The 288,358-nt window shown below is 38.8% G+C and overlaps 3 protein-coding genes across 12 annotated transcripts; 1 reads left to right on the forward strand and 2 right to left on the reverse strand.

Moving 5' to 3' along the window:
* Positions 1–2,898: 2,898 nt before the first annotated feature.
* Positions 2,899–119,745, reverse strand: PARP4 (poly(ADP-ribose) polymerase family member 4). Of its 4 annotated transcripts, none has more exons than XM_053901173.1 (34): positions 119,567–119,745; positions 105,718–105,850; positions 102,333–102,534; positions 99,728–99,794; positions 98,760–98,835; positions 97,910–98,026; positions 94,940–95,089; positions 94,271–94,408; positions 93,038–93,211; positions 89,413–89,573; positions 85,461–85,598; positions 83,108–83,203; positions 79,230–79,413; positions 78,882–79,038; positions 77,300–77,424; positions 68,412–68,543; positions 67,553–67,639; positions 63,303–63,467; positions 62,592–62,638; positions 62,208–62,286; positions 55,843–55,980; positions 43,680–43,875; positions 42,611–42,678; positions 41,845–42,032; positions 38,805–38,904; positions 36,952–37,122; positions 36,589–36,669; positions 35,135–35,215; positions 33,951–34,046; positions 33,233–33,355; positions 24,259–25,263; positions 21,611–21,710; positions 6,923–7,055; positions 2,899–3,680 (listed from the first exon to the last, which is right to left on the reverse strand). In XM_053901173.1, the coding sequence occupies exons 2-34, from the start codon at positions 105,847–105,849 to the stop codon at positions 3,485–3,487; spliced, it is 5,103 nt and encodes a 1,700-aa protein (XP_053757148.1). In that variant the 5' UTR covers position 105,850; positions 119,567–119,745; the 3' UTR covers positions 2,899–3,484. The 4 variants fall into 4 exon arrangements, with proteins under 4 accessions (XP_053757148.1, XP_019291993.2, XP_019291995.2 ...); XM_019436448.2 differs by lacking the exon at positions 119,567–119,745 and adding an exon at positions 111,923–112,051; XM_019436450.2 differs by lacking the exons at positions 24,259–25,263; positions 119,567–119,745 and adding an exon at positions 111,923–112,056.
* Positions 119,746–119,955: 210 nt separating this feature from the next.
* On the forward strand, positions 119,956–172,961 carry CENPJ (centromere protein J). Of its 6 annotated transcripts, none has more exons than XM_019436470.2 (18): positions 119,956–120,065; positions 121,858–122,061; positions 123,422–123,931; positions 124,429–124,552; positions 129,915–130,214; positions 132,407–132,518; positions 133,793–133,895; positions 134,021–135,650; positions 139,399–139,531; positions 149,246–149,411; positions 153,064–153,306; positions 157,059–157,143; positions 165,618–165,682; positions 166,176–166,295; positions 169,313–169,453; positions 169,770–169,854; positions 170,162–170,282; positions 172,622–172,961. In XM_019436470.2, the coding sequence occupies exons 3-18, from the start codon at positions 123,488–123,490 to the stop codon at positions 172,812–172,814; spliced, it is 4,065 nt and encodes a 1,354-aa protein (XP_019292015.2). In that variant the 5' UTR covers positions 119,956–120,065; positions 121,858–122,061; positions 123,422–123,487; the 3' UTR covers positions 172,815–172,961. The 6 variants fall into 6 exon arrangements, with proteins under 6 accessions (XP_019292015.2, XP_019292018.2, XP_019292019.2 ...); XM_019436473.2 differs by having other exon boundaries at positions 169,313–169,375; XM_019436474.2 differs by lacking the exon at positions 153,064–153,306.
* A 1,289-nt stretch (positions 172,962–174,250) lies between these two features.
* On the reverse strand, positions 174,251–286,865 carry RNF17 (ring finger protein 17). Of its 2 annotated transcripts, XM_053901191.1 has the most exons (37): positions 286,718–286,865; positions 284,485–284,579; positions 276,474–276,565; positions 266,238–266,349; positions 265,243–265,326; positions 263,952–264,052; positions 258,831–259,002; positions 257,309–257,385; positions 256,507–256,581; positions 251,595–251,902; positions 250,504–250,593; positions 249,117–249,275; positions 246,261–246,447; positions 245,223–245,391; positions 242,935–243,125; positions 241,876–242,017; positions 230,389–230,542; positions 230,060–230,175; positions 228,981–229,101; positions 225,805–225,925; positions 223,536–223,763; positions 222,722–222,872; positions 222,449–222,567; positions 216,698–216,788; positions 215,401–215,516; positions 213,489–213,775; positions 212,011–212,174; positions 196,877–196,996; positions 195,626–195,706; positions 193,294–193,419; positions 191,762–191,818; positions 188,131–188,247; positions 186,732–186,900; positions 184,031–184,166; positions 179,229–179,418; positions 175,228–175,327; positions 174,251–174,768 (listed from the first exon to the last, which is right to left on the reverse strand). In XM_053901191.1, the coding sequence occupies exons 1-36, from the start codon at positions 286,845–286,847 to the stop codon at positions 175,229–175,231; spliced, it is 4,947 nt and encodes a 1,648-aa protein (XP_053757166.1). In that variant the 5' UTR covers positions 286,848–286,865; the 3' UTR covers positions 174,251–174,768; position 175,228. The 2 variants fall into 2 exon arrangements, with proteins under 2 accessions (XP_053757166.1, XP_053757167.1); XM_053901192.1 differs by lacking the exon at positions 191,762–191,818.
* Positions 286,866–288,358: the final 1,493 nt, after the last annotated feature.

Below are 288,358 nucleotides of genomic sequence, written 5' to 3' on the forward strand. Positions count from 1 at the left end.
CTTAACGGTCTCTCTGCCTGCCACAGATTTAGTCTAAAAAGGAAGACACAACAATTCTAATAATTGGATATCTTTTTTAAAATAAGTTTTTAGACAAATATTGTAAACAAATAACATTTGTTAATGAGAGCTCATTTTTTCAGAAGAATTTCAGTTAAAACGCACAGAAGAAAAGATAGAGGATCACAATATTTCATGAAAATGATTCAAGCAACAAAACCATGGGGTGAAAGATTGATGACGAACTGGCTACCAAAGTATCTCTTCACAGATTATTTGTTGGGTGTAGGGGAAACACAGCTTAACATTGGAAAACCCACTGATCCATATTAGCATTACTAAAAGTAAAAGAACCAAACCATATGGCTCCTGTTGACAAAAAGATTGATCCTTAATCTATTCAGGACCTTAGATCAAATTTCCAGTTTACAAGAAATATGGGGAAAGAAAAAGTGGAAACAATCAAATCCAGAATGTGGGACATCCTTTAGGACGACTGACCTTGTTTCTTCAACAAGTCAATAGCAAAAGAAGAGGCAAGAGAAGACTGTTCTAAATATATAAAAATTTGGCAAAATATTTTAAATGATGGGATTTATATTGATTATACTATTTTTCTGCTTTTATATATTTTTGAAATAAAAATTTATGTTCACTGTAAAAAATTTTTAATTCAAAAGTATGTAACAGAAATAAAGTTCCTATTCCTCAGATGTAACCAGTTTAGAGTATGACAGATTTTTACCTCATACATGTATAAACACCCATTTATATAATTTTGAAATGTGCTCTCTTCCACATTGTTCTGCAACTGTAATATGTACATGCATATATAACATATGCATGTGTGTGCGTCCATATGTAAGACGAATTTCCAGATGTAGAATTCCTATTAATAAAAGTTATAGGTCAAGGAGGGTACTGATTGAAATTTGGATTAATATTGTGAGCACTGGGTGTTGTATGTAAGCGATGAATCACGGGAATCTACCCCCAAAACCAAGAGCACACTGTATACGCTGTTAGCCAACTTGACAATAAATTATATTAAAAAAAAAAAGTTTAAGTAGATTATTCAAGTTTACCTAAGTAGTAAATCCTTCAGTATATGTATATCATTAGGAAACAATACCAAGTAGTCATTGTACACAATGATAAGCACATTTGTTTAAAAAGGAATATGTTGAAAGAGAACTGCAGCCCTGAGTTCTCGTGGAGAACTCTGTCTCTCCTGGAGAGACAGAACTTCTCAACGTGGCTGACAAGGCCCTCCCTGGCCTGGACCCAACCTTGCTCCAACCACAGCTCACCCCACTCCCCTCCCTTTATCTGCTCCAGCCACACTTGCCTCCTGGTCAGGCTAACCTCCTCATCCCCCAGGATCTTTGTACATGCTGTTCCTTTTGCCTAGAATGCTTTTCTCTCCCCTCTTACCTGACATATCCACTCCCATTTATCACTTCCTCAAGAAAGTCTTCCCTGATCACTCACTACAGCTGTAACTGTGCATGCATTAGACCACTGATTTTTTATATTGTCTGCTCCCACTGTAGTCTAAGCTCCAGGGGGCAGAAGCCATACCTGATTCTTCTCTCTGTTGTATCCCCCACACCTAGCACAGGGTCTGTCAGAGAGTGAGTACCCAATAAATATTGAATGAATGAATGAGGAGTTTCAACAGCGATCACCATATGTAAACATTAACTAATTAAATGTTCAGGTGGTCTCACTAATTTGAGGGATCCCAGAGCTAATTGGTGATCCAGAGAGCACTTTGGGAGATCCAAATTAAGGCAAAAAATAAATTTGGATTAATATTGCAAAATTTTAGGGGTGCCTGGGTGGCTTAGTTAAGCTCTGACTTCAGCTCAGGTCATGATCTCACGGTTCATGGGTTTGATCCCCGCATCAGGCTCTGTGCTGACAGCTCAGAGCTTGGTGGCCGCTTTGGATTCTGTGTCTTCCTCTCTCTCAGTCCCTCCCCCGCTCATTCTCTCTCTCTCCCTCTCTCAAAAATAAATAAACATTAAAAAAATTTTTAAAAATACTGCAAAATTTTGTTTTACCAGGTACACGTTTTCATTAACAACACAAGGGAGTCTGTTAACCTTCATACACTCTGCTACCAGGTATCATTCTTTTATTCCTTAATCTAATAAAACAAAAGAGTTTATCTTCTATGATTATGTCAAGCAGCAAGGCCAACGGCAAGATCTGATTGATATAGCCAGTAAAGATACAACAAGCCACTTTAGATTTAGATGATTTGTTACTTATATAAACAGCAAGAGGAAGATAGTCAAAGATGCCAGCTCCCCTTGGTTCTTGTCCCACACCCGAAAAGGAGCTAGATAACTGCTAAGTGGGTTGTGGGACACATCAATGCTGAGGAGCCAAGTCTAGATGCAGCTATAAGGATTTTTAGTCTGTAGCTGTATCTGAGCCTTATGCCTTGTCAGGACTGGGAGGGGATAAAAAACGGTCTCATGTCTGCCTCCCAGAGAGATAGGCAGGTGGGAGAAGGCCTCGTGGTAGCACCTCACAAGCTTCCTTGCTATCCGTTGGGTATCAAAGAGTTCTGCCAAGACTCAGTTATAGCTGTGGTTCGAGTCCAGGGAGTTAGGAGGGGTCATACATTAGGATTTGGGGAGTCACTCAAGATGAAGGCAGGACTGCCAATAGAAAGGGAAATCCTGAACCATATGTAAATGTGTTGAGGTACTGAACATTTGGTGAATGACAGCAAGGAGGACAGATTGGAGGACAGCCAGAGACTGAACCTCAAAGAAACCGAAGTTTTTGCATAAAGGTAGAGAGGTAACGGCCTGGAAATGGTAGCGTAGGGGAAGATGGAAAGACCTTACAACCTTCATAAAAAATAACTCAGAATGGATCATAGACCATAACATAAAATGCAAAGTTTATAAAACTTCTACCAGATAACATAGGAAGAAATCTACATGACTGTAGGATTTTAGATGCAATACCAAAAGCAAGATCCATGAAAGAATCGCACGAGACACCTAGTTTCTCTGAGTGACAAAAAATGTATCAAGAGATCTACAGACTGGGATGCAGGGAGTATGCATACCTAGGGCAAAGGTCTAGATACTCAGGGCCTGGAAACAGGCTGGCATGTCAGCAACACTGACATCAGCCAAAGGCCTTGTTTCTCCCCAGCTTACTCAGCCTAGCTGGCCAGATTCTATACCAGACTCCTTAAAGGGGAGAAGGAAATAGGCTCCAGGACCAGCCAGGTGTATCTCTTATTACTTTAAGCATTTAAACACAAAAAATCTGTAATATTGTAATATTTATTTGGTTATCACTTGTTAGTTCATTAAAATAATCAATTCTGTTTCTGTTTAAAGTGAGTGCTACATTGAATAAAATCTGAGTTAAACTTCATTATAGGTATCTATTGATATCTGATTATTTTACACATAGAAGCATGAATAATGTTTAAAATACAACTTCAGTTGATTCAGCCTTGATTGTAATTAAGAACTCTGTGAAGAGGAGAAGTGGTGTCTATGGTTTGGATCCCCAATAGCTGCTTAGTTGCAGAGTCCCAGTCTTGACCCAATTCAAGCCGTTGGCAGATAGATGGATATTGTCCTTCAGTTCTTCTTACCCACTCACTTGCTTTCTTTATTTCTTCAAAAGCCCAGGGAATATTTCTAGATTAAAAATAAATGTTTCCATCAATTTCAGAATATAATTACATACGAAATATAACGTGGTACGAAATGCAGCACATTAGATCTGACAAAATAATTCTGTCAAAAATTAAGATATTTAATCAAAGCAATTCTAACATTTTATGAAAGTTCTATCTACCAGACTGACATGGTGCTTTTAACTTATTCAATACATTTTTTAATGTTTATTCTTTTTTTTTTTTAATGTTTATTCATTTTTGAGAGACAGAGAGCAAGCCGGGGTGGGACAGAGAGGGAGACACAGAATCCAAAGCAGGCTCCAGGCTCTGAGCTGTCAGCACAAGGCCCAAACTGAGGCCCGAACTCACAAACCGTGAGATCATGACCTGAGCTGAAGTCTGACCTTAACCGACTGAGCCACCCAGGTGCTCCTTATTCAATACATTTTTAAGTATACTATACCCATCACTTTCCAGCTTCCAAATGCTTCACAGACTTCCTGGCTGCCTCCAGGACAATTCAAACTTCCTCCAGCCTATATGTATTTGTCTTTTTTTGTCCCTTTTCATTTTTCTTGATCTAAATCCATCCATTCTTCAAGCAGAAACTCAATACTATTTTACAAACCAGGCTTCTATTTCTCTCGCCTTTTTACTGTACCAGGAATTCTCAATTTGATTAGTTAGCCATTTTCCTAGGTATTTTCCTAAGACCCATGAAACTGTCATATTTAATTATCATACAAACCAGGAACAACGTACTACTAAATTGTGCATTACATAAAAACTTCAAGTTTGTGTCCATAAAATGCTGTCGAATATTCAAGAATGTCAAATATTCAAGTCTATTCAAGAATCAGAAAAATTCTGAGATTTTTTTCATTAGTATTAGCTACTTCCTCATTTGTTTTGTCACCTGCTAGAATTCATTAGCAAACGATTCGTAACATATACTAAAGTTAAAAAAAATTCTATGGGCAGGGGGACTAAAAATTTGGAAAATTCTCCATCTTCCTGATTTTTTTCCCTGTGAACTGGGAAAGAGCCATTAGTATAGTGGGTGGCTAAGAGCTAGTTTCAAAGCCTGACTCTGAAATCACACAATGTTGGCTATGTGATATGGTGCAGCTTTCATTCAACACTGAAAGCCTCAGTTTCCTCAATTATGATAATAATATGAGATCCTAGGGGGTTTGTTGTGGGGATTAACAAAACACATGGCTCAATAGTCCCTGGCCCAGAGTAGGTAATTAATAAATGTTAGCTGAATATCATGATGACATGAACATATAAATGGCAAGCACGATCAAACAGATTTGTTTGCCAGTAATCATCAGTCTACTTATAGTTACTAACTACTGAAAGCAACAAAACTAGTTTTATTTATTAAAAAAATTTTTTTTAATGTTTATTCATCTTTTTGAGACACACACACACACACACACACACACACACACACACACACACACACACACACAGAGCACGAGTGGGGGAGGAGCAGAGAGAGGGGGAGACATAGAATCTGAAGAAGGCTCCACGCCCTGAGCTGTCAGCACAGAGCCCAACGCAGGGCTCAAACTCAAGAAACCTGAGCCTAAGTCAGATGTTTAGCCAACTGAGTCACCCAGGTGCCCCAAAACTAGTTTTAAATATTCTCACTAATTCAAGTGGCCTTCCTTTAATCCAGCTGGCCTGTAAACTTGACTGACTATCCCGCTAGCATGGATGTTAAATAAACATTATAAAAACTCCCAAAAAACAGGTTTGATTATTTATTTTAATTTCATCTGTAAATATGTATCTCTAAGAGACAAGAACTTTTTCTTACACATGACATTAAAATAGCTATAAATAATTCTTTAATATCACAAAACATTCAGGTACTGTTTAAATCTCCTTAATTGTCTGTCTCTCTTTTAAAAAAAGGTGTTGTTGTGGTTTTTTTTTTTTTAACATTTATTCATTTTTGAGAGACAGAGAGAGACAGAGTGCTAGCAGGGGAAGGGCAGAGCGAGAGGGAGACACAGAATCTAAAGCAGGCTCCAGGTCTGAGCTGGCAGCACAGAGCCCAACACAAGGCTTGAACTCAGGAACTGCAAGATCATGACCTGAGCCGAAGTCAGATGCTTAACTGACTGCATCACCCAGACACCCCTCTTTCTCTCTTTTTAAAATAATATGGGTTTTGTTCAAATCAGGATCCAAACAAGGTCTCACATTGCCTTTGGGGCATGTGTCCTGTAACTTACAGCTTCCACCCCTTGCCTTTTTTCTTTTGCCATTTATTTCCTCACACTCCAGACGCTGCTGATTGCAGTCCATGGTACAATTTAACATGTTTAATACCTCTTCCCTGGTACATGGACTTTATTATGCAAAATATCTACATAGTTTCAAAGTCAAAAAGGTAAAACAAGATATAGTAGGAAGAACGTAGCGTGTCTCCTCCCCCTTTCCTTATAGATAGTATTTTTATAAATTTTGCTAGTTTTCCCACTTATCTTGCGTTTTTAAAAAGGCATAAACAAATTATATATGTATGTATGTGTGTTATGTGCATATATGTATATTCTGTGTATATACACACACATACGGGGTGACCATTTGCATGGGGTATGGACGAAGTTTTGGGAAGTAAGGAAAGTATTCACATGGAGGCTCAAGGCCTCTTGTGGTGCCCGAGGTCAGCCCAAGGGCTAGAAGCCAGGGTCCCAGAACTGGCTCTCTCCACTCTGTCACATTATGGCATAAAACTACCAAGTGGTCACAGAATTCTAAATTTAAACCCAGTCTTCATGAAGTTGTATTTCCCAAGGCAGGACTTTAAAACATATTTTATTTGACAGTTTGCTAGTTTCATTTATAATTTTTAAATACTTATACAGATGGTATGTGGGTTTCCATCTATATTCTTGTGCCAGGCCTGCAACTTTTGGGAACAGGACTGGTCCCAACAATCATTTTGCAGATTTTCCAAAAGCACATTTAATCAATATACCATAGTGAAAAGAACACTAAACCAGGAGCCATAGATCTGAGCTCCAGTATAAGCTACACTCAACTCTCTGAGCCCTGGTTTTTCCTGGAACCCAAGAGGCAAAAACACTGTGTCTGCCCTGCCAATGACAGAATAGTGCAGGCAAGATACTCCCTGTGAATAAATTCTCTTTGTTCTTACAATTCCATGTAGCTTCTTGTAAAATTTAGTCAAGAAATGGTTAGAAATATAAATGAGTTACTTAATGCGATAATTAAAGTCACCTGGAAATGGAAGCATCATCCAACTTCATCAGTGATTTGAAGACTATTCCCTTTTGTTCCAACTTGGTACGAAGAAACTGCAGTACCAGAAATGTGGCGATCAGGTCCAGGAGACGCTTGCTTCCTTTTATACCTGAAAGTGGAAAACTCTTTTGTATCTGTTGTAAATTCTGCATCTCAAACCGTGCCCATTTATGAAAGCGCTATGAAATGATACATTAGCAAACCATAAACCGTGGTACATTAGCAGATCATAAATTAGCCTGCTATGTAAGTAACAAAAGAGGATGAATGAAACAAGCACCATAGCACCCTGACCATTGTTAGGAAGCAGTTATAGCCACAGCTCCAATCCTTTGCCATCTTTAATAACCAGAGATGCATGAAGTTGGTGAAAGAAATTCAGTTCTTAGGCTCCTGCTACAAATACCTCAGAGGAGTAAACTAAATATACAACAGATGAACAATTGGTATGGCTGGCTAAGTCGGTATATCACATTATTTCTAGTGATTAGTACCACTGAAATAAATTTCTAGGCCTAAGATGGAGCCACTACTGCCCGGGGTGTCATGACAGTGAACCAAAGCTTTTATGTCCCTGTAAAAACTCCCCTTGATCAGAAACAAAAAAGGTATATCCAGTCAGCCAATCCCCCAACACCAAGCCAACCTGGATGCGATACTCACTACCCTGTTCCTTGACTTTTCTGAATAAGGCCAGAAAGGCAACCCTAGCCAATCAATATAAGCCGAGTACTTCTTCCTTCCTTCTTCCCACTTGCCTCTTTCTATAAAAGCTTGCAGCCCAGTCCCCTTACTTTGTAGTTCTCTGGACTCTTGAGGGTAGAGAGTACCGCTTCAGGAAATGTAAAATAAATATTTTTTAGATCATCCAAATTATTCTGATTATTTTAACACTATTACAGGTAACGAGTGTTATTTACCCAAACCAAGAAATTTTACTATAAAATACAATTGAAGGGGCGCCTGGGTGGCGCAGTCGGCTAAGCGTCCGACTTCAGCCAGGTCACGATCTCGCGGTCCGTGAGTTCGAGCCCCGCGTGGGGCTCTGGGCTGATGGCTCGGAGCCTGGAGCCTGCTTCCGATTCTGTGTCTCCCTCTCTCTCTGCCCCTCCCCCGTTCATGCTCTGTCTCTCTCTGTCCCAAAAATAAATAAAAAACGTTGAAAAAAAAAATTATAAAATACAATTGAAAATGAATGTTTTTATATAGTGAGCCAGAAAATAAGAACCCATTTTAATTTTCTAAATGCAAATCATGTATTTGAAATCACTTGATACAAAAATTAGACTTCAAGTATTGTTATTTTTTCAATCTCACATTTCATGAAAGTAAACTTTTTTTTTAATGTTTATTTATTTTTGACACACAGAGAGAGAGAGAGACAGAGCATGAGTGGGGGAGGGGCAGAGAGAGAGGGAGACACAGAATCCGAAGCAGGCTCCAGGTTCTGAGCTGTCAGCACAAAGCCCGATGTGGGGCTCAAACTCATGAACCATGAGATCATGACCTGAGCCAAAGTCAGCTGCTTAACCAACTGAGCCACCCAGTCCCTGTTTATTTTTGAAAGAGAAGAAGAGTGAGCAGGGGAGGGGCAGAGAGAGGGAGACACAGAATCCAAAGCAGGCTCCAGGCTCTGAGCTGTCAGCACAGAGCCAGATGTGGGGATCGAACCCTGAGATCGTGACCTGAGCTGAAGTCAGACGTTTAACTGACTGAGCCACTCAGGCTCCCCTATTTTGAATTTTTAGAGGAACCTCCATACTGTTTTCCAGAGGGGCTGCACCAGTTTGCATTCCCAACAACAGTGCAAAAGGGTTCCCCTTTCTCTGCATCCTTACCAACATCTATTGTTTCTTGGGTTGTTAAATTTTAGGCATTCTGACAGGTGTGAGGTGGTATCTCATTGTGGTTTTGATTTGTATTTCCCCGATGATGAGTGATGTTGAACATCTTTTCATGTGTCTGTTAGCCATCTGGATGTCTTCTTTGAAAAAGTGTCTCTTCATGTCTTCTGCCCATTTCTTCACTGGATTATTTGTTTTCTGGGTGCTGAGTTTGGTAAGTTCTTTATAATTTTGGACACTAACCCTTTATCCAATATGTCATTTGCAAATATCTTCTCCTGTTCTGTTGGTTGCCTTCTCCCGTTCTGTTGTTAGTTTTGTTGATTGTTTCCGTCGCTGTGCATTAGGTTTTTATTTTGATGAGGTCCCAATAGTTCATCTTTGCTTTTATTTCCCTTGCTTCCAGAGACATATCAAGTAGGAAATTGCTGTACCCAAGGTCAAAGATGTGCTGCCTGTTTTCTCCTGTAGGATTTTGATGGTTTCCTGTCTCACACTTAAGTCTTTCACCCATTTTGAGTTTATTTCTGTGTATCGTGTAAGAAAGCATTCCAGTTTCATTCCTCTACATGTCACTGTCCCATTTTCCCAGCACCATTTGCTGGAGAGACTGTCTCTTTTCCATTGGGTACTCTTTCCTGCTTTGTCAAAGATTAGTTGGCCATATATTTGTTGGTCCATTTCTGGGTTCTCTATTCTATTCCAGTGTTCTATGTATCTGTTTTTGTGCCAGTACAATACTATCTTGATAATTACAGCTTTTAATACAGCTTAAAGCCCAGAATTGTTATGCTTCCCGCTTTGGTTTTCTTTTTCAACATAACTTTGGTTATTCAGGGTCTTTTGTGGTTCCATAAAAATTTTAGGATTGTTTGTTCTAGCTTTGAGGAGAATGCCTGTGCAATTTTGATTGGGATTGCACTGAATGTGTAGATTGCTTTGGGTAGTATTGACATTTTAACAATATTTGTTCTTCCAATCCATGAGAATGGAATGCTTTTCCATTTCTTTTTGTCTTCAATTTTTTTCTTAATTTATTTTTTTGATTTACATTCAAGTTAGTTACCATATAGTGCAACAATGATTTCAGAAGTAGATTCCGTAATGCCCCTTGCCCATTTAGCCCATCCCCACTCCCACAATCCTTCCAGTAACCCTCTGTTCTCTATACTTAAGAGTCTCTTATGTTTTGTCCCCCTCGTTGTTTTTATATTAGTTTTGCTTCCCTTTCCTTATGTTCATCTGTTTTGTCTCTTAAAGTCCTCATATGAGTGAAGTCATATGATATTTGTCTTTCTCTGACTAATTTTGCTTAGCGTAATACTCTCTAGTTCCATCCACCTAGTTGCAAATGGCAAGATTTCATTCTTTTTGATTCCCAAGTAATACTCCATTGTATATATACCACATCTTCTTTATCCATTCATCCGTCAATGGACATTTGGGTTCTTTTCATACTTTGGCTATTGCTGATAGTGCTGCTATAAACACTGGGGTGCATGTGTTCCTTCTAAACAGCATACCTGTATCCCCTGGATAAATACCTAGTAGTGCGAATGCTGGGTCATAGGGTAGTTCTATTTTTAATTTTTTGAGGAACCTCCATCCTGTTTTCCAGAGTGGCTGCACCAGTTTGCACTCCCACCAGCAGTGCAAAAGAGATCCTCTTTCTCCACATCCTCGCCAACATCTGTTGTTGCCAGAGTTGTTAATGTTAGCCATTCTGAGAGGGGTGAGGTGGTATCTCATTGTGGTTTCGATTTGTATTTCCCTGATGATGAGTGATGTTGAGCATTTTTTCATGTGTTGGTTTGCCATCTGGATGTCTTCTTTGGAGAAGTGTCTATTCACCTCTTTTGCCCATTTCTTCACTGGATTATTTGTTTTGGGGGTGTTTTGAGTTTGATAGGTTCTTTATAGATTTTGGATACTAACCCTTTATCTGATATGTCGATTGCAAATATCTTCTCCCATTCCGCCAGTTGCCTTATAGTTTTGCTGATTGTTTCCTTCGCTGTGCAGAAGCTTTTTTTTTTTTTATTTAAAAAAAAATTTTTTTTAACGTTTTATTTATTTTTGAGACAGAGAGAGACACAGCATGAACGGGGGAGGGGCAGAGAGAGAGGGAGACACAGAATCGGAAGCAGGCTCCAGGCTCTGAGCCATCAGCCCAGAGCCCGACGCGGGGCTCGAACTCACGGACCACGAGATCGTGACCTGAGCTGAAGTCGGACGCTTAACCGACTGAGCCACCCAGGCGCCCCTGTGCAGAAGCTTTTTATTTTAATGAGGTCCCAATAGCTCATTTTTGCTTTTGTTTCCCTTGCCTCTGGAGACGTGTTGAGTAAGAAGTTGCTGCGGCCCAGACCAAAGAGGTTTTTACCTGCTTTCTCCTCGAGGATTTTGATGGCTTCTTGTCTTACATTTAGGTCTTTCATCCATTTTGAGTTTATTTTTGTGTATGGTGTAAGAAAATGTTCCAGTTTCATTCTTCTGCATGTTGCTGTTCAGTTTTCCCAGCATCACTTGCTGAAGAGACTGTCTTTATTCTATTGGATATTTTTTCCTGCTTTATCAAAGATTAGTTGGCCCTATGTTTGTGGGTCCATTTCTGGGTTTTCTATTCTGTTCTACTGATCGGAGTGTCTGTTTTTATGCCAGTACCATAATGTCTTGATGATTACAGCTTTGTAATGCAGCTTGAAGTGCAATCTTCTTTGGTGTTTTTCATAAGCTTTCTATAGTTTTCAGCATACAGATCATTTACCTCTTTGATTAGGTTTATTCCTAGGTATCTTATGGTTTTTGGTGCAATTGTAAATGGGATTGATTCCTTGATATCTTTTTATGCTGCCTCATTATTGATGTATAGAAATGCAACCTATTTCTGTACATTGATTTTATATCCTATGATATTGCTGAATTCACGTATCAGCTCTAGCAGTTTTTTAGTGGAGTCTTTAGGGTTTTCCATGTAGTATCATGTCGTCTGCCAATTTGTATGCCTTTTATTTCTTTTTGCTGACTGATTGCTGAGGCTAGGACTTCCAACACTATATTGAACAACAGGCGTGAGAGTGGACATCGCTTCATTTTCCTGACCCTAGGGGGAAAGCCCTCAGGTTTTCCCCACTGAGGATGATATTAGCTGTGGGCCATTCATATGTGCCTTTTATGATGTAAAGACATGTTCCTTCTGTCCCTACTTTCTTGAGGGTTTTTATTAATAAAGGATGGTGTATTTTGTCAAATGCTTTTTCTGCAACTATTGAAAGGATTATGTTTCTTATCCCTTCTTTTATTAATGTGGTGCATCACGTTGATTGATTTGCAAATATTGGACCAGCCCTACAGCCCAGGAATAAATTCCACTAGATCATGGTGGAAGGTTATTTTGATATACTGTTGGATTCAACTTGCTAGTATCTTGTTGAGAATTTTTGCATCCAGGTTTAACAGGGATATTGACCTGTAGTTCTCCTTTTTTGTTGGGTCTTCATCTGCTTTGGAATCAAGGTAATGCTGACTTCATAGAATGAGTTTGGAAGCTTCCCTTCCATTTCTATTTTTTGGAACAGTTTGAGGAGAACAGGTATTAACTCTTCTTTAAATGTCTGGTAGATATCCCCTGGGAAGCCATCTGGCCCAGGAAAATTTTTTTAATGTTTATTTTTGAGAGAGACAGAGCACAAGTTGGGGAGGGGCAGAGAGAGAGGAAGACACAGAATCAGAAGCAGGCTCCAGGCTCTGAGTTATCAGCAGAGAGCCCAATGCGGGGCTTGAACTCACAGACCGTGATCTATTCTGGAGAATGTTCCATGTGCACTTTAGAAGAATGTGTATTCTGTTGCTTTAGGAGGAAATGTTCTGAATATATCTGTTAAGTCCATCTGGTCCAGTATGTCATTCAGAGGCTTTGTTACCATGTTGATTTTCTGTCTAGATGATCTGTCCATTGTTGTAAGTGGAGTATTAAAGTCTCCTACAATAATGGTATTATTATCAATGGGTTTATGTTTGTGATTAATTGATTTATATATCTGGGTTATTCCAAGTCAGGGGCATAAATATTTACAATTGTTAGCTCTTCTTTAAAAAAAAATTTTTTTTTGGAGTTTATTTGTTTTTGAGAGAGAGAGAGAGAGAGAGCATGAGTGGGACAGGGGCAGAGAGAGGGGGACACAGAATCCGAAGCAGGCTCCAGGCTCTGAGCTGTCAGCACAGAACCCAACGTGGGGCTCGAAACCACGAGCCGTGAGATCATGACCTGACCCAAAGGAAGTTGGATGCTTAACCAACTGAGCCACCCAGGTGCCCCTACAATTGTTGGCTCTTCTTGATGGATAGAGCCCTTAATTATAATATAATGCTCTTCTTCATCTCTGTTTTCAAATCTAGTTTGTCTGATATAAGCATGGCCACTCTAGCTTTCTTTTGCCCTCCAGAAGCATGATAGATGATTCTCCATCCCCTCATTTTCAATCTGTAGGTTTCCTCACGTCTAAAATGAGTCTCTTGTAGGCAGCATATAGATGTATCTTGTTTTTTATCCATTCTGACTCCTTTGTCTTTTGTTTGTGGCATTTAGTCCATTTACATTCAGAGTGATTACTGAAAGATATGAATTTAGTGCCATTGCGTTATCTGTAGATTGCGTGTTTCTGGTGATGTTTTCTGGTCCTTTATAGTCGTTGCTGGTTTCCACTCAGACAGTCTCCCTTAGAATTTCTTGCAGGGCTGGTTTAGTGGTCATGAAATCCTTCAGTTTTTGTTTGTCTGGGAAAGCCTTTATCTTTCCTTCTATTCTGAATGACAGGCTTGCTGGATAAAGGCTTCTTGGCTGCATATTTTTCCTATTCAGCATATTGAATATTTCCTGCCACTCCCTTCTGGCCTGCCAAGGTTCAGTGGACAGGTCTGCTACTAACCTTATATGTATACTCTTGTAGGTTAAGGACCTTGTATCTCTAGCTGCTTTCAGAATTTTCTCTTTATCTTTGTATTTTGCAAGTTTCACTATGATATGTCATGGTGTTGACCTGCTATTGTTGATTTTGAAGGGAGTTCTCTGTGCCTGTTGGACTTAGATGCCTGTTTCCTTCCCCAGATTAGGGCAGTTCTCAGCTGTAATTTGTTCAAATAAACCTTGTTCCCCCTTTTTTCTCTCCTTCTTCTTGAACTCCTATGATATGGATATTGTTTCATTTCATGGACTCAGTTCTCTAATTCTCCCCTCGTGATCTAGCAATTTCCTTTCCCTCTTTTTTCCAGCTTCATTATTTTCCACAAATTTATCTTCTATTTCACCTATTCTCTCCTCTGCTTCTTCAATCCTTGCTGTCACTGTATCTAGTTTATTTTGCATCTCAGCTATAGCGTTTTTAAATTCATCCTGACTCGTTCTTGGGTCTTTGATCTCTGCAGCAAGGCTTTCTCTGGTATCTTCTATGCTTTATGCTTTTTTCAAGTCCAGGTATTAGTCTTATGACTGTTGTTTTAAATTCTTGTTCAGATATATTGTTTATATCTGTTCTGAGCAAGTCTTTGGCTGTGAATTCTTCTTGACTCTTCTTTTGGGGAGAATTGTTCCATCTTGTCATGTTGGCTAAGTTTCTGTCTTTTGCGTGTCTGAAAAGCATGTCTTGCAGCTGAGAGTACTACTATACTAAAACGGGTCATACACTGCCCAAGGCCTGGCACTTCAGTAGGTAAGTGTTTGTTGTGTGCACTCTGCTGTTGATTTTGCCAGACCTCATTTTCTTAATACAGGAAAAAAGAATTAAATAAAATTTTAAAATAAAACAACAAAACCAATCCATTATCTCATAAAGAAAATCAGCAGAGACAAAAGAAAATATGGGGACTGTTTAATTTAGTGTGTTCTTTTTTTTAAGCATTACATATAAAATCTTAAGCATTACATATAAAAATAGACTAATTTTTAAATGACATTAATAACAAGCAACATGTATCTCTATTAAAAACATCATAAATAATAAAATTATAAAATGCCTAAATAGTATTATCAGAGTCACTTAGAAAATACATTAAGAGGGGGAAGGAAAGATAAAAGAGAAACAAAGAAGAGGATAAAAGGGAAAGATTGGTAGAGAGATATAAAGCCAAATCAGAGAAAAAATCAAACATCTTGCAACTATACCAGAGGAAAAAAGGCTGAAAAACACACATACAGAAAAATAACATGAGTAATATGGAGATATAAAAATTAGTATAGAGAAAACCCATAGGAAAGGTATATCATAATGTAGTACATTATACTACACTCACAATCATTCAGATGTAGTTACCATCTGTCTCCTCCATTCATTTACTGAGATTTTATCTATTTATTTATTTAATTTATTTTTATTTAGATCCACGTTTTAGTTAACACATAGTGTAATAATGATTTCAGGGATAGAATTTAATGATTCATCACTTACATATAACACCCAGTGCCCTCCTTAATGCTCACCTCCCATTTTGCCCATCTCCCCACAATACCCCACCAGCAACCCTGTTTGTTTTTTGTATTTAAGAGTCTCTTATGGGGCGCCTGGGTGGCTCAGTCGGTTGAGCGTCCGACTTCGGCTCAGGTCATGATCTCCCGGTCCCTGAGTTCGAGCCCCGCGTCAGGCTCTGGGCTGATGGCTCAGAGCCTGGAGCCTGCTTCCGATTCTGTGTCTCCCTGTCTCTCTGCCCCTCCCCCATTCATGCTCTGTCTCCCTCTGTCTCAAAAATAAATAAACGTTAAAAAAAAATTTTTAAAAAAAAGAGTCTCTTATGGTTTGCCTCCCTCTCTGTTTTTATTTTATTTTTGCTTCCCTTCCTCTAAGTTCATCTGTTTTGTATCTTAAATTCCACATATGAGTGAAATCATACGATATTTGTGTTTCTCTGACTGACTTATTTTGCTTAGCATAACACACACTCTAGTTGCATCTGCATTGTTGCAAATGGTAAGATTTTATTCTTTCTGATTTCCAAGTAATATTCCATTGTACATGTATACCACATCTTCTTTATCCATTCATCAGTTGATGGACATTTGGGCTCTTTCAATACTTTGTTTACTGAGATTTTATAGCATGATTTGGATCTTCTCAAATGCTTTTTCTGAATCTACTGGTATAATCATGTAATTTTTTTGTTTTTAGTTTGTTGATGTAATGGATCACATTGATAGATTTTCTAATGTTGAACCAGCCATGTGTACTTGTGATAAATCCCACTTGGTCATGTATATTGTTCTTTTTACACTTTTTTGGATTCAACTTGCTAATATTTTATTGAGGATTTTTGCATCTATGTTCCTGAGAGATATTGGTTTGTAGTTTTCTTCTCTAGTAATGTCTTTGTCTAGTTTTGGCATTAGCGTAATGCTGCCCTTAGAATGAATTAGAATGAATAGAATGAATTAGGAATTATTCACTCTGCTTCTATACTTTGAAAGACACCATAAAGACTTGGTATAATTAGTTCCTTAAATGTTGGTAGAATTCACCAGTGAACTTATCTGGGCCTGGTGCTTTCTGTTTTGGAAGGTTATTAATTATTGATTCAATTTATTTTATAGATACAGGTCTATTCCTATTTTCCATTTCTTCTTGAGTGACTTTGGCAGATACTGTCTTTCAAGGAATAAGTCCATTTTATCTAGATTATCAAATTTGTAGGCATGGTTATTCACAGCATTGAATATATAGATCACTTTGGGGAGAACTGACATCTTCTTGTTTTGAGAGAAATTTTTTCCACTTAGTTAGATCTTTTAAGAATTCTCTCAATAATGTTTTGTAGTTTTCATTTGAGAAATCTTGCATATCTTTTAAAAAATTTATTGTTAGGTATTTGATATTTTTAATACCATTATAAATAGTATTTTAAAATTGCTTTTCTGGAGAACTTGGGTGGCTCAGTTGGTTAAGCATCCAACTTTGGGTCAGGTCATGATCTTGTAGTTCACATGGGTTTGAGCCCCGCATCAGGCTCTGTGCTAACAGCTCAGAGCCTGGAGCCTGCTTCAAATTCTGTATCTCCCTCTCTCTTTGCCCCTCCCCTGCTCATGCTCTGTCTCTGTCTCTTTCTCAAAAATAAATAAACATTAAAAAATTTTTTTTAATTGCATTTTCCCATGATTTGTGGCTAGCAAATGGAATAATGGTATTAAAATTGATTTTTGTATTTTGATCTTCTATCCTTTGACCCTGAATCAGCTTTTGTTTGTCTTTTGTTAATTTCCTTATTTCCTTAATTTCATTTTTTTCCTTTTTTTCAGGCTTTCTGTTTGTTAATCTGAATACATACATTGTATTTCCTTGTGCTTCCATTGTATACATGCATACATTGTATTTCCTTGTGCTTAGTGTTCTTTTCTTTTAACTGACGGATAGTTGACATACAATGTTATGTTAGTTTCAGGTGAATAACAGTGACTCAGTAATTGTACACATTATACTACACTGACAATCATTCAGATGTAGTTACCATCTGTCATTATACACTGTTATTACAGTGTTATTGACTATATTCCATATGCTATACTTTTCTTTTTTTTTTAATGTCTACTTATTTTGAGAGAGAGAGAGAGAGAGAGAGAGAGAGAGCACAAGCAGGGGAGGGGCAGAGAGAGAGGGAGAGAGAGAACCTCAAGCAGGCTCTGTGATGCAGCACTCCATCTTAGGAACCGTGAGATCCTGACCTAAGCCAAAATCAAGAGATGGATGCTTAACTGACCGAGTCAGCCAGGCGCCCCCTATGTTGTACTTTTCATCTCCATCACTATTTACATATAACTAGTAGTTTGTACCTCTTAATTCTCTTCACCCATTTTGCCCATCTGCCCTCCCCCAACTCTTTTCCCTCTAGCAACTGCCAGTTTGTTCTCTGTCTTTATGATTATGGAAACAAAGTTTCCCTTATTTTTAAAGGATCTTTTCTGCTGGATATAGAGTTCTTAGTCTATAGGTGTTTTTCTTTTAGCACTTTAAAGATATAATTCCATTTTCTGGGGCACCTGGGTGGCTCAGTCGGTTAAGCGTCTGACTTTGGCTCAGGTCATGATCTCGTGGTCCATGAGTTCAAGCCCCACATCAGGCTCTGTGCTGACAACTCAGAGCCTGGAGCCTGCTTTAGATTCTGTGTGTGTGTGTCTCTCTCTCTGCCCTTTCCCCACTTGCACCCTGTCTCTCTCTATCTCAAAAAATGAATAAATGTAAAGATACAGTTCCATTTTCTTGTAGCTTCCATTATTTCTGATGTGAAGTAATATAAAATTCTTATCGATATTCTCTGGACTCCAATGTGTCTTTTTTCCTGTCTGCTTTAAGATTTATCTGTGGTTTTCAGCAGTTTGATTCTGGTCTACTCAAATGAGATTCTAATTGTATTTATTCTGCCTGAAGTTATACTGAATTTCTTGGATCTATAAGTTGATGTCTTTCAACAATTTTAGAAAAAATTCAGTTATTATTTATTCAAACATTTTTCTATCTACTTTCATTCCTTCTGAGACCCCAATTACACAAGTGTAAAACCTTTTGATACCATTTCACATGTCCTGGATTCTCTTCTTTACCTCGTTCTATTTTTTTTTCTATGCTTCAGTTTGGATAATTTTTATTACCACATTATATTATTATAATTTAAGTTACCTGATACTTTTTTCTGTTTTGTTCATTCTGCAGTTAAGCCCATCCAATGACCTTTCCATTGAAGATAATTTTATTTTCCAGTTCTAGAATTTTCATTTGATTCTTAGAGTTTCCATCTATTTGCTGAGATTCTCCCATTTGTTCACCCATTATTTTCTGGTAAACCTTTACTGTATTTATAATAGCAGTTTTAAAATCCTTATCTGCTAACTCCAACATCTGGGGCACCTGGAGGTCATCATCAATAGGCTATTTCCCCCTAGATTATAAGTCATATTTTCCTGCTTCTTTGTATGTTATTAAATTTTCATTCTGTACTGTACATTGAAGGTTGTGGAGCCCCTGAAGTATGTTATCTTATTCAAAAGAGTGTTGAGTTATGTTCTGGTGTATCCTGTGAAAGCTTTGTTTTAGGCTTTGTTAAGGGGCCAATTTTGTTTTTTCCCTGATTTATGGTCCTTTTTACCCTTTTTGGGTTTTAGTAGAAAACTTGAGATGTTTACAAGTTATTTTTTTGTTGTTAAAAATTTTTTTTAATGCTTATTTATTTTTGAGAGAGAGCGCACACACGTGAGTCGGGGAGGGGCAGAGAGAGGGAGACACAGAATCCAAAGCAGGCTCCAGGCTCTGAGCTGTCAGCACAGAGCCCAACACAAGGCTTGAACTCAGGAACCACAAGATCATGACCTGAGCCAAAGTGGGATGCTTAACCGACTGAGCCACGCAGGCACCCCAAGATGTTTGTCAATTCTAATTTGGTATAATTCAAACACCAAACTCTGTCTCCCCAACACCTGGCAGCAGCTGGAATCTCTGCTCTTTTTCTCTCCAGCTGTTGCTTTTTTTCTGGATTCCTTGAAGTCACGTGTATGTACAGGTTAGGGGAGAGCCAACAATCTGAGGGAATCTGTATGCAGATTTCAGAGCTCTGGGCTCTGTGGCTCCTTCCTTTTTAGGAGTTTCACTCTTATTTTCCAGCCACTCTGGCAGCCTTGAATTCTGACTCCTATGTCATTATCCCATTAAGACTTTCCATTTCAGTTCTAACCTCTCATGTGCCTCATGAACTGAGAAGTACCTTTGGGTGAATAGTTGGGTAAATGTAGAACTCACCTCATTTTCTTCCTTTTTTCAGGGATTTTGATCCTTCTAGTTTCTGCCTGTTTTTTTTTTATTGCATTCCAGGCCTTAAAAGAGTGGTTTTAAAATACTTTATCTGAGCTTACTAAATATTTTTTTAAGATTTTTTTAAATCTTTGTTTTTTTTAAAATGTTTTTTAACTTTATTTTTTATTTTTTTAAAATTTACATCCAAATTAGCATATAGTGAAGCAATGATTTCAGGAGTAGATTCCTTAATGCCCCTTACCCATTTAGCCCATCCCGTCTCCCACAACCCCTCCAATAACCCTCAGTTTGTTCTCTATATTTATGAGTCTCGTCTGTTTTGTCCCCCTCCCTGTTTTTATATTATTTTTGTTTCCCTTCCCTTACGTTCATCTGTTTTGTCTCTTAAAGTCCTCATATGAGTGAAGTCATATGATTTTTGTCTTTCTCTGACTGACTAATTTCACTTAGTATAATACCCTCCAGTTCCTTCCACGTAGTTGCAAATGACAAGATTTCATTCTTTTTGATTGCCGGGTAATACTCCATTGTATATATATACCACATCTTCTTTATCCATTCATCCATTGATGGACATTTGGGCTCTTTCCATACTTTGGCTATTGTTGATAGTGCTGCTATAAACATGGGGGTGCATGTGTCCCTTCGAAACAGCACACCTGTATCCCGTGGATAAATGCCTAGTAGTGCAATTGCTAGGTTGTAGGGTAGTTCTATTTTTAGTTTTTTGAGGAACCTCCAGACTGTTTTCCAGAGTGGCTGCACCAGCTTGCATTGCCACCAACAATGCAAAAGAGATCCTCTTTCTCTGCATCCTCGCCAATATATGTTGTTGCCTGAGTTGTCCATGTTAGCCATTCTGAGAAGGGTGAGGTGGTATCTCATTGTGGTTTCGATTTGTATTTCCCTGATGATGAGTGATGTTGAGCATTTTTTCATGTGTTGGTTTGCCATCTGGATGTCTTCTTTGGAGAAGTGTCTATTCACCTCTTTTGCCCATTTCTTCACTGGATTATTTGTTTTTTGGGTGTTGAGTTTGATAAGTTCTTTGTAGATTTTGGATACTAACCCTTTATCTGATTTTACTTTGATGAGGTCCCAATGAGCTTACTAAATCTTACTGGTGAGAGATTTAGTCAGATTCAAGCTCCTTTATCGTTCCAGGAAGTAGAATTCTCCTCATGCAAATTTTCACCTTTCCTTTTTGGAGTAGTGCAAGTCAAACAAACAAAGACCTGCTAACTCTGGAATAAGCCTGGAGTATGAAAACCCTGACTTTTTTGAGGGGATGGCAGGGTAGTTAGACACTGCTGTTCAATGAATACTGACTACTGTTTAATAATGTGTTTTTATTTAAAAAAATGTCTTAACCTAAGACTAGCATTTGACCTTCAAACCACTTGCTTAACCATCCCCTTCATTATCATGACAAGAAACAGGTCCACAGAGATTGAACTTGCTCTGGCAAAGACTGACTAGACACTTATCAAAGCTGTTTTCTCTTCCTGGACACCAAGCTAAAGTGTATTTCCCAGCCCTCTTGTATCTGGGAGGGGCTCTGTGACTAGTTCCTGCCCCAGTTTGTCTTTCTCTTACTATCTACCAGGTAGGTGATGCCAGAGCAGTATTTTCTTCTTTCCTTTTCACTAGAGTAATTTTAAAGACATTTTTGATAATGGTAGAGCCACAATATGGAAGGAGCCTGGGCCTGTAAATGAAAACTTGGAGTGGAATTTTCCTGCTGACTACTATTTGACTGTGATATGTGCAAGAAAATAATCTTTGTGTTAAGCTACTGAAAGTTTGGATTTTTAAAACAGAAGTTATTGTTACTTATGCTAATTAACTTACACAGGTAATACCCTAATTAGTGGTAAAGATATGACTAGAAACTGGTCCTCTTGTTTCATTTGATGGTTAACAAATATAATTCCACTCATATGTAACTTACATAATTATCATATTAGTATACTAGTTTACAACAAAATTTACAACAGTTAAGAGCATGCCATTTAATTAATAGAAAAATGGTGACTTACCTAGAGATCTAATGCCTTTTTGTTCAAGAAAGCTGTTTAAAATATTTGTATTAAGGTTTAAAATAAATCCCAGTTCTGATGTAAGTTTCCAGAAGCCATCCTATGAAATAAAAAAGCAAATTTAAGCCACATTGTTGAAATTTAATCACATACATAAGAATTTATGTAATAAATAATGTTTCCAATTATTTAAATTCAGTTTATTAAGACATTTCTAAAATTTGTATTATAAAAAATTTTTGTTATCATTTTTATTATTTTTAAAATCAAAGTTCTTCAGGGGTGCCTGGGTGGCTCAGTCAGTTAAGCGACTGACTTTGGCTCAGGTCATAATCTCACAGTTCATGGGGTTGAGCCCTGTGCTGACAGCTCCAAGAAGGGAGACTGCTTTGGATTCTGTGTCTCCCTCTCTCTCTGCCCCTTCCCTGCTCTGTCTGTCTTTGTCTCTCAACAATAAATAAAATATTAAAAAATGAAAAAAAAAAGTTTAAGTCAAAGTTCTTCATACACTAGTGACATAGTATTGTTAGGAATCTCAAAAACACCATATGGACAGTATGTATCAGATGGCACTTGTAAAGAGTCTGGAAAGAGGCTCATGTGTAGGCATTTTAAAAAACGGTGTTATGCGGGGCGCCTGGGTGGCGCAGTCGGTTAAGCGTCCGACTTCAGCCAGGTCACGATCTTGCGGTCCGTGAGTTCGAGCCCCGCGTCAGGCTCTGGGCTGATGGCTCAGAGCCTGGAGCCTGTTTCTGATTCTGTGCCTCCCTCTCTCTCTGCCCCTTCCCCCGTTCATGCTCTGTCTCTCTCTGTCCCAAAAATAAATTAAAAACGTTGAAAAAAAACAAAAAAAAACAAAAAACGGTGTTATGAATTTTTTCTTCTAGTAATGCTTTGAACCAATGTTTCTCAAACTTTTAAGTAGCATTATTCCTTTTGTTCAATATTAAAAATGTGCCTTTATGAAGTCCAAAATATGAAAATGACAAATTTTTACTAAATATAAAATTGTTACGGTGAATATGCTCTTTAAAATGACCTTACTTATTGAGGAGGGCACCTTTTGGGATGAGCACTGGGTGTTGTATGGAAACCAATTTGACAGTAAGTTTCATATATTAAATAAATAAATAAAATAAAATAAAATAAAATGACCTTACTGTCCCCTGCCCACCCCAGCTAAGTCTCTACTTGAAAAAAAATTTTTTTTAATGTTTATTCATTTTTGAGAGAGCCAGATAGACCATGAGCAGGGAAGGGGCAGAGAGAGAGGGTGACACAAAATCTAAAACAGGCTCTAGGCTCTGAGCTGTCAGCACAGAGCCTGACGCAGGGCTCGAACTCATGAGCCATGAGATCATGAACTCAGCTGAAGTCAGACGCTTAACCAACTGAGCCACCCAAACATCCCTAAGTCTCTACTTTTAAGGCTGATGTTTATTACATATTACGAGGTGGTCGTAAGCCTGAACATGGGGATCTTGACCTCAAAGTATATCAACTTCAGATCCCAGAGGAGCTAATACAGAAAGCAGAAAGGTGGATGAGGTCATAGGCAGGTACACAGACTCTATGGCAATAATTTGAAAAACAACAGCAGTGGTATGTGCCAACTAGTATTAAACTAGTCCTAGGTGCTTAGATTTAAGAAAAACAATCTTTTTAGCCACTTCCTATGGAGAGACTATTACTATACCCACCTTGCAGATGAGATCACTGAGGTACAGAGAGGTTAAGCAACTTGTCCACAGTCAGACAACTAACAAGCAGCAGAGGCACCATGTAAGCTCTACTAGTCTGGCTCCAGGGCCCAGAGACAGCAGCATCTGCTGTACTGCTTCCTACACTGCTTTCATGGACACTCTTCCAGGTAAAAAAAAAAAAAAAAAAAAAGCTGGACAGCTGTTATGATCATGTTTAAACCTCAAAACTGCTCTATCAGGCAGACACTATTATTATTCCCAGTATATGGATGAAGAAACTGAGACTCAGAAAGGTTATCTGACTTGCCTCAAATCAGAAAGTACTAACCACGGCTCAAATTTAGTCTTACACTAAATCAAGTTGCGTTTCCACTTTACTAAACTACTTTACATTAAAACAAATAATTACAGATATGAGGCTGGGTCTTAGTACCAGCGCAGGAACTAAGTTTACTTAGTGTTTCTTAGCTTCACAAATGGAATGATAAGCTCTAACACAGTCTTACATGTTGAGTGATATTCCTAAGACCATATGTGAAAACAATTAGAGTATACTTACAGCTCTCGTCCTCTACGTCAAAGTGGGAAATTTACATAATTGCAATTCACCTGTTCTAGAACCTAGGCAATCAAGGTCTTACTTACCCCATGACCCATTCAGGGATGATTAACTTTCAACTGAGGAATATTAACATTCACTTGCATGATATTCTAGCCTAACAGTTAAAACTAGATAGATAAATACCATTATCAAGCACACTGTATTTATTGTTGACCTTTTTTTGGAAAATTTTTCTCAATGGAAGAAGCAGTGTATTGATTTACATTCTGCCACAAGTCACTTACCTCACTATTGTACTGATAAACGACCAGGTACTTTGAATAGCTCTGCTCTAAACTATGAAGCTAATTAACCACAGACTTAAGGAGAAATAAGACTAATACCTCAGTTTGTAGACTGAAGAGTTTGGTCCAAGGCACAAAATTCATCCAGCTTTGTTCATCTTTTTGTGCCTGAAAGCTTGCAGTAAAGGCACTTCCTGTTAGAACAGATTTTGCTAAACGACGTTTCTGAAATCTTGGTGTTTCAACATTTTTTGTTTCAGAAAAATGCCCATTACTTGAAGTAGATGATGAAATTATGGCACAAACATTTGCTGAAGAAGCCTCCAATTCTGTGTTAGCAAACAGATCTATCTGTGGCTTGTAAGCAGTGCTCGAATGAACTGAGGAATTTTGAAAATAAAGAGGAGAACCAGAAGGGTAATGAAAGTCAAACTCTCTGGATAGACCAGAGGAAGGAACTCTAGGAGGAGAGAAAAAAGTATTCGGCTGTGGGGGAGAGTCCAACTCAAGAGAATTGCTAGCACAATTGTCAGTCTTATGACCTTGATAACTGTAAGGTAGATCAACCTGTCCAAAGTTACATGAGTCACCTGAATAAGGAACACAAGCAAAGGAGCTCAAAGGTAGGACAGACAGTCTGAAAGCGGTAGATGACTCAAGGGAAGAATCACTACAACTGTCAGTTTGAAGGTCTTGGTCATTCTCAGATGGACCAGGCTGTTCAGAACTAGCAGGAGAAGCAAGACAAACCTTTGAACGATGTAAGTGGGAAGGACAGTGGAGACGAGAACCAATTACGGGCTCGACTTCCAAACAGGCTAACCTCTGGGCAGCAGAAATACTGCAAGCACCCTGTTTTAGGAAAGGGTCACTTCTACATAATGGTTCAGTTCCTGTTTGCTTAAATGAATCCATCTGACTTAGATCCAATGGCATTTCCACATCTTCCCATGCGAAATTGAGTGTTAAAGATTTTTCTGATAGTGGGGAACTGAAGCAACCCTTTTCAAAATCTTCAAAAACTTCCAGCTCAGGTGATCCAAGTTTTCTGTTAGTCAAATGATGTCGCAGCTCTTCATTCCGTGCAGAGAATGCTGCAAGAGGCTGCCCGAAAGAGAAAAATGTAAGGGAAAACACAGAATAAAACGAACATACTTCCTAGTAGTTGACTTCCAAGCAGACAAGCAGCTGCTTATCCCAGAGCATTGAAAAGAGGAGATATTCAAGATAATTTAAGTACAATGCCCTTGTTTTATAGATACAGAGTCTGAGATCTGGAGAGAACAGCAACAATAAATACATCAAATATCTTAGTTTCTCTTTGTTCTTAGCATCTTGGAATTTCAATATCCCTCATTTTATACAAGAGGAAACTGAGGACCAAAGAAGTGTCTTGTACAAGATTTTATAATAGCAGTATCATAATGTGTAAATTAGCCCTAAAATAAGCTGATAATTTGAAATAAATTATTCTAGTCTTTTATACTGCTTTACAGCAATATTAGGAAACTGAGAAAACTGACAGAAATTTCGAAAGCTTTAAAGTAACTAAATGAATATATTTTTACACTAGACTTTGAATAACATGGAAAACAAAAGGGAATTAAGGATGCTATGTTACTACTATTATTTGAATGTTAAAGAGTCATTCCTAAAAAGTTGCATGTAAATAAAATCTAGTTTTATATGAATTACAAGTTTGAGATATTTTGGAAATAATTAGCCTGGCAGCACCTGGCTGGCTCAGGTGTAGAGCATGTGCCTCTTTTTTTTTTTTTTTAAGTGTATTTATTTATTTTGAGAGAGAGAGGGAGACAGGGAGAGAGAGAGAGTGTGTGTGCATGAGCAGGGGAGGGAGAGAGGGAGGAAGAAAGGGGGGAGAGAGAGAGAGAGAGAGAGAGGAGAGAGAGAGAGAGAGAGAGAGAGAGAGAGAGAGAGAGAGAGAGAGAGAGAATCACAAGCAGGCTCTGCACTGTCAGCACAGAGTCCTATGCGGGGATTGAACCCATGAACTGTGAGCTCATGATCTGAGCTGAAGTCAAGAGCTGGACCTTAACTGACTGAGCCGCTCAGGCACCCCAAGCATGTGCCTTTTGATCTTGGGGATGTAAATTTGAGCCCCATATTGGGTTTGGAGATTACTTAAAAATAAAATCTTAAAAAAAATAATTAGCTTGTCATTTTACCAATGTAAAAGAGCTATTTTTATTTTTATTTATTTATTTATTTATTTATTATTTATTTTTTTTTAATATATGAAATTTATTGTCAAATTGGTTTCCATACAACACCCAGTGCTCATCCCAACAGGTGCCCTCCTCAATACCCATCACCCACCCTCCCCTCCCTCCCACCCCCCATCAACCCTCAGTTTGTTCTCAGTTTTTAAGAGTCTCTTATGCTTTGGCTCTCTTCCACTCTAACCTCTTTTTTTTTTTTTTTCTTCCCCTCCCCCATGGGTTTCTGTTAAGTTTCTCAGGATCCACGTAAGAGTGAAACCATATGGTATCTGTCTTTTAAAAGAGCTATTTTTAAAAAAGAGTAGTCCTTTCCCAAAGAATTTCCACAATGGTTGTGCAATTTTGTACTCCCACCAGCAGTGCGTGGGAGTTACGGTTGTTCCACATCCTCATCACATCTAGTACTGTCAGTCCCTTTTAGGCCATGCTGGTGGTATGTAAAGGTATTTCCCTGTGGTTCCAACTTGCATATTCTGATGTACAGCATCTTTTCATATGCTTGTTTGCCATCTGTATACCTTCTCTGGTGAAGTGTCTGTTCAAATCTGTTCATTATTTTATTGGATTTTCTTATTGAATTTTAAGATTTCTTTCTATATTTTAGATAAGTCTTTGCCAGGTATGTTTTACAAATATTTTCTCACTGTCTGTGTGGTTTCCCCTTTCATTTGCTTACAGGGGGTCTTCTGAAGAGTAAAAGTTTGTGTGGGTTTTTTGTTTTGTTTTTTATTTACTTGAGAGAGAGAGTGTGTGTGTGTGTATGCGAGCCAGGGAGAGAGGCAGAGGGGGAGAGAGAGAGAGAGAGAGAGAGAGAGAGAGAGAGAGAGAGAGAGAGAGAGAGAGAATCTTAAGCAGGCTACATGCTCAGCACAGACCCCGATGTGGGGCTTGATCCCATAACCCTGGGATCATGACCTGGACAGAAATCAAGAGTTAGACATTCAACTGATAGAGTCACCCAGGCAACCCAAAGAGCAAAAGTTTTGATTCTAGTGAAGTCCAATTCACCAATTTTTTACAGATTTTTTTTAATTTAAGAAAACTTGGGGTGCCTGGGTGGCTCAGTTGGCTAAGTGTCTGACTCTTGGTTTTGACTCAGGTCGTAATCTCACAGTTCGTGGGATCAAGCCCTGCATCAGGCTCTGTGCTGACGGCATGGAGCCTGCTTGGGACTATCTCTCTCCCTCTCTATCTGCCCCCACCCTGGTCATGCTCCCTCTCTCTCAAAGCAAACAAACAAACAAACAAACAACCCTAAAAAAATTAAGAAGCCTTTGTCCAACCCAAATTCACTAACATTTTTTCCTACTTTTTCTTCTAGATATTCTAGCACTGTTCAGTTGTTACATTCAAGTCTGCAATCCAATCAATTTTTGCACACAGTGTGAGCTGAGGGCAGAGGTTCATTTTTGTCTCATATATGGCTATCCAGTTGTTCCAGAAACATTTGTTGGAAAAATCACCCTTTCCCATTGAATTACCTTGACACCTTCATAGAAAATTAATTGACCTTATATATGTGGATATATTTCTAGACTCTCTACTCTGTTCCAACCGTTACATGTTCCAGTGATGTTCCCATGGTACAGATGTCTATTTTACACCAATATCACACTCTCCTAATTACTGTAGCCTTATAAAATAGTAGTCTTGAAATCAGATAGTGTAAGGCCTCCAGCATTTTCTTCCTTTTCAAAGTTGTTTTGGCTAGCCAAGATCTGTTACCCTTACATGAAATGTTTGAAATTAGTGTGTCAGGTTTTTTTTTTTTTCAGTGCCATTAACTTTATTTTTTATCTTTTGAAATTAGTGTTTTTTCTTTTTTTTTTAATTCTTTTTTTTTTTTAATGTTTATTTATTTTTGAGACAGAGAGAGACAGAGCGTGAATGGGGGAGGGGCAGAGAGAGAGGGAGACACAGAATCTGAAACAGGCTCCAGGCTCTGAGCTGTCAGCACAGAGCCCGAGGCGGGGCTCGAACTCACGGACCGTGAGATCATGACCTGAGCCGAAGTTGGATGCTCAACCGACTGAGCCACCCAGGCGCCTCTAGTGTTTTTTCTTTTAATTTAAATCCAAGTTATTAAACATATAGTGTAATAATAACTTCAAGAATAGAATTTAGTAATTTGTCACTTGCATATAACACTCAGTGCTCATCCCAACAAGTGTTCTCCTTAATGCTCCTTGCCCATTTAGCCCTTCCCTCCAACCCAACACCCGCCAGCAACCCTCAGTTTGTTCTCTGTATTTAAGAGTCTCTTATGGTTTGTCTCCGTCTCTGTTTTTATCTTATTTTTGCTTCTCTTCCATTATATTCACCTGTTTTGTATCTTAAATTCCACATATGAGTGAAATCATATATTTGTCTTTCTCTGACTTATTTCACTTAGCATAATACACTCTAGTTCCATCCACACTGTTGCAAATGGCAAGATGTCATTCTTTTCGATCACTGAGTACTATTTCATTATATATATATATATATATATATATATATATATATATATATATATATATATATGGATGTATGTATACACACACACACACACACACACCCCACATCTTCTTTATCCATTCATCAGCCGATGGACATTTGGGCTCTTTCCATACTTTGGCTATTGTCGACAGTCCTGCTATAAACATTGGGGTGCATGTGCCCCTTTGAATCAGCATTTTTGTATCCTTTGGGAAAATACTTAGTAGTACAATTGCTGGGTCATAGGGTAGTTCTATTTTTAATGTTTTGAGGAACCTCCATACTGTTTTAAGAGTGGCTGCACCACTTTGCATTCCCACCATCAGTGCAAAAGGGTTCCTCTTTCTCTGCATCCTTGCCAACATCTGTTGTTGCCTGAGGTGTTAATTTTAGCCATTCTGACAGGTGTGAGGAGGTATCTCATTGTGGTTTTAATTTGTACTTCCCTGATGATGAGTGACGTTGAGCATCTTTCATGTGTCGGTTGGCCATCTGGATCTTCTTTGGAAAAGTGTCTCTTCATGTCTTTTTCCCACTTCTTCACTGGATTAGTTGTTTTTTGGGGTGTTGAGTTTGATAAGTTCTTTATAGATTTTGGATCCAATCCAAATCAAATCCAGTCCAAATCCAATCCGATATGTCATTTGCAAACATCTTCTCCCATTCTGTTGGTTGCCTTTCAGTTTTGCTGATTGTTTCCTTTGCTGTGCAGAAGCTTCTTATTTTGATGAGATCCCCATGGTTCATTTTTGTTTTTGTTTCCCTTGCTTCCAGAGACATCTCAAGTTAAGGAATTGCTGTGGCCAAGGTCAAAGAGGTAGTTGACTGTTTTATCCTCTAGGATTTTGATGGTTTCCTGTCTTACAAATAGGTCTTTCATCCATTTTGAGTTTATTTTCGTGTCTGGTGTAAGAAAGTGGCCCAGGTTCATTCTTCTGCATGTCACTGTCCAGTTTCCCCAACACCGTCTGTTGAAGAGACTTTTTTCCATTGGATATTCTTTCCTGCTTTGTCAAAGATTAGTTGGTCATACGTTTGTGGGTCCATTTCTGGGTTCTCTATTCTGTCCCACTGATCTGAGTGTCTGTTCTTGTGCCAGTACCATACTATCTTGATGATTACAGCTTTGTAATACATCTTGAAGTTTGGAATTGTGATGCCTCCAGCTTTGGTTTTCTTTTTCGGGATTGCTTTGGCTATTTGGGGTCCTTTCCAGTTATATACAAATTTCAGGATTGTTTGTTCTAGCTCTGTGAAGAATGCTGGTGTTATTTTGATAGGGATTGCATTGAATATGTAGATTGCTTAGGGTAGTATCGACATTTTAACAATATTTGTTCTTCCTATCCAGGAGCATGGAATGTTTTCCCATTTTTTTTGTGTCTTCTTCAATTTCTCTCATAAGCTTTCTATAGTTTTCAGCATACAGATCTTATACCACTTTAGTTAGGTTTATTCCTAGGTATTTTATGGTTTTTGGTGCAATTGTAAATGGGATTGCTTCCTCAATTTCTCTTTCTGTTGCTTCATTATTGGTGTGTAGAAATGCAACCGGTTTCTATACGTTGATTTTATATCCTGTGACTTTGCTGAATTCCTATATCAGTTCTAGCAGTTTTTTGGTGGAGTCTTTTAGGTTTTCCACATAGAATATCAGGCCACCTATGAAGAATTAAAGTTTGCCTTCCTCCTTGCTGATTTGGATGCTTTTTATTTCTTTGTGTTGTCTGATTGCTGAGGCTAGGACTTCCAACACTATGTTGAATAACAGTGGTAAGAGTGGACATCCTTGTATTCCTGACCTTGTGTTCCTTAAAGCCCTCAATTTTTCCCCATTGAGGATAATATTAGCATTGGGTCTTTCATATATGGCTTTTATAATCTCAAGGTGTGATCCTCCTATCCCTATTTTCTTGAGGGTTTTTTTTTTTTTTTAATCAAGAAAGGCTGTTGTATTTTGTCAAACACTTTCTCTGCATCTATTGAGAGGACCATATGGTTCTTGTCCTTTCTTTTATTGATGTGATGTATCACATTGATTGTTTTGTGGATATTGAACCAGTCCTGCATCCCAGGTACAAATCCCACCTGGTTGTGGTGAATAATTCTTTTAATGTATTATTTGATCCGGTTGGCTAGTATCTTGTTGAGGATTTTTGCATCCGTGTTCATTAGGAAAATTGGTCTGTAGTTCTTTTTAGTGGGGTCTTTGTCTAGTTTTGGAATCAATGTAATGCTGGCCTCATAGAGTGAGCTTGGAAGTTTTCCTTCCATTTCTATGTTTTGGAACAGCTTCAAAATAATAGGTGTTAACTCTTTTTTAAATGTTTGGTAGAATTCCCCTGGAAATCCACCCAGTCCTGTACTCTTGTTTGTTGGGAGATTTTTGATTACTGAGTCAATTTTTTTTTTACTGGTTATGGAGCGTGTCAATTTCTAAACAAAAAAACTTGCTGGGACTTTGATTTGTATTGAATTGAATCTATATATTGATCTGAGGAGAATCAATATCTTAACAATATGGAATCATCTGATTCAAGAACATCTATTTAGGTCTTCTTCAACTGAAATTTTCTCAGCAATTTTTTAACTTTCAATGTATAGGTCCTGCTTATATTTTGTCAAATTTGATTCTATGTATTTTGTATTTTCTATGGTATTATAAGTGCTATTGTTTTTTAAATTTCAGTTTCTGATTATTACTAGTATACAGAAATCCAGTTGGTTTCTTACATTGACCTTGCATCCTGTAACTTTGCCAAACTCACTTATTAGTGCCACTAATTTTTCTACAGAATCTTTAAGAGGTTCTACATATACAATTAGGTTGCTTATGAGTAAAGAAAGTTTTGATTCTTTCTTTCCAACCTGTATGCTTTTCATATACTTTTTCTTGCCTTAGGTACCAGCTAGAATATTCTGTACAATGTTGAACAGAAGTGGTAAGGTCAGACATCCTTGCCTTGTACCCACCCTGAGGGGAAAACCATTCAGTATTTTACCATTAAATATGACATTAACTTTAAGTTCTTCATTGGTGCCCTTTATCAAACGAGGGATTTCCCTTTCCTAGTAGGCTAAAAGCTTCTTGTTATTTTTTTTTTCCCTTTTTAATTGTTGTAGGCTGTCTCTGTGCTGAGAATCAGCCTGAAGTAAACTTAATGCCTTCGTAGGTCTTTTCTGAGCTTTTCGTTGGTTTTGTGCAGACACTTTTTAATTATTCCCATATATGCAGTTGTTTTTGAATGTCCTGATGTTCAGTGTCTGGCTCCCAAAAGGGGAAGAGCAAAAAATGAGCAGGGGGAGTAAAGCTGCAGGCTCTTTAAATCCCCTGGAAGTCACTTCAGCCAGAGGGCAGCGGGCTTGCAACAACCACCGGAGAGCTGCCTCAGAGGCCACCTACCTCTGTGTCTGCGAGGCGGGCTGCAGTCACCCCCCAACCCTGCCACTGCCCATCTCTTCTGTGGCAGCTACAATTTCTCTTTGATCTAAGAGGAACTATGTGACCAGAGAAGTAAACTCAGAAAAAAAGTGGAAACAGGATTTTCAGAAGTTATTCTTCCCTTTTCCTTTCTTTAAAGACAACTAGAAGATGAAACAAAACAAAAATTCTGCATGCAAGATTTGAGGAAACATCTGTGGTTTTGTTGTTGCTCTGTTGTCATTTACCATCTCAAAACATGGTTTTATGAGCAAAGCAAGCAAATGATATCTAATGTGTTTTTATATTCTTAACTGACATAATAACTTCAAAATGGATCGAGGAAAATGAATGTTGCATATTTTCCCAAAATTCCTCTCAAATTTTTTCATTAGATTCTGAATTCCAAAATTTTGGCTTTTTTTTTTTTTTTTAACCAACCTAGACACCTAAGGGTCTAATAGCACTGTTACGTTCCTTTGGTTTTGCATATGCCTTCCACTTTCTATGCAAGTTACATTTCTCAACTTCTGTTTCTGGCTACAAAGGGCACAGTATAAAGCACTATTAGCTTTAAGAATTATTCGTGGTGGATTTAGATTACTATATAGGACTTTTATCACTACTTTCATGATGATGAACCTATCAATTACTTAGAATAAATGACTTTAGTTTCCTGTATGGCAGTTTATTTGTCTATGAATGAAGCCAAATCACAGTTGTTCTCCTTCGGGACTCTATAAATACATTTATATATGGTGGCTTTCTCAGTCACGTAACAGCTTTTTTATAAATGCGCAAATATTTTCCATTATGAGGGAGACAACAGTTCCTGCATATACAAGCAATAGGGTGCGATTTTAGCAAAGGGTTCCCCTCACCATCATTAAAATATGAAAACACAATATCGACTTATTTGGTAATTAACATTTACCTGTACCACACTGGCATCTGGTTGCTCCTCCTGCCAGCTCATGTATGGCAGGAAATCTACATCTTCTTTGGCAATAAGTTCCATAATATTTGGAATATTAGGAGAAGGTGCCTCCTTACCATCCTATATTGAATCACAATTAGGTAGAAATAAAACAGACATTATCAAATCAAGTGATTACTATATATTCTAAAGCCTGGTGAATCCTTAGTACGTTTGGGTGTCAGATTGGGTGTCTTGGGCCACAAGAGGGAGAGAGAGAGAGAGAGAGAGGCACACGCTTAGCTTTCCTCTTTATTGAGCTGGGTGCCATGTACAAAGTGCCTTCTGTGGGTTCACCTCTTAAATTTATGAAAGAGAAAGGGCCTCTCACGGGAGGGGAAGCTCAAGCCCTTTCTACTTTTTGAGGGTCTCGCATTAATAAAAGATGAGAAATACCAAAATGTAACAAAATTGTAGTATATCTCAGAAGTACACACATAACTAATAATTATAACATTATATATATATATTACATGTGACTCATTTAGAGAGATTATCACAAACGCTAACTGTGAGGCCCTTCATGAATGCAAGGCCCTGCTTTGATGGTCCTCCCTGCCCTCTTCCCCTGCTCTTTGTGAGTCATGAATGTGGATACTGTCAGTGACAGAGCAAGAGAAATTTTCTTAATATGCAAATACAAATGAAATAGCCATGAATTAACAACAATACGTACCCTTTTCTCAACTGCCACAAAGCTTGTAAATTGTGTTATGAGAGAGTTTTCTTTACTGAGTTTAATAATCAGAGATTTTAACATTTGCTTCTTCATCTAGGATAGAATCAAACAAGCGTAGTCACATTTCACTTTATTTTTCACTAGTTAGCTATGTATGACCAATAAAACAAGTGTTAAATAATCTAACAAGGCATTTTTCTATAAAATAAAGCATTTTACAATTAGCATTTCAAGTTAAATTGAGTCAATGGCCCTGTGTGAATGTCTTGAGTAGGGGACTCAACATTCCCTGCAAAATAGGATCAAGTGACTGGCTAAGTCATAGAAAAAATAATTCATATTTACATATCTCTTTACGGTTAACAAAGAACTCTCATCCTCAAGTGTGGTGAGCTTCTGCCTTCTTTTACAGACAGTCCACGCCTCTCATTTTAAAGATGGGGAGTCCAAGGTGTGGAGAGGTGGAGGGACCTGTTCAGGACTATTTGGTGGCAGGGCTGGTCAGCTGCCCCTAGAGGTAAGAAGGCCTAAAGTAAAGCAGAACACAGGCTGCTAATCCAAGGGCAGCAAGGGAGAGCACTGAAAACACAAGGCCCTCTATCACTGGCTGTGACTGCATTCACAGCCAGGCATGGCACTCTGGTGCCTTCTTTCTGGGAGGGCACCGGGTATGACTGCTCCTAAGCTCATTTAAGTTCACAGCTCCAGAGGCACCAGGCCATCGGTGGGCTGGCTGAGTGGGACCCCCTGCCAGGGGCCGCATCGGCTCAGTGAAGAAGGAGCAGGGCAGGCTCTGGCTCCACTGTCTGTCTTTAGGCTGCTCACCTACCTGCCCTGCACCTGGGCTGCTTCATCACTACGATGAGACTACCAGCGCCTACAATGTATGAAATCTAAGGTGATATTTATGACAGGCACTCAGTGACTGTCCTCTGAGCCCTCTTCTGGTCTCTTTCTGATGAGTAAAATGGTCATAGAATTCTCAGGAAACCAATGACATCTGCTCTTTCATTGATCCATTTAACGAACATGTACTGAGCACCGTAGGTGCAGAAAATACAGACACAACAATGAATTCCCACCCACTCCCCCCACATGCTTCTCCACCCAGCTATCCTCACTTTACGTTTCCATGGATAAAATCAATTTAAGAAGCATCAAGAACAATGGAAAGAGCGAACCTCATGATTCGTTTCATTTTCATGGAGAATGCCATCTTCATAATCTCGGATCAGAGCTCGCGCTGTCAGCTTGTGTATCATCTGTGTTGAAGCAGCAAAGGGGAAAAAAAGATTCAAATGGCTTCTAACTGAAGTCTTACTTAGAAAACCACTTTTAACTTGAGGTATAAGAGTACATACAAAAAATTCACCCCTTTTAAAAGTGTCCAGTTTGGTGAGCTGTAACGAATGTATACAGTTGTGATGACCACACTGAAATAAAGATTCAGAACAGTTCTTCACTTTCAAAAGTTCCTCATGCCCCTGGCTGTCACCTCTAGCCCCTGGCACCCACTCATCTGTTTTCCGTCCCTACAGTTTTGCCTTTTCTGTAAAAGGGTATTTTGCCACTTCAGTTTATCTCAAAAACCGTAAGCTGTTCTTCTGTAGGAAGAGTCGGCCTAGTGCTGCGATGCCCCACCGTGAATGTGACCTCCACTCGGAAGGGCAGGGGCAGCAAAATGTGCCCTGGGAAGTGTGGGGTAAAGGATCGCCTCCCTTTCTCTCCAACGAAGAAACACAACTGATCTTAAATGGCAATGTCTCATTTCCATAATAATTCCAACTCTTGTAATTTTGTTATCAGTAGGGCCACAGCTCACAGAGAAAGTACCACTATAAAACCTGCAATTTCATGGAGGATGACCTCTTCCCAGGCAAAATCGTTTGACTTAATTTCCTCCTTAGATTCAATTTTTAAACCAATATGGAGATTCCCTAAACTTCTATACACACATCACGGGCAAATAATAAGTTATAATTATTGATTTGGGGTAAAAAAGCAAGTCATATTTTATTTGAAAAACAAAAAACAAAAATGTGCAATGTCTGGGAAATAGTTTATCTGCTTCTGCAAATACTTCTATGAATAGCAAACTGCACATATAATATACATAGGTGAGGGATTTTCCAGGTCTGACTATAGTAGATTAAGTACTAATGCAAATACTACAAGCTTCTCAGTGATAATTCATTTGCTTTTAATCCAAAAGTAGAAAAAACAAACACACTCTCAATATATGTTTACTCTTGGCCTAGGACTATTATACTGAGTAATACGAAATAACATAGGTGGATCGTGGCACTTAACTTTTATTGAGTCATGGGCACATTCGAGAACCGCCCCTAAAAACTGTTCACGTATAAAATACCAAGTTTCATTGCAGTTATTCATGGCCACTGATGCTCATGTGGATACACGAGACTCAAGAACCCCAGAAGAAGTACTGTGTTAGAAACTGAGTCCAAGTGTCCTCATTTGTACGGATAACAATCCTCCACATCATATTGTGTACTGAAGTGTCAACACAGAGAAACAGGAGCAACAAAGGAAGTACAGGGAGCATTACACAAGAAAATATTAAATGATGGCAACTTTCAAACAGTGAGTTCATAGTTCAAGGTTTGAATCTTACAGTTCCAGTTGTCTTCTGAAGTTCAGTAGTTGATACCATCGTAGAAAATTCTTTCTCTTGAATTAATGCACACAGAGTTGCCTGAAGCGGGGTGGGGGTGGGAAGGAAATCCCTCATTAGCTTTGTCACTCCACAGTGTCTTGGTGAGTTTCACAGTGATTTTCTCTCTCCTTTCAATGGAAGTTAAAAGGCTCCCCGATGTCCCTAGGTAACTACCCACTACGTTTCCGGAAGCAGAAAAATTTGCCAGCATATTATGATCTGGGGGGAGGAGAGGAAAGAAAAGAGAAAGAAAAGAAAAATAGAACTCTTGGCAACATACATTGTTCTTCCCACACTAAAACCAGCCATGTGCTTCCTCACCTGTGTGCAATGAGGAATAAATCCGTAGACAAGGAGTCGATGGTTGAGGAACAAGGACTGCACCTGGGCTGGGGCCTGCAGGGGTTCAGGTGCATCTGCACTTAGCTGCTGCCACTTGACGGAGACAGAGTGACAACTTGGAGAATGCAACCGGGTCATCTGGTCTTCTATCTATTTATAAGAAAGGAATTATTTCTCTCTCAATGTTACACCCAGAAAATAGTGACTTAACACTGAGAATAATTTTACATTCTATCTTTCAGGATTTGTAGCTCTCTGCTTTTTTTTTTTTCTTTTTTTTTTTTTTTTTTCTTTTCCTCCTTCCTGCTCAGGGTACTTTTTCAAAAAGATTTTAAATAGAATTCTTTTTTAAAAAATTTTTTTCTAATTTTTATTTATTTTTGAGACAGAGAGAGACAGAGCATGAATGGGGGAGGGGCAGAGAGAGAGGGAGACACAGAATCTGAAACAGGCTCCAGGCTCTGAGCTGTCAGTACAGAGCCCGACGTGGGGCTCAAACTCACGGACCGTGAGATCACGACCTGAGCTGAAGTTGGACGCTCAACCGACTGAGCCACCCAGGCGCCCCTTAAATAGAATTCTTAATAGCATTAGCACATAATTTAAACGTGCAAAACATCCCTAAATCATTCCATTAGTTAATTACTAATATACAACTTTTGCAGGGAGTAGATTCCAATTATACAACTTAATCCTACAAAGGGCTTGAATAGATGTTTTCCAAAGAAGGTGTACGGATGGCCAAGGAGCACATGAGAAGTTGTTCAACATCACTAGTCATTAGGCAAATGCAAATCAAAACCCCAGTGAAATACAACTTCACACTCTAGAATGGTTATTATGAAACAAAACAAAACAAAACAAAAAAAAACCCCAAAAACAACAAGTGCTATTGATTATGTAGAAAAACTAGAACCCTAGTACATTGCTGATGGGAATATAAAATGGTGCAGCTGCTATGAACAACAGTATGGCAGTTCCAAAAAGCTAAACACAGAACTACCAGAAATTCCACTTCTGGGTATACACCTAAAATAACTGAAATCAGAGTCCTGAACACATGCTTGTGTGTCAATACTCAGAGCAGCATAACTCATAACAACTAAAAGGTAGAAACAACACAAATGTCTATCAACAAATGAACCCATAAACAAAATGTGGTGTGTGCACACAATGAAATATTACTTAGCCTTTAAAAAGGAAGAAAATTCTGACATAGTCTACAATGTGCATAGATCTTGAAAACATTATACCAAGTGAAATAAGCCAGGCACAAAAGGACAAATACTATAGGATTCTGCTTACATGAAGTATCTAAAGTAGTCAAATTCACAGAAAGAAAGTAGAATGGTAGTTGGCAGGGGCTGGGGTGTAGGTACAATGGGAGCAGCTCTTTAATGAGTTGAGTTTCTGTTTCGGATGATGAAAAATTCTGGAGATGGATGGAGGTGATGGCTGCACAACATTACGAATGTGCCTTAATGCCACTGAATGCCACTAAAAATGGTTAAATGGTAAATTTTATGTATATTTTGCCACAATGACAGATAATGCTAACAAAACATGGATACTACTTTACCTTTAAAAATCCCCCATGATACTTTATAAAGAAGAAATCAAACTACAAGCTAAGAGAATGACCCAATTAAGGAGAATGTTTCTGCTAGATGTTAGACAATAACTGAGGGGTGCAATACCTTCAGGCCTGTGGCCTTTTTGCAGGGCCCCTTTCTATTAACGAAAACACAGAAGTTACTGTCAATGGATTTGTAAGAAGATATTATTTCCACATATAAGCATAAAACTAGAAATAAGATGTTTGAGAAACGTACCTGTTTTTTCCAACTGTGTTTGGATTTTGAGTTAAAATACTCAAATACTCCAGCACCGTACTGGGACAAAGTCCTTAAGATATGACGATTTGCTGTAGAACTGATCACATTTCACATGTTATAATCTTCAACAAATTTTAGAAATATTTTTGAAGTACATGTAGTTAACAGTGTTGATATAGTTCAGAACTCAATAGAGGAAACATTATACGCAGAAGAATTGCTTTTCTGTAGTTGAGGTTAGAGAGATAAAACTCAGGACAGACAGTATGAAACATCTGAAGCTTTGGGTAATTTAGGCTCCCATATATCAGAAAACTTATTTCTCTTTCACAATAGAAAAAAAAAAAAAAAGCAGAAATTCTTGACTCCTGATTTACCAAAAGAGAGAATAGATGATTCTGAAAAACCTCTGAAAAGTTATCAGAATACTGGTAAAAATATCAACCTGCTTTCAATGAATGTCAGTTACCCAAATTTGATCCCAAAGGCCAAGAACTGGCAAAGAGTTAATAAAGTCTACATCTTCAAATATAATGCACATCTGGGGGCACATGGGTGGCTCAGCTGATAAAACGTCCCACTCTTGATTTTGGCTCAGGTCATGATCTCATGGTTTGTGAGATCAAGCCTCGCATTGGGCTCTGCGCTGACTGTGCAGGGCCTGCTTGGGATTCCCTCTCTCCCTCTCTTTCTGATCCTCCCCTGCTCTCTCTCTCCCTCAAAACAAACAAACAAACAAACAAACAAACAAACAAACATTAAAAAATTATGATGCACAACTAGATAGCAAAAAGGATAGGGAAGTGTCTTTCTAGCAAAAATAAGCTTTGCTATTTGAATAACAATGTCGTATTAAATTTCTCTTGATAATAATTCTGTAACTATTAAGAAAGCTTTTCTTAGAGACGTTCCTCCTAAAATAATAAAGAAACAATTATTTTTCAGGAAAAGAGCTTAAGAAAGTTATTTATTTCTGAAATATGTCTTAACCTATTTATTAAAGATTGGATTTGTCTTTAGTCTTCAAAATTAATTGGTGGTGACTACAACACCAGTTAGAGAATCCCCCTAAGCTGGAGTTTATTTCTCTTTTACCAATTTCATCAGCTAGTGAGGCTGCTTGGAATCCGTTTTTGCTCCTGCTGTGCAGACCTCAGGGGACAGCTTGTTACAATAGGCAATAGTTCAGTCTCTACTGCTGGAGAACTCACATCTTGCTAGAGTTTGTGAACACAAAGGAGTATGAGAAACCAGTAGAAAGATCCTAAAAACCTGACAGTAAATCAGTAAAACTTCCAGCTCCCTCAGGCTGGGTTGTGTGAGAGCACAAAGTCACCTCCCAAAGGAGGTTTGTGCCCACCCAACCCCATCACGGCGTCCTTCCCTATTTCCTTCGTGGCACTTAGGAAAACCCGCCTCCCTTTGAGCTTACTGGGTTGTTTGCTGTCTGGCTCCCCATACCCGGCACTGTGGTCCTGCACCAAGGCGCACCTGTCTCATGACAGGCCCTCAGCAAAGAAGGAATCAACGGGGCCCGGTGTCTTCTGCACTGATGTCTGAGCCACGACCCTGGCACTGCCTCTGCCACACGGTCAGGGGAGCAGGGAGGAGGCAGGTCCCTGCAGCGTGTTGCCGCCAGCCCCCTGTGTGTACAGGCACAAGTTACTCAGGTGAAGTCCATTTAGGAGCACTTGCTGGGGAAGTCCACGGGGGGCTGGATAATTTCCTGGTTGGTCTGTGGTGCCCAGCTCTCACATTAGGGAACAGGACTGGAGCTGTGACTGAGGCAGGGCAGACAGAGGAGAAGAGCCCTCTGGGCAGGCAGGTCTGGCTTGGGTACAGGGCCCTCAAAGGGTGTCTAGGGCTCCAGCTCCTGAAAGTCATGGCCGAGGCCTGAGGAGGACCCCGGTCCAGGACAGCACAGTGGCCCCAGAGAACAGCAACACCCACCTCCACCCCTACCCCTGTGTTGAGGGGCTCTCCCACTCCATGCACTCAGAATAGGGAGGCCTGGTGATCATTTGCCAGGATGGTGACTATGTGGGGGAGAGTCCCAGGAGACGAGGGTGCAGGCATGCTCTGTGCAAACACCAGTCTGGCCCTTGGTGTTTTCCTTATGTTTACACCATACACCTCGGTTTCGTCCAAAACAGCTAACTATGATTGGGGTGGGGGTTCATTCCAACAATGAAGAGGGTCTAGCCTCCAGAGAGAGAGATCTTAAATCCATTATAGGGTTTGAAAATGCAAATGTGGCAGCCACCACAAAGGTGTGAAGGAGCAAGAGCCTGGGTGGGACCCTCAGCCCTGGTCACAAACCGCCGGGGGTGGGGGTGCGCCCGGCACTTCAGGCTTCTCAGGATAGGCTGGAAATCTGGATTTTTATGTAACATAATAATATCTAACGTTGACTTGGTGTTTGCCGTGTGCCATCTCTGTTCTTAAGACTATTCTTAAGTACTTTTTAATTTTTTTAATGTTTATTTATTTTTGAGAGAGAGACAGAGACAGAGAGAGAGAGAGATTGTAAGCTTGGCAGGGAAAGACAGAGAGAGAGAGGGAGGGAGAGAGAAAGAGAGAGAGAATCCCAAGTAGGCTCCATACTGTCAGTGTAGAGCCCTACACGGGGCTGGAACTCACAAACAGTGAGATCATGACCTGAACCAAAATCAAGAGTCAGATGCTTAACTGACTGAGCCACCCAGGTGCCCCGTAAGTACTTTTTATATATGAGCTCATTGCATCCTGAGAGTAAACCTATTAAATCTATGACTTTTTCACTATCATCTTCATTTTATACACAAGAGATTTAACAATATGCCCAAGGTCAGAGCTAACAAATGGCCAATTCAGGTATTGAGACCCAGGCAGTCTCAGAGCCCAGAGCTCTACAACTATATGCTAAACAGTTTCTATACACCGTTATCAACTTCAAAACTTCTAGAAACCCTGTGTAGGCCAACAAAAAAAACCCCTGCCCACAGGCTGCCTTCTTCACCCACAGTGCTCACTGTGTCACTAGACCTTCCACACTTACCCAATACCACAGGAGAACAGCCTGGTGTGTCGGACATTTCTTTTCACAAGCTGCAATGTCAGACTCTCATTCTGGAGGTGCCCATCAGATATAAGGAGAATGTTCCGTAACCCTTGAGAAGGGTACAGTAAATTTAAATACCGGAGTGTTTTCCAGAAGTCTGTATTTCCCATGGTAGGTGTAGCAGACTAGAGGAAATGAAGTGAAAGGTTATTTACTACTTTTGGGGTCTATTCACCATTAACTGTCATCATTTACTGAAGCACGTCTCAGTGAGGGTTTAGAGACATCGTCACTGAAAAGATGTATTTTTTTCTCAATTATGCATTTGTGCAACAACTTCACTTACATCCTCTTAGTTTATTTTATGTCACACAGTCACTATCATATTATCAGTGGACACTTATTTGACTTTTTTTATGCCTCCCCAGGGTTTGCTGGCATGGACTGAGGAAGCAATTAGTCATTCTCAGCTTGCTCTGTCTTCAGAAATAGAAAAAAAGGAACAGAAGAAAACATTCCAATGCTGTTGCATTTAGGTGGTAGGAATGTGGGTGATTTTTTTCTTTCTACCCTTTTTAATTTCCAGTTTTTCTTTAATGAGTTCATATGGCTTTTATTAATAAAATAAAAGAGCCCACCAACATACAAAAACTGAAGGACTGGGGGTGTTCCAATAGCGCTCGTGGGGGGAATAAGTCTGGACAGTACTGTTAAACCTTGATAGGAAAAGACCCAAGAGATGAAGGAAGGTCCTTTTACTCACCATAATGAACTCTGTTGGCACATTGTTGCTTGTGATGTACTTAGGATATGAAAATAATTCCTTGTAACCTGTGTGATAAGATTGGCGTGAGGTGTAGCTACGAAATATTCACTTTACTGACCACTAACAATGTTTGATGGTTTTAACATGCCAAAAATTCACCACACTATTCCTTTAAATAATAAACTCTAGTGCACTGAAATTATGCACTTTACAATGCAAAGTGTCCTGAATAAAATTACATGTAGACTTCTGTTCTGTAGCAGATTGCTCATGCAAAGTAAGATGTGGGGTGTCACAACAGCACAGGCAGCCTGGCCACGGCAGGGACACGTTCTCCTTCCAGGGCCTTGGTTTTCCCAGGCTTATCTGACCTCTGCCCAGCAGCAGCAGACCCTAGCTCCTTCATAAAAGGGCAGGTCTTCTGCTCAATGGGATGGAACGTAAGAATCATCAGGACCGGACTGCCCCCTCACTCTACTCTGGTTCTTTCTCTCATTCCTGAAATACCTTCTTCTGGTGGCTGACATGTCCCTGGACCCCCACCTGGAGGATGGTATTGCTTTTCCTCTAAAAGGGCTGAGCTGATGCTTGCTGAACCCTTATAGATTTTCTACATTGTGCTGATTTCACATGTTCTGTCCATATGCTTGGGACCCTCATACATCTCAACCAAGGGTCTTGCATTTGGTTCAGCTGCTAGGAACACTAGTAGTATTTATAAAGCACTTGATATGTGATAGGCACTGTTTTAAATCCTTTACAGGAAGTAGCTCAATCCTTACACCAACACTGTGAGGTAGGAACTATCACCCTTATATTACAGACGAGGAAACTGAGGTATAAAAAGTTCAAGTAATTGCCCAAGGTGACAGCCAGGGCTAGTAAGTGATAGAGTTGGAATGTGAAGCCAGGGATCTGGCTCCGGTGTTCTGGTTCTTGAACTCCATGCTATGCTACCTCTTACTCCATAGGTGAGGTCAGGGTACTAACAGCCATCAGCTCTACTCATGAGCATGTTCATATTAAGGAGGAAGCACGCTTTGGACTGGGGCCAAAGAGCACTCACCTGTGCCAAACTTGACAATGTTTATCTTTTGCTTCTTTCCCACCAAGGACAGTGCATATAAGGCAATTTGCTTGGCTTCCAAGAATGTCGCACCCTCCATGGAAGCGGAGCAATCAAGACAAATAATCACTTCATTGTTCTCAGCTAGGTCAGGGAGTGTGATATCGAGGTCTGGTTGAAAAACAAGCATGCAGGCCTAAAAAAAGAAAAAAGGTGCTGGACTGGTGTTTATCTTAAACTGGTCTGGCTTGTTTACATTGGTATAGGCATGCCTTGGAGATACTGTGGGTTCGGTTCCGGAATACCACCATAAAGCAAGTATCACAATAAAGTGAGGTAAATAAAGGTTTTGGTTCCCAGCGCATATAAAGTTATGTTTACACTACAGTGTAGTCTATTAAATGTGCGATTGCCCCGTGTTGGGCTCTGTACTGACAGCAGGGAGCCTGCTTGGGATTTTCTCTCTCTCTCTCTGTCCCACTCACAATCTCTTTCTCTCTCAATCTCTCTCTCAGAAATAAATAAACATTAAAAAAAAATAGTTATTTTTTTGCTGCTGGAGGGTCCTGCCTCGATGTCAATGGCTGCTGACTGACCAGGATGGTGGCAGCTGAAGGCTGGAGTGGCTGTGGCAATTTCTTAAAATAAGATTAACAATGAAGTTTCCACATCTATTGACTTTCCCTTCCATGAGTGATTTCTCTGTAGCATGTGATGCTCCAGATGTGTAGCTGTGTAGATGTAATGTGTAGCCTGATGGCAGGGCTCGATACCATGACCCCGGGGTCATGACCTGAGTCAAAATCAAGAGTCAGACATGCTCAACTGACTGAGCCACCCAGGTGCCCTGATTCTGAGTTAATTTTTGAGTGGTGTAAGATAGTGGCCTAATTTCATTCATTTGCATGTAGATATCCAGTTTTCCCAGCACCAATTATTGAAAGGGCCATCCTTTCCCCGTTGAATATTCTTAGCTCCCTTGTCAAATATTAGTTGACAAGCATGCATGGGTTTATTTCTGGGCTCTTAATTCTGTTCCATAGGTCTATGTGTCTGTTTTTACAACAGCATCACACTGTTTTGATTGCTACAGCCTTGCAGTATAGTTGGAAATCAGGAAGTGTGAGGCCTCTAGCTTTATTATTCTTCCTCAAGATTGCCTGGGCTATTCAGGGTATTTTGTGGTTCCATCATGAAATATCTTACCATTTGTTTGTGCCTTCTTCAATTTCTTTCATCAGTGTCTTAAGGTTTTCAATGTACGTGTCTTTTACTTCCTTTGGTTAAATTTATTCCTAAGTATTTCCCCCAGGTGTCCCATGGTCTATAGTTTTCTTATAGTATCCTACAACTTTCCTGAATTTATTTATTAGTTCTAACAGTGCTTTAGTGGAATTTTTAGGGTTTTTTATACATGAGATCAAGTTATCTGCAAACACAGACAATTTTACTTTTTCCTTTCCTATTTGTATGCTTTTCATTTCTTTTTCTTGCCTAATTGTTCTAGCTAGGATTTCCAGTACTACATTGGATAGGAATGGCTAGAGTAGGCACTCTTATTTCTGATTTTAGAGAAAAAGCTCTCAGTTTTTCATCGAGTTAGCTGTGTTTGTAATACATGGTCTTTATTATGTTGAGGTAACCTTCTATACTCAGTTTGTTCCGAGCTTTCATCATGAAAGGGTGTTGAATTTTTTCAAACCCTTTTTCTGCATCTATTGACAGGATCATATAATTTATTTTATTTTTATTTATTTTTAGTTTTTAAATGTTTATTTTGAGAGAGGGAGAGCAAGCAAGCAGGGGAGGGGCAGAGAGAGAGAGAGAGAGAGAGAGAGAGAATCCTAAGTAGGCTCTGTGCTGGCAGCATGGAGCCCAACACAGGGCTCAATCCCATGAACTGTGAGATCATGACCTGAGCCAAAAGCAAGAGTTGGACGCTTAACCCATTGAGCCACCCAGGCACCCCAATTTTTAAATTACTTTTTAAAAAGGACAATTTTTTTTGAGGTGGGAAGGGGCAGAGGGAGAGGGAGAAAGATAATTCCATGAAGGCCTCAGGCCCAGTGCAGAGCCTGACACAGGGCTCAATCTCATGACCATGAGATCATGACTTGAGCTGAAATCAAGAGATTTCGGACACTTAACTGATTGAGCCATTCAGGCACCTCATTTTTAAATTTTTTATTGATGTGTACTTGACACACAATGTTACATTAGTTTCCAGTGTACAAATAGTAATTTGACAAGTTCATACGTTATGCTATGCTTATCACAAGTATAGCTACCATCTATTATAATGGCATTGACTATATTCTCTATGCTGTTCCTTTTATTCCCATGATTTATTCATTCCACAAGTGGAAGCTTGTATTTTTCTAGCATTCTTTCATTTCAAGAACTCTTTTTACCATTTTCATAAGTCAGGTCCAGTGGTGATGAATTCCCTTAGCTTTTGTTTGGGAATGTATCTCTCCTTAATTTCTGAAGGACAGTTTTGCTGGGTTTATGCTATATTGTGATTTATAAGACATATATATTTGGTCAACTCATATATATTTTGTCTTTGTCCACTGTTCCTCACGCACATCTCCCAAAACCCTTGGGATTTCCGGGGTGCCTGGGTGGCTCAGTCCATTAAATATTGACTTCGACTTCAGCTCAGGTCATGATCTCATGGTTTGTGAGTTTGAGCTCAATGTTGGGCTCTGTGCTGACAGCTCAGAGCCTGGAGCCTGCTTTGGATTCTGTGTCTCCCTCTGTCTCTGCCTCTCCCTGCTCGCGCTCTGTTTCTCTGTCTCTCAAAAATAAATAAACATTAAAAAAATTTTTTTTAATCCAAAACCCTTGGAATTTCCTAAGTGATGAGAGTGATAAAGGTGTCTTTTGTTATGTTAATGAGGTGAGTTTTGGATCCCCACCTAAGGAGGGGGGCTGGTTGCTACGAGAATCAATATATGATCAGAGGGTTAGAACCTTCAGTCCTGTCCATAGACTCCTGGAAGGGCAGTCAGACTGGAGACTGAATCAATCTCCAATGGCCAATAATTCTTGCCAATCATGCCTATGTGATGAAGCCACCATAAAAACCCAAAAGATGGGCTTCGGAGAGCTTTCACATTGGTGAACACATGGAGATGTGGAAGAGTGGCGTGCCTGGAGGGAATGGAGGGGCTGTACCCTTTCCCCAGACCTTGCCGATGCATATCTGTCATCTGGTTGTGCCTGAGTTACATGCCTTTGTAATCAACTGGTGGCCTAGGGAGTAAAATTCCTCTCTGAGTTCTGTGAGTTGTTCTAGCAAGCTAATAAAAACTGAGGAAAGGATTGTGGGAATCTCTGATTTATAGCTAGTTGGTCAAAGTACAGGTAACAACCTGGACTTACATAGTATAGTGGTATGTGGGGAAGCCCCCTACCTGCCTTTGGAACTGGGTCCAGGAACCCAAAAGAGCAGTATTCTTGGTTGGCAGTTTTTCCTCTCAACACTTTGAATATATCATCACACTCCCTCCTGACCTCATGGTTTCTGCAGAAAAACCTGCTGATAGCCCTATGGGAGTTCCATTGTATGTGATGAGCCATTTTTCTCTTGCTGCTTTCAAAAGTCTCTCCCTGTCCTTGATTTTTAATGTTTTAATTATAATGTGTTTTAGAGTAATCTTCTTTCAATGGATCTTGTTTGGGTCCTCTGAGCTGCCTGAACCTGGTTACTCATCTCTCCCTCAAGATTTAGGAAGATTTTAGCTATTATTTCCTTGAATAATATTTCCACCCCTTTCTCTCCTTTCCTGGGATGCCTATGATGCAAACATTCTTTTGCTTGATAGTGTTCCATAATTCATGTAGGCTTTTTTCACTCATTTTCATTCCTTTTCTTTTTATTCCTTTAATTTCAAACGATCCGTCTTCAAGTTAGTTGATTCTTTCTTCTGTACGATTAAGGGAGTTAGTGAAGATCTGTCTTGAATTTTTCAGTCTGTCATTATATTCTTTTTTTTTTTTTTTTTTTGGTAAGCAGCAGTCACTGTGATTTATTTTTTTTTTCTACTGAATATTTCTTTCTTTCTTTCCCTTTCTTTCTTTCTTTCTTTCTTTCTTTCTTTCTTTCTTTCTCAATATATGAAGTTTATTGTCAAATTGGTTTCCATACAACACCCAGTGCTCATCCCAAAAGGTGCCCTCCTCAATACCCATCACCAACCCTCCCCTCCCTCCCACACCCCATCAACCCTCAGTTTGTTCTCAGTTTTTTGTTTTTTTTTTTTTTTTTTCTATTTTTATTTTTGAGATAGAGACAGAGCATGAACAGGGGAGGGCCAGAGAGAGAGGGAGACACAGAATCTGAAACAGGCTCCAGGCTCTGAGCTGTCAGCAGAGAGCCTGACGTGGGGCTCGAACTCACGGACCGTGAGATCATGACCTGAGCCGAAGTCGGACGCTTAACCGACTGAGCCACCCAGGCGCCCCTGTTCTCAGTTTTTAAGAGTCTCTTATGCTTTGGCTCTCTTCCACTCTAACCTCTTTTTTTTTTTTTCCTTCCCCTCCCCCCTGGGTTTCTGTTAAGTTTCTCAGGATCCACATAAGAGTGAAAACATATGGTATCTGTCTTACTCTGTATGGCTTATTTCACTTAGCATAACACTCTCCAGTTCCATCCATGTTGCTACAAAGGGCCATATTTCATTCTTTCGCATTGCCACGTAGTACTCCATTGTGTATATAAGCCACAATTTTTTTATCCATTCATCAGTTGATGGACATTTAGGCTCCTTCCATAATTTGGCTATTGTTGAGAGTGCTGCTATAAACATTAGGGTACAAGTGCCCCTATGCATCAGTACTCCTGTATCCCTTGGGTAAATTCCTAGCAGTGCTATTGCTGGGTCATAGGGTAGGTCTATTTTTAATTTTTTGAGGAACCTCCACACTGTTTTCCAGAGCAGCTGCACCAATTTGCATTCCCACCAACAGTGCAAGAGGGTTCCCGTTTCTCCACATCCTCTCCAGCATCTATAGTCTCCTGATTTTTTCATTTTGGCCACTCTGACTGGCGTGAGGTGATATCTGAGTGTGGTTTTGATTTGTATTTCCCTGATGAGGAGTGACGTTGAACATCTTTTCATGTGCCTGTTGGCCATCCGGATGTCTTCTTTAGAGAAGTGTCTATTCATGTTTTCTGCCCATTTCTTCACTGGATTATTTGTTTTTCGGGTGTGGAGTTTGGTGAGCTCTTCATAGATTTTGGATACTAGCCCTTTGTCCGATATGTCATTTGCAAATATCTTTTCCCATTCCATTGGTTGCCTTTTAGTTTTGTTGGTTGTTTCCTTTGCTGTGCAGAAGATTTTTATCTTCATAAGGTCCCAGTAGTTCATTTTTGCTTTTAATTCCCTTGCCTTTGGGGATGTGTCAAGTAAGAAATAGCTACGGCTGAGGTCAGAGAGGTCTTTTCCTGCTTTCTCCTCTAAGGTTTTGATGGTTTCCTGTCTCACATTCAGGTCCTTTAACCATTTTGAGTTTATTTTTGTGAATGGTGTAAGAAAGTGGTCTAGTTTCAATCTTCTGCATGTTGCTGTCCAGTTCTCCCAGCACCATTTGTTAAAGAGACTGTCTTTTTTCCATTGGATGTTCTTTCCTGCTTTGTCAAAGATGAGTTGGCCGTACGTTTGTGGGTCTAGTTCTAGGGTTTCTATTCTATTCCAGTGGTCTATGTGTCTGTTTTTGTGCCAATACCATGCTGTCTTGATGATGACAGCTTTGTAGTAGAGGCTAAAGTCTGGGATTGTGATGCCTCCTGCTTTGGTCTTCTTCTTCAAAATTACTTTGGCTATTCGGGGCCTTTTGTGGTTCCATATGAATTTTAGGATTGCTTGTTCTAGTTTCAAGAAGAATGCTGGTGCAATTTTGATTGGGATTGCATTGAATGTGTAGATAGCTTTGGGTAGTATTGACATTTTGACAATATTTATTCTTCCAATCCATGAGCATGGAATGTGTTTCCATTTCTTTATATCTTCTTCAATTTCCTTCATAAGCTTTCTATAGTTTTCAGCATACAGATCTTTTGCATCTTTGGTTAGATTTATTCCTAGGTATTTTATGCTTCTTGGTGCAATTGTGAATGGGATCAGTTTCTTTATTTGTCTTTCTGTTGCTTCATTGTTAGTGTATAAGAATGCAACTGATTTCTGTACATTGATTTTGTATCCTACAACTTTGTTAAATTCATGTATCAGTTCTAGCAGACTTCTGGTGGAGTCTATCAGATTTTCCATGTATAATATCATGTCATCTGCAAAAAGTGAAAGCTTAACTTCATCTTTGCTAATTTTGATGCCTTTGATTTCCTTTTGTTGTCTGATTGCTGATGCTAGAACTTCCAACACTATGTTAAACAACAGCGGTGAGAGTGGACATACCTGTCGTGTTCCTGATCTCAGGGAAAAAACTCTCAGTTTTTCCCCATTGAGGATGATGTTAGCTGTGGGCTTTTCATAAATGATCTTTATGTATGTTCCTTCTATCCCGACTTTCTCGAGGGTTTTTATTAAGAAACGTTGCTGAATTTTGTCAAAGGCCTTTTCTGCATTGATTGACAGGATCATATGGTTCTTATCTTTTCTTTTATTAATGTGATGTATCACATTGATTGATTTGTGAATGTTGAACCAGCCCTGCATCCCAGGAAGGAATCCCACTTGATTATGGTGAATAATTCTTTTTATATGCTGTTGAATTCGATTTGCTAGTATCTTATTGAGAATTTTTGCATCCATATTCACCAGGGATATTGGCCTGTAGTTCTCTTTTTTTACTGGGTCTCTGTCTGGTTTAGGAATCAAAGTAATACTGGCTTCATAGAATGAATATGGAAGTTTTCCCTCCCTTTCTATTTTTTGGAATAGCTTGAGAAGGATAGGTATTATCTCTGCTTTAAACCTCTGGTAGAACTCCCCTGGGAAACCATCCGGTCCCGGGCTCTTATTTGTTGGGAGATTTTTGATGACTGATTCAATTTCTTCGCTGGTTATGGGTCTGTTCAAGCTTTCTATTTCCTCCTGATTGAGTTTTGGAATTGTGTGGGTGTTTAGAAATTTGTCCATTTCTTTCACGTTGTCCAGTTTGTTGGCATATAATTTTTCATAGTATTCTCTGATAATTGCTTGTATCTCTGAGGTATTGGTTGTAATAATTCCATTTTCATTCATGATTTTATCTATTTGGGTCATCTCCCTTTTCTTTTTGAGAAGCCTGGCTAGAGGTTTATCAATTTTGTTTATTGTTTCAAAAAACCAACTCTTGGTTTCGTTGATCTGCTCTACAGTTTTTTTAGATTCTATATTGTTTATTTCTGCTCTGATCTTTATTATTTCTCTTATTCTGCTGGATTTAGGCTGTCTTTGCTGTTCTGCTTCTATTTCCTTTAGGTGTGCTGTTAGATTTCGTATTTGGGATTTTTCTTGTTTCTTGAGATAGGCCTGGATTGCAATGTATTTTCCTCTCAGGACTGCCTTTGCTGCATCCCAAAGCGTTTGGATTGTTGTATTTTCATTTTCATTTGTTTCCATATATTTTTAAATTTCTTCTCTAATTGCCTGGTTGACCCATTCATTCTTTAGTAGGGTGTTATTTATCCTCCATGCTTTCGGAGGTTTTCCAGGCTTTTTTCCTATGATTGATTTCAAACTTCATAGCATTGTGGTCTGAAAGTATGCATGGTATGATTTCAATTCTTGTATACTTATGAAGGGCTGTTTTGTGACCCAGTATGTGATCTATCTTGGAGAATGTTCCATGTGCACTCGAGAAGAAAGTATATTCTGTTGCTTTGGGATGCAGAGTTCTAAATATATCTTTCAAGTCCATCTGATCCAATGTATCATTTGGGGCCCTTGTTTCTTTATTGATCCTGTGTCTAGATGATCTATCCATTTCTGTGTTAAAGTCCCCTGCAATTACCACATTCTTATCCATAAGGTTGCTTATGTTTGTGAGTAATTGTTTTATATATTTGGGGGCTTCCGTATTCGGCACATAGACATTTATAATTGTTAGCTCTTCCTGATGGATACTCCCTGTAATTATTTTATAGTGCCCTTCTTCATCTCTTGTTACAGCCTTTAATTTAAAGTCTAGTTTGTCTGATATAAGTATGGCTACTCCAGCTTTCTTTTGACTTCCAGTGGCATGATAAACAGTTCTCCATCCCCTCACTCTCAATCTGAAGGTGTCCTCAGGTCTAAAATGAGTCTCTTTAGACAGCAAATAGATGGGTCTTGTTTTTTTTATCCATTCTGATACCCTATGTCTTTTGGTTGGCACATTTAGTCCATTTACATTCAGTGTTATTATAGAAAGATATGTGTTTAGAGTCATTGTGATGTCCGTAGGTTTCATGCTTGTAGCGATGTCTCTGGTACTTTGTCTCACAGGACCCCCTTAGGATCTCTTGTAGGGCTGGTTTAGTGGTGACGAATTCCTTCAGTTTTTGTTTGTTTGGGAAGACCTTTATCTCTCCTTCTATTCTAAATGACAGACTTGCTGGATAAAGGATTCTCGGCTGCATATTTTTTCTGTTCATCACATTGAAGATTTCCTGCCATTCCTTTCTGGCCTTCCAAGTTTCAGTAGAGAGATCGGTCACGAGTCTTATAGGTTTCCCTTTATATGTTAGAGCACGTTTATCTCTAGCTGCTTTCAGAATTTTCTCTTTATCCTTGTATTTTGCCAGTTTCACTATGATATGTTGTGCAGAAGATCGATTCAAGTTATGTCTGAAGGGAGTTCTCTGTGCCTCTTGGATTTCAATGCCTTTTTCCTTCCCCAGATGCGGGAAGTTCTCAGCTATTATTTCTTCAAGTACACCTTCAGCACCTTTCCCTCTCTCTTCCTCCTCTGGAAGACCAGTTATGTGTAGATTATTTCTCTTTAGTGCATCACTTAGTTCTCTAATTTTCCTCTCATACTCCTGGATTTTTTTATCTTTTTCTCAGCTTCTTCTTTTTCCATAATTTTATCTTCTAGTTCACCTATTCTCTCCTCTGCCTCTTCAATCCGAGCCGTGGTTGTCTCCATTTTATTTTGCAGCTCATTGATAGCATATTTTAGCTCCTCCTGGCTGTTCCTTAGTCCTTTGATCTCTATAGCAAGAGATTCTCTGCTGTCCTTTATACTGTTTTCAAGCCCAACGATTAATTTTATGACTATTATTCTAAATTCACTTTGTTATATTGTTTAAATCATTTTTGATCAGTTCGTTAGCTGTTGTTATTTCCTGGACGTTTTTCTGAGGATAAAACGTTTCATCATTTTGGATAGTCCCTGGAGTGGTGCGGGACTGCGGGGCACTTCCCCTGTACTGTCTTGAATAACTTGCGTTGGTGGGCGGGGCCACAGTCAGACCTGATGTCTGCCCCCAGCCCACCGCTGGGGCCACAGTCAGACTGGTGTGTGCCTTCTCTTCCCCTCTCCTAGGGGCGGGATTCACTGTGGGGTGGCGTGGCCCGTCTGGGCTACTTGCACACTGCCAGGCTTCTGGTACTGGGGATCTGGTGTATTAGCTGGATTGGCAAGGTGCACAGGGGTGGGAGGGGCAGGCTCAGCTCACTTTTCCTTTGGAGATCCACTTCAGGAGGGGCCCTGCGGCACTGGGAGGGAGTCAGACCCACCGGAGGGATGGATCCGCAGAAGCACAGCATTGGGTGTTTGGGCAGTGCAAGCAAGTTCCCTGGCAGGAACTGGTTCCCTTTGGGATTTTGGCTGGGGGATGGGCGAGGGACATGGCGCTGGCAAGCGCCTTTGTTCCCCGCCAAGCTGAGCTCTGTCGTCCAGGGCTCAACAACTCTCCCTCCCGTTGTCCTCCAGCCCTCCCGTTCTCCGAGCAGAGCGGTTAGCTTATAACCTTCCAGATGTCAAGTCCCGCTTGCTGTTGGAATATACTCCGTCTGGCCCCTTCCCTTTTGCAAGCCAGACTGGGGGGCTCTGCTTGGCCGTCGGGCCGCCCCTCCGCCCCGGCTCCCTCCCGCCAGTCCGTGGAGCGTACACTGCCTCTCCGCCCTTCCTACCCTCTTCTGTGGGCCTCTCATCTGCGCTTGGCTCCGGAGACTCCGTTCTGCTAGTCTTCTGGTGGTTTTCTGCGTTATTTAGGCAGGTGTAGGTGGAATCTAAGTGATCAGCAGGACGCGCGGTGAGCCCAGCGTCCTCCTATGCCGCCATCTTCCCAGGATCCTCCTGTCATTATATTCTTAAGCTCCAGACTTTCTGTTTGGTTCTTTTTTATGGTTTCTATTTCTATTAAACTTCTCGTTTTGTTCACATGTTGTTTCCCTGATTTCTTTTAGTTGTTTGTCTGTGTTCCCTTGTATTGTATGGAGTTTTCTTAAGGTGATTATTTTGAGTTTGTTGTCAGCAAATCATAGATCTACATTTCTTTGGGGTCAATTACAGGAGCTTTGTTAGTTTCCTTTGGTGGTGTCATGTTTGCCTAATTCTTTTTTTTTTCCTAATTTTTTTAATGTTTATTATATATTTTTAAGAGAGAGAGACAGAGCATGAGCAGAGGAAGGCAGAGAGAGAGGGAGACACAGAATCTGAAGCAGGCTTCAGGCTCTGAGCTGTCAGCACAGAGCCCAACACGGGGCTTGAACTCACGAACAATGATCATGACCTGAGCCAAAGTCGGATGCTTAACCGACTGAGCCACCCAGGCGCCCCTGTTTGCCCGATTCTTCATGATCTACATAACCTTGCACTGGTATCTGTGCTTAACCTTGCACTAGTTTGGCAGGTAAAGACCTTTTCCTGTTGGCTCCCTGGTTGGTGGGTTTACCTCTGGAATCACAACTGTGCAGAATTGGAGTCAATTTTGAGGCTGTTCCTAAGTCTATGGTTTGGTCCGCAGCTGATATCTTGTTGCCAGAGGGTTGAGCACGTCTGGTCCCTGGGCGGGTGGGTCTGCCTCGGAACCTGTTCGCTCGAGTCACCTGGGATGAGAATCCACTTCAGAGTCCACAGGTTCTCAGTCATCAGACCTATTACCAGGTACATGGATGGGTGCAGCTTCCACTAGGTCCCTGGAAGTACTCCTGCCTAGTTGCTGGATGAGTCTCTAGTGGACAAGATTGGCCCTGGACTACAGTTGAGAGGGGCTGGAACCAAGCACCACAACTGTTTCGGGTTCCACAGCCATGACTGGCATCCGCAGACTTGGCTCTGAAGGTGAAGCTAGATGTGTTCCGTGGGGTCTCTGGGTGGACCGACCCTCCGTAGCTGGAGGGCTGAAGCAGAGTATAAGGCCCTTTCTGGATCTCCTGAGGTGCAGACGTGAGCATCCAATAGGTCCTATGCCAACAGGACTGCTTGTGGACTGCGGCCAGGAGGGGGTTAGAGCCGAGAATTTTCAGAATCTTCTGACAGCCTTTTCAGAATCTTCAAGGTTGTAGCTGGAAGTGTCCCTGGACTCACAGGCTTGCTTGAAGACTGTGACTGTGAGGAGGCTGGAGCCAAGTATAGGGTACTTTCAGGATATCTGGGGGCACAGATGGTGCCTGCAGCCAGGACCATGGTCAGCAAGTCAGCCGCCTGGGTGCAAGCCTGTCTTTTCAAAACAGTTCTCCTCACTTTTGAGCTGTATTGGCATTTCCAAATCTCCTAACTGGATCCCAAAGTTCCCAAATGGCACTTTGTCCATGGATAGATGCCAAATAATTGTTGTTGGCGGGGGGATACATGTGAAGGACATCTTGTTGGGCCATCTTGCTGATGTCATTCTCGATTTTTATTCTAATAAGAGATTCTTTGTCATAGGGACACAAATGGTCTTATGGCCATGAATAATTTTGTATCTGTTTTTACAGTATCAATATTTAAAAACTACAAAAATACACAGACTAACAATGTAACGTCTGAAGGCATTTTTTGTTTTCAGTGGGGATTAAGGTAAAAAATAAAGTCATTATAGAGAAACATGCCACATGAGGCTGAAACCTCAGAAGTTTATCAATCCAGATCCCGTAAGTATTTTTAGTTGTAAAATCTTGGAATGGTGAGAGTTCATTTTGCAATGCTAGTTTTCCAGGACTAACAGTAACTTCCAAATTTAAATAATGTATTTGAAATATTTTTTTAATAGTGTCTCATTTTTAAGTAAGAAGGACCATACCTCACTTTCTTTTTCTGGATGTTTTTCGACCCACATTCTTGGGAGATGTGCATCAGATAAACCGACATGAAGGGAGAATCCATTGCTGTCTAAGGAGCTACCGTCCATGGTGCTAATTACAGCTTTGCAGTCTGTACTCTACAAAACAAACAACAATGACAACAAAGTAAATAATGGAATAATACCATAGTATCAGTTTGAAGTTGCCTTTCAAGTAGCAAACCCTTGCATAATTTATATAACTCCATTAGCAATCAACATTGTAGTCATAAATTCTAAAATTATGATGTTTTGAGAAGTGTGACCATTATTATATCAGTTACCCTCCTGAAATGCTAAGGTTGATGTACACAGTCAAATTTAGATACGTTTAAGACAGTCTCAAGTCCTGGATCCTAAGGTTATAGGTCTATGTATTCAGTTAGAACTATCTGGATATAGCAGAAAGTATACTAGATAATCATAACTTAGAATAGTATAAAAAGAAACTTCAATGGAAATCTTATAATTATGGCTAATTCTTTTTTTTTTTTAAAGCAAATGTATTTGTAGGTCATGTTGAATAGGGCAAAACCTATAGAGGGGACATCATGCAGGATCCAGATTAGACTGGAGTTATTTCAGGCACATGGGTGAAGAGTTTCATCCTATCCTTAGTGAGAAGGAAAAAGAGATTTGTAATTCACTGTGTGTTCAGGTTCTTATTTCAGAGTATGAGTTCAGTTATCAAGATAAAATTTTATCTTCATAAAATTTTAAATAAAAGAATCTATGTAGATATTCTTACACGGCTATCTGCTGTCAAATCATCTGGAATACAAAACACACAAGCGCAGGGAAGATGCCCCTGTTGAGAGCCTAGATGAGGTCAGCTACATTAGATGTGCACTTTGCTCATGCTCTCTATGAAAAAATGAACAAATATCAGGTGGAACTTTCAAATTTTAAAGCTGTCCATCAATAAAATGAACTCCTTAATAAAGTAGTGCATTCCCCACTGCTAGAATTGTTTAAGCAAAGACAATTAACCATGTTTCTGGGATATTATACAGGGACTTTCTGCATTAAGGCAAAAAACTTTTTTTCCATTCTAAGAATCTGGGTTTCTGTTACCTAAATTTCTTCTACATAAATCGATTGGCTTTTATGATGTTATATTGTGGGTTTTCTTTTCCTTAAAGATTTTCTTTTATTCTTTAACATGAATACATGTAGAATAAAGTGTTTGATTAACAAAAGGGGGAAAGGAGATACAATTTGCCTCCAAATGACAATCCTTATCAATGAGAAAATTAAGTCATTTGACTTCTCATATAGCACTGAGACTGTATAGAGAACTATGGGTAGATGATTCAAGATGCTATAATAAATTTGTCAAGTGGAAGATAAATTGAAAGATAAGAAGGAAGGTATGAATAGAAGAAAATTTGTCCGTAACAGAACCAAGGATGTTTTTGAAGCTTATGGAAACAGATTGATTAATTGTACCTGAAACAGAGTGACAAAATGATGACTATAATTTGTAGAGGATCAGAAATATGACATAGATTGTGATTCTGACAGATTAATTTTTTAAAATTAATGTTATCTTTTAGTATTTTGTTGGTGGATTCTATAATGTTTTGCTATGAAAAAATGTGTGTGCTACATCTCTTATTAGGAATGCCCTCTCTTACTTGCTAAATTTGGAAGATGATATGACTTGCATGAAGATTAATATTTATAATTATTTAGGTTGTCACTATGTGACTTCCATTGGTCCAATGAATGATTTTTAATCACTTTATTAAGAGATAGAAAATAGCTTTCCCATGTGTTCTGAACTCCTTAGTATGCCCTACAAACTACCTCATTTAATATGACAAGGTGTTTAGTTAAAAAAAAAAAAAATTATGTCCCATATATACAGACATCCTTTATTCTGTAGGAAAGATGAATTTCTTGATATGTACCAGGCATTGGTGAAGCAAATTAAAATTGAGTGATTCCCTGGATTTATAGTTAACTCTCATATTTTATGGCCTTTTTAAAAACTAATTTTAGTGCAAATTATCCCAGAAATACTGCAGAAAAAATGTCTAGAAGCATAACGACTACATACAGTAAAGCCCTAGTAATAAATTATTAAACTATTTAAGCATTGGCTGTAGCCCTAGGCGCAACTCTAAAATTATGGTTCCACAGAATTTTCTAACATCTTCTAAAACAAACTCCAAGTTGTAATACAGTCTTCTACTTCATATCAAAATTATATAAACATAATAAGTGATCCTGAATAATATGCGTCTAACAAAAGAAATATCCATTATTCTGGATATTTATTCTGTATTTATAATAATATTATATAGTATTTATTATACAGTATTCTGATAAATTAATGTGCCATCTTATTTCAAATTCAGACAAATGTTAAAATATTATGTAGCAAGCAACACATATGAAATACTGAATGATCAACTAAATGGAGGCTTTACTGTGTTCAACCACTCTCATCCACCAATAAAAATTTTAAAATTACATATCATATATGCAAATTACTCCATTTTTCAAGCTTATAATAATCTTTGGGTCCTCTCACATAAATAAACAAATACTTAAAATATGTTGGTTTTTTTCCCATATATCCCTGTACATTGTTTTTTTTTTTAAATTTTAACTTGTTTTATTTTTTATTTTTTTAAAATTTACAACCAAATTAGTTAGCATATACTGCAACAATGATTTCAGGAGTAGATTCCTTAGTGTCCCTTACCCATTTAGCCCATCCCCCCTCCCAAAACCCCTCCAATAACCCTCAGTTTGTTCTCCATATTTATGAGTCTCTTGTGTTTTGTCCCCCTCCCTGTTTTTATATTATTTTTGTTTCCCTTCCCTTACGTTCATCTGTTTTGTTTCTTAAAGTCCTCATATGAGTGAAGTCCTATGATTTTTGCCTTTCTCTGACTGACTAATTTCACTTAGCATAATACCCTCCAATTCCATCCATGTAGTTGCAAATGGCAAGATTTCATTCTTTTTGATTGCCGGGTAATACTCCAATGTATATATATACCACATCTTCTTTATCTATTCATCCATCGATGGACATTTGGGCTCTTTCCATACTTTGGCTACTGTTGATAGTGCTGCTATAAACATGGGGGTGCATGTGTCCCTTCGAAACAGCACACCTGTATCCTGTGGATAAATGCCTAGTAGTGCAATTGCTAGGTTGTAGGGTAGTTCTATTTTTAGTTTTTTTGAGGAACCTCCATACTGTTTTCCAGAGTGGCTGCACCAGCTTGCATCCCCAATTATGACTAATTCTTAAATTACGTTTTCATAAACATAGAATCACTTTTGGAAATGTGAATTATATGCTTTAAACAATAAAGGCAATGTGATAGACTGTGAAATGGCCTCAAGGTTTTTCCATTCCTGTGTGCTGGCCCCTTTGCAATGCAACTTTGCAGCTCTTCCTGTCAGGAAGTGGCCTTTCTCTGCCTTTGAATCCAAAGTTGGCCAGTGTGACTTGCTTTGGTCAATGGGATATTGGCAGATGTGATGCAAGAGGCTTGGAAAATGTTTGTGCAGTGAGTTTCGCCTTCCCCTGTTGCTGTTGAGAACTCTCCCACTACCATACGCATGAAGCTGAGCTAACCTGATGAAGAGAGACACGTGGTCGTCATCCCAAATGACACCAGGCCAACAGCCAGGTATTAGAATAAGACCATTCTAGAACATCTTGCCCCAGCCAAGCCAGTGCAGCCCATTAGAACTGCCCAGCCTTGGGGTGCCTGGGTGGCTCAGTCGGCTAAGCGTCCGACTTCGGCTCAGGTCACGATCTCGCAGTTCGTGGGTTCGAGCCCTGCGTCGGGCTCTGTGCTGACAGCTCAGAACCTGGAGCCTGTTTCAGGTTCTGTGTCTCCCTCTCTCTCTGACCCTCCCCTGATCATGCTCTATCTCTCTCTGTCTCAAAAATAAATAAACGTTAAAAAAAAAAAAAAAAAGAACTGCCCAGCCAATTCACAAAACTGTGAGAAATAACAAATGTTATTGTTTTAAACCATAAAGTTTTGAGATTGTTTGTTTCAGAGCAAAAGCTACCTGATGCAGAGGGCTTCTTGTTCAGGATGGACTAAATGCATGTGTTTATCTCCATTCTCTACCAAAATCCTAAAACCCCCTACCATAAGAGGGAATCAATTAGAGGGTATCAACCCTTAAAGACATGGAGAGTAGGAACGAAGACCATCGCAGATGAGAGATCTTAACAAAGCTGACAGAGGTGTGGTGGAAGGTGTACAGAGAGTGGAAGAAGCTACCAACTGGGTGGAGGACTGCAGCGACCCAGGAAGGGTCACACCGTGGAGGTACTGCAGAAAACAACAGTACTAGTGAGGAGACCATGCACTCAGTTGCCTTGGTGCAGACCTCCTCCCTGCTCTAAGTAGCCAAGCAGCTAGCACCGAAAGCTAGCGCCCTGTTCTCTCAATTAAGGAAACTGAAGATTCATTACTTACAGAAATTCAAGCAAAGAGTATCTATAGGAATCCTAGGTATACCGAAGCATAGGTGTGCAGTGACTGGGGAAGGACGTGCAAGGTGGCATCCTAAGTGTGGGCCCCTCAGTCCCTCTCCCCAGTCATACTTTATGAATACCCTAGAGGAGTTCTGAATAACTGCAGAAAGGCTAAAACGCTACCATGAGACTCACCATCAAACAGCCAGCCAGTTGCCAGGGCCTCCCGTGCAGGGCCTCCCATCCACTCGCCCTACCTCACAGCATCTAGCTAGCTTTGTGTGTGTCTCAGTTAGACACGAGCACAGAGGAGTCACCCAGGCATTTGAGGAAAAGCCTCTAACACAAAATATAGAGAACAAAAAGCAAAAGCCAGAAGGAAAAGAGAGCTCAAAGAAAAAGGACACAACACAGGGAAGAGAAGAAAAAATGTATTTTCAGAGAGACAGGAAAGAGAAGGTACTGCATTCATGAAACACACAAAGATGCTATAAAAAAGGAATATTCATTCATTCATTCATTCATTCATTCATATTTTAGAGAGAGAACACATGAGGGAGAGGCAGAGGGAGAGAGAGAATCCCAAGCAGGCTCCATGCTCAGTGCAGAGCCTGATGTGGGACTCGATCTCATGACCCTGGAATCATGACCTAAGCCAAAATCAAGAGTTGGACACTGAACCGACTGAGCCACCCAGGTGCCCCCCAAGAGTAATATTTACAGAGCAGAAAAGAGCTCTTGCAAATTAAAAATATTAGAACTAAAATAAAAATTTCAGTAGAATGGTTGGAATTTAAAATTGAAAAAATCACTCAGAAAGTAGAACAAGAAAACAATACAATGGTCAACAGGAGAAAAAAAGAAAGAAAACAAGAGGCTCCATCCAGGGGACACCTGATTGAAAGGCAATGCAAAAGGTACAGGAGAGAGGAACAACTTATTTTTAAAAATATAACAAAAATTTCCAGCACTAAAGGCTACGAGTTGCATACAATGAATGAGTATCACCTTCTTATAAAATTTCAGAATACCAGGGATAAACAGAAGATCTGAAATTCTTGTAGAAGTTAAAACAAAACAAAACAGATTACATACAAGGAATGGGGGATAAGAATAGCATTTAAGTTCTCAGAAGCAACACTAGAAGCTAGAAGATAACGTTTTCAGTATTTTCAGAGGGTGATTTTCAACCCGAGATGAAAACCTCAACAAATGATCAGCATTAACACATGGGATGAGGACAGCTTCAGGCACTGCTGCCCACACACTCCACCTACTCAGGAAGTGAACGGAGGCTGTACTCTGCCAATGGAAGGAGTAACACAAGAAAGAGGGTAAGGAACAAAAGTCCTGCAAAGGAGAATCGGAAAAGAAAGGCCCTGGGACAACCCCTGCCCTGCAGTAACCAGGCTGGGCTGCAGTGGAGACACGGAAAAGGAAGAGGGTCTCAGGGGGAAAACATTTCCGAATTACTGGGAGCATTCAGCAGTGAAAAACAGTATTCCGAAGAGTTTCAATCTGTGTGCGACTGAGGGTAGCGGAGAGGCAAGATAATCAGATTTTCATCTACCGCAGTAAGAAGCCAAAAAAATACTTTTGAAATAGATGAGTCAAGAACAAGCAGTAAAAAAATGTATCATTCACAACTTTGGAGGCCAGCAGAAAGGAGGTAAAGTATTTAAAGTGGTTCACTGTCTCTGGAGGCGGGTCTGGAAGCGGCAGGGTAGAACCGACTGCAGCTTGTTGTAGAAGCCGTTGTTAGCATTATGATTACGTAACTTTTTAAGCCATCAAGTATTGCCTTGATAAAATAAAACTATGCTAAAATAAGAGCTCTTAGAGAATAAACCAAAGATTTACTAACCTTTTGTTTCAGTTCATGTGTATCACTAGAAATGAATTCAATCACATATGGCATCTCAATGGACATACACAAAGAGAAGCTACCAAAAAAGAAGAGAAAGTTGTCTGAGTCTATAATCTTAAATATTAAACAACTACTTGTAGTCATTTTTTAAAATTATATATATATACACATATATAATATACATATAAATATGTATATATAATTTTAATATACATATTTAAATATACATATTTAAATATACATATTTATATATAATTTTTAAGTTATATATAAATAAATATATATAATACATATGTAAATATGTATATATACATAATTTTAAATGAAAATTTAAAACCAGTCCATTCAATGACTGGTGGGTTTTATATTTTTGGTACTAACCTTTGCTTTGTTCCTATTTCCTTTACATAAATCTTCTCTACTGTATCCTGTTAAAAGAAAAATATACATGTATAACTAAGTATCTACTAAGTTTCACAATGAGACCTCAAAGCTGAAAGTAGTGTTGCCAAGGCCACAACCTACAGCAGCTATGAGACAGCTGGTCTCATGTTGGAGTGGCGAGACACAGAACATTTGGTCATGGAAAAACAGTAACTTCTAAAATGCAACTGATATTGGGGATTATTTATGACCATTTTCATAGAGATTTTCAACTATACATATATCTCTATGAGTGTATATGCACACATATACCTATACACCTATATATACATATACACATACACATAGAAACACAGTTTATATAAATACAAAATAGGAACAAAGTGTTAACCAGTAGCTTTGGGCTACTATCTCTGGCAATGGAATTAAGGGTTGTTTAAATTTTCCTCTTTGGTTTCTTGGCATTCTTTATGCTTATCTAAATTATTCATAATGAACATGTAAGTAGAGACACAAAAATTTTTTAAGTGACTGAACAGAATAAAAATATGATACCCATTGAGTGTAACTGTGCCTTGTATCTAAATGCAGAAATGTCAGCAAAACGGATTTTGCACCACGAAGATTAGATTATTTTGGATACTTTTTCTTCCCTGTGAATAAATCACCAAAAAAAAGCTTCTTTAAATCTTTCTTAAGCATACGAACCTGACTGTTTTCATTCAAAGCTCTGTCCTGTTGCCAGGGTGCTACGGTGGCGGGCATGAAGAAGACGGCCCTGGTGCCTTGGATGCTGAGTTCCATGATGTAGGTAATTTTGATCAGGACCTTAGCCTTAGGGGGTAGATTTCCAACACTAACAGTAAAAACATCCTGAAATAGAAACACATTACTCAGCTTTCCACTCAAAAGCATATGCATTCTATGCTAGTTAATCCCCCCTATTACATGAGCCACTTAAATTACAATCTGCCAGAGTCTTCCTCAGAAAATGAGCATATACCATTTTGTAGTGCTAAAGGAGAATCCTGGAGCGGGTCCCCAGGGGTGGGAACGGTGTGACATCTACAAAGGGCAGAGGGAGGGGAGGCCCCCTGGAAGCAGGACCCCACCCTGACTGGGGAGCCTCACCGTCCTCGTCCTCGCACAGAGGCCCTGGGCACGGGGCTCTGCACAGCCAGCCTCCAGACAGCCCCTTCTGGAAGGGCCTGTAGCCTCTCCGACCTCCACAGCATCTGGCGGTAATTCTGTCAGGAGCCAGAGAGCTTCAGCAGTTCTCGCTAGCTTGCTCCTCACTTAATTCTTTCACCCTACAGTTTACTCATCATTTTATTTAGAAAAGGCATTTCATTTTCTTTTAAAGGGGCATTATAATCACTGCATAAGGAGACAGACTCATGAATGACTAGGGCAGAAAAAAGAACAGATCTATTTTTTCTGATCCTACACAGAGAAGCTCTTAATACCCCAAGCATATCTTCCGTTCTGCTTGACTGTACTGCCATAAAATTCAGTATGTTTAGGAGCATATAATACTAATGATAATATCCATTTGCAAGAACACCCAATGAAGAAATGGATTCCAACGAAGGGATAAACAATGGAGAGATGATTCGTAAACAGTGTTTGTCCTTGAAAGAAGTGCATAAAAACCTGGGGCTCATTTGAGGGACTGCCACGGGAATAGAGTGGGGCTGCACTTCCGTTTCTATGTAGGCTACAGATGCAAGATGTCACTTCTGTTGCAACAAGCCGGATAATCTACAAAACTGTAACTTGTCTTGAACTGCCAGAACACTGAGTTGCAAGGCAGCCAAGTGAACTGAATTCCAAAGAGTGATGAGCCCCTCAAGGCACAGATGGGGCACGGGAACTGTGGATTCCCCTACGGGCTCCGAGGGGGCTAGCATCTTGGTCTAGAGTAACAGGGAAGCTAGCCCTCACTCGGCAGCTTCCGTCCACGGAGGCTGGGTCCTTGATTCAGCTTCTCCCAGCTTCCGACTTGGCCTCGAAATTTCCTCTGCATTTCCTCATTAACTCTTTATTTACCCTTTCCTGTTACTTCCCTGCTTAAATATTTGGGACGACAAACTAGACCTCTATCTTTGTAAATGGTGTATGAAGAGTAGTGAGGCAGATATGCACTGTTGCCAGAGGAGCAGAAAGCAGTGGTACCTGTCCTGGGTGAAGGCAAGGACAACTGTAGTTTTCCCTTACGTGGAGAGACGCTGAAGCCAAGGCTTTTTAAACATACGTGTCTTTTAAGTTAAGCAAACACGGGCACCTGGCTGACTCAGTCAGTAGAGCATGCTACTCTTGACCTCAGGGTCATGAGTTCAAGTCCCATGCTGGGCATAAAGCTTACTTAAAAAAGAAATTAAGCGAGCAGATGGAGTCTGTACATTCCAAGCAGAAGAATGAGGGCCTCTGCAAATGGCATTATGTTTTCAAGATGACGAATAATAGCTCAGGCTCACTGGGGTTTGAAGTGGGAGGAAGGACGTAGTGCAATGAGGCTGAGGCAGGTGAGGCCAGGCTTGGGAGGGTCTTGGGCACCGTACTGATGGGCTGAGGGGATGACGGTGGGCCCCACAGTAGTGGCCATAGGAGAGGTGATGAGATGGGCAGGCCTCCTAAGCTGGTAAGAAACCTGAACAGATGATTACTTGGAGATGGATGATGGACAACAGGGAAGGGAGGACCGAAGGGTGATGCCCTGGGTTCCCACCTGGCCGACTGCGTAAGTGGTGACGCCATTATTACCACCAGAAAAACAGGAGGAGGAAACAGTTTGGAGGGGAAGGGAGAGGAACGAAATCAGCTTTAGACCTATCGCCTAATAAGTACGTGTGGTTTTTAAAAATATTTTCAATTACGGACTTCATGACCACTCCACCTCGTTCTTTTTAACCTTACTTCAAAATGCACTAAATATAAGATTAATTTAGGTAGATATATCCTAAAGGTGGGCCAAGGCAAAATTGAGTCTAGTAATTTTGACAGACTCTTTATTGTGCCTTAATCCAAAGAATCTTAGGAAGAGAAAAAACTGTATACTTTAAAGCTGAATTAGACTTAAGCTTCCTCAAGCCAGAAAGCTAGGGAATCTGGGCATGGCAGCTCAGGTCTTTTTCTGCTTTCCCTTTGCCAACCAACACTTAAAGGCAGGGTCCCAGGGCTGCATCCTTGCATGATGCCCAATGTGTCACCATGTCAATTTAGGGCCTCCCACGATGACTCCCAGATCCCCACGCCCAGTGCAGACCTTTCTCCTGATGCCTGACCAGCTGTCTCAGGGACCTGTCCCCACAAAGTCCCATCAGTCTCTTAGACTCATCATCTCCTCCTGCACTTGTCACTTCCACACCCACGAAGCATCTGCTTCTCTCAAATCCCTGCCTTGATGAACAGCCACACTGATCCCAGTGTTACTCTTGACTCGTTTCTCCCTGCCACACCCTCCAATCTGGCTTCAGTCTGTGCCCTCCACCGCCCTGGCATCTTTCGGATGTGCTGCATCCTCTCCGTTTCCACTGTCACTACCTCAGCAGTTTAGTTTGGGCCCTCATCCCACCTCTTGCCTAGATTACCACAAGGGCCACCAAACTCCTCTCCGTGACAGTCTGCATGTTTGTGTTCCCCCCCAAACCCATAGGTTGAAACCCTGACACCCACTGGGATGGTATTAGGAGGTGCGGCCTTTGGGAAGTAATCAGGTTTCAATGAGGCCTCATGATGGAATTAGTGTCCCCATAAGAAGAGGAAGAGACTAGCACCTACTCTCTGCTATATGAGGAAACCAGGAAGAAATCCACCATCATCATTTTGGACCTCCCTCCCTTCAGAACTGTAAGAAATAAGTGTTTGTTGGTAAAGCCAACTTAGCAAACTAGACAATCTCCCCTGCCCCGAGGTGTCCCTCAGGCCACTCCAACCTTCTCATCACCACTTGAGTGTTCTTTCTCAAAGGCAATTCTTATCAGTGTCACTCCAGCCAAGTTGAAATATTTCTATTTTCCCAAGGAACCATGCTTTTTCATGTCTGTTACAGCCTGTGTATGTGTCTCCCCTCTATCTGCAGGCCCTTACCTCTTAGGTTACCTGGAGAATTCCTGCTTATCTTTCAAAAGAAGAAATCTAGTAGGCATCGTAACTGTACCTGCTTCCAGATTCTCCACAATTTTCAGAATGCAAAGAATCTGGACCTGTCTCCGGACTCTGCAGAAATGCCTCCCTGGGATATGATTTGGTGGAAACTGGATAAATTGCTACGTAGGCTTAGTTCTAAGAAAAATGTATATACAGTGGACCCTTGAACAACATGGGGGTTAAGGGCACTGATCCCCATACAGCCAAAAATCTGCTTATAACTTTTGGCTCCCTAAAGATTTAACTACTAATAGCCTATTGCTGATTGGAAGCCTTACTGATAACATAAACAGTCAATTACCACATGTTTTGCATGCTATATGTTATATACTATAATCTTACAATGAAGTAAGTTGAGAAAAGAAACTGTTCCTAAGAAAATCATAAGGAAGACAAATTTACAAGGCTGTACTGTATTTATCCAAAAAAATCTGCCTAAAAGTGCATCTATGCAGTTCAAACCTGTGTTGTTCAATGGTCAACCGTATATTACACTCTTTTACCAGAAGATGAAGATTACGTACCCCAAATGTATTTTCATTGTCACTTCTGGGAAACTCTGTTCCCAAGGACAGAAGTAGCTGTTCTTATTTGTTTGGCAATTCTGACACCGTTTCCTCCCACATTCAGGTAAGCCAAATGGTTCTGACCAGCTTGACCTCCCCTCACTAATGGCAAGTTAAACTCTAGGCCTAAAACAGCATAAATTATCCCAGTTTCTACTATGAATTCCATGTTTCAAGTCCTATTCCAACTCTTTCTCCCTTCTGGGAAGTATGTTAGAGGAATGCATGAATATCAAGCCCTACGGGTGCATCCTGGTCCATCAAGTAAGCGCCATGGCCTTGACTGATGGCTTCTCGGTATTCACGGCGGGCTGCTTCCTTCTCTTTAACCTGGAAAAGATTATTTTCAAGCCAGTCATAACATGAATAGTGATTTCAGACTTTAACAAGAAAAACTTCATCAATATTTATTAAAACCTATGCAAAACCAGAAAACTAAGCGTCTAAGGTGAAATGAAACCTATATAAAGTGGCCGTTAAAATGTAATTACCTAATAAGAATTTGAATATTAAAAGGCCAAAATGATGATGTTGGGACCAAAATATTTCAGTCAATAGTGAAAAAAATATTTGATTGGGATTTTATGTTGAACAAAAATAATAAGTTAAATCTTAAATTTAATAAAATAGCAGTTATTGCAATTGTGGGCTAATCCTTAGAATAAACAAAGAATGTATCACTTGTTATTTCTTTTGGTACACCCTTTCTTACAACAATAGCCATCACCTCAGTCCGTCTGTTACAGCAGGGCGCAGAGGGTCATTGTTTGCAAAACTGTATAAGGGCTTCACCAATTTTCCAATGTGCCTCTCTTAAACTTTTGATACTGAAATTGATCTTTTCTGAAGTGCTAGGCAAAGAATTTGCAAGGCACTGACTGATGAACACTGGACGGACAGGAACAGAAACCAGTTAATCAGGGAGGGATGCGTCCCAGGAAGCCAACTGTCCAAGTGCTTGGTTCTTCAAAGATTATTTCTGTCTTATGACAAGGTTGCTACTCAACCTTATAGCTATGGGGACTCAGATGAGAAACATTTGAGTAAATGGGAAACTTACTTTGAAACCAAAGAGCGATCGCAGTGCATTTTCTCCCCTTACCTCTCCTACTATGTGTTTCCCATTGATGAATGCTTCAAAACCACAGACAGCTGCCTTATCATCCAAGGGAAAAATATATTTTGCCTCAATGGGCACAGAACTTTGATTTGTATATGTCTGAAAAACAATGACCTGAAGAAGAACAAAAAATCCATGTACTTGATGAAACCATATGGAACAACATTTGCAGGAACAACTATTAACGGAAACTACAATGTATATTTTCTTTCAATTGCTTGAATTTGCATCATGTCCCTCAAACTCCCAATCCTGGCTTCAGGGGCTAGAGCATTCTACAGTTACTGTGTAGAGTCCATGTTACATTATAAAACATAGTAGCTACATCTTTAGGAAATTCATACACACATGGCTAGAATAAAAGTCACTAGTATTACAATATTGCAAACAATGGCTTAACAGAAGCAATGCAACTTCTGTTAAGGCGGCAACAGAATGGTCCCTTCATGTGTGGATCTTGATCTCTCCTTGGTGTCACATGGGCCCAGACACTATTCCAGAAGGGTTCTTATATCTGGCCTGTTTTCAGGTCTTGGCACTTCTTCCTTTACCTCTCTGTGCACAGCCCTCCATGGGTTTTCTCATCCATGCTCATTTCTTCCTGTCTAGACGACTCCTGAGTTAATCTTTTCCACTCCTACATGCTGTCTCTATTCCTATCAGATTAATTTTACTAAATGGACTGTGTTCATCACATCACTCCCTTGCTTAAGAAAAGGCCAGTCTTTAAACATTTGAAAATTTAAAAAAAACCAAAAACACCTAGACATATAATAAACAGTAACATTTAAACATGTGGCAATAATGAGGAAAAAATATTTAACCATTTGTCATTAATAACCTCTGGGAAGAGAGTGAAATGAAAAATTAAAAAGAATAGGGGCGCCTGGGTGGCTCAGTCGGTTAAGCGTCCGACTTCAGCTCAGGTCACGATCTCACGGTCCGTGAGTTCGAGCCCCGCGTCAGGCTCTGGGCTGATGGGCCAGAGCCTGGAGCCTGCTTCCGATTCTGTGTCTCCCTCTCTCTCTGTCTCTCTCTGTCTCAAAAATAAATAAACGTTAAAAAAAAAAAATTAAAAAGAATAAAGGTGGGATGGCTGGGTGGCTCAGTCTGTTAATGTCTGAGTCTTGATCTATGCTCCGGTCATGATCTCATGGTTCATGAGATCGAACCCTTCTTCAGGCTCTGAGCTGACAGCACGGAGCCTGCTTGGGATTCTGTCTCCCTCTCTCTCTGCCCCTCCCCTACTTGCTCTCTTTCTCTCTCAAAATAAATAAATAAAACAAAACAAAAAAGAATAAAGGTTAAGAACTTATACAAAAAAGCTGTCCACAACTAGATTCACAGTAAACTGTGCTGCTCCCAGAGAAAAAATGTGCCGCACCAGAGAAAAAATTCAAGGCACATCCATTTAAAAAAGAATTTGATTTTCTCCAAATCAGCAGGTCAGCACCCTCCAGGAGACCCAGTTCTTCAAACAAAGGCCTCACCAGCTGGTGGCAGCCATCTGCTCACCAGGCAGCTCCCTGGAACTGGGGACTGGCCATGGTCCAAGATAACCCCAAAGGATTGAATCCCAGAGTTTCTTGGGTGTCTGGTGACTCCAAGGCATTGTAGAAGGTCAGAGAGCACCCGGCAGAGAAGGCACGCAGATCGCTGACCAGGAGGCTATCCGTGCTCCCGTGCACGGAACTCTCTTCATCTGTCTCTAGGATATCCAGTTTTACCAAACCCCGCAGGGCACCTACGCTCCGCCTGTGATTGATGGATAGGATCACTGTCTAACTGTCTTTTGGTTTAGGTTAATGTTTTCATCCTACTCTGTGCATGTCCTGCCTGGATCTAGTCAGCAGGTCTGTCTTCGCATGGGAGCTCCCAGGGGTCAGGCCTATGGCAGCTTCACTCTCTCTGTAATTGTATGACTGAGCACTCAGAAAGCAAGGAATATTTGATAATGATGATAAAAGTATTTTTACTAGGTCTTAGAAGAGAAATAAATACAGTGGTACTAATTTTTGACATCTTAATTTTCCTCCTTCAGATGAAACTACTATTTTAGTTTTATTACTAAACTAAAAACATTAAACTCATTCTAAGAGTCAAGTAAGAGAGCCATGAATATACAAGTCCCTGCTGCTGGGCCTCTGTTTGGATATTCAAAGTCAACCTACAGGCCGGCTGTCTAATCACAAATTAGTGGAAAATTCACTGCTAAATCAGGAGTTATTTTTTGGGCAAACTTCCCCATGGAAAAAATCTTCATCAGGTTTAAAATATCAAATGGCACAAGTTTTCTAATCCACAGTAATGTATACATGACTCTCCTTTTAACATAATCACCATTTGTTTTGTATCTACTGCTTATGAAAAAATGCCCTACTTTACATTCATTATATTTAATCCTCACAATTTTACATATGAGGAAACTGAGGCACAACGAAGTTAAATAATTTCCTCAAGGTCGTAGAGCTAGAATAGAATGAGCGAGGATATGAAGCTAAGTCTTTCGAACTCCGGATTCTCTGCGCTAGACCGCCGGTTGAGGAGGCTGGCCTCGCGAGTCACAATGATCTGCGTTGAAATCTGCGCTTTATCATACCGTTAACATCTCCGCACATCAGATCCCTCATCTAAACAATGGGCATAATCACAGCAGCCACCTCACAGAGTTTTGGGGAGAATTAAATACAGCCTGTGAAAAACTCAATCCAGGGCCTGACTCATAGGAAGTGGTAACCATGGGGTCACAGCTCCTACGTGGCTCCAAAGAGATTAATATATAGTAGAACATTTACGAGGAGTCCACACCGGGACAGAGACAAAGTCTATGACATTTCCCTGAACCACCTCTGGGATGAGGGTTTGGATCAGAGCGGCCGGAAGGCAATGATAGGATGTATGCAAACTAGTACGAATATCACACACAGCACACCCGCTCCACTCGCCACACCAATTTCCCCAGTTTAAGGCGACCGTGACAGGTAATCTGATTTCCCTCTGCAGAGAGAGGAATATCCCAATACCGGACTCAGATGTTTTTATCTTCCTAAGAGGGCTTGATAGCCGTTCAGTGCAGTCTTCAGTGTTAGGAGCCCACAATGAGGTCAAATCTTAGAAAACAACCTTCACGGCACACTGGCAGTCAACCTGCATGTGTGCCCATGAGCTTGACTTTCTGTCCCATGACCTTGGGGGCACTAGCTGTGAGCTTCTGGCTGCGGCCCAGCACTGCACTTGAGCATTACCTCTCCCCCTCGCCCCTGCTACAGAAGGGGTATCACTCCCCGCTGTGCCATTGTGATTTAGAACAAGAAATATGTATTCGGTCTTCGTGCCTGTTTCTTGCACAGAGCTCCCACAGCTCTCAGCATCTCCCAAGTGAGAAGAACAATGTGGGCATCTCCATATTCATAACAAACCCCTTTCAACCACATCCGAGTTTATGTTAGAGAGGTGACTTCTGGAGGGGCGCCTGGGTGGCTCAGTCAGTTAAGTGGCTGACTTCGGCTCAGGTCATGATCTCGCAGTTCCTGAGTTAGAGCCCCGCATCAGGCTCTGTGGGACCCGGGACCAGCCTCTGAAGTGACAGCAGGGGAGGAAGGCAGTCCTGCAGGACTAACCTGTGGGACTGGACACTATTTCCAGGCAGACAGTGTCAGAACTGAGTTACTGCTTGGGGGTGTGAACACACATCTCACACTCCCTCTACTGGATCATCAGTGTTTTTCTCGTGCACTGGCTCACACACGTGTCATGATTTCTCTCATCTTCAAAGAAAAAGGAAACCAATCTGATTCCATTTCTCTTCAGCCACGGTCTCATTTTCTCTCCTCTTTCCCCCCATTTTCTTTTGCACTCACTCTAATTAGGCTTTCACCCCCACTGCTCCATCAAAGAAGCAATTGTCAAGATTGTCGATGATCTCCTTATTGCTGAATCCAAAGGTCAAGTCTCGGCCTTGACTCTACCTGATCCGTCAGCAGCCTTTGATAGAATTATCATTCTTTCCGGAGACCCAGGCCCCCCCGGTGTCTCACTGGCCATTCCCTCTCTGTCTCCTTTGCTGACCAGCCTCCTCTCCCAACCCACGGCATGTTGGTCTTCCCTCCCTACCTATTCTCTCGGTGATCTAAAGGGGTCACAGGACTTTAAACAGAACCTAAGTGCTGGCAACTTCCCCCAGTTATGACTCCGCTGGGAATTAACTTTTCCCTGCACTCTAGACTCAAATGCCTAACTTCCTGCTCAGCTTTTCCATCTGGACATCAGCGTCTCGTGTGATACGGCCGAGGATGGCTTCCTGATAGTCCTCCCAAGTTGCCCTCCTACCACCTTCCCCATTTCAGTACGTGCAAACGTGATCAGTCCTTCTAGTTGCTCAGGACAAGAACCTTGGCTTTGTTCTTGACACTCGACTTTCTCTAGTGTTCACGTCCATCAGCAAATCTTACTGGTTCTACCTTCAATCCTTTGCCAGACCAAATCATTTCTTACCCACCGCCATTGTTAACCGTCATCCTTGAACGAACTGCTTGAATGGTCACCTACGTTTGGTGCTATGACATGCTCCCAGATGTTCTTTTCAGGACCAAGGCTGCTGGGAGTGTCCTCTGCTGAGTCCTTCCCCAGACGGTACTCAGCAAAAGGTGGACCACCTCACCCAAGATTACGACCCCTCTCCACAGGCAGCCACATCCAGTGACTGATGCCTCTGTGAGCACAAAGCTTGGCACCCGGCCTCAATTCAGAATATCTCTGAGGGGCTATCCCAGCTTCGGAGCTCCCTCTGAGATCATCTGAGGACTCATATGCATCATATGCTAGAGGTGTCACGGCTCAATGTCTCCTTTTGCCACGTCCTGATTCCCTCACTCTCTTACAGGAGCACTTCCCAACAAGCTTCCTGAGAACAAATTTTTACCTGGAGTCTGTTTTCCAGACCACGTGACCTAAGATGTCTCCTAACTGACCTTCTTCATACTGTTCTCAACATGGCAGCTAGTATGATCCTAATAAAACAGGTCAGATCATATCACTCCTCTGCCAAACATCTTCTAGTGGCTTCCATTTTACTCAGGATTAAGGACAATAACTTGTCCTGTATCCTGACGTGAACTGACCCCCACACCACCTTTCTGACCCAATCTGCTGCCATGCTTTCCCCTTCCACTCTGCTCTAGCCACAGTGGCCTCCTTGATGTCCCTGACCATATCAGGCTTGCTCCCACCACAGGGCCCTTGCACGTGCTGTTGCCTCTACCTGGAATGAGCAACCCCCAGATGTTCACATGGTTTAGCTCCCTATTTCTTTTTTTCTTTTTGATGGATACACTTCCTTTATCAAGGATGACAACCTAAAAAAACCCCAAACCCCAAACATGTAAAAACCTGGGTGCTAGAAATACAAACTCAATTCATTCAAATTCAAACTCATCCAGACTCTGGTCACAAACCCTAGTGAGGTGCACTACAGCACCAAGTCAGGGAGAGGGGGACATAAGTGAAGCCAAGAGAAACAGTAAGAATGGGGGGGGGGTTCCACACTCCCCTAGGGATCACCCTCACAAGTGGTACCTCTACCAGTGACAGTGAATACCCACCAGGCCCTTACCTTTTGACCCCCACCCCATCCCGGCCCAGGGCTTTAAACACCAGTCCCAAGTGGCTTTCCTTCCCCTGCTCCATTGTCACTTGCTCAGGCTTCCAACCTCACTCTTCTCCTCTTCTGCACCCTTCTCTGCAATTAGAAGGGGGTCAGGGTACTGTGCGAGCTGCACTGAGGCTGGGGGCCAGGGGAGGCAGGGTGGAAATGGAGTGCACAGGGCAGAAGGGCTGTCCAAGAACCCTCTCTTCACAGGATCCCAAACTGCACACCTGCTTCCTCTTCTGTGTCCACTCAGGTCTGAGAAAGTATCCTGTACTCATAAGCAGCTACCTGGAGAGCTGCAGGTCAGAGAAGGGGAGGGCTTGCTGGCTGGCACTGGTAGGAGGGCTGGGGGGAGGTGGTGGGCTGGCTGGGGGAGGGGGCAGTGGTGGGGCTTGCTGGCTGGCACTGGTGGGCTGGCTGGGGGGAGGTGGTGGGAGGGCTGAGCTGTGGGGGGAGGTGGTGGGAGGACTGGGAGGAGGTGGTGGGCTAGCTGAGGGGGAGGTGGTGGGAGGGCTGGGGGGGAGGTGGTGGACTGGCTGGGGGGGGAGGTCGTGGGAGGGCTGGGGGGAGGTGGTGGGAGGACTGGGGGGGAGGTGGTGGGAGGGCTGGGGGGGAGGTGGTGGGCTGGCTGGGAGGGAGGTGGTGGGCTGGCTGGGAGGGAGGTGGTGGGAGGGCTGGGGGGAGGTGGTGGGCTGGCTGGGGGGGAGGTGGTGGGAGGGCTGGGGGGAGGTGGTGGGAGGGCTGGGGGGAGGTGGTGGGAGGACTGGGGGGGAGGTGGTGGGAGGGCTGGGGGGAGGTGGTGGGCTGGCTGGGAGGGAGGTGGTGGGCTGGCTGGGAGGGAGGTGGTGGGCTGGCTGGGAGGGAGGTGGTGGGAGGGCTGGGGGGAGGTGGTGGGCTGGCTGGGGGGGAGGTCGTGGGAGGGCTGGGGGGAGGTGGTGGGAGGGCTGGGGAAGGTGGTGGGAGGGCTGGGGGGGAGGTGGTGGGCTGGCTGGGAGGGAGGTGGTGGGCTGGCTGGGAGGGAGGTGGTGGGCTGGCTGGGAGGGAGGTGGTGGGCTGGCTGGGAGGGAGGTGGTGGGAGAGCTGGGAGGAGGTGGTGGGCTGGCTGGGGGGGAGGTCGTGGGAGGTCTGGGGGGAGGTGGTGGGAGGGCTGGGGGAAGGTGGTGGGAGGGCTGGGGGGCAGGTGGTGGGAGGGCTGGGGGGAGGTGGTGGGAGGGCTGGGGGGAGGTGGTGGGAGGGCTGGGGGGGAGGTGGTGGGAGAACTGGGGGGAGGTGGTGGGCTGGCTGGGGGGAGGTGGTGGGCTGGCTGGGGGGAGGTGGTGGGAGGGCTGGGGGCAGGTGGTGGGAGGGCTGGGGGGAGGTGGTGGGAGGGCTGGGGGGAGGTGGTGGGAGGGCTGGGGGAAGGTGGTGGGAGGGCTGGGGGGGAGGTGGTGGGAGAACTGGGGGGAGGTGGTGGGCTGGCTGGGGGGAGGTGGTGGGAGGGCTGGCGGAAGGTGGTGGGAGGGCTGGGGGTGGGGGCAGTGGTGGGGAGGGCTTGCTGGCTGGCACTGGTGGGCTGGCTGGGGGGAGGTGGTGGGAGGGCTGAGGGGGGAGGTGGTGGGCTGGCTGTGGGGGGAGGTGGTGGGCTGGCTGGGGGGAGGTGGTGGGCGGGCTGGGGGGGAGGTGGTGGGAGGGCTGAGGGGGGAGGTGGTGGGCTGGCTGTGGGGGGAGGTGGTGGGCTGGCTGGGGGGAGGTGGTGGGCTGGCTGGGGGGGAGGTGGTGGGCTGGCTGGGGGGAGGTGGTGGGCTGGCTGGGGGGGAGGTGGTGGGAGAACTGGGGGGAGGTGGTGGGCTGGCTGGGAGGGAGGTGGTGGGAGGGCTGGGAGGAGGTGGTGGGAGGGCTGGGAGGAGGTGGTGGGAGGGCTGGGAGGAGGTGGTGGGAGGGCTGGGGGGAGGTGGTGGGAGGGCTGGGAGGAGGTGGTGGGAGGGCTGGGGGGGAGGTGGTGGGAGGGCTGGGGGGGAGGTGGTGGGAGGGCTGGGGGAAGGTGGTGGGAGGGCTGGGGGTGGGGGCAGTGGTGGGGAGGGCTTGCTGGCTGGCACTGGTGGGCTGGCTGGGGGGAGGTGGTGGGAGGGCTGGGGGGGAGGTGGTGGGAAGGCTGGAGGGGAGGAGGTGGGCTTCCTGGGGGTGGGTAGGCTTGCTCGGGGAGGGGGTAGTGGTGGGGAGGGCTTGCTGGCCGCTGCTGGTGGGAGGGCTGGGGGGAGGTGGTGCGCTGGCTGGGGGTGGGGGCAGTGTGACAGCCTCTTCCTGTGGTCCAGGCTGCTGCCCAGCCCAGGCAGGCAGGCACCATACTGCCTTGGCGGGCCCACGTCCGCCTGCTACTCCCCGCCATGGGAGTCCGCAGCAGACTCAGCGATGATGTTGCTGGCTGTTTTAGCAAGGGTGAGGAGCACAGGGCCCTGCTGCTCTGTGAGAGCGGAAGGCAGGTTGTGTTAGTTGGGCTCAGCTCCACTGGGGGCTTTGGAAGGAGGGCTGCTGGGGTTGGGTCACGTACCTAGTCCCCTACTTCCTACATGGCTGTACTCAGGTGTCACCTCAGTGAGGCTTTCTTTGGCCATCCTACTTACAAGTTCAAACCTCCCATCCTGTGCAGCTCCCACCTTCCCCCCCCCCCCCCCCCCCAGGCTCCCACCCTCCCTGTGGCTCCCACCCTTCCTGAGGCTCCCATCCCCCCTGCAGCTCCCCCTGCCTAGACTTTCTTCTTTAGCACCTACCACCATCTACATATGATGCACTCTGTTTATTTACAATGTTTACTGCCTATCCCCCAATAAAATGTATGCTCCATCAGGGCAGAGTTTTTCTTTTGTTCCTTGCTGCATGCCTAGAGCCTGGAACAGTCGGTATGTAGTAGGTACTCAATGAATAAACGAATTTTAGAAGTGCACATTTCAGGGTGCCTGGGTGGCTCAGTTCATTGAGCCTCTGGCTTTTGATTTCAGCTCAGGTCATGATCTCACAGTTGTGAGATCGAGCCCTGTGTTGGGGCTCAGCGTGGAGCCTGCTTGGGCATCTCTCCCTCTCTCTCTGCCCCTCCTTCACTTGTACAAGTCTCTCTCTCTCTCTGTCTCAAAATAAATAAACAAACATGAAAGAAAAAGAAATGCATATTTTAATTCATGCAACTATAATCAAATTGTCATTTATGACTCATATCCATTTAAAGTACCATAAACCCACAAAGACATACCTGGGCTACAAAGTCTATTATTCTTCCTTTGATGTGAACCTCCTCAAGAGGAACTGAATTGCCAGAGAAATCCTGAAGGCCAGACTTGATGTTGCCGAAAGGTTTGGCATCTTGTAACTGATAATCTACATATTAAAAATTATAATGTTAGCTTTTAAGACCATCCCTGCACTATCTTTGTTATCTTAATCTTTATTTCTTTCCCTTCCCCCTTCATACAGTATATTTTAGGAAAAATGGACAAGTAGCATTTTATGATTTTCAGTAGTCAATTCTGTAAAGTAAGTAAACCCATATGAGAAAAATGGGGGCAGCATTTATAATAGACACATTAACTTTTTAATCTACAGATTCTGAGGAGTCATCTTGAAAATTTAGAATCATGCAATTACTTGAAAGACATACATTTAAACATATACACAAGCACACAAAAGTCTTAAGACTATTTAAATAAGTGTAGTTTATGCATGAATCTAGATAATGCATTCCTTGGCCTGCAATTTTGATTGGTCACTACCATTTATTGTGCCACAGAAGCATGTAAGACCAACATGAGACTGCTTAGACATTCAACCCAAGGAACACTGAATCAAACTTAAAAAAAAATATTTTTAATAAAATAAAAGCAGGGGAGGGGCAGAGGGAGAGGGAGACACAGAATCTGAAGCAGGCTCCAGGCTCTGAGCTGTCAGCACAGAGCCTGACGTGGGGCTTGAGCTCACAGACTAGAAGATCACGACCTGAGCCGAAGTCAGACGCTTAACCGACTGAGCCACCCAGACGCCCCGCTAAATCAAAGTTCTAATATAGCATATGAAAAAAAAAAAGCTCCCCTTCTATACCAGGTGGTACAAGAATACACATATAGTTAGATATGTAAATATATACTCTCTTGCCAGATATTTAATTTAACGGCTCTAGGACAGAAAACAGGAGTCATTTGCTTATATGTGAAGTCATACATTTCTGATAAAAAATAATTGGATCACAGTTGAAAATGTTAATGTGTTTTGACAACGCTATAATAAATGTTATAAATAGTGTGGGCTTCTGATTTTCTGAGAAGCTCCCATCCTCTCATGTATTTCTACTAAGCTGCACATTACAACCTTGGGGGGATGCCTTCACCTGAGGCAGATACTGATCTCATACTCAACACGGAAAAGCTGAGGCTGCAGAAGCTTATGCAGCTTGTCCCATATTGCACAGCCTAGTAATCAGCAAGTCGACACTAGAACCTGGGCTTCCTGGTTCTAAAGCTGTGTCTCTTGTCTACTCCACCAACCCCCCTGACACTTCTTGCACTTGGCATCTTAAATTGCTTCCGTGGGTTTGTGGCCCTGGCCGTCTGCAGGTGTGAGAGTTCAACGCGGTATGTTAACAAAGTAAGATGTAATTTTGAGAACACCTAACCTCTCTCAAGTATCCTGGTTTTTACTTCTACAAAGTAAAAAAGGAAATAGAATATTTATGTATGAGTTCCCAGATACAGTTACTGAACATGAACATAAATTCCTCTAAGAATAAAATGTTTGAGTTCTATAAATATCACATAAAACAGCATTCAAGAAAATTGTCTTACCTTCAACCTTTGAAAAATTTGAAAACTCAGGTCTGGATTCTTCTAATTCAGTAGTATTACAAGGATGAAAGTCCTTTATTTCATCTCCGGGTAGGCAAAATTTAATGATATATTTCAATTTAATCTGATTGGTTTTATACACAACAAATTCATCATCCTAGAGCCAACAGAAATTAATAGGTATGGGGACAAATCCTTTATTGGCAAATGTTTTCAGAAAAGCAGATTTTCAGGTTTGCTAATTTAGAAAATATTGAATTCAGGCAGCCATAAATATGCAATAATTATTTAAACTTAAGCATATTCAATAAAAACAGGAGCTCTCTGCTTGTTTCTTGAAATAAATACCTCGAAGTCCGTGGTGACAGTGGCTGTTGCTCGAACCCCATGGACACTGTCATAACCTGGTGGTGCTTCCGACAAGGAGAAGTCTTTTCTGTGTAAGTCCGCACACTTTCCAAGGGCTACGTCACAGACAGCCAGGAGCCTGGTGCCATCGGTCTCTCCCGGGTGGGAGTACTTAATACCGGTACTGCGAGGGAAAGGAAGTCCATGTTTGTGACTTATGGTTACATGGCAATAATATTTTAGTATCCATTATCCATCTCTATATGTGAAATATTGTCTCAACGACTTTGCTGGCAGGATGTTCCAGATTTTACTGCTATTAAAATATCTCTGAATGGTCAGTTTAGAACTTTATTATTCACTTACTTGTTTCAGATGTTGCCTTTCTGTTGTGCAGGTAGTGTTCAAAGTACTTTCTTTCAGGGATGGATGCATTCCCCTGTTGCCTCAAATCTTTATTAACTACTAAAACACACACATTTTGGTACAGCAAACACCAAAGTGATGAAAGATAAGGAAAACCCCCCACCTTATTAGTTAAGAAAGAGCAGATTACTTCTGGGCACTGAAGCTCAGAGAGAACATGAAATACCAGGTAAGTAAGAACTGGTCAAAGGGAAAGACAGCACTGGTATTCTCACAAAGCCTTCTGAATCCAGATGGAGAAACAAAACTTCAAATGACATCTAAATGAGAGATTTTGTTTTGATTTTCTTCAGGACTCAGCAGCTTTAAAAAAAGCAACTTTTCTCTCTGCTCCTCCCATGCTCACTCTCTCTCTTAAATAAATAAACTTAAAAAAAAAAAAAAAAGCAACTCTTGTTATTAAGGAGCATAGGCTAGGACACCTTTGGAAGCAACATTTTTGGGACATATCTTTATTTTTCCAAATATCAAGACCCAAATATAAAAGTGTTGCCTGATGACCCTTTGTTCTATCCCCTCTAAGACTTGACTCCCCCCTCTTTTTTTGAGAGAGAGTGAGAGATCGAGAGCACGCATGTGCACAAGTGGGGAGGGGCAGAGGGTGAGGGAGAGAGAGTCTCAAGCAAGCTCCACGCTCAGTGGGGAGCCTGACATGGGGCTCAATCCCACGACTGCAAGATCATGACCCAAGCAGAAATCAGAGTCAGACACCCAGCTGACTGAGCCACCCAAGCTCCCTAAGACTTACTCCCTTTTATTTAAAAAAATTTTTTATATATTAACAATACTTTATTTTTAAGTAATCTCTACACCCAATGCGGGTCTCGAACTTTCAACCCAGAGATCAAGAGCCGCGTGCTCTACCTACTGTGCCTTCCAGGTGCCCTAAGACCTGTCCCCTTAAAAAAAAATAATCAATTTCCCCCATTTCTCCTAAAACTTGTTTCCCTGTGACTGCTGAGCCTGTGACCCTTGACTTTACCTCTGCTTCCTCCCTCTCCATCCCCCACCTTTCTCAATGGCTGCCTCTATCTGCTTGCTTGTCCATCACCCTTCAGCCTGTTGCAGTTTGGCTCAACTGAAACCACTCTGTCCAAAGTCACCAAGGACTTCAATTTGGTTAAATTCAAAGGAATCCCAATTTGTTAAAAAAAAAAAAAATCTTAACATTAAAAAAATTTTACTTTGAAAGATTTGTACAGAGGAAAGAGCATTTATACTATAAGTGTTAAGTTTCAAGAACAATGATAAGACAGACAACCACATAGCTCCTGCGAAGCTTAAGAAACAGAAAAGAACAGGAGCGCCTGGGTGCCTCAGTCGGTTAAGCACCTGACCTTGGCTCAGGTCATGATCTCACGGTTAGTGAGTTCAAGCCCTGCATCGGTCTCTCTGCTGTCAGCATGAGCCAGCTTTGGACCCACTGTCTCTCTCTCTCTCTGTACCCCTGTTCTGCAAATGTATGCATGTGTGCCCACTGTCTCTCAACAATAAATAAACACTAAAAAAAAAAAGAAAAGAAACGGAAAAGAACATCATCAATATTTCTACGTTGCCCTGTGGCATTCCCTTCCCTGCCACCCAGAGGGTAATCTAATCGCTATCTTGTGTTTATGTGTATATTATTTTTTCTTTCTTTTACAGTATTGATGCATAGATATGTGTTCCTCAACAGTATGCTTAGTTTTGCTTGTTTTCAAACTCTGCATACATATAGAATCATAGAGCAATTATTTGCTCCACGTTACCTTCCTAAGACGCCTCCATTTGGCACGTGTGCTGTAGTACACGTGTCTCAACTGCCATATAGGACTCCATGTAGGCCGACACCAAAATTTTTGGATCCATTCCACTCTTACCGGACATCTGCATCATTTCCAGTGATCTTAGTTTTCTTGGCCATTTGTGTACATGTCTCCTGGTCTATGTAGACTCACTAGGGAAGTGATTCTCAACTCAGGCTGAATCATCCAGGGAGCTTAAAAACCTCACCCCTACACATCCTGATTTAACTGATCTGGGGTGAAATCAGCACCAGTGGTGTTTAAAAGCTCCTCCAGGTGGGGAGGTGGGTGGGGCGATGGGTGAAATAGGTGATGGGGATTAAGGAGGGCACTTGTGATGAGTACTGGGTGTTGCACAGACATGTTGGATCACTAACCTGTACACCTGAAGCAAACATTACACTGTGTTAACTGGCTGGAATTTGAATGAAAACTTTAAAAGAAAGTCCTTCAAGTAAAAAACATAAAAAGATAAAAATAAAAGCTCCAGGTGATTTGAATGTGTAGCCAGGATTGAGAACCGCTGCTTCCTGGTTCCTAGTCCAATCTATAGGATTCCTAAGTCACACCGTTAACTATGCTCTTCAACTACAGCAGGTGATGCCAACATTTCCTCAAGAGGGCTTATCAGTTTATTGACAGTGTCTGAGAGTTCAGACTGTTCTAGAGACTTACCAACACCTAGAGTTGTTGCTTTTGTTTTGTTTTTTGTTTTTTTTTTGCTGATAGGTATTAAATGGTATATGATAGATGAATGCATATTCTTGATTAGTAACCTTTTCAAATGACATTGTCCATGTGTTTCCTCTTCTGTTAGGTTCCTACTCATGTCTTTTGTCCATTTGCTTTTTGAGTTATTTTTTTCTTATGGATTTCCATAGGAATTCCTGAAATATCCTGGATAATTAATTATCCTGGCCTGGCCTGAACCCAGGGTCCATCATTTAACTAGGTCTGTGACTTTATGCAAGTTACTTAACCTCCATCAATCTGTTTCCTTGTCACGAAATGATGTCACAATACCACCTGTGAGGTTTATAGACAATGTACGTGAAGCACTTAGTCCGGTGCCTTGCACAGGGCAGATGTTTAATACCCTGTGGCTATTGTGGGGATAGATTTAAATATTAACAAGGATATTGAAGATGAAATATTATTCTATACACACAGAGTTCATTTACAATAGATAAGACACAACTTAAGTTGTGTAAATGGTAAGTTGTGTATATAATGTGTATAAGCACATGAGAGGTCATGTGCTATAGAAGTTAAGATCACTGGTCCTGGAGAAAGACAAAATGCTATGTGATCTTGGGCAAGATACCCTCACTGTCCCTCAGTGTTCTCATCTGTGATATGGGATAATAATAGAACTGACCTAAGAGGGTTGTTGTAAGGATTAAGCAGGTAAATATATGTAAAGACTCTCAGGATAGTAAAATCAAGGTGATTTAAAATAAAATTTTCCCAAATATCCACCACAAAAGACATATTTCTATGGTATACTGAGAAAACTGGTTGCTTTCACCGATATGTTTCTTGGATGAGAAATCCCTTACAAAGGAAAGATGGAGGAAACCACATAGCAACTACTTGGGTATAAATCCTTGGTGATGGGTGTGAGTAACATGGTTAAGACATCATGTATAGTATATGTAATATACTAACCTGAGTGAATCGCTGAAATATATCCCACTCCCAAGATTTCCAGTGTCTGTTCTCTTTGTGCCACGATCTTCAACTACTTTGGGTAAAAGCAACCCACTAAAAAGAAAAGGACATTAAAATGATTTACTAAAAGAAAGGGTATTTTTAATTATAGGGTCATAATTCTAGCAAAGACAGGTGCTATTCAAGGAGGACATTATGCTAAGTGAAATAAGCCAGACACAGAAAGATAAATACTGCATAACCTCACGTATATGTGGAATCTAGAAAAGTCGAACTCAGAACCAGAGTGCAGAATGGTGGTTTCTAGGAGGTGGGGGCTGGGGAAAATGGGGAGTTGTGGCTTAAAAGTATAAACTTTCAGTTCTAAGATAAAGAATAAAAATAAATTATCTTTGCTAAGAGTAGACCTTATGTTCTCACCACAAGAAAAAAAGATAACTATATGAAGTGATGGATGTGTTAACTTGATTGTGATAATCATTTCACAATGTACATGTACATGAAATCATCATGTTATGCATTTAAAAATATCCCCTTGTACAACCTAAATATATACAATTATCATTTGTCAATCACACCTTAATAAAGCTGGAAAAAAGACACCAATTAAAAAGACAATAAATAAATAAAGAGCATGAAATGAAAAGAAAAATGTATTTCAAAGGAATCTCACAGAAGGATTTCTAGGTGCTATTCACATGACCCAATCTATGGTCAGTTTCTCATCCCTGTCTTGACCAGCCTGGAGGTGCTGGGCATTCTTCCTGCCTTGGGTCAGGGTTCTGACTCCAACCTGCCAATGTGGAGCACTCAACAGAACCATGTTTAGGCCCAATGCTGACTGCGTTTCTCCCTGGCTCAAGAACTTACACATATCCTACAGGCCTTCTAGCATTGCTAAGAACTCTCTGCAATCAAAGTTAAACCCTGTTGTCTCTGAGAAGGTGGGTAAAGGGAGACTTCTGCGTTTATTACATGAACATCTCCAGTTTGAATTTTGTGTTATGAAATGTAATTACCTTTGTAAAGTGGTTTTTGGGTTTTAGTCCTACTTAAAGAGTATTAAAAAAACTGTCCTATTTTTCAATTAGTACCTTTATATTTTCATTTTTCATTTTTCAATCTTTGTTCCATGTGGGGTTTATCTACGTGTGAGGAATGAGGTAAGGATCCAACTTTGTATTTTTCCAGGTACTAATCTGTCCCAATACATAGTATTGAAGAAATTATCTTTCTTCCACAGAAATAAAAGCTACTTTTATCATGTACTAAACCCTCTATGTTTTTGCATTTACTTTTGGATTCTTTATTCTGTAGAATCATCTTTTTGGGCACACCTCACTGTTTTAATTAACACAGTTTTATAACATGTTTTTAGTGTCTGGTTAATTCTTCCTCATTAATCTTCTTTTTCAAAATTACTCTGGCAAAGTCAAATTTAAAAAAAATACGTGTTGGGGCGCCTGGGTGGTTCGGTCGGTTAAGCGTCCGACTTCGGCTCAGGTCATGATCTCACGGTCCGTGGGTTCGAGCCCCGCGTCGGGCTCTGTGCTAACCGCTCAGAGCCTGGAGCCTGTTTCAGATTCTGTGTCTCCCTCTCTCTGTGACCCTCCCCCATTCATGCTCTGTCTCTCTCTGTCTCAAAAATAAATAAACGTTAAAAAAAAAAATTAAAAGAAAAATATGTGTAGTATAATCAGCTTTTTATTTCTTAAAAAAACATCTTGTTAGCACTTTTATTGTGATAGCTCTAAATTTATAGGTTAATTTAAGGAAACTTGGCATCCTTCCGATTAATGTAAGTGTCTTTTGGGTCCTTCAACAGCAGTTGAACGTTTTTTCTAGATGTATCCTGTATATTTCCTTTTATATTTCCTCTTAGGTATTTAGTTAAGGACCCAGATGTAATCATATTCTCCCCTGCTCTCTGTGACTGCAGTTTGGCTTTAATATTAAGTGATTATTCAAAGCAAACAGAAATTAGAGTTACGTTTTGAATAGATAACTCATAGCATCTAGGTACTCTAATTTGTAGACCCTTCTCTTTAAGTATTGGACATTCCCAAATTAGACACACAGAAGAGCCATGAAATAGAGAATCTCCTTTCTTCATATGATACTGTCTTCAAGAAGCAATTCATACCCATGTACTACACTTTAAAATACATATAATAATAAATAATTTAAATTATATTTAATTATAATTTAAAGGGCTCAGTTTTCTCTGGAATGCAGTAAGCTGGTTTTAACTGAAGAGACCCAGGTAGGGTATAAAGAAAGTAGGAAAAAGGGTAAAACACTTCGTTCGTGAGGCTGAAACATTTGGAAAATAAAGATGGTGTCCTCTTACCGGGATAGGATCCCTACAAAGCTTTGTACGGGAGATCCATGCAGTAAGGGCTTCACATTGCCAAGCTGGCTCAAAAACTCTGTGGCTTCATTCACTCTGCCAACTCTAAATATCTGCAAGATGTCTACTGGACCTGTACTGTAAAAAGCAGAAGAAAAATCTTGAGACTGTACAATCAAAAGTAAAATAAAAAATCATTATTAGCAGGAGAAAACCCAAAACAGCCCAAACGTCCATTATTATGGAATGGATTCTGCGAGTCACAACATAACATTTCTTGCAAATACTATGTAGCCATTAAAAAAAAATCACACTCTTAAAAAATAAATAAGTATATGAAGTAAGACTTGTTGTAAAATGAATTTTAAAAATAGGTTACAAAACTTTATGGATGGTATGATCCCAAAGTTTTTCAAATATATAACATATAGAATAAATAGCTTGAATTCATTGCACTCAATCATTCACAAATACACTCTGTGCTGAGTGTTCTGCCAGGCACTAGAAGTGAGATAGCACGGTCTCTGGCTTCATGGGGCTTACATCCTAATGGCGAGACAAAAATGAAAAGTTAACAAATAACTGATTTTAAGTTCTACTCTACCAGGTTCAGAGACGGGATGGTCAAGAAAGGCCTATCCTTGAAGGTGACATTTACTGCAACATGGCATAATACAGTGTGTATTCTAAGACTTAACTGGTTGTTATGGGAAACTTAATTGGATGTGGCAGGAGCGGGAAGAACGTCAGGAAGGAGATGAGACAACGGTGTCTGGACTGAAGGTGGCAGCAGTGTGAACGAAAGAAGCCAATGCATTACAGACATTTTGGAGGCAGAAGTGACAGGAATGGAGATGTGGGGATGAGGGACAGTGGACAATGGCTCTGGGTGGGTGACTAGATGGGGAGGCATGGGGAAAGACTGGGGCACTACGGAGAGACGGAGTTGTGGGGTGGAGGGCGTAGGAGAGTCTATCCAGTATGTCTTCCCAACTCCATGTTTCTTGGTGTCACATTGGTAGCCTGAGATTAGCTATGGTGGGAGCATTTTTATACCACAGAAATCAGCAGTTGTTACAAGTCAGGACTTTTATTTCAGAGAGCTGGCTTACCAACACACCACTAGGTGAGGAGAAGAATCAATAATTCAATTTGGGATATATTTATTCTACACCAAAATGTTAACAGTGGTCATGTTATCTCTGGGTTATCTCTGGGTGGTGAGATTTTGGGTGATCTTTAATTTTCTTCATGTTTTCACACATTGTCTAAACTTTCAGCAAAGAACATGAATTTTATAGCTAGAAAAAATGAATATGAAAAAATCATCATTAGTGAAATGAAATGGAGAAAATCTTCTTCTCCTTCTCCTGCTTCTGCTTCTTCTTTTCCTTCTTCTTCTGCTTCTTCTGCTTGTGCTTCTTAACAGCAGCAGAATCTCTCCACACAGAGAGGTCCACTTTTGTTGTATGACATTACTAGGGTGCGAGGTGAGATCTCTAAGGGCTTGAGTTACATTAGATGACTGAACTGCACCCCCCTCCCCAGGGCTTGAAGACATGGCTCTTCCTTCTCTTTGACTCCCTGGAGAAAGTCAGTTACTCCCCTCCTGATTCTGCTTTCATTGTTAGTAGTTTCTAATTTAGTATTAGATCCTAGCAGATATCTAGGGGTGGGTCAAAAGTCAAATCAAAAGAAGGAAAAGTAATTTGATTATATATAAGAGCAAAATCTGGAAAAGATCTAAAGGAAAGGATTTTTTTAACTGATGTAAAAGTCACATAACACAAAACTAACCCTTTTGAAGTACACCCTTCCGTAATAATTAGCATATTAAAATGTGCAGCCACCGCTTCTACTTAAACATTTCAGCACTCCAGAAGAACAGCCCATACCCATTTAGCAGTCGGTCCCCATTCTTCCCTCTCCTGGAGCCTGGCAATCTGCTTTCTGTCTCCATGGATTCGATTTGTCTCTTCCAGATATTGCATATACATGAAATCATACAATATGTGGTCTTTCATGTCTGGCTTCTTTCACTTAGCATAATGCTTTTGAGACTCACCCATCTTGTAACATGTATTAGTACCTCACTCATTTTTGGTGATTAACATTCCATTATGTGTACATACCACGTTTTGCTAATCCATTCAACCACTGATGGACATTTGGGTTGTTTCCACCGTTGGGCTATCGTGAATAGCACTGCTATGAACATTCATGTATCCGTATCTGCTTGAGTACTTGTTTCCACTTCTTTGGGGTATCTAACGAGGACTGGAATCGCTGGGGCAGATAGTAATTCTGTGCTGAATTTGTTGAGGAACCGCCAAACAGCGGCTGCACCATTTTATGGGAGTTCCAATTTCCCCGCATCCTCACGAACACTATAATTACCCATATTTTCATTTTCTCAAAAAAAAAAAAAAAATACAGCCATCTTGGTGGGTGTGAAGTAACGCTAGTAATGGCATTTGAGGGCAACTGATCAAGGAAGGCAGAACACCGTTTTAGACAGGTCTGAATTAGTCCATAAGGGGGGTGCTTCTAGCTAGCTGCCGGAAAACCAGTTCTCAAAGCAATAGCAAAACCCACACAGGACCCCGATTTGTGGCATTTGCTGGTTTCTATGGTATAAATCCTCCCACCACAGCCGATGTCAAGTTACTAATGGTATTCAGCTCACAAAATTCCTAAAAATGTAACAAATGGCCCCCGTGGTTTGGCTCCAAGCAGTGTGTGAGGCTGATTAAGGTTAACCTGGCCCATTGTACCTAATGAGAGCTGAGATGCCAGAAACACCCAGAAGAAAGACTTCAGGCAGAGGAGTGCTGGGAAGTTACATTAGTGGGCTGAGTGACCAATCCAATGGAAGTCAGTCCCACCCTTAAGAATAATCCATCAAATTAGTTTCTGAACCTTGAAACTGGGTCCAGGATCTCAGAGGAAACTAACACCCAGTGAAGGCTGGTCTGAGAGGCTGATCCAGCCTCCTGTTGCTCCTGCTGCTGTCCTGGCTTGTAGAACACACGTGAGCACAAGAAACAGGGAGTCTCACCATCAGTGAGGAAACAGATAACGGATGTGACTGACGGTTAGGGGTGCCATATCTCTGGCCATGTTTTCCAGATTTTCAACTGAGTGTTTTCATGCCATTGAGTGGGCGTCTTAGAAGCTACCATGCACACAGCTGCATTTTAAAATCTTAATTTAAATGGGTTTTCCTATATAACACCCTTCAAAACACAAAAAAGCCTTGTGATTTAAAATTTTTAAATTTAATTCTCAGCAAGATTAGGTAAGCTTGAACTCAGAGTGAATGGGGAGAGTTTTCAAGCATAGAATACTGTCCCAAGTTATATTATAAACACTGAAGAAAGAAATTTGTCATCACAATATAGTTACCTTGTTATAGAGGATTAAATCATACCGGTAATTGTGGAGAGTAGCTTTTTTTTTTTTTTTTTTTTTTGGGGGGGGGGGAGGGAGCATGCCCACATGCATGTGGGGGGTGGGGAGAGGGAGAAAGAGAGAATCTTAAGCAGGCTCCGCCCTCTCAGTGTGGAGCCCAACTGCAGGGGGCTTGAACTCAGGAGCCATGAGATCATGACCTAAGCAAAAATCAAGCGTCTGGGGGGCGCCTGGGGGGCGCAGTCGGTTAGGCGTCCGACTTCAGCCAGGTCACGATCTCGCGCTCCGTGAGTTCGAGCCCCGCGTCAGGCTCTGGGCTGATGGCTCGGAGCCTGGAGCCTGTTTCCGATTCTGTGTCTCCCTCTCTCTCTCTGCCCCTCCCCCGTTCATGCTCTGTCTCTCTCTGTCCCAAAAATAAATAAAAAACGTTGAAAAAATCAAGCGTCTGAGCCACCTAGGCACCCCTGGACAGTAGCTTTTCAACAGAATCTGAAATAGTATTACATAATAACAGATCCTAAGACATTTCCTTTATGCATACCTGTGATTATTCTGTAAAACCTCTTTTCTAACTCTGAAAAATTCTTCAGTGTTCTGTTCAACATGCTCAATTTTGCATCTCAAAGCTCGGTATTTGGCAAGAGAAGGCGGGTTGGGTCTGGACAGATTAGTTTCACAGACATTAACCATGTCTCTTATTAGCTGTAGATGGAAATGATGTAAGACGTTAGAATCACTACATATCAAAATATTTATAGCACATTACACTTTCTCAAAAAGACTGGAAAAATAAGGTTTTATTTCCCCAAAGCTTTTTTTCTTCCAAAGGTTTTACTTTTAAGTAATGTCTGCACCCAATGTGGGGCTTGAACTCAAAACCCAGAGAGATCAAGAGTCACATGTTCCACCAACTGAGCCAGCCAGGTGCCCCTCCCCAAAGCTTTTGATCAATATTTTGATCAATATGTAAGTGGAACATTAAAGGTAATACCTTTAGTATGTATTGTGCCCTCAGTGATAGCATAATATACAATAATAATAATAGTGTACTTTAGGACAGCACATCATTGTTGATAAAGTGTTTTCAGGTACACTGTTCCTTTAATCCACACTGTTACACTGGTCTTATTAGATCTTATTATCCTCACTGGATAGATGGGGACAATGAGGCTCTGAGAAGCTGAATTAATTGCTCATGACTCCACAGCAGAGAGGGGATAGTGACTAAATAGGAACTCAGCTCATCAGGACTCAAGTCCAATTCTGTTACCAAAAAATTCATTAAACATGTTCTCTATGCCAGGCTGGTATTAGGTTTGAAAGACACAAAAATGATGAAGAAACAGGTGTCTTCCCTGAAAGGGAACCCTGGTATACTTAGTATACTCATAGGTCATGGAGCTTGGAGGAGGGAACACAGCTCCTGGATAATCTGAATTACGTTTATACAGGAATGTATTGCTTTCACCATCTTTGAGGCTAAGGAGACATTGACAGGGGAGCCCTATTCACTCTACTTGCCATGCATCCTTATGACCTTGGCGTGGCGAGGGGCTAATTTCAATTCAAATACACCAGCCAGAAAAGAAGAGACTGATGAATTTTTCTATATAAAAGTCAAAAATTTCTGTGTGGTGAAATAGAACACGTCAACCATCACCCCAATTCACCATAAGCAAAGTAAAGAACAAAGCAAAACGAAACAAATAAACTGTAGCAAATATTTGTAACTCATCCCAGACTAAGCTCCCTAACTTCTTAAGATGTCCTAAAAATCATGGAAAAATATCAAGATCCAAAAGAAAAAGAGGCAAAGGTCATGAATTGGCAGTTCACAGAAAAAGACACACAAACGTCCCCTAAATACAAATCCTGGAACCGAGAGGTCATTTCTCATCCACAAAATTGGTAAAATCTATAAAAGTTTGACAAATACACTTGTGGTAAAACTACAGGAAATAGAAACTCTCATTCACTGATAATGGGTGGGCAAACAGTAGAACCTTTATGAGGGAATCGGACAAAATCTATCACAATTACAGATGCATTCACCCTGTAAGCTAGCACTTCTATTCCTGGGACATGTCTCAGGGACACTCCTCTGAAGGTACGAAATGACAAATACAAAAGCGTATTCACTGTGGCACTGTTTGTAGTAGCAAAGTCCGGAAACAATCCACAATGTGGTGAGTGAAGATGCTCTCTATGTACAGGATATGTTAAGTGGGGAAAGCGGGTGCAGAGCAGCAAAGATGGCATATGACTTTTTATGTAAAAAAAGGAGAAGAGGAATAAGTATACATGTGAATATTTACAGTTTTGTGCATAAAGAAACTGCAAAGACAAACGAATTAGTAAAAATGGTTATCTATCGAGTTGGGGAGTTGCAATGGGTGGAGGGGACAGGGTAGAACAGAGACTACTCTGAGTATTCCTTGTAAATATAATTTTGACCGGGCACCTGGGGGTCTCAGTAGGTTAAGCATCTGACTCTTGATTTTGGCTCAGGTCACGAGCCCGGCATCGGGCTCTGGGCTGACATCGCTGAGCCTTCTTGGGATTCTGTCTCCCTCTCTCTCTGCCCCTCCTCTGCTCTCTCTCTCTCTCTCTCAAAATAAATAAACTTTAAAAAATATATAATTTTGACTTTTGAATAATGCAGATGCATCACCTACTGAAAATATAGAAAAGTTAAATGAAAAAGCATTTGGATGGGCATCCCAGACACCTGCTCAATACGAAAACCAGCCACTGAGGTTCTTTCTTCTGGTTAGGCAAATCATGAAACTTTAAATTTGGAAGACTCCTTTCTCATCCTGCGGACTGGTTCATCTCATCTGTTGGTTCTTCACTTATTTTGGATTGCAGGGGGTAGGGGGAGCCTCCTCTAAGAGACAAGAAAAGAAATACTCTGGATGGGATGCTAGGAAGCACTGTAGCTGTAAGGTGATGTAAGGGGAGCCAGGTGGAGAAGGGAGCACAGAGATGGGAAGAAGCTGGCCCCTGATGATAATGCTACCTTTGAGCGACTGGACCAGCCGTCACCCTACAGCTGGCTTCCTGTTATACAGGGGGGTAAGTATCCTCATTGTTCAAGGCAATTACAGCTTTCTGTTTCTTTTACAAACACAATCCCAACTCATCTCCTTGAGATAGGGAAACTGAAGGACTCCATAAAAATCTGCTTTTTACTCCTTTTCCTGCTTCTATTCTTGTTAGGACCCCCACTTTACACACAGGTCAGAATGCAAATAGTGCATGTCCTCCTTGTATGGGACCAGGAGTTAAGGATTTCTGTAGAAGAGATAATACCTAAGGCAGGACCAGGTGAGAAGACCTGAGAAGCCAGTATATGCGCATTCCAGATCACCAGAGTTACATATCTCACACAACCCTCCTGGCTCCAAGGAACATCACCTAAGCCCCCACTTTGTTTTGAGCAGTTCCTGCATGCCTGAGAGGACATGTACACCAGACCACGACCCTCCACAGAAACCCCAGACCTCAGGCAAAGATAAGATTCCCTCTCCCAGACACTGCCTGTACCTGCACTCTCTCTCCCTTCAGTAACCTCTGCTTTCACCTCCCGCTGGCCCACCTTTGATTTCTATCTTGCAATTTCTTTCTTTTTTAATTTTTTAAAATGTTTATCTTTGAGAGAGAGAGAGAGACATGGAGAGTAAGTGGGGGAAGGGCAGAGAGAGAGGGAGACAGAATCAGAAGTAGGCTCCAGGCTCTGAGCTGCCAGCACAGAACCTGATGCAGGGCTCGAATCCATGAACAGCGAGTTCATGACCTGAGCCGAAGTTGGACACTTAACTGACTGAGCCATCCAGGCACCCCATCAGTCCCGCTGATTTCTATCCTGTGAGCAGCCAGGAAGCCGCTCTGGGTCCTCAGACCTGGCCGGCCAGCATCATCCTAATGTAGAAAATTACTTTACCGTGGAGCAATTCTAAACATATCTGCCTTTGTACTAGTATTCCAACACATTCATGTTTGGGAACATGGTTCAGATAACTTCCATAAGGATCCAAAGCATTCTAAAATGACTCAGCATTTATTTTTGAGCCACCTTTTGTGATTCAGTGCTACCTTATTAATCAGATTTGAAAAGATTCTTCCCCAACATATTTTAAATTGAATTCTGTATTTCAGAGATTTACCTGGCAGAGGTCCTCTTTCTTAGCTAATAGTCTCAGGTTCACTTCTTCGGTTGCTGTGCCTCTGTGAGGTATTAATCTGTAGAACTCGGTCATCATATTTTGCAATTGTTCTTCTGTTTCTCCATTTTTCAGGGCTGCCTTTACTAGAAGGAGAACTCCCTCTGCCTTGCTCACCTTTAAGTGGACAACAATATACTCTTATTAAAATTGAATCTTTACAATCAAAGAGAAAGTGAAGGAACATGCATAAAAATACCTAAAATAGTTGTTAGATATGTCATAACTATTAGTTTTCTACTGGACACCAGCCATAAAACAAATGCCACGTTTATGGGAGATGTATCTCAGCTGTGACAATGATGCCATGAGAAGGTTTCCAAAAATGGGCTCAGCTTAACTAAGGGAAAGAACCAGAGTCTTAAATATCTGTATCTGTGTATCTATATCTATACCTGCATCTACATCTGTATCTATAGCTATAACTGCATCCACAGCTATGTCTATATTCACAGAGAGAGGAATTCTAGCACAACCATAGGAGATGTGCTTTTCACACAAGAAATTTAGAAAGATTTTAGAAAGAAATTTAGAAATTTAGAAAGAATCAAAGTAAGAACAAAATTCAGCAGAATGTATTTCTAATTACACAAGTGCATTTTGAGCCTTGTGCCAGGAAACCTTTTTCTCCCTGAAATAAATTAGTTTAGTTCCACAGAAGAAGACTGTACTATTTTACTACGACAACGCAATTGTACCACTGGGAATACTGTCTTCACTTGCTCCTTCAATCATGTAAAATTAAGAAGAGTACCTTCTGGAAGCATGCTGTCTTTCTCTACAACAGTCACAAGTTCCAAGACTGTGAAGCAGTGACAGAAGCAGAATAGGGTCTGAGCATCCGACTGAGGACCAACAGCATCCCTGTCCCTCAGGCCTGCCACAAACCTCGGGACCTAGGAGAGCGGGCCTCCTACAGAGCTGGCACCAAAAAGCCTGCTTGGAGCAGTTCTTGGGTCTGACATTTGAGAGACAGGAACATCTAGTTTTCCCGGAAGCTTGTTTTCCTCTCAGCACTCTCCACATTCCCCTTCTCCAAGGTACTAAAAAGCATGTCAGGAACGCATCCAGAACAACCAGACCGGTGCGCAAACACACGTGCTATCATTCAAGCTAGTGAGCCAGAAAGCGGGTCTGTCACGATAGAGGTTTGCTTGGAGGAGGCACGTGACTCACGTCATTGAGACTAATCCTGTTCGCAGGCTTGAGAAGTGTGTGCTCCAGGTGGCCGAGAGCTTCCGCCCAGACCATCTCCACCAAATCGCTCACCTCTTTGCTCAGAGTGCTTGAATTCATTACCTCCTCCAAAAGCAACTGCAACAACAAAATTTGAAAAACCAACAAGAAGTTTCGTAAGTGGACTGGTTTAAAACCAAGAGAGAAGAAATAATTAATTTCAGCCAGGCAAAGAGTCACCGGCAGTCAAGTGACTGATAACTTTGAGCTTCCACTTCCTCCCTACACTCTCCTCATTTCCCCTTCTCTCTTTTACTCCCACTCTATGTTTCCTTTTGACTCTTCCTTCACTTTATCAGCTTGAGGCCTGCCAGTGGCATCAAAGGTTAAGCAGCATTAAGGGTTAAGGACCCCTGATTCCTGGCCCAGGTTATAATCAAATTTTTTGAAAGCCATGAGGGTTTGTTGCTGAAGCAAGCAGGAAGTTTCATGGCTTATCCTGGAACTCACTCCCCACCGGCTGCCCTGCCGTGCATTTTTGTGAGTTTACCTTTCCTGTTCTTAACTCCCACTCTTCCCTCCTGCCAAGTTTTTATTTGTCACAAAGAAAACATTTCTATTCAACATACTCAGTCAGTCACAAAAACTAAACATATGAGTCAGTCTTACCGCCTGCAGTTTTTCAGATGCCAACTGGGTTGCTTCGGGTGTAAAATATTCCCTTAGCAGAAATCCTTGTTTCTTCAGTTCTTCAATGTAATTTTCATAGTGCTCACTTGCGTCTGCAGAGGTTTTCTTTACAGAGAAGTGTCTTCTAGTCTGTGAATCATAGCGTGCAGCAAAATGTCAGGATGCGAGGATGTACTAACTTATTCACATACGGGTCTTTACCGAATGCCTCCTATGTACCACAGGGGAAAGCAATGTAAATAGGCATTGGATCCCTGCCATGAAAAAGTTTATTAACTATTTTCAAAGAATTACTTAAATCTTCAATCCTTCACAAAACAGCCTAAAACCTGAAAGGGAGAAAAGCTTGAGCAGGCCCAACATGCAGAAGAGGCACATTTGATTCACTGGAGAGTCACTCAAACGTCTGTTCAGAGACTACACATTCTTAATTTACATACTATTCTAATTAGCTTTGAAATCTGGCTTTCAAGCTTTTTGGAAATGGGAAAAATAAATCAGGGGAAGGGAGGAAAAGAAAAATAGCTCAGAAATGAGGTACTGTTAGGGACAAGCACACCGTCAAAATGAAATGATACTACCACAGCAAGGAGAAAGGCAGAAAGCTCTCAGGTCACGCAAATAATGTTGAGGGAGTGGAACAAGGCATCCTGTGGATAGACGCAAACTGTCTCCCTCATTCCAACCTGCCCATGGATGTGGCATTCTTCTGCTTTTCCTGGAAATCCGTGCTCCTGTAGTGAGCAGTTATCCCAAAGTCATTAACCTCAGAGAACGGGGGAGGTCTTGCCCATGGGTGTCGGTTTGGGTGTCAGCCAAGCCTCTGGCTCTGGAGTGTGCCGCCCCGGGAAGAAGCCAGGCTACTCATGACACTGCTCAACTGCCCTCCCGCTCTGGTGGCCACAGGACACCTCTGAAGCTTAGAGAAAAGAGCATACCATGTTCAAGTTACTCCATTTGAGAAGGCAGAGTTTAACACAATTTTGGAAGGTTTCCATCAAATTGGCTTTTTATGAGAGGGGCAAACTAGAAAAGCCTCTTCTGCAGGACAGCTCTTTCACAGTTGGTGAGGATAATTTCTATCAAAGTGAACACACTCACCGGAGGAGCACTCTACTTGTGGTCTCAGACTCACGCCTGCTAAGGGCGGAAGGCACTCAGGAAGGGCTCTCGAGATAGTAAGCAGGAGGGGACACAGTGGCTGATGCAGCCTTATAGTTTTCAGTAAAGAAAACCAGTGACAACACACTCTATCATGGTTTTCAACTTGATGTTTCCTTACTTTTTACCCACACAACTAAATCCTCCACAAAACAGAGCACATGTTTTTGGGTAAAAGGTTAACAAAACCCCTTCTCCTCCTTGGACACATTCGACTTGGATTAACTTTTTTTTTTTTTTTTTATTTGTTTTAACATTTATTTATTTTTGAGACAGAGAGAGGCAGAGCATGAACAGGGGAGGGGCAGAGAGAGAGGGAGACACAGAATCTAAAACAGGCTCCAGGCTCTGAGCTGTCAGCACAGAGCCTGACGCGGGGCTCGAACTCACGGACCGTGAGATCATGACCCGAGCCGAAGTCGGACGCTTAACCGACCAAGCCACCCAGGTGCCCCTGGATTAACTTTTTATATTTGTTCCTGTGGAAAGCTGATAAGGGTGGGATGCTGTAACATTAGGCAAAATTGCTTAGGTATTAGTGACCTCTCATTAATAAATTGCATCAGGACCAGGAGTTCAATGAATGAAACTTAAATGGTGGGTGGGAAACCTGAGCCTTGGGCTTCCCTGAGGGCAGTGATGCGAGCAATGGGCATCTCCCTTCAAGACATCTCCAACCTAGGCCCATGTTACAACAGGTACGGGCTACTGTGGGTGACTTTCTACGTCAGGTAGATCCTGCCTCCTCCTGATGTGAGCCTCCCTCCTGGCACCACAGCTGGCACCTCCAGCGGGGGCAAAGCCAGAAGCATCCAGAGCCCGAGTAACATGCTGCGAGGACCACTCCCCCTGAAGAGGGTCTGTGTGCCCTGTGGGTGCTGTGCTTCCTGCCTGTAAGTCTGTCTAAACGGAAGACATCCTGGTGGTGTGGCAGCATTTGCTTTGAACTTTAGGTATTAGTTCTGAATTTATTTTTGTGTCATAATAGTTTCAAATGGGAACCATGCCCTTGACTTGACAGTGACCTAATGCAAAGGTCTCGGGCTCTGCAAAGGCTTCCTGGTTGTTTGTGAGCCTACAATACTTTACATTTCAGTATCAGTTCTGTCCCAGGGGGTTACAATCATGAATCTTCCCTGGTGGTGATCTACCTCTGAGGGGCAGGGTTTGAAGTAATTAAAAAAAGAAAATTTAATGTTTATTTATTTTTAAGAGAGAGAGAGAGAGAATGCAAAAGGGGGAGGGGGCAGAGAGAGAGGGAGACACAGAACGAAGCAGGCTGCAGGGTTGGAGCTGTCAGCACAGAGCCTGAGGCGGGGCTTGAACTCGTGTACTGCCAGATCATGACCTGAGCTGAAGTCAGACTCCTCGCCGACGGAGCCACCCACGCGCGCCTAAGTAATTTTTATCTTTGGCTTCTGGTAGATCACTTGGTACTCAGCAGGTACTTAACCAAGTGTGTGAATGGGTGGTTTTTAGCAGTGTGTGCATTAGGCAAGTTCCCCTAAGTGCTTCAACACAGGGGCAGGAAGCCCACGTGCCCTGCACCCGCTGAATATTCCCCTACTGACATTGAAGAACCCCGTGCGGCTCTAGTCAAGGCGCGGCTCTCACCCCCTTTCCTTCACCGGCTACATTGCAAGGGAGAACACGGCTCAACTTTTCAAAACCATTCACCAGGTGAAAAGAAAAAGGGTAACAGATTGGCCGGTACCTTGACCAGTGTTAAGGAAACTAGTTACGAACGAGGGTGGATAAATACATACGAATCAACATAAAGATCGATACCTTGACGCCGGTGGCCGAGAGGAAGTGTGCAGATATCAGGAAGGCGGCGTCCCCGGGCTCCTCCCGGGAGCACTGCAGCTCCACCACCGCCACTGCCTTACCACCCTCCACCCCAACCTGGAAAATAGGTTGTGTGTCCGTTAAATAACAAGCCGCACGCACCATTTAAAAATGTAGATTATAAAGCCAACACAAGTTCACGGGAGACACAATTCGGAAAATGCACAAAGTATGAAGAAAAAATAAAAATTACCAGAAAGCACACTACAGATATAATTACTATTAATATTTTGGTATATCTCCTGCCTGTATTTTTACTACAGATATATCTGTATGTGTTTAAACTATACCACTTTTTATATTTTCTCTATCACAGAAGGAATGTTGTTTTCAAGTTACATTTCATTAAAATATCTAAAAAATACAAATGGGGCATCATTTTGAATGCGAGGGTTTTCATTTACACGACACTGGAGAAAGAATTATCTCCTTTTCTTTTTAATGAGTGGTAATGGAAATTCAACATAATGTAAATAGTGTCAAATCTACTCTTAAAATACAAGAAGCCATTAATAAACACGGAAGAAGTCCTTTACTTTTAAAGTCCCATTAATATTTTGTACTGTTTATATTTTATTGTGAGCAGGTATTACTTTTATAATAAAAACACTAAGAAGTTAAATGTTACATTTTAAATATAAAATTTTTTGACTATTAAAAATCAACTCATCTATTAAATATTTATTCAGGATATGCACAATTTTCCAAAACAATGAGAAAATTATCAAACAGGAAAAGTAATCAGAAGACATTCGGGGTTTTTTTTTTCAACTACAAATCAGGCTCTTACTTTTTCCAAGGTGTTATATTTTGCAACTTCGAAATCTTGTGGAAAATGAGGAATTTCAGCATTCTCTGTATAAGACCTGAAATTTGTATAAGAAAAATGAAACATTACAATGGACTTTTAAACTAAAGAGCCTTTTCATAAATTTTTTCTTGGATGTCTCCTAATCCCATACAAAATACATTTTAAGTCCCTAATGCCTCCTTAGATATTCTGAAAACGGTTAGAAAGTCTTATGGAATGAGCTGGATTCCTCCTGTGTGTAACTTTAGAGTTCTCATGCCAAATACTGAGTGTCTGCATCAGAAGGTGGGCGTCCTGAAGCAGAGGCAGGAAATAAGAGAAGCAGGCCAGCACACTGGAGAGAGAACCAATCCTGCATCCTCTTGGGTTCTGACCCTTAGGAACCAATCACTTAGGCTCACACCAGAGATTGTCTGGACTACAGTCAACAACCCTTTGAAATAAAAGTGTCAGACTTCTCATAATCTGTACTTTTATCTTTGGTATTTGCTCTCTTTTTTAACACTACGATTAACAAATAAAATGAGGCTAAATGTGACCCTTAACTGACATTACAGTTTGGGGTATGCTGGAAGAAGCTGCACACGGTCCATTTGCAGAAGGCTGTCATTTCCAGTTTTTGACATATTAGGTAGGGAGTAAGGGACTGTCTCTACTCTAAAGGCTTCTCTGTAAGGTAGCAGGGTGAGGAGACTGCCCAAACCTTTTCTTTTTTCAAATCAATCCAACTATCATGTCCAATCTTGTATAATACTAAGATGGAAATAATTATCACTCTACTAGTTGAAGTAAAAAGTCTTAAATAAATAAAAGCCTAGAATTAGATAAGCAAGATAAACAAAAATACTACAAGAAACGTGAGGTACTAATAGTATTTTAAAACTGTGTTTGACGTTTACAAAATACTTTGCAAAACTGGAGAGTCTTAATGATCAGAAGTAGATTACTCTGTGAGTTCCACAACGTTTTCCTTCTCAGTGGAGTTGTCCTGGGACAGATCATCTGTTGTCATTTCTAAGAGAAAACAAACAAAACACTTGTTTGCTACTCAAAGATTTATTAAAATTATCAACGATAAACCCTGGAATTGTTAAGATTCTTGAGTATAGGTAATATTTACCATGCTATTATCTTTTTTAAAGATGTCCTCAAATTAGCTATAGAAATTGGTGATCTAAGGACAGAGCAGGTGGGACAAAAAGATTAAAGACAAAAGATGGTGAGAATACATTATAATTCTCTTTTAATAGGCATGTGAGGACAATTGTAATAAAATCTGTATTATGTGAAACTCATTGATAGATATACAATTTCAAATAGCATTTTTCTCTTCTGAAGATTATGGTGAGGATAGTTATGAAATGCATTTCTTTCTTCTTTTTGAGAGAGAGAGCATGTACATGCAAGTGGGGGAGGGGTAGGCAGAGAGAGAGAGAGAGAGAGAGAGAGAGAGGGAGAGAATCTCAAGCAGGCTCCATGCCCAGCAGAGTCCAAGGGTTCAATCCCACAATCTTGGGATCATGACCTGAGCCGAATTCAAGAGTCAGACACTTAACCAACTAAGCCACACAGGCGCCCCATGAAATGCATTTCTTTTTTTCTTTTTTAAATTTTTTTGTGTTTTATTTTATATTTGAGATAGAGAGAGAGAGAGAGAGAGCACGAGTAGGGGAGAGGCAGAGAGATGGAGACAGAATCTGAAGCAAGCTCTAAGCTCCCGGCTCTCAGCTGTCAGCACAGAGCCCAATGCGGGGCTCCAACTCATGAGCAGCGAAATCATGACCTGAACCCAAGTCTGGCGCTTAACCGACTGAGCCACCCAGGTGCCCCAACATGAAATGCATTTCTAATATGCTGCAGGATCAGAGTGGTTCCCCAGTGCCATCATGTCACAAATGAAGGAACTGGGATGTTTTAAAGGAGGGAAATTCGAGGGTTCCTATGTGAAGCCAAGCAATTTTTGCTTCATGTTTTTCTTATAAAAGAATCATAACACTGTCTATGGCATTATGATACATACGGAATAACTTCTTTTATAAAAGGATTTCTTACCAGTTTTAATTATGCTACCAAGGGGTGCCTGGTGGCTCAGTCGATTAAGCATCCGACTCTTGATTTTGGCTTGGCTCATGATCCCAGGGTGGTGAGATCGAGCAACATGTTGGGCTCCATGCTGGGGTGTGGAGCTGCTTGAGATTCTCTCTCCCTCTCTCTCTCTCTCTCTCTCTCTCTCTCTTTCTCTCTGCCCCTTTTCCCTGCTTGCATGCTATCTCTAAAACTATATATATATATATATATATATATGCTATCAAGATATCAAAAGGCGTCAATGTAGTTATAGTAATTCCAAATCCGAGGGTATTATTCTGGATGTTGAAAAACATTTTCAATGTAAAAGGAGTTTACTATTCTTTTTTTTTTTTTTTTATGTCAATTTATTTTTGAGAAAGAGAGAGAGACAGAGTGCAAGCAGGGAGACAGAGAGAGAGGGAGACACAATCTGAAGCCGGATCCAGGCTCTGAGCTGTCAGCACAGAGCCTGATGGGGGGCTCGAACTCACAAACCATGAGATCATGACCTGAGCTGAAGTCAGATGCTTAACCAACTGAACCACCCAGGCACCCCTGGAGGAGTTTACCATTCTGCCTATTTTGTTTTAGCTACCATTATCTTGAGAGCAAGAAAGTCTGATGACAGCATTTCTGGACAATCATTTGTCTAAAGAGGCTGCACCATACCAAACATTTAGATTTCTAAAATTCTCATAAATAATACAATTTATATACACAATATGGTATCTAACATATATCATGTGCTTACTATAAATTATTATTTATCAGAACTGCTTGACTTTTGATGTGTCTCATGAAGACTGCATTTCTCTATGTCCAAAGTCTTGCTTCTTGGCCAGATTCCAAAATAAAATCTGGTCTATAAAGGAGATATGTTTCCTTTGGAGAGATCATCTTTTGGAAAGAACTTATTTAGCAAAATGCTAATCATAAAATTTCCAGTCATAATTTTTTAAACACAAAGTTTCTTCCCCTTCCCAGATAAAATTACACATCAAGTTTTCTGAGATTATCAGTGTTTTTGTAGTCTTTTTGAATCTGATCACATTAGATTGGATATTAAGAAATTTATTCCTATTGCTAAAGTAGTCTTTTGTCCTTCACTATTTGCCTATATTCTGAGATAAGAAGTTTAATTATTTTTGTCATATTTCTTTTTTTTTTAAGCTTATTTATTTTGAGAGAGAGAGTGCACACATGTGTATGCGTGCAGGGGAAGGGCAGAGAGAGACAGTGAGGGGGAATCCAAAGCAGGCTCTGCTCTGTCAGCACAGAGCCCAACACGGGCCTCAATCTCATGAACTGTAAGATCATGACATGAACCCAAATCAAGAGTCCGATGCTTAACTGACTGAGCCACCCGCGCACCCCTATTTTTGTAATATTTTTGGACAATCCTTTGACTATACTATCTTGGACAAACCAAAATGTTTATTATAGCACCTATAATATATTAAGTACTTGATATAAAATACTTACCAGAACTGCTTGCCTTTTGACAAGGAGGTGGTGTGATGTCTGGTGACTTATGAGGATCATAATTCGTTACGTCCAAGAGTCTCCTTTCTTTGATAGATTCCCATATAAAATCTGGGTTTGTTATATGGATATGGTTCTTTTGGATAGAGTTCAGTTGATACTGGCTCAGAACATCAGCATTATCTAAGATTATATGTGTGCACTTAGAAAAAAAAATAACCAAATCATTATGTACTTGTAAAAATAATATCTAAATATATTACTTGTATCTGTAATTTTCACCCTTAAAGAATCTTGAAGATAATTTGTAGTAATCATTCTCAGCTTTCTAAAACCCTTATAAATAATATCTTTTAGTTACATAAAAGGTAAAAAAAATCAAGGTTTTTTAAAAAATGTTTATTTTTGAGAGAGAGTGTGCACACAGGGGAGGGGCAGAGAGAGAGGGAGACAGAGGATCCAAAGCACGTGCTGACAGTGCATGCAGGGCTCGAACTCATGAACCGTGAGATCAGTACTTGAGCCAAAGTCAGACACTTAACCAACTGAGCCACCCAGGTGCCCCCAAAATCAACAGGTTATTTTGAAAAAATTTTTAATGTTTTACTTATATTTGAGACAGAAAGAGAGAGAGACAGAGAGCAAGCAGGGGAGGGGCAGAGAGAGATGGAGACAGAATCTGAAGCAAGTTCCAGGCTCTGAGCTGTCTGCACAGAGCCTGACCCAGGGCTCGAATTAATGAGCCGTGAGACCACCACCTGAGCCAAAGTCAGACACTTAACTGACTGAGCCACCCAGGTGCCCCCACAGTTTTTAAAGAGTATGGATATGGGGTGCCTGAGTGGTCTGAGTCTGAGTGTCTGAGTCAGCATTCCACTCTTGATTTCAGCTCAGATCATGATACCAGGGTCATGGGATCAAGCCCCGCATTGGACTCCATGCTGAGCGTGGAGCTTGCTTAAGATTCTTTCTCTCCCTCTGCCCCTCTCCCTTGCTAGCGCTTGCCCTCTCTCACTCTCCAATAAAAACATAAAATTAAAATTAAAGTAAATAATAATAAAAAATTAAAAAATTAAAAATGTAAAAAATAAAGAGTATGGATATGAACGTACCACAATGGATTAACCAACCCTAGGGGTTATTTCCAAATTTTCACTCCTCTAAACAAAGCTGTGCTGAATATCTTCTTGTACACTTGTTTAATTATTTTCTTAAGAGTGGAATGGCAGATTCAAAAGGTATTCATTATTTATTTAATTTGCTAACTTGTAATTTTATTTATTTATTTTTATTTTTTTAACTGTATTTTTTTTAACTTTTAAAAAATGTTATTTTAGAGAGAAAGTATGAGCAGGGAAGAGGGGTAAAGGGGGGGAGAGGGAGGGAGGGGAGAGAGAGAGAGAGAGAGAGAGAGAGGGAGGAAGAATCTCAGGTAGGCTCCATGCTGAATATGGAGCCTGACACAGGGCTCAATCCCATGACCCTGGGATCATTACCCGAGCTGAAATCAAGAGTTGGATGCTCAACCAACTAAGCCAGTCAGGTGCCCCATTAAGTTGTAATTTTATTAATTTATTTTGCAATAAAGAGTATATGTACATTGTAGAAAATCTAAAAAGTACAGTAGTAATAATAATAATAAATTAACATATTCCCCACCATTGTTCCCAGTTACTCTCCCCAGCGGCACCTCATGTAACTTCTTGAGTATCCTTCCAGAGCTATTGTACACATAGGCAACACACATGTAAGCACACAGCCCTGTGTTTAGCCACAAATGGCAGCACCCTAAACATTCTGCTCTGAATGTGTTTTTCCACTTGGCAATTTATCTTGGAGCTCATTCCTCAACAACACACACCCAGCTGTCTCCTTGGTTATAATACCTGGTAAGCACATTTCAAAAATGTATGTACATTGACAACATAACTTTCAAAAAGGTTGCACTCAAAGTATGTGGGAAATTCCGAATAAGGAGAGACCATGATGCTATTCTTTATTCTTTACCCAGAAGATAAACTGAGAAGGTGTAACAGTCATGAATCATCCATCCACCCAAAGAAATGGTGAGACAAGCAAGTGAGGGAAGCTGTATAAGGAAAGTATATGCAGTTCTGCTTAAACTGGAGGTAAATAGAGACATTCCGTTTCTGATAACCACAGGCAAACTACTTAAGTGCCAGAAAGCACCTAGCATCCCACTGGAGTTGAACATACTTCACAGAAAAACCACACTCGCTGGCAGCAAGCCCCAGGGATCTGGTCCACGAAGGGGCCGGCTGAAGTCACCCATCAGTTCAGCAACACAGGAAGGAGCAACAGACAGGGACAAGCCTGGCGTTTGGAAGCCTGGGATCCAATGACTTCAGACTTCAATTTCATTATGATGAAGTGTTTATAAAAGAAGAGGTTAGCCTTAATTATTTTTAAGATTTCATCCAGCTGCCAAAATTCTATATTTAAACTGTCAGGCCTACAATTCATTTCAAAAGAGGGAAGCTCCCTTCAGCTTTTAAATAAACAAAACAAGCAATACAAGCTGTATCACAAAGATCAGTCTGCAATGCATGTTTTCCTCTCTGTCCCTTACAGGTCACACTGTACAGGTGACACTCCAGGGTTGACAGACTGGTGAGTGATTACACAGAGAGCCCTTTTCTCTAATGTTTACTTATTTATTTTGAGAGAGAGAAAGCATGCACTCACATGGGGGAGGGGCAGGAGAGAGAGAGAGAGAGAGAGAGAGAGAGAGAGAGAGAGAGAGAATCCCAAACAGGCTCCATGCCATCAGCGCAGACACAGCCCAACGCAGGGCTCTACTTCACAAAACATGAGATCACGACCTGAGCCAAAATCAAGAGTCGGGCACTTAACCAACTGAGCCACCTGGGTGCCCCTGGATAGAGGGCTTTTTGCAAAACGCTGTACCCCATAACTTTTCTCCTTCGAGAATAGATTTGGCTGGTCTGAAATTATTTCTGTTTATATCTTTGGCTGTGCTCTAATATCCTCAGATTCACAGGGCATGTAGGATTTCCCTACAGCTCACAGCAATGGAGAGAAGGTGGGATGATGGTCTTCCCTCCTCTGCCTTTCTCCAGTCCACTTCCCTGTTGGCAATGTCACAATTTCACCTGCTTTCGGTGACTTTCTCCTGCTGCCAATTTTCTCTGCTTACTCTTCTAACCATGACCCGCTCTCCCTTTTTTAAAAAATGTCTTAATCTTACTATTTTAAGATAAGCTCTACCTCCGATGTGGGGCTTGAGCTCAAGACCCCGAGTCAAGAGTCACATGCTCTACCCACTGAGCTATCCTGGCTCCCCAACCTACCCTCCCCTAATGCACAGTGTTTACCACACAGTTCTTACAAAATCTGCAAATACCTGAGGATTTAATAAAAAGGAAAATTTTCCACCATTCTCCTTAATGTCATTTTGTAGCTTTTTCTTCTGTTGACGAGGTAAGTGCTTGACTTTCAAACAGAAGGTACAATTTGCAAAGATCCCCACGGTCATCCTGTAGGAAAAAAAAGTTTCAAGTCATAGTTTTAAAGGATTCTCTTTTCAGTGAATACAACTGACTGAATCTAGAATTGCTTTACATGCAAACTGCGGGAAGCTGGGCATTTTAAAAAGGCATTGCAATCACATTTAACCATAAAAATTGGACAATCGTCAAACCTGCAATAAGGATATTAGTTTTAGAATCATTTCTAGTTTTTACGTCTGATATTATGACACCTGAAATACATTGGTATAGGTGCATAATATATAGCTAAATGAAAATGTACAGATTTTAGTTACAGATCAAGTGTGTGGTTTAAGAATATAGAAGCATTTATTTCTAAATTAAAAATACTATGTGATAATGAATCCATGGATATTTATATATAATTCTATAAAATCAAAGAGACCCATTAGTTATGTCGGTTTCCGTTAAGTCATTCTGGAGAAAAATTGAGCAATTAGTAACAAACATATACAATTTATGTTTAAAGAGAAAGATATCTGTATGTTAATTCAATTTCTTTTATTGTCATACTTTCCAAATTACACTAAAGATTACTCCTAAGAAAAATGAGCGTATTTTGACTTGAAAGAAATTTTATGGGTATTTAACAATAAACTAATAAATGGTGAGATACTGATTTAATTCACAGTAGCTATTTGTCAATTTTTTAAAACTGGAGTCATCTCTAACAGGTTCTCCCAAATAAGCTGATGTTTGGGGAAAGCGGCTCCCAGGTCTGACCTCCGAGGGAGGCAGATAGTTGGCGGGCTCTAGGACCACGGGACGCCGCCAGTCTCCCAGGGCGCCTACGGGGGCCCAGCCTCCCGCCAGACCCAGAGCTCGGGGTTCCGGGTTTCTCCTTAAACTCCACCTCCCTCTCGAACGCCCAGTTCTCCCAGGCTGGAGTCCCCACTCCAGTCTCCTTCGATGGGCAATGGTGCCCATTTCTCAAGGCCCTAAATACCGCCTACGTGAGGACCACCCCTCATTTGGGACAAAATGCCCACTGCCTCCCCCATGTGTGCGCTTCAGGCACCCAGACTTACCAAGTCCGCAACCTAGGCCTTCCCCCTGTTCCCCTCTAGGCAAGTGGATGCCGGGTGCTGCTGGCCCCTCAAGCCACTGGGTGCTACCCTTGATTTCTCCCTGTCTTACCCCCTTCGGTGATCAGCAGCTCTTTCTCACCACCCCTAAGCATAAGTGGAACCTATCCACTTTCCCCGTCTCCGTCTCCGTTGTCACCCTGGCCCATGCCCCCATCAGTGGAGTCCTGACTCCTCTCCCCACTTCTGCTCCTCTCTGCTTCTAATCTCCACGCCGTAGCTGCAGAACTTTTTTTCTTAAAATTATGTTTCAAATGAAATTTAAGTTTCTTACTATGGTTCAAGGCCTGGCCACTCTCCCCACAGCCTCCTCCTGCACCTCTCACTCTGCCCTGGCCACACTGGCTTTTTTCTCCAGGTTGGCAAAAACCCCAAGTTGGGTCCTCAGGGCCTTCACACATGCTGTTCCTTCTCCCTGGGACTCTTCTCCCTATCCCCACCCTACACTTGTGTATCCTACCCAGGACCTAGTAGTATCTGTCCAGTAAACGAACAAAGGGGGTTCAAATTTTTTTCTTATGACATCTGGTTAAACTGAAGTCCCTTGATCTAATTCTGCCCTTCCATAGCATTAATATTTACTTACTTCCTGTGTATTGATTGCCTTTTATGTTTGAATTGGTTCATACTTGTCAGGGTTTGTAGATGGGAGAGCTGCCGATGGATACTGTGAAAGTTATCACACTATGTCATTCAGATTAATCTGTCTTGCTTTTAATCTCTGACAGTTAAAAAACAAACAAAACACTAAAACTCTCTAATGAATCTTTAAAAATTTTCAGAAAAGTCTCTATATAATGCATTCTGCCACTGTTGGACAGGGAAGGCTGGATGGGCGTGGCTGCTCGGATCCACCTCTCCAGATCTCTCCTGGGTGAGTTCTTAAGTCCTCTCACCTGGTCTTTAAAAAAATGTTTTCTTTTTTTTTTTTTTAATTTTTTTTTTAACGTTTATTTATTTTTGAGACAGAGAGAGACAGAGCATGAATGGGGCAGGGTCAGAGAGAGAGGGAGACACAGAATCCAAAACAGGCTCCAGGCTCTGAGCTGCCAGCACAGAGCCCAACGCGGGGCTTGAACTCACGGACCGTGAGATCATGACCTGAGCCGAAGTCGGACACTCGACCGACTGAGCCACCCAGGCGCCCCCCCAAAAATGTTTTCTAATAGAAAGTCATTCGTGCTCATCTTAGAAAATGTGGAAAATTCAGGGGCGCCTGGGTGACTCAGTCGGTTAAGCGTCCGACTTCGGCTCAGGTCATGATCTCGCGGTTCGTGAGTTCAAGCCCCACATCAGCTCTGTGCTGACAGCTCAGAGCCTGGAGCCTGTTTCGGATTCTGTGTCTCCCTCTCTCTCTCTGACCCTCCCCCATTCATGCTCTGTCTCTCTCTGTCTCAAAAATAAATAAACGTTAAAAAAAAAAAAAAAAGAAAATGTGGAAAATTCAGAACTACATAACAGCAAAATAATTTCAAAACATAGAGGTCATGTTAACAATTTCTTTTGCTTTTTCTTCCAGGTTTTTTTTCTACGTGTATGTACTGTAATTGACTATTTTATTATCAAAATTGAAATCATACCATATTCACAATACTTATCTTGCATTATGGCAGCATTTTGTCATTAGCATTAAATCATTAAACATTCTTGGAAAACATTTTTAACAGAGACTATCTGAGATATGTATCATAAATGAACTATTTCTATATTGCTGGGCAAGTAAATTATTTCTAATTTTTGGCATCAAAACCAAAGCTAAAATGTATATCCCTATATGTAAATCTTTGTTTGTAACTCCCATGATTGTCTTAGAGAACAGACCTAAAATCCTAAACAATACTGAGTCAGAGTTCAAATAATTTTTATTCTTGTTAATTTATATTTAGCTTAAATTGTATTACTTTTCAGTTTTGCCTAAAGTTCTTAGGAAATTACTATGAATTTGTCTTTATAGAAATAACTTCTCCCCCAAAGTAGGTTAAACAGTACAAAGAAAAATAAAGAGCACATACAGTGATGGAAATGTTCGAAGGTAGATTATGGTGATGATGCACAATTTGGTAACTTTATTAAAAATCTTTGAATCATGCCATTAAAATGGGTGAAATTAATGGTATATAACTTATATGTCTGTAAAGTTGTTTTAAAAAAGTACCTATGAGGGGCGCCTGGGTGGCTCAGTCGGTTGGGCATCCAACTTCGGCTCAGGTCATGATGTCACAGTCCGTCAGTCTGAGCCCTGCGTCAGGCTCTGTGCTGACAGCTCAGAGCCTGGAGCTTGCTTCGAATTCTGTGTCTCCCTCTCTCTCTGATCCTCCCCTGCTCATGCTCTGTCTCTCTGTGTCTCAAAAATGAATAAAAACATTAAAAAAAATTTTAAAGTACCTATGATCCCTCTATCGGGAAATAACTCCACTGTTGATATTTTGATATTTCTTTCAATATCTTTGATATTATTCTTTCCTGTATCAATATATTTTACAAATTATTTTTATAAAAATATATATTTGTGAATATTATTTATTGTATTTTATAGCGCTTCTTTTATCTAACTTAATAAAATGTTTTTTAGATGTTTATTTTTGAAAGAGAGAGAGAGAGAGAGAGCCTGAGTGTATGGGCAGGCAAGGGGCAGAGAGAGAGGGAATCTGAAGCTAGCTCCAGGCTCTGAGCTGCCAGCACAGGGTCTGACACAGGGCTCAAACCTAGAACCGCGAGATCATTACCTGAGCCAAAGTCTAACGCTTAACTTACTGAGCCACCTTGTAATGAGAATTTGCCCATATCACTAAATATTCTTTGAAAATATTTGTAGTGGCTATGTGTAATTTAACTTTTCCCCAAGTCATCAGATATTTGGTTAGTGAAAATTATTCATTAGAAAATACACTTTGAAGAAAATGTTTTAAACTTGTTACATAGATATTTTTTAGCCTTTATTTTGGTGTAAAATGGACCTAACACAAAATTTACCATTTTAACCATTCTTAAGCGTACAGCTCAGTGGCATTTAGTACATTCACCATTTTGTGAAATCAAAGTATAAACAAACATTAAAAAAATTTTTTTAATGTTTATGTATTTTTGAGAGAGAGAGAGAGAGAGAGAGAGAGAGAGACAGAGCATGAGTGGGGGAGGAGCAGAAAGAGAGGGAGACAAACAGAATTCGAAGCAGGCTCCAGGCTCTGAGCTGCCAGCACAGAGCCCGAAGGGAACTCACACACTGTGAGATCATGACCTGAGCCAAAGTTGGACGCTCTACTGACTGAGCCACCCAGGCACCCCTAAACAAACATTTTATCAAACTCTGGCCCATTCTTAGCAGCTGGGGCCACAGAGGAGGTAGAGAAACAGACTCTAAGTTCTATGCAATCTCAAATCAGGCCTTGACTTCTGTCTTCCTACAGATTGTATGTGGTGTCTCTCTGCAATGTGTGGCCTCTCCTGGCTAGCAGCTCTCCCAAGAGACATGTGCCACCAGTCTCTCCCTGCTTTCCAAGCTTTTCCTAAACAACAGTCAGCATCTCTGCATATTTTTACCAGGGCCTACTACATACATATGAGATCTCCGAGTGTCTTCCATCCATCAGGCCCTGTGTTAGGGACACAGGGCTAGAGCATACATCTCCAGCAACTGAGAAATTTCCTGAGCAACTCCTCCCAAATTCCAGCTACTCTACCCAAAAACCAGTGGTGCAGTTGGAAGCAAGAGGCTTACTGCCTTGCATTTTCATGTCTTTACAAATGGCATTTCTTCCTCTTTGAAAGCCTCAGTATCTCCCTAGACAGTGGCTCTTTCTGGAACCCTTCTCCCTCTGATTTGCTGCCCTGCTCTGGCCCTCTCAACAACCCTACAGACTGGCAGCTTTCATCACACATCTGTGGATAATCATTGGCTGTTCTCCACTCTTAATCAATTTCTCTACGAGGATCAATGCTATTTGAGGGGCTGTGCCTTGTTTATCTTTATATCCCTAGAATCTAGCTCACTTTTGGTACACAGTAGGCATTCAATAAATGTCTGCTTACTAAAAAGTCTTTCATGCATCAATTAAAGCCTAGGATTATAGAAAAGACTTCTATTTCTAATTATTTGCATATTTGGACCCGCACTGCCTCAATACCACACTCCCCTAGTGGGACTAATAAACCCCTAAAAAGCAAAGACCACCTACTTTGGTACTGCTTCTATTCCCATGGAATATTATACCTCTAAGCACACAGACAGAACGTAAATAAATGTTTACTGCATAAACGATCAAGTCAAATGTACCTAAAAAATCCACAACACACACATATTGAGAGTGAATCCTCCTTTTTCACAATACTGCACTTTAAATATTTTTATGTTTATTGTTATTTTGCAATCCAGAATCGAAAGGTTGAACACTCAGCAAAGCCTTGTTATTCTAGAAGCTGACGTCTACCTACTCAGTCCTCTGGATGAGTCATTCGGCATTCCCTGCAGGAAATATTTAACGGATTTCCAAGTTTTCAACTTTGATCTTCAACATAAACATTAAATACTTCTATCACGGTGTTCCTAATTATGAAGTCGGATTACATTCCCTGCTTATTCACCAAAATACTGTATTTTTATGAAAAGTTTCCTTTGATACCTAACTTGAAGAAGAAAGGCTGTCTGCACACGGGAAACAAGAAGCATTGAGTTCTACTGCGATCTGTTCATCCCCCCGCCCAGAAACCTACCCCCCCCCCACCCGCTCTGAGGGCCAGCTCCCCGTGGAGGCCCCACCTGTGTCCTGTCACCTGGGCCCGCGACTCGCACGAGAACACTCCAACCCCTCCCCCCCGGGGGGGCGCGCGCTGCAGTAGCCAGGGCTGGGAGGACAACTGCGAAACCACGGGCAGCCGCGGCGTCGACACGACCACCCTCAGGCCTAGACTACAGGACCACCCGGAGGGCGGCGGGCCTGCGCCGGGCCGGGTCGGCCACCCAGGGGCGCCAACGCACCTGCCAGGGAATCCCGCCCACTCTGCACGCCCCCGGCTCCTGGTGCTCCCGGCTTCCGACGTCCCCGCAGCCGCCGTTCTCGGCTACCAGCGCTCCTGCCGGGATTGCTTCCGGATTCCGGATTCCCGGCTCCAGGCTCCGGCGCTGAACCGGGGTGCGGCAGCCAAGCCCAGCCAGTGAGAACGCTGCCGGAAGCCCGCCCTTGGCTGCCTCCCAAGGCCGCGCCCCCGAGGACCTAGGGCTCCCAGCCTGAAGATTGCGGGCGGTCGCCCAGGAGTGAGGCGTTGGGCTCGGGTAGGGTTTCTCTTCCTGGATCGGACTGAGGGTTCCGCATTTTTTCAGTTTCATTTTTTCGTCAGGATTTGGCAGTGAGGGTAACTCCAAAGTTGCAGTTTGGTGACAGTGGGTGGTTGGTGCTGTCATTTAACTGAGAAGTGAGAGTAATTACTGGGAACAGAAGAGAAGCAAATTTCGGGAGGGTGTGAGATTGGAGGAGCAAAAGGGTAAGATAATGAAACTTAGTTTAGGACTTCCTGAGTTTGAAGCTTGTGGTAGTGTTCTCACGGAGGTATAAATATATACCTGCCATTCCGGAGAAGTGGGGGCTGAGATTCATCGAGTAGGGGGTAAAATAATAGGAAAACAATAAAATTCACCAGCTACTGAATTAAATGAGAAGAGAAAAGATGTAGAGAGGGTGTGGGTTTGAATCCAGACTCTACTATTTATTACTCGGGATTGCCAACAAGGTACTTTACTGGGACCTCCATTTCCTTTGTCTTTTGTAATGTTTCTTTATTTTGAGAGAGAGAGAGAGAGAGAGAGAGAGAGAGAGAGAGAGAGAGCGCACATCCATACTTGTGTGCACAGGGGAGGGGCAGAGAGAGAATCCCAAGCAGGCTCCATGCTGTCAGCACAGAGCCCAACAAGAGGCTGGATCTCACAAACTGAGATCGTGATCTGAGCCAAAACCAACAGTCAGATGCTTAACTGACTGAACCACCCAGGCGCCCCATCATTACCTTACAGAGTGGTATATGAATCAGCTTAGGTGACATTAAGCAAAACTGGTATAATAGGGAGTCCCAGGGTCCATCCTTCCCCAAGAACATTTTAAAAAACCAGACGAAAACTCAGAAACCACCTTATCTTAACCCAGACAATAGTCAAAAGTTGACAGCAAACAAGCAGATGTGTAACCAGGAGAAAGGCGGAGGAAACAAGGTAGGAGGTTCTTACATGTTTTAACCCGTTCTGCTCCCTTTGCCAGCCCTCATTCCCAGTGTAGATAATCTGGTTCTGGAGGGAGCAGAGCAGAGCAGACTTTGTCCTAAGGAATTATGTTTGTCTCTTTTGACCTGTCTGGGGGTTCCGTGAAGGACTGATACAATGGGCTTGCCTTTGTTTCCCCTAACTCAAACTTTCTCAGGGCGGATAAATAGCTACTTCGGGCACGCACCTCCAAAACACTGAAAGGCAAGTGAGCAAACTTGCTGCATGGGACAACAAATCCCAACAAACAGTTAGTACAAAGTACAGACAGGCTGAAGGCCTGGGAGGAAAAGCATGAGAGGAACAGCCAGGAATGAGATTTCCTAGAGGAATAAGGGCTTTGAAAAGCTGGGTACACAGGTGCATCTAGAAAGCTCACACATGCCCAGGACTCATGCTCAGAAAAGACTTAAGAACACCATAAGTTTCCATTTCTGGCTGATCTTTAGGCTGCCTAATGCTGATGAGAGCAAAAGGCAAGCTGAGAGCAAAATGCAAACTGACTCCCCACAACCCCCCTCCTCCTTAAGGCGGATATGTGTAACAATTCCTTCAGCACTGGTGACTGCTTAAGAACAAAGGAAGGGGAGAAACAAATGGTCAACTGGTCAAGATTGCAGCCATGCAGAATGTGAAACTCCACTATAGTTTGTAAATCTTAATGATTTACAAGAAAAAGTCTTTTTCCTTTAATTTTTTTCAGTGTTTATTTTTGAGAGAGAGAGAGTGGGCGTGGGGAAGGGGCAGAGGCAGAGACAGAATCTGAAGCAGGCTCCAGGCTATAAGCTGTCAGCACACAGCCCTACACAGAGCTTGAACTCATGAACTGGGAGATCAAGACCTGAGCCATAGTCGGACACTTAACTGACTGAGCCACCCAGGAGCCCCTTTTTTTTCTTTTTGAAATAGGTTTCATGCCCTGCGTGGAGCCCAATGCAGGGCATTAACTCAAAACCCTTAGATCAAAACCTGAACTGAGATCAAGAGTCAGACACTTAACTGACTGAGCCACCCTGGTGCCCCAAGAAAAACACAGTCAGATCTCCAGGAACCTATAGATGCAATTTCCTGGAGCCCTAATGTCACCTTCCCCTCCATAGGATAGAAAACGCATATAATCAGTCACTCCTCACAATCACAATGGAGATCTTTCTGCCCACAGTTTCTGTCCCCATGCTATAATAAAAACACCTTTTTGCACTGTAAAACATCTTTATTATTATTATTATTATTATTATTATTATTGTTGTTATTTGAGAGAGAGAGAGAAAGCACACTATTGGGGGACAGGGGCAAAAGAAGAGAGAGAATCTTATGCAGGCTCCATGCTAAGCATGGAGCTGGACGCAGGGCTTGATCCCATGACCCTGGGATCATGACCTGAGCTGAAATCAAGAGTCAGATGCTCAACGGACTGAGCCACCCAGGCACCCCTGCACCATAAAACATCTTTTTTTAAATTTTTTTTATTTTTTTATTATTTTTTATTTTTTAATATATGAAATTTACTGTCAAATTGGTTTCCATACAACACCCAGTGCTCATCCCAAAAGGTGCCCTCCTCAATACCCATCACCCACCCTGCCCTCCCTCCCACCCCCCATCAATCCTCAGTTTGTTCTCAGTTTTTAACAGTCTCTTATGCTTTGGCTCTCTCCCACTCTAACCTCTTTTTTTTTTTTTTTTTTTTCCTTCCCCTCCCCCATGGGTTTCTGTTACGTTTCTCAGGATCCACATAAGAATGAAACCATACTGCACCATAAAACATCTTAAGAATTCTTTCTTGACCATTGAGCTCCACCATCCAGCATCAGACACAAAATAAACCTTTTAGAATTTCTGGGGAAAAAAAATAAATATAAGTCAAAATTGGTTACAAGAGGGAAGCCTGGGTGTCTCAGTCGGTTAAGTGTCTGACTTTGGCTTGGGTCATGATCTCATGGCTTGTGAGTTCGAGCCCTGCATCGGGCTCTGTGTTGACAGCTCAGAGCCTGGAGCCTGCTTCAGATTCTCTGTCTCCCTCTCTCTGCCCCTCCCTTTCTCAAATATAAATAAACATTAAAAAATTGTTATAAGAAACAAAGAACATTATATATTAATAAATGAGTCAATACATTAAAAAATAGAACATTTATAAATATATACATTTCTAACAACAGAGCCCCAAAATATCTGAAGTAAACACTGATGAAGGGGGGAAATAAGATAGTTCTAAAATAATAGTTGAAGACTTCAATACCCAATTTCACTATTTGATATAACTAGAAAGAAGATTAATGAAGAAATAGACACTATAAACCAATAAGACCTAAAGGACAAATATACAGGGGCGCCTGGGTGGCTCTGTCGGTTGAGCGTCCAACTTCGGCTCAGGTCATGATCTCGTGGTTCGTGGGTTCGAGCCCCGTGTTGGGTTCTGTGCTGACAGCTCAGGGCCTGGAGCCTGCTTCCAATTCTGTGTCTCCCTCTCTCTCTCTACCCTTCCCCTGCTCATGTTCTGTCTCTCTCTCTCTGTGAAAAATAAATAAACATAAAAAAAATTAAAAAAAAAGACAAATATAGAATACTTCATACAATAATTGCATAATACATATTCTTTTAAAAGAACACAAAACTAGGATAGACCATGTGTAAAGCCACAAAGCAATTTTTGGTAAATTTAAATAACTGAAATCATACAAAGTACTTTCTCTGACTTCAGTGGAATGAAGCTAGAAATTAGTAACAGAAAAAAAAACACTGGAAAAATAGCAAATATGTGGAAATCAAACAAAACACACTTAACCTGTGGGTCAAAGAGGAAATCACAAGGGTAATTCGAAAATACTTTGAGATGAGTTAAAACAAAAACATATCATACTAAAACTCATGGGATGTGGTGAAAGTGTTCAGAAGAAATTTATTGCTGTAAATGCCTATATGAAAAAAGCAGGGAGATCCCAAGCTAACAACCCAAATTACACCTAAAAGAACTAGAAAAAAAAAAAAAAAGAACAAATTAAACCCAAGGTCAGCAGAAGGAAATAATAATGATCAGAACAGAGGTATATGAAATGGTGAATAGAAAAATAGAATTAATGAAATAAAAAGTTGGTTTTTGAAAAGATCAACAAAACTGACAAAATTTTAGACTGACAAAGAAAAAAGAGGGAACTTAAATTACTAAAATCAGAAATGTAAATGGGGACATTATTATTGACCTTATAGAAATAGGTTTATAAGAGAATCTGCAAACAATTGTACATCAACAAATTAGATAACCTAGATAAAATGGAGAAACTCCTAGAACACTCTTAACTACCACCACTTGCTCAGGAAGAAATAGAAAATCTGAATAGATATTGAGTAATCAAAAACCACCCAACAAAGAAAAGCATCCCAGAATCAGCTGGCTTCACTGGTGAATTCTACTAAATAGTCAAAGAAGAAGTTCCTATGCCTGACACATAGGAACTACTCAATATTTTAAGGAATGGGCAATGGAACACATGTGGAAGTTTTTGGATAGCCCTGCCTATTGTAGTTAATGTAATTTTTAGGATATGCAAATCACTGGTAATTTTCATATTTGTGGAAAGTAAATGTGCTAGTTTAAAAATGTGTAGGGGCACCTGGTGGCTCAGTTGGTTAAGCATCTGACTTTGGCTCAGGTTGTGATCTCAAGGTTCATGAATTTGAGCCCCACATCGGGCTGTCTGCTGTCAGCACAGAGCCCCCCTTGGATCCCCCGTCTCCCTCTCTGCCCCTCCCCAGCTCGCATGCTCTCTCTCTCAAATACAAAAAAATGTGCAATAAAAACCTGTAGAATGCTTTGAAACCATCAGACAATTAAATAAAAACCTTAATTATTGTTATTTTCAAGAAGAGGGTAAAATAAAAATATAGGTGTGACAAGTATCATAGTATTGCTCTGCTGTGATTATAGCAATGATTCAGGCTACTATTCCCCTTTCCTGTGTATTCAACATTATGGCTCAGGCATTCTAGAATGTAGTAGATGTGATAATCCCTTTGTTACTTAGACTCACAGGTTTCCATAATCTTTTGCTGCAATCCAATGCACCAGCAATAGTTTTATCTTTATTAAAACAACAAGGTTTTTTAAAAAGCTGTTCTTTTGGCATCCAACATGGTTGATGGAAACTTCTTTACTGCAATAAAATTCCAGAAATCCGAGTTTGGGAACTGGTAAGGAATTCCCTCTCTTCCCCATAGGTGAAGTGGGCCATGGGTTTTCTTGCTTTTGCCTGGAAACTACTTGAATCTCTTCAGTATTACCTCTAACCTGCTAGAGTCATCCTTTCTAGCCTGGATGATTCCAGCATGGGGATCACCCCTTGATCAGGCCTGCAATTCTATCCTCTCTTGACAGAGAAGTTACTACTATTACTAGCCCAGCAATGAAGGATTTTCAACTCTCTGAACATCTTTCATAGCCAGATCAGCTGTGTTAAAATATTATTCCCAATAACTTGAGAATAACATGGTATCAATTTGTATTTTACAAAACCGTTTGACATGACCTGGAGAGCTGGGCCTGGCAAACAAAGTGAGTTCATCGAGTTGAAATCATGACAAGGATGGAAGCACCTTGACGGACATGTTTATGGTACAGATTTTGGTGATAGTTTTATGGGTGAATACTTACCTCCAAAACTCATCAAGTTATATACATTCAATATGTATAGCTTTTTGTATGTCAATCATACCTCAAAAAATGGTTTCTTAAAAAGTGCAAACACCTCCTGCTCATTAAATTTGACAAGATGTTATGCTGTTTTTATATAACGTTTTAAATTAATCTTCTTGATGATTCTGTGAGGTAGGCATTGTTATCATCCCCGTTTTGCAGATGAGAAGACTGAGTTTCTCAACGGTGCAGTACTGAAGACTACAAAGCACTTTGTAAGTCCTCAAGGTAGGATCTGATCCCAGGAATGCCTGATTTCAAAGCATGGGCTCTTAATCATTTTATTATAGTGTCCGCCTCCTCTTATGATGGCATAAAGGATGGTATCAGAATGCATAATTTGTGGTTGAACCCCCTGGAGGGGAGCTCTTAGTCTAATTTCTCTCCACATCAATACTGAAGATGCAACAAGATAGCTGATGAGGGTGAATCTTTCACTGCGTGGCACAACAGAAGTTGGAAGTTTCTCCCCTCTACCCCTCCCACCTTGTGACGGATTCTGAGGACACTTCACACTTAGTGGGCAGTTTTGAGAATTGCCTGGGCTATAGATGAACATTTAGGTATTAGAACCTTAATTTAACAACCGATTAAGACTTGAGTGTGGTAACAGTCTTATTTTTATTCAGCCAACAAGCAATATGGTACTACATACCACATTGGAATAAGAATATAGCAATAAAATACAGGCACAAAATTAGAGGATATTGTGACTATCTTAAAAGACACACAACAGGGGCGCCTGGGTGGCGCAGTCGGTTAAGCGTCCGACTTCAGCCAGGTCACGATCTCGCGGTCTGTGAGTTCGAGCCCCGCGTCAGGCTCTGGGCTGATGGCTCGGAGCCTGGAGCCTGTTTCCATTCTGTGTCTCCCTCTCTCTCTGCCCCTCCCCCGTTCATGCTCTGTCTCTCTCTGTCCCAAAAATAAATAAAAAACGTTGAAAAAAATTAAAAAAAAAAAAAAAGACACACAACATTTTAAGAGAAACAACGAACCTTTGGGCATGCTTTTTCAAGCCAAAGGACTGTTATAAATGAAGATGAGAGTTTGGATCCTCACAAGGCATCTTAAATAGTTTTGTGATCTTGGAAGTCTTGGGATTTGGTTTCATCCATAATGAAAAAAAGAGAAAAAAGCAAATCCAAAACCTTGCTTTAGGGAAAGTCTATTTTTGAGGGTGGAAGCAAAACAATTTTGGGGGGCAAATTTCTGCGAAAGTTTTTTAATTATCTTTAACCAGTGGTAGTTTATTTCAGTGATTACACTGGTTGTTATAAATGGCACTTTATTTGACCTTTTTTTTTTTTTTTTTTTTTTTACAAATTTCACTTGGCTTACTGGTGTTTAATTAAACAGACACGAAGCCCGGGTAGTGTAGGCTACGGTAAGTTGCACCGCATTGTTCTCTACCTACACAACCCTCTGTGGTGGCAATAAGGAAAACATTTTCTGAATTTTGCACTTTCAGTGTTTAAAATAAAGAGTTTTAACATCTAATGGCCACACACAGCCAAACCATGTATTAGCTGTACGAGAAATGATGAGTGATGACTATTTTTGGAGTGAATTCTCACCCGTTTACCTTGGTCTGGTGAGTGCCTGTGAGCACTGTCACAGCCAGCCAAATCGGAAAACAAAATAGACGGACGTTAAACAAAAAGCACCTCCCCCGCGCCCATCACCTCTAAAAGCACTGGTCTGTAGGTTGTTAGCTCTGAATCTCTAGGTTCCCAGCGTTTCTCTCAACGCGGCGATCGACTTCTCGTTAAAGCGCTATCCCTAGTTTCCAAGGCGGGACTGGGGTTGGGGGCGGGCTAGCTCTGCCCAGGAAGTTCTCTTTAAGAACGGTTTTTTTTTCCCCTCCCGCCCAGCAGCCCGCCTACTCCAGCCACTAGCCCCGCGGCCCAGGCGGAAGGCGCCTCTCAGTGAGACCCTAGGTAACGTCCGTCCCTGAGAGACCGCCGGGAGTGGTAGTTTACGTGGGTTTCTCCCGTGCCCCTGCGCAAGCGCCGAGGGGGCCGGTGGAAACTACATTTCCCAGGAGCCCTCGGATCAGGGGCGGAGCCGGACTTGGGGGCGGGGCTCCGGCCGGAGGTGCTGGTTGTGGCGGCTCATTCATAAATGCGGTGGCGATTTTCGCTGTGGTGTGAGTGGACTGAGGGGCCAGAGGCCTGCGGCGCGGTAATGTGTGGGCAGAGGAGCGGGGGAGCTAGTGTGTTTGTCGCCCTGCGCCTAAGAGTGCTGGCGGTGCGTGGGAGGGATCTGCTCCGGCCTCAGCGCTGGCTCAGCTGGGCGCCAAGCGAGCGGGACGCTCGCCGGCCGTGCGACGGTGGCCAACACTTCTGTGGCCGTCCCAGCTTAACGCTGTTTTTGTGGGGAGCCTTCTTTTCAGGGACTCTCACCGCCTGTGGTTTGGGCTTTACTTCAAACAGCTGTTCAGAGGCGCGGGGGACACAGTGGGTTCGAGAAAGTGTAAAGTTGGTTTGCTTTCTGTCCTTACGTAGGCCCGTCATCACCCTAGTCCTCCTCGCCTTTCAAAGCTTTGCTGTGCATTCGTGGCGTTCGAGGACTCGTATTTGGGAGACTGTTAAATCACCTCGCTAACCAACTAGTTATACGGTCTGAGGATGGCTTTGAGTTAACTGTTTGTATCCACTTTTCCCCTCAGAATGCAGAAAATGTATCCCCCCAGACTGCTTTAAGAACGTTTACATAGCAGTCTTTGGGGGTTGCAAGGCTGTCCGCTTGTTTCAAACAGATTTTAATGTCTAGAAAATCCTAGTCCACATACTAACCCTTGGTAGACATTTTGCTATATTATATATATGTATGTTCCCTTTAGCAAGGCCTTCCCAGCAATAAATAGCAGATGAAGTGAAACTACTTTTATTCATGCTGACAGTAAATATACTTTGAAGATCATAGTCACGAAGTTGAAAGGAAGGAACAGAGGTGCTGAGTGTGGGAAGACGCAGATGCCTTGAATGCTGCAGCACAAGGGGACTTGGGCTTGTGAGTCTAGTAGGGAACTTCTCTAGTTTTCAATGTTACAGAATAACCTTGTAGCTTGTGTCTCTAAATTCGGATTTCAGAAGTTTCCTGCTAAAGTCACTTCAGTTTAACAAAGATTACCTGGCTGGTTTTGATGAAATGTTGGTCCTTTTTCAAAAGGCGTCATCTCAAAAATAATTAGAATTACTTCGCTTAGAACAGAGTTTCAAAAATTATTCAGGAATAGCAGATATTAAGTAATCTTCCCTAATCTTAAGTGTACTACCCAAATGTATACACCAGAGTAATCCCCGCTAGTTAAAGATAATAAGACTGCCTATCGTCCCCAAAGGCAAAAGCCGCTTCTCAGTCAATGATGCCAACCCCCAGCTTCCTAGATAACCATGAGTCTGAGTTCTGTACCTATACATTTATTTTGCCTGTTCTTGAACTTCATATTAAATGGGAACATACAGGTGTGAATTTGTTGAGAGTTGGACTCAACATTACTCATCTGTGTTGTCTGTCTCTCTCTCTTTTTTTTTTTTTTTTATTTTTTTTTCAACGTTTATTTTTTTATTTTTTTTTATTTTTGGGACAGAGGGAGACAGAGCATGAACGGGGGAGGGGCAGAGAGAGAGGGAGACACAGAATCGGAAACAGGCTCCAGGCTCCGAGCCATCAGCCCAGAGCCTGACGCGGGGCTCGAACTCACGGACCGCGAGATCGTGACCTGGCTGAAGTCGGACGCTTAACCGACTGCGCCACCCAGGCGCCCCTCTCTCTCTTTTTTTAATGTCTCAGTAGCTGTGGTTCTCAAAAGTGGTAAAAATCACACCGCCACTTTGGTCTTTGCTTATTGAGTAGTTTGCGAGCAGTCGTTTTGTCTTCTATTTGGACAGTTGTACAAACTGGTGATTCACAGCATTTGTACCTAATGCACCGAGGAGTTTTAACAGCTCGACTCATGACGCTGTTTCAGGGTTGTGCTTCAGAAGATGGAGGACAAGTATTTTCAGCGTAGGTCGCTGAGTGCAGTGAAGCAACAAGGGAAACAGCAGTCACTTGACTTAAAATTCCATTAAATCCGGTTTTGATAGACACCATCTGTCTTTCAGTTCGTCAGTCATACTGAGTACTTTCAAGTGCCGAATAGTGGCTACCAGAATGGACAGCACAGGTCCAGGTAACCTTGCTTTCCTGTCTTTATCTCTTGCACACTGCTCTGCACTTTGCCTTTGTCAACTTAACAATGTGTCTTGGGTATTCCAAGACGGCCATATCAGTCAGTACCTGGTCTTGCTTGTTCTGTTCCGTCGCATAATATAAAAGCCATAATTAGTCGGTCCCCTCTTGATAGACATTTAAGTTAATCTCGGTTTATTACAAACGTGAGCTTGTGCCAATATAGCACGCAATGCCTAGATGTGAAATTGCTAAGTCAGAGTTTCTGTGCATTTACGATTTGGATAGATAGTGTCAAATTGCCCTTCAAAAGGTTTTACCAGTTTACATTCCCAAATGACGCTTTATGGAAGATTTCTTTTCCACACTGGGGTTTATCAGTTTTTTAGTTTTTGCCAACCTGGTATGTGGAAACTGGTATGTCATTACTGTTTTAATTTCTGTTCCACTTGAGTGAGTATGAGCATATTGTAATGTTTGTGCATCTATATTTCTTTTTCTGCTTGTATCTTTTTTTTTTTTTTTTTCAGACACTAGGTACAAAGCTAAATAAATACATGTATGCCTCCAAATTGCCATTTTTCATTTCCTTTTGTATTATATTGATAAAGTTAAAATCTAGAATTGTGTCTGAAAAATAATGTGAAACGTCATTTCGCTTTGGTACTAGATTTTCTCACCCCTCACTTCAGAGACATGGCTATACTAATTCTCTCCTCTGTCCATCCTCATTAGCCTACAGACATGCTTTTATTTCTCCTGTCTTAAAAAATCATTCTTCACCATGCTTCCCTGTACAGCCACCGTTCCATTTATTTCCTTCCCTTTATAACAGAACTCCTGGGAAGAGTTAGCTGTCCTTAATTTCTCATTCTTTCATGTATTTCCTCCATTTAAGCTTTGGCAGCGTCCCTCTCCCTTCCAGCTGCTCTCATCAAAGTTATCATGACCTTTACATTGCTCAATTCCAAGATCAGTTCTCAGTTCTCACCCTTCGTCTGTTAACAGCATTTAACACGTCTCTTTCTTCCTTGAAACACTTTTTTCACTTGGTCTCCAGGACACTACTTTCTACATCTTCTCTTTTTTGTACCCTCAGTCACTTAGTGATCTCGCCCAGTGTCAAGGCCTTAAATAACATCTATATCCTGATTCTGTCAGCAAGGAACTTAGGTTTTTGATTCACTCAATTTGGATATTTTTAAGACTTAAAAAAAAAAACAAACCACGTAACTTCTTGCGCAGTTGCTTTGCTGATTAAGTCTTTTGAATTTGAAATATCCAGTAGATTTTTGTGCTGGTTCGCGGTTTGGGTAGAACAGCTTTAACCGATGTTTTTTGTTGGCATCTTCTTTCTACAGGCTTTGGAAATTAATAGCAGTTCCAGCTTGTATATTATTTAAATATAATAGTGTCGTTGGACTAAAATGTTCCTGATGCCAGCCTCTTCAGAGTTAAATAGTGGGCAGAGCTTCCTAACCCAGTGGATGACCAATCCTTCTCGGGCTGGGGTCATATTAAATCGTGGATTTCCTATTTTGGAAGCAGACGAAGAGCAGCAAGCAAGTGTGGACACTTCTACCAGCTTTCCTGTTAAAGCCACTCATTTTTCAAATAGCTTCACCTTTATAAGTGAAGAAGATTCACTTCATGAAGAACAGAAGTTGGACTCTAACAGCCCTTATAAACTACAATCAAATAAGTCTGAAACACATGCAGTGTTTCCTTTAACTAAAGAGGAAGCACAAATAGTGGCATGTCAGGGTGCTCCTGGACACTGGGAAGATAACAAAAATGACATTGTCTCAGATCTTTCAAGTGAATGCAAAGAAGTGCCTTATAAAGACCCACTTTTTAAAAAGCTTGAACAGGTACAACAGGATTTGGCCTAATGTATTTGCATTATTGCAAGTTTCTGTTGATGAACAGTTTCTTCCCCTTGCCTGGGAAATCCTCAAAATACCAAATTTTGCCTTTTATCTAATGTGAAACATTAACACAGGTTTGATATGTAACATACAACACTTGAGATAACAATGTCTTTTAAGTTTCTGCTTCGTTTGGCAAAAACTGAATTGGAAATGGCTGATTAGATATTAAAGGGGAAAAGTTGATCATAAATGTACTGATACCTATCGTATTGTAAGAATCTACAGATTCAAATGACTTTTTCTGTTTCTATGTTTCCTTCATAAAAAATAGGATTTTAGAGTTTGGGTGGCAGATGTAGTTACTTAGGGATCACTCTTTGAAACTCTGTATTAGAGATGATACGAAAAGGGAGATGAGAGGGGTTAAGATAAATGTAAGGAGCAAAGATCCCTAAAGAAATGTAAAGTTAGTTTAATCAAGTTTTATGTTTAAAAAGCTGAAAGAAGTACAACAGAAGAAGCAGGAACAGCTGAGGAGGCAGCATTTCGAGCAACTACAGAGACTTCTGGAAGAACAAGAGAAGCTGCTCACTACTGTGTCTGGGCACCAACCACTCCCAGGTACTTTGTGCTTACACAGAGCCTTCAGTCAGCTCAACAGTGAACACTGACATTTCTCACCTTTAGTTGTTTGACAGGTTTTTTCTACCATTACTCTATCATATGTGGTGAACCCCAGTTTCTTTAGGGGCCTTGCAGATAACTATGAAATGGTGGTGGTGTTACATGATTGGGACAGGTGGGAGCTGGGCCATTCTGGAGCATGTGTGCCCTGCTTAACGGCAGTCATATTTATTTATAAAATAAAAGTTTAAAGATTTTTAATTTTTTTTTAACATTTACTTATTTTTGAGAGACAGAGCATGAGCGAGGGAGGGGCAGAGAGAGAGAGGGAGGGGCAGAGAGAGAGAGGGAGGGGCAGAGAGAGAGAGGGAGACACAGAATCCAAAGCAGGCTCCAGGCTCTGAGTTGTCAGCACAGAGCCCGATGCGGAGTTTGAACCCATGAACCGTGAAATCATGACCTGAGCCTGAAGTCGGACGCTTAACTGACTGAGCCACCCAGGTACCCCTAAGGATTTTTTTTAATGTTTATTTATTTTAGAGAGAGAGAGGGAGTGAGAGAGCAGATGAGTGGGGAGAGGGGGAAAGGCAGAGAGAGAGAGAGAGAGAGGGACAGAGGATCCAAAGTGGGTTCTGTGCTGACATCAGAGAGCCCTGTGTTGGGCTCGAACTCAAAAACTGTGAAATGGTGACCTGAGCCAAAGTCAGATGCTTAATCGATTGAGCCACCCAGGCGCCCCTATAAAATTTTAAAAAGACCTAGCAGAATAAAAGATGTAGAGCCAAATTTGGCCTAGGGCTACTGGCTTACAACCCCTGCCTGAAGAATGAAAAACTCCGTAGGGTGTCTGGGTGGCTCAGTCAGTTAAGTGTCTGGCTCTTGTCTCCGCTCAGGTCATGATCTCCTGGTTTGTGGGATCAAGCCCTGCATTAGGCTCTGTATTGATAAAGCAGAGCCTACTTGGGATTCTTTCTCTCTCTCTAAAAAAAAAAAAAAAAAAAAAAAAAAAAAAAGAATGAAAAACTCCTCAGGGTCATAATGGTAAAATATGTGTAGAGGCTACTCTGGTCAGCAGAGGAGCCATACCAAAAATATTTTCTGTGGTGGCAGATGACAGATCTTTTGTTGTATACTAGATCAGTTAACAGAAAACACGATGTGCTTATCAGGGGACTGTAAACCTGTGTAAATTTGATCTCTAGTAGTGGTTTTGAGAGATGTTTCACCATACCACATTATAACAAAAACATTTAAAATCGTGACTCATAATTTCAAAGAAATTTCATAAATCAGTCGTTATTGGTGTGCCTGGCATGTTGTAAGGAGGTTTTCTATTTATTTTGTCCTAATCTCATTCATTGAAAAAAGTACCAGTCATGATTCTGATGATAACATTACTAATGGATTGTATCCCTTAGTTTGAGAAATAGTGATCTGGAACATGTGTTTGCTTCTTGATGGCACCTTCCCAGAGACACAGTGCTGATTCACAAAAGTGCCTGTTCTGTTCAGAGGTTGCACTGGGCATTGAGAATACGAAGAATAAAAGACATTGGCAGATGAATGTGCAAAGTAGCTGGATGGGATTCAGGGAATAGTAGTAGTGGTAGTGATGAGAAATGTATCAGATGAAGAGTGGTTTAGGGAATTAGGACGTTTATCTTAGTAAATGTAGAGAACGTGGTGTGTGTCTTGAAATAGTTGAATGGGTCAGGGTTCCTTTATGGAATACATAAGAGGATAATCCAGATCATTTCAATAACAGCCTGTGATACTTTTTAAGGTAGAAATAGCACTACGGTAGAGCAATAAGGAAGCAGTTTCAACATTGTTGATATAAAAGCTAGTGCCTTTCAGTTATGGCACATTGCTTTTAGGACAGTGATTTTTAACACTGTTTGGTCTCAGGACCACTGAACACTCTTAAATTAATGAGGACTCCAGAGTATTTGTTCTGTGGGCTATGGCTGTTGATATTTAACTATCAGAAATTAAATTGGAGAAATTAAAAAACTAATGCATTAAAATAAAAAGCAGTTACATGTTATCATAACTAACTTAATGAAGAGGTTTTTCTAAAAAATTAGAAGAATGGCATAGTTTTATATTTTTGAATATCTCTTTTAACTTCTGGTTTAAAAGAGCTCAGCTGATAGTCCTATCTGCTTCTGCATTCATTCTCTTAAGTTATGTTGTTCTGATTGAAGCATGTGAAAAAAAATTCGGCCTCACATGGATGTTTACTTGGAAGAGGGAAAGAAGAGTACTGTAATAGCCTTTTCAAATAATTGTAGTTATTTCTTTGATATTGCACCCAAACCTAACAATTGGCCGTTTCTTAGTGATAGTTCAAAGTATGGAGTCTGAAACTATATTAATGAACTTTTTTATACTCTAGTACATGAAATATATTGGAATATCTTGGCATTTTGAATGGCTCTTTTATCATGCATGATTTAGTAAAATTGTGCATTGGTTATTTGCAAAGTAGTGGTTCACTGAGTTATGTAGGTCTTTAAAATATACTTAAGTGTATTTTATCATATAATATCAAAAAATTATATCCATTAATACCACTACAGAGCTCATCGTAAAAGTCTTGAAGTAGCAGGGTGCTGCCTGGGTTGCTCAGTTGGTTGAGTGTCTGACTTAGGCTCAGGTCATAGTCTCACAGTTCTTGAGTCAGTGCCTGCATGGGGCTCTCTGCTGTCAGTGCTGAGGTGCTTGGGATCCTCTGTCTCCCTCTCTCTCTCCCTCTGCCCCTCCCCAACTTGTGCTCTCCCTCTCTCTCTCAAAAATAAACATTAAAAAAATTTTTTTAAGTCTTTTTTTTTTTTTTTTTAAGTCTTGAAGTGTTATGAAGCTGTCAAGCTCATGGTGGTAGGTTTGTTTAATAAATTCTAATTTTTACTAGAGACTTCAAGTTTTACTAGTAAATACTGTAGTTATTTTCTTTGAAGTGACTGGCTCGCTTGTTTAATTTTTGAGAAACTGTCTGCCAAGTACGAAGGTTTAAATCATCATAGTTTTGTCATTTATTCTTTCAAGTAAAAATGATGTTCTTTGAGAGAAGTGCCTAGTCAAGCTTACATCTCAAACCAAGCTATGTCTTGGTTTGCAGTAGAAGTGATTTATGCACTTTTTGTTTTGTCCTATAGAATGTTGAAATGACACTTGAACTCAACAGTTCAAACTCAGTTTAAAAATTAATAATTCTTGCAACTTTAGGACCTTTTTATTTTATTTTTTTGAGAGAGAGAGTGCGCTGAGGAGGGACAGAATCCCAAGCAGGCTCCACATTCAGCATGGAGCCCAACATGGGGCTTAATCTCACAACCGTGAGATCTTGACCTGAGCCAAACCAAGAGTTGGGTACTCAACCAACTGAACCACCCAGGCGCTCCTATCTAGGACATTCTTAAATAAAACTGTTTGTTTGTTTGTTTGTTTTGAGAGAGAGAGAGAGAGAGAGAGAGCACCAGCAGGGGAGATGGGCAGAGGGAGAGAGAGAATCCTAAGCAGGCTCTACACCCAGCATGGAGCCTGATGTGGGGCTCTATCCCACGACCCTGGGATTATGGCCTGAGCCAAAATCAAGAGTCAGACGCTCAACTGACTCAGCTACCCAGGCGCCCCTGTTTTTTGTTTGTTTGTTTGTTTTTTGTGGTGACTAATACAGTGACTGCTAGCACAGTTTAGTGCCACTGTTTTGCTGTCCTGCTTTTGAGTGAAGGTACCACGAGTTTCTGTTTTGCTCTTGCACCATTAGTGCATGAAGTAAAAAAGACAAATGCTATCTTAATATTTTATGAACATAGATTTGACTTTGTGGATGCACTGAAAGAATCTTAGAGACCTTCAGGGGTTTACAGACCACACTTTGAGAACTGCTACTTTGGGATATTGCACTTTTATCAAAGACATCTTCAGTCTGAAGTGAGGTGACTATAAGTCAAAAACATTTGGGGATGCTGGGTGGCTCAGTCATTTGAGCGTCTGGCTTTCAATTTTGGCTCAGGTCATGATCTCATGGTTTATGGGTTCAAGCCCCGCATTGGGCTCTCCACTGGCAGCGCAGAGCCTACTTAGGATTCTCTCTCTCTTCCTTTCTCTCTGCCCCTCCCCAACTCATGCTCTCTTTCTCAAAATAAATAAACTTAAAAAAATCTTTGGATGGAGAGAGTATTGTTCTATAAAAGAAAGGAGTTTGAGCCTGATAGTCTATGAAGACCTACCTCATTTCCAGTTTTATTTGTGATCTGGGATGAGGCAGAGGGTTTGAGAGATGGGTGGCATGGCTCTTATAAAACCCTTCACATTGTGTCTTCTCTTCTTCGATTTATATATTTTTAAATATTTCTTTATTTTGAGAGAGAGGGAGAAAGAGAGAGAGTGTGTGAGCAGGGGAGGGATAGAGAGAGCGAGAGAGAATCCCAAGCAGGCTCCATGTGGTCAGCACAGAGCCCAACTTGGGGCTGGAACGCACAAACCCTGAAATCCTGACCTGAGCTGAAATCAAGAGTTGGATGCTCAGCTGACTGAGCTACTTGGGTGCCCCTTCTGTTTTTTTTTTTTGTTTTTTTTTTTAAGATTTTATTTTTAAGTAATCTCTACACCCAACTTGGGGCTCAAATTCACAACCCTGAGACCAAAAGTCACATGCCCCACTGACTGAGCCAACTGGTGCCCCTTCACTTTTTTTTTTTTTTTTAACATTTTACATTTTTTCAATGTTTTTTACTTTTTTTTGAGGGAGAGACACAGAGTCCAAGCAGGGGAGGGGCAGAGAGAGAGGGAGACACAGAATCTGAAGCAGGCTCCAGGCTCCGAGCTGTCAGCACGGAGCCCGATGTGGGGCTTGAATTCATGAGATCGTGACCTGGGCCAAAGGTGGATGCTCAACCAACTGAGCCACGCAGGCACCCCGGGTGTCTTTAGGGAGCTTATTTGTCTTTAGGGAACTCTTCAGATCATTTACAGCCATTGGCATTGGTGCTCTCTGTGTTTGTTGTGGGGCTGCAGAGTTGAGAATTCCAGCAGTGCTTCTCACAGATGGAAGATGAATGGTGCCTTCCAGAAGCAGGCTGTGTTGCAGCTGTGCCAGGTCTACACTGTCTGCACATCAATTGTCGTATGAACATACCCTTGATTCAAATTATGCAGCGGTCATTTTGGACTTCTAAATTTCATCATTTTGTTAAATAGAGTTTCCTAATATAAGGAGGAAAAAATACTTTTATCACTTTGGAGAAAACCTGGTAGGTAGGGATCACTAACAGGTAGAAGCGAAAATGTTCTAGGAAGTCATTAGTTTTGATAGTTTTTTTTTCTTTTTCAACTATTTTTTTTTAATTGCAAGGTTTAACCCTACTGCCTGATGGTCAGAGCCAGAAGTATAGATCTCCAGGAAATTCAACCACTGTAGAGAAAACCTCGCCCTTCCTACCATCACATGTCTACCAGAATCAAACCCAAGAAAAAACACACACTTCCAACATTTTATCTGATGAACAAAACAACTTCTGTAGAACTACTCATCCAGATTTTGTCTTAACTGCAAAAACTGGTGCTCCTCTCACTTTGTTTTTTGAGGCACAATATCAAGAAGCACTTGTGAAAAACAATGATTTGAAGGAAGAAAACCATGACTATCCTATAGGTGAGTTACTTCTATTTCTCTCTTTTGTACTTAGCTAGCAGTGTTACCAAGCTGTGCTAAGACAAGAAAAGTCCTTTCTGCATTTTTTTCCCCTGTCCCCCGTTCCTGTGGCTTTAATTATGAGCCCCTACATGTTGCATAACCATTGAGCCTGGATTGGACACAGAACTGGACACAGAATTTTGTGACTTTCTGAGAACAATCGCAATACTCATACTGATTTCAAACCTCTCAAGGTAGCATGGGGTCTTCAAAAAGGGGGATGGTGGGTTCTGTGTGTACTATTTTTCTCTGAGAGCTTAGAAATAGTTTAAGGTTATGTAGTATGTGTGGTAGTGGAGGGGCACATGATTGAAGATGTGAAATGTGAGAAATAGGTTGGTGGTGGCAGTTATTATTCAGGAGAGAAATTCTGTCCACTCCCAGACACTCGGTTTGCCCTCACTGTACCTCTGTATTCCTCGCACTCAACATGTTTTTGCCAGAGAACTGGCAGCATCTGATGGTCTAAACTCATGGAGGTCTTGTGGCATTTCTGGTGTAGTTTCTTCTGGTCTCTTTTTTCCTTTTTTAAAGTGCTGTTTTTGTGCCCCATTCCCCCTTCCACTTTTTTTTGTTTTTACATTTTGTAACTGTAAAATATTGTATAATTGTGTTCTTTTCCCAGCCAAGATGGAAAATAATGTGTTCTTTTCCTACTCAAACATAATGGTAAATTTCATAGTTTCATAACCATAATTTTAATGGTTGTCATCATGCTGGTCATCAAATAATATATCAGTATTTAATGTTCTTTGCAGTAGGGCTGAGTTGTTTCCAATATTTTTAATTTGAATTTTATTTTCAATTTTGATGGTGTTTTCATGAATATGTTCTTTGGAGAAAGTTCTAAAAAAGTGCAGAAAATATGACAAAAGGTGTCTACCCTTACTAGTTAGGATTGGGCACCTTTGTGCATAATATTTTATTTCTGATTTAGAATATGGAAAGGTCACATGCCTTTTAAAAAATTTTTAAGCAGTGGGGCGCCTGGGTGGCGCAGTCGGCTAAGCGTCAGACTTCAGCCAGGTCACGATCTCGCGGTCCGTGAGTTCGAGCCCCGCGTCAGGCTCTGGGCTGATGGCTCAGAGCCTGGAGCCTGTTTCCGATTCTGTGTCTCCCTCTCTCTCTGCCCCTCCCCCGTTCATGCTCTGTCTCTCTCTGTGCCAAAAATAAATAAAAAAACAAAACAAAACAAAAAAAAAACGTTGAAAAAAAAAAATTTTTTTAAGCAGTATACTCTCTTACCTTTTTATTTTGGAAAATTTCAAACATCCAGAAAAGTTGAAAGACTACTGCAATGATTAATAATAGACCTTGATTCAGCAGTTAATATTTTGCTGTATTTACTTTGTCTACATATTTTTCTATGTGTGTATGTATATCTATACATCTGTATTTCTGCCTACATTTAAATGTAACTTGCTCAGTCATTTCATTGCAAATAATATGCAGGCATTATGTTACATCACTTCAAATATTTCAGCACACATCAAGTAAAAATTAAGATATTCTTCTGTATAGATAGTATTCTCTAATACTATTCCTTAATATTTAAATTCATTTTAGAATTCCCACTATTGTCCCAAATATGTGTTTTTTTAAAAAAACCAGGAACAATCAAGTTCATCTGTTACATTCAGTTGTTACAGCTCTCTTTTTAGTCTTTTTTAATGAATTAATTTTTTAAAAATTTATTTATTTATTTTGAGAGAGAGAGTGAGCGCCTGCGCAGGAAAGGGAGAGAGGGAACCCCAAACAGGCTCCATGCTGTCAGTGTGGAGCTGGAAGTGGGGCTTGATCCCCACAAACCATGAATTCATGACCTGAGCCGAAATCAAGAGCCTGATGCTTAACCGACTGAGCCACTCAGGTGCTCCTAGTCTTTTTTAATTTAGAGAAGCCCATAACATTTACCTTGTGAACAGTGTCATGTTTTAATTAGGGTTTTGTAGTTTATCTCCTATTAAAGAAATAATATTAAAAAGTCATATAAAGAAGTCATAATAAAGAAATCCTTGAGGGTTCTAAAATCTTTGGCATATATTACTTTTGATAAATATTACTTTAGCATAGTAACTTGTAAAATTCTCAGGTTTTAAGATGTTATTCTTTATTTTTTGGAACTAAATTGTTCCTAATTTTTATCCTAGGAGAAGGTGTTTCACCATGTTGGGAGAAAGTGGCCGAACCTATTCAGGAAGGGAAAGATGTGAATGTAAAAAAAATTGGTGATTCTTCAGAAGTGGCTAATATTGAAGAAAGGTATCATCCATGTTGAAAGGAATAAGAAGTGTGACAGTTTAATGTAATAGCCGGCTATTATGGTAGAGCACTTTCTTTTTAAAAAAGACCCATGGTTTTCTTGTTTTTGCTTGAATATGCTTTTAAATATAATGTTGAAGTTACAACTTACCACATGTTGTCAGCAACAGACAGTGGTCGGGGAGACCTGTCAGTTCAGATAGCTTTGCATTGTTTTGGAAGAATTGAGCAAACTTTTTTCACCAAAGAGAAGAAATCTGGATAAAATTAATCTTCTCTCAAATAGTTAGGTAAATCCTATTTTGGCAAAGACAAAAACAAATTAATATTGAGTCTCACATTTGGTGTCACTTATAAATTATAATTGGGTAAGCTTAGTTACAGAATTTAAAAATCTTATGACAAATATAAACTATCAATATTGAGATTGTTTCTTATTTTCTTAAATACTTGACATATTTTAATAGATGTTATGGATGGGCAAATTACTTCTGATTATTGCTCTATTACATTGTCAAGGATCTTGTTTTTAAATTTTTTTTAACGTTTATTTATTTTTAAGAGACAGAGTGTGAGCAGGGGAAGGGCAGAGAGAGGGAGACAGAATCCGAAGCAGGCTTCAGGCTCTGAGCTGTCAGCACAGAGCCTGACGCAGGGCTTGAACTCACAAGCTGTGAGATCATTACCTGAGCTGAAGTTGGCACTTAACCAACTGAGGCACCCAGGCGCCCCTGTCAAGGATCTTTCTTAAAGTGCTTATTTGATGAAGTATTTTCAAAATATATTTTATTCTTATTTATTTTTTTAATGAAATTTTTAATGTATTTTTGAGAGACAGACTGTGAGTGGGGGAGGGCAGAGAGAGATACAGAATCCAAAGCAGGCTCCAGGCTCTGAGCTGTCAACATAGAACCCGACGCAGGGCTCAAACTCATGAACCATGGGATCATGACCTGAATTGAAGTTGGATGCTCAATGACTGAGCCACCCAGGCGCTCCTCAAAGTATATTTTAAAGTTGTATAATCTATAGGCAAAAAATGAACTTCAGAAGGGTTTTTTTTTTTTTTTCCAATCATGTGTAGAGTGTTGTATTTTTCTGTATTTTGGGAGATGGGGTAGGATTATAGCTTTCTTTGGATTCTCATACGGGGGTCTGTGACTTTGAAAACGGTTAGTTCTCAGTGTAATCAGGGGTATCTCCGTCAGGCACACTGAGGCAGATATTCACCACATCTTGACTTGCATGCTAAATAACTTTATTTTTATGTTTAGGCCTATTAAAGTTGCTATCAGAGAGAGGAAACAGACATTTGAAGACTACTTAGAAGAACAAATTCGACTGGAAGAACAAGAACTGAAACGAAAACAACTAAGGGTAGGCATCGCCACTATCTTGATTAAGTTAGATGAGGCTTTAGAGATTTATTTATAATTTGCTTTAAAAAGAACATTGAGATAACTTGGATATACCAGAATTAATTCAAATATTCTTTATTTTAGGAAGCAGAAGGATCATTGCCAATCAAAGCAAAGCCAAAACAACCATTTTTGAAACGAGGAGAAGGTTTAGCTAGATTTACTAATGCTAAATCTAAGTCTCAGAAAGGGAGAGAAAGTAAACTAGTGCCTAATCAGAGCATTTCAGAGGACCAACCTGTGTTTAAAATGGATAGACAGCAATTCCAGCGGAAAACTGCTCTAATAAACAAAGAACTGTGTACAGAGAACCCTCCTGTTAAAAAGAACAATAAAGCTAGGGCCAGCAGTGGTTTTGTCACACTTAGTCAGAAGCCAAAAGTGCTTAAGGGTAACAACAGGAAAAGTCTTTCTCCATCAGGATTGAAAATACTGGCAGGGAAGAAATGTGATGGGCAATTTAGAGACCAGATCAAATTAGAAAAAAAAGTTGAATCTAATAGTAGAGAAATGCCCGAGTGTGCAAAACCTTGTGATGTTGGTTGCAAAGTCTGGAATAAGACACCAGGTAGAGACAGACTTCCTCTTTCAGCAGGGCTGGTCAGCTGCATGGCTTCTAAGAGCCCAATAAATGAGACCTTGAAAAAGTCAGAATCTTCTCTTGACATTTCTCTTCAGAAAAAGTTAGAAAAGTGGGAACGAGAAAAGGAAAAGGAAAATTTGGAGTTAGATGAATTTTTGTTTTTGGAGCAAGCTGCTGATGAAATCTCATTTTCCAGTAATTCTTCATTTGTACTGAAAATCTTAGAGAGGGACCAGCAGATCTGCAAAGGGCACCGGCTGTCTTCCACCCCTGTCAAAGCCGTACAGCAGGAGAAGATGGTGACACTGGATCCCATTCTTCAGTGTAACCACAATGAGGCTCCAGACTGTACTGAACCTGATAATGTGTGTGAGTGTGAGGTCGCACCCAAACAGACTGATTCAGTGTCCTCACCTGAAGCACATAAGGAACAGTCTTGTAAAGTCAGTAGGAAAGCATTCCAAACTAGCACTTCTGAAAATCAGACTCGGTGGAATGTAGGTGATGACGAAGGTGCCATGGACAGTGACAGTAGCACCGACTCTGAGGAACAACTTGATGTTACCATAAAACCATCAACTGACGATAAAGAGAGGGGTTTCAGCAGCAGAGAAGACAGTCCACAGGTCTGTGATGGTAAGGGGCCTTTTAGGGACACTGGGATGCAAGAAGATCAAAGGAGAGATGTTGATTTAGATTTGTCTGATAAAGATTATAGTAGTGATGAGTCTATCATAATAGAAAGCTTGAAAAACAAAGTTTCTGAGTCCTCAAGAAGACCCTCATCTGTAAGTATGAGTAAAATTGACTTTGACGATGAAAGAACTTGGACTGACCTTGAAGAGAATTCATTTAAACATGATGCTGTTCTTGGGACAGAGGTCACTAATGGGACTCCTCAGGCAGCCTACCCTAATAAGAGTGAAATATGTGTACCAGACAAAGCAATAAAAAGGAAGGTCGCACCAGTCAAGAAGGGAGAAGACTTGAGGAAATCCAGTAGGAGCACAAGCCCTCCTCCTACGTCAGACCTCATGATGAAATTCTTTCCTGCTTTGAAACTGAAACCCAAATCAGATTCACACTTGGGAAGTGAACCCAAGTTAAACCCAAGTCAAGACCAACCACCTGGTAAGTCAGCATTATAAAATAGGTGTCAGAATGTTATAAATTTAACATTTATCTTATCAGTAGGGGTATCTTCTCAGAACACTTAAAATCCTAATCGTTCTAGTTGCTCAGTAGAAGTCTAAGTAGGTGATTGTTAAAATTTGATTTGTTTTGTGGGTCTAAATAATGTAATGGCCGCTAGTACAAAAGATATGGATGCATTCTGATTTCAGATTTTCTTTTTTTTTTTTTTTTTTTAATTTTTTTTTTTCAACGTTTTTTATTTATTTTTGGGACAGAGAGAGACAGAGCATGAATGGGGGAGGGGCAGAGAGAGAGGGAGACACAGAATCGGAAACAGGCTCCAGGCTCCGAGCCATCAGCCCAGAGCCTGACGCGGGGCTCTAACTCACGGACCGCGAGATCGTGACCTGGCTGAAGTCGGACGCTTAACCGACTGCGCCACCCAGGCGCCCCCAGATTTTCTAATTTAAGCCTATGTCTTATTCTCAAGGCTGTAACATTAATTGCTTCATTATGAATTGAGGTAACATAAGTTTCTTTTGTAACTAGAGTATCCATTTTGTGGTTTGTGTCACTATGAGGTGAACCTTTGTGTGTGCACTTTTTAAAATGACTATGTATTTACTTATTTTTTTATTTTTATTTTTTTTACTACTCATGCGCTAACTTGCTAGATAGGACCAAGAAGAAATACAGTAAAATTGAAGTTTCCTTTCTTCCCTATATTTGGGTTCCTATTCCTTTTCCTAGAGGAACTTACATTCCCATTTCATTTGTATATTCTAAAAAGATTCTGTGCATATGAAAGCATATGTGGGAGTGGGTATGTAATCTTCTTTCTACACAAATGAAAACACTTAAAAAATTTTTTTTAATATTTATTCAGTTTTTGAGAGAGAGAGGGTGTGAGCAGGGGAGGGACAGAGAGACTGGAGACAGAATCCAAAGCAGGCTCCAGGCTTTGAGCTGTCAGCACAGAGCCTGATGTGGGGCTGGAACCCTGGAGCTGTGAGATCATGACATGAGCCAAAGTTGGACGCTTAACTGACTGAGCAATCCACACACTTTGAAAACACGTTTTTTATAGGCCATTCTTCACCTTATAATAAATTTTGGAGATTGTTTTTTCCCGCTTACACATCTGCCACGTTCCATTTAATGGTTGTATAGTTGATGCGATGGACTTCTAAAACTTATATGGAAAACTCCTTTCCATCATATCATGTAGTAAACTGTGAATACCTACCAAAGCACAGGTGCTTTAAATTGTAGGGGTGCCTGAGTGGCTCAGTCGGTTGAGTATCCGACTTTGGCTCAGATCATGATCTCACCATCTGTGAGTTCAGGCCCCGCACTGCCTCTGTGCTGACAACTGGGAGCCTGGAGCCTGCTTCACATTCTGTGTCTCCCTCTCTCTCTGCACCTCTCCTTCTTGCACTCCGTCTTTCTATTTCTCAAAAATAAGTAAACATTGAAAAAAATGTAAATTATAACTTAAGCTATGTAAGTAGGCTTCTTGCCCAGTGTGAAGCCCAACAGAGGGCTTGAACCCATGACCCTGAGATCAAGACCCGAGCCAAGATCAAGAGTTGGATGTTTGGGGCACCCAGGTGGCTCAGTTGATTTAAGTGTTGGACTCTTGATCTCCGCTCAGGTCATGCTCTCATGGTTTGTGGAATTGAGCGCCACATTGGGCTCTGGCCTAACAGGGCAGAGCTTGCTTGGGATTTTCTGTCTCACCTTCTCTTTGCCCTTCCCCTGCCCACACGTGTGCTCTTTTTTTTTTCTCTCTCAAAATTAACAAACATGAAAAAAAAAGAGAGTTGGACACTTAACTGACTGAGCCACCCAGATGCCCCTAACTTAAACTATTTAAAAAAATACTTTGATTTTAAAAGTAGTACTTTTTGCAGAAAGTTTGAAAGCTTAAGTATAGAATGAAAAATGTTTATAACTGAACTATCCGAAGGTAGTTGTGATACCATTTTGGAATTTTTCCTTCCAGTCATTTTTCCTATGTATTTTTAATATGGTACAGACATTTGTTAAAACTTATGTTGGGGTGCCTGGGTGGCTCAGTCGGTTAAGCGTCGGACTCTTCGTTTTGGCTCCGGTCGTGATCTCGCGGTTTTGTGAGTCTGAACCTCGTGTTGGGCCCTGTGCAGGCAGCATGGGGCCTGCTTGGGATTCTCACTCTGCCTCTCATTCTGCTCCTCCCCACTCGTGCTGTCTTTGTCTCTCAAATAAATAAACTTAAAAAAATGATAAAAAACATAAACTGACTTTATCTTTTTTGGGGCAGCTGGGTAGCTCAGTCAGTTAAGCATCTGACTCTTGGTTTCAGCTCAGGTCTTTTCTCAGGATTTGTGGGATTCTCTCCCTCTCTCTCTTTCTGCCCCCGCTGCCCTGCTCTTTCTCTCAAATAAACTTAAAAAAAAAAAGTAAAAAAACTTAGCTTTTCTTTCTTGGGGTGCTTGGGTGGCACAGTCAGTTAAGCATCTGACTCTTGGTTTTGGTTCAGGTCATATCTCACAGTTTGTGAGTTTGAGCCCCACGTTGCACTTTGTGCTGACAGTGTGGAGCCTGCTTGGGATTCTCTCTCTCTCTTTCTCTGCCCCCGTGCTCCAGTCTCTTTCTCTCAAAATAAATAAACTTAAAAAAAAAAAACAAAAAACAAAAAAATTACCTTATCTTCTTTGACCAGGTGTATAATATGCACTGGCCATTTCTTTAAAACACTTTTGTGTATTTTAAAAATGGTTGCAGAACATAGGGTGCCTGGGTGGCTCAGTTGGTTAAGCATCTGACTTCAGCTCAGGTCATGATCTCATGGTTTGTGGGTTCAAGCCCTGAGTCGACTCTGTGCTCACAGCTCAAAACCTGGAGCCTGCTTCACATTCTGTGTCTCCCTCTCTCTCTGCCCCTGCTTGTGCTGTCTCTCTCTCTCAAAAATGAATAAACATTAAAAAATTGTTTAAAAAGGTTGCAGAACACTATGTGAATACAGCATCATTTTATTCAGTAATTTCCTTAATGTTGGATACTTAAATTATTTTTCACTATTAGAAATCACGTTGCAATGCATATTTTTGTGCGGAAATCAATTTTTCAAAAGGGTAGTGGAAGAACAGAAGTGTTGGCTTTTTTACTCTTTGAAATAGCAAATTGGTATGTGAAAAACATCTTAATTTGTATTTCCGTGATTAGTGGGAGTAAACTTTGATTTTGATGTTAATTATTTGCTTTAGATGTCTTGTGAATTACTTACTCCTGTTCATATATACATATTTAAATTGAAGTACAATTGATGTACAACATCAGTATTAGTTTCAGGTATACATCATAGTGATTCAGTATTTTTATACATTATGAAATGATCCCATGATATGTCTAGTTTCTATCTGTCACCATACAGTTATTACAATATTGGCTGTTATCAAAAAGACAAAAAACATATGTATTAGCTTTTTAAAAATTATTTGAATGATTTCTTTTTATATGCAATGTTAATTCATTGGTAGATTGTTACTCTTCAGTTGAATAATGTCTTTTTTAAATTTAGATTGGTTTTATCTGGAAAGTCAGGTTCATATAGTTTTGTTTTTTTTTTTTCAGAGGCATTGTTTCTTGTGCATTTTAATAGTACAGATGTTTACCATATTTTTGGCTCTTAGTATTAATAGCTAGCTGGTTTCTGCTGCTGAAGACCTTTTGTGAAGTTCAATATATATGGCCTATTTTATAGGTGACAGTGCTCGATCTCAAGTTTTGAGAGAGAAAGTAATTGAATTGGAAACAGAAATAGAAAAATTTAAAGCTGAGAACACATCTTTAGCTAAACTTCGCATTGAACGGGAAAGTGCCTTGGAAAAACTTAGGTAAGTTTGCATATATGTTGGGAAAAGATACAATGATTCACTTTTATCTTTAAGATTTTATCTAGAATATTTGAAATAAGTTTTGTCGATCCAACAATAAAAAGGAAAAGGAAGTGAAACCTTTACCGCATAAGAATTAAAAAAAAAGATTTTTTTTTTTTTTTTAACATTTGTTAATTTTGGAAAGGCAAAGAGAGACAGAGCACAAGTGGGTCAGGGGCAGAGAGAGAGGGAGACACAGAATCCAAAGCAGGCTCCAAGCTCTGAGCTGTCAGCACAGAGCCCAGTGTGGGGCTAGAACCCAAGAACTGTGAGATCATGACCTGAGCTGAAATTGGACACTTAACCGGCTGAGCCACCCAAGGCACCCCACCACATAAGAATTTTTTAATTAAAATGACCCACTGTCATCAGAAGTGTGTTAAAAGGGGAATTTTCTTAGTGATGAGTTCATAAATTGAAATTTGACAAGCATTTTGGAGCTGTGATTTCAGGTGCTACCTTGGCCAATGCATTAATTTTCTAGGGCTAATGTAATAACGTACAGTTCATCCTTGAACAATGCAGGAGTTAGAGGCTCCAAACCCCTGCACAGTCGAAAATCCACATAAAACTTTTGACTCCCTAAAAACTTAACTAGGAATAATCTACTGATGATTGATTGGAAGCCTTAACCAATAACAGTTGTTTAACACAGTTTGTTATATGTGTTATATACATATTCTCATGATTAAAGTAAGGTACAGAAAAAAAAATGTTAAAGTCATAAGGAAGAGAAAATACATTTATAGTACTGTACTATAAAAATTGTTTATGAGTGGATCTATGCAGTTCAAACCATGTTGTTTAAGGATCAACTGTACACACAAATGAGGTGGCTTAAAACAACGGGAATTTATTTTTTCATGGTTCTGGAGGCCAGAAGTCTGAAGTCAAGGCATCCAGTGGAACTATGCTTTCTTTTCTTTTTTTAAATTTATTTAATATAATTTATTGTCAAATTGGCTTACATACAACACCCAGTGCTCATCCCAAGTGCCCTCCTCAATGCCCATCACCCACTTTCCCCTCTCCCCCACCCCCATCCACCCTCAGTTTGTTCTCTGTATTTAAGAGTCTCTTATGGTTTGCCTGCTTCCCTCTCTGTAACTGTTTTTTCCCCTTCCCTTCCCCTAGGGTCTTCTGTTAAATTTCTCAAGTTCTACATGAGTGAAAACATATGGTATCTGTCTTTCTCTGACTGACGTATTTCACTTAGCATAATACCTTCCATTTCCATCCACGTTGCTGCAAATGGCCAGAGTTCATTCTTTCTCATTGCCAAGTAGTATTTCATTGTATATGTAAACCACATCTTCTTTATCCATTCGTCAGTTGATGGACATTTAGGGTCTTTTCATAATTTTGCTATTGTTGAAAGCGCTTCTATAAACATTGGGGTGCGTGTGCCCCTATGCATCAGCACTCCTGTATCCATTGGGTAGATTCCTAGCAGTGCTATTGCTGGGTCGTAGGGTAGTTCTATTTTTAATATTTGGAGGAACTTCCAAGCTGTTTTCCAGAGTGGCTGCACCAGTTTGCATTCCCACCAACAGTGCAAGAGGGTTCCTGTTTCTCCACATCCTTGCCAGAATCTATAGTCTCCTGATTTGTTCATTTTAGCCACTCTGACTGGCGTGAGGTGGTATCTCAGTGTGGCTCTGATTTGTATTTCCCTGGTGATGAGTGACCTTGAGCATCTTTTAATGTGTCTGTTGGCCATCTGGATGTCTTTGGAAAAGTATCTATTCATGTCTTCTGCCCATTTCTTCACTGGATTGTTTTTCGTGTGTGGAGTTTGGTGAGTTCTTTATAGATTTTGGATTCTAGCCCTTTGTCCGATATGTCATTTGCAAATATCTTTTCCCATTCCTTTGGTTGCCTTTTAGTTTTGTTGATTGTTTCCTTTGCGGTGCAAAAGCTCTTTATCTTGATGAGGTCCCAATAGTTCATTTTTGCTTTTAATTCCCTTGCCTTTGGAGATGTGTTGAGTAAGAAATTGCTGCGGCTGAGGCCAGACAGGTTTTTTCCTGCTTTCTCCTCTAGGGTTTTGATGGTTTCCTGTCTCATATTCAGGTCTTTCATCCATTCTGAGTTTATTTTTGTGTATGGTATAAGAAAGTGGTCTAGTTTCATTCTTCTGCATGTTGCTATCTGGTTCTCCCAGCACCATTTGCTAAAGAGATTTTCTTTTTTCCATTGGATGCTCTTTCCTGCTTTGTCAAAGATTAGTTGGCCATACATTTGTGGGTCCAATTCTGAGTTCTCTGTTCTATTCCATTGTCTATGTGTCTGTTGTGTCTTGATGATTACAGCTTTATAGAGGGAAGTCTGGGATTGTGATGTCTCCCACTTTGGTTTTCTTATTCAATATTACTTTGGCTATTTGAGGTCTTTTGTGGTTCCATACAAATTTTAGGATTGCTTATTCTAGCTTTGAGAAGAATGCCTATGCAATTTTGATTGGGATTGCATTGAATGTGTAGATTGCTTTGGGTAGTATTGACATTTTAACAATATTCTGAGCATGGAATGTTTTTCCATTTTTTTGTGTCTTCTTCAATTTCTTTCATAAAGTTTCTATAGTTTTTAGTATACAGATCTTTTACATCTTTGGTTAGGTTTATTGCTAGGTATTTTATGGTTCTTGGTGTAGTTGTAAATGGGACCAGTTTCTTTATTTGTCTTTCTGTTGCTTCATTATTGGTGTATAAAAATGCAACCAATTTCTGTACATTGATTTTGTACCCTGTGACTTTGTTGAATTCATGTATCAGTTCTAGCAGACTTTTGGTGCAGTCTGTTGGGTTTTCCATGTAGAGTATCATGTTGTCTGTGAAAAGTGAAAGTTTGACTTCTTTGCCAATTTGGATGCCTTTTATTTCATTTTGTTGTCTGATTGCTGATGCTAGTACTTCTAACACTATGTTAAACAACAGTGGTGAGAGTGGATATCCATGTTGTGTTCCTGATCTCAGGGGGAAATCTCTCAGTTTTTCCCCATTGAGGATGATATCAGCTGTGGGCTTTTCATAAATGGCTTTTATGATGTTGAGGTATGTTCCTTCTATCCCGACTTTTGAGGGTTTTTATTAAGAAAGGATGCTGTATTTTGTCTAATGCATTTTCTGTATCTATTGACAGGATCATATGGTTGTTATCTTTTCTTTTATTACTGTGATGTATCACATTGATTGATTTGTGAATATTGAACCAGCCTTGCAGCCCAGGAATGAATCCCACTTGATCATGGTGAATAATTCTTTTTATATGCTGTTGAATTCGATTTGCTAGTATCTTGTTGAGAATTTTTGCATCCATGTTCATCAGGGATATTTGACTGTAGTTCTCCTATTTTGTTGGGTCTCTGTGTGGTTTGGGAATCAAAGTAATGCTGGCTTCGTAGCATGAGTCCGGAAGTTTTCCTTCCATTTCTGTTTTTTGGAACAGCTTGAGAAGGATAGGTATTAACTCTGCTTTAAATGTCTAGTGGAATTTTGCAGGGAAGCCATCTGGTCCAGGACTCTTATTTATTGGGAGATTTTTTGATAACTGATTTAATCCTTCACTAGTAATGGGTCTGTTCAAGTTTTCTATTTCTTCCCATTTGAGTTTTGGTAGTGTGTGGGTGTTTAGGAATTTGTCCATTTCTTCCAGGTTGTCCAGTTTGTTGGCATATGATTTTTCATAGTATTTCATGGTAATTACTTGTATTTCTGAGGGATTGGTTGTCATAAATCCATTTTCATTCATGATTTTATCTATTTGGGTCCTCTCTCTTTTCTTTTTGAGAAGCCTAGCTAGAGGTTTATCAATTTTGTTTATTTTTTCAATAAACCAATTCTTGGTTTCATTGATCAGTTCTACTGGTTTCTTAGATTCTATATTGTTTATTTCTGCTCTGATCTTTATTATTTCTCTTCTTCTGCTGGCTTTGGAGTTTCTTTGCTGCTCTGCTTCTAGTTCCTTTAGGTGTGCTATTAGATTTTGTATTTGGGATTTTTTTTTTTTTCTTGAGATAGGCCTGGATTGCAATGTATTTTCCTCTTAGGAGTTCCTTTGCTGCATACCAAAGCGTTTGGATTGTTGTATTTTCATTTTCATTTATTTCCATATATTTTTTAATTTCTTCTTTAATTGCCTAGTTGACCCATTCGTTCTTTAGTTGGATGTTCTTTAACCTCCATGCATTTGAGGTTTTCCAAACTTTTTCCTGTAGTTGATTTCAAGTTTCATAACATTGTGATCTGAAAGTGTGCATGGTATGATCTCAATTCTTTTATATTTATTGAGGGTTGTTTTGTGACCCAGTATGTGATCTATGTTGGAGAATGTTCCATGTGCACTCGAGAAGAAAGTATATTCTGCTGCTGCAGGATGAAAAGTTCTAAATGTATCTGTCAAGTCCATCCGGTCCAGTGTATCATTCAGGGCCCTTGTTTCTTTACTGATTCTCTGTCTAGATGATCTATCCATTTCTGTAAGTGGAGTATTAAAGTCCCCTGCAATTACCACATTCCTACCAATAAGATTGCTTATGTTTGTGATTAGTTCTTTTATATATTTGGGTGCCTGCGAATTCGGTGCATAGACATTTATAATTGTTAGCTCTTGATGGATCGACCCTGTAATTACTATATAATGCCTTCTTCATCTCTTGTTAACTGCCTTTAATTTAACGTCTAGTTTGTCTGATACAAGTATGGCTACTCCAGCTTTCTTTTACTTCCAATAGTATGATAGATAGTTTTCCATCCCTTCATTTTCAATCTGAAGGTGTTGTCATGTCTAAAATGAGTCTTTTGTAGACAGCAAATAGATGGGTCTTGTTTTTTTTTATCCATTCTGATATTCTGTGTCTTTTGATTGGATCATTTAGTCCATTTACATTCAGTGTTATTATTGAAAGATACGGTTTTAGAGTCATTGTGTTAACTGTAGGTTTTATGCTTGTAGTGATGTCTCTGGTACTTTGTGGTCCTTGCAACGTTTACAACGTTTACAAGCATCATAACTTAAATGGGTGCTAAGACTCAAATAAGAAAAAATAAAGAAAAGAAAAAAACCAAAAAAAGGAAAACCTCTAGGAATAACCAAGGCCTTTAAAGAAACTGTAAGAATGCCCACAATATTGAAACCCTCCTTTTTTTTTAAAATGGGATTTTTTTTTTTGGCTTAAAATATTTCACTTGAAATGAATTTATGTCAGCTGTCAATGAAAGAATGTCACTAATACACTGTGGACACCTTTGGTTTGCAATGCAAATCCGTGCCCTTTTTTTTTTTTTACATGGTGAACTTCAACCTAGCAGTTATTACAACAAATGTGATAGTCTAAAGCTCAAACACATTTTAGCAATTTTGAAATTGAATTGTGTACAGACCAAATAAAATGTACATCATAACACACATTCCCACCTAAGACTGTGGGGACCCTTGAGCCTTCCACATCGACCTCAGTGCCTTTTCACTCAAGTGCTTTTCTCAGTCGTCGAGATTGTCTTCAGGCTTGCTTTTGGTCTCCTTCTTAGGCTCAGGCTCTGCCTCTGGTTCTGGCTGTGCTGATGTGGTTGTGGGAGCAGCAATGGCTGCAGGGGTACAGCAGCCACAGCAGGTGCATCCACGGCCTTTTCCTTCTTGTGTTTTTTGTTCTTCTTGTGCTTCTTATCCTCCTTGTGTTTCTTGTCCTTCTTTTTCTTTTTCTTCCCACCTCTTTCTCGGTCTGAGTTCCTTGCCAGAGATGGGCTTGGTGTTGGGCTTTTAGCCTTTTTGACTGGTACCACTGGTGACCAGTTGGTAAAGTGACTGAGACTGGACAGGAGACTGAGTTGGTGGAGGCTTTTTAATTGTTGGCTCAGGAGATCCTGAGACAGATTGGGAGGATGAAACCCTCCTTACAGACTGAGGGCTTGGTGAGGCAGCCTGTTTTGTCTTTTTGGGTTTCAGAGTCCTGGAGACTCTCCTGATGGGCCTAGTACTTGGACATCGGGACTGCCTTCTTTGGGGTGATTGATGATGCTCCTCTTCGAACAGGTGGAGGACTTGAGGTCTGAGGACCTCGAGGCCATCGTGAGGGTGAATGCTGTTTGGTTGTGGTAACTGGGGCTCCTGGGTAGATCGGCTTGGGAAAGACCCTTTCCTATGCTTTGATATTAATGAATGTGAATGTCTCTTGGTGACTGGGGAGGTTCTTTGTTTGGTAAGTGGAGAATGGGAGAACCCACACTTTGGTGGTGGAGATGGCAATGCCCTTTGTTTAGGAGGGGGAGGGGGAGAAGCCGTTCTTCTTTTTGGAGGTGGAGGAGAGTATCTCCTTTGTATTGGAGGAGAGTATCTTCTTGGGGAAGGTGAGGGCCAGCAGAGGGGTGGGGAAGGAGAAGTGTGTTGCTGGCAATCCTTGGCATTTCTTGGCTCACAGCTAAACATTTGGGTTGTTTCTACCTTTTGATTATTGTGAATAATGCTACTAACATTGGTGTACAAATATCTGTTCAGGTCTCTGTTTTTAGTTCTTTGGGGTATATACCCAGGGTTGGAATTGCTAGATCATATGGTAATTCTATACTTAATTTTTTGAAGAACTTCCAAACTTTTACACAGTGGCTGCATCAGTTTGCATCACATTAATTGATTTGATATGTTGAGCCAGCCTTATGTTCCAGGGATGAATCCCACTAAATCATGGTGTAAATCCTTTTAATGTGCTGTTGGATTTGGTTTGCTAGTGTTTATTGAGGATTTTTACATCTTGTATTCATCAGGGATATTGGCCTGTAGTTTTCTTGTGGTGTCACTGTCTGACTTTGGCGTCCAAGTGATACTACCCTCATAATAAAATGAGTTTGGAAGTGTTTCTTCTCTTTTTTTGGAAGAAGTTCAGGAAGGATTGGTATTAATTATTTTTTGAATGTGTACTGGAATTTACCTGGGAAGCCATCTGGTCCTGAACTTTTCTTTCTTGGGAGGTTTTTGATTTCTGATTCAATCTCCTTATTATGGGTCTCTTCAGCCTTTCTGTTCTTCTAGGTTCAGTTTTGTAGGTTGTATGTTTCTAGGAATTTGTCTGTTTCTTCTAGATTATCCAGATTTGGGGATATAATTGTTCATAATATGATCCTTTTTATTTCTGGGGCATCTATTGCAACATGTCCTCTTTCATTTATGATTTTATTCGAGTCTTCTGTCTTTCTTAGTCTTCTAAGGGGGTTGTTGATTTTGCTTGTTTTTTCTTTGTGAGACTTCCATAATGAGTGTATTGGTTCTTTTGTAGTGCTCCATAGACCCCATGGGCTTTCTTCACTCTTTGTCATTCTTTTTCTTTTTTCTCCTCTGACTGGCTAACCTCAAATTATCTGTTTTTGAGTTCACAGATTCTTTCTTCTGCTTAAGTCTGCTGTTGAAGTTCTCTATTGTATTTTACACTTTATTCATGTATTCTTTAGCTCCAGAATTTCTGTTTTTGTATTATTTATTTTATTTATTTTTAAGTAATCTCTACATCCCCTGTGGGGCTTGAACTCGTGACCCTGCGATCAAGAGTTACATGGTCTTCTGACTGAGCCAACCAGGCACCCCTTAAGTTTTATTTATTTATTTAGTTTTAAGTAATTATAGTTTTGGTTTTTTTTTTTAATGATTTCTGTTCTTTGTTGAACTTGTTGTTTGCTTTTTTTTCCCCAGATATTATTTTCCTGATTTTGTGGAGTTGTTTATCTGTGTCCTCTTTTTTTTTTGTTAAAAAAAATTTTTTTTAATGTTTATTTTTGAGAGACAGACATGGCACGAGTGGGGGAGGGGCAGAGAGAGAGGGAGACACAGAATCCAAAGCAAGCTCCAGGTTCTGAGCTGTCAGCACAGAGCCCGACTTGGGGCTTGAACTCACGAACCATGAGATCCTGACCCGAGCCCGAAGTCAGACGCTCAACTGACTGAGCCACCCAGGCGCCCCTATCTGTGTTCTCTTGTAGTTTACTCTTTAAAACAATTATTTTGAATTCTTTGTCAGTTTTTAGATCTGCATTTCTTTGGGATTGGTTACTGGAGCCTTATTAATTTACTAGTTTCCTTTGGTGGTGTCACATTTGCCTAATTCTTGTGTTGACATTTTTGCATTTGAAAGGCCAAAAAGCTCTTTTTGTCTTAACAGACCAGTTTTGGCAGGTAAAGACCTTCTCTTGCTGGATGCCTGGACTGATGGTCTGCCTCCAGGATCATAATTGAGTGGGGTTGTAGTGTGCCTACTGCTGAGTGCACAGTGTCCTTAATTGGCAGGTCTGTGAACAGGGACATGATGGATGTGGTTCCTACCAGATCCTCAGTTGCACAGGACTGCTCTAGGACCAGAGTCCAGCAGGGCTGAAGCTACATCATGGGGCTGCTTTCAGGTCCACTGTTGAGTGTGCAGACAGTGGGTCTGTTACCAGGAGTGAGAATGGGTGTGGCTCCTACAGGTTTTGAGCAGCTTCCTGCTAGGCTCCTCAGTCCTCCTGCTGGGTCCCTGGGTGAGCAGGACTGACTCCAGTACCACAATAGAGCAGGGCTGGAGCCAGGTTACAGAGCTGTTTCCGATGTTATAGTCATGACTGAGGTCTGTGGGCCTGTTACCAGGGACACAGTTGGGTGTGGCTCCTCCTGGGTCCTTTGGCAGATGGGGCTGGAGCCAAGCCTCCAGACAGACTGGGCTGTTTTAGGCCTGTAGCTAGGACCACGTTTGGTCAGCCTGCCACTGGGCCATGGGACTGTCTTCTCAAAGTGGCTGTCCTCAGCCTTAGGCTTCACTGGGGTTTCTCAACCTCCTACCTGGATCCTAGAGCTCTCACAAAAGCAGTTTTATCTGTGGTTGGCTGTCAGATTGTTGTTTGTGTAGGGAGATGTGAGCTGGGGACGTCCTATTCCACTATCTGGCCGGCGTCACTCTCCATATGTTCTTAACAGAGCCTCAGAATGAACCTGGGTTATGACAGTTTCTCTGATCAGCATTCTCCTAAGCTAAACACCAAAGTCCCCACACTGGCCTATAAGACCTGAATTCATCTGGGCCCTCTGTTTTGTTTGTTTTTTGACACTTTTTCCTGCTGTTCTGTCTCTTGTTCGCTCTGTTTTAGCTACCCTGGCCTCCTAGCTGATCTTTGAACACATCAGGCATATTCCTACCTCTGGGCTTTTTGCCTGTGGTGTTCCCTCTTCCCGAGCTGTTTTGTCCATATACCATCGTGGCTGTTCTCTCAGTCCCTTCAGATTTTACTTCAAATATTATCTCAGCAAGATGACCCCATCCATAATTTCAGTCTCCTTGCTATTTCCTACACTCTTTACTTACATTATTTTTCTCCTTAACACTTTTCTAATGTGCCATATATTTTATCTTGTTTATTATGTCTCTCCCATTAGAATGAGAGGCTTCATGGGAATAAGGATGTTTGTTTTTTTCCACTGTGGTTTCTCCAGTACCTAGGGTAGTGCTTGATTCATAGCAAATGCTCAATGAATATTTATTGGGGGAATGCTTCATGGAATTAATTGACAGCTGTCTCAGTACGATGGATGGAAGATGGATTCACTAAGACCAGCAGTTCCTACATTCCTAGGCTGTCCCTGGTGTTCTGTTTTGTACCACATGTGGATTACTCCATTAAGATGGTCCCTTTAGATGATAACATGGTTTGGTCATTTTAGGAGAGAAATTACAGACTTTGAACAACAGAAAGCAAAAGAATTGACTCGGATAGAAGAGTTTAAAAAGGAGGAAATGAGGAAGCTACAAAAGGAACGGAAAGTTTTTGAAAAGTATACTACAGTTGCAAGAACTTTTCCAGATAAAAAAGAACGTGAAGAAATACAGGTATGCCAGTTCTTTTTGTTATACTTATATAAGTTAGTAAGGATGACAGTCTGGTAAGGATCTCAGAGTTATATGATGTGTCAAAGAGAAATTGGGTATCAATTTATTAATCATTCATTGACTCAACAAATAATCTGAGATACTACGTGAAGAACATTTTTTGTAGTTCTGGCTTTTAGAGTGAAATATATCAGTTGTTTACTTACCAAAGTCTTCCAAAAAAAAAAAAAAAAAAGACTACAATAACGGCATCGGTGAATTAATAAGCCAAGAGTTGGAAATTCACCAGTGTCATGTTGCATTGACCTGTTTAATGTCCCACATACCAAATGCTGTTAATTCTGTTCATTTATATGAATTGAAGCCCTCTGTACTAACTGTAAATCTTGCACTCTTCCTTTGGGTAGAGCACTTGCTCACCAATCTTTCCCAGCACTACATTTGTGTGTTTTTCTCTAATAGTTACCTTTCTCTTTCACTTATTGGTTTGACTTTCTGGTCTTGTAGTAAAAATCTGTTTTAGTTAGCTTGTCTTTGATGTTTCTCATAGCTTTCGGGCCTCTTTTCCCCCAGTTATTAATACTTGCAAGCTCTTAACTATTTATTTATTTATGAAAAGCCAAAAAGTTTTCTTCTGTACATTACTGTCCAATTTTCCCAGCACTGTTTGTTGTTTTTTTCCATTGGATATTCTGTCCTGCTTTGTCAAAGATTAGTTGGCCATACGTTTGTGGGTCCATTTCTGGGTTCTCTATTCTGTTCCATTGATCTATGTGTCTGTTCTTGTGCCAGTACCATACTGTCTTGATGACTACAGCTTTGTAATACAGCTTGAAGTCCAGAATTGTGATGCCTCCCACTTTGCTTTTCTTTTTCAGGATTGCTTTGGCTATTTGGGGTCTTTTGTGGCTCCATACAAATTTTAGGATTATTTGTTCTAGTTCTGTGAAAAATTCTGGTAGTATTCTGATAGGGGTTGCATTGAATGGGTAGGTTGCTTTGGGTAGTATAGACATTTTAACAATGTTTGTTATTCCAATCCATGAGCATGGAATGTTCTTCCACTTCTTTGTGTTGTCTTTAACTTCTTTCATAAGTGTTCTGTAGGTTTCAAATCTTTGATTAGGTTTATTCTTAGGTATCTTACAGTTTTTGGTGCTAAAGTTCTTAGGTATCTTAAAGTTTTTGGTGCTAGTTTTTGGGATCGCTTCCTTGATTTCTTTTTCTTCTCCTTCATTATTGGTGTATAAAAAGGCAGCAGATTTCTGTATGTTGATTTTTATATCCTGTTACTTTGCAGAATTCATGTATTAGTTCTGGCAATTTTTTGGTGGAGTATTTTGGGTTTTCTACATAGAGTAACATGTTGTCTGCGAATAATGATTGTTTGACTTCTTCCTTGTTGATTTGGATGCCTTTTGTTTCTTTTCATTGTTTGATTGCTGAGACTAAGACTTCCAGTACTGTGTTTAAATAGAAATGGTGAGTGGACATCCCCGTCTTGTTCCTGACTGTAGAGGCAAAGCTCTCAGTTTTTCCCCATTGAGGAGGATATTAGCTGTGGGTCTTTCATATATGGCCTTTATGATTTTGAGGTATGTTCCCTCTATTCCTACTTTTTTGAGTGTTTTTGTTAAGAATGGGTCCTTTATTCTGTCAAATGTTTTTTGTGCATCAATTGAGGGGATCATATGGCTCTTGTACTTTTCTTTTATTAATGTGGTGTATCATGGTGATGGATTTGTGAATATTGAACCACCCCTACAGCCCAGGAATAAATCCCACTTGATCGTGGTGAATAATTCTTTTAATGTACTGTTGGATTAGATTTGCTAATATCTAGTTGAGAATTTTTACATCCAGATTCATCAGGGATGTTGGCCTGTAATTCTCCTTTTTAGTGCGGTCTTGGTCTGATTTTGGAATCAGGTAATGCTGCCCTCATAGATTGAGTTTAGAAGTTTTCCTTCCATTTCTGTTTTGTGGAACAGTTTGACGAGAATATATATTAACTTTTCTTTAAATGTCTGGTAGAATTCCCTTGGGAAGCCATTTGGCCCAGGACTACTCTTGTTTGTTCGGAGATTTTTGATTACTGTTTCAATTTCTTTGTTGGTTATAGGTCTGCTCACATTTTCTATTTCTTCCTGTTTCAGTTTTGGTAGTCTGTATGTTTCTAGGAATTTGTCCATTTCTTCTAGATTGCCCAGTTTTTGGCATATAATTTTTCATAATATTCTCTTACAGTTGTCTGTATTTCTGTGGTGGTGTTTGTGATCTGTTTCATTCATGATTTTATTTGTTTTGGTCCTTTCTCTTTAACTTTTGATAAGTCTGCCTAGGGGTTTATCAATTTTATTAATTCTTTCAAAGAACCAGCTCTTAGTTTCATTGATCTGTTCTGCTGGGTTTTGGTGTTTTAATATCATTTATTTCTGCTCTATTCTTTATTATTTCCCATCTTCTGCTGGCTTTAGACTTTATTTGCTGCTCCTTTTCTAGATCCTTTAGGTGTAGGGTTAGGTCGTGTATTTGAGACTTTTCTTGCTTCTTGAGGTAGGCCTGGATTGCAATATACTTTTCTCTTAGGACTGCCATTGCTGCATCCCAAAGGTTTTGGACTGTCATGTTTTCATTTTCATTTGCTGCCATGTACTTTTTTATTTCATCTTTTTATATCAAGTTTTGCATGCGTATTAATGAGCTCCTTAAGGCTCCTCACTGCCTTCAGGTGAGTTCTCAGGTGGTGGGCAAGGAGATCTTGCTTCTGCTCATGCTCCTTGCCTCAGCTTTCAGGCACTCCCCATATCATGCACCCACATAAGCCATGTAGGTGATGAATTTTTCCTTAGTTTTGACATTGGTCTTGATTTTTATTTGTACAGTTGCAAATTGCTTCTAGACATTTCTAGGAGTTTCTTCACAAATGTCATTTAGTCCATCTGAAACAGATCCGTTTCTTAAAACCCATTTCTTCTAATGAATCTGGAACAGAATCTGCTTTCAGGGCTGGTGGTTTTGACTTTGAATGTTTTTTTTTTTGTTTTTTTTTTTTATTTTATTTTTGGGACAGAGAGAGACAGAGCATGAACGGGGGAGGGGCAGAGAGAGAGGGAGACACAGAATCGGAAACAGGCTCCAGGCTCCGAGCCATCAGCCCAGAGACTGACGCGGGGCTCGAACTCACGGACCGCGAGATCGTGACCTGGCTGAAGTCGGACGCTTAACCGACTGCGCCACCCAGGCGCCCCTGACTTTGAATGTTTTATTCATCCCTTTACCTCAGCTCTTCATTCAATTAGTCATGATTCCTGTTAATTTTTTCTTTACCAGATAATCTCCCATTTGTCTTTCTTTCTATTTCAATTAATAGCTTAGTGTAGACCTTTATTGCCTCATGGCAGTGTTATTGCAGTGAACTCCTTAGTAGTGCCTTCCTTCTTCTGGAATCAGTTTTGTTGATGGTATGAGGTGAGTCTTTACCCTGAACTCCATTCCCTTTTCATGAAAAACTTGATGTTTTTGAAATGTGATTGACCAAGCCTTCCCTTTCTGCTGCCTGTGCTATGGCAGCACTTATGTTTTGATGATGTATCTCTTTTCTTCTATTGCGTTATTCTAGTAATTTTTTGTTGTTGTTTTGTTTTGAGAGGCTTTGAAACAGCAGATAGCAGATTTACAGGAAGATTTGAAAAGAAAGGAAGCAAAATGGTCAAGCACACATGGCCGTCTTAGAAGCCAAATAGAAATGTTGGTCAGAGAGAACACAGACCTCAGGGAAGAAATAAAAGTGATGGAAAGATTCCGATTAGACGCCTGGAAGAAAGCAGAAGCTACAGAGAGCAACATAAGGATGGGTCCGTGTGTGACTGCCACAAAAAAAGATGGATCCATGGTAGGTTTGGAGCCAGTTTCGTCAAGTCAGGGAGATATTAAATATTTGAGCCCTCAAATTTATAGAGCTGGAGCAGAGCAAGTGGGGAGAATGGTAGGGGATGTGATCAGAGATGTGATAGAGGGAGGTGGGACAGAGTTCATTAGGCCTTAGTTGATTCCTGTAAGCACTTGGGTGTTTCCTCTGAGTGAGAAGTGGAGCTATGGAGGGCTATGGTTGAAGAGGGGGCCTGATCCTTTATTTTAGTAAGGTCACTCTGTCTGCTGCTGACTGTAGACTGAACGGGGAGGAGAAGGTTATAGGCATGATTGGGAATGCCAGTTAGGAGATTGTTACTGTTATTCACACCACAGATGAGAGGGGCTTTAGACTGGAAGAGCAGCAGTGGAGGGCTGAGAAGTGTATAGGATTTGTTGATAAGCTGGATATTGGGTGTGACAGCAAGGAAGGAGTCAAGAATGGCTTCCAGTAGGGTTCCTGGGTGGCTCAGTTCGTGCAGCATCCGACTTTTGGTTTTGGCTCAGGTCATGATCTCACAGTTTCGTGAGTTCTAGCCCTGCATCAGGCTCTCTGCTGACAGTGCAAAGCCTGCTTAGGATTCTCTTTCTCTCTCTCTGCCCCTCACCCGCTCATGCGGTCTCTTTCTCTCTCAAAAATAAATAAACTTAAAAAAAAAATGGCTTCCAAGTGTAGTGTAGTGATTTGGCATATAGAGTTTCCATTTATTGTAAGAGACCACAAGAAAAGAGCAATGTATTTCTTGGGAGCGTGGATATTAGGATCTCAGGTTTAGATGGGTAAATTTGAAATGCCTGTTAGCCCTCAGGTTGAGATGTTGTCTGGGAAGTTATGTACATAGCAGGAGAAGGTCAGATTGGAGCTAAAAGTTTAGGGGTCATCAGGATGTGTGGTAAAGCTTTGGGCTGGCGGAGTTCACCAAAGCTGAAAGTGTGGGTAGTAAAGAGATCCACGTACTGAGCCAGAGTGTGAGAAGACGGGGGGAGGAAAATTGACAACCAGAGGATGGAGTTAAGGAAGCCAGTGTGGTGTCCTGAGAGCCAAGTAAAGAAAGTACTTCCCAGAGGAGAGAGTGGCCAGCGATGTCAAAGGTTGCTGCTAAGTTAGATGAGGGCTGAAAATTGGTCATTGGATTTACCACGTAGGAATGTGTTGAAAGTAAAAGCCTGACTAGATAAGAGAGAATGAGAAGTTTCAGACAGAGAATAAGAACTTTCTGGAGAGATTTTGCAGTGAATGGAAAGAGAAGGGGTAGTGGCTGTAGGAAAGGTTTTTTTGTTTTTGTTTTGTTTGTTTTAATGGGAAAATTAACAAGTGTTTCTGTATTGACAGAATTGATTCAGTAAAGAGGAAAATGCCGATGCAGGAGAAGGTGGGAAGAAATTGTTGGAGCAATGTTCATAAATGAGAGAAGGGGGGATTTAGGGAATGAAGGGAGGGTCTGGCCTTGGCCAGGAGCATGGACAGCATGTGCCTGGTAGCAGAAGGTTGAAGGTGTGGAACCCGGGCTCAACGTGTGGTACCTGTTGGTAGGAAGCTCCCTCCTAATGTTAGTATTGTCAGTGAAGTGAAAGCTTGGTCGTCAGCTGAGAGTGAAGATGTAGGAGGTTTGGGGAGATGAGAGAAGGAGAGTGAAAGGCAAAGGAACTAGGGAAGTGTAGTCTGGTTCCTGGACTGCTTTGGGAGCCTATGTAGGTTAGAGATCATATATTTCAGGTGAGAGTTGTTTGCATTATTTTCTTGTTCAGCATTTTGGTTGTAAGGTGGTGGAGAGTTATATTTTAGAAGAGGTGTGGTCATCCAGGTGAATACCACAAAGTGAGTTGAGGGCATGGAGGCAACAGTATATGCAACCAGAGTCACTGTGGTGAAACTTGGTTTAAGCTGCATAAGACCATAAGGTTTTGAGGGACATAGAAAATCTACATGGATATGGATTAATGAATTGTAGGACCCTGTACAGTTGGTGGAGTTAGGGTGTTAGAGGAATGAGCTAGATATAGCAGTCAGAAGAAAGTGGGGTTCTCCCCACCTCCCCAAACCTTTTATTATAACAGCTTCCCCAAATAGAGACATTTGAAAGAATAATAGGATGACCACCTGAAGAGTCACCTAGATTCAATCACTGTTAATATTTAACCACTTGTGTGTATGTGTTTTGCTGTACCATGTGAAGCTAATTGCAGAAATCATGGCATCTTACCCCTGGATACTATAGCATTTTATTAAATGGCATTGGCTTTTTCAGTAGACCAGGCTAATGATTTTGTAGAATTCCCCACATTCTGGATTCAAAGGCTTTGAAAATGAGATGTTTGCAGTTATTGGTAATTGCACATATTGATAATGACCAGTTGTAGAGTTTGCCATTGGTGTCCATGGCTGAGGGAGGATAGAGTAGGTTGGGAAACTGAAGCTAAGGCAGTGGAGTTATCTCCTGGCAAGGTGAGTACGTGTTGGGTGAGTTGTGGACATGAGACACAGAACTAGGACAGGGGTGGTTAGGCAGGAGAGAGATTTGGTTGGAATCAGTGATGGGGAGCAAGGAAGACCTACCTGTACCCTGCCTCTAAACCTAGGGGTGTAAATTCTGAGGGTGAGAAATTTCCATCCCTAGAAGGAGGCAGTGGTGAGCCATCTTAGTAAGGAGCTAGGGCTCAAAGTGGAGCAAGATGGTTGGGAAGTGTTCACAGGAGAGGTAGAGATAAGGGGGTTTTGCTGATGTTGAGGAGTAACTAACTGCCCTCTTCTCTGGCTAATCTGGCAACAGTTACAGAAGACTTTCATTTTATGTTGTCTGTTATGCCCTCACTTGAAGAATGAATATACAGTTGACCCTTGAGCAACATGGGTTTGAGCTGTGTGGGTCCACTTGCACACAATTTTTCAATAAATACGGTACAGCACTGTAAATATATTTTCTCTTCCGTACAATTTTTTTTCATTTTTTCAACTTAAAAAAAGTTTTATTTATTTTAAACATTTTATGTATTTTTGAGAGAGTGCAAGCAGGGGTGGGACAGAGAGAGAGGGGGACAACTGCGTTGACACCTGCGAGCCTGACGTGGGGCTTCAACTCATGAACCAGGAGATCAGTACCTGAGCCGAAGTCGAAGGCTCAGCCGACTGAGCCACTCAGGTGCCCCTGAGTGTATGACTTTCTTAATAACATTTTCTTTTCTCTAGCTAACTTTATTGTAAGAATACAATACATAGGGCACATGGGTGGCTCACTCAGTTAAGCGTCTGACTCTTAATCTCAGGGTTGAGTTCAAGCCCTGCACTGGGCTCCACACTGGGTGTGGTGCCTACTTAAAAAAAAAAAGAATATGGTGTATAATACATATGACATAAAAATATGTGCTAATCTGTTTATATTGTTAGTAAGGCTTCTCGTCAACAGTAGGCTATTAGTAGTCAAATTTTGAGGTAGTCCAAAGTTGTACATGGATTTTCAACTTCTTCGGAGATCAGTGCCCCTAACCCCCACAGCGTTGTTCAGGGCCATCTGTTTTTCCAAAGGTGGGGTGTGTGTGTGTGTGTGTGTGTGTGTGTGTGTGTGTGTAGTACATTCATAAATAATAGCTTGTTCACTCTGACCTGTAGTGATGATAAATGAAAACAACATAAACAAACTTAAGCCATTCTCCTTGCAAGCTGAGTTTTAGTTTCATTCATTGTACTAATACGTAGACAAGTACTAATTTTATATTCAAAATTATCTCATACTATAGAATTCATCAGTTCGATTACAAAAGAGTCAGATTTCTTCAGGAACCCAGGTAGAAAAATACAAGAAAAACCATTTGCCGACACAAGGTAAGAAGTTGCATGATATTTTTACAAAATATATTAGGAATTTAAAGAATAGAGAATTTACACCTAATGTAAGAAGTAAAACATTGTAAAATATCATTGAAGCCCCTATGTATTCTCCCCAACTTCCACCCTGACAACATTCCTTTGCTTGTTTTTCATTCTTTTACCACATTATGTCCATAAATCAATATAGTATTGTTTCTATGTATCCCTCTACAATTTGCTTTTTTCTCTCAATATTTTGATGCCCACATTAATACATATAAAACTCTAGTTTGTTGATTTTAATAGCTATACAGATTCCATGTATATTTGCACAATTGAGTTTTCCTGTTGATGGACTTCATGTTTTCCCCCAGTTTGTCAATAGAATGAATAAGGCTGAAGAAAATATCTGTCATGTGAGTTTCTCCAGGATACATATCAAGAGTAGGATGCTGGGTCATACCAGGTTTGTGCTACTGGAGGAGATTTTCCCTTTGCTCTGCAAAGTGGCTTTGCCGGTTTTTTTACTGTCAGCAGAGTATGCTATTTGTGCCTATCAACCCTTGACCTGGTCGGACTTTAAGACTGTGGCCAGTCAGATGGGCATGAAATGGTGGGTTAGTGTAATTTTAATATGCATTTCTCTGATTCCTGGTAAGGTCATGTGAGCATCTTTTTGTATATTTAATGGGCATTTGGGTTTCCTCTTTTGTTTATTGCCTGTTCATTTCTTTTGCCCATTTAGAACTTTTTAGGGAGTGGCTTCTCTTTATTGAAGTTATTCTGCGTACCAATCCTTTCTCAGTTACAAACACTGCCACGATCTTTTCCCAGTCTGGGTTTAGCTTTCGGTTTGTGTTTTTTATATACATGTTTTTCCTTTTAATATGGAATTTATCCATCTTTTTTTATGACTTTAAGAAATCCTTCTCAATCCTTAGGTCACAAATATATATATTCTCTCATTAACTTTTGTTTTCACAACTAGATTTTTCATTTACCAGGAATTTTTAGAAATTATTTTCATGAATTGAATTTATAAAAGTGGATATAACATATGCAGCTTGATGGTTGTAAAGGAAATACTTGGATAAATACCAGCAAGATAAAGAGAGTAACAGCACCCCAGAGCTCTCACCTCCATGATCATATTATATTCCCTATCTGTGTAGTTTCTACTCTTATAAGTGCAGTCCTACAAAAATGCTTTTTGAACTTTCTGAATAGTTATACTGTGTGTATTCTGTTGTCTTTTACTGTACATTGTTTTTGAGAGTCATGTTGATCTGCAACTCTAGTTCACTAATTTTCCTGCAAGGCAGTTTGAATGTTTATGAATATATTAAAATTAACCTGTTGATGGTTAAATTTTTTTTAAGTTTGGGATGTTAAACAGTGATGCTGTGAACATTCGTAAACGTCTCTGGTTACATTCATTTCTCTAGGGCACATACTGCAATTACTGGGTAATCAGTAAGAATATCTTTAACACTCATAGATTTTGCCAAGACATTTTCCAAAATGATTTTACTGCCTAACCAGCAAAGTAATGTAAGTGCTTGCACTGCTCCACACCTTGTTGATACTTGGTATTGTCAGACTTCAATTTTTGCCAGTCTGGTACGGATGAAAACTGTCTCATCATAGTTTTGATTTGCATTACTGGGATTACTAAATATGTTAAATACCATTGCCTATGTTTATTACCTATTTAGATTCCCTCTATGAGAAAATTGATCAGGTCTTTTACTCATTCTGTGGTGTTGTCTTTTTTGTTATTGGTTTGTGGGGGGATTTCCCCTCCCTCCGTTGTAATCATTTAAGAGTTACACACATTGCAAATATCTTCTTCCAGTCTGTGGCCTGCCTTTTTACTCTTTATGATATCTTTTGGTGAACCAAAACTCTTTTCCTTTTTTTAATTGAAAATGTATTTGACATACAACATTGTATAAATTTAAGGTATATAATAATGTTGATATATGTATCTATATATTATTATTGCCAGTGTAGTGATAATTAATACCTCTATCATATCACATAATTATATCTTTAAAAAAAGTTTTTTAACGTTCATTTATTTATGAGAGAGCATGAGCAGGGGAGGGGCAGAGAGAGAGGGAGACACAGAATCCATAGCAGGCTCTAGGCCCTGAGCTGTCAGCAAAGAGCCTGATGTGGGGCTCGAACCCACCAACCATGAGATCATGACCTGAGCCGAAGTTGGATGCTTAACCGACTGAGCCACCCAGGCACACCTAGTTATTATGTCTTTTTAATGGTTGAAGAGTTTAAGATCTAGTTTCTTAGCCAAATTGTTCATTATAATACAATATTACCTATATTCACTATACTATTCTAGGACTTATTTACTACTTGTTGCAAGTTTATACCTTTAAACAACATCTCCCCTATCCCCCAAACTCCCCCTCCCTGGTAACCATGGTTTCACTCTTGTTTTACAAGTTTGGCTTCTTTAGATTCCACTTGTAAGTGATATCATACAATATTTGTCTGTCTCTGTCTGACTTATCTCACTTAGCATAATGTCCCCAAGGTGCATCCATGTTATTGCAAATAGCAGTATATCTTTCTTTCTCATGGCAAAATAATATTCTGTTGTGTATCTGTATCACATCTTTATTCATACACTGAGGGGCACTTAGGTTGTTTCCATATCTTGGCTATTGTGAGTAATGCTGCAGTAAACATAGGCTTCAATATCCTGTTTTTATTTCCTTTGAGTATGTACTCAGAAGTGGCATTGCTGGATCATATGGTAGATCTATTTTTGTTTTTTTGAGGAACTTCCATAGTGGATGAACCAGTTTATATGCCCACCAACAGTGCATAAGGATTTCCTTTTCTCCACATCCTTGCTAATACTTGTTACCTCGTGTCTTCTTGATGATAGCTTTTCTGGCAAGTGTGAAGTGATATCTTGTGGTTTTGATTTGCAGTTCCTAGATGATTAGTGAAGTTGAACATCTTTTCATGTACTGTTGGTCATTTGTACGTCTTTGGAAAAATGCTTATTTAATTCCTTTGCCCATTTTTCAGTTACATTATTTTGTTATTGAGTTTTTGAGTTTTTCTGTATTTTGGATATTAACTCTGCAAAAGTTTTCTCCCATTCTGTGTGTTGCCTTTTCATTTTGTCAATTGTTTCTTTTGTTGTGCAGAAGCTTTTGATTTTTGATTTGTTGATTTTTGCTTTTGTTGCTTGTGCTTATGGTGTCATATCCAAGAAATCATTGCCAAGACCAATGTCAAGGGATTACTTCCGTGTTCTCCTCTAGAAGTTTTATGGTATCAGGTTTTATGTTTAAGTCTTTAATCCATTTCAAATTAATTTTATGAGTGGTCTAAAAAGAGATCCAATTTTACTTTTCTGCATGTGTTCGGTTTTCACATCATTGGTTGAAGAGACTATCTTTCCTCGTTGAGTGTTCTTGACTCCTTTGTTGAATATTAACTGATTGTATATGTGAGGGTTTAATTCTGGGCTTTCTGTTCTATTCCATGGGTCTGTGTGTCCTTTTTTATGCCAGTACCATACTGTTTTAATTACTCTAGTTTAGCAGTATAGTTTGAAACCAGCAATTGTGATGCCTCCAGCTTTGTTCTTTTTTCTTAGGATTGCTTTGGCTATTTGGGGTCTTCTGTGGTTCTATACAAATTTTAGCATTCTTTGTTTTGTGAAAAATGTCTTTGGTATTTTGATGGGATTGCACTGAATCTGTAGATTGCTTTGGGTAGTATGAACATTTTAATTCTTCCCGGAAGCATAATGTATCTTTCCATTTATTTGTGTCATCTTCAATTTCTTTTACCAGTCTTACAGTTTTCAGACTATAGGTCTTTCACCTCCTTGGATAAATTTATTCCTAGATATTTTGTTCTTGTTGATGTAACATGGAATTGTTTTCTTAAATTTCTCTTTCTGATAGCTTGTTATTAGTGGATAGAAATTCAGCTAGTTTCTTTGTTAATTTTTGTATCCTATAACTTTACAACAACATTTACTAGTTCTAATAGATTTTTTGGTTGAGTCTTTAGGGTTTTCTATATTTAGTACGTCATCTGCAAATAGTGAAACTTTTGCTTCTAATTCAAATTGGATAAATTTGGATGCTTTTTATTTTTCTTGCCTAATGGCTGTGGCTAGGACTTCCAATTTTATGTTGAATAAAAGTGGTAAAAGTAGGCATCTTTGTCTTTTTCCTAATCTCCAAAGAAAAGCTTTTAGCTTTTCACCGAGTGATAGTTATTTAGTGTTCTTTTCCTTTAACCTTTATACTATAGTTAAGTGGTTAATATACCATCTTATTGTAGATTTGGAGTTTTCTGTATTTGATTATAAATTTTTTAAAAAATTTTTTTATTACGTTTCTTTATTTTTGAGAGGCAGAGAGACAGAGCATGAGCAGGGGAGGGGCAGAGGGAGAGAGGGAGGCACAGAATCAGAAGCAGGCTCCAGGCTCTGAGCTGTCAGCACAGAGCCCGATGCGGGGCTCGAACCCACGAACTGTGAGATCATGACCTGAGCCGAAGTTGGACGCTCAACTGACTGAGCCACCCAGGCGCCCCTGATTATAAATTTTTCATCTTTACCATTGTGTTGTTTACTTTTACATGTTTTCATGATGCTGATTAGCATCTTTTTGTTTCAGCTTGAAGAGTTGTTTTCAGCATTTCTTGCACAGCAGGTGATTAAACTCCCTCTGCTTTTGTTTATCTGAGAAAGCCTTTATTTCTCCTTCATATCTGAAGGAGATAATTTTCCTGGATATAATATTCTTGGCTGGCAATATTTATCTTTCATCACTTTGAATATGTCATTCCACTGTCTCCAGGCCTATAGAGTTTCTGCTGAGAAATCCACTGGTAGCCTCATTTGGTTTGTCTTGGGGTTTTTTTTTTGGGGTGGGGGGGGTTGTATGTTACCTTTTTTTTTTTTTTTTTTTCTCCTGGCTGCCTTTAAGATTCTTCTTTGTGATTAATTTTTGACAGTTTCATTATAATGTATCTTGGAGAAGGTCTTGCATTAAGGTAATAGGGTGTCCTATTTCATGGACTTGTTTGTTCAAGTCCTTGCCCACGTTTGACAGGTTCTCAGCTATTATTTCTGTATTTTATTTTTTAAAGTTTATTCATTTATTATTTTTGAGAGAGAGAGAGAGCGAGAGCGAGCAAGCACAAGTCGGGGAAGGGCACAGAGACAGGGAGACTCAGAATCTGAAGCAGGCTCCAGGCTCTGACCTGTCAGTACAGAGCCTGATGTGGGGCTTGAACTCACAAACAATGAGATCATGACCTGAGCCAAGATTGGATGCTTAACCAACTGAGCCACCCAGGCTCTCCTCAGCTATGATTTCTTTAAATAAACTCTCTGTCCCTTTTCTTCTCTTCTTGTGGAACCCCAATTCTTCCAATATTTGGCTCTCTGGTGGAATCTCATAGCTCTTGTTGGCTTTCCTCACTCTTTCTTAATCTTAGTTCCTATGCCTCTTCTGTTGTTATTTCTATATTCCTGTCCTCCAAGTCACTTATTTTCTCTTCCATGTGTTCTGCTCTGCTACAGATGCTTTCTATTGCATCTTCATCTCATTTGTTGAATTCTTCAGGTCCAGAATTTGTTTGGTTCTTGTTTATAATTTCAGTCTGTTTTGTAAAGAACTCCTGTTCATTAATTTTGTTCCATGACGTCATGGAATTGTCTTTGAGTTTTCTTGTAACCTGTTGAATTTCTTCACAAGAGCAGTTTTGAATTCTTTATCAGATGTGGTATTTCATATCTTTGAGTTTTGTTGCTAGAGACCTATTAGTTTCTTTTTGTGATGCCATGTTTCCTTAATTTTTTATACTGTTTGTAGCTATGGACTTCTGCTTTCCCATTTGAAATAGCAGATACCTTCTTAGTTTTTATGATTTCTTTGGTTTTTATAGTTCACCAGTCTAGCTGTTAGAAACCATTCTTCTGTATTCCAGAAGGTGGTAAAATGGCCCAAATTTGTAGTTATTCCCCTGCTCACCAACTGTGGCCTATTTTCTGAGCATGCTCCCTGTTTACTGAATCTTGCTCTTTGGTTGTAGTTGGGAGGGCACATAAGGAGCTGGTAGCAGAGTTAGGAGAGGTGTGGGTTTAGCACTTGGGCTTTGGGGGTGCCACTCGAAGATCTTCGAGTGGGGTACTACCAGAGGCTTGTGGGTGGACTTCATGTTGAAGTGCTGAAGCAGACAGCAGGAACAACATTCCTGTAATGACCTTTGATATTCTAGTATGCTTCCTTCCCTTTCTCTTTCCTTCTCCAAGTCATGGGGGTCTCTCCTCAGAGATCTGGGTGCTGTTGGAAACAGATGTTTCTTTAGCCACAACCCATGTAACTGGCCTAGCTGGGCAGTCACTTTTTGCTTTTGCTTTGCTATCACTTCCTTTGGAGAGGTTGTTACTGCCACTGCCAAACAACAGCGTGCTGTGTCTCCCTGGGGAGGGGAGCAGCTCTGGCAAGTTCCTCCCTCTCTGCATCCAAACTCATCGCTGTCCTTTTCCAGTGGCATGTTGGAATCTCCCCTCAGGGTGGACTAGACTTCTGCAAATTCTCTTTTGTCTGTGGGTATCCACCAAGGTTTGTGCTCTCTGGGTTTCTTTTCCAGTCATGGTGAATGGGGACGGGGCAGGTTCACTAACTCCCTTGGATCTGCGTCCCTTACTGAGGTCCTATTTTTGGATGCCCAGGTGGGCAGGAAACCTCCCAGATCCCTTGGTGTGAGGTGCTGAGGTACTTTCATTTGGTTATAGATGTCTAATTAGTTGTTTAAAAAGAGAAGGAAAAAAGGAATGACTTATACTGCCATGATGCTTGATGGTACCTTATAGTTCCCCACAATTCCCAAGATTCTTACTTAATGTTGTTGAATTTCAGTTTTTTTACTTTACGGGTGGTGCCTCTTAAGTCTTCCCTATCTTGCGGTCATAAACCTATCCTCCTATATTGTCTATATCTAGCTATTCCAGCACTGTTTATTAAATAATTTAATCTGTCCCAACTTTTATAAGATATGTAATTTTATAAGGTATGTTTATACTCAAAGTAGTGAACACAGACTCAGGAGTCAGAGCTCCATGCTCCTGCTCATGTGTCCTGGTCCTCTCAGTGGGTCTCTGCTTAGAGGCTTCCAGTTTCTGCTCATGAACAGCTTGAGAGAAGAATTAAGCTCCATAGGATTGAATCCTGGTTTGCTTTATTAGCTGACAACTTTGGCACGTTATTTAACCTCAGCCTCGTTTTCCTTACCTCTAAAATGGGGATATTAGTCTTTTCTATGGAGGATGGTTAAAACATTTAGGAGTGAGGTCCAACAGAGCTTACTTTGCACATGTAAGTAAGGTGCAGGCAATTGTTCTTCGTTTATCACATCAAAACAGAGCATTCCTCTCGTCCCCAGAACCATCTACCATCTACCCGTTTGCCCAAGCCAAAATGCACTCCCAGGGATCTCTAAACTAATCCTTCTGATGTTGATAGTTTCTGAATCGATTAAGTAGGTTGAACCATATGAAACCCAGCTCTTTGGAACCTATCAGCGATTTAACACAGTGCAGTCAGAACATTTCTGTCTCCCTGAGTACTGCACAAGCCTTCTCAGATGCCCGCCAACTGCCTGAATGGACTCTGCTTCTGTTCCTTAGTGTGCTCTCTGTGTAGCATCTAGTGGCACGTACTTGAAACAAACTTGCAAATTTTGGGCATGGTTTTTTTGTTTTTAATATGAAATTTATTGTCACATTGTTTTCCATACAACACCCAGTGCTCATCCCAACAGGTGCCCTCCTCAATGCCCATCACCCACCCTCCCCTTGGGCATCTTTTTAATATGGCCCTTTGGCACATAGGAAAAAAATATTAGAATGTCAGTATATTTTTTAAAATTCACCTTAATTTGTTGTTGGTGAGTGTGTGTATATGTGTATACACTTATTCTATAACGTATGTATTACTAATATAGTATATGATTGGTGTGCTGGTCATAACCTAAACAGTTTAAACCACAGCAATTAGGTCTGGATTTTAATACCCAGTTATTTTGTCAAGCAAAATTCGAGATGTATTCTTGGATGCCTCTATTATATCTACCCTACATCTAACCTCTAACTAAAGTCCCTGTGATTAGCTCCAAAATACCTTTGGGTTCATCTGTTAGGTTAGTTGAGCACCTGTCTGTTCCTCCAGATTGTAAATTCTCAGAAATTGGATATTGTCCTTGTCTTGTCACACTGGACTTAAGTGCCTGAATAAATATTTGAAGTTCTATAATGAACTCCTATGAATTAGTAAAGAAAAACATTAAGACTTCCTTAGCTAATGGGTAAAGGATAGTAGTTCACAAAAGGATATGAACTAAGGAAATATTTGACCATAATATTAAGTAAATTTAAAACTTGCAATTAAATATGAAAACTAACTCCGACAATTATATTCTAACAGGTAATCCATCTCGAAGATCCAAGACTGTGCCTCCTCGTGACTTAGGCAGTTTGGATAAGGGACAAGTAAATCTCTATATTTTTATATATTTAGACATAGATTACTCAGGCTTGAAACTGCTTAGTTAACTGACTTAAGTTTCTAAACCATTTATAAAGGTTTTTTACCTAACATTGTAAATGTTTTTTTTATTTTTTTATTTTTTAATGTTTTTATTTATTTTTGAAGGAGAGAGAGACAGAGCATGAGTGGGGGAGGAGCAGAAAGAGAGGGAGGCATAGAATTTGAAGCAGGCTCCAGGCTCTAAGCTGTCAGTACAGAGCCCGATGTGGGGCTTGAACCCAAGAACTGTGAGATCATGACCTGAGCCGAAGTCAGATGCTTAACCGACTACGCCACCCAGGCGCCCTGTAAATGTTTTTTATAAACACCAAATGCTAGCTGTCAAATCCTATAATAGGAGAATCTGGCATTTGGAAATAAATGTAAATTTTAGCTGCTTGAAATGTTACTACACGTCCTTTATGACAGATGAAAGAGAGCCTTTTGTCCTTACAGACTGCCTCACCCAGGGAGCCCCCTGAATCAGTGGACCTTTCAGATCCTGAATATAAAAAGGATGACAAAAAAGAGGAAAAAGAAGAAATCCAGGGAGAAATCAGTCATCCTGATGGAAAGGTTAAACTTTTTTTTTTTAAATAATGAATATTATAAGAAATAAGTATAGGTTAAAGTAGAATTGGAACATTTAAGATTCTAAAATAATTGATCTTCCAGACCACTGAGGGACCTTAAGAACTTTAGTTCCTTGGGGTGTGACCTTAGCTTGAGTCTTTGGACTCCTAAAAATGCTAGACACACACAGGCATTTAGTTGCCCTTTCTAGTTTAGGGATACAGCAAAGGAGGGAATACAGTTCTTTGTTTAAACTCTGTTCTTTCTCTAAACATAGCTAAAAAGCCTTTGTAATCTTTGGTACTTTTTAAAAGCCTCTGTTCTAGGCCTTATCCTTCCTGCAGCCTTTCTGTCCATCTCTAGGTGCACAGTTTTATTCTTGTGCTTAGGAAAGGTTTTGAGCAGGAAATCGCCTGGCTTAGTGTTCCAGCTAGAAGTAAGAATGAAAAGGGAAGGGGGACATAAACAGGGTTTGTTAGCAGGGAGGGAATGAGGTAGTTTTTCCTCAGGTTTATAGAAAATTTACTTTTCTGAATACCTTAATTTGACCCATTTTAATTGAAATGATAAAGCCAAAATTCACTGCTAGTCTTGAGGAGTGAGAAAGGACAAAATAACAATAGTCCAAGGAAGTAGTTAGACTTTCCCACCAATAATTTGTTATACTAAAGCAGAGTTGGTACAGGAAAAGGTTTTTTTTTTTTTTTTTTTTTTTTTTTTTTTTAAAGAAGAATTCTAGCTAATAAATGGAAAAGGAATGAGAAAACTTGAGAATCATTACTTTGCAATCTCTAATTGAAATACAGGTTCTGGGCAGTAGTCATGAAAAACCATGAACCCATGGATGACAGGTTGATGGGGCTTCAAGGCAGATCTAACTAATGTGACTCAGTTGGTCTTGAGTTCATGAGGACAGCAGGGGATTGCCTTCTGAATGTGTAGCTATAAGCAGCTCTCATCAGTTCCTAGAGAGTATTCTTGTCAGAATAATTCAACCAGAATTTAATCACACCTCTAGATGTGACTACTAGTTTGTTTCCAGGAAGTATAAGGATATATGAGAACATGTAGATGACACCATAATGGGAAAGCAGTCAACCAATTCCAGAATGTGGGAAATTTTATATGGTTAATGACCCAGTTCCTTTAATAAGTAATTATCATTAAAAAGGGGCAGGGCAGGGACTGTTAAAGGTTGAGATTTAAGACATATATCAAGTGTTGTATGTGACCCTGTTTTGATCAAATAAACTGTAAAAAGTCTTTTTCATGAATTCAGAGAAAACAGCATGGAGGTTATACCATGACGAAGGAATTAGTTTGTTACAAAAATAGACACCTAGATCAATGGGACCGAATAGACAGCCCAGAAATAAACCCATACTTATACGGTCAGTTAATCTTGACAAATGAGGCTAGAATATCCAATGGGGAAAAGATAGTCTCTTCAATAAATGGCGTTAGGAAAACTGGACAGCTACCAGCAAAGAATGAAACTGGGCCACTTATTTATACCATACATAAAAACAAACTCAAAATGGATTAAAGACCTAAATGTGAGGCCTAAAACTATAAAAGTACTTGAAGAGACAGGCGGTACTTTCTTCGACATTGGACATAGCAACATTTTTCCAGATATGTCTCCTAAGACAAGAGAAACAAAAGCAAAAATAAACTATTGGGACTACACCGAAATAAAAAGCTTTTGCACACAGCATTTGCACACAGCAAAGAGAACCAATAACAAAACAAAAGGCAACTTACTGAATGGGAGAAGATATTTGCAAATTATATATCTGATAAGGTGTTAATATCCAAAATATATGAAGAACTTATACGACTCAACACCCAAACAACAAATAATCCAGTTAAAAAATGGGCAGAGGATGTGAACGCATTTTTCCAAAGACGACATACTGATGACACATGAAAAGATGCTCATCATCACTGTCAGGGAAATGCAAATCAAAACCACAAGGAGATATCACTTTACATCTGTCAGAATGGCTGAAATAAAAGACAAAAAAGTGTTAATGAGGATGTGGGGAAAAAGGAACCCTTTTGTACACTGTTGATGGGAATGCAGAGTGGTGCAGTCACTGTGGAAACAGTACGGAGGTTCCTAAAAAAGTTTAAAATAGAAATACTGTATGATCCAGTAATTCCACTACTGGGTATTTACCCAAAGAAAACGAAGACCTGAATTTGAAAAGATGTATGTGCCCCTATGTTTATTGCAGCATTATTTACAGTAGCCAATTTATGGAAGCAAACTAAGTGTACATTAATAAATGGATAAGGAAGATGTGTGTGTGTCAGACACACACACACACACACACACACACACACACACACACAGGAATATCACACAGCCATAAAAAGGATATGATCTTGCCATCTGCAACCACATGGATGGACCTGGATGGTATAAGTCAGACTGAGTATCATATGATTTCACTCATGTGGAATCTAAAAAATTAAATAAATAAACCAAAAGCAGAATCAGACCTATAAATACAGAGAATAAACTGATGGTTGCCAGAGGGGAAGGGTTCGGGGGATGGACAAAATGGGTCAAGAGGAGTGGGAAAAACAGGCTTCCAGTTAGGGAATGAATAAATCATGGGGATGGGGATGAAAGGTGCAGCACAGGGAATATAGTTGATGATATTGTAATAGTTTGGAGACCGATGGGAAAGTCACAAGTGAGCAGAGCAGAATGGATAGACTTGTAAGATCACTATGTTGTACACCTGACACTAATATTGTGTACAGTCAACTATACTCTAAAAAAAGAAAATTCAGCAAAAAATGAGTTGGTTTTGGTAGAATAGGTGACATAAGAATGGTGGTGTGTTGATACTTGGGAGTTTATTAACTTTTCTTCTTTTGTGACAGTGTTGCTTGTATTATGAGAGATATCAAAGTAGTCAATTTGGAAAAGAGTTAGGGACATTTTTATCATATGGTCTCAGGAGGAAATCTCTCATATTGATAATCTTGTTTCTCTTTTTTTGTAGATAGAAAAGGTTTATAAGAATGGGTGCCATGTTATATTGTTTCCAAATGGAACTCGAAAAGAAGTGAGTGCAGATGGGAAGACTGTCACCGTCACTTTCTTTAATGGTGACGTGAAGCAAGTCATGCCAGATGAGAGAGTGGTAGGTTTCCATAGCAGTGTTTTTCTCCATGGCTTAAACATCCCCAGAGAGGGGTGGCTGGGTGGCTCCGTCGGTCAGGTAACGACTTCGGCTCAGGTCATGATCTCACGGTCTGTGAGTTCGAGCTCCGAGTCGGGCTCTGTGCTGACAGCTCGGAGCCTGGAGCCTGCTTCAGATTCCGTGTCTCCCTCTCTCTCCACCCCTCCCCTGCTCACGCTCTGTGTCTGTCTCTTAATAATGAATAAACGTTAAAAAAAAAAAAAAAAGAAAACAAACATCTCCAGAGAAAAGGCATACTGACTTTGTGTCTTTACAGATCTACTACTATGCATCTGCCCAGACCACTCACACTACTTACCCAGAAGGTCTAGAAGTCTTACATTTCTCAAGTGGACAAATAGGTAAAAACTTGTTCTGCCCTTTCTTAATTAAATGGTTTCCTTTTTAAAAAAAATAAGGGGCACCTGTGCAGCTGAGTCAGTTGAGCATTTAACCTCGGCTCAGGCCATGATCTCACGGTTTGCGAGTTCAAGCCCTACATCAGGCTCGCTGCTGTTAGCACAGAGCCTGCTTTGCGTCCTCTGTCGCCCCCTCTCTCTGCCCTTCCACTGCTCACGCTGTCTCTCTAAAAACTGAATAAACTTAAAAAAAAAAAAACCCAGAAAAATAAAATAAATAAAAATATTTACAGTAATTTTTTTTAAACAGAAAAACACTTCCCAAACGGGAGAAAAGAAATCACGTTTCCTGACCAGACAATCAAAAACCTATTTCCCGATGGACAAGAAGAAAGTATTTTTCCAGATGGTACAATTGTAAGAGTACAAAGGTATGATACCTGTTAAATTTGCTTCTAGATTTGTCAATTTTCAACTTCTGTTTCCAAGTGAATTTTGAAAGTCTTAAAACATTTGTATAAGTCATTCAGAATGTTTGTGAGTTTAGCACTGAGCACAGATACACACTTTGAGAGCAGGTGAAGAGTTTTCAGCATTTTGGAGTTTAGATCTCGTTAGAGACGTATAGGTTCTAATATATACTCTACAGAAACTTAAAGGAGGTCTGTACAGCACATGACGAAAGGGGAATGGCAAGTATTTGTACAGAATTAAATTTGGTGAAACTGGAAAACAGTGAATAAGACACAAAGAAGGAAAGCTGCCCAGTTTTTAAGAATAACCAAACAATGGCAGCAGTATTTGAATTAGACTGTTTATTTCTTCTCTGGCTTATATTTTGATTTGCTGGATCTCCCTGTCCCAGCCTGATTAGCATTTTACTTCCCTGGCCTCCCTGACTCAATTTTTTAAAATAACAATCTCTTTATCCTTCTGAGTGTTACATTTTTTGAAGTTAGAGAATTCTTCCTAGTGACGTCTTCAATCCACAATACAGAGTTTCTTGTACTCACTGTGCTGAAGGTTTGTCAAGTTCACTGTCCTACTTTAGTTTGCACCCTCCTCTCCTAGAGTGTACATGCATTTAACTAACTTGAATTCTGTGACACACAGCAAAAAAAAAAAAGTAAATGCTAATTCAAATAATGTAGCAACTTCTTATGTAGTGTTTTTCCTGAATATGGTTCGAAACTTTCTCTGCTGCTCAACCAAATAAATACCAATGTCTTCTAAAATTTGCGAAAAATTTTATCTGTACATTATACTCTGAACAATTTCAGAGACTTCCATCTTTTTTTTTTAAGTCTTATGTTTGAAATTTTCTGTAATAAAAAGAAAATATGAAAACCTCCATGTACTCATCTATTTTCCAACAATTTTTTTTAATTTTTTTTTTTATGTTTATTTTTGAGACAGAGAGAGACAGAGCACGAGTGGGGGAGGGGCAGAGAGAAAGGGAGACAGAATCGGAGGCAGGCTCCAGGCCCCGAGCCATCAGCACAGAGCCCGATGTGGGGCTCGAACTCGTCAACTGTGAGGTCCTGACCTGAGCTGAAGTCGGACGCTCAACCGACTGAGCCACCCAGACGCCCCCATTTTCCAACAGTTGTTAACTCACGGCCAGTCTTTTTTCATCTAAACTCAGGCAAATGTCAGATATTAGTTCATTCAGGATTGTTTTGGCATTTCTGATTTATAGCAGTGGTTCTTCAACTTCACTGTGCATTAAAACCACCTGAAGGGATTGTTCAATTGCAGAATGCTAGGCCCCATGCCAATAATTTGCATTTTTAATGAGGTCTCAGGTGATGCTGTTATCCCTGGTCCCAGGGCTGCACATGATAAAGCAGTGGCTCTCAAAATGGCTTTTAAGTCTAACACTTAAATGTGGTGCAAAGCCACTACATTTACATAAAATCTGAGAAATAACCAAAAAAAACAGTTTGGAGAAGTGGTAATTCACCATCTATAAACCTTGCTTTGTTTCTAACAGCACATCATACCTATTTTTAGGGGGTTCAGTTTGAATGTCCCGCATGCACATCAAGCAGTCCACTTGGGATTAACTGCTTCTTTTGTTTCATGGCTTCTGAACAGGTCTTAAGTCTAGTCATGCCCCTTCCCAGGAATATAAAGTCTCGTTTCCAACCTGATAAAGAGCAAGCATTACTTAACTTAGTGAAAAGAATAAAGGTAAAAACTGAAAGCGGTATTTTAATACAATGCCCAGTTTTTCTTAGATGCATAATACATCTAAAGTTAAAAAACAAACCTAAGGATTTTGTAGTTTCACGACATAAATTTATTAAAAAACTTTTCATGGGCACCTTTCCTTTTCTATTATTTTTTTAATGTTTATTTTTGAGAGAGAGAGAGAGAGAGGGACAGAGCGGGAGCAGGAGAGGGGCAGAGAGAAAGAGACAGAATCTGAAGCAGGCTCCAGGCTCTGAGTTGTCACTGCATAGAGCCTGACACGGGACTCAAACTCAGGAGCCATGAGATGACCTGAGCTGAAGTCTGATGCTTAACTGACTGAGCCACCCAGGCGTCCCCCTTTTCATGGGCACATTTAAGTGCTAATTTGATCATTGGAACTAATAGCGTGAAGCAGAAACAGGGTGGAAAGAATTTGCAAAGAAGGCATTGTACAAGGAAAGGACCACAGGAGGCTTTAAGAAAAGAGAGAACTGTCAGAATCAAAAGCCATTTTTAGATCATTTTCCTGTTACATATTTAATATTTTTAAATAAATTCTATTTTAAATTTACAGAGATGGCAACAAAATCATAGAGTTTAATAATGGCCAAAGAGAACTACACACTGCCCAGTTCAAGAGACGGGAATATCCAGATGGCACTGTTAAAACCGTATATACAAATGGTCATCAAGAAACAAAGTACACATCTGGTCGAATAAGAGTTAAAGACAAGGATGGTAATATCCTAATGGATACAAAATTGTAATGATCCTATATGTGACTCATCATGAAATAACACTAACTTGATTTTCTTCTCAAAAAATGTACACTTCTTGTGGATTCTGTGGTTTCATTTATATATAAGTGGAAGAGATTATGTTTGGATTATAAAATAAAACATCATAGTTTTTTATATTCTTTGAAATGTACAAGAACAGCTTTCATTTTTAATTCACCTGTCTTTTCTACAGTTGAATGCATGTCTAAGAAATATTACTTTATGAACTGTGTAGACTGTAAAAATAATGAGACTCTTACTTATTGAAGATGGTTATAAAAACCAAGAAGTACAAGAAATACAATAGCACAGATTTTTCATGAGCACATCAGCCACAGAACAAGACTTGCACAGAAAGTTTAGTCAAGGAATAAGAGAATGTCTCCAGTCAGAATATACTGTGTTCAATTAGTACTAAAATTAAAGCATTTATCTACTGTAGAGGTTCTTTAATATAATGGAATGGGAACTTAAAACCATGAATAAATATAAATAGGTCAAACAACACAGGTAGAAGAGTTCATTCTGTGAGTACAGAGCATCACAGGAGAAAAGTTACAGTGAGGATATGTAAGTGGTCAGAATAGGACACTTGAGGATGGAGGGCGTGTGAAAAATAACTAGCTGGTGTTAACTGAACAACCACAGGTACCCTGATGTTATAACCTATAAAACTGTAGGCTGACAGAAGCAAGATGTCCCTGAAGGAAGGACAAGGCACCTACATAATAATTACAGGTTGCTGTAGTCACTACAATAACTTTAAAAAAGCTAAATATATCAATTCCAGATGATTTAAGAACTGAATATGAAAAAAGTTGCAAACTTCTCAAATAAAGAGTTATATACATCATCTCAGGATAGAGAAGGATTTTTAAATGAGGCACAGCGCAAACCTTAACAGTTTGATGAATGGTGTGTCTAAAGATACCACAAAAAAGAAAAGATAAGCCACAGACTAGAAGATATATATATATGTATATATATATGTATATATATACATATATATATATATATACACACACACACGCATACTTGACAAAGGATTAATATCCAGAATATGTAAAGAATTCCTACAGATAACATAATTACAAACAACTCAACACAAAAATGGACAAAGGATACGAAAAAGCAAACAAGTGACTACTAAACCAGTGAATGCATATTGAAATAATAAGATACCTTTTTATACTAGTATCATATACTGGCCACACCACATGTTGCCAAGGGACTCAGACTACTGATGGTAGTAAATGGAGTAAACCACCTTTTGGAGAACAATCACCTCGTGACCTAGTAAATTCCACTACTAAGTACATATACTAGAAAACCCGTAACATGTACACATATTTGTAATTGAGAAAAAACTGGCAACAGTCTAAATATCTAGCAACAGAATTATGTGCACAGATAGAAGAGTGAAAGTGAATAAAGTAGAGCACTGCATACCAACATGGATAAACAGTGCCAATAGAAAATTAAAGGTGTGATAGTGCACGCATTAAAAAAATATACACAGCAGTACTATATCTTGCTTATGGATGCATTCATATGCAGCAAAATAAGAACGTAAGAATAATAAACACCAGAATCACAACAGTGTTCACCTCTTCAGGGAAGAGAATGATTGGGGAAGGTCACTCCAGGAGCCTCCAACTGTACTAAGAAGGCCTTACTTAAACTGAATATATATTCGTTATAAAATGAGCTACATTTTTTCATATGCCTAAAATACTTGCTTTTGAAATTATTGTAAAATAAAACCAGAAAATACTTGAAAGCAAATATTTATTATTTTTTTTTCAAACAATTCCTAATAGTTTAACATGTAAGAGAAAAAAAACGCCAGCACAACTGCAGAACAAGAAAAGTAAGCCTGAAATGGCCTACATGTAACAGAAAACCTTCTTCTGGGCTGCTATAGATGCTCTGAAGTGTATACCTGAAAAACAAAATGCATGTTATTTAAAACCTTTGCTTAATTTAATGTTCAAACTAGTTAATCACCTGGTACATTTATGTGGATGAATAAACAGCTGGTTACCCAAGCAGTTCAATAGCTTTATTAGGACATGGATTGTTCAACAGTGTTCTGTGCATACCATATCCTTGTGTGCTTAAATTACTTCTAGTGCCCCAACAACTATCTGGTACTATGAATAGTCATGATAGCCATTCCAAGCATTCTTACAGATGCAGATCCTCTCTGGTTCTGGTATTCAATAGGTGAAAAGGGCCTGCAAAGAAGTCTAGAAGAGTCTTGTTGAGCTTTGTTATCATTCTTTGAGAAATCAAGGAAAATCCAAAGATGCTTTTATGGGCAATTTAGTATTAATCTCCACTATATTAGTTGCATGCTTTATGCTGATCATAAGGGTGAACAAGAAGTCATGATACTCACATCATTCGTCTCGGTCTGCCAGCCCCATTTCTACTAATGACATATGAACTGGATACTGTTCATCTTCATATAACATCACTATTTGTTCTGGTGCCTGAGCCTAAAATTAAAAGACAGTTGTCAAGAAAATACAGTAAGGTCTTTGCTGGCTTTTCTCTCCTACATTTTGCCTGTATCACACTGGAAGGAAAAGGCATTCTCCAAATTTATTAATAATTTATACTTTAAAGAGGTCTTTGTGATGGTTTCCTATTAAATCCCATTCTTTCCATTCTTACACTTTATTTAAAATTTAAGTCTTCCCAAAAGTTTACCTAGATTGAGCCAATGGGCTTTAACGCTACCATCCTGTTAAAATTCATTTATATTCTACCCATGTACCTTTATGCATAAACTGACCAAATTTTGAATGTTATTCATGGTGGTAAATAAATACATTTATCTGTAAAAATACTTACAACTCTGTGTTTCCACTGGCTTCCTGAGAGAAACCATACATAAGCTATTTACTCTGCACACACAGAAGCATGATATGTACCTCTAGAGGTTTTCAAAATGTACTTTCTAGTTGTTTCACTAAGAGCTCATTCTTGTCAGAGCCAGTACGTCAGGAATCCCCAAATCCTGGGTAGGTTGGGCCGAAACAATAGTGTTGAGGACCAGGCTGAATTAAAGAGTGTATTTCCATTCAAAGGGGTTGTTGCTATACCACTCTGGCTGAGTGCCAGTTTGGACAGGAGACCTAGGATTCCTGGAATTTTTAATATTTAACCAGAAGTTAGAAATACAGAATTTTGGGGGGTGAGTTTTTCCAATTTTAAACACTGCACTAAATAAAACAGGTTCAGGCTAGATTCTGCCTATGGGACACCCCTTTGTGACATGCTAATCTTCTAAAGAAAGAATATTTAGGGGTGCCTCGGTGGCTCAGTCAGTTAAGCGGCCGACTTCGGCTCAGGTCACGATCTCGCGGTCCGTGAGTTCGAGCCCCGCGTCGGGCTCTGTGCTGACAGCTCAGAGCCTGGAGCCTGTTTCGGATTCTGTGTCTCCCTCTCTCTGACCCTCCCCTGTTCATGCTCTGTCTCTCCCTGTCTCAAAAATAAATAAAACGTTAAAAAAATTTTTTTTAAAGAAAGAATATTTATATTAAACATGATCTGGACTTTCTTATTTGAACCTTTGTTTTTTTTCATAAATGTGTTATATGCATGATATAGGTGTGGTGTGTGTGTTGTACGTGTAGTGTGTATGTGATATGTGGGTAATGTGTGTGCAGTATGTTATGTGTATTCTGTATGTGTTGTGCGTTTTGTGTGTGTTATGTGTGGTGCTGAGTGGTGTTTTAGTGTGTGTTTGTGTGGTTTATGTGTTATGTTGGTATGTGTGTGGTGTATATGTGGTGTATGAATAATATTTCTGTAGTGTGCTATATTTTGGTGTGGTTTTTGTGTTATATGTGGGTTATGTGTAGTTCGTGTGTGCTGTATGTTTGGTGTATGTGATGCTTGTGTGCTGTGTGTATGGACTGTGTGGTATGTGTGTTGTGTGTGTCTGGTAATATGAGCAGTGTGAGTGGTTTTGACTGGGGCATGGTGTGTGTGTGTAGTATGCGTTGTGTGTAATGTGTGTGCATTATGTGTGAGATGTGCATGGTGTACCAAACATGTATGTGTATGTGGCATATACTCGTGTGTGCAGTGTGTGTAGTATAAGTGTGTAGTATAAGAGTTGTATGTGTGGTGTATGAGTGGTGTGCATGGTGTTTGTTGTGTGATGTGTTTGCGTGGCAGATATTTGGTATGTGTGGTGTGTAAATAGTGTATTAGTGTCAGGTATGCAGTATGTGTTTATATTCCCTATGTGTTTTGTGTTTTGTGTGTGTGCTACCCGCCTTAGTGTGTGGTTTATGCTGGTGTCTGTTGTGAGCGGTGTGGGTGTTCCAGTGTTGGGTTCGTTATATGTGGTGCCTATGTGGTGTGTGACTGATATTTCTGTAGTGCATATTGTATATTTGTGTGTGGTGTTTTTGTGGTGTATCAGTGTGCTATATGTTTGGTGTGTGTTGTATATTTGATGTTTGTGTGATATGTGTGTGCACATGGTACATGTGTACTGTGTGACAGGTATGTGTGGCATATGTGTGTGGTATCTTGTGTTTTTGGTGTGGTGTTTGTGTTATATGTTGGGTAAGTATATGGTGTATGGTATTTATGTGTGGTGTATGTGCAGTGTGAATGGTATATATGTGATGAATGGGTTGTGTGCAGTTTATAGTATAAATGTGTTGTAGGTATGATGTAGGTGTGGTGTGTGATGTTTGTTGAATGATGTATTTGTGTGGTTGGTATGTATTGAATGAGTATATGGTGTTTGGGTGATTTGGTTTTTGTGTGTGTTCTGTATGTGTAGTGTGTGTTGTATGTTTCTCTGTATTATGTGTGGGGTGTGAGTGCTATATATGTGGTGTAGGTTATTGGTGGTGTGTGTGTGTGTGTGTGTGTGTGTGTGTGTGTGTTAAGTGTTGTGTGCTTTTGAGTTGTTCATGTGTTATGTTTGGTGTCTCAGTGAATACGTGGTGTGTGTGAATGGTATTCTTGTGGTTGTGTGGGATGTGTGTGGTATGCATGCTATATGCGGTATTTGTGTGTCTTGTGTGTTTTGTGTAATTCTTGTTTGTTGTATTTCAAGTGGGTCTGTAATGTGTTTTATGTACGTGGTATATATGTGCTCTGAGTGTGGTTTTTTATGATGTGTGTGGGAAGTTTGTGGTTTATGTGTAGTTTGTGTAAAAGGTTTTTGGTAAGTGTGTGTTCTATGACATGGTTTTTTGTGCGGTATATGTTTGGTGTATATTTTATTGGGTGTCTTTGCCATTTATTTTGGATGTTATAAGTACAGTGTGTGTTGTATGTTTCTCTCTGTGTGCTTGGTGTGGAACGTGAGTGCTGTGTGTGTTTATTTGGACTTTTTGATCAGTTCTACGGCATTAAATTCAAAACTAGTACACGTCCATCCTTTTCAAGGTTTCGACCAGAATTCCTATTCTGGTCTTTCCTATTTTTCAGATACAGTTCAATTCACTTCCCAGACCTACCTTATTATTGTTTTTACTTTTTTATTATTTTTATTATTATTGTTACTTATTATTTGAATGCCTAAGGAGGAGTTCAAATACTATATATATCCTAATCTCTTTAGATGGAAATAATCCTTTTTTAAAGTTTATTTATTTATTTTGAGAGGGCCCATGAGCAGGGGAGGGGCAGAAAGAGAAGAGAGGGAGAAGCCCAAGTAGGCTTCATGCTGACAGTGTGGAGCCCCATGTGGAGCTTGAACTCACTAACCATGAGATCATGACATGGGCAGAAATCAAGAGTCAGATGTCTGTGCCACCCAGGTGCCCGGGAAATAATCAATCCTTATACACCATCTCCCCAAGTTACCTATACTTCTTTTATGATATGATAGACTGTATTTCATTCTACCTCATTAATGGTTTACAAATGTTTCATTTCCTTCATTGACTTATGAATTCTTTGACTACAGGACACTCATCTTGATCATTGTCATCTTATTGATTGATTACATCAATGATATTTTATAATAAAAGTTTGCTAAATATAAACTAAAACATAATTTTAACAAACCTTAAAATTAACCTTGTATATTTATAGCTTTATATGCTTAAAAGCAATTTTTTTGCATCTAGATTTGCATAGATTGAAAGCACTTTAGGGGTGGCATCTGGGTGGCTCAGTCGGTTAAGCCTCTGACTTCAGCTCAGGTTATGATCTCTTGGTTCTTGAGTTTCAGCCCCATGTCGGGCTCTGTGCTGACAGCTCAGAGCCTGGACCTGCTTCTGATTCTGTCTCCCTCTCTCTGCCCCTCCCCTGCTCAAACTGTCTCAAAAATAAACAACAACAACAACAAAAAGTACTTTAGAAAATTAATAGGGACCCTAGAAATAGCTTCAAGAAGATTTAATTAAGATAGATAGTTACCATGGAAGAAGCATAAAGCTGTTTCCCTTGAAGACAGTCTATCATTGCCCACAGTGCTTCCATGCTCCATTTGGGACAATATGGTATTCTGGTCTTCCCCGGATCTCTTAAGGGAGGTTTAAACCCTGCCAAGAGAACCTTTATGGCTCGGGCTGGATACTGCATAAGATGAAGAGGAATCTGACGCAGTCTGTCACAAAAGAAATTCTTAAAATGTTCAGAATGTCATGATTAAAATTCTCTAACAGCCAAAACTAAAACATAGGGATAAAGGTTTGGACATTGGATTTGGCAATGAATTCTTAGCTGTGACACCAAAAGCACAAACAAGAGAAGAAAAAATAAACTGGACTACAACAAAATCAAAAACTGTGCAAAGGACATAATCAACGAAGTGAAAAAACAACCTACAGAATGATAGAAAATATACATTAAAAAGTAGACATTTCTCCAAAGAAGATACATAAATGGCCAACAAGCACATGAAAAGATACTCAACATTACTAATCATCAGGGAAATGCAAATCAAAGCCACAATGAGATGTAACCTCAAACCCATTAGGGTGGCTAGTATCAAAACCCCAGAAAATAATGAGTGTTGGTGAGGATGTAGAGAGAAACTGGAGCTCCTGGGACACCTGGTATAAAATGGAAAACAGTTTGCTGGCTCCTCCAAATATTAAATATAGAACGAGTATGTGATCCTGCAATTCCACTTCTCAGTATATACCCCCAAAGAATTGAAGGCAGGGTCTTGAAGAGATATTTATACATTCACATTCATATCAGTATTATTCACAATAGCTAAAATGTGGAATCAACCAAAATATCTATGAATGTGCAGGATACAAAATCAGTGTACAGAAATTGGTTGCATTTCTATACACCAATAATGAAGCAACAGAATGAGAAACCAAGAAATCGTTCCCATTTACAATTGCACCAAGAACCATAAAATACCTAGGAATAAACCTAACCAAAGATGTAAAAGATCTGTATGCTGAAAACTACAGAAAACTTATGAAGGAAATTGAAGAAGACACAAAGAAATAGAAAAACATTCCATGCTCATGGATTGGAAGAACAAATATTGTTAAAATGTCAATACTACCCAAAGCAATCTACACATTCAGTGCAATCCCAATCAAAATTGCACAGGCATTCTTCTCAAAGCTAGAACAAACAATCCTAAACTTTTTATGGAACCACAAAAACCCTGAATAGCCAAAGTTATGTTGGAAAAGAAAACAAAAGTGGGAGGCATCACAATCCCAGACTTTAGCCTTTACTACAAATCTGTAATCATCAAGACAGAATGGTATTGGCACAAAAACAGACACATAGACCAGTGGAACAGAAGAGAGAACCCAGAATTGGACCCACAAATGTATGCCCAACTAATCTTTGACAAAGCAGGAAAGAGTATCCAATGGAAAAAAGTCTCCTTAGCAAATGGTGCTGGGAGAACTGGACCACAACATGCAGAAATATGAACCTGGGCCACTTTCTTACACCACACACAAAAATAAATTCAAAATGTATGAAAGACCTAAATGTGAGACAGGAAACCATCAAAACCCTAGAGGAGAAAGCAGGCAACAACCTCTTTGACCTCAGCCGTGGCAATTTCTTGCTTGACACATCTCCAAAGGCAAAGGAATTAAAAGAAAAAATGAACTATTGGGACCTCACTGAGATAAAAGTCTTCTGGACTGAAAAAAAAAAAAAAAAACAATCAACAAAACAAAGGCAACCGATGGAATGGGAAAAGATATTTGCAAAAGACATACTGTATAAAGGGTTAGTATCCAAAATCTATAAAGAACTTACCAAACTCAACACCCAAAAAAACAATAATCCAGTGAGGAAGTGGTCAGAAGACATGAATAGACACTTTTCCAAAGAAGACATCCAGATGGCCAACAGACATGAAAAAATGCTCAACGTCACTCATCATCAGCAAAATACAAATGAAAACCACACTCAGATACCACCTCATGCCAGAGTGGCTAAAATGAACAAATCAGGAGACTATATATGCTGGAGAGGATGTGGAGAAATGGGAACCCTCTTGCACTGCTGGTGGGAATGCAAACTGGTGCAGCTGCTCTGGAAAACAGTGTGGAGGGTCCTCAAAAAATTAAAAATAGAATTACCCTACAACGGAGCAATAGCACTACTAGGAATTTATCCAAAGGATACAGGAGTGCTGATTTATAGGGGCACATGTACCCCAATGTTTATAGTAGCACTTTCAACAATAGCCAAATTATGGAAAGAGCCTAAATGTCCAATGACGGATGAATGGATAAAGAAGATGTGGTTTATAGATACAATGGAATACTACTTAGCAATGAGAAAGAATGAAATCATGCCATTTGCAGCAACGTGGATGGGACTGGAGGGTATTATGCTAAGCGAAATACATCAGTCAGAGAAAGATATCATATGTTTTCACTCATATGTGGATCTTGAAAAACTTAACAGAAGACGGTGGGGGAAGGGAAGAAGAAAAAAAATAGTTACAAACAGAGAGGGAGGGAGGCAAACTATAGGAGACTCTTAAATACAGAGAACAAACTGAGGGTTGATGAGGGCGGCAGGGGAGAGGGGAAATGGGTGATGGGCATTGAGGAGGGCACCTGTTGGGATGAGCACTGGGTTTAGTATGTAAGCGGTGAATCATGGGAATCTATCCCCAAAACCAAGAGGACACTGCATACACTGTATGTTAGCCAACTTGACAGTAAATTATATTAAAAAAATATCCATCAATGGATGAATGGATAAATAAAGGGTAATATATACAATGATGGGATATTATCCAGCCTTAAAAAGGAAGAAAATTCTGATACATGCTACCACATGGATGAACCTTGAGGACATTATGCTAAATGAAATGAGCTAGTTATACAAAGACAACTGCTGAATGATTCTACTTATATGGGATACCTACAACAGTTAAATTCATAGGGAAAGAAGTAGAATGGTGGCTGCCAGGGACTGGATGAGGGGCGAAAGAGGGGGAATACTGTTTAAAGGGTACAAAGGTTCTGTTTTGCAAAATGAAAAGATTTCTGGAGGTTGGCTACATAGCAATGTAAGTATAGTTAACATTACTTAACTGTACATTTAAAAGTGGTTAAAATCGTAAATTTTATGATACATGTATTTTACCACAATCAAATATTACAAACAAAAAAAAATTAGAAAAAAAACAGGTGTCGGCAAGGATGTGGAGAAACTGGAAGCCTTATGCATTGCTGGCAGGAAAGTAAAATGGTATAGACACTGCAGAAAAGTTTGGCAGTTCCCCAAAAAGTTAAACAAAATTACTATATGATCCAGCAATTCCACTTCTAGGTATACACACCAAACAACATAAAGCAGGGACTCAAACAGCTACTTGTACATTAATGTCCATAGCAGCATTATGCACAATAGCCAAAGGATGGAAATCGCCCACGTGTCCATCAACATACGAATAAACCAAATGTGGTATATACAAAGGAGTGTTATTTAGCCATAAAAATAATGAAATTCTGATACATGCTATAACTGAATATGCCCTGGAAATGTTATCCTAAGTAAAATAAACCAGACACAGAAGGACAAATACTCTATGATAGTACTTATATAAGGTACCTAAAATAGGGCAAATTCACGAAGACAGAAAGTAGAATAAAGGTGATCAGTAGCTAAGGAAAAGGAATGGAATGTTATTGTTTAATGTGTACAGAATTTCTGTGTGGGATCAGGAAAAAGTCCTGAAAATGGACAGTGGCATTAGCTGCACAACATCCTGAATGTACTTAACACCAATTAAATGTATACTTAAAAATGGCTAAAATGGTACCATCTTACACCTGTCAGAATGGCTAACATTAACAACTCAGGCAACAACAGATGTTGGCAAGGATGCGGAGAAAGCCAAAATGCCTTTGCATTTTTGGTGGGAATGCAAGCTGGTTCAGCCACTCTGGAAAACAGTATGGAGGTTCCTCAAAAAACTAAAAAGAGAACTACCCTACGACCCAGCAATTGCACTACAGGCATTTATCCGTGGGGTACAGGTGTGCTGTTTCAAAGGGACACAGGCACCCCCATGTTTATAGCAGCACTATCAACAATAGCCAAAGTATGGAAAGAGCCCAACTGTCCATCAATGGATGAATGGATAAAGAAAATGTGGTATATATATATATACAATGGAGTATTACTCGGCAATCAAAAACAATGAAATCTTGCCATTTGCAACGATGTGGATGGAACTGGAGGGTATTATGCTAAGTGAAATTAGTCAGAGAAAGAAAAAATCATATAACTTCACTCATATGAGGACTTTAAGAGACAAAACAGATGAACATAAGGAAGGGAAATAAAAATAATATAAAAACGGGGACGGGGACAAAACAGAAGAGACTCATAAATATGGAGAACAAACTGAGGGTTACTGGAGGGGTTGGGGGAGGATGGGCTAAGTGGGTAAGGGGCAGTAAGGAATCTACTCCTGAAATCATTGTTGCACTCTATGCTAACTAATTTGGATGTAAATTTAAAAAAATAAAAAATTAAATTAAAAAAAAGAAACAGAAAAATAGAAAAAAGAAAAAAATGGCTAAAATGGTAAAGTTTGTTATATTTTACAATAAAGAGACTTATAGATTTAAAAAATCCTAATAAATAAATAGCTTTAAAATAGTTTTTATTTTATAAGAAGAACCAAAACTTTCCCAATAATTATTTTAAAAAGCTCTAAGAATTCTAATTCAACTAAGTTGACTTAAAAGAAAAAAAAAAACCTGTTTATTGTCAGCTTTTCAGTTGATCCGTAATCAACAAATTGCACCAGGACAGCTAGGGGATTAAAGTCTTTAACAGACACAATCTTTGCTCTATACCATAAGCCATCATCATATTCAGCAAGGCAAGGCATTTCTAGAAAGACAGAAAAAAGGAAAAAATCACATTGCTTTGTATTTTCTTTAAAAAATTGTTTTTAATACAGAAAAGTACAAAGAAAACGTAAACACCATAAACCCATCATTCAGAACTAAACACTCAACAGTTTGTCAAACATTGGATCCTGCATGTTTCTGCTTACAGTCTATGCACCTGTTTCTCCTAATTCCCAAGCACTAAACTCTGAAGAAAGGTACTTCTCCCATTCTCACAGTTCCTAGTTCCTCTGCCCATGGCTTAGACCATCCTTGCACTGCCCTTGCATCTTAGACTTCCCAAATGTCTTTTCATTTGAGCCATCACCTTCTGCAAAAGATGCTTTCTGCTATTCCTGCTTTCAATTTGGTCCTCCTTCAATCCATTCTGTAGAAAACCACCAAGATTAAATTTAAAAAATTCAATTGCCCTTGTTTATAATTCTTCAACGGCATTATAAACATCTCCAATATCAAATCCTTAGTACTGCAATATATAGGGTTCTTCACAATCTACTCTCCAACCATCTCCTACCACATATCCTCAAGTGTTACCTAACTAGAATCACTTGAGCTTCTACTTTAGCTCCTGGCTGTTCCCCATATCTAGAATGTTCCTCTATGCCCCCTTTAATGATAAACCTCTCTTTCAAAGATCAGCTCCAATTTTACAAAGCCCTGACTACTACTAATCGTTGGTTTCTCTGTGATCCTACGGCACTGTGAACACACCTTTAATGCAAGCTGTTATTTTCATACTGAACTTAGTTTTCATGCCCCTCTCAGCAAGCCCACTAGTTCTTATGTGCAGAACTATATTTGTATTCCTAATACGGTATCTGGTACCATATTGCTTGGTAAAAAATCTAATGAATGAATGCTACGCTTGAGTAAAACTGGAAAAATTAGTATAGTATCTACTTCCCTTTTCTTCATACACTTTTAGATTTCAGGGTAGACAGAGCATACTTCAGGCTCCTGTCTTCTTCTACTTCCACCCCTCTCATTCTGTATGTTATCCTATTCTCTTCTACATAATCTCCACAAAAGTGTAGTTGTGGGCAAATGGTATTTAAATACTACACAACTCTAATGTACAGAGATTTTTATGAAAGAGTTGTAAACAATTTCTTGAGTTTATAGAGAAGATTATCAATGAAACAGTAAAGAATCTCCTCTAATAGAGCGGTCTGCATAGTAAGCAATTGACTGAATCACTGTTAACAGTCCTTTCAACTTTTACCATTTCCAGCCTTAAAAACATGGCTGAAGTTTCATCTCAAAATAGAATTAAAAACAAAACAAAACAAAACAACAACAACCCAACCAACCTAGTTGTCATGTTATTTTAACCTACAAAATAACTTTTTAATAGGCATTTGCCTACAAATCAACTTGTACATATGCATATTAAAAAAAAAAACCTTTTACTGAAGGATAAAATACCCACAGAAAATGCACAATATATGTATAGCTCCATGAATAATCACATTACACACAGTAGGTTTCTGTGACTTCCCTTTAGACAAGAACACAATGAGGAAGGAATTATCTCATCCAGGCTATAAATCTGAGTTTATAAAAAGAAAAAAATCATGAATTTATTTGTCACTCCTTCAACAAATGTTTATGAGCACCTAGCTTGCACAAGGTGCCCTTCTAATTGCTGATGACACAATTAGGTACAGAGAGTCCCAACTCACAGTGCTTTTTGAAAAAGAAGCAGTACGCATGAGGAAAAATGGGGCAGGGGAGGGTGGCGGGCAATGCTACCTTCTATGGGGAGGGCAGGGAACACCTACAGTGTGGGGACCGTTGAGCAGACATCTAAACTGCTATGTACAGTTTGGGGGAAGAACAGAGGGAAAGCGAGTGCTGTTTATCAGCCAAACATGAGTCACAACTAATTAAAATCTCATTGAGTAAAATCAGGTAAGATTTTAGGCTCATGTTTTCCTTTGCTTTAGCTTATCCTCTGATACACAAAATACTAAGAAAAAATACATCTCTGTATCACACAGTGATAAAAATGTATAGATACCACTCTTGGTTTTCAGAAATTGTCAACACCAGTAATGAGATGCATTTTTTTTCTTAAAAGAATCACATATACAATAAAGATGGGTAGGAATGGATTAGAAGAAAAATATACAGTACTGTTTGACCTATGCTGACAAGACAGGACACATCTGAGTGCCCATACCCTACTTCAAAATTACCAACTTAGGTGGTTTGTAATTAAAATTAATGTCTTTTAGGTCTGAATGACAACTTTCACAATTTGAGCTAATGGCAAAACCTCAGGCTTAGCAAAATCATCTTATGCAGTCAATTTTCCAATGCAGACTGAGTTCTGGAACATGGAAATGCCCCAAGGCAGTTACTTCCCTTCATCTGGAAAATGAGAACGACACTTCATCTAGAGTGTCTTGTGGATTCAAAGAGATGGTGCTCATCAAGTGTACAAGTATCAGTTAACATTAGAAATAGCCCAGCCTCAAAAGTCCATTCAAACAAAACAGCGGTTTTATTAGGGATCCTATTATACTCAGAAAATTTAGCATACCTGTTCTAAAATCCGTCAGCGGAGGAAATGTTTCCACATTCTTATTGAACCTCCTCAGTGCTTCGTTAAGGCTTTCAGACTCAGATTCCCAGCTAACTCCACTGTCATCTGTGTCACTATGCTGGTTAAACAGATTGCAACTTTCTACAGAATCAAGGCAGATATACACCTAAGTGGGGAGAAGGGAAGGAAAAGACTTTCGAATTTTGTAATTTTTAGTATTCACTTATACGGACAAAATTATTGCAGCAGGCAGTCTGAACAAGGGCCTTGATGATCCCTTGCACAGTTCCTCTCCCACATCAGACCAGAGTTGATCTTTGTGAACAAGAGAGTGTGACAGGAGTGATGATATGTTACTGCTGAGATCAGAGCATCAAAGACACGTGGCCCCGGTCTTGGTCGTATGCTCTCCCTGCAACTCTCCTCAGGGAAGCATGCGCCATGTTCCCAGCAAGCCCGAGGGGAGGCCCACAGGGCAAAGCACTGAGCCTCCAGACCACACCCAGCACAGTCTTTTTGGAAGTGGGTCCTGGGTGCCATTTCTACCACCAACATCTCCGCAGCCCGTCAGCGAGAGATCCGGAGCCAGTACCTAATTAAGTAGCTCCTGGATTTCTGACTCTCATGTGGGTTTTGTTCCAAGCTAAGTTTGGGGTAATTTGTGATGCAGAAATAAATAAGTAAAAGGAAAAGAAATCATTACAAAAACCAACAACAGCTGTATACTATTTTCTCTGATAGAATTATATAGCCAATTCTTCCGCCTGTGAAAAACGGTTTACTATGGAAAAGAGCTGAAGGAACGGCCTGAGCTACTTGATTTGTCACTTCTTTCTTGTTAGGCAAGGTCATGTAATCGAATTTTCTTTAGTGAACTTATTTATTCAGTCAATATTTGTTGAGTGCCCATTATATAACAGGCAGCATTCTAGTTCTGGGAACACATCTGTGACCAAATCAGGCCAAAGTCCTAGTCTTCATGGAGCTACATTCTAGTAGGGTGAAGCAGACAATCATAGTAAGAAAGGGACACCGTGTGTTAGAAGACGGTAAGTGGCATGGAAAACAGAGGAGGGTAAAGAGCAGCTAGAGTTCAGTGTGGGAAGAAGCCACAGAAATGAGATGTTTAAGATTTCATAGATGGAAACAGTTCTGCCCTAAAAACCTAAATATTGATATAAACATGACTAAAGCAACACAACACAGAAACTGCCTGAAAAACTTGCTTTATTAACAAATGTCTGAAGAGGAAATGACACATTGGGCAAACTGGAGGTCACTGATTTTCAATTATTTAAGATCAGGAAGACAGAAGTGTGAAGAGTTGATCCTCGAGTTTAAGATCAAGACTGCCTGTTATATTTTTAACCAACAACCGATCATTTAGACCACATACCTCATTAGGTGAGACAACATGCTTAACTTGAACAGCATAGAGTTCTTCTGGGGGAGGCAGAGATGAAGGCAAGTATGGTGGTAAAATAGGAGTTTCTGTTTCAGACAAAAGCAATTCCTAAAGCACCAAAAACAAATTCAGATTTCAGAACAGCTATTACAGAAATCCAATACATTCATTACAGTGCCAATTAATTTTCAATTAGCAGAAAGCAAGCTCTCTTAATGAATACCACAAAATAATTTTGTTTTAGGACCAAAATGTGAGTAAAGATCTTCAGCACTCTTTTGTTCCTCCAGTTAAAAAATTTTTGTGTGTGTTTAAAAACTCAGATGAATGTTTTTTTTTTTTTTAATGTATACATATTTACATATACACACAAAACTCTGGAAGATTGGCTAACAGTTAATGGTAATTGTCACTGCTTAGTGGGACTGGGGCATCTGATGTGTAGAAAGGGGACTTTTTTTCTATTCGCATTTCTACAGTATTTATTTTTAGAATAAGTATATACCTTATAATAAAAACTAAAATAATATATGAAATGCCAAAGGAAGATTCAAGTTAAAATCGTCAAAAAAAAAAAAAAAAAAAAAAAAGTGTGCTGTCTTTAAACTCTAAAAAAGCATAACCAAAAACTAAAACTTATGTGATTCCCAAGAGGATCCTGGCAGTCAGCAGTTATTAAATGCAAAGGTATTATAAAAATTTGGATGTTTTAAAAAAAATTCTTTTAATGTTTATTTATTTTTGAGAGAGAGAGAGACAAGAGAGAGACAGAATGCGAGCGGGGGTGGGGTAGACAGAAAGGGAAACAGAATCTGAAGCAGGCTCCAGGCTCTGAGCTGTCAGCACAGAGTCTGATGTGGGGCTTGAACTCACAAACCAGGAGATCATGACCTGTTCCGACGTTGGATGCTCAACTGACTGAGCCACCCAGGTTCCCCTGGGTGTTTTTTTTTTTTTTTTTAATGAAAGCTTTAAAAGATTCTTAAATGTGGTAATTAGCATAAAAAGTAAAATAATCACATTTAAATTTGTAGATTAATTTATTAATATTTAACATTTCCAAACTGGTGGCAAAACAGAACAAAATCTATCTGAACCACTTAGTAGAGTTCAGCAAAAAGTGACTATGACTGCTAAATTTTACTGATTTGTTACAAAGCACTTGACAGTAAGTTTGCTATTTTTATAATCATAGGAATAAAATTCTACTTATTAATAATGAAACTTTCATTAAAACTCTTCCTGCAGCAAAAAGCACAAGTGACAAAAGAAAAAAAAAGACTTCGTCAAGATAAAAAATTTTGGTGCTTTAAAGGACACCATTAAGAAAGTGAAAAGATAACCCACAAAATGGGAGGAAATACCTGCCAATCGTATTTCTGATAAAGGACTTATATACAGAATATAAAGAACTCTTACAATTCAACAAAAACAACCCAACTAAAAATGGGCAGGAGATTTTTTCATTCTTTTTTACCTTTATTTTCTATTTTTTTCTGGATTTATTGAAATATAATTGACATATAACATTGTATTAGTGCAAGGTATACAACGTAATTATTTAATACATGTATATACTTTGAAATGACTACCACAAAAGGTTCACACCAATAACCTCATAATATTTATAAATTTTTTTTTTCTGATAAAAACATTTACTATCAACTCTCTTAGCAACTTTCAAGTATACAATACAGTGTTGTTAACTATAATCACCATGTTGTACATTACATCCCCAGGACTTACATCTGGAAGTTTGTATCTTTTGATGCCTTCATGCATTTCCCCCTCTCTTCATCCCTTACCCCTGGCAACCACCAATCTGTTGTATCTGAGTTCAGTTTTTTTTTTTTTTAGATTCCACGTATTAGATCATACCGTATTTTTGACTTATTTCACTTAACATAATGCCTTCAAGATCCATCTATGTTGTCAAAAATGGCAGGAGTTCCTTTTTATGGCCAAATAGAATACTATTCCAGTGTGTACAAACATACAGCCTCACACCACACACCCCACATCTTTATCCACTCATCCGCTGATGGCCACTTAGGCTGTTTCCAGGTTGTGGCTATTGTAAATAATTCTGCAATGGGCATGGGGTACAGCACACAGTTCTTCAAGACAGTGCTTTTGTTTCCTCTGAATACATGCCTAGAAGTGAAATTGAGAATGACAGTTCTATTTTTATTTTTTGAGCAACCTTCATACTATTTTCCATAGTGGTTGTACCAATGTACATACCCACTATGGTGCACAAGGGTTTCCTTTTCTCTACATCCTCACCAGCATTTCTTTTTGTCTTTTTGATGATGGCCGTTCTAACATGTGTGAGGTGACACCTCATTGTGGTTTTGATTTGCATTTCCCTGATGATTAGTGATGTTGAGCACCTTTTCATGTGTCTGTTGGTTATTTGTACATCTTCTTTGAAAAAATGTCTGTTTAGTTCCTGTGTCTACTTTTTAATCAGATTGTTTATTATTTACTATTGATTTGTGTAAGTTTTTATATATTTTGGATATTATGACTTATCAGATATTTGATTTTCGAACACTTCTTCCCATTCTGTAGGCTGCCTTTTTATTTTGTTGATGGTTTCTTTTGCTGTGCCGAGCTTCTTGGTTTGATATAGTCCCACTTGTTTAATTTTGTGTTTGTTGGCTTTGCTTTTGGTGTCAAATCCTGGGAAGAGTATTTGAACAGAAATTTCTTCAAAGAAAATACACAAATGGCCAAAAAAAGAGCGTATGAAAAGATGCTCACCATCATCAATCACCAGAGAAAAGCAAATCAAAACTACAATGAAATACCACTTCACACCTATCCTAGGATGGCGGGGGGGGGGGGGGGGGAGAGGTGGTGGGAGTCAGATAGCAAGTGTTGATAAGGATATGGAAAAAAAAAATGGAACCTTGGAGACTCCTAGTATAAGAGTAAAATGGTGCATCCCCTTTGGAAAACAGTCTCAAAGTTCCTTAAAATGGTAAAAAGTCACTATATGACTCAGCAATTCCACTGGTAGGAATCAGGTCCATATCCAAGAGAAGTGAAAACAGATGCCCACATAAAAACTTGTATGCAAATGTTCACAGCTGTATTCACAATTGCAAAAAGGTGGAAACCCAACTGTCCATCAACCAATGAATGGATAAACAAAATGTAGTATATCCATGCAATGGAAAGTTATTCATCAATAATAAGGATACATACTGCCACGTGAATGAAGCTTAAAAATGTTTTTCTAGTAAAAGAAACTGTGTTATAAAGGGCTACATATTATGTGATTCTCTTTATATAAAATGTCCAAAATAGGAAAATCCAGAGAGACAGATTACTGGTCTCCAGGAAACTGGGAAAGGAAAGTGACTCCTGTTGGTATGGGGTTTCTTTCTGGAATGATGAAATGTTGTGGAATTAAGTAGTTGTGATGATTGCACAACTCTGAATATACTTAACACCCACTGCATTGTACATTTTAAGATGGTGAATTTTATAGTATGTAAATTATATCTCAATAAAGCTGTTATAAAAGAAAATGCTTATTACTTCCTGATCTTATATTAGATCCCCTGTATTGATGAAGTATCCAAGTTTCCAAAATGTTTGGATTGTAACTTACCTCAAATCTTATTTCCCATCTTTCATCCTCATACTTTTTATCATAATCTGTTAGTTTCTGAAATAATAAAGTATTGTTAACTAATAAACCAAATTCAACTATATAATATTTTTAAGGCACTTTCATATTTTGTCCCCACAAAAACTGGGTGCATGTCCTTGTTGGCATTCATGCAGTTATTTTGGGTTAACTATACAAAAATCTAATGTTCTGAGTAATCTTCATAGTGCAACAAGAAGAATCTTCAAAATCATGTTAAACACACGTCAATGGTAATTATAGCTACCCTTGAACAACATTAGGGTTAGGGGCATCGACCCCCCACCACACACAGTGGAAAATCCACATATAACTTTTTACTCCCTAAAAACGTAACTGTTGACCAGAAGGCTTACCAATAAAAAAAAAACAACAGTTGATTAACACATATTTTGTATGTTATATGTATTATATATTATATTCTTATTATAAAGTAAGCTAGAGAAAATGTTAAGAAAGTCGTAAGGAAGAGAAAATACATTTACAGTACTGTAAAAAAGTCCACACATAAGTGGACCCACTCAGTTCAAACCTGTGTTGTTCAAGGGCCAACTGCAAAGAGTAGGAGTTCTTACCTCTTCTTTTAAATGTTCACACTGAAGAGTACAACGGGAGGGGAAGGACTTAGTAATCTTTATAAAACCAGTTTAACAGATGGAACACCTTTTATACAAACACATGAGTACAAATACACATGAGCACACATACACACATCACACACACCCCTCTGCTCAAAAGAAAAAGCTGGCAGTGAGAATTACATGTACAAAGTAATATCACATTTCTAAGTGTGAGAAATAGTTTTCTATATTGAACTGAACATTCAATATTTGGTTGTGTCCTGTCATGAAAATGAGTATTTAAAAATGTAACAAGTGAACTGTAAGTCTAGAAATAAAAAATATCTTGCTATATAAAATGTTAATGTTATTATTTATGATGGATTCCCTATTGCTACTAAGTATTTATGGCATCTTGCAATGTGAAAACATATCTATGACAGGCTAATTATGTTTTTTAAAAAATAAAAAACAGAAACACTGGAAAACTGAAAGGAGCTATTTCTTGAAGCTAAGCTTAAAATCCAGAAGCAAAATGGGGAAAATGTTAAAATGTCAAATAAAAGGAAAAAAAAATTTATCTGGGGAGAGAATCCTTTTCTGGCAGCAAATTCTATTAAGATTTGTATGTATATGTTCAAACAGCATATATATAAAACAACATTAGATAATGGATGGTCTTTTCACTAGGTTTGAAGATACAGAAACATTAAATGAATCTTAATGCAATTAAAGTCTTTTTTAGGACATTTAGGACATAAAGCATGACGTAGTGTATTGTTTCCTCAACAGATAATTTAAAAATTCTCTATATTCTCTTAACATATCAAACACAACCATATTGAAGACTTAAAGTGTAAGGCAAAATATGACATTTTATCCAGAATCAGTTTTTCAATAATTTAGGTTCTTATAGAAAAACAGCTCACTTACTTCTTTCAATATCTCTTCAGAATGCTCAAAAGTACAGTATTTATGGTATGCCATAAAATAAGAAAGTGACATTCCATCAAAATAGAGATGAATCGATAATTTCCCCCATGGGTTTTCAGGTAATTCCTGTTTAATTTCAATAAAGATTATTATTATAAAATAAAGTCTGTTTGAAGATTCAAATTTTATAGCAGGCAAATATGATATTAGAGTTCTGACAATCACAGTTTTACCAGTTTGACTAGTGGCTCATTTCATAAAATTTTCTTCCTGGTCTTTTGGCAGGTTATATAAAACAGTAATTCTACTATCATAGTTTCTGTAAAATATATTTACATGTAAGATAGTTTGCTAGTTATTTACTAGAAAATTACATCATCTTTAAATAATACTAATAATTTACACTAAGTAGAAGGAGAAAGAAAAGGTATGTTTAGAGGTAAAGAAATGAAGTTTTGTTAAAAATCCAAAAATGACAGAATCAGAAGACATCAATGACTGTCTAGAAGGAGGAGTTAGGATAATGGCTTTAAACTCTTAAGTCCACTTAGCATTATTAGGTACTGAACATGTACGTAGCTGATAGGCTGATCATTTTTCATTTATACTTGGTACCACCTTAGTCCAAACTCCTGTCTCTACTGAGTTTCTATAATTGCTTTCCAGCAGACCTCCCTGCTTCTATCTTCTCTACTCTCTAGCTTTTCTCAGTGCAGCAGAGTGAAAATACTAGAACGTTAAAGGTAGATCATGTCACTCCTTTGCCCAAGCCCTTGAGTGGCTGCCTTTGTCAGCTTGACAGCTGAAGCTTTCACAAACCTCTCCCCCACCCCCAATTCTTTTCTATCGTGCTCCTTCTGCTCCAGCCCCAGTGGCTTCTCTGCCAGTCCTTGAACACCCCAGGCATGCTCCAGCCTTGGAGCTCTCTGCACTATTCTCCAGACATCGCATGGTTGGTCCTCTCACCATTTTAGAATCTTTACTCCTATCTCACTTTTTGCAGGGTGGCCTCCCTTGACCACTGTGTTTAAAATGTTAACTTCTCCCCTGCCCCACTTTCCCCATCAGCCCTTCCTGCTTTGTTTTCTTCCTAGCACTTACCACAACCTAATACACCTTGTATTTTATGTTTTTTATTTTGTTTCCCACTGCTGAAATGGAAACTCCATGAAGGCAGACATCTGACTATTCAGTCCATTGCTGTACCTCCAGGCTGAGACTAGAGTCAGTCAGTATTTCTTAGTATATAAAGTCACAGGAGCAAGTCTGGGTAAGGTCTGTTATGGCAGTAAGGGCTGTAGGGCATGCACATTCATGGTTTCTGGCAATTTAAGCAGCCTTGGGTATACTATGAATTGTTCTCCTGTGTTAAGCTAAACGGCAAAGAATTTTGATCTCTATCTTACTGCCATGATTTTCCACAAGGGCTATGAATAACCAGAGAGGGGCTCTTGGTACTAACATCAGCAACATTAAAGCTTCTGTACTGTTTATATAAGTAGGTCTGTGGCTCTTGTTAAGTCTTTATCATCCTGTAGTCAGTCACCTTTCATACAGAAATACTTTCCTTACAGTGTTTGTATCCTTCTAGTGGAATCCTCAAACATAGCTGCCGATCAATCTCATTACCTCACTGCTCAGAAACCTCCAATGGGCTCCACTTATTCACCTCTACCTCTCTTAAATCCTATTCACCACCACTTCCCTCACAAAACCTCTTTTATTCTAGCCAAACAGTTATGCTATTTCCTAATTGTACCGTGCCCGGTTCTGTTTCTTTATGCTTACTTACGAATTCTATTCCCCTGGTCAGGAGAACTTTCCCAACTTTTAAGGGCTACCTCACTTACCATCTCTAAGTTCCTATTACACTTACTCTTTTTACCAGTCACTTGGCTCTTGGCATGTCACTTTGTAGTGTGAAGTTTTTAGGTTTATATCTTACATCTAGTTGTTTCACTAACTACATAAGGTCTTTGAGCACAGGGGCTCACCTGCACCTCCCACAGTGCTACGTACATGGTCACATCCTGAGAACTACTATGTATATTTATAAACATCTCCAATTCTTTGATACTGCTCCTTATTAGGTTGTTAATAAAGAATCTTTCGGATTACTGACTTTAGTGCTTATGAAAGTTCTCAGGAACTTGCTCAAAATTAGATTTAAAACAAGCCTAGAAACCAAAGTGGTAACTTTTCTATGTTACTGAATAAGTTATATTCAAATAGGAACATTTTTCATCATTAAAATATCCCTCAAATTATATTACCTACACCACTTTATGGCCAATAACTTAAATCAACAATATATGCCTTGAATATAAATTACCATAATGTGAATTTCCACCTCTCTCTTCGAAAGCAGTTCCTGAAGGAGTTCTATTGCATCTGGTTGCCAGACATTCCCAACCTATTTGGGATTAATAAACTCAGATTCTTTCACACTTTCACAAAATATGACAGAGCAGAAAGCAAATGAAGTTATATAAAAGTAGCCATAAACAGGTAACAGGAGACAGTAGTATAAACTATACGAGCAGTTTTAAGAGAATATCATGGCCATATGAAACTAATAATTTGTCTGAGCTTCCTTCCCTCACTACAGTTCTCTCTTAAAGCATTTTAGGCTTTAAAAATATAAACCTACATTAAAAACAAAGCATCACAAAATTTTTTTTTAAAACACCAATATACCAATGTGGTGCTTGGATAATGCCTAAAATAGGTATTATTAAGGAGCAGTGATTGTTGTGTTTTTAATGTTAAGACATTCATGTGGCGAAGAATTGGGGCCTCCTGCCAAAAGCCACTGAGGAGCCTCAACTTTCCACCAATGCCACGTGAAAGCGATTGGGAGGCAGATCCTCTACCGCAGTGAACCCTTCAGATGACTGTACATATTCATGCAGTTTTACTAGGGACTCTGAGCCAAAACCACTCAGCTAAGCTGCTCCTAATCCCTGAACCACAGAAACTATATGAAAGAAAAAAAAGTTTGTTGATTTAGACTACTAAGTTTTAGCTTAATTTGTCATGCAGCAAGAGATAATTAATACACCACTTCTTTATCTGATTTCCAGCTTCAAATCTGTTGTGATTTTATTTGATGAAGAAATAACTAAATTTTAACAGTCTTAAACTTACCCATCTATGAAGATATTAGGTCTCTTTACTTATTCAGATTTTTTTAAATGTTTATTTTTGAGAGAGACAGAGAGACAGAGACAGAGACAGAGCATGTGTGGGGGAGGGGCAGAGAGAGAGGGAGACACAGAATCCCAAGCAGGCTCCAGGCTTTGAGCTATCAGCACAGAGGCCAATGTGGGGTTACAACTTGTGAACTGCACAATCATGACCTGAGCTGAAGTCAGATGATTAACTGACTGAGCCACCCAGGCGCCTCTCAGATTTTTTTTTTTTATCCTTCAGTTTGATTTTGTAGTTTTCTTCATAAAGGCCCTTTAGCTGTCTTAAGAAACTTATTTCTAAGTATTTTATTATTTTTGCTACAACTGAAAGGGATTGTTAATAAAAAGACAATATTTAAAATTAATCATCCTACAAATTACAATTTACTCACAGATTTGGTATTATAGAGCTGGCAAGGAATACAAAACTGGGGTGTATCAGGATATAGTAAAATAGGGTAAAGGTGACATTGTGGAATCTTCTCGGTGAATCCATGATCTAAATATTGTACCTGAAACAGAACAAATAAAATGTATAATTTAAATTTACTATTAAAAACTAGGGGCCAGTAGGGACTCAGGTATTTAAAAAAACAGACATCCTAGAAAGAGATCTAAATGGATTTGAAAATTTTCCAGAAAAAAAGAAACATTGTATTCCTTCATTCCATACATAGTGTATTAAATTTCATTGTCAAAAGTTTTTTTTTTTTTACACATAAACCAGCTTTTTTTTTTTAACAGAGTCTTCTGAGATTTACAAATTCCTTTATAATTTCTTTTGAAGATAATTTAATTTTGTTTTGTTTTTCCTAAGTATTTTAGAAGTGGTTTACTAAATACTAAGTATTTAGAAATGGTTTACATTTAATAAAGAAGTATACTGGTTTGTTTTCTTGTTGAATTTTAAGAGTTCTTCACACATTTTGGATAATAGTCCTTCATAAGATGTGTCTTTGGCAAATATTTTCTCCCAGTGTGTGGCTTGTGTTCTCATTCTTTTGACATTGGCTTTCACAGGGGAAGTTTTTCATTTAAATAAAGTCCAGTTTATCCCTTATTTTATGGGTCTTCTGTGCGATATCTAAAAAGTCATTACCATCCCCAAGGTCATTGAGGTTTTCTCTGCTATCTTCTAGGAGTTTTATAGTTTGTGTTTTGCATTTAGGTCTATGATCCATTTTGAGTTAATTTTTTTGAAGAGTGTAAAAGTCTGGGTCCAGGTCCATTTTTGTGTGTGTGGATGATCACTTGTTTCTGCAGCATTTACTGAAAAGACCATCTTTGCTTAGTTGTTTTGCCTTTGCTCCTTTGTCAAAGATTAGTTGACTATATTTTTGTGGGTCTATTTCTAGGCTCTCTATTTTGTTCCATTGTTCCATTTGTTTATTTTTATTTTTCTGCTAATACCACAATATCTCAATTACTGTGACCTTATAGTTAAATTTTGAAGTAAGGTAGCATCAGTCCTCTGATTTTGTTCTTCTCCTTTGTGTTGGCTATTCTGGGTCTTTTGCCTCTCCCTATAAACTTTAAAATAAATTTGTTGATATCCACAAAACAACCTGCTGGGATTCTGATTGGCATTGCATTGCATCTATAGATAAATCTGGGAAGAACTGACATTTTGACAATATTGAGTCTTCCTATTCATGAACTAGAATATCCCTCCAGTCATTTTGTTCTTTGATTTTGTTCATCAGAGTTTTGTAGTTTTCCTTGTATAGATAGATCTTGTACATATTCAGTTAGAGTTATACTTAAGTATTTTGTTTTTTTGGGTGCTAATGTAAATGGTATTGTATTCTCAGTTTCAAATTCCACTTGTTCATTGCTGGTCTATAGGAAAGTGACTGACTTTTGTATATTAACCTTGTATCCCGCAACCTTGCTATAATTGCTTAGAGTTCTAGGAATTTTCTTGTTCATTCTTTTGCATGTCATCTGTAAGCAAAGTTCTTCCTTTCTAATTTATCTTTTATTTCCTTTTATCTGATTGCATTAGCTAGTACTTCTATTATGATGTTGAAAAGGAATGGTAAGAGGGAATATCTTTGCCTTGCTCCTGCTCTTAGTGAGAAAGTCATGAGGTTTTCACCATTAAGTATGATGTTAGCTGTAAGTTTTTTGTAGTTTTTTTTTTAATCAGGGTAGGAAGTTCCTCTCTATACCTATTACAGACTTTTTAGTATGAATGGGTATTAGATCCTCTCAAAAGCTTTCTTTGCATCTACTGATATGATCATGTGATTTTTCTTTTTCATCCTGTTGATGTGATAGATTACATTAGCCAATTTTCAAATGTTGAATCAGCCTTGAACACCTGGGATAACCATTTGGTCATGATGTATATAATTACTTTTATACATTGTGGATTTGATTTTCTACTATTTGGTTGAGGATTTTTGTATCTATATTCCTGATACTGGTCTGTAGCTTTATTTTCTTGTAATGTTGTTGTCTATTTTTGGTATTACAGTAATGTCGGCCTCATAGAATGAGTTAGGAAGTATTTCCTTTGCTTCTATCTTCTGAAAGAGATCTTAGTAAAATATCTTCCTTAAATATTTGGTAGAATTTACCAATGAAACCATCTGGGCCAGGTGCTTTTTGTTTTGGAAGGTTATGAATTACTAATTCAATTTCTTTATTAGATATAGGACTATTCAGATTTTCTATTTCTCTGTGTGGGTTTTGACAAATTGTGTCATTTTAAGGAATTTGTTCATCTAGGCTGTCAAATTTGTGAGTATAGATCTACTAATAATATTCCTTTATTATCTTTTCATGTGCCCTCTTTCATTTCTGATATTAGTAATTTGTGTCCTCTTTTTCTTGATTAGCCTGGTTGCAAGCTTAATGATTTTATTGATCTTTTCAATGAAACAACTTTTAATCTCATAGATTTTCTTTCTTGATTTTCTGTTTTCAATTTCATTAATTTCAGCTCAAATTCTTATTTTTTTCAGCTTAACTTTGGATTTAATTTTTTCTTTTTGTAGTTTCCTCAGGTGGAAGCTTAGAAAATTGATTTTAAATCTTTGTTCTTTTCTAATATATGCATTTAATGCTGTGAATTTCCTCTAAGCAATGCCTTCATTGCATCTTATAAGTTTTGACAAGTGTTTTCATTTTCATTTAGCTCAAAATATTTTTAAATTTCTCTTGAGATTTCTTCCTTGACCCATGTGCTTTTTAGAAGTTTGTTGTTAAACCTCTATGTATTTTGGGATTATCGTTCTGTTACTGGTTTCTAGTTTAATTCTATTCTGGTCTGAGAGCCGACATTGATTTCTACCCCTTTAAACTTAAAGTGTGTCTTATGGCTCAGAATGTGGTATATCTTGATAAGTATTCCATGTGAGCTTGAGAAGAATGTATTATTGTTCAATGAATTAGTCCAGAGATGCCAATTATATCCAGTTGATTGATGGTATTTTTGAGTTCAACTATGTCCTTACTGATTCTCTGCTTGCTAGACCTGTCATTTCTGATAGAGTGTTGAAGTCCACAACTATGTTAGTGGGTATTTCTCTTTGCAATTTTATTAGGTTTTGCCTCATGCAGATTTACTCTTTTGTTGTTATACACATACATATTAGGAACTGTAATGTCTTCTTAGAGAATTGACTCCTCTGTCATTATGTAATGCCCTTCTTTATCCCTGATAACTTTCCTGCCTTGAAGTCTACTCTGAAATTATAGATATCCCTGCCTTCTTCTAATGAGTGTTGGCACAGAATATTTTTCTCTATCCACTCATTTTTTTTCCACTCATTTTAAATCTATATGTGTCTTATACTCAAAGTGGGTTTCTTGTAGACAACATACAGTTAATTGGTACATTTATTTGTTACTATTTTCCATTTACTGCTTTTGTTCTTTGTTCTTGTTTTCCACTATTTTTCTGCCTCGTGGTTTTAAATGAGCATTTTATATAATTGCATTTTCTTTTTCTTAGCATATCAATTATACTTTTTAAAAAGCAATTTTTAGGGGCAACTGGGTGGCTCAGTCAGTTAAGCATCTGACTATTCATCTCAGCTCAGGTCTTGATCTCTTTGTTGTGAGTTCAAGCCCCACGTTGGGCTCCACACTGGGCATGAAGCCTACTTAAAAAAAAAAAGCAATTTTTAGTGGTTTCCATTTAGTTTACTATAATACTGAATTATTATCATTATTAAACATTTACACTGAATCCAAGTCTATTTTCAAAAAACATTTACCACTTTGCAGGTATCATGAATACCTTATAACAAAACAATCCTAATTCCTTTCTTCCATTCCTTGTACTATGGTTATCTATTTCACTTATATTTAAGCAAGCATACATATGCATTTGGTATATTTGTATATACATACATAAGCATATATACTAACCACATTGTTGCTATTATTACTTTGAACTATTATGCTACGTCAATTAAGAATAAGAAAACTCCAAGTTTTATCTTATCTCCACTTATTTCTTCTTCAGTTCTCTTTACTTAGATCTGAGTTTCTGACCTTTATTATTTTCCTTCTCTTTAAAGAATTTTTTGTACTATTTCTTGCAAGGCAGGTCTACTAGCAACAAGTTCAATTTTTGTTTCTCTGTGAAAGTCTTTATCACTCAGTTTTGAAGGTTAATTTCACAGTTTGGTGGGGTGTTTTTCTTAAGATTTTAAACATTTAAACCCACCTTCTTCTTGTTTGTATGGCTTCTGAGGAGAAATTGGATGTAATTCTTAATTATTTTTAAAGTTTAGTTATTTTGAGAGAGAGCGAGAATGCGCATGTGAGCAGGGAAGGGGCAGAGAAAGAGGGAAAGAGAATCCCCAACAGGCTCACAACGTGAGCACAGAGCCCAATGTGGGGCTAAATCCCATGAACCATGAAACCATGACCTGAACTGAAATCAAGAGTTGGACGCTTAACCAGCTGAGCCACCCAGCTGCCCCTGGATCTAATTCTTTGTCTCTCTATAGGTGAGGTCCATTTTTCCTCTGGCTTTTTTCAGGATTTTTTCTTTAATTTTCTGTAATTCCAAATGATATGCCCAGGTGTAGTTTAAAAAATTTTTGTTTTTGCATTTATCCTGGTTAGTGTTCTCTTAGCTCCTGGAACTGTGGTTGAGTGTCTGACATTAATTTGGGGAAAATTCTCAGTTGTAATTATTTCAAATACTTTTTCAATCCTTTCTTTTACTGGTATTCACATTATCCACATGTTATACCTTTTGTAGTTGTCCTTGGGTATTTGAATTTTTTTTTTCAGTCTTTGTTCTCTTTTCAGGTTGGGAGGTCTCAAGATGTGTGGTGTGTGTGTGTGTGTGTATACACACACACACACACACACACACACACACACAATCTGTGTCCAGTCTACTAATAAGTCCATCAAATGCATTCATTTTTGTTTATGTATTTATCTCTACTTTGTCTTTTCTTAGTATTTTTCTCTCTCTGCTTACACTGTCCATGTGTTCTTGCACAGTCTACTTTATCCACAAGAACCCTTTTCATATTAATCATAGTTGTTTTAAATTCTCAGGTAATTCCAACATCTCTGTCATGTCTTGTTCTAATGTGTCTCTGTCTCTTCCAGTTGTGTTTTTTGTTTTAATATGCATTCCAATTTTTTTCTTTTTAAAAGTTAAAATTTATTTTAAAAAATTTTTAATGTTTATTTATTTTTGAGACAGAGAGAGACAGAGTGAAAGTAGGGGAGGGGCAGAGAGAGAGGGAGAAACAGAATCTGAAACAGGCTCCAGGCTCTGAGCTGTCAGCACAGAGCCCGATACGGGGCTCAAACCCATGAACCGTGAGATCATGACCTGAGCTGAAGTCAGACGCTTAACTGACTGAGCCACCCCGGCGCCCCTTAAAATTTTTTTTAATGTTTACTTTTTAGAGAAAGAGAGAGAGCACGAGTGGGCAGAGGGCAGAGAGAGAGAGAGGGAGACACACAATTCGAAGCAGGCTCCAGGCTCTGAGCTGTCAAAACAGAGCCTGGCATGGGGTTCGAGCCCACAAACCATGAGATCATGACCCGAGCCGAAGTGAGATGCCCAACCGACAAGTCACCCAGGCGCCCTGTTAAAATTTATTTTAATTGACATGTAACATTAGTTTCAGGTATACAAATAATGACTTGATATTTTTATATAATGTGAAATGATTGCCACAATAAATCTAGTTAACATCCATCGCCATACATAAATTTTTTTGTGTGAGAGGAAAACTTTAAGATTTACTCTTAGCAATGTTCAAATATACAATATAGTATTATTAACTATAGTCACCATGCTGTACATCCCCATGATTTATTTTATAGCTGGATGTTTGTATTTGTTGATCCTTCACCCACTTTGTACACCCCCACCCCTTCATCACTTGGAACCACCAATCTGTTCTCTGTATCCATGAGCTTAGTATTTTTTGATACTGATGGTGTTTTATTTTTTATATTCCACAAATAAGTGAGATCATGTGGTATTTGTCCTTCTCTAACTTTATTTCACTTAGCAGAATGCCCTCAAGATCCATTCGTATTGTTGCAAATGGCAAGTTTTCCTTCTTTTTTTGTGACTGAATATTCCATTGCATGCATGTGTGTGCGTGTATGTGTGTGTGTATATATACACACACACATATTCTTTATCCATGCATCAATAGACACTTAGGTTGCTTCCATATCTTGGCTATTGTAAATAATGCTGCAATGAACATGGGGGTGCATATACATACATATATGTGTGTGTGTGTGTGTGTGTGTGTGTGTGTGTGTGTATTTTTTTTTGCATACAGCTTTTTGAGTGTTTTCATTTCCTTCAGATAAATACCCAGAAATGGACTTTCTGGATATGGTAGTTCTATTTTAATTTTTTGAGGAACCTCCATACTGTTTTCTGTAGTGGTTGTACCAATTTACATTCCCAGTGCACAAGGGTTCTCTTTTGTCCACATTCTCACCAACACTTGTTATTTCTTGACTTTTTAATAACAGTCCTTCTAACAAGTATGAAGTGATATTGTACCTTTGAGGTGCATTTCCCTAAAGATTAGTGATTTTGAGCACATTTTCATGTACATGCTGGTCATCTGTATGTCTTCTTTGGAAACATGTCTATTCAGATCCTCTACCAAATTTTCCAATCAGATTGTTTTTTGCTATTGAGTTATATGGGTTCTTTATATATCTTGAATATTAGCACCTTATGGGATACATGATGTGCAAATATTTTCTCCCATTTGACAAGTTGCCTATTCATTTTATTGATGGTTTCCTTTGCTGTGGGAAATTTTTTAGTTTGATGTAGTCCTAGGTGTTTATTTTTGCTTTGGCGGCCTTTGATGGGTCACCAAGACCCATCATCAAGGAGTTATTGCCTGTGTTTTCTTCTAGGAGTTTTAAGGTTTCAGGTCCTTATTTCAAATATTTGATCCATTTTGAGTTAATTTTTGTGTATAGTATATGATATAATCCAGTTTCATTCTTTTGCATGTTGCCGTCCAGTTTTCCCAACACCTTTGTTGAAGAGAAGGTCTTTTCCCCATTGTATATTCTTGGTTCCTTTGTCATAAATTAATTGACTACATAAGCATTCGTTTATTTCTGGGCTTTCTATTCTCTTCCACTGTGTCTGTTTTTATGCCAGTGCCGTACTGTTTTGATGTACTTTTTAAAGTTAATAAGGAATGTCAATAAGTGATTTATTTTGCCCAAATGTAATGAAATTAACATATTACTATTTAATTGGGTTGGTTCAGCAATCAGCATTTAAAAAAATGAAATAGAACTGAATAAAAGGTATCTGAGTACATTACAGGCAGTTAGGGTGAGTACAGTTTAATGTAATATATTTTTTTAAGATTTTATTTTTAAGTAATCTCTACACCCAATGTGGGGCTCAAACTCACAACCCCAACATCCAGAGTCACATGCTTCACCAACTGAGCCACCCACGCACCCCTAATGTAATTTTTTTTCCAATATATGAAATTTATTGTCAAATTGGTTTCCATACAACACCCAGTGCTCATCCCAAAAGGTGCCCTCCTCAATACCCATCACCCACCCTCCCCTCCCTCCCACCCCCCATCAACCCTCAGTTCTCAGTTTTTAAGAGTCTCTTATGCTTTGGCTCTCTTCCACTCTAACCTCTTTTTTTTGTTTTTTCTTCCCCTCCTCCATGGGTTTCTGTTAAGTTTCTCAGGATCCACATAAGAGTGAAAACATATGGTATCTGTCTTTCTCAGATATGGCTTATCTCACTTAGCATAACATTCTCCAGTTCCATCCAGGTTGCTACAAAGGGCCATATTTCATTCTTTCTCATTGCCAGTAGTATTCCTTTGTATATACAAACCACAATTTCTTTATCCATTCATCAGTTAATGGACATTTAGGCTCCTTCCATAATTTGGCTATTGTTGAAAGTGCTGCTATAAACATCGGGGAACAAGTGCCCCTATGCATCAGCACTCCTGTATCCATTGGGTAAATTCCTAGCAGTGCTATTGCTGGGTCATAGGGTTGATCTATTTTTAATTTTTTGAGGAACCTCCACACTGTTTTCCAGAGCGGCTGCACCAGTTTGCATTCCCACCAACAGTGCAAGAGGGTTCCCATTTCTCCACATCCTCGCCAGCATCTATAGACTCCTGATTTGTTCATTTTAGCCACTCTGACTGGCGTGAGGTGGTATTGCTTTGTATTTCCCTGATGAGGAGTGACGTTGAGCATCTTTTCATGTGCCTGTCGGCCATCCGGATGTCTTCTTTAGAGAAGTGTCTATTTATGTTTTCTGCCCAATTCTTCACTGGGTTATTTGTTTTTTGGGTGTGGAGTTTGGTGAGCTCTTCATAGATTTTGGATACTAGCCCTTTGTCCGATATGTCATTTGCAAATATCTTTTCCCATTCCATTGGTTGCCTTTTAGTTTTGTTGGTTGTTTCCTTTGCTGTGCAGAAGCTTTTTATCTTCATGAGGTCGCAGTTCATTTTTGCTTTTAATTCCCTTGCCTTTGGGGATGTGTCAAGTAAGAAATTTCTATGACTGAGGTCAGAGAGGTCTTCTCCTGCTTTCTCCTCTAAGGTTTTGATGGTTTCCTGTCTCACATCCAGGTCCTTTATCCATTTTGAGTTTATTTTTGTGAATGGTGTGAGAAAGTGGTCTAGTTTCATTCTTCTGCATGTTGCTGTCCAGTTCTCCCAGCACCATTTGTTAAACAGACGGTCTTTTTTCCATTGGCTGTTCTTTCCTGCTTTGTCAAAGATTAGTTGGCCATACGTTTGTGGGTCTAGTTCTGGGGTTTCTATTCTATTCCATTGGTCTATGTGTCTGTTTTTGTGCCAATACCATGCTGTCTTGATGATTACAGCTTTGTAGTCGAGGCTAAAGTCTGGGATTGTGATGCCTCCTGCTTTGGTCTTCTTCAAAATTACTTTGGCTATTCGGGGCCTTTTGTGGTTCCATATGAATTTTAGGATTGCTTGTTCTAGTTTCGAGAAGAATGCTGGTGCAATTCTGATTGGGATTGCATTGAATGTGTAGATAGCTTTGGGTAGTATTGACATTTTGACAATATTTATTCTTCCAATCCATGAGCAGGGAATGTTTTTCCATTGCTTTATATCTTCTTCAATTTCCTTCATAAGCTTTCTATAGTTTTCAGCATACAGATCTTTTACATCTTTGGTTAGATTTATCCCTAGGTATTTTATGCTTCTTGCTGCAATTGTGAATGGGATCAGTTTCTTTATTTGTCTTTCTGTTGCTTCATTATTAGTGTATAAGAATGCAACTGATTTCTGTACATTGATTTTGTATCCTGCAACTTTGCTGAATTCATGTATCAGTTCTAGCAGACTTTTGGTGGAGTCTATCGGATTTTCCATGTATAATATCATGTCATCTGCAAAAAGTGAAAGCTTAACTTTATCTTTGCCAATTTTGATGCCTTTGATTTCCTTTTGTTGTCTGATTGCTGATGCTAGCACTTCCAACACTATGTTAAACAACAGCGGTGAGAGTGGACATCCCTGTCATGTTCCTGATCTCAGGGAAAAAGCTCTCAGTTTTTCCCCATTGAGGATGATGTTAGCTGTGGGCTTTTCATAAATGGCTTTTATGATCTTTAAGTATGTTCCTTCTATCCCGACTTTCTCGAGGGTTTTTATTAAGAAAGGTTGCTGAATTTTGTCAAAGGCCTTTTCTGCATTAACAGGATCATATGGTTCTTATCTTTTCTTTTATTAATGTGATGTATCACGTTGATAGATTTGTGAATGTTGAACCAGCCCTGCATCCCAGGAATGAATCCCACTTGATCATGGTGAATAATTCTTTTTATATGCTGTTGAATTCGATTTGCTAGTATCTTATTGAGAATTTTTGCATCCATATTCACCAGGGATTTGGCCTGTAGTTCTCTTTTTTTACTGGGTCTCTGTCTGGTTTAGGAATCAAAGTAATACTGGCTTCACAGAATGAGTCTGGAAGTTTTCCCTCCCTTTCTATTTTTTGGAATAGCTTGAGAAGGATAGGTATTATCTCTGCTTTAAACTTCTGGTAGAACTCCCCTGGGAAGCCATCTGGTTCTGGACTCTTATTTGTTGTAAGATTTTTGATAACTGATTCAATTTCTTCGCTGGTTATGGGTCTGTTCAAGCTTTCTATTTCCTCCTGAGTTTTGGAAGTGTGTGGGTGTTTAGGAATTTGTCCATTTCTTCTAGGTTGTCAAATTTGTTGGCATATAATTTTTCATAGTATTCCCTGATAATTGCTTGTATCTCTGAGGGATTGGTTGTAATAATTCCCTTTTCATTCATGATTTTATCTGTTTGGGTCATCTCCCTTTTCTTTTTGAGAAGCCTGGCTAGAGGTCTATCAATTTTGTTTATTGTTTCAAAAAACCAACTCTTGGTTTCATTGATCTGCTCTATAGTTTTGTTTATTTCTGCTCTGATCTTTATTATTGCTCTTATTCTGCTGGATTTGGGGTGTCTTTGCTGTTCTGCTTCTAGTTCCTTTAGGTGTGCTGTTAGATTTTGTACTTGGGATTTTGCTTGTGTCTTGAGATAGGCCTGGATTGCAATGTATTTTCCTCTCAGGACTGCCTTTGCTGCATCCCAAAGCGTATGGATTGTTGTATTTTCATTTTCATTTGTTTCCATATATTTTTAAATTTCTTCTCTGATTGCCTGGTTGACCCATTCATTCTTTAGTAGGGTGTTCTTTAACCTCCATGCTTTTGGAGGTTTTCCAGACTTTTTCCTGTAACTGATTTCAAGTTTCATAGCATTGTGGTCTGAAAGTGTTCCTGGTGTGATCTCAATTCTTTTATACTTATGAAGGGCTGTTTTGTGACCCAGTATGTGATCTATCTTGGAGAATGTTCCATGTGCACTCAAGAAGAAAGTATATTCTGTTGCTTTGGGATGCAGAGTTCTAAATATATCTGTCAAGTCCATCTGATCCAATGTATCATTCAGGGCCCTTGTTTCTTTATTGATCTGTGTCTAGATGATCTATCCGTTGTTGTAAGTGGGATGTTAAAGTCCCCTGCAATTACCACATTCTTATCAATAAGGTTGCTTATGTTTGTGAGTTGTTTTATATATTTGGGGGCTTCCGTATTCGGCACATAGACATTTATAATTGTTAGCTCTTCCTGATGGATACTCCCTGTAATTATTTTATAGTGCCCTTCTTCATCTCTTGTTACAGCCTTTAATTTAAAGTCTAGTTTGTCTGATACAAGTATGGCTACTCCAGCTTTCTTTTGACTTCCAGTGGCATGATAAATAGTTCTCCATCCCCTCTCTTTCAATCTGAAGGTGTCCTCAGGTCTAAAATGAGTCTCTTTAGACAGCAAATAGATGGGTCTTGTTTTTTTTATCCATTCTGATACCCTATGTCTTTTGGTTGGCACATTTAGTCCATTTACATTCAGTGTTATTATAGAAAGATATGTGTTTAGAGTCATTGTGATGTCCGTAGGTTTCATGCTTGTAGCGATGTCTCTGGTACTTTGTCTCACAGGACCCCCTTAGGATCTCTTGTAGGGCTGGTTTAGTGGTGATGAATTCCTTCAGTTTTTGTTTGTTTGGGAAGACCTTTATATCTCCTTCTATTCTAAATGACAGACTTGCTGGATAAAGGATTCTCGGCTGCATATTTTTTCTGTTCATCACATTGAAGATTTCCTGCCATTCCTTTCTGGCCTTCCAAGTTTCAGTAGAGAGATCGGTCACGAGTCTTATAGGTCTCCCTTTATATGTTAGAGCACGTTTATCTCTAGCTGCTTTCAGAATTTTCTCTTTATCCTTGTATTTTGCCAGTTTCACTATGATATGTTGTGCAGAAGATCGATTCAAGTTATGTCTGAAGGGAGTTCTCCGTGCCTCTTGGATTTCAATGCCTTTTTCCTTCCCCAGATGCGGGAAGTTCTCAGCTATTATTTCTTCAAGTACACCTTCAGCACCTTTCCCTCTCTCTTCCTCCTCTGGAAGACCAATTATGCGTAGATTATTTCTCTTTAGTGCATCACTTAGTTCTCTAATTTTCCCCTCATACTCCTGAATTTTTTTATCTTTTTCTCAGCTTCCTCTTTTTCTATAATTTTATCTTCTAGTTCACCTATTCTCTCCTCTGCCTCTTCAGTCTGAGCCATGGTTGTCTCCATTTTATTTTGCAGTTCATTTATAGCATTTTTTAGCTCCTCCTGACTGTTCCTTAGTCTCTTGATCTCTGTAGTAATAGATTCTCTGCTATCCTCTATACTGTTTTCAAGCCCAGTGATTAATTTTATGACTATTATTCAAAATTCACTTTGTTATATTGTTTAAATCCATTTTGATCAGTTCATTAGCTGTTACTTCCTGGAGATTCTTTTGGGGGGAATTCTTCCATTTTGTCATTTTGTATAGTCCTTGCAGTGGTGCGGAACTGCAGGGCACTTCCCCTGTGCTGTCTTGAATAACTTGTGTTGGTGGGCGGGGCCACAGTCAGACCTGATGTCTGTCCCCAGCTCACTGCTAGGGCCACAGTCAGACTGGTGTGTGCCTTCTCTTCCCCTCTCCTAGGGGCGGGATTCACTGTGGGGTGGCATGGCCCGTCTGGGCTACTTGCACACTGCCAGGCTTGTGGTGCTGGGGATCTGGCGTATTAGCTGGGGTGGACTGGCAAGGTACACAGGGGCGGGAGGGGCAGGCTTAGCTCGCTTATCCTTCGGAGATCCACTTCGGGAGGGGCCCTGCGGCACCGGGAAGGAGTCAGGCCCACTGCCAGAGGGATGGATCCGCAGAAGCATAGTGTTGGGTGTTTGCATGGTGCAAGCAAGTTCCCTGGCAGGAACTGGTTCCCTTTGGGATTTTGGCTGGGGGATGGGCGAGGGAGATGGCTCTGGCGAATGCCTTTGTTCCCCACCAAGCTGAGAATCTGTCGTCCAGGGCTCAACAACTCTCTCTCCCATTGTCCTCCAGCCTTCCTGCTCTCCAAGCAGAGCTGTTAACTTATAACCTTCCAGATGTTAAGCCCCGCTTGCTGTTGGAACACACTCCATCTGGCCCCTCCCCTTTTGCAAGCCAGACTCGGGGCCTCTGCTTGGCCGGCAGGCCGCCTCTCCGCCCCGGCTCCCTCCCGCCAGTCTGTGTAGCGCGCACCACCTCTCCGCCCTTCCTACCCTCTTCCGTGGGCCTCTCGTCTGTGATTGGCTCCAGAGAATCTGTTCTGCTAGTCTTCTGGCAGTTTTCTGGGTTATTTAGGCAGGTGTAGGGGTAATCTGAGTGATCAGCAGGACGCGGTGAGCCCAGCGTCCTCCTATGCCGCCATCTTCCCCTAACCCCCTGTAATTATTTCTTAAAGCAGACCACAGGATAAACTTTAAAGATATCAGGTTAAGGAATGAAAAATTTATTGTGTATACTTGAAATGTAAAATGACCTTAAGAAAAAATAAAAAGTAATTATTAAAATACCAAAGTATAATACAAATTTAAAACAGAGATCTTAGTGTGAGAAAAATCAATGTTCACCACCATCCTATTTATTTATATTCCATACACGTAAAGTTCATGTGTCATGACAACAATGCAAGTTTATTTGTTTATTTATTTATTTCTGTGGGAGAGAGAGACGGAGACAGAGCATGAGAGGCTGACACAGAATCGAAGCAGGCTCCAGGCTCTGAGCTGTCAGCACAGTGCCTGACGTGTGGCTCAAAATCACAAACCGTGAGATCATGACGTGGGCTGAAGTTGGACGCTTAACCAAATGAACCACCCAGGTGCCCTGATTTTTAGTTTACTTTTACATTAAAAAAGAAAAAGGGTTACCTAAACAATTCAAATGTACGTGAAAGTGGACCCATTTGCATTTAAACACATGAATCTTTAAGTATCCATATGCTCAAATACTGAAAATTTGAAACCATTTCACTTTTATTAAAACAATTTAAAGCTTATAGTCCAGCAGAAAAAGCACACGACTCAGATTGGAAATTTAGCAATCAGATGCATAGGTATGAATGCCAGCATCACTACTCACTGATATGGTGACCTTGGGCATGTCACTGGATCTAAATATCAATTTACTTATTAGTAAAATGTGAATAATCTATTCGATAGTTGGAAATGAATTATAAAATATGAATGCACACATGTGAAAGAAGCTTAAAAACCTGAAGTGCTATGTAATTGTTAGGTATCATCATCAAATACGTAACAAAAGTCTTGTGCAAGTAGAAACAAAAGACTTTTCTCTTTAATTTTTCCTCCCCCCCCAAGAATGCAGTTTTTCAAAATACGCAGCTCTCTCTGAAGATTTTGCATGAAACTCAAGTACTACCTCAGTATTCTGGAAAGATAAACTGTTACTGTGAAAGGGTAAATTAGCTGGGCTGTAAACAAATTTGCTAAGGAAATATCTAACATATTGGAAAACAAGCTGCCTTACTTGTTTGTGTACGAACAGGGCTGCCAATTACAAGTAAGTGGTACCATTAAGGCACCAAAAGTCAAATCTCTACCTGGAAATATTTTTTGATTATTCAAGTTAATAAATATACTTTAAAGTAAAAATTCTTATTCATTCATTCATTCATTCATTCATTTTTGAGAAAGCACACACATGTGTGCATGTGCAAGTCGGGGAAAGGCAAAGAGAGAATCCCAAGCAGGCTCCATGCTGTCAGCACAGAGCCTGATGTGGGGCTGGATCTCACAAAATCATGAGCCAAGCTGAAATCAAGAGTCGATGCTTAACCAGCTGAGCCACCCAGGCCCCTATTTAAGTTCTCTCTACACCCAACATGGGGCTCAAACTTATGACCCCAAGATTAAGAGTCACACACTCTGACTCAGCCAGGTGCCCTGGAAATAAAAATTCTTATTATGAATGAATGTATAATGTATCTGGTCTTCCTACAAGACTGAACTCATTAATACATGTTTTAATCAAACTTTCATGTATTTATACTCTAAAGATCACTTAACATTATAACATTTAGCCTTAAAGTAGTCACAAAAGTATACCAGACTCACCTTAATACTGCCGCCAACAACTTCCATTACCTTGCCTCGATACCACATAGTATCTGATCCTCTTACTGCACAGGCTTCTCCCTTTTTCCAGAAATAAGGCTCCAAAAGACCAAGGCATTTTAAATTACTTTGAATTTCATTCATCATTTTTGTTAGCTCAAATTCTGAAGAAATTATTAAAAATAGAAAGCATTTAGGAAGAATTTCCTCCCATTTTCAATATGAAATCATCAATAACCTTTAATAATCTCATCACCGGGATAATAGTATAAGGAACTACTAGAGCTTTAATAAAAATATAACTCCTTCAGTAGCTTCCATACGTTTCAAAACATGGAACTAACAGCATGTAAATAATTATTCTGATCTCTGGTTATAAATGTAAGCATTATTTTGGGAATAAAGCATGGTTAAAAGCTCTAAACACATTAACAGAAAGCCTAATATAAAAGACCTACCATGTTAAGATAATGTCATTTTACCAGCATACTTAAGTAAAGTAGAACACAAGTCAGGTGTTACTTGATGCTTAGATAGACACAACATAATTCTGGGATATAAAATTAAAATTCTAATGTTGCTATTTGCTGCTAATTGGCTCATCATTTCCACAGTAAATACATATCCCCATAACTGATACCACTGAAGGCAAAGTATGGGGGCAACTGCCACATCAGTTCTACCACTTTAGTTGTGTGATCTTGTTTCTTTACCTCCATGAGCCTCAGTTTAATCTGTAAACCTGGTATGACAGAACCTGTCTCCATTATCAGTATTGCGGGGGATTAAATGTAAAACATCTAGCACATTGCCTGACAACATAACAGTCAACCAGCTTTAGCTATGACTATTCACTTCTAGAATAGCAAATTGCACAGATTTGCTTTGTGTTTGAACCAGAAAAACAGGGTTTAGGAGGTCAACAAATGAGACAAAAATTTCAACAAATGCATAGCCATCATACCCCTATCCATAGCTGGAATACTTATTATGGAGCTAATGGACTTAAATACCCATGAGTGCTAGAGCTGCTGTCAGTTACAAAGTATGCTGGATGCACCCAGGTTGTAGTAAGGAGACATTTGTACATAAGCTTAAAGAGATAGCAGGAAGGAGATGAATATTCTCAAAGGGCTCCCAATCTCCAGTCATTCGTTGTGGTTTCTTTCCTCATTCTACAGAATATGAACTTTTGTATTCTTTTCTCTTGGAGAGCTCCCAAACTTGCATAAGTGCCAGGTCTTACAAACCTGGAACCAGCTCCATGTTTTTCTTACGCCCAGTGTCTATCCCTGATGTCTCAACAAATGATTTTTATGTGAAAAGCACTTTGCATGAGTTATTTTCACAAAAAACCTGTGAAAATGAGGTTAAATCTTGCCCAAGGTATTTCAATCTATGTATACTTCATAGAGAACTGGGCTGCTAGCTACTACTTTTAGTGATTAATCAATCCCACATAACATAAAAGATATTACCTGACAACTTAGGTACTACAAATATAGTTCCATCATCGCCAATGCAGCTGACTGTTGCCTCAAATACTTTCATGTTAGGAATAGCTGGTGGTTTGTAGCATCCAGTGGTTCTTGGTTCTGGAATTTTCTGTTTAAATTCAGATACCTTGTGTTCACTGATAACATCAGCAGCTTTTTTGTCAGGGTCAAAGTTAGTCTTAATACACTTTGTAAGCATTGAATCTTCTTGTTCTGGGGGGATTTCCAAAGACTTCTCAGATGAATGGCTGTTATTTAATTTTTTAATTCTGTAACATCCAAAAAATAATATATCTAAACATGAGCAAATGAAAACATTCTTTGGAAAACGATATAAAGAGAGTCCTTCAAATATACTAGAAATTTAAAGAAAATATTTGTTCTAGTATAGGATACATTAGTCTAATTTGTTACATAAAAAAGAGCATAATTTAAGTTATAATAAAAATTGTTTTAAATTATAAATCAGCTTGAGAAAAAAGTAATATAATTTCACTTAAATGTTTTAAATTACTGTCTCATATTTACATGTTATTCTGTCTTAAAATCTCAAAGTATGTTACAAGTATTGTACAATTAACTAGATCTTAAAGGGAAATACAACATCTTCAGGCTAATTCTAATTTAGTCCACAGACAGAACATACACACATTCTATGAAAATAATACAAATAATAAGTCCCTTAAAAATAATTCAGCACTACTGAGATAGTGTCAGTGGTAATAAGCTATAACTCATAATTTTTTTACTTCCTGTCATTCCCTTCCAGTTAAAAAAATGTACGCATACTATAAAAAAAACCTATAGGAAATATTGTTTATTTTCATAGCATTGTAGGTTTTTGTTTCTTCTACTTTCTTGTATTTTCTTTAAAAAAAAAAAGGAGATAAGCACTTGTGGGACAGCTACATAATTCTTCAACTAACATCGTTCCCACTTGGACTTCAGCCTTGAGACAGCTAATAGTTTTAGTGTCGTAAAAGCAGTAAAGAACATCACGGTGGTACTTGTTAGCAGTGTTAACTTGCCTAGCACTTTCCACTTTACCATTCTTTTACCAAGGAATTGCTTTAGCCTAAAGCCAGTGAACCTGAAAAGAGGCACATGCAGGATATCTTTACGCAGAGCCTTGCTGTATGCCAGTACACGCTACCATGCTTACCTAACTACTTCATGCCCCATTTTATTTTTGATTTCTCATTCTCCTACCATTACATCAGGACCGGGGTCCTGGCCCAAATAAGTTAATTTATAATAGTGCAAGATAAAAAAAGAGATCTGGCCACGTATGGTACAAAGTGGCTACTTGGAACATGTGTTTGCAGTTCTAATAGGCCTTGTATCTAGTAGGCAAGAAATAAAAAGCAGCAGCTAGGGCTATAGCAATATCCTCATCCTTTGCCTCTTGTACCAATGGTACCTTAAACCACAAACTTAGTACCTGAAAGGTCTTTAAATTTAAATATTGTTCAATTACTTTTCTGCTATCCATTCGTGTTTCACATAAACACATTTTGGTATATACCTACCACAATTTCCAACATAAAGCTTCAACATTTCTGTCTAAGCAAATGATGGCAAAGGGCTCAGATATGGTACCCAGTACGTAATTCTCTTTTCCTTTGGTTTAGAGTGTAAATGCCAAAGCAAAAGGGAAAACATAAAAGCAGAAATGTCAGTAGGGATTTAAAGATGTAAGAGCTAATGAGCCTGAATAAAGAAATAAGCAATCCTGAATGAATTTATTTCTGAGCTGACTTCTCAAGGTTAAGTTTATAAATCATTAGGAGCAAGCAAGATGAAATTCAGGTTTGAAAGCACACAGATATAAGGATTTACACAGGCAAATAAGAAGCCTTCATTATAAACTGGTGTTAAAAAAAAAAGTCCATACCTCCTTTCTCTCAAAGCCAAACCCTTTTTAATCAAATATTTAGAAACATCGACACGCTCTCCTTTCTCATCTCTGCAGAAAATTTTCACAGGTAATGGCCATGTTGTATTGTTTTCCTGCAGTGATTTAAGAAAACAGTAAATATGAAATACTAAAATGAAACCTTATAAACAACATACTTCTCACAGGCATTTCCTCCACATTTATCCAAGTCAGAAAAATAAATTTCCAACCTAGTAAAGTTATTTTGGTACCTGACTCTATCAGAGAGAAAATAACATGGAAGAGAGTCAAGTGGGACAGATAGTTGGTTTGTGAAACGTGTCAGGAAGACCTCACTGTCTTATCTTGTTTTAAAGTTTATTTATTTTGAGAAAGACACTGAGTAAGCAGGTGTGCATGAGTCGGGGAGGCAGAGAGGGAGAGACAGAGAGCAGGTTCTGCAACATCAGTGCAGAGCCCAAAGCAGGGTTCAAACCCACGAACTGCGAGATCATGACCTCAAAGTTGGACGCTCAACTGACTGAGCCACCCAGGCACCCCAGGAAGACTTCACTGTCAAGGTGAAACATGGGTGTATCTGTCAGGGGAGGCAGACTGCAAACTTTTCTTTCAGCCCAGAACAGGCTGGGGGAACATAAGTTACAAATTTGTCTATCTTCCTAAACCGTTTGCAAATTGTAGAACTGAAATGTATTTTCCCAGGTGTGCTGTGTGTGTGTGTGTGTGTGTGTGTGTGTGTGTGTGTGTGTGTAAAGAAAGGAAAGTGCTGCAAGGCCTATATACTCTGCTTCACATGGAATTAGGAAAATAGAGAAAGTACACATAGAAAAAGTAACACGGAAAAATTACCTAAGAAAATTCTAATCATTAACACAATAAAATTAACACAATAAAAGGTATCCCATTGGAATAAAAGTAAAGAAAGAATACTTTTAAGGGTTCTGAAAAAATATATCCTTCTTCTCAAACCTATACTTACACAAACACCCATTTTTACGCATACAATCAATATGATTTCACTAGAAGACTAACTCTTCAGTTTGTAAAGAATAGCAAAAGGCTTTAGAAATGCTCTCTAGCATGTTTTTTGACATGCAAATTATCAACTCAAGATTATTACTTTAGAAATGTTTTGATTAATTCATATAATCATCTATGGGGTATCTATAACAAACAGGTGTTATAACTTGAAATAAGACCAAAAAGGCTGTCAAAAAATCCAAATAGTTTGCTGTTATTTTCTCAACAATAAATTGTAGAAAACATCATTGTAACTGTTTAGCCCACTACACACCTGTAAGATTATGGTTGCTACAGCTCCAGTCAGGTACAATGAAAGACAGTCACAAGCTGTAGCTGTCCACTTGTCACTCCCACCAGTTGGTCTAAAACAACAAAAACAGACAACTTGTTTTATAACAAATAGCCTAAGATACAGAAATATAAAAGAACCACTATATGTATATATTCATATATATATGAACAAACTTCATATGTAGTGAGAAATCAATTAAAGCATGGCTTCTGTTATTTTCATAATTTTCTTCTGTTTTCATAGACTTTTGCTTATTCCTCTCTATTCTACTTAGGGATCATATCATATGCTAACATGTATATCTGTTCTGCAGCTACACTGAGAACCCTTAAAAAGGTAATGTTTTACGTATTTTTTTTTTTTTTACCTATTATGTACATTTCATACATGCTGAGTAGACTATAAACTCTTGAGAGTGGGGATAACGTATTATGTGTTATGTCCATCATCATATCCCTAATGCCTAGGATAGTGCCTGGCACACAGAAAGCACTTTAAAACTATTTAATGGAAATTTAAAAAGAACAATCCCTTTGCAAGAATGATTCCACTGCCCAAACATTTTTGAAAGCTTTTTTCTGGAATTTAAATCTAATATGAATTGCTACCCATGAATATTAGCCTCAATAATTTATGGACAATTTATTTTTAATATTCATGGTAAAAATGTTCAATAGGGGTGCCTGCGTGGCTCAGCTGGTTAAGCATCTGACTTTATTTATTTATTTATTTACTTATTTGAATCCAAGTTAGTTAACATAGTGTAATAATGATTTCAGGAATAGCATCCAGCTCTTGATTTCGGCTCGGCCAGGATCTCACTCACAATCATGAGATCAAATCCTGTGTCAGGCCCCGCACTGAGCATGGAGCCTGCACAGGATTCTTTCTCTCCCTCTCTCTCTGCCCCCTCCCGCTCACGCGTGCACTCTCTCAAAATAAGTAAACGTTTAAAAAAATGTTCAATAAATATTGACAGGTCAATGAAAAGCAGAATATTCAATTTCCTCGTCTATTTTAGTTTGTGGAATTGAAACTGACTTTCCATCAAATCCGCCTCCAAAGAATAAAGAACTGGTACCATGAAAGAGATTACAAGTATCATAATGCAGGCTCTAAAGGTTCTCTATACATGATTTCTAGATCTGGAGTTTCAATGGAGTCGACCCATCGGGTAAACAACTAACCTGGCCAATCTTTTCACATTAATGAGTGAACAAAACCAACTGTGCATGTAGTTTGACCAAGTAGGATTTAGTAAATATGCTACACTATTTACTAAGAAGCCCAAATGATGTTCTTAAGAATTAAGAATTTAAATTACCAGTGACTCTTAGAATTAGTTGCGGTTTTTAAAATTTATTATGACGATATTCAGATAAAAATCAGTGTTAACAGGGGCACCTGGGTGGCTCAGTTGGTTGAGTGTCCGACTTTGGCTCAGGTCATGATCTCGAGGCTCATGAGTTTGAGACCCACATCGGGCTTGCTGCTACTAGCCTCTCAGTGCAGAGCTCACTTCGGATCCTCAGTCCCCTTCTCTCTGCCCCTTCCCCACATGCACTCTCCCCCAAATAAATATTTAAAAATAATCAGTGTTAACATTAAGATTTTCTTATGCTCTATTATGAATATACATTTTGTAAATATTAACTTTTAAGATTATGAAAGTATTTACAACATTAAAAAATTCTTTGGTCTGTATTCATACAACTCTGTTTCAGTTGGGAAAGATGAAAAGGCTCTGGAAATGGATAGTGGTAAAGGTTGCACAACATTGTGAATATGTTTAATACAACTGAAATGTACACTGAAAATGGCAAAATATATATGTTTTGTGTATTTTACTATAAGAAAAAGATTTTTCAGAAGGGTAGTAAATCATAGTGATTAGAGCTCCAATTCTTCTTTTAAAATATCTACCTATTTATTTGTCTATAGCAGGGGAGGGACAGAGAGAGGCAGAGAGAGAATCCCAAGCAGGCTCTGAACTGTCACCACAGAGCCTGACTTGGGGCCTGATCTCACAAATTGTGAGATCATGACCTGAGCCAAAACCAAGAGTCAGGCGTTTAACCAAGCCACCCAGGCACTTTGCTCCAATTCTAAATTCAGACTTGTTTATAATCCTAGCTCAAAAGTTAATAGATGTATTACTCTGGAAAATAACCTCTTGAAGACTCAATTTTCTTATCTATAAATAATACCTTATCTATAGCTTAAAGGTTTATTGTGAGGATTAACTAGAGTAATGCCTGTAAGACAATTAACACAGGGTCCAGAAGTGCTAAAGGTTAGCCAGTATTAGACTCATGAAATAATGGTATTCCATTTGAGTCCAAAAGATATAATTCAAGGTGTGTATAGGAACACATTCTCTACATTATTGGATACAATTAAAGGATTGATGAATTCTGTTCAATTGCTCTGATTGAACTGTTCAAGGTAGAACTGAAAATTAGGATAAAATATTTTTTAAATTTTTAAAAAGTTTGTTTTTGAGAGAAAGTGATGAGCGGGGGAGGGGGAGACACAGCATGTGAAGCAGGCTCTGCGCTGACAAAGAGTGCCCGATGTAGGGCTCAAGCTCATGAGCCATGACATCATGACCTGAGCCAAAGTCAGACGCTTAACCGACTGAGCCACCCAGGCGTCCCCAGGATAAGAATTTTCAGGATGGTTGGCCTGAAATTTCCATTCCAGGGCATTAAATTCTTTCAATTTATAGAACAAATTTATTGATGTGGCCCCACAGTCACTCTTAGTAATCGCAGACAGTGGAAAAGGTACCTGTAAGATTAGAGAAATGTTCTGTGCAAACAGGCAGATTATGGAAACTACTATTGATAAGCTCTTCAAGAACATTAAATAAATGGTCTACCAGCAATTAGAACAGAAAGGGGTCACTAAGAACAAGGTATCCTATTGTGGAGACCAATTTTAATACAGTGTGGGGAAATACTAGTGACTGAAAGAGATGTGCTCCACAGCAGTGAAGTCAGCTGGTCTTGACTGTTCATTTATTAGGGCTGGTATAAAAAGAATTACTGTCATGATGCCCCTAAGATCTCTGAGTTCCAATTCTAAGATTCTATATATCTCTTATTTTTATTAAAGTATAATTAACAAAGTTATGTTAGTTTCTAGTGTACAACATATTGATTCAATAATTCCATACATTACTCAGTTCTCACCCTGGTAAGTTTGTCACCATACAACATTATCATAACATTATTGACTATATTCCCTATGCTGACTTTTCATCTCCATGAATTTTATGAAGGGAGTTTTTTTTAATTTCATTTCCCTTTATTTTATAAAGGGAAGTTTATACTTCCTAATCCCCCTTTATAAAATTCTATAATTCTTATTACAAAGAATTAGATTTATTTCCATGGATTTATCAATGAATAAATGTGCCCTACAAACAGAAAACTGCCACTTCTGTATTTTTCAAAAAGAAATCTGAGGACAATACATACCCATATTAAGTCTCATAGGAATCTTCTATGAACAGTTATATACAAAAAATTGGGACAAATGGATAAATTCTTAGAGACATAGAATCTTCCAAGACATAGTCAGGAAGAAATAATCCGAACAGACCGACTGGTGGTAATGAAAGTGAGGCAATAAAAACAAACAAACAAACAAAACAAAAAAAACCCCAAACCTCTCAACAAACAAAAGTCCAGGATCAGATGACCATACAGGTGAATTCTTCCAAACATTTAAGAAAGGGATAATAATATTTACCCTCAAACTATTTCAAAAGTTAAAAAGGAAGGAATACTTCCTAACTCATTCTATAAGGCCAGCATTACTCTGGTACAATGGGATATCACTTCACACATCTTCTTCATCCACTCATCTACAGGTTGACAGGTTGCTTTCCTATCTTGGTGAGGCTACTGTAAAGAATGCTGACATGAACATAGGGGTGTGTATGTCTTTTTGAATCAGTGTTTCAGTTGTGTTTTGATAAATACCTAGAAGTGGAATTGCAGGATCATATACTAGTTCTATCTTAAATTTCTGAGGAACCTCTTTGGTGTTTTCCATAGTGGCTGCACCAACTTATATTCCAACCAATATTACATCAGTTTCCCTTTTCTCTACATCCTCACCAACATTTGTTATTTCTTGTCATTTTGATAATAGCTATTCTAACACGTGTGAAGAGATATCCTATTGTGGTTTGACCATCTGTAAGTCTCCTTTAGAAAAAATGATCTATGTGTAAGACCTGAAACCATAAAAACTCTAGAAAAGAACACAGGCAGTAATTCCTCTGACATTGCCCATAGCAACATTTTTCTAGAGATGTCTCCTGAGGCAAGGGAAACAAAAGCAAAATTAAACTATGAGGACTACATCAAAATAAAAAGCTTTTGTATGGCAAAGGAAACAACCATCAAAACAAAAAGACAACTTACTGAATGGGAGAAGATATTTGCAAATGATACATCATCATGTTTTAAATGAAAGAAAATTTCCTGTGCTTTTAGAAGGAAGAGGTAGATCACTATTGCTTTCCTAGCTTCATGGCTTTAGAACTCTCTGGTGCTGTTCTCCCAAAGTGACAGAAAATATGGCCTCATACTTTGATATCTTGCTCCTCTCCCCTACTTTTATCTGCATCTTTTCTCTCCTTTGCCCCAGTGTCTGTCTTGCTCAAATTAGGCTCTATCCCCAACAGTTTCTGCTCAGTGTGAGGTCATGGAAGAGAGCATCAGTTTACTTCCAAAGGTTATATGGCTAAGGTTCCAGCACCACAAAAATGCGGCACATTATAGATCTCTCACATCCAATTATGAAGAGCATCTTGCATTATTCCCTTCTTGGTCTTGGTTGTTGTTCTCAGATTGGCTTACATTGGCTCCAGTGAAAACCTGTTGTCAATTACGATTCTCAGAGCTGTTAGAATCCCAGTCAGCCTTCCTTCCACACAAATGCCGATAACCCTAAGGGTCCATAAGGGCATGGTGTACCACATGGTGTACTTGTTTGTATTTGGGGCTTACAGAGGGAAACCTAGGTGTCTACTTAGGTTTTAGAGATCGACTGTGCTGTCTTTAGTTTTGCTATCCAAACTGCTCTGTGTTTATGGTAGAATTCTACTAGATTCAAAAAGTATTTCATGCCACTTTCAGAATCCTAATTCACTTTTTGGTAATTTATGTATTTTTAGCTTTCCATGCAATGCTAAGCTTATAAAATATACTTTATTTCTATCTGCCTATGTCCTTCAAGTTTTTAATAATTTAGCAGTTTGAATCTACCTAGATACCCGTGATACTCACCTATCTATATTCCTTGGTACCTCTAAAGTTTATGTGCTCCAAATTTTTATCTTTCCCTCTTCTTAAAACCTCAAAATTAACTATATTTTTAAATAACTGCTTATTTGTGTGTGGGGGGGGGGAAGAGGGAGGGAGGGAAAAAATACGAGTGGGGGGAAGGGCAGAGAGAGGAGGGACAGAGGATCCAAAGTGGGCTCTGTGCTGACAGCAGAGAGCCCGAGGTGGGGCTTGAACTCATGAACCGTGAGATCATGACCTGAGCTGAAGTCAGTCACTTAACCAACTAAGCTACCCAGGCGCCCCCCAAATTAACTAGATTTATGAAATTCCAGAATTCTAGTAAAATTAAAACTGACAAGAACCCAACAAAAAAGAAAAATACTTGTAATTATTCAATAGTGAGAAAATTTACTCAGCTAAAAACTACCTTATATCAACAAGAGAGCATTCCAAAGATAATCTTCCCATTGTCCTTAGGTTTTCTTGAAGCTCTCGTAAACAGGTAATATTCACTACTAGTTCAACACCCACGTCATACAGCAAAACCTATGAAAATAGTAACTTTGAGTCTGTGGAAAGACAGTATTTCAAAATGTTTTTCACAAATTGAATAGCATAATAAAAATTAGATTTAAAAAATTTCAAGATAAAATACTGAATCCATTCACCTTCACAATTATATTTTTAACTGTGCATTTACCTCTACCAATGTGTCTGTAACCATTCTGATGATCTGGCCTCTTTGCCACTGATTTTTATCTGGGATCCTAACTGCACAGTGCATATCATTTTCCCATTTAACGGGTTCCCATTTCGAGTCTTCATAAGCAGCTACCATCTTTTCTTCTAAACTGTATAGAGAAAAAAAATTAACTTTCAAACCTTTCCTTACAACACCTAAGTCTCTAACCACGTCTTCTACTGTCCCCCCTTTCTCACTCTACTCAAGCCAAATTGGATACCTTGTTTTTCCTTGAATACCCAAGCACATTTCCACTGCAGGGCCTTTGAACTTGTTCTTCCCTCTGCATGAGATGATCTTCCTCCAGATACCCTCATGGTTTACTCCCTCTCTTCCTTTAGGATCCATTTCAAATGTCATAGTCTTTTTGAGGCCTTCTCTGATTATCCAAAATTGCCTTCCTCCTCAACTGCTTTTACTCTACTGTCTTTATCACCATCTACTACAGTAAATATTTTGTCTATTGTCTCTCTACCAGAATTTAAGCTTCATGACGCCAAAGACTTGTAAATGTTTTTACCACTGTATCCCCAACACCTACAATACTGGTTGTCAAAAATAGGTGTTCAATAAGTATTTGGGGAATGACTAATTCTAATATAGTGAAAATAGCCAGTAAATACACTATTTGTATACTTTTAACCAGTGTTTAAGTGACTGTTTAACTGAAATAATTTTGCTTTTAAAATTCTACATTTGTGATTTCTATATTTTTGAAACAAAATATAGAAAAAAGCCCATATGCAATCCATGTTTTCCTTATATGTTATACCTGTTAAGTAAGTTTTCTGTCAATAACCACTGAACATAAATCTTCTCAGGAGATATCACATTACAGATATGTACAGGTAGTTCCTTATTATAAAGTGACTGGAGATTCTCATTAGGTAGAGATTTTATAGATACAGGATTTAAGCTGTTTACTTCATTTGAAATAATTTCTTCTGGAGAAGGATCCCATACTTCACTATGTTTTTTGGAATTATCCTTGAGGGTATACCTGGAAAATAACAAAACCCATTAGCAAAAATAGTTTGCAAAATATTCATGTTTGTATTTGCTTAGATCTAGAGATGAACAAGTTTTTTTTTTAAACGTTTATTTTTGAGAGACAGAGATATAGAGCATGAGCAGGGGAGGGGCAGAGAGAGAGAGGGAGACACAGAATCTGAGGCAGGCTCCAGGTTCTGAGCTGTCAGCACAGAGCCCAATGTGGGGCTCGGACCCACGAACCGCAAGATCATGACCTGAGCCAAAGTTGGGAGCTTAACCAACTGAGCCACTCAGGTACCCCTAGAGATGAACAAGTTTTAGCTATGATTCGCTGCTTCCCAGTTTTCATATTAACAGCAATTTTAGTTTCTTTTTTTAAAAAGGGCTAACTATTACCAAAGTAAGTACAAAAACCACCCTTAAAAGCCAAACTTTCTCTCTTTTTTTTTTTTTTGAGTGAGCAAGAGCATGAGTGGGGGGAGGGGCGGAGAGAGAGGGAGAGAGAATCCCAAGCAGGCTCCACACTCAGTATTGAGTCCAGCATGGGACTTGATCCCACAACCCTGTGATCATGACCTGAGCTGAAATCAAGAGCTGGATGCTTAACCAACGGAGCCACCCAGGTGCCCCCAAACTTTCTATTTTAGAAGCGTTTTAAATACCAAGTTTGTTCATAATTTCATCATCTGCCATTGATATCTTGTACTCAAAAAGAGAAGAATTATTGATAATTTGTTTTGATGACTAAAAAGTATCAATCCACTTGCCAGTGAGAATACAAGTGGAAGCCAATTGCTATTAAGATGTATTAAAAAGAGAAATTATTGAAGTGTTTAGAATGTTTAATAAGTCAGGTTAGTTCAGACTGAAAACACAGATAATTAGATGTCCTTTATTTTTATTAAAGAAAAACTTAATTTCTTTCACAATAAGCTTGAGATTTAGCTAACCAAGGTGACTTAATTTTTGTTGCTATATCTAATGGATAATTTTCAGCCCTTACTTGACTTGAATTCTCAGCACTAGCTACTCTTTCCTTCTTGAAACGTTCTCTCTCTGGTTCCTGGTTTTTCTTCAGTCTCAGGCTCATGATCTACCAGTTTTGGACTTTCTTTCTCATAGATTATAATCCTCATAGTTGCATCTTCATCAAGGGAAATTGAGATGAATAATGAAAGTGATTTTCATTTATTCTAATGGACTCATTTATATGCTGCTAACTCCCAGGTGAATCACTTAACCATGTCTCTCTTCAGAGATCCATATATTCATTTCCTCCATTTAATTAATGTTTACTGCAAACACTCCCACCCCTCTGCCCTTCTATATTGCGGTCACCTCAACCACTGGTCTGTCTTGGGTATTATTAGCACAATGGCTCAAATCTGGCTCTCGTTCAACGTATCCACTTGAACCCAGAAAAAATTGACATTTCTTCAAATGGGAATGTGGGCTAATTGTACCACTAACTACTCTATACTGACATTTCTCTTACTAATTCTCTTCTCAAATAGGTACAAATGGCTACTAAAGCAGATGTTCTACCTAGAAATAAGATGCTATTCTCTTTTCAGAAGTACTTTCAATCCTGAGGAGCCATTCTCTTGGTTTCAGGGTCACTTAGGGATGGAGGGAAAAGCCACTCTACTCCCCATTAAACTAATGACTCCAATTATTTTTCCGTCTATTTTTCCTGATTCAAAAACAGGGGGAAACTCCAAAGCAGATATCCAAAAGGAAATGATATGCCACTTTTTTTTTTTTAAGTTTTATTTATTTATTTTGAGGGAGAGAGAGAGGGAGAGAAGGAGGAAGCAGCGGGGGGTGGGGGGGCAGAGAGAGAGGGAGAGAGAGAACCCCAAGCAGGGTCCGCACTGTCAGTGCGTGGAGCCCAACACAGGGCTCAAACTCACAAACCGCGAAATCATGACCTGAGCCAAAATCAAGAGTTGGATGCTTAACTCTTGACGCTTAACTTGAGCCACCCAGGCGCCCTACCACCTTCCTGTGAATAAACTGAATTTTTTAAAGTTTGTAGGTCTACTTACCCTACTTCATAAGATGCTAGGCCCTCTTTGACTAGCTGGTCATTTATACTAGTAGGAGTCATTCCAGGAGCACCAAGAGAATCAAAAAGCTCAACTAAGAGCACATTATCTTCCAGAATTTCTGTAAAACCATTAAGATGAGTTTGGGGAAAGAAAGAAATATGTCATAAAATATACTAAATGAGGCAATTTTAAATAACAGGAAACTTAATTTCGTTTTGCATACATGTGGTTTCTTGCTAAGTAATATCAAAGTCTCTCTGCAGGGGTAAAAGTAGCACTTTGCAAACATAAAGCAATTGTCCATGTCGTCTGTAACATATGCAAATTAATACAATTTTTATTTTAGATTATTGTGTGCTGTTCTATAACACATCAAAAGCAGTTTAAAGCTTTTAAACTCAGAAAAATATAACTTGACCTATATTCATTGAATAAGTGTTCTGATATGTCTTTAAACTGTTTTATTAAATTCAAACTAGTTCCAGAGGACAAAAGAAGGAAAGTTAATTCAGTCCAGTGATTATCTGCTAAGGTTTACAGCTTTTAGAAAAATGGCACAAAGTTCAAAACAACAAAAACTCCAAAAACACCCTTAATTAAAGATTGGAACCCGGAATTTTTTCCCATTCCTCTGTTTTTAGAACAAACTATCCAACTTTTAATTTCTTTTAGAAAACAAATTGGCTACTTCAACAAGTAGATCTATTTAGATTTCTTAAACTAAACTGGGAGTTTATGGGCAAAATTTACATCTCATGTGCCTGTTTACTTGCTTATGGTACACAGCACAGAGAACCTGCCTAATATGTATCTGCATAAACAACAGAGGAATTTCTTTAGAAAACACACACTTCAATGCCTTAACATATGCAGTGAATGCATACTTAAACTGCAGTTTATGCCTACTACAATTTCTACACAACAGCAGCTAGAGCTGCAGGCCAGAATGATGATTCTAAATAAAAAGATGAAGAGTTACCAGCATCCTATATCATAAAAACACATATTATAAAACTTTTTCCAAGGGCCTAAAAATGATTGTGGACTCCTTTTTAATGGATCAGATACGTCATCTAGAAATAAAAGGCTAAACGATGATGAGCCTCAATAAATTTTCATCTCCGTACTTTCCCATCTCTTGTGCTCTCGCGTTCCCTTTAGTTCTTTGACTATATTTCCCATACACAAAGTTCTTTATTCCTGTATGTTCTGTACTGTCACCACCTTCCTTGCTCTGCTAATTAAAATTTAAATATCCGTTGCTTTATAAGGTAACAATGCATATTAAAGGAAAGCTCCCCTTCTGGTCTGTGGTAGTTCATTTTAATATTAATGTCTTAAAACTCTTAATTTCATCATTGCATAGGTTGATGAGGTATTTTAGATTTAAGGAGTGCCAGAAGGCCCTGCTCAAATTACCTAGGATAATAACTATATTGTGACTAGTGTTTGGATATTAATGGTGTAACAAGTAATTAAGTGAGTAAGCAAAAGAAAGAGTAAAGAAAGGAACCAAGTCAGGTCCACTGCAGGGAGGGGGAGCTAAAACCAACAGAATAAAATACCAAAAGGAAAGTTGGTAAGCAGAATTATCTAGGTTAAATTCTGCACAAAATCAGTGGAGATAACTCAAGGACTAAGAAGCCCTTAATTTACTGTTCATATCAGAGAAGACAGATATAAAAATGTTATTGACTGACAATGCAATATCTATAATCACATTCCTCCCTAAAGAAACTATTTCTTCAGAACAATTTCTTGTATCAACAATGTATATAAATTATCACTGATAGGCATCAGTTCTACGTTAAGTAACCTTGAGCAGCTGACCAGTAAGCTTCAGTCTCCTCACTGTAAAACAGGCTAACGCTCTTACAGTAGTTGGGTTCATTTAACATAGTATGATAAATGTGAACAAATAGGTGCTGTAAAAATTACCCTGGAAATTCCCATAAATCAACCCTAAGTAAACATGATCTTGTATATTCTGCACTAGTACTTATTAACACCAACACAGTCAGATAAACAACAGAATCCTACACCTCCCCATACCCGAATTCAAACCCTTTGGGGCCAGACATGTTTCAGAACTCTTCAAACTGAGAAAGACTACGTAAAATATACACTGAATATTTTGTAATAGCTCCAGCAGACTGAGGCAGCAGCCTACAAACATACATTACTATCCTGAAACGGAATATATGATATTTACTATAAAGGAGATAAAGACTGTATGTACCTTCATGTCAATTCAGATCAGATTTTGCTACTCAACTTTTCATTTTCAGAACATGTTGGGTTATAAAATTGTAAGGTAATAGTCAGCCTGTCTCTTGGACCCAAACTCCTCCAAAAAAGAAACATTTTTTCTAAATATGGGGAGAGCCTACAGTTGAATTCACTTAAGTCATATGAAAAAAAAAAAAAAAGAACATATGAAAACTATTTACCAGTTATGTCCTACTTCCCCTCACTTCCCTGCACATTAAACTTTAGCATCCATCATGCCAAAATCAGGATAGAGTCCTTGCAAAAATGCAAACAGAAATAAGAGAAGCTAATTTCTGGCTTTAGAGCTTTCAAGAGGCCATGTCCAGGATGACTTCATCTTTTAATTTTTTTAAGAATTTATTATTTATGTTTTAAAAAATTTTTAAATGTGTATTTACTTTTGAGAGAGAGAGAGAGAGAGAGAGAAAGAACACAAGCGGGGAGGAGCAGAGAGAGAGAGGCAGACACAGAATTGGAAGCAGGCTCCAGGCTCTGAGCTGTCAGCATAGAGCCCGACATGGGGCTCGAACTCACGAACCATGAGATCATGACCTGAGCCGAAGTCAGACAGGTGCCCGTTAAGATTTTATTTTTAAGTAATCTTTATACCCAATGTGGAGCTGGAACCTACAACCCTGAGATCAAGTCACACCCTCCATCAACTGAGCCAACCAGGCACTCTTGGGATGACTTGGTCTCTGATGGTAAATTCTGCCTCTTGCTGATTTTAGATTCTAGAGCTGGCAACTATACCTACTATACCCAATGCACAATACATGTTCTCACTACTCTTACTGATGACACATTGAATTTATTCTGAGTTCTGGCAAATGTTACAATGTTACTCTTATTTAAAATTATATATGACCATACAGCAACAAATGAAAATGGAAATAGCTTACTAACGACTGAACATGTCATAAATTTATCTTGAGTCTTTTCTTCAAATTTGTCCTTAGCTTTTTTGGACCACTGCACTGCTCTCATACGTGGTTCAATATAGGCCAGCTTACATTTGATTGCCTGTGTCAAACAGAATTGCGCCATTAAGAAAAGTAAACTTAATTTCCAATTATTTTAAAATTACAACAAAATTTTATGTGTACAAATAACTTTGTGTTTGAATTTAATGCATATTTAGAAAATAAATAAATGTACAAAGGTATCTACAAAATATTTTATAAATACAAATAATTGGAATCAACAGAGTATTTGGTTGAAGGAATTACTGCACATTTAGACACTGATATAACAAGCATCCACTGAAAGTATGATATGCTGTTAAATGAGAAAATCAGGTTATAGGACTATTTGTCTAATCCTATAATCGCTAAAAACAGAGAAGACACGTCTTAGATTTATATATATCAAAAATACTCAACAATTCTGAGTGATTCCTCTTTTTATCTGTATTTTCAAGTTTTTCCTATAATTTTTACCCATTTTTAAAATGAAAAATATTGTTTAACCAAATTCAAACGCTTAGGTGCAACATGACATAGAAAATCAGCCTTAACCATATCTCTGGGGAGTAGGATTCCAAGAGAAGGGTAATTTTTCACTTTTTCTTTCAGACTTTTCTCTCTCTTGCACACGTTATATATACTTACACATAAATGAGATTGCAGTAAAAATACTCCTATGATGAGTTTTGTTTTCACAAAATACATCATCCTCTTACCTCATTATACTGGTATAACATTAAGAGCTGCAGAACAGTAATACATAGACACAAACATACATACACATATACATTTATAATTAATGCTTATTTGCTAAGATATACATACATCTTAATAACTTATAGTTGCTATATAGAAAATTATAGGAACCACAGCAACTCTTTTCCATAGTCTATGTGTTAGAAATTACTTACAGACAAAAATGTTAACAGAATATTTCTATGGTAAAAATTATTTCTAAAATTACTTTCATATTTGTGCTAATATTCTAACCCTATGATTCATGATAAATAGATTACCTTCTCTGGGGGATTCAGAAACTCATCCTTTATTTTACGCATTTCTTTAAGTGTTATTTTTGCAGTATTGCCAAAGTCCACATATTGAACTTCAACTTCACGACGTCCAGGCAATCCTTCAAAAGTTATGAAATTAGAAATTGCAAACTTGGAAAAAAAGAGACCCAGAGATTTACCTTCCAACATTACCCCTAGCTTACTAAAGATAGATAACTGAGCAAAATGTTAAGATCAAGTAACATCACTTCCACGATTAATCTGTACCAACTCAAATGGGATCAGTTTTTAAGCATAATATTTCCCTGTAGAAATAGTGTGCAATCTCCTACCAACGACTTTTGCTCGGTACCAAACTCCATCTTCAAATTTAGCTACACAGGCTTGATCTTGAACTGGACAGAGGATTTCCAGATTTTCTCCATCTTCACTTTTATAGAATTCCTCAATTGTCTTTAATAGAAATAAAAAATCCAGGCTCTCTATCTAAGAGATAAAGGGATTAAAACACATGGTATGTATTATAAGCACTATTCATAAAATTACCAAATGTTAGAATCAGATAAATCATGTCACATAATTTATATTTGAAGTATCTTATTACAGAAGCAATAAATAAAATTAGCAAATGTGGACATAACAAAAAGTTTTAAAAATCACATTTCTCCAGGGGCACCTGGGTGGCTCAGTTGGCTGAGCGTCCCAACTTCAGCTCAGGTCATGATCTCATGGTTCATGAGTTTGAGCACTATATCAGGCTTGCTGAGGTTGGCACAGACCCTGCTTCAGATCTTCTGTCCCCTCCTCTCTCTGTTCCTTCCCTGCTCATGCTCTCTCTCAAAAATGAATAAGAACATTAAAAACATATCCAGATACCTTAAATGTATCCTTCCAGATCCTTTTCTTATACACAAACTTTCCATATTTTTTAAAACAAAAATGAAATTATATCATTTATGCAATTTGATTACAGTTTGATAATTTGCATTTTCTATCAGTTCTCACTTTTCTATTTCAGTAAGGATTCCTATTAATGCTCCAGACCACATTTAGATACCCCATGCTGACCTAAACCAGTACTCAATTCAAGACTACACATTATATCTGGTTATTTCAATAAATCTTTTAGAATCTACCATGGTACTTTTATTTTAATGACTTGGTCTTGCTGAAGAGCATCTATTATGTAGTTACATCCTCATGCTATTATTTAGCTTGTTCCTCCATTAAGTAGTATCTAGCTCCTGAAATTTCCCAAAAGCTAAAAGTTGGTATCTATAGGTGTGATGGATTCAAACATTTTTTGGCCAGAATACAAGTAATTATACTTAAGTTGTAAATATACTTAGGTTGCAATACATCAAAAGACATAATAATCACTAACTCAACATTAACATGCTAAGATTCACATATAGATTGGGGTGATGATTTTGATCCCTCTGTTGTACAGTTATGTTTTTATCCTGTACCCACCAAATAATTCATGTAGTACTATTCTGGCATTATATGAATGTCCAGTTTCCTATCAACCATCTATCTCGTGGTTTTAAAGTGAATTGCTAATTCTTTAACTCAGTAATTTCAGTAGGGTTTGTGAAATGACTGCATTGAGCAAATTTGAAATTTCTTGTACTAAATAAGAGTATTTGGTTACTGTAGTTCTTAAAGCATCTGAAACACAGTTCTTAAAAAAACAATCCCAAAACATCATAGATAAACGTTTGATTATCTTCCCAAATACCAATTCTTAAGTTTAAAAATACTTCAAAATCCATTTCAAATGGCAAAAATTTAGGTTTTTCTCTTTTTTGAGCATTATAATGCGAGTGGAAATTTTGTGAATCTAGCTTTTCTTGTTATTCCATTTAAATTACTTAAAATTTTAAAATTTTGTAAACTTTTATTTCTAAGTAGATATTATTCATATTCTTCCATTAATAGGTTATCCAAATGGAACAGTGAAAAATTCAACAGAGGAGTAACATCAGCAAAATAGCAGACTGGGGGTTCCAAGTTCTCGTTCCCACACAGAAACATTGAAAAAAAATGAGAAGCCATATGAAATTTTTCAGAACTCTGGAAAAGTTAAGGGTTTACTGCAACCAAGCAAAACCCAATCAAGTTCCTGGCATTCAAAGAAATCTCTGTCAAAACATTTGCTGAACACAAGCTAAAGGAACAGAGACTTTAGTGATCACAAAAAGGAACAGTCTTTACAAAAATAGAATGGGAAAGTCTCAAACAAACCGACCACTATAGTCTTCAACAATTAAGAAAACCCAGCAAATCCCAGGGAGGTGGGGATCTGATTTTCAGAGTTACAACATTCTAATATTCAAATGCCCAGTTTTCAACAACAACAAAAAAATCAGGTGAAATACAAAGAAAAAGGAAAACATGGCTCACTCATAGGAACAAAATAAATAGTAACCACCTCTGAGGAAGCCCAGATATTGGACTTACTAGACAAAGACTTTAGAACTGTCTTAAATATGTTCAAAGAACTAAAGGAACACATGGATAAAGAACTAGAGGAAACCAGAAAAACAATAAAGGACCAAAATTAAAATACCAACAAAGAGATAGAGATTATAAAAAGGAATCAAACAAATTCTGGAGCTGAAAAATACAATAAGTGAAGTGAAAAAAACACCAGAGGGTTCAACAGCATGTTTGAGCAAGCATGAGAAAGGATCAGTGAACCAGAAGATAGGGTAACTGAAATTATTAAGTGGGGAAAAGAAAAAAGAGCAAAGGGAACAGAGACTCAGGACTTGGACAGAGACTAAGAGTACCATTAGACATATTAATATACACATTATGGGAGTCTCTGAAGGAGAAGAGAAAGAAAGGAGCAAAACAATTATTTGAAGAAATAATTTCTGAAAACCTCCCAAATTTAGTGACAGACATGAATCTATAAATCCAAGAAGCTCAATGTTATGGGTTAAATTATATCTCCAAGCAAGATGTGTTGGAGTTGGAACCTGAGAATGTGACATTATTTGGAGAAAGAATCTTAACAGAGATAATCAAGTGAAAATGATTATGGTAGGTCTTAATCCAATATGAGTGGTGTCATTAAAAGGGGAAGATTTAGGTACAGAGACAAACACAGAAGAATGTATGTGAAGATGAAAGCAGAGATTATGGTAATGCAAGTCACAGACCACCCAAAATTTCCAGCTAACCACCAGAAACTAGGAGAAAAGAATGGAATATTCTCACTCACAGCTCTAAGAAGGAACCAACCCTATTTATACCTGAATCTCACACTTCTAGACTCCAGAACTATGGGGCAATAAATTTATGGTCTTTAAGTCACTTAATTTGTGTAACTTTGTTATTGCAACCCTCGGAAATGAATACAGATTTTGATTTTGAGAAGTAGGGTGTTGCTGTAAAAAATACCTAAAATGTGGGTGTGTCTTTGGAATTAGGTAATGGATAGAGAAGAAGTTTTGAAGTGTTTGAATGAAAAGTCCAGATTGCTTTGAAAAGAATTTTGGTAGAAATATGAATGTCAAAGTTTCTTCTGGTGAGATCTCAGACAGAAATTAGGAGCATGTTATTGGAAACTAGAGGAAAGGCAATCCTTGATATAAAGTGGTAGAGAACTTGGTTGAATTGTATTCTGTCAGATAGAAAGTAGAACTTTAATATTTAGCTGAGGAAATCTCTAAGCAAATTGTTGAACGTGCAGCTTGGTTTCTCCTTGCTGTTTAAAATAAAACACGAGAAGACAGAGATAAAGAAAGAATTGCTAAACATAAAGGAAACAGAACTTGAATTTAGAAAATTTTTAGCCTATCCATATTGTAAACAATGAGAAAGTATGCTTAGAGAGGACAGTGTGGCTGAAGAGATTATGGGCAGGTGGCTTGTGGATCCAATCAATCATCTCAGCAGAAACTCTGCCAGCTTAAAATGGAGGGAATAGAGATGGGAAGAAAGAAGGAAGGCTGTTGAACTTGTGGGATTCTATAGGCAGGAAGTGAGCTGATGGAGCTATTCAGCCCTGCACATGTTTTATCTTTGAAGAAAAAGGTATAATGACCCTGAAGGTAGTTCAGAGGCTGGCGTGTCTGCTACTGCCACCAGGAGCCCAGAGGGCACAAGTCTGAGAGGCAGGATTGACTCGTCCTCTGTTCCAAGAGGTGCAGCCTCCTGGGTTCCAGAGCATGAAGACAAATACTCAATTCCAATAACTGAGGCTGCTTCTAGAGCTGAGTAGGTAAAGCCAAAATAGGCTGAATAATCCTAGTGGGACTGAAAGGTGGAGCATCTAGCCAGTGAAGATTATTCTCAAGTCATAAGAATCTAATAGAATTTGCCCCGCTAGGTTTTAGATTCCTCTGGTTTCACATATTCAGATATAGACAAGAATTTTGCCCCAGCTTGTATGCTACTAATTCTTCACCTGTACTTGAATTAGACGATGAGATTTGGGACTTTTGGCTGATGATACTTATGTATAAGATTTTGGACTTAGAATTGATGCTGGAATGATTGGGATGGGATGAATGCATTTTGGATGTGAGAAGGACATGAATTTCTGATGGAGCAGAGAGTAGACTGCTTTGGGAACTGTGTCCTCCTCAAAAAATATGTTGGAGTTCTAACCCTTCAGTACCTCAGAATGTAACCTTATTGAAGATAGGGTTTTACAGAGGTTATCAAGTTAAAATAAAGTCTTAGGTGGGACCTAATTCAATATGACTGGTGTCCTTATTAAAAAATTGAGACAGACAAGTTCAGAGAAAATGCCATGTGAAGGCAGCAGAAGAGACTGGGATAATGCAGAAGCCAACAAGTGGTAAAGATTGCCAGCATACCACCAAAATCTAGGGGAGAGACATGGAATGGATTTTCCCTTTAAGACCTCAGAAGGAACGAACCCTGCCAACACCCTGATTTTAGACTTCTAGACTCCATCACTTCAGACCACAAAATTTTGTCATTTAAGCTATCCACTTTATGGTATTGTGTTACAATGGCCCTAGGAAGCTAATACACTCAACAAACCCCAAGTAGAATAAACCCAAAGAGACACACTCGTACGCATTATAAGCAAATTATCAATAACCAGAGACAAAGGCAGAATCTTGAAAACAGTGAGAGGGAAGCAACTTGTCATGTACAAGGGATCACCAGTGAGCTTACTTGCTGATTTCTTCTAAGAAACCTTTGAGGAAAGAAGACAATAGGGAGATAAATTTAAAGTGCTGGAAAAAAAACCCTGTCAACTGAGAATTACAGATCAGCAAAACTGTCCTTCAAAAATAAGGGAGAAGTTCAGCCATTCACAGAGAAACAAGTGGTGAGGAAACGCACTACCACTAAAGGGAGTCCTTTAGGTAGAGCTAGAAGGATGATAGAGTGTAGCTCTAGCATGTAACTCAGAGCCACAGGAAGATATAAAGATCTGTGGTTCAGGTAAATACAAGGACACACATGAAAGAAATATTAATTTTGGTTTGTAACTCCACTTTTATTTCTATTTATTTCTATAGGATAATATCTATTTCTATAGGATTTAAAAAACAAATAAAACCAGAAATCTATTAGCACACAATGTATAAAGATTACTCTTTTAATATTTATTTTTGAGAGAGAGAGGGCACACAAGCAGAGAAGGGGCAGAAAGAGAGGGAGACACAGAATCCAAAGCAGGCTCCAGGCTCTGAGCTATCAGCAGAGAACCTGACAGAGGGCTCGAACTCGTGAACCATGAGATCATGACCTGAGCCAAAGTCAGATGCTTAGTCGACTGAACTACCCAGGTGTCTTAAAGATTATTTTTTGACATCAATAATATAAATGGGGAATTTGGAGCTGCACAGGAGTAGGGTTTTGTGCAATTAAAGTTGGTATAAGTTCATATTAGATTGTTATAACTTTAGAATATTATATGTAATCCCCATGGTAATTATAAAAACAACTATAGATATATACAAAAGGAAATAAGAAGATAATCAAAACATGAAACTACAACATTTGCAAAGCCATGTTCCCTGTAGCATTATTCACAATAGCCAAGAGGTGGAAGCAAACCAAATGTCCATCAATGGATGAATGGATTATGGAGAGAGTTTTAGTTCTGCAAAATGAAAGTTCTATAGATCTGTTGCACAACAATGTGGGTATGGTTAACACTACTGAACTGTACATTTAAAAATGGTGAGATAGTAAATTTTGTTATTTTTTTATGACAATGTTTTTTTAAAAATATAAAAAAAGACATTACAAAAAAAACCCACACAACTAAACACAATAGAGATAAGTAATACAAGAAATGAGACAAAAAAGCTAGAAGATATACAAAAAACAAATAGCAAAATGGCAGAAGCCTTTCCAACAGTAGGTACTTTAAATGGATTAAACTCTCCAATTAAAAGGTAGATTTGCAGAATGGATTTTAAATCTTTTTTTTTTGTTTGTTTATTTTTGAGAGAGAAGGAGAGTGCGATTAGGGGAGGGACAGAGATTCCAAAACAGACTCTGTGCTGATAGCCTGTGCTGATAGCATCAGGCTTGATGCGGGGCTTGAAATTATGAACCAGGAGATGGTGATCCGAGCCAAAGTTGGATGCTTAACTGACTGAGCCACCCAGGTGCCCTTACAGAATGGGTTTTTAAAAAATGGTCCAACTATATGCTATCTATAAGATAATCACTTTAGATCCAAAAACATACACTGGTTGAAAGTGAAAAATTAGAAAATGGTATTCCATGCAAACAGTAACCAAAAGAGAGCCAGGGTGGCTACGCTATTACCAGACAAAATAGACTCTAAGTCAGATAATATTACAAGAAACAAAGAATGACATTATACATTGATAAAAGGGTCAATTAACCAATAAGACGTAACAATTACAAATATATATGCACCAAACATCAGAGCCCTCAAATATATGATACAAATATTGACAGAATTGAAGGGAGACAGTTTTTCAATAAAAGGAGACTTAAGTGCTTCATTTTCAAGAACTACAAAGATTATCAAGATGAAAATAGATTACTTGAACAACAGTATAAACCCCTTACACATGAAAGACATATACAGAACATTCAAGCCAACAGAATTTTTCTCAAATGCACATGAAACATTCTCAGGACAGACAATACGTTAGGCAACAAAACAAGCCCTAATAAATTTTAAAATACTGAAAACATACACAGTATCTCTCCTAATCACAGTGGAAGAAGACTAGAAATTAACAGAGAAAAACTGAAAAATTCACAACAAACTTATGGCATGTAGCAAAAGTCGTGCTAAAAGGGAACTTTATAGCTGTAAAATATATACAGTAAAGAAAAGAAAGATCATAAATAACCTAATGATAAACCTTAAGGGAAAAAAAAGGTAAAATAAACCCAAAACTAGCAGAAGGAAGAAAATAATAAAGATTAGAGCCTATATATAAATAAAATAGAAAATAGAGAAACAATGGCTAAAAAAAACAAAATCAAAAGTTGGTTTTTGAAAAATTAACAAAATTCACAAACCACTGACTAAGAAAAAAAAGAAAAATGCAAATTACTAAAGTCAGAAACAAAATGTGTCAATTTGGGGCACTTGGGTGGCTCAGCTGGTTAAGCGTCTGACTTTGGAGCAGGTCTGTGAGTTTCAGCCCCACATCTGGCTCTGTGCTGACAACAGGGAGCCTGGAGCCTGCTTCAGATTCTGTGTCTCCCCTCTCTGCCCCTCCCCCACTCACACCTCTGTCTCTTTCTGTCAAAAGTAAATAAAAACATTAAAAAAACTAAAAAAAAAGAAAATGGGTGAATTGCTACCGATTTTAATAAATAAAAAGCATTATAAGAATCTACTATAATTAGAAACACCTACCAAAACTGAATCATGAATAAATAAAAAAAGCTGAGCAGACTTGTATCTAGCAAGGAGACTGAATCAGTAATCAAAAACTTCCAAATAAAGAAATGCCCTGGATCATATGGCTTCTATGATGAATTCTATCAAACTGATAGTTACCTAAAAGGAGGTGGTTGGGGGGGATGGGTTAAATAGGTGATGGGGGATTAAGGAGAGCACTTGTGAGGAGCACCAGGTGATATATAAGGAAATAATGCATCACTATATTGTACACCTGAAAATAATATTACACTGTAAGCGGAATTAAATAAACACTTAAAAAAATTAATACCATCCCTTCTTGGACTCTTCCAAAAAACTGGGGGGGGGGGGGGGGAATAAACTCATCCTAACTCATTTTAAGAGGCCAACATTACCAGAAACTAAAGCCATACAAAGACATGATAAGAAAACTATAGACCAATACCATTTATAAACACTGATGTAAAAACCCTCAACAAAATACTTACAAAACAAATTCAATGGCATATTAGAAGGATTATATATCATGATCTAGGGGAGATGGATTCCTGGAATGCAATGATGGTTTAAAATACAAAACAAACTAAAACAATGCAAAAGACATTAACAGAATGAAGGAAAAAGAAAGACCATGATCATCTCAGTTGATGCAAAAATTGTATTAAAAAAATTTTTTTTAATGTTTATTTATTTTTGAGAGACAGACAGACAGACAGACAGAGCGTGCGCTGGGGAGGAGCAGAGAGAAACAGGGAGACACAGAATCCAAAACAGGCTCCAGGCTCCAAGCTGTCAGCAGAGAGCCTGATGAAGGGCTCGAATCCACAAACCACCAGATCATGACCTAAGCAGAAGTCAGATCCTTAACCGACTGAGCTACCTAGGTGCCCCAAAAATAGTATTATTACTTTTTTTTAAATTTAAATTCAAGTTAGTTAACATATGGTGTAGTATTAGTATTGGTTTCAGGAGTAGAATTTAGTGATTCATCACTTACATTTAACACCCAGTGCTCATTCCAACAAGTGTCCTCCTTAATGCCCATCACCCATCTAGCCCATCCTCCAACCCTTCTCTCCCTCTCCTCTAACAGGAATTGAAGGAAATTTCTTCAACATCATAAAGGCCATATGAGAAAAACCCACAGATACCATTGTCAATGGTGAAAGACAAAAGCTTTCCCCCTCAGACAGAAGAAAAAGATGCCTGCCTTTTCTACTTGTATTCAACATGATATCAGAACTTCTACCAGAGCCATTAAATAAGAAAGAGAAACAAAAGGCATCCTAACTGTCAGAAGTAAAATAATCTTTTTTGTAGCTGATATAATTTTATATGTACAAAACTCTAAAGAATCCACAAAGAAAACCTGTTAGAAAAAAACTCAGCAAACTTACAAAATATAAAACCAAGACATAAAAATTAGTTATGTTTCTATTTAGCAGTAATAAAAAATCTGAAAATGAAAGTAATAATTCCTTCTACAGTACCATCCAAAAAGATGATACACTTAAGAATAAACTTAGACAAGACACTTGCTGTATATTACACAACAGTGATAAAAGAAATGAAAGAAGACAAAAATAAGAGGAAAGACATCCCACGTTCATGGATTGAAAGACCTAATATTGTTGACAATACCACCCAAAGCAACCTACAATGCAATGCAGTCTCTATCAAAATCTCAGTGATGTTTCAGGCAGAACAGAAAAACCCACCCTAAAAAAGTCATACAGAATCTCAAGGGACCACAAATTGCCAAAACAGTTTTGAAAAAGAACAAAGTTGGAGAACTCACACAGCCCGATTTCAAAACTTGCTATAAAGCTATGGTAATCAAAAAAGTGTGCTACTGGCATAAGAACAGATAGACTGATGGAGTAAATAGAGATCCCAGAAATAAACCTTCACATATATTATGGCTAACTGCATATTGACAAGTATGCCAAGACCATTCAATGGAGAAAAGACCATCTTTTCAACAAACAATGCTGGGAAAACTGGACATCCACATGGAAAATAATGAAATTGGACTCTTCTCTCATATCATACACAAAAGTTCACTCAAAATCAAAGACCTAAGTCTAACAGCTAAAAGTATAAAACTCTTAGAAGAAACCATAAGGGAAAAGCTTTGTAATGTTAGATTCAGCAAAAATTTCTTGACTATGACACTAAAAGCACAGGCAACAAAAGAAAAAAACAGAAAAACTGGATTACCAAATTAAAATTTTTTGTGGATCAAAGAATGCTACCAAGAGAGTAAAATGGCAGCCCACAGAATGGGGAGAAAAATCTGAAAATGATGTATCTGACAAAGGATTAAAATCCATGATGTATAAAGAACTCCTACACCCCAACAACAAAATAATCCAATTCAAAAACGGTCAAAGGACTGGAATAGGTCTTTCTCCAGAGAAAATATACAAATGGCCAATACACACATGGAAAAATGTATTCAACAATCTGAGCCATGTGGAAAATGCAAATCAAATCCATAATGAGATACAATCTATATCCTAAACAGCTATTACTTAAAAAAAAAAAAAGTGTTGGTGAGGATATGGAAAAATTGGAACTCTTATGCATTGCTAATGGAAATATAAAATGGTGCAGCATTGTGGAAAACAGTTTGGCAGTTCTTCAGAAAGACAAACCGAATTATAATATAATTTAGCAATTCCAGACCTAGGTATAAACCCAAAAAAATTGAAAGCAGAGACTCAAACACTAGAACACCCATGTTTATAGCGGCATTATTCACAATAGCCAAAAGGTTGAAACAATCCAAGTGTCCATCAACATATGAATGTATAAACAAAATGTAGTATATACATACATTGAAATATTATTCAGTCATGAAAAGGAATGAAATTCTGATACGTTATAACATGTAAACATTATGCTAAGTGAAACAGATAAATTCATAAAGAAAGTAGGACAAGTTATCAGAGGCTGGGGGTGGGGAAGAAAAATGGGGAGTTATTGTTTAAGGGTTACTGAGCTATTTGGGATGGTGAAACAGTTCTGGAGATGAATAATGGCAACAGCTGCACGACACTTGGAGTACTTAATGGTACTGAACCATACATTAATGGTTAAAATAGTTAATTTTATATATGTTTTACCTCAATTTAAATATAAGACACTAAAAAAAATTCAATAAAAGAAATGTATGCAAGTCCTAACTTAGGGCCAAATAAGGCGACTTCCACAACTTATCTGGGGAGCCCGCAGAACATGGTACAGGGTTTAAGAGGACAGGTTCTGAATGAAGCTACACTACCCAGTCTAATCCTGGCTCCACCTTTCTGTAGCTGTGTGACCTCAGGCAAGTTGCTTCATCCTTTTGGTCAGAATCTCCAATCTAGACGAAAATACTAGTGTCTTTCTCACAGGATTGTTATAAAGATTAATGAGTTATTCACTTATTACTGCCCTTAGAATGAGTTAATTCATATGAAGCACTGACACAAAGAGATTAATAATGATGACTCATTGTTAGTAGCTAGCTAAACAAACCATCAATCCACATTCAAAATTAAATATGAATGGCTTTGATATGAATTTATTTTGGTGTTCAAATTCAGAAAATTACCTAGTAATAATTAGTAAATTCTCAGATGTTCACAGTCAGAAACAGGTTTTATCATAGTATTTTGATGACAGTTCTACGTGCTTTCCTATTGCCCAGATTTCATAAGGTAGCAAGAAACACATATATTAGGTATCCTTCACTGTCCTTTCCTTCTATATTTCACTAATTTGCATGATTAAGAGTTTCTTAAATTACTACGAATCATGAGAATTTCTTGTTTAAAGCTGCAGCTAAGAAACTTAAATTTACAGAATGTTGGTATTGGATTGTTCTAAAAGTCATACTAGGTACTCATTTCCCTTATACATTGCTACTTAAAATTTGAAAAAAATACTTGGTCTCTAAGGAATACTAAATACTTACCAACTGAAGATAGAAATCAGTAGGACTATTTATATGACAAACCATAACTGAAACATCTGTCATTTCTTTAGGCAAAACAGGTGGGTGATAATGTAAAGTCATATTTTTTTCAGAGTGGCTTCTTGGTGATTGTGACCTAAACCTAATCGAAAGCACAATCAAAGCATAAGCAAGAACCATTTTCTTCAAAGAATCTCTTCTCTTAGCAACTTGGTCTGAAGAAAAGACTTGTGCATATACTTATTTATCTACCAAGAGTATTCCCTTTCCAATTTCTCTTTTAATACATTTCTTGGTATTGTCTCCAATTATCAAACTAGGTTAAATAAGATGTCAAGTCTCCAAAGTCAACAATTGACCTTCAATTTTGTGTTGGAACATTTTTGAGCCAGGCCTGTTTCTTCTACTCAGATTCAAGGATTGTCCTCTTTTGAACAAAAACAAAACAAAACAAAAAACAGTTTCTCATCTTTCAGTTACATTGATAACCACAGTTCATAGTAGCACCCAGGCCAGCTGAGGGTCTCCGTGGGCCCCCTCCAGCTCTAATACTACTCTTATTTCTCTACAATGAAACCTACTTGGGTCACTTCCAGAGTCATCTCCCCACTCGGACAAAAAGTTAGTATCTTCCACTATCTCTCTCAGTCGTCCTACTTTGTTCATCAGTGATGGGGGTGGGGGAAGAAACTTGAAGTATCTATTTTAGATTCAGACATTAAATACAGAGTGGGTGATCATGAACTTACTCTAAAGGGTAGAAAATTTAAGTCAGGCACTGTTAAACTGTAATTCTTAAAACCCTAGGGGAGCTGTCTGTGAAGTTATCAGGAGTCTAAAATTTGTTTCAGTTTCTACAATTTCTATTTTGAGTTGTAAATGAGTTTTAATTTATTAAATTATCTGAATGTCATTTTCTGACAACTAAGAAAACTAATAGCGTTTTTTTTAATCTCTTAATGTTCACTTTGGAGTCAGTCCATAGTTTTTAAAGGTAAATTCTGCTATTCCAATTTATAACTATAATCTCAAAAGTATTTGTTTTAATAAGTTACCTACCTTGCTAATTCCATAAAAACTAATGCATCTCTAAGAGACACAGGCATATCACTGCTTATTTGATTTGTTGGTGGTTTCTGCAGGTCTACAATAAGCACACCATCTTCTTCTCTAAAAACTTTCATTAAAACAGCCTTGTTATTTACCATTTTCAAAAATTCTACTTTAGCTTCTTCTCCCCAGCCTTCATTCTGTGGAAAAAGTAAAATTCCGATGTACTTAGTAATTATAATTAGTGCTAATGGTACAATACTCTGGATTTATCTTTGGTTTTGTTTTGTTTGGATTTGGCTTTATACAACCAAAGACTGCAAACTTGAGCAAAGGGACTCAACCATAGACACTAAACAACAGCTATGGTCACAAACCCAAGGTCGGTGCTTATGTATGCACAATATATGGATTTGTGTGTGTGTGTGTGTGTGTGTGTGTGTGTGTGTGTGTGTATGTGTGTGTGTGTGTATGAGCTCTATGCTCAATATGGGGCTTGAACTCACGACCCCAAGATCAAGAGTCACATGTTCTGAGCCAGCCAGGTGCCCCTAGACCTTTGATTTTATGAACAGTCTCAAGGTGTCCATAAGCTATTGTACTTTAGAATTTAGTTTCACCTCTGAATATTAATACGAAGATTATAAATATTCTAAAATAAAACAAGTATTGCATAGTTTTTTTTCTCTTAAATGACAAATTCAAAAGGTAATTTTGAAAGTATAATGGGAGCCATGTAATGCAATCAAGATATCTGTAATCATCAGTTAACTGAGTTTCCGTTAACTAGGAATATAGGAGGTACATGCTACTTAAACAGTAAGGATAAGTATTCACTCATTTAAAAAAATTTTAAGTTGATCTTTGAATCTTTAAGTCCCCCCCACCATACCTAAAGTAAATTTTAAGAGTTAAAACTATACATTTCTGGTGTTAAGTTCTTTATAGATTTTAAATATTAATCCCTTATCAGATACATTATTTGCAAATATCTTCTCCCATTCAACAGGCTGCCTTTTCGTTTTGTTCATGGCTTCCTTTATTGTGCAAAAGTTTTTTATTTTGGTGTAGTTCCAAATATGTTATTTTTGCTTTTGTTTCCTTTGCCTGAGGAGACATATCTAGAAAAATGGTACTCTGGCCAATGTCAAAGAAATTACTATGTTTTATTTAGGACTTTTATGGCTTCAGGTCTCATATTTAGGAATTTAATTCATTTTGTGTTTCTTTTTGTGCATGGTATGAGAAAATGGTCCAGTTTCCCAGCACCATTTATTGAAGAGACGGTCTTTTCCCCATTGTATATCCTTGCCTCATTGGTCATAGATTAATTGATCTTATAAGCATGGGCTTATTTCTGGGTTCTCTATTCTGTTCCATTACTATTTTGATTAGTATAGCTTTGTAGTATATTTTGAAATCTGGAATTGTGATACCTCCAGCAGAGCTGTTGAATCGCTCTGTTGTATACCTGAAACTAATGTAACTGTGTGTGCCAACTGTGCTCAAATTTTGAAAAAGCTACATGTTTCTTAAAAAATAAAACCTCTTTCTAAAGGTTATAAAATTAAAGCCAACTCAGAAAGTGCCAAAAATTACAAAAGACAAAATTTAAACCAATTTTACCATTTTGAGGAAAACACCACGTGTGATATATTTCCTTTTACTTTTTATTTATTCATTCTTCCAAATATATGTTGAATGCCTACTATGTGCTAGGTAATCTGCTATGTGCTGGGAATACAATGATGGGCAAAGACACAGACTCCTGCTTTCATAGATTTCATAATAATGTAACAGTTTAACATATATTCTTACACACAATTCCTGTGTGAGTTGTTGAGTCTTGCTGGGGAATAGACAATGCAAGTAAATATGCAAGTACTTATGCTTAAATATTTATGAAATTTTTCCTAAATACTGCAAAGTAATATGCGATATGGGCTACAACTAAGGAAAAAAGTGCCACAAAAATAGTAAAGAAATGGAAACTCACACTACACTATATTTAAAAATTTTTCTCTCCACATCTGACTCAAATTTAGTGGTTTATTTGGATATTTCATCTATCATTCCATGCATATATGCTTATTCAACTCAATTTCCCACTAAGAATATTTCTAATTATGGAACCTGAAGTTCATTTCCTTTTTTACTGGCACTGATAGTTTATTATGCAAAATGTATTTACAAGACAATTGGTGCCTCGAACTTACACTTTGCAATCTGACTGGTAATACATAGCTAAAATTGGAATATTTAGCCCCCAAAGAAGAAATAATTTAAGTCTCACTTACCGAATTCTGTGGAACAATGTCTTTCAATGAGCATGGCAGTGCTAACGGCTGGATGTCTTTCAGCAGGTCTTCAATATACGGTTCAGACTTCCTAAGAACTAGGCATAAGTCATTTATTACTATATGCTGCTCAGCAGTGTGTTCTGATCTTGCGTGGATATCACCAACTCTAGAAGAATTCAAGTGGTATTTATTGAAAATAATACTTGAAACACAAATTTGCTTTCCTCCATAAAAGGTATGCATTTCTTTTTTTAAAAATATAATTTACTGTCAAAACAGGTATGCATTTCTAAGGATAGTCTCCTTAAGCTGAATCTTCCAGAAAGTTATATTCTGATTCATACTTACTGCATAGCTTTAACCTAGTTTTTATAAGTACAGACATTGATTTTTCTCTATAGAATTAAATCTCAATTGACTTAATCTGAATTGTCTTTCATATTTCTATTTGGCTTAAATTTAAAGGGGATAATGATGTCCTCAAACAGAAATCTATTTATTTATAAAGCTATGACCATTAGATAGTGACCATTTTATAGTTAATAGTGGTCCTTACTAACATTTTCAGTTTTATTTTTATTTTATCATTTTTGTTTTATTTTCCTAGAAGACTGAGAGAAATATTTTTGAATACCTACGGTTAGACACTATGCCACTTCAATATGCACTGATAAAATTATAGAAGTCTGATTTAAAATTTTACTGAGTCATCCTGCAGCTAATTGTAATACTTTATTTAAAGGAAATACTTGTGTGCATCATTCCCTGTTTTGAAGCAACACAGAAAAGTACTTAAGTTTGGGTGACACCAAAAATCTCCTTTTACTGGCTCCTCACCTAGTAATATTGATAAATGATAATACTTCACTAATTTAGTAATTAGTAAAACAAATTATAGAGCCAAATTATATGCCTTAGAAGTGAAGAATGATAAATTACTCCTCTCTATCCCCATTTTCAATTTCCTTTATTCTTTAGTATCCCACCCCCATGATCAACAGGCCAGAAACATGTAACAACTATAAAACATCATACCCCGTAACAATTAGGACTTCAGAATTTCCAAAATCTACCATGAATATTTGTATTAGTGCAACTTCACGGACTGAGAATTTGGTTGGACTACAAAATTTTCTATTTTCACTTTCTATTGGAATTAATTCAGTGATAGTTCCTCGACACCACATTCCATTTTCAATACTGTTGACAAATATTCTTGCACCTAAATAATGAGGAAGACAAATCATTATCAGTATTTATGGAGAAAAATACCTAATAAGCTCTAACTTACGAACACATATATCAGTTTCATCACGAAGAAATCTTAATTGATTTATTTACTGAGGACATATACATGTCAGGTGCTATGAAAAAAATAAAGGTAGTATACTGTGACAGTTTCTGTTATATAGCTAAATAGGGAGCTAAAAACAAGGTTAGCAGTCTCTTATTGAAGACCTATGTTTTATGAACTATACCAAAGATGAATGAGACCATCCTGCCATCAAGAAGCTCAAGAAAGAAAAAAAGATGGGCAAATGACTGTACTTACAACAATAAAAATTTTCTATCCATGCGTGTGCACACATAGACGTACAGATATATAAATGCTGAAATCTGTAAAATACTTTGGGAGCATAAAGGAAGAAACAATTACCTTCTCTTGATAAAGAGGAATGAAAGTAAAGAAACAATGAAAGGTAGTATGTGACATGCCAAAATTAAATACACACTGGGAGTTCAGAGAAGGGGAAGATGAACCAAGGACATAGCAGCAGAGGAAGACCTTAGGGAGAGATCAGATGAATTACAAATTAATAACCAGGAAAAAAGGTCAAGAAAGAAGGAGGCCTGAATCTGAATGCTCACTATGATCTCAGTGATGTTCTCAGTACATTACGTTTGGATTTACTTACTCCACACAACAACCCTACGGAGATGGTGGCAAAGAGGTAGGAGGAGAATCCAGGTAGTCTTAGAGTCCATCCTCTTAACAACTAAGTTACCTATTGGAGATAAACTGGTAGATCTGACCACTGATTATATACAGAGGGATCCTGTATAATCCCCTCTGGACATGCTAATAAAAATAGGATAGTTGAGAGGCACATTAGGGCAACATTTTAATTTTAGTTCTAACCAAAATGTTTATTTGGCCTAAAGATTATCATCAACCTTTCTCTTATGTCGATGTACCACGTAACCAATTATTTTGGCTTAAAGATTATCATCAACGTTTCTCTTATGTCGATATACTACATAACCAATTATTCTTAGTTTTAAACTATACACTATTAAACCATTCTTTTAAGTTTATTTATTCATTTACTTTCAGAGAGAGAAAGATAAGGCACATGCATGAGAGGGAGAGAGGGAGAGAGGGAGAGAGGGAGAGAGGGAGAGAGGGAGAGAGGGAGAGAGGGAGAGAGGGAGAGAGAGAGAGAGAGAGAAAATCCCTGCACTAGTGCAGAGCCTGATGTGGGGCTCGAACTCCCGAACCATGAGATCATGACCTGAGCTGAAATCAGGAGTTAGACACTTAACTGACTGAGCCATCCAGGAGCCCCAAACCATTCTTTTTTGATAGGTAAGTTAAAAGACTATTGAAGACATTTGTTGTCCTTTGCAGTGAAGAGCATATGTAGGAAAAAGGAACAAAAGGATATCCTCCTGAAGTATCATTTCACATTTCTTCCCTTATCACTCATTACTCAAAATATAGGTACTTAAGTCATGCAAATTTATTTGCCTTGAAATAATAATTGTCCTTAATTGAAAACAATGAATGAGTTTTTGGCTTTTTTAGAAAATTTTCTGAATCTAAGCTGAACTCTTTCGGACATGTATTAAATTTTAGAGAATTACTTGTAGCCATAAAAGTTAAGTTTAATACAACATTTCTTTCTTCTTAGATACTTAACAGTTAAAAGTTATCTAAAGTTAAAAATTACTATTAATTTTTGTCAGAAGTATACGATAATCCTAATTTTTGAATATTCTGAGAAGCTACACAGATAAGCTGAGAGTTAGTCACACTTTTAAAGTACTATATAACTAAACAGGTAATACTTTTTGGTATTATACATAGGCATTGATTGCTATTAATAGATGGTTTTCTCACTCTGTTAGTAAATCAAACAAATAATAGCTTCGTCTTATTATAATCAAATTTAGTCAATGTATTATAAGGAAAACATCTGCAATAAGACCCTAAATTATGGCAAATTACACAAACCCTCAGTGTGGGTACCCTCAAAATATACTACCCTCTGTGGGTCCTAGGAAACAGGTACCGGTGTTCTCCTGCATCTCATTTAAGTGCTTAATGACATCCTCAATATTCACATGTGGACAGCAAGGGACTAATAGCCACAGTACAAGGAATCGTGTTAGAGGCCAATTTTCCCTGGAGACAGGGAAGCAAACTACATAACCTGCGACGGGCTTTGTAATTTAAAAAAATAACTCCTTTCACTCTGTAATTGAGATTTTATATATACTTCACTCAGCAGTCAATATTTAGCTAACTTACCTAAATAAAATTATATCACTACAAAACTTTTAAGTTTGAGAGAGAGCCAAAGAGAGCACAAATAGCAGAAGGGCAGAAAGAGAGGGAGAGAGAGAAACCCAAGCAGGCTCTGCACTGTCAACGCAGAGCCTGACACAGGGCTCGATCACACAGACTGTGAGATCCTGACCTGAGCCGAAATCAAGAGTCAGACACTCAACTGACTAAGCCATCCAGGCACCCCTCTTATAAAACTTTCATGCTTCTGGAACAAATCTGTATTATAAAAGGTCTATAAGGGTTAGCCTATAAGGGTTGGCCAAATACTATATAATATTTACATAAACTTGATATTTTAGCTTGGAGTAATATTTCATTACCTAGCTCCAAAAGGTCTGAAGGATCAAGGTGTAAACTCTTATTGCAAAACTGATCGACCTTCTTTTCCAGTACTGTTGCATCTTTAATTTGTGAATACTTCCGGACATAAAAGTGGCAAGGATGTATTACATGGCTTACAAAAACTAGCTCTGGAGAACCTAGATAAGAATATTTAACCCATGTTAACAAATCATAAGTTAGGAATGAATTCACAAAAACTGAATGCAATATCCTCTAAAAGAATATTAAGTGTCTTGTGGCATTGAAAACTCTAGAATACTTAAGCCCCACAAAAAGAAGTCCAAACCCAAAATAGTAACTAGACTGATAAAGTTCCCACTATCAACATTAAATCCTTTAGCATAACCTGAACTGCAACTATTTTATTTTACATGCCAGGTATGTTAAGTGGAATTGTAGTTCATGTGGTGGTTAGATGCTGAAGTCAAGATATGCTATAACTCTATCATATTACAACAAAACATCAGTTTATTTATGGATATTTTGGAACTCAGAACTCCATTGATATTAAATAGACTTCTTGCATATCCCAAAAAATCCTGTTTATACTATATCCAAAGAACTAATAATTAGCTCATAGATACTCTGAATCACAAATCTTACCTGGCTAGAAAGGGGTGAAAAAACATCTGGGCAAAACCAAATACTAAGCACCATTTAGGGGAAGAGATATATGTTTTGGTGGAAGCTGGGGGTGGTAGTGAGGGTAGAATAAAAGAAAAAAATATTCTGTATACAGCAGTAATGAAGCCAAGTGTAGCTACTGAAAAGATGTTCAGAATATAATGTTACAAAAAAAAAAAAAAAAGGAATTAAAAGAACAGAACAGTGTGCACGGTGTGCTATGTTTTTGTATAAAAACAAGTTAGAAAAACAATATATGTGTATTTGTATATGCATAAAGAAACTGTGGAAGGGAAAGAAGGACCGAATGAAATGGGAACAGTTAGGTAAAAATTTCACAGTATTTTAATATATAATTTTTGAACAATGTAGATGTTTCATTTAGTAAAAATGTTTAAAACTCAAAAACTAGGAGGAGTGGAATTGGAGACAGTCAAGTATAGACAGATGATAAAAACTGAACAAATGGATCACTTTAACTATCCAATACAGATCACAAAGAATAATATCCATATTGAATATGGGGTAAAGAGATAAATATGTGTAACTGGGGAGACAGTTGACAGAAGTGTTATAAATTTCAGAAACATTTTTGCCAATAACAGCCAAAACCTTTAATATTCAAAAGGAAGAAGTTTTAGTTGATAGTAATATTCATTTTACTCACTGCCTTCATACTATGTAAGAGTTACTTTACGTACAGCAAACTCCACAACATCAAGTTCAGAGTTGTTAAAGTACCTGCTTTTAATCCAAAAGCGGAAGATGATTTTTTCTGAAAAGGCTTTTTTGGATCTCTAGGTGTTTCCACAAGATAATCTGTCAAGCGTGCTTCATCAAAATAGGAAATAAAGGCAATTGTACTAGTTTTATTAAGTTGACAATGGTATACTACTGTTTAAAAAGCTGTACTTGAATTGGCAAAATACTGGAATGGTAAGACTCCTTGTTATCAGTAGGTAAAGTCATAATAGATTTCTTAAATCACTGAGATTTCAGTGATAATAATACAATGGAAACAACTGAAAACATGCTCCTCCTTTTTTTTTTTTTTTCATTCAAAATGTCATTCTGCAGAATCAACCAATGAAACAGACTGAGAAGTGATGGATAACAGATCTCTTAACTCACTGAGATTTCAGTGATAAAAATACAATGGAAACAACTGAAAACATGTTCCCCCCCAACCCCCCCACCCCCCGCTTTTTCATTCAAAATGTCATTCTGTAGAATCAACCAATGAAACAGACTGGGAAGTGGTGGGTGGAAGAGAACTAAAATGGAACTTGAAAATGGTCCTTAAGAAGACCAGTAATATAACTACACAGTAGTAGTAGTTAATGGGGAGAATACAACAGTGTAAATCTAATCAAAGTATTATGATACATTGAAATGTTACAAAATAGATGCTATTATATTCATGACAGGTTTTATTTCAGATTATGTAACAGGTTATATCTTTAAAAATTTTTTTATAACATTATATCTCAGAACAAAGATTTAGGAGAAGCTATTCTTTAAGGACAAAGACATGAGATCGTTTCTACAAGTATCTTCATTTTTTATATAAGGTTTATGTGTAGAACACCAAAAAGTCAAATACTTCAATTAAACCAAACATTAAATTAACATCTTAGAGTTTAGATTATTGCATTAAAAATAAAAATTATCCTAACTCTGGAAAATGTGAAAGCAGGGACAAGGAATCAATGGATGTTAACTCATAATGAAGGAGGTATAAGATAACAGCACTATGTTTCTATTAAGTATAGGGACTAATTTTGTTTCTAATTACAGACACATTGTTTCCTTGCTTTTGTATTTTCACTCACTTTCCAGGTTTTCTTCAATAATTTCTTCAATTATCACATCAGGGCTAGATCCCATCTGAGGCAGAATAGTAATGGTTTTAGGGGATGGTGTTGCAACAACCTCTTTCTGTGGCTGGAAATCTTCTGCTTCTAAATGCACATCATTGGTTTCCCATTGCAAAGAACATGGTGGGGCTTCATTAGTTAGGAAAGACACATCAATCTTTTTCTTTTCTTGTGATGGGTATGTATCATGACAAGAAAATTCCTTTTTATGATTATATTGCTTTTGAATATTCTGTTCCATTTCATTTTCTTGGGGATTACGTCTGTTTAAAAAATAGACAAGTATTAAGAACACTTGTGATGAGCACTGAGTGTTGTAAGTATGTGATAGATCACTAAATTCTGTACCAGAAACCAGTATTACATTGCATGTTAACTAACTGGAATAAATAAAAGTTTGGAGGAAAAAAATACATAGGCATATGGCTACTTTAAATTGTTTCATAAATTTTTTATATCTACATTCAAGTCATTTCCTATTCACATGACAGTTAATAAGGTGACACATATAGGAGTGTCTGGGTGGCTCAGTCAGTTGAGCAGCCAACTCCTGGTTTGGCTCAGGTCATTATCTTGTGGTTCATGAGTTTGAGCCCCACATCAGGCTCTGTGCTGGCTGTGTGGAGCCTACTTGGGATTCTTTCTGTCTCCCTCCCCTGCTCATGCTCTCTCTCTCAAAATAAATAAACTTAAAAAAATACCATGACACATATAAAAAGGTAAAGCTGTATAGGTGCCTCAGAAGTATCTTTTACATAGCCTTACTGATGTATAATTTGCATAACATGAAACTCAATCATCTTTACTAAATTTACAGTTGCGCAACCATCACCATAATCTAATTTTAGAACATTTTAATCTAATTTTAGAACCCAGAAGGAACTTTTGCCCATTCCCAGCCCTAAGCAAACCTAAGGTTTTTTTTTTTTTAATATGAAATTTATTGTCAAATTCGGTTCCATACAACACCCAGTGCTCATCCCAACAGGTGCCCTCCTCAATGCCCAGCACCCACCCTCAATTCCCTCCCACCCCCCATCAACCCTCAGCTTATTCTCAGTTTTTAAAAGAAACCTAGGGGTTTTAAAAGGTCAACAAGAGGTATAATCAATGAGAAGCTGAAGGAAAAAGTTGATACAGTCATGTCATAATTTTTTAGTCCTAAAAAACAGTGAATATAGGCTTAAAAAATCATTTTGATTTGGCTTAGCTGTTTGATTTTAAATTATGGTTATTTCTTCTAACTCCTTAGCTTAAAAATAAAGTATAGGAAACAGTGAAGGGTACAATCCTGAACAGATCATTAGAAATCTCCACCTAGCCTAAAAACCACCTTTAGTCTGAACCCTTAGGGAGGTATTATTTGGTAGCCACTAACCTACAGCTAATCGTTTATATGGTTGACTCCATGTTTTTCTATCTTCTTCACATATCCACATAGATTTCGGCTATCAAATCTACAAGTATAGAAATTCTATCAAAGAAATGAGATGGAGTCTCAAAAAGCTTGTCTTTTAGTTAACCCATTACGAATTTAGCTTCATCACAGATCATCACTGAGAAAACATTTTAGGGCTGGAAGCAGATTGTGTTCTACATGGAAGACTACCTGACTGTGAAGACGGGCAAGGAGATCTTTGGCACCATTGGCATGTGGCCCAATGCCAAGAATAATCGCGACCTGGACTTCACCATCAATCTGGACTTCAAGGGCCAGCTGTGCGAGCTGTCCTGCTCCACTGACTACCGGATGTGCTGGGGCAGCATCCGGCTTCTGCCACCCTGGCCGGGCTGGCCCTGCACGGGCCCAGGGGCTGCGGCATTCTTAGGCAGTTTGGGGGCTCCCTCTTCCTTTCCTTCCCTCTCTCAGAAGGGGGTTTTAGGGGCCTGGGCTGGGAGGAGGGGGCACATCGTGACTGTGTTTTTCGCAACTTATGTTTTGATATGGTTGCATTTATGCCAATAAATCCTCAGCTGGGATGGGTAAATAAATAAATAAATGGCATTTTAGGGGTGCCTGGGTGGCTCAGTCGGTTAAGCGCTGGACTCTGGTTTCAGCTCAGGTCATGGTCTCATGGTTCATGAGTTTGAGCCCTGCGTTGGGCTCTGGGCTGACAGCACAAAAGCTGCCTGAGATTCTCTCTCTCCCTCTCTCTCTGCCCCTCCTCTGCTCTGTCTCTCAAAATAAATAAACTTAAAAGTAATTTTTTTAAATAAAAAAATAAAAAGCATTTTAGAAACAAGAACTAACAAGGCCAATTAGATTCAGCAATGACACATTATCTGTTTCTTCCAACAAAAGGTATGCTTTGAATACACGTTGAATTCAAAAGATATGTATATCTGAGGATATGTATATGTACACAACTTTGCAAACCACACATTCCTTTTTATAACAACTCTCATTTGACCTGGGATATTTAACACTGTCCACCAAGTCCAGTCTCAAACTCCTCCTTTGACTTCTAGAGCACCACTTGCTCCCATTGGTTCTTCAACCTCTGCCTACTCCTTCTCAATCTTGTTTTGTTTTGTTTTTGCAGGTTGCCCTTTTTCAGTTTTAAAATTTAATATTTTTCCAAGGTACTGTCCTTGACTTATGTCAGTACCTACTCTTACTGGGCAAACCCATTGTTTAATTACCACCTGTAATAAGTAGAAGCAGATTACAGTGTACTTTCTCTTAAAACAAGGAAAAAATTTAAGACTACTCTGAATTAAATTTAAAATCAAAACAAGATATATGCAGACTCTTAAAGAGACAGAATAGCTTTTGATACTAAAAATGTTCAACAGTGACAATATTCAAGTTATGGAAATATCTAGAAGAATGTATTCATTGCAAAGACTGATGATTATCCATGGAAGCACAAAAGTAAGGTCACAGACAAATATGGTACAGGGCTCCACACCTGGGGAAAGATGCCCTGAGCCCAAGGACTGGCACTCTAGACCTCTGGCAGGGTCTTTCCTCTGAGGTAAGAAATGTGCTATCTAAGCCTAATGCTACTAAGCTACTTGATTAATCTTTTCCCCTTTATTTCAAACAAGACTGCAAACAAAGAAATTTTTGATAATTTCGCTTCTTATGCCTGTCTGGACTAGAAAAGGATCCCAACACAAGTATCCTAGTCCCTGTGGCAATTGTATTTGTCCATTAAGTTAATAAACTAGCATTCTGGCTGAACTGGCATTCAGTTTTGTGAATTTGGCTTACAGGAGTTTACCTGGCTTAAAGCAGATCTGCTCATGTCTGTTCCTGACCTTTTAACACTGTGGGCTAAACTCTAGAAGGTAATGAATGTGATGCTTCCTGAGGGATGATTTCCCCTGGACACATAACACTTAAAATTGAATGAACTTATTTTCTTTTGGTGGGTTTCTAAACCATCTGTATTCTGACTAATCCTAAACCTAGAATCAAGTTCAAGACCTCTTCTTAAGTTTTAGCACATGCAGCTAACTGCTCTCTGGACATTTTCCCCCATACATCTCATCAACAACAGTAACTCAATATGTCTACTATCCCCAACTCCCAAATTTTCTTCTTGTAGTCCCAATCTTGGTGAATACCAATCCATCAACTTAATCACCAAAGCCAGGCCTGTAAAGGATGCTTCTCTTTCCCTCATTTATCACACTCAAACAATAAGTTTTATCAATTTTCCCTACTTAGCATTTGTCATATCTATTGCTCTCTAGTGATACTACCTATGTTTGGTTTCTCATCATTTGCTGAGACTATTGATACAATAGCCCCACTGATCCTTCAGCCTCTAGCCTCATACTCCTTTCCAAATAATCCTCTAAATAGCCACCAAAGTTATCTTTTTAAAACTCAAACTAATTATTTTATTTTCATGTTGAAATCATCTTTTAGTGGTTTTCAACTGTCTATAGCTGTGCTGTCCAATAGAACTTTCCATGATAATGCAAGTGTGGGACTGTCCAACATGGTAGCTACTAACCACAAGTGGCTACTACTGAGCACCTGAAATGTGCTAGTACAATTAAGGAATCCAATTTTTCAATTTTTTTTTAAGTAATCTCTACGATCAACGTGAGGCTCAAACTCATGACCCCAAGATCAAGAGTCACATGCTCTACCGACTGAGCCAGCCAGGCACCCCTCCAATTTTTTCTTTTAACTTTGTTTTAATTAATTTGTGCTTAAATTTAAATGGGCACATGTGGTTAATGGATACCATATTGGATAACATGGATGTGGAAAAAAAAGTCCAAACTGCTGCACAGCATACAAAGTCTTCAGGATTTAGCTTATATGTATCGTCTACCAAGTGAAATTATATATGCAGTTCCCTGAATGTAGTATGTTATCTCACTGACCATACCTTTCTTTCTGTTATGATGCATCCCTCCTTTTTGACTGCCTTTCCAATTGTTAGTCATTTTTCATAGATAAAATTTTCCTTTTCCCAAATCGATTGTTACCACCAAAAATGGACCATTCCTTTCCTTTGCATCTCCATTAAATTCTGTATATATTACTATCATAGCAATTATTCACTTTATTGTTTACATATGTCATCCTCTACTTATTGTAACTTCTCTGACATATATAATGTTTAGCATGTTAGTGCTTAGAACAAAATCAGTGTTCAATCCTGTCTGAACGAATGAATCTCAAAGATAACTTTCACATATATATCATTTAATACTGATTCCAGGTCGTTTCATTCTTAAATATCTCACACAGAATTTAATGGATAGAAACCGTTGCCCTTTATATTATTTTACAGCTTTTGAATCATACGTACAACACATCAATTTTCCTGTCTCTTAGGTAATTTTTCTGTCTCTTAGACTCTATCAGATATTAATGGCATGTTGCCATTCTTATACTTACTTTGTTAAGCTCTCAAATTCAATCTTTCCCATATTGTTGAACATACAGATGATCTCACTACAATTCATATTCAACCTGAAATAAAACACTAGCATGTAAGTAAATGTTCTAATCCAAGTTTATTACTTTCTCTAAAAGTCAGCTGAACTGAACCATTACTTTCTATAAAAGTAAACTATTACTTCCTATACTTTTACTATTACTTTCTATAAAAGTCAGTTGCTGACATTAAACTCTAAAAGACAGAACATTTTTAAATGCTCTAATACAAATTTGTTACTTTCTTTAAAAGTCAGTTGCTGACATTAAAAACCCTAAAAGACAACAATTTTTTTCTTTTTCCTTTTTTTATATTTAATTTTTAAAATTTACATCTAAGTTAGTTAGCATATAGTGCAACAATGATTTCAGGAGTAGATTCCTTAATGTCCCTTACCCATTTAGCCCATCTCCCCTCCCACAAGCCCTCCAGTAACCCTCTGTTTGTTCTCCATATTTAAGAGTCTGTTTTGTTCCCCTCCCTGTTTTTATATTATTTTTGCTTCCTTTCCCTTGTGTTCATCTATTCTGTGTCTTAAAGTCCTCATATGAGTATTATGCTAAGCGAAATTAGTCAGAGAAAGACAAATATCATATAACAATTTTTTTCTAATGTATAAGTTACTATTACATTATATGGTTGTTAATTTGGGAAACATTTGTGACCCAAATTTCAATTTATAATTGCTTGCTATTTAATAAATCTAGGCTCTAGTACATTTTATACTTAATTGTTATGTTCTCCTGAGTTATAACTTCTTACCTGGGAGAATTCCTTAGTTTTAGAGTGCTAACTTTTAACAATTCACTCTCAAATGTTAATTTCAAAGTACGGATAATCTAGAATCAGAAGAGAAGTGTTACTCAGATGTGAAATTTTTAAAAAATAATTATCGTTAAAACAAATTAAGATTTTAGAATTAAAACTATATCCTTTAATAAGTGTTTTACTAATTAATGTGTTCAAGGTTTGATTTTAGGCATCCAATGAGAGCAAATCAAGTGTTTATGAATTTTTTCCCTAACGAAATTTAAAATCTTTTAGATATAAATAACAGATAACAACAAAAGACAGTAGTTAACAAATAGAATATAGTTATGTAATCACAGAAAATTCTGATCAGATTCACTCTGCACCTGCACTGCTATCCTCAAATGTCTTTTTTGCCTCATCTTCTTAATGAATCTAACTAGGGAGAGACCAAATCTTATCACTTTTTTACACCTCCTAATGCCTCATGTGTAATACAACTGGAGAGAGGCCTGACCAAGTAAGATGGTGGCAAACTCTTCACCCTTCACTTATAGACTTTGAAGGCAGATAAACCAATGGCTTCTATTTTATACCTCAGTTCTTCCCAAACACATGCTTATCTGTGGGAAATGAGGCCATGAGGATTCAAAGACAATAGAGTAGGATCTATATCCAAAGAGAGCAAGGTAGAACTCAGAAAAAAAGATCAATGGTTAACCCTGTCTTGTCAAACAATCTCATCAGAAACATGTTTTTATTTTTGCCCAACTATGCTCCCTAGGCACCTGGATAGATGACAGGACGTACTGGACACACCCTGTCTCTTGACCTGCATATTTGGAGAGGCAGGAAGAAGGGGGAAAAACCCTGAATGAGATCTTTAAGTTAAATTTTATCTTAGAGAGAGAGAAAGCAAGCAGAGCATGAGTGAGGGAGAAGGGGAGAGAGGGAGGGAGGGAGAGAGGGAGGGAGGGAGGGAGGGAGAGAGAGAGAGAGACTTTTTTTTTTTTTTTTGAGAGACAGAGAGACAGACACTCTTAAGCAGGCTCCATGCTCAGCACAGAGCCCAATGCAGGGCTTGAGACTGTGACCCTGGGATCATGACCTGAGCCCAAATCAAGAGTCAGACGCTCAACTGCCACCAGGCGTCTTTTGAATTAAGTTTTTACGAGCTGACAGACATATCTAAATTCATATCATGAAAAGAAAAACGAGTCCCATTAAGTTTGCTGCCCTTATATATCCTCATTTTTTATTCAAATGTCTTAGGAACATCAATTTTCAACTCAATGTCACCCTACTTGCTTTCGGATTGTGTGTTATAAAGACCTTACTGAACCATTTCCCTAACTGGTAAATAACAAAAGGCTAAATAAATTAATGTTTGTCTTAGAATTCAAACTAAGAATTGAGGCCAAATAAATTAGGATAATCTAAAAATATATTCTTCTTAAGTCTTAAATGGTATATTCCAAAGCATGTAAAATAATACACTTCAGAAATAATTTATATTATGATCTATTAAAATTACCTGATTCAGGTCACAATAAGTCCTTAAAGAAGGTGCTGATTTTAACTCTCTTGCTATCTTCATAGCTGCAGCCAAATCATTTTTTTTCTCTTCAATGTAGCTTTTAGCCATTATTACATTTGACAGATAATCATCTGTATTTCTTACTACTTCTTCACACAGGTTCTTTTTCCTTCATATAAGATCCCAAAATTATTTTACAGCATTTTATAAATATGCATATGAAAGTAAGTCTATAGTACGTGAGTAGTAACAAAAGGGTAATTTCACTAGTTTATGAACATGGTAAATGAGGCATTCAATTCAACTGAAATGTATTACAATTGAAAACTATGTATGGATAACTACAGAAAAAGCAGGATATAATTATCATGTCACAGAATTACAGAAGACAGACCCGAGATGATTCTACCTAAAAGAGAAATCCTATCTTGTAATCACTTGTGCCATTTCAAAGACCCATTTGTATTCATTTCTCAAAAGTGATGTGCCTTCACATTTTAAAATTTCCATCAACACACACATAACACATATACAATAAGATTTTATTTTTTTATTTTTTTAAATGTTTATTTATTTTTGAAAGAGAGAGAGCATGAGTGGGAGGAAGAACAGAGACAGAGGAAGACACAGAAATCGGAAGCAGGCTCCAGGCTCTGAGCTGTCAGCACAGAACCTGACACAGGGCTCCAACCCACGAGCTATCAAAGAAAAGCTCTGGGCCAGATGGCTGCACTGGTGAATTCTACGAAAAATTTAAAGAATTAACAACAATCCTCCTCAAACCCTTCCAAAAAATTGAAGGGGTGGGAACACTTTCTAACTTATTCTAAGAGGCCAGCATTATCAAAGCCATATGCAGACACTACAAGAAAACTACAAATATGATTTTGATTATTATATGCAAAATCCTCAACAAAATATTAGCAAATTGAATTCAGCAGCATATTAAAAGGAGAATACATCATGACCAAGTGAGATTTATTCCTACATTGCACAGATGATTCAACACATGAAAATCAACTAATGTTAATACCACAACATTAATACCACAGCAGAAAGAAGTGAAAATCCCTACATGATCCCCTCAATCGATGCAGAAAAAGGATGACATAGGGACACCTGGGGGGCTCAGTTGGTTAAACGTCCAACTTCAGCTCAGGCCATGATCTTGCGGTTTGTGAGTTCGAGACCTGCGTCAGGCTCTGTGCTGACAGCTCAGAGCCTGGAGCCTGCTTCGGATTCTGTGTCTCCCCCTCTCTCTGTCCCTCCCATGCTCATGCTCTGTCTCTCTCTGTCTCTTGATAATAAATAAGCGTTAAAAAAATTTAGAAAAAGGATGACATATTTCAACACCCTTTCATTATAAAAACACTAAAAGAAACAGGAATTGAGGGAGATTACATCAACGTAAAGGCTATATATGAAAAACCCACAGCTAACATTACACTAGTTAGAGAAAAAGCTGTCAGTTCTTCACTAAGATCAGAAACAAGATCAGGATGTGTTTTGGCCAATGCTATTTAACATATTATTGTTACGTTCTAGCCAGAGTAGTTAGGCAAAAAATAAATAAAAGACACCCAAATTGAAAAGAAGTTTAAATTATCTATTTTTGCACATGACATGATTTTGTATGTACAAAACCCTAAAGAGGCCATACATATACTAGCAGGGCTGATAAATGAATTTAGCAAAGATGTAGGCTACAAAATCAACACACAAAAACTAGACACATTTCTATACATTAACAGTCTGAAAAGCAAATTAAGAAAACAATTCCTTTAACACAAAACACAAAAGAATATAGTTAGGAATAAACAGACAAGGAGGGAACAGTCTGTACACTTATACACTATGCTAGATTACTGAAAGAAATGAAAGAAGACAAAAATAAGAGGAAAGACATCCCACATTCATGGATTGGAAGACCTAATATTGTTGACAATACCACCCAAAGCAATCTACAATGCAATGCAGTCTCTATCAAAATCTCAGTGATGTTTCAGGCAGAACAGAAAAACCCACCCTAAAAAAGTCATACGGAATCTCAAGGGACCACAAATTGCCAAAATAGTTTTGAAAAAGAACAAAGTTGGAGAACTCACACAACCCGATTTCAAAACTTGCTACAAAGCTATGGTAATCAAAAAAGTGTGCTACTGGCATAATAACAGACAGACTGATGGAACAGAGATCCCAGAAATAAACCCTCACAAGATACGGTTAACTGAGTACTGACAAGCATGCCAAGACATTCAACAGAGAAAAAACCGTCTTTTCAACAAATGGTGCTGAGAAAAGACATCCACATGGAAAAGAATGAAATTGGACCCTTCTCTCATACCATACACAAAAGTTCACTCAAAATCAATCAAAGACTAAGTGTAACAGCTAAAACTGTAAAATTCTTAGAAGAAAACATAGGGCAAAAGCTTCGTAACATTAGATTCAGTGATGATTTCTTAGATAGGACACCAAAAGCACAGGCAACAAAAGAAAAAAATAAATAGAACTTTATCAATAACTTTCATGAAAAGGCAAAGAGTGAAAAGGCAATCCACAGAATGGGAAAAAAGTCTCTGAAAACGACAGATCTGATACAGGATTAATATCATTAATGTATAAAGAACTCCTACAACCCAACAACCCAACAACAAAATAAATAATCCAGTCCAAAAAAAGAACCTGAATAGACTTTTCTTCAAAAAAGATATATAAATGAGGAATAAATACGCACATGAAAAAATACTCAACATAACCAACCAGTCATGAGGAAAATGCAAAAAACCCACAAGATTAGTGTTTCATATTCATTAGGATATGATTATTAAAAAAACCCAGAAAACAACATTGTTGGTGAGGAAACTGGAACCCCATGTACTACTGGTGGGAATGTAAAATGTATAGCTACAGTGGAAAACTTTGGTGTTTCCTCAAAAAGTTAAACATAAAATTATCATATGGCACTAAACTGGACATTAAAAAATGACTAACAAGGTAATCTTTGTTATGTATATTTTCCACCATAAAAAAGTGTAAAATGCATGCACATGACTTGTAACTTAAATGTTATAATTAACGACCACATGTGATATCGATAATACCAATATGGCAGACTAAAGAAATCAACCTATTTCATTCATAGTATATTGAAGACTATGTCCGAGGCATCCTAATGGGATTAAAAAAAAAGAAAAAAGCACTAAGAGCCATGGACAAATACTGTTACTAATTATATTACTTTTGGCATGTTGAAACTTTTATGATCCTATTTCTTGAATTGAAAAATGTGATTAAAAATTGGAGGCACCTAGGTGGCTCAGTTGTTTAAGCATCTGACTCTTGGTTTTGGTTCAGGTCATGATCTCGGCTCAGGTGGTGATCTCTGTTTGTGGGATCAAGCCCCATGTTGGGCTCTGCTCTCACAGGGTGAAGCCTGCTTGGGATTCTCTCTCTCTCTCTCTCTCTCTCTCTCTGCCCCTCCCCTGTTCATGCTTTCTCTCTCAAAATGAATAAATGAACATTTTAAAAAATTAAAAAAAAAAGAAAAATGTGATTAAAAATTATTAAAGATCAGTATTTTTGTATCCTTTGGATAAATACTTAGGAGTGCAATTGCTGAGCCATAGGGTAGTTCTGTCTTTATCTTTCCAATTTGAAGGGGCACATGAACTCCAATATTTATAGCAGCACTTCAACAATAGCCAAATTACAGAAAGCCCAAATGTCCATCAACTAATGAATAAAGAAAATGTATTATGTATACATATATATATATATACACATATATATATACACATATATATATACACATATATATATATACACATATATATATACACATATATATATATACACACATATATATATACACACACACACATATATATATATATATATATATATATATATATACGTATACACACGTATACATACACATGGGTGCATCATATATATATACACAATACCACCATATATATATATATATATATATATATATATATATATATATATACCACCCTATATATATATGTGTGTGTGTGTGTGTGTGTGTGTGTGTGTGTGTGTGTATGTGTACACATACACGGAATGTTAGGCATCAAAAAGAATGAAATCTTGCCATTTGCAACAACATGGATGGAGCTAGAGTGTATTATGCTAAGTGAAATAAGTCACAGAAAGACAAATAATATATGATTTCACCATATGATTTTGTTAAGAAACAGATGAACATAGGGGAAGGGAAGGAAAAATAAGATAAAAATAGATGGAGGCAAATAAGACTTAACTATAGAGAACAAACTGAAGGTTGCTGGAGGTAGGGGGTATGGGCTAAATGGGTAATAGGCATTAAGGAGAGCACTTGGGATGAGCACTGGGTGAAGAATCACTAAATTCCACTTCTGAAACCAAAACTACATTATATGATAACTAAGTTGAATTTAAATAAAATTTTGAAAGAAAAAAATTAAAGATCATGTATATCAGAGTTTTTAAAGTGATGGATATGTAACTGTGTGGTATGTCTAGAAATGAGTGTTAGTATTACTTTCTCTGATGCAAATAAACAATGAAAAATGATAGAATGATGTAGAAGAAAAAGCATGTTTGCATTTTTCAAGTAAGCAAAATTCTGCAACATGGATTCAGATTTTTAAAATAATTTTCCGTGCTGCTTTAAGAAAGAAGCTTATTTAAGTTAGCTTTAGAACCAGATGGCAAATAGCCAAAAAGTTTTTAAAATGTACAAATTGTTCTTTGTTTTCAAGTTGTAGACATCAACCTGTAGGAATCACCCATTACCTTCCAAACTCATTCAAAAGTTACTCATTACTTCAATTTATACAAAGAAATAAAGTGACAAGCTAATGTTAAAAACTTCAGTTTCATTGAGTTTCTATTTTTTTTAAGTTTTAGTTATTTATTTTGAGAGAGACAGAGACCTAGTGTGCTCAAGGGAGGGGCAGAGAGGGAATCCCAAGCAGGCCCTGCACTGTCAGCACAGAGCCTGATACAGGGCTCAAATCTAGGAACTGTGAGATCATGATCTCAGCTGAAATCAAGAGATGGACACTTGAGCCACCCAGGCACCCTGAATCTATATTTTTAAGTTATTACCTGGAATCAAGAGAAGTAAAAAGTTGATCAAACTGTTTCTCCAGAACCTCTATAAGACTGACTGTTTCTGCTTTTGTTTCACTGTGTATGTGTTCAAGCATCTGGAAAGAACATAATACAAAGACCTAATTTGGTATTTTTATTTTATAGAAATTGTACTGTTTAAATAATTTTAAAAGTAACAGGTACTTATTAGACTTTTCAAAATAACAACACAAAGGAGATTAGGTGATAAAAATGGAATAAATTATAAGGTTCCAACTTTAAATCCTGTTACTTGTCATCAAGATCACACCTCTGTTGACACTGAGTACCAATAAACTGGCAAAAAGGCCTAGAAAATCCACTACGTTTTCTAAATTTCTTATTCCTTTTTATCATTACAGGAAGAGCCACTCTGGATAGCTGAATTTGTCTCTGGAAGGATTCCTTAAATGAAAGAACCTTAATATATAATATTAAAAAAACATACTTGAGTTAAAATGTTAACTATTCCACATCTTTAAACTTTTTGACAAAGAATTGTTGCTTAAGATGTATGACCCATTTTTTTTCCTTCCAATTTCTCCCTTTTAGAATAGGAACAGCAATCCCATACCTGTACAACCAATGTTGGAAAAACTGAATCATACCCTGAACCCCAGCCATACTTGATTTAGAAGATATTTAGATTAGATTCTGGTCTTAGACTTGATGCTGAAGGGATGGGGTGAATGTATTTTGCATGTGAAAAGGACATGAATCTGGAGGTGGGTTTCAGAGGGCAGGCTGTTATAGGGTGAATTTTGTCTGCCCCCCTCCCAAATTCATATGTTGAGGTCTTAACTCCCACATCTGCTATACTCTTTTGATTGCCTTGGTTGTTAATTTGTTGTTATTAGGTGCTTAGGAGTTTGCTTTTGTCACCAAGTGAGTCTCTCTTTTGGGGGATGGAGTAAGGAAGGAAAGAGAACAAGGCTCTGTGTTAGGGTATTCAGCTGAGTAATATGCAATGTTAGAAAGATGATCTACGATACTTTCAAGACAAACTTCAGCTCACAGCAAGAAAGAATCATGGCTCCTTAATAGTGCTCCAGTTTCAGTAGGCTGCTAGCACAACAATGCTAAGAGACCAATCTCAGCAGGCCATGGGAGTTTTCCATTCTTTTGTATGTTTCTCTACCATTAGATTATCCTGTTCAATAACTCAGTGCTAAGCTCCAACTTCAGTAAAAAAAAAAAAAATCCAGATGAACACATTTAAAGAACATGCCTTAATTCACAATAGGCTTTAATCATTCAAAATGCTTACTTTTACAGCAACACTTAATTGTTCAAAATTATAGCCCGCTATCTTCAACGCTTCCTCAATTTCTTCTTCTGCAGTTTTACTTTCCTAAGAAGGGGAAGGGGGACCACATACAAATATAAAAATAGATGCTTAGATACACTGTATTAGTTGCAAAAACATCAAGCTACAATTTTGGTTACAAAAGCAACAGACCACCATAGAAGTCTGAACATAATAAAAACAACACTTTCAATCCTACTTACCCAGAAATTCAAAACCATTAACATTTTAGAGTTTTGATTATGGTATTCCAGATTTTTTTAGAGACCTTTTTTAAAAAAATGGAATATTCTGCAACTTAAAACTATTTTGAAAAAATTATCATGGCAATAAATGCACACACATGTAAAAATTAAGTTTTTAAAGAAGATTATAATTTGGCTATGTTAAAATTTAAACTTGAAGTAAAAGATAGCAAAATTAAGTGCTTTCTCCATTCCCCAGATCACCAAAGTTCTCTTTAATAATAGTATTTTGGAATTTATTCTATTTCTAATCTTAAACTAAAACAATACATTATTTTACAGTAACAGGTAAGATTCAATCTTCCAACAATAACATCACCATCATCATCATAGCAAATGTTAGACCTTTTAGCTGCCATTAAAATGATTTGAAAAATCACCTTTAGAATTTAAAACCTGTACTTTATACAAGTTTCATGTAATAGGATTCAATAACTAGGTTCAAAGGGAACCTATATATGGTTAAATGTCAAGAACACCACAGAGTTGGTCAAAGGAGAATGGGCTGCCTTAGGAAGAAATAAGAATTGTTCAAGCATAATTATAATAAAACAAGAGATTCAAGTAAGGAGTATAGGTTTACCGCTTACCTTCATGCTTCCAAAAAATCTATAATTATAGGAACCTTGAGAAGAGACAAGAATTAAGCTACCAGACACAAAGTAAAAATGTTTGGTTTCATCTTACTTCATAAGCAACATTTTTTCATACCGCCATTACAGTTGAGGAGTTCAAAATAGTCTTGTGTGTGGATGTTGAATGTTCCAAACCAATAGTTAGCTGATCAGTAGTCTTTTTAAAGTCCTGAGAACAATTCCTTATCCTGAAAAATGTCAAGTACATTATTTCAGATACCACATTAATATAACAGTTTTAACCTTCTATTCTCATTTTTACTGTCCATCAAAAATAATTCATATGATGTATTACATAATACTAACATGTACTGTTCATTCTCAGTCATTTATAATAAGCAAAGAGAGAAGCGATGGCTAAACAGGCTTTCATATAAAACTTAATTTTAACCAAGAATTCAACTTCTTAGCAAATCCCTAAAAATAAGAGCTTACAGTATAAATTGTGCTTTAATCTCCTAGTTACCTCTCCTTACCTGATTATTTTTTGGTAGAGGTGTTGATAACCACTGAACTGCCTTTAAGCTCAATTACTTATATACAAATGCCAGCTATTAACAGAATGTACTCACAGGCCTGGATAATTTACAAAAAGGTAATGAATTTACCAGGTAAGTTAATGTGAAAAGAAAAAGTTCAGTTTCTTATCTACACATGCTAGACTTTTTGCCTATTTTATTTTTGTATCTCCCTATATTGGCTCACATATAGTAAACTCTTAGGTGTTTACTTAGTCATAAGCCTAAGATAGTTTACGGAAGAAATTATGTTGTTTAAATATGTTACCTTTACAGAAAAAATAGACAAATTTTAAACGTTCAATTACTTTGAAAAGTGAGTATTCATGTTCTTGAAAACATGTGAATACATTAGCCCCAAGAAGTCCATTTTTCAATTCCTGTTTCAAGATATTAAAGATAAATCAGGAAGGAAATACATTATGTATCAAGGGATGTTTATTTAAAAATAAACAATTATTTTAAACCACACTCTACTGAATTTAGGGAATAGGAGGTTCTAACATAAGTATACTTGGTATGGAGAACTTAAAAAAAAACCAGTAATTTGGAAAAAATTTGGGTACTTAAAATGGATTTATCTACTTCTGAAAGTGAAATTTCACTTTATAACCATACTACATGATATATATCTAGACAAACACATAATCATATTTAACTTATATAAGTTTTAAAAAGTCAGAAAATTTCACACAGAAGTCCAGATGTCTATCTTCTCTTGGGGGAATAAAAAGGAAGATTTGGCAACACTGGATTTGTCTTAACACACAGAAATAATTGACTGGAGCTGAGAATGGGCCACCTCCTTTGGAGGGGCCTTCTTTTGTCTGCCACAATTCATACCACTCATTGTTTAAACTCTGTCTACCTCACCTAGTAAGTCATCTGCTGGACTTCTGCAGGGACTCAAATTTGTTGAGGCCATTGAGTCACAAGGAACCAAAAGATTCCTAAAGATTGATTCTAATAATTTCACACAGAGCATTTGGAGGAAATGCCTGGAGGAATACAAATATAGGCGTTGGTACTCAGTAAGCCAGAGTTCCACTGGTTCTCTCAATACCCAGTTGCCAGACTTTAGCTAAGTGGTTTACTACCTACAGAGATAACTATTCTTTTGGTTTCTGTTGAAGTACCCGTTGAAGTCCAGACAGAGAAGTTGCAGCAGTCATGTGAAAGACTATGAATGCTAAGTCTAAAAAATTTTGGATTTTATTTAGATAGGTAATGAAGAAGCATGGAGCAGGGAAGAGTATGGATGTACTAAGAAGGTAGTCAAAAAAGACTAAGTAGAAATGAAAGATAAATTATGAATATGGAAGATACTGTGGAAGTTAGAGTTTACAGGAGACAAACTGGATGGAATATGAGGAACTAGAGTGATTTACAGATGCTCAGTGCCATTAACAAAACGGAAAGGTTTTAAGAAGTTAAGATGGTGGAGAAGTAGGGGGACCAGGATTTCCCTCCTCCCTCAAACACAGCTGTATTGAGGTCAGAACACTTGGAACACACAGGAAATCCATCTGGGGAATGACAGAAAAACCTCCACAGGTGGAAGGAGATAGTTTGGTGGGACAGAGGTGTGTGTATGCAAATTGGGGGACATAAAATAGCATGGGCATGGAGGGGAGGGATCCCTTTATGTACAGAGACGAAAGGGAGAGAAAGAGAAGCTATGGATTGTGGTTTTGTGTTAGGACAAGAAAAAAACCTCTCCGGACCACGGACTGGGGAACGAGAAACACAGAGAGTACCAGTCTCTACTCTGCAAACAGCCTTAGGAGCTGAAGAATGGAGATTTCAAAAGTGCATGACTCTCCAGACCATGTGCATGTGCGTGTGCTAGTGGGGAGAGAAGCCGGTCCCCGGGCCTGGTAGCAATCTCAGGGGTGCATTGGGAGAGAACAGTCCCCTCCCTTGAGTGCTGTGGAAAGAGGGTATGTTGCCCTTCCAAGGACAAAAGATCCTGAAGGTGCTAGCCATATTGGCAGGGCAGAGCAGCACTACCCCAGAACTAGGTCTTCATGGTGTGGGATCCTTTAAGACATCAGGTTTTGAATCCAAGCCAACCACCTAGGAGGCGTGGGACAACTGTGGAGCAGACAAGCCCACTGCCCACGCTACCCTGTAAGGGCTGCCTTAACAGCATAGTTTGAGACTCCTGGTCTGGGGAGGAGAGACTGGGGTGTCACCATTTTTCTCCCCATCATCAACACAGTGGGGCTTCAGGGAACAGGACAGTGGCCCCCATGGAGCAGGACCCGCTTACACTAAACCCCACCCCTCCGTGCCTGGCAACTGCTTATCTACTGGAGCGAGACTGACCCAAAGCAGGTAGCTGACCTCTCCTCCAGACCAGCACAGTCACTGGTCCCAGATACCAACAGACAACTGTCTTATTTTTGAGAGAGAGGCAGAGCACGAGTGGGAGAGGGGCAGAGAGAGAGGGAGACACAGAATCTGAAACAGGCTCCAAGCTGTTAGCACAGAGCCTGATGCAGGGCTCGAACTCAGGAGCCATGAGATCATGACCTGAGCCAAAGTTGGACGCTTAACTCACTGAGACACCCAGATGCCCCTGTCCTGTGATTTTGTATGTTAGTCTGTTGCTCTTTTTTTCCCCCTCTTCTCTTCCTTTCCTTCTCTTCTCTCTTCTTTTTCTTTATATTCTCTTCTTTTTTTCCTTTGGAATCAGGTTCATACTTTCAGATTTGATTTTTGGTCAATTCTTAATGTATATATATAAATTTTCTTCTTGTTCTTTCTCTGCTTTGTTTCTTTGTGTAATCAGGCATTTTTATTCTTTTTACACCTTTTCTAGATCTCCTTCTTTATTTTCCTTTCTCTTTCTCTGGATTAAGACTTATAGTTTCTCTGATTCTCTGCTTGTTTTTTTTTTTTTTTTTTTCTTTTTCCCCTTTCATTTTTCTCTTTCTATGGGATCAGGTCCCCTTCCCTTTCCTTTCTTTCAGGGTTACTTCAACGAAAAATCAAAGCACACCTGTCAGAAGGTCTAAACAATCCACCACGATGAGTAAGGAGGAGCTTTGTAGAAGACTGATCAGTGGAGTAGAGCAGCCAAATACACAACAGAGTGCACCAACACACTCTAAAAACACCTCCTGAAGGCCAGGCCCTGGATAGTGTATGACCCTTTTTTTTTTTTTTCCAATATATGAAATGTATTGCCAAATTGGTTTCCATACAACACCCAGTGCTCATCCCAAAAGGTGCCCTCCTCAATACCCATCACCCACCCCTTTTTAATATAGCAGTTCTCACAGTTACAGGACACATAACAAGCTATTAAAACATGTAAAAGACACAAACCTAGCCAAAATGATGAAATGGAAGAATTCTCCTCAAAAGAAATACCAGGAAGAAATGACAGCCAGAATTGCTCAAAACAGATATAAACAATATATATGAACAGGAATTTAGAATAACAGTCATAAGACTAATAGCTGGGCTTGAAAAAAAAGCATAGAAGACAGCAGAGAATCTACTGCTACAGAGATCAAAGACCTAAGAAACAGTCATGATGAATTAATAAATGCTATAAATGAGATCCAAAATAAAATAGATGCAGTGACAGGGAAGATGGAAAAAGAAGAGGGGAGAGTAGGCAAAATAGATAAAATTATGTAAAATGATAAATCTCAAAAAAAGAGGGAAAGAAAATTACTAGACAATGAGGGAGAATTAGAGACCTAAGTGATTCAATGAAACAAAATAATATCTGTATCATAGGAGTTCCAGAAGAAGATTAGAGAGAGAAAGGGGCAGAAGATTTATTTGAACAAATTATAGCTGAGAACTTCCCTAATCTGGGGAAGGAAGCAGACATCCAAGTCCAAGAAGCACAAAGAACTCCCTTCAAAATCAACAAAAACAGGTCAACACCATGACATATAGTGAAACTGGCAAAATACAAAGATAAAGAGAGAATTCTGAAAGCAGCTAGGGACAAATGGGCCTCAACCTACAAGGGTAGACACATAAGGGTAGTAGCAGACCTGTCCACTGAACCTTGGCAGGCCAGAAGGGAGTGGCACGAAATTTTCAATGTGCTGAACAGGAAAAATATGCAGCCAAGAATCCTTTATCCAGCAAGCCTGTCATTCAGAATAGAAGGAAAGATAAAGGCTTTCCCAGACAAACAAAAACTGAAGGAGTTCATGACCATTAAACCAACCCTGCAGGAGATCCTAAGGGGGACTATATGAGTGGAAAGCAGCAAAGACTATGAAGGACCAGAGACATCACCACAAGTACGAAATCTAGGGATAACACAGTGGCACTAAGTTCATATCTTTCAATAATAACTCAGAATGTAAATGGACTAAATGCCTCAATCAAAAGACACAGGGTATCAGAATGGATTTAAAAAAAAAAAAAAGGAAAAAAAGAAGATCCATCTACATGCTGCCTACAAGAGACTCATTTTAGACCTGAGGACACCTGCAGATTGAAAGTGAGGGCATGGAGAACCATCTATCATGCTCTGGACGGCAAAAGAAAGCCAAAGTAGCTATATTTATATCAGACAAACTAGATTTTAAAACAAAGACTGTAACAAGAAATGAAGAAGGGCATTACATCATAATTAAGGGGTCTATCTATCAAGAAAAGCTAACAAATGTAAATGCTTGTAGCCCCAACGTGGAAGCATCCAAATATATATATCAATTAATCACAAACATAAATAAATGTATAGATAGTAATACTGTGATTGTAGGGGACTTCAATACTCCACTTACAACAATGGGTAGATTATCCAGACAGAAAATCAGTAAGGAAACTGTAAGGCTCTGAATGACACATTAGACCAAATGTACTTAACAGATGTATTCAGAACTTTCATCCAAAAGCAGCAGAATACACATTCTTCTTGAATGTACATGAAACATTATCTAAAACAGATCATATACTGGGTCACAAAACAGCCCCCAACCAATATAAAAGGATTGAGATCACACCATGCATATTTTCGGATCACAAACGTTAAAAAACTTGAAATCAACCGCAAGAAAAAATTTGGAAAGCCTCCAAATACATGGAGATTAAAGAACACCCTACTAAAGAATGAATGGGTTAACCAATTAAAGAAGAAATGAAAAAAATATATGGAAACAAATGAAAATGAAAACATGACAGTCCAAACCCTTTGGGATGGAGCAAAGGCAGTCCTAAGAGGAAAATACATTGCAATCCAGGCCTATCTCAAGAGGCAAAAGTCCCAAATACACAACCTAGCCTCACACCTAAAGGAACTAGAAAGACAGCAGCAAAGAAAGCTCAAAGACAGCAGAAGAAGATGGGGCGCCTGGGTGGCGCAGTCGGTTAAGCGTCCGACTTCAGCCAGGTCACGATCTCACGGTCCGTGAGTTCGAGCCCCGCGTCAGGCTCTGGGCTGATGGCTTGGAGCCTGGAGCCTGTTTCCGATTCTGTGTCTCCCTCTCTCTCTGCCCCTCCCCCGTTCATGCTCTGTCTCTCTCTGTCCCAAAAATAAATAAAAAACGTTGAAAAAAAAATTTAAAAAGACAGCAGAAGAAGAGAAATAGAGATTGAAGCAGAAATAAACAATATAAAATCCAAGAAAACAGTAGAATAGATCAATGAATCTAAGAGCTGGTGTTTTTTGAAAGAATAAACAAAATTGATAAATCCCTAGTCGGACGTCTCAAAAAGAAAATAGAGAGGATCCAAATAGATAAAATCACAAATGAAAGGAGAGATCACAACCAATACCACAGAAATACAAAGAATTATTAGAGAATACTATGAAAAATTATATGCCAACAAACTAGACAAACTGGAAGAAATGGAAAAATTACTAAACACTCACAGATTACCAAAATGCAAATGGGAAGAAACAAAAAATTTGAACAGACCCATAACCAGCAGAGAAATTGAACGGGTTATCAAAAATCTCCCAACAAATAAGAGTCCAGGACCAGATGGCTTCCCAGAGGAATTCTACCAGGCATTAAAGAAGAGTTAATACCTACACTTTTTAAGCTGTTCCGAAAATAGAAACAGAAGGAATGCTTCCAGACTCATTCTATGAAGCCAGCATTACCTTGATTCCCAAACCAGATAAAGACTTCACTAAAAAGGAGAATTATAGTCTAAAATCCCTGATAAAGATGGATGCAAAATTTCTCAACAAGATACCAGCAAATCAAATTCAACAGTATATTAAAAGAATTATTCACCATGATCAAGTGGGATTCATTCCTGGGCTGCAGAGCTGGTTCAATATTTGCAAATCAATCAACATGATACACCACATTAATAGAAGAAAGGGTGAGAACCATAGGATCCTGTCAACAAATGCAGAAAAAGCATTTGACAAAATACAGCATCCCTTTCTTAATAAAAACCCTCAAGAAAGTAGGGATAGAAGGAACATACCTTAATGTCATAAAAGCCATATATGAAAGGCCCACAGCTAATATCATCCTCAATGGGGAAAAACTGAGAGCTTTTCCCCTGAGATCAGGATCACGACAGGGATGTCCACTTGCATCAGTGTTTGTTTAACATGGTGTTGGTAGTCCTAGCCTCAGCAATCAGACAACCCAAAGAAATAAAAGGCCTCCAAAACTGGCAAAGAAATCACACTTTCATTCTCTCCAGATGACATGATACTCTACATGGAAAACACGAAAGATTCCACCCCAAAATTGCTAGAACTGATACATGAATTCAGCAGAATTGCAGGATATAAAATATACAGAAATTGACTGCATTTCTATACACCAATAATGAAGCAACAGAAAGAGATTCAAGGAATTGATTCCATTTACAATTGCACCAAGAACCATAAAATACCTAGGAATAAACCTAACCAAAGATGCAAAAGATATGTATGCTGAAAACTATAGAAAGCTTATGAAGGAAAATGAAGGAGACACAAAGAAATGGAAAAACATTCCATGTAAATGGATTGGAAGAACAAATATTGTTAAAATGTCAATACTATCCAAATCAATCTATATATTCAATGCAGTCCCTATCAAAATAACATCAGCATTCTTCACAGAACTAGAACAAACAATCCTAAAATTTGGATGGAACCACAAAGGACCCCGAGTAGCCAAAGTAATATTGAAACAGAAAACCAAAGCTGGAGGCATCACAATCCCGGGCTTTAGCCTGTATTACAAACTGTAATTATCAAGGAAATATGGTATTGGCATAAAAACAGACACATAGACCAGTGGAATAGAATACAGAACCCAGACACGGACCCACTAATATATGGTCAACTAATTTTCAACAAAGCAGGAAAATATATCCAATGGAAAAAAGACAGTCTCTTTAACAAATGGTGCTGAGAGAACTAGACAGTAAGATGCAGAAGAACGAAACTAGACTACTTTCTTACACCATACACAAAAATAAATTCAAAATAGATGAAAGACCTAAATGTGAGACAGGAAACCATCAAAATCCTAGAGGAGAAAACAGGCAGCAACCTCTTTGACCTCGGCTACACCAACTTCTTACTTGACATGTCTCTGGAGGCAAGGGAAACAAAAGCAAAAATGAAGTATTGGGACCTCATCAAGATAAAAAGCTTCTGCACAGCAAAGGAAAAAATCAGCAAAACTAAAAGACAACCCATGGAATGGGAGAAGATATCTGCAAATGACACATCAGATACAGGATTAGTATCAAAAACCTATAAAGAACTTACCAAACTCAACACCTGAAACACCATCCAGTGAAGAAATGGGCAGAAGACATGAATAGACATTTTTCTGAAGAAGACATCCAGATTGCAGAAAGACACATGAAAAGATGGTCAACATTGCTCATCACCAGGGAAATACAAATCAAAACCACATTTAAATACCCCCTCACGCCAGAGTGGCTAAAATTAACAACTCCAGAAACAACAGATGTTGGTGAGGATGTGGAGAAAGGGGAACCCTCTTGCACTGCTGGTGGGAATGCAAACTGGGAAACAGTGTGGAGGTTCCTCAAAAAACAAAAAATAGAATTACCCCACGATGAAGAAATTGCACCACTAGGAATTTATCCAGAGGATACAGGAGCGCTGATTCAAAACGGCACAAGCACCCCAGTGTTTATAGTAGCGCTATCAACAATAACCAAATTAAGGAAAGAGCCCAATGCCCATCAACTGATGAAGGGATAAAGAAGATGTGGTATATATACACAATGGAGTACTATTCGGAGATGAATTTTTGCTATTTCCAACTACATGGATGGAACTGGAGGGTATTATGCTAAGTGAAGTAAACCAATCGTAGAAAGACGGATATCATATGTTTTCATTCATAAGTGGAATTTGAGAAACTTAACAGATGACCATAGGGGAAGGGAAGGAAAAATAAGATACAAGCAGGGAGGGACACAAACCATAAGAGACTGTTAAATACAGAGAACTAAGGGTTAATGGGGGCACAGGTTGGGTGGGTGGGAAAAATGGGTGATGGGCATTGAGGAGGGCACTTGTTGGGATGAGCACTGGGTGTTGTGTGTAAGTGATGAATCACAAGAATCTACTCCTGAAGCCAAGACTACACCGTATGTTAGCTAACTTAATAAAAAAAAAAAAAAAAGACAGGTTTCAAATGAAATCATTCCTTAAGGGTTTCCTGTATTTCTCTTATTTCCCACATAATTTATGACCACATTAAATATGCTTTAAAAAGTTAAACTTATACAAAAATATAATTACCATCTGAGTAGGGTCTCAGCGAATTAATAAGTATCTTTAACTCTCATAAAGTTGCAAAGTAAAACTTTATTATTTTTTCACATTGATCCATTCCATAGTCAACCATAAAAGTAAACTTAGAGGACTGAAACATGGAAAAATCTAACAAGTGTCAAAATATCACGGTATTTCATCTAACACAACATTTATTACATGTTTACTGTGTTTGGCACCAGGGATGTAGAAAGCAATAAAATGTGGTCCATGCCCTTATAGGGGCTTATAGACTAACAGAAGACATATATAAATAAATAAGTGCAATAAATAATAACTCAGGTGCTGGTTTCCAGCTGGGTGAGATATGTTTTTAAAAAATCTCTGCATTACCAACTGAGAAAAAAATCTCTACGTTACTAACACACACACACACACAGTCTTATGGAAGAAAGGAAAAATAAAAGAATCTCCAAGTTATCACTTTTCATTTTATCAATCACCTCTCAAACCATCTCTTTCCAAAGTCCTCCACTCTATCATACTCGTGATACTTAAGAATCAATACAGAAATAGGTTATTTAACCACATCTTACTATCAGCCAGTACCACAATAACTTTTGCTAGAATGATACTCTCAGCTTTATCTTGCATTCTTTTTCCCCGCCACTTTAAATAAGGACAAATTAATGTTGCTTCTGTAGGAGTTTGTCCATTCCATTAACAGCTAAGACAAATTATAAAAGAGCACTCTACACGGGAGATACAGGCTTCCAGTTATGGAATTAGTAAGTCACTGGAATAAAGGAACAGCACAGGGAATATAATCAATGATACTGTAATAGTGCTGTATGCTGACAGATGGTAGCTACACTTGTGGTGAGCATAGCATAACATATAGAGAAGTTGAATCACTGTTTTGAAAATGATGTAATGTTGTATGTCAACTATACTCAAAAAAATGTAAAACAGATAAAGAACACTCTATAAACAATGGGGTAGAAACACTGATGTAAGAATGACATTTTACAAATGATGCTAAAATTATCCTTTCAGAAATACATGAAATTTAAATACTAAAATAAGTGCATATAGAACATACTTTTTAGGCTTCAGTTTTTCTATAAAAGAATCTTCTTTAATACATCCATCTGCTGGGTAGTATCCTTGTCTCATATTTATAGTTGTAGCAACCTTAGGACAAGAATAAAAACAAAGTCATTCAACAAATTCTGTTTATCTGGAATTCAAACAACTAGTGTGCCATTCATAGATAAAGTTGATAATCTTAAAGATTCTCTTTAAATCAAAGAAAAAAACTGTTCATGTATGATGCTTTTACCCTATTTTAATATTTGAAGAAATCTAATTTTGGCAACTATTAATTAAACAGAACATTAATTAAAATGCTTAATTCTACCACAATTCTAAAGGAAATAGCTGTAATGATACTTTTAAAATCTACTCTAAAATATTCACAATGACATCTCAAGTTATGTTCAAACTCTACAATTATATTTAAGAATAAATTTAGTAAGAAAAAAGTAAGTTCTAAGAAAAGAAAATGAATTTATTGGGGATCGTAAAACAAGAACAGAATAAATGAATAATGTCCAGCTCCTGGAGACAAAGATTTAATATCCTTAAATACATCTAATATAAAATTAATACAATTCTACAGTTCATATGGAAAATATATTATGTGAGAATTACAAAAATTTCAACATATCATTCAGCAGAGATTTATTTATCCCACCAGATAATAAAGCTAATGTAATTAAAATGCTAAGGTACTGGCACAATAAATGAGTAGAATAGAGCCTTGAAACAGATCCGTATATATATGGAAACTTAATACAGAATACAAGGGGCATTTCAATTAAAAAGAGGAAGGAGGGGTGCCTGAGTGGCTCAGTCGGTTGAGCATCCAACTTCGGCTCAGGTCATGATCTCAGTCTGTGAGTTCAAGCCCACATCAGGCTCTGTGCTGACAGCTCGGAACCTAGAGCTTGCTTCAGATTCTGTGTCTCCCTCTCTCTGACCCTCCCCCATTCATGCTCTGTCTCTGTCTCAAAAATAAACATTAAAAACTAAAAAATAAATAAAAAGAGGAAGGATTATTCAACAAGTAGTGTGAGAAAGTCAGCTAATCATTTTGAAGAATGATGTTATACACCCACCTAACATCACCTATTATAAAATATTTAGATATGTATCATAAAATTAAATGAGCATACATAATACATATATAACTCTGAAATAGAAAGGTCTAATTAAAACCCAGACCATTAAAGAGGAGGAAAACAAGTAAAAGAAACATTTCTGAAAGGCTAAATGTAATAAAAAGTGAAAGACTGGTAGAAAATAGTTAAGATATACAGAATAAGATATTAATATCCCTATCACATGAACTCTTCTTACAAGTTAGGGAAAAAAAAACAATTCAAAAGGGAAATATCCAAAGTATTATTTGGAATAATTTGGAAATATTTCAGGATCTATTAAAGATTCTCCCAAAAGGGAAGCTTGAAGTCAACATATGAGGGTGCTCTATTTCACTAGTAGTCAGGGAATTACAGTTTAAAGTAAGAAAATAACTACTTCTCGCCCATCAAAATGCCAAACATTAAAGTAAATATGACAAATTCAAACATTAATTTGTTTTGGAGTTAGAAATTAACAGAACTGGCTCAGAATTTTTTGGGGAGGGGTGGTTTTGAAGAATTATATACAGATATAGTGAAAAATTGGGGTGCCTGGGTAACTCAGTTGGTTAAGCATCTGACTTCAGCTCAGGTCATGATCTCGCAGTTCATGGGTTCAAGCCCTGCGTGGGGCTCTGCACTGACAGTTCAGAGCCTGGAGCCTGCTTCAGATTCTCTGTCTCTCTCTCTGCCCCCTCCCCCTGCTCACACTCTGTCTCTCTCTCAAAAACAAATAAATATTAAAAAAATTTTAGAGGTATAGTGAAAATTTTTCAAAACCACTTAAATGTTTATAATAAAGGTATTAGTAAATAATTACAGAACTTATGTACAATGGTTTGTTACATAGCCATTAAAAGTAATTGCAGGATATCGGCCAATGTTCAAAAGCCAGCTAAGGTCTATAAATTAGCTATACTCATTGTTTGCTATTAAAATTTTTTTAATGTTTTATTTATTTTTGAGAGAGAGAAAGAGTGACTGAGCAAGCAAGTGAGGGGCAGAGAGAGAGGGAGACACAGAATCCTAAGCAGGTTCCAGGCTCTGGGCTGTCAGCACAGAGCCCTACACAGGGCTTGAACTCAGGAGCTGTGAGATCAGACCTCAGCCTAAGTCAGACACTTAAAACGACTGAGCCACCCAGGCGGCCCCAACTGTTTGCTATTAAAGGGGAACTCAATTTTTTTTTTTAATGTTTTGTTTATTTTTGAGACAGAGAGAGACAGAGCATGAACAGGGGAGGGGCAGAGAGAGAGGGAGACACAGAATCTGAAGCAATTCCAGGCTCTGAGCTGTCAGCACAAAGCCTGACGCGGGGCTCGAACGTCAGCTCGAGAGAAAGAGAGAGAAAGAGAGAGAAAGAGAGAGAAATATTCTAAGCAGGCTCTTTGCTATCAGCTTGGGGCTCCATCTCATGAACCGTGAAATCATGACCTAAGCCAAAATCAAGAATTGAACACTGAACCAACTGAGCCACCCAGGCATCCTGAAAAAGTGTTACTATTAACACAACACATTGGACTGAAAGTTATTTTTTGAGAATATCCCACCCCCAAACTGGCAGCTAAAACCTTAATTTCTATATGCCTATTCACTTATCCCCCTTTGGTTTAGCATTTCACAGTTAAGAGATTAATGTTACTATCAACAGATTTGAGAGGACACCTCTTCCAGAAAATTTAAGAAAATATTAAATACAACTGACCTAAAAGATTTTAAAATTGTATACAGATTCTTAACTTGTTATATAAAACAGGTTCTCTCCCCGACCCTCACAGCTTGTCATTTTTAAAAAAATTATGTAATTAGAGGGGCGCCTGGGTGGCTCAGTGGGTTAAGCGTCCGACTTCGGCTCAGGTCATGATCTCCCGGTTCGTGAGTTCAAGCCCCGCATCAGGCTCTCTGCTGACAGCTCAGAACCTGGAGCCTGTTTCAGATTCTGTGTCTCCCTCTTTCTCTGACCCTCCCCCGTTCATGCTCTGTCTCTCTCTGTCTCAAAAATAAATAAACGTTAAAAAAAATAAAATAAAATAAAAATTATGTAATTATCACTGGTTTTTTTTTTTTTAGTTTCAAGTTTTTAGATTCCAGTTAGTTAAAACAGTGTTAATATTGGCCTCAGGTGTAGAATTTAGTGATTTATCACTTACATATTATACTCAGTACCCATCACCCATTTAAACCGTCCCCCTACCCACCTCCCCTCCAGCAACCCTCAGTTTGCTATTTGTGGTGAGTTTTTTGCTTGTTTTTGCTGCCTGTAAATGAAACAATGCAGTCAAATTTAGCCAGTATTTCTTTTATGGTTTCTGCCTTCAGTGATAGGTTTTAACAAGGCTTCCCCATCCAAGATTATGCAATTATCTGTACTTTCTTTTAGTTTAAATGTTTAATTTGCATGTTAACATTTCTAATCCACACGGGACTGGTAATAGATAGTAATTATCTATTGATTAGAAAACTTATCCTTCCCTTCTCACACGGTATATTTTTGGACTCCGGTCCAATAGATCAATACAATGTCAGTATTTCTGGAATGATACCTAAGTATGATCTTATGAACAAAATCTGCCATCTTGCTGTGCAAAATGTATAATGCTTATGAAGTAACCATTAATATCAATCAAAAGCAAAGAACCAATGTTATCAAAAACCATACAACTATGAAAGATAAAGACTGGTAGATAGGGGTGCCTGGGTGGCTCAGTCAGCTGAGTGTCCAACTCTTGATTTTGGCTCAGGTCATGATCCCAGGGTCATGGGACTGAGCCCCACATTGGGGCTGAGTGTGGAGTTTGCTTAAGATTCTTTCTCCCTCTGCCCCTCTCCCCCACTCCTTCTCTCTCTCTTAAAAAAAAAATACCGGTAGATAAATTCATGTTTACCCAAACTCAGAAATAAGAACACAAGTATATCTATTAATCCGGAATAGAATCATTTTAGGCTTAAACACCTAGGCCTTCAACATTAAAGATAAATCATAAATATAAACTTAATGTGAACATAAGTATTTAAATCTTACTTTTTAGAAAAGAGCATGTAATATAAAAATAATAAACTACATTATAGACTACTCAGTCTATAAATTCAGTCTTTTTACTAATTTAAACTAGTTCATTCTCCTATTCAAAATAAATATTAGATATAAGCAAAAATCTAAATTTTAAAAACTAATAAAAGAGTGGTAACAGGGCACCTGGATGGCTCAGTCAGTTAAGCGTCCGACTTTGGCTCAGGTCATGATCTCACAGTTTGTGAGTTTGAGCCCTGTGTCCAGCTCTGTGCTGACAGCTTGGAGCCTGGAGCCTGCTTTGGATTCTGTGTCTCCCTCTCTTTCTACCCTCCTCTGCTCATTTTTTCTCTCTCTCTCTCAAAAATTAAAAAAGAGTGGTAACAATTTCAGGAAGGTTTCTTGAAGGGACTCCCTTAAATAAGGATCAGCTTTAGCGCATGTGAAGAATCTGATTATAGTCCCTTGTCAATTCCCTGGGCTAAAAGCACAAGAGGAGAAAGGGGAAGGATGAAACAGATCTCCTGAAGTAAGAGTCAGAACTAGTTAAAATGATACAAAATAGATTTATCATAACCATAAAATCAAAACTAGCATTTGTAAATGTACCATAAACATTCATGTAAATGTTATTCAAAATAATACAAGTATAATGATTTAAGACACTAAGCATGAAATCATTTGCCAAAAAAGGGAAAGGTTACTGTTCTAATAAATGTCTCTGTTTTTTTGAGTATTATAACAGGATGGATATAAGCAGAGACAGTTCCAGTTGCCTGTTTATTCCCTTTCCCACCACAAGACTGAATCTGTCAGGGATCTTCCATTACAACCACAGGAACTAGGCTCCCCTTTAACTATGTAGTGGAGCCACATCTGAGGAACCCAACGTCAAAAAAAGGACAGGAGAAAGGAATTTCCCACAATAAAGGCCATAATTTGTAAAGTATGTAATTCCAAAATAGACATCTTTTAATATGTAAATGTTTCCATTATAATTCAAACCTTCACAAATTTACATATATGTATTTTTTTTTTTTTTTACCATGTTTAACCTACAAACCAATTAATCCACACCTAAATGATCATGGGTTGATTATAACACTTATTTCAATGGTCTTCAAGCTTGTAGAGAACTTTTACATAACTCAAATTTCACTTACAATCCTATAAGAAAAGTAGGTATTATTTCCATCTCATGAATGAGGAAACTCAGGCTTTGTGTGACAGAACTATGACTGCATTCCAGATCTTCAGCTTCTATCTTGTTTGTCTCACTGACAGAAAACAATGGCTACAAATCCTCATCATCTGATATCTCAAGTGGAACATTAAGAATTTAGAGATTAAAGGGTGCCTGGGTGGCTCAGTTGATTAAGTGTCTGACTTTGGCTCAGGTCATGATTTCAAGATTCATGAGTTCAAGCCCTGCATCATGACCACTCTGACCTTGTAGAACCTGCTTGAGATTCTCTCTCTCCCTCTCTCTCTCTGCACCCCACTCCCATGCTTTCCTTCTCAAAATAAGTAAACCTAAAAAAAAGAAAAAGAATTTACAGATTAAAAGACAATTTTCCAGGGACATACTATATAAATTGAACTACATTTGTATTTGTAGCAAATGCAAAGGATGTTCATTAAATTTTACTTTATTATGGGTCTATAGATTTTAATCCTAGTGCAACTGTACTTTTTTAGTGCCTGTGAAGTTAACTTCAGGCTACTGTTTTGTTTCTCTTTTTAAACTATGGCATCTCTACAAATATAAATTCGATGACACACAAAGTTTCAGGGTCAGGGAGAGTTCAAAATTTCCTTGCATGCTATTGGCGTGGTAAAGAAAGGTAGAGACTTGAAAGGAATATATGTCACTAAAAATAAGTAAAAAGACCATATACAAAAATAAATTCAAGATGGATGAAAGACCTAAATGTGAGACAGGAAACCATCAAAATCCTAGAGGACAACACAGGCAGTAACCTCTTTGACCTTGGCCACAGCAACTTTTTACCAGATACGTCGCCAGAGGCGAGGGAAACAAAAGCAAAAATAAACTATTGGGACTTCATCAAAATAAAAAGCTTTTGCACAGTGAAGGAAACAATCTACAAAACTAAAAGGCAGCCTACAGAATAGGAGAAGATATTTGCAAATGACATATCTGATAAAGGGTTAGTATCCAAAATTGGTAAAGAACTTACCAAACTCAACATCCAAAAAACAAACAATCCAGCTAAGAAATGGGCAGAAGACATGAATAGACATTTCCAAAAAAGACATCCAGATGGCTAACAGACACATGGAGAGATGCTCAACATCACTCATCATCAGGGAAATATATCAAAACCATAATGAGATACCACCACACACCTGTCAGAATGGGTAAAATTAACAACACAAGAAACAACAGGTGTTGGCGAGGATGCAGAGAAAGGGGAACACTCTTGGACTGTTGGTGTGACTGCAAACGGGTACAGTCGCTCTGGAGAACAGTACAGAGGTTCCTCAAAAAGTTAAAAAGAGAACTACCCTAAGATCCAAAAATTGTACTACTAGGTATTTACCCAAAGGACACAAAAATACAGATTTGAAGGGGGACACGCACCCCTATGTTTACAGCATCATGATTAACAATAGCCAAGCTATGGAGAGAGCCCAAATGTCCGTTAACTGATGAATGGATAAAGATGATGTGGTGTGTGTGCGTGTGTGTTAAAAGATATTCTTATGGAATATCACTCAGTCATCAAAAAGAATGAAATCTTGCCATATGCAATGACACAGACTGAGCTACATGCATGATGCTAAGTGAAATAAGTTAATCAGAGAAGATAAATACCACATGATTTCACTCATATGTGGAACTTAAGAAACAGAACAGGTGAACATATGGGATGGGGGAAAAGAGAGAAACAAACCATGAGAGACTCTTAGAGAACTGATGGTTGATGGAGGGAGGTGGGTGGGGGAAGGGCCAGATGAGGGATGGGTATTAGGGAGGGCACTTGTTATGATGAGCACTGGGTGTTGTATGTAATTGATGAATCACTGGATTCTACTCCTGAAACCAATATTAACTGTATGTTAACTAAAAGTTAAATAAAAATTTGAAAAAATAAACAAAAATGATCATTGGAAACAGTAAAAATTAGGATAAACGTAAAAAATAAATAAAAATACAGGTGCCTGAGTGGCTTAGTCGGTTAAGCGTCCGACTTCGGCTCAGGTCATGATCTCACAGTTCATGGGTTCAAGCCCCCACATTGAGCTCTGTGCTAATATCTCTGAGCTCGGAGCCTGGAGCCTGCTTTGGATTCTGTGTCTCCCTCTCTCTCTGCCCCTCCTCCAATCATGCTCTGTCTCTCTCTGTCTCAAAAATGAATAGACATTAAAAATAATGTAAAAAAATAAATGAAAATAATTAAAAAGAGGCAATTTTCCACAGAAGTCTCCAAAGGGGTGCCTGGGTAGCTCAGTCAGTTAAGCATCTGACCCTTGATTTCAGGTCAGGTCATGATCCCAGGATCATGGGACTGAGCCTGTATTGGGCTCCATGCTGTGTGTGAAGTCTACTTAAGATATTCTCTCTCTCTCCCTCTCCCTCCCTCTGTCCCTCTCCCCTGCTTGCACACTTGCTCTCTCTAAAATTTAAAAACTTATTTTTAAAAAGAGTCAAAATATATAGGCTGATGAATGTAGAACTTTAACTTTGTATTTTCTTGAATGTTCTTAGCAATTATAAAACGAATCAAAAAAGCTTTATCTTTTGTTAAGCTGCTTTAAGACTCAGCAGCAAAAATTCAAAATTTCAAGTTCCAACTAGAAGTATGTTTTCTCTAACGTTTTTACCTTCAACAGTAGGTTATAATATACTTACTATGAAAGATGATAAAACTTACCTCACAATCAGGACATATAATTGTGTTGTATTCTTCAGTTATTAACAAGCACAGTTCACAAAAAGCATGTCCACATTGAAGTTCATGGTGGTGACCTATGAAATGAAATTCTGCTGTGAATTAAACTGTCTATAGTTTGTTAGCATTGAATGTGCAGCATTAATCAGAGGGAAAAGTTAAAAGAGGGACTCTTACATGGGAAGAGATATCAAGTTTCATTAGAAATGCAGGACCTGTTAAACAAAATTCAGTAGAAGCTATTAAGTCTGAAGGAGGGAAAAAGTCAAACTGAAAGCCAAGCAGGGCTATGTAATATTGTTTGCATTAATTTAGTTTCTGGTACCGATACTACTTCGAATTTGCCGTATATAATCATACAAAATGTTCTGACATACTTCATTTGATCCTTGTACATATCACAGCCAAGTAGGCTTAGGAAGGTTACATTCAACTTAGAAATGGATAAACCTTTTGGTGATGTGGCTAAATGGTATAATCCAGACTCCAGCCTAGTTCTGTATCCAAGTCCAATACTCTTTCTATTTGTTCCCATTGCCTCTAATTTATATTTCCAGTCATGTGAAGGGAACAGGGAGGGCAGATATGAGACATTGGCAAGACCTCTCTCTTACAATGACCTAAGATACTTGACAGAAGCCAGATGCTACTACTATCACACATACATGATCCACATAATTTCACAAACCTAGCATTTATGAGGGGAAATACCATAATCCTGAGTGAAAGCCTAATATCAAGATTTTAATGCTGTCAATAGAATTTAAAGCTTATCATAGTAAACATATTTGTTTTAGCTATGTAACTTCAAAAAGTTGTCATTTTAAAACACTTTGTAAGAAAAAAAGGAAAAGCACTAGATAAAATCAGTTATATTTTATTGCCAAAAGACAGTGTTCTTGCTGATTTATAAGAATTACATCCTTTTGATAAAAAAGCTTTAGTTTGCAAGCCAAGTGAAATATCTGAAACTTGTTTATGACCAAGCTAAATTTTACAGCTCTATTTAAATTTCAGAGATAATATTGCCAAATAAATCAAAACTGTTTAACTGTTCTATCCTTATACAATTTCTGATATTGTACCAGTCTAATCTGTGATACATCATAGCTTACAAAGCACTTCCACAATTTTATATGCCTAAATACCACCTAGTATTTCTGAGCATTGTAATACAAACATATGGAAGCATGAGTGATTTTAAAAGGTCATGTTCGTAAACTTTATCTGGTAATGCTTATTTGATTCAAACAATGGAGATTTTCTATGCGACAGCTGTGATAAAAAGAGTAGGAGAAACTTGGCTCCCCACCTTAAAACACAACTAACCAACTTTTTCTACAAAGGTTCACTCACATCTCTCAAATGGAGCCCATCTCGGAGGGACTGAGAAAATGAACGATTTTCACTATGAAAGTATAAATGTTAAGGAGTCATTGGAGTGGTAATAAGACTTTTCAGCAACTGCAGTTTGAAATTCAACAACTCCTGCCAGAGACAGCACTCTAAGGCATTTTAAATTACATTAAAGTAACCTGAAAGTGTTTTCACTGGAACAGATTCTAAATCCATAGGAGTGCAGTGGATTTCCCCCCTTGATGTACAAAGGAAAAACACAAGATGCACCAAAAGAGTGAACTGTTTCCCAAACAATGCCTTAAGCCAAACTGAGCGATAACGCTTCCCTCCCAATGACAAATACCTGTTTTCTAATCCTGGAACATTTTAAAGTGGTCTACTCGTTACTCCTCCTGCAACAAAATCTACACAAGCAAATCAAATTGGGTTACTTCTTGATCACAAGACAATGGGCTAAATTTTTACATCTACCCTTTCATGAATCTGTGAACCCGGGGGAGTTTTTGAACTAACGCTCAAGAGAGCTCACACACCATTCCCTAATAGAATCAGTGAAAAAGGGAGAGAAGCAGGTGCCAAGCGGAGAAAGCTTCGGAGAGGTACGGAGCCACCCTGACCACAGGGGACGTCTCTGCTGCCCCGAGGGTGGGCTGCAGACACGCAGGGAGGCCGGTGCCACAGTTCTCCAGGTCCACCTTGCTGTAACTGAGCAGCGCCCCACACTGCCAGCCCACTCGGCTCCCAGCCCTCGGGACAGGCCTTGCTCTCCGTCTCCAGGCCCGGCAGCCTGACTGGGACAGAGCCTATGGAGGACAGATGGCCACGGCGGGGCTGGGCCCCATGGGCGTCTCCTCACCAGAAACTCGGGACTCCCTTCTTCCACACTGAGTGCACTGAATCTCGGCAGCGCCCCACGGCCGACTCTTCCTCCCCATCTGCCGACAGGCAGACAGGCTGAAACAAGCCGTCGAAGGTACTGCCGCCATGGCGGCCTCCTTCGGGATCCCAGGACGGGTACCACGTGCCAGTCCCGGCGTCCCTTGCGGCAGCGACCAATCCTCAGGGCAGGCGGCTCCTGATAGCCAATCAAAGAGTTTAGCCCGCCTTCTCAGCTTGTCACGCTGGGGCGTCCGGAATTCCAGGTGCGGGGGTGGCTGTTTTCGGCTTGGACTTGGGCAGGTCCAGTCTGAGGAAGGAGGCCACCGGCGGTCAGGGAAGGACCACTTACTTTCAGCTTTTTACCTAAAGCACACTCCCATAGCACTGTTACTGCATTCAAATTCAGATTTCGCGTATTATTACTTACATTGTTGTCGACTTTGCAGGTAGAAAACAATCTTTTGTATTGAAGTCATCCTTCTTCCCTCAATATATTAGGGCTAGAGGCCCTAAACCTGTGTGCTGGAAATGTGGGGGCTTGACTAATAGTAGCCTTAGTGGAGAACCTATCAGTATCTACCGGTGGGGAGATTCCGTTAACAATTTCAAACTAAAGTCTGGTCATCGTTAATAGTTGTTAATGGTATACAAGGCACTGCTGGGAGCAGTTGGGGATGCTAAGCATTTGTAAACTAACAGGTTCCTGCTTGGGAGGTATGTAGCCCTCTACCTCTAAAACGGTAACTTCTGGGGCGCCTGAGTGGCTCAGTCGGTTGGGCGACTGACTTCGGCTCAGGTCATGATCTCTCAGTCCGTGAGTTCGAGCCCCGCACCGGGCTCTGTGCTGACAGCTCAGAGCCTGGAGCCTGTTTCAGATTCTGTGTCTCCCTCTCTCTCTGACCCTCCCCCATTCATGCTCTGTCTCTCTCTCAAAAATAAATAAACATAAAAAAATTTAAAAAAAAATATTAAAAAAAAAAACAAAACTGTAACTTCTGCTGGGGTGGCTTGTGTTAAGTGCCAGAGGAGATTAGAGACAATAAGAATTACCGCATTCTGAAGAGATGATGTCTAGCCTTCCTAGAGGATATAGGGGTTTACATTAGACCTTAAAACCTGGGTATGACTTTAAGGAGTAAACAGGACATCAGGCATTCCAGAGAGAAAGAATGGCTTAAGCAAAGGAAAGTGGGAGATGCAGTGGCCTCTCTGGAATTTAATTTGTAGGCCATTAAGTCAGAGCATTAATTTCCTTAAAGTGAGTTTTTGGGGAAGGTATATCGGGGTAGAATTTTGGGGAGTCTTCAATATTGGACTAAGGAGTTTGGACTTTACCTTTCAAGCAGTAGAGTGCTAGTGAAGTTGTAAGAGCAAGGGCTAAAGTAATTTGGTAGCAATGGGCCAGGTATATTGTGGAGGAAACATCTAGAGATGGCAGAGTGCCTTCAGAGGGTAAGAATAACTGCCTGCATATATTCCTTTTTTTCTCCTCTATTAAAAAAATAGAAACAAATATTATGTTCAGACATTTATCTCTTTGAATATTATTTCTCCCTTGTTATTTTTTCTGGCGCTCCTGTTAGACAGTAAATAGGGCCTTTTCATTCTATACCTTTCT

The sequence above is a fragment of the Panthera pardus genome, unplaced genomic scaffold (genome assembly GCF_024362965.1).
Source record: "Panthera pardus isolate Hobbes unplaced genomic scaffold, ASM2436296v1 HiC_scaffold_1, whole genome shotgun sequence".
In the NCBI taxonomy this organism is placed as follows: Eukaryota; Metazoa; Chordata; class Mammalia; order Carnivora; family Felidae; genus Panthera; species Panthera pardus.

What these genes read in the sequence shown, in the direction of transcription:
- RNF17 (XM_053901191.1), bottom strand. Translation starts at nt 286,847, where the DNA reads ATGGCGGCAGTACCTTCGACGGCTTGTTTCAGCCTGTCTGCCTGTCGG. An exon ending in CGCTTTTGGATTAAAAGCAG is followed by an intron (nt 249,276 to 250,503) that starts GTACTTTAACAA and finishes ATTCTTATCTAG; the next exon opens with GTTCTCCAGAGCTAGTTTTT. An exon ending in CTAGCATCTTATGAAGTAGG is followed by an intron (nt 223,764 to 225,804) that starts GTAAGTAGACCT and finishes GTTATTTTCCAG; the next exon opens with GTATACCCTCAAGGATAATT.
- PARP4 (XM_053901173.1), bottom strand. Translation starts at nt 105,849, where the DNA reads ATGACCGTGGGGATCTTTGCAAATTGTACCTTCTGTTTGAAAGTCAAG. An exon ending in CCTTTTTATTAAATCCTCAG is followed by an intron (nt 102,535 to 105,717) that starts GTATTTGCAGAT and finishes TTTTTTTCTAAG; the next exon opens with TGCACACATATAATCTTAGA. An exon ending in CTGTTCTCCTGTGGTATTGG is followed by an intron (nt 38,905 to 41,844) that starts GTAAGTGTGGAA and finishes AAATGTGATCAG; the next exon opens with TTCTACAGCAAATCGTCATA.
- CENPJ (XM_019436470.2), top strand. Translation starts at nt 123,488, where the DNA reads ATGTTCCTGATGCCAGCCTCTTCAGAGTTAAATAGTGGGCAGAGCTTC. An exon ending in TGGGCACCAACCACTCCCAG is followed by an intron (nt 124,553 to 129,914) that starts GTACTTTGTGCT and finishes TTTAATTGCAAG; the next exon opens with GTTTAACCCTACTGCCTGAT. An exon ending in TCATGCCAGATGAGAGAGTG is followed by an intron (nt 169,454 to 169,769) that starts GTAGGTTTCCAT and finishes GTGTCTTTACAG; the next exon opens with ATCTACTACTATGCATCTGC.